Genomic DNA, 285,218 nt, shown 5'->3' with positions numbered 1-285,218 from the left:
GATTTTAAATTTTTTTCATTTTTTTTTTTTTTCTTTTTGCAAGATACTTCTAGTGAAATAATTCATTTGGGATTAGCACGGGAGCGAGTACAGCTAAGTTATTGTTCTATAAAAGCCAGAGAAATCTCCTTTTTCAGCCGTGCCCTGGGTTGGGTCTGCCCGAGCATCCAGCCCCCATCTGGCCACACGCCCCTTCTTTTTGCACCCCCCCACGTCTCTGCAATCCGGTCGACTACTAAAATCCTTGTTTATGTCGAACACAATTTTGCTGCGCCATTGGTTTGAGCTACCTCCTTGGGCTTCTAGGAACAAAAATATTGCCGTGTATGTAAACACATAAAAATAAGAATACCACTTCAGCTTTTTAACCCGCTTTCTGCCAGAATTAATTAGTTCTCTCCAGAGTGGGGCATGGGCATGGCAGAGTTTAGGACCTGAGAAATAAGTAATAAATATCCTTGCTGCAAGGACTCGTGTGTTTGGGGGAGACGAAATCCCCGGTGGGGCTGGTGCTGGTTGGAGCTGGGCTGGGGAAGGGAGCAGCTGGCAGCAGTTAGAGGTAAATGGTTTGAAACAATATTTTTCCAGTTCTCACTTCGCGCTATTTGTTTTGATCGTGACATAAACAGATAAAGCTTAATAAAGCGCTGAAGTAGAGCTTCTCAAATTAATGCCCAGCTGGCAAAATATGTGATCTGAAGTGAAATTTGTCATGTTTGGAATGCATATGTTAAAATCAAGGCTTGCTGGTATGTTTGCGTGATGATTAATATTTACAATGCTGTATTTACAACTCATTGCAAAATGAATACCCATTTACTATTTTAACATCCTTAGTTTTACGAAAGAATTCCAATTACAAAACCAGAATATGCAGCAGTGTGTAACTTCTGCACAGCTGGAACTCTTCTGCGTGCCCATAAATTCGAACAGCAGTTCCCCAAACCCCTGTTCCCTTCTAGCACCTTTCAGCAGAGCCCAGACTTTGCCATTGGGGTTGAGTAAACCATCGCTTGAGGACACAGTTGACTTTAATAAACACATTATTTAAAATTAAGCCTGGCAGGTGACACATGCCAGCCTCCATGGTTGAAGTCAACCTCCACCTATTCAGTATGATGGCTGAAAAACATGCATTTTGGGTAACAGATAGTTTTACAAAAGGTTTTGAGATCCCGTTTTAATTTTTGGACTTTTCTTTGCGGCATGCGAGGTCTCCTGGCTAGCGGGAGCACAAAGCCAGCGCGAGCAGGACTGTGGTGGCTGTAATTGTCCTGCCCACACCATGAGATGGGTTTTTTTTTAATGATTTGTGTCAAAAGCAGCAGGTCACAGCAAGGGGTTGTTCGAAACATAATTTTCATTGTAGTAGGCAGGTTCAAGATGAGTAATTGATGTGATCCTAGCTAAATGTGGCACGAAGAGAAAGGCTCCAGTTTGAACATGGGGATGAACTGGTCTGGAATAGCTGCTCCCATCCTCTCATCAACATCTGGTCTTCTTCCATCCCTGTCGCTTTGCATTTCTGGTTCATGCAGTAAAATTGCTAGAAAAGTGGAGCTTGGCCTGAGCCCAGCCTTCCATTAGGTGAGACCCCCCGGGAGCCGGGGCAGAGCGGCTCTCGTCCCCGAGAGCCACCAGTGCGGCTGCCTTAGCCGGAGCAGCGTCTTCCCAAGAGGAGCAATGCCAGCTTTGAAATGGAGCCGGTGCAGCCGCCGGAGCTGGGCTCTTGAGTGCCTCTGAGGAGCTGAGCCAAGAGGTTTAGGGATGTACGGCTTTTGCAGGAGTCGGCCCAGGCCGACCACACTTGCCCTATGACCAGGGCTAGAAATGCTGCAGAGACGCTATTTTTCTCACTCAGCATCGTGTAGAAATGCCCTTTAAATGGCTGCAGCTCCAGTTCTCAGCAGGACAGCCCTCAGGTACCCGAATGCTCCCCTGGCGTTAACCCCATCTTGTGGGAAGAAAGGATTCACCTTCTTCATCTCGTGATGCTCAGCAGCTTTGCTGTCCACCCTGGAAATCACTCTCGGGCTCCCGTGTCTGACAAACTGTAATGTTTAAGCCAGGAGAGCAAAGTTCCTTAAAAATCTCAAAAAGACGGAAAGAGTAAAAAATTCTTTAAAAATCTAAAAAAGAGTAAAAAGAGGCTTTTTATAATGGTACTGTTGGGCCGTAACCATGAGCGTCGGTGCCAGAGCTGCCTCTTCCACCACGCTGCATCATTGAAAGAGTTACACAGCAGGGATAAACCAAGCGCCCTTATCTGGCTCTCACCGGAGGCAAGGTCAGACCTTCCGTACGTGGATGGATGGTGGGACGGATCCAGTGCGGTCTGCTGGTATCCTGGCTCTGCCTGGCCAACCAGGCAGGTGCCCCGTCAAGGCTCTACCTGGCCAACCAGGCAGGTGCCCCGTCAAGGCTCTACCTTGGGATCCTCTCCAACACGGCACGGCTGCGTTGCCAGCTCTCACTGTGTCACCCTCTCCAGAAGCATAAATTAAATAATACATTATTTCCCCCAAGCTCAGCGTGACCCAGGTGGGAGAAAACGTGTGGGGAGCGATTTGTCCTGTCACCGTCCCAGGGGTGTTGGCCGTCGCAGGCATCTCGGGTCTCCCATCAGCAGCTTCACCGCAACACAAAACCACTCGCCAAGGGGAAGGGGCTGACTCCTCGGGTGATGGTTGCCAGTAATTAATGCCTCGGGAGAACTCAAGCCCTGATAGTGTAATGGCCCAGAAAGTCTGCCCGGGAAACGCTTTTTTTCTCCATATAATGCATTTCATTTCGGTTGGTCGTTTTCCTGGTAGAAAAGAGAGATATTGGCTTGTAGCAGAGCGGGACTCAGAACCAGGCTCCTCGCTCCCTCTTCTCTTTCCCTTTATACCCAGAAAAAACAACGAACGCTGACGTGAAAAGCTGGACCTCATTTTTTAGCTACCTGATCGTTGTAGCGCTCTGTGGTTTAATATCTATATTTTTTAGAGATCAAATCCTGAAACTTGGAGTTATTTATAACTAAGGCTTGCAAGTAAATGGGAGGTTTTTTCTTAATTTGTTTCTAAATCTAAAGAGAAGTTGCTCTGAAGCCCGTCCTAAGTTTTCAAATGAAAGGGAAATGAGTAAGGGGAGCAGGCAGGGCAGTAACTGCGCGTATCCACTGCCCTTAGAGCCATTAACAACACACGTTCAAAAAGCAGCAAGAGCCCAATATCCCCACTAACCGAACCCATAGCTAATAGGAAAAAAAAACAACTTGTTTTTTTTTAAAAAGAAATTCTATTAAACAGAAGTTTCAAAAAGTAAAGCACGGTAATACTGGGAATCCACTCCAAAATGTTTTCTAGAGAAGCTAATAAATTTAAACTATTTTGGCCACCATAGCGATCTTTTTATCCTTTAAAAAGACGAAGAGTCAATCTTCTCCATTCACTGCGAAGACGAAATCAAACCTGCTTTTCTGCCTACTGCACCTAAGCATTTCCTTTCCTTCCGCTGCTGGTTCACTTTCTGTTCCAGTTCACCGTGAGTTTATTTTCCACTGGGAAATAGTATTTTTGGAAAATCTCACTGCTGCTTCGAAAGTGCAAGCCATGGGGTGGGCACACGCTGGTTGTCTCGTCCCGAGGGGCAGGAGAGGCAGCTCGGAGCGGGGACACGGGGGTGACAGGCAGAGCCCTGTGTCACCGGCGCGGCCCGGGCCGGTCCTCGCTGCAGGGCGCAGGATGGCTCTTGCAGTTCCCCCCTCCTCTGGGAGCAGTTCGCATCCTTTCACAGGGCAACGTCACTATTTCCCCTGCCCTTTCTAGGGTTCTTTTGGTTTTTTTCTTCTCAACGTGCGAGTCTCCCATCCTCACTCTTTTCGCTCACGTCGATTTTGGGGAATATAAGAAGGTGAAATATGGTGCGCATTTAACGTTGGGTGCAGCGTTCGGCACCCAGACTCGGGCTTCACTGGGTGCCCCGGCTTTGTGGGAAATGGCCCCAGCAAACTCAGTCCCCGGACCTGGAGGCATTGGGGTGTTATAGCAAATATTGCCCCTGGGGGAGAAAACGGAGCTACGGTTTGCCTTCCCTCTGCCAGAAGGGCTGCGTCTTGGGGCGATACCAATGAAATGCAGACACCCACCGCAGCTGGAGGTACGTGAGTTACAGAATCGTAGAATCGCCTAGCTTGGAAGGGACCTTTCAGATCATCAAGTCCAACCACCAACTCAATTTGATAAAAAACCCCCACTACCCCACGTCCCTCAGCACCGCGTCTGCCCGGCTTTTAAACACCTCCAGGGATGGCAACTCCACCATTGCCCTGGGCAGCCTCTTCCAATGCTTGACAGCCCTTTCCGTGAAGAAATGTTTCCTAATATCCATCCTAAACCTCCTCTGGCACAACTTGAGGCCGTTTCCTCTTGTCCCATGGGCTGTTCCTTGGGAGAAGAGCCTGACCGCCCTGGCTACCCCCTCCTTTCGTGGAGTTACGAGTGACCACGCACGATGGTGGTTTTCCTCTTCCCACTGCTCCCTGGCAGGGTGAAGCTGCTCAGCGCTGCGCTGGCCACCTACAGCGAACCCACGAGTGAGTGACGGCAGCGACACGAGAAGAGCATCTTCTGGAAGGACGTGTCAGCTCCCTTGTGAGCTGGCTGGCGCCTGGATTTGAGCTTGTGCCTGGGGGGGTCCAGCCCCGGCAGGGCTGGGGGACTGACCTCTCCGCGGGCAGGGGGGGTCCATTTGGAGTCCCCCAGGGTTGAACCCGTCCCCAGCATCGCAGCCGTGGTCCAGCCGCGCCTCCCCGCATGGCTCAGCGGGCGCCGCAGGGGGTGGCCCTCACTATAACATGGAGCAAATAGAGACATTCCGGGAAGAAAATGCGGGCTCTGCTGTGTTGTACTGCTGAGCCTTCGTCCCGGCGTAATTTCTCTGAAAATGCTTGCTCATAATTACGCATTGAAGTACCTCGATTCTGAGAAGCTAATTAATGCGGAGCAGTGTCATACGGCCGCAGAAAAGTACAAAAAGCCGCATCTTGCCTGGCCCCAGGGGAATTTTCCATTAGGGCAGAGGAGACAGCCCTTAGGCGGAGAGACGGGCAGGACCCCCTGCCTCTGCCCAAGGGGGCTGCTGCTGCCCCCGCACCCCACCAGCTCTGAAACTGCGGAGGAGGAAAACTACACCCCGTTTACTGAATCCTGGAATTCTCTTGTATGGAGCAAGCAACCCATTTCACCTATAGAGGCAGCAGGGAAATCATATCTGACCCAAACTTCTCTGTATTAATGCTTTCTCGCATAAAATGTCAAAATGAAATGCACAGTAATTCATACCTATGGGGAACATAAAATGCATTTTATTTAATCTTATAAACATGAGAAGGAAAATTAAATTAATGCCTGAATTCCAGAGATTAAAAAGTTTTGCTTTACGTATATATATTTGCCAGCTATTACTGCAGAAGGTTTCTTAAATTTCAGACTTTATAAAGTTTGAAGGTTTGGCAAAATTGTGTGCAGAGACAAGGAACTTGATATCTTCTGACCAGACCATGTATTCCTCCAAAGAGGTTACAGGGGACTCGATGCTAGAAGGATCCCGCTTGGAAAAGCAGACTAAACTGGCTCCTGCTTCTCAACACCTGCATTATTTTGGTCAGCTGGAAGGTGAGTAGTCGTGTGGGTTTCTTAAAACTGAGAAAGCATAGGCAACTTTGAAATTATAAAGACTAAGGGGCTGTGGCGCCTACCCTGCCCCTCTCATTTACGAGGAATTTCAGGTTTTTGTGCGTGTGTGGCGATGCCCCGGCTGGGTTTGAACACCTCACAGGTATGTCCTGTGTGCAGAGTTATTTTCTCTATATATCGAAAAGCCAAGCAGAGACGTCTGCTGCGTTTTGGTTTGCACACTTTTCTACTAAGAGATTTACATTGCCAGTGTGAGCTGAGTAAGCAGCACCCCTCCTCTGAACCAGAGGCTGCTGGAGGATAAATATCCTGGGTAGGCGTCTTCTTCCTTAAGACTCAGGATTTCCATGCACGTTGAAATAAAAAAGGAAAATAAGGTAAATGCTAAAGCCTGTGGAAATGCCAGGTGCTGTGGGCTGTGACTCCCCGAGCCGCTGATGGGGAGGAAGGAGGGATGTGCCCTGGCAAGACGTTAATCCAGAGCAAATGGCAGCCCCCACCGCGCGTGCTGTTGCCGGTGCCGGTGCCGGTGGGCCAGCGGGTGGGGGCTCAGTGGGGGGGTACAGCTGATGCTCACCATCCACAGACATCCACCTGCACACCCGGGTGCTGATGGTGGGTGTCCGGGAGTGGTGCGCTGAGCTGCATCCCTGCATCCCTGCCGCAGGATGCTCGGGGGAAAAACGGAACGTTGAGGCTGGAGGCTGCTCGCCCCCGGCAGGAGAGAGACCTCCTTCTCCTCCTCGGGAGTTCTGCTGGTCCCAACCTGAAGGTCAAAAGCTGCGGGGGTTGGTTTGCCGGCAAGCCGGCATCCCTGCTTTGTGCACAGCGGTACAGGTAACATAACTGACCCATCCCGGAGTGGGACGGAGGAGGTGAAACAGCACCCTTTTAAGCATGACGCTTACCAGCTTCAGGAAAATGGTGCGGATTTAGGTCAAAATTTCCTCTCCCGTGGGAGTCTTCAGGCCAAACCGTGGCTCGTTGCGGGTGAGGGTTGTGGCAGTAACAGTGGTATCAAAGGTGGCAGCGGCTCGATGCCCAGGACTGTCCCCACCACTCCCCAGGTGAGGAGCCTGGTGACTACCCAGGAGAAGGGCCGCGTCTTGCTCCCGGTCCTCCCTTGCTCCTTGTTGCTATTGGATATTAACCTCCTCCTGTTTTCTAATGATGCTGTTTAGCATATCTCCCCTATTTAGCTTGACAATTATTTCATCTGAAGAGAATATACCAATGTGTGAACTTTTTTAAAGCTTGGGTTGTTGTTTATGAACTAGGTAGGCCTCCTCGTGCTGCCTCTAGGGATACCACTTAATCTAAATTAAAGAAACATCTTGGATATGTAACAAGGAAGAATTCATCTTTTTTTACATTAGATGTAGCTCAGAGGCTGAGTGAGTACATGCAAATTTTGTGATAATAAATTAACTTCTTTGGATTTCCTGGGCTAATGTTGAAGGCAGCTTTCCATGACCGTGTCCATGCGCAGTGACCCCGCGGCCGTGCAGACCCCTCAGCACCTCAGGGCCATCCCTCCACTGCCCATGGCTGAAACGAATGCAAGTCACAGCAAAACGGAACAACTGGCTTAAAAATCCTAGCTTATCTAGTTGTCTCTACATACAACTTCCAGAGAAAATTATGCTAAAGGTCTTCTATAAAATATAATTACAAAATAGAGACAACGATACCCCAAGAAACTGGCCAGTCTTGGGTGTTAGGGCACTTCTTGCCTCCTCCTCGGCATCTGCTCTGCTGGGAGCGGTACCCAGTGCACCAGCCGAAGGAGGTATAAATGCTGCCGGAGCAAGTGAGCAAGATGCTCGATCTTTACCTGCCCTTCATCTCGCATCCTCTCCCCTCCAGGCAGAGCCTCTAATGGCCCGCAGCTTCCTGGGGCCGGGATGCTCGCCGTGGTCGGTCCTCGGATGCTCGCCACGAGCGGTCCATGGATGCTCCCGGTATCTCTCTCACGCACGGCTGCTTACTGGCTTCATTTTCTTTCCATGCTAATTTGCAAATGACAAATGACTCTTCCTGCTGTGCATGCCTTTCAGAATTGATATTAATCAATTCAAGGCAAAAAACAAAACAATTAAAAATCAATAGCTATGCAGCTATTAGAGAACAAAATTTCATTAAGGTTAATAATTGCAGGAATTAGGGAACTAATCAGCCATAGTGATCTCCAGGAGAAGCCACCCCGGGCTCTGTGCTTCATCCAGCCTGCCCACAGACCGCAGCCACTGTGCCAAACACTTAAAATGAGTTACTTGATATTATTTTGTAACTAATGGTCATGATAAGGGCTGAAAATCAGACTGGTAGCTTATATCTTTCTTGGGGACTTGGCAATAATCTTTCTGTAGGATAAATAAAAGCAGCGTGGGGCATAGGGTTGTGCTGGAAAGGCAGAGCTGCTTGTCATGGGTCTGTTTCTTTGTGCCTGAAGAGATAATTTTTTCCATAAAAACAGCTTTCAGGCGCTCATAACTTTGTAAATTCACTTTAGTAGCTTTTGTCTTTGGGTTGAAAGCCATGAGCTGGTTGCCCTGAGGCACGGTTTCAGGATACCTCCAAGAGGAGCCCTGCCACCCCCGCAATGAACCCAACCTACTCGGGCTCACTCCGGTCCTTTTCCCGGCAGGTTAAATAGGAGCTTGGAGGCTGCTAAAAGTCTTAGCAAAGCATCCTAATCGCCCAGAAATTAAGAGGAGTTTTCTGGGTGTGCTGCCGCTAATGACTCTGTTTGCTGCAGGCACGAATTATTTTATTCCTTAATTCAATCTGGCAGCCGTAAAACCGTTTTCTGCCCTGTTCTGCCTTGCCGTTGGGCCTTCCGTGGTGCGCCCAGGACGCGATACGGGAGCAGTGCTGCATGACGGGCCCCTTGCTGCCCTGAGCTCCTGCTCTAGATGGTTCCTCAATGCCCAACAGCTCAATTCTCGGGTGCCCAAGGCAATGCTGAGGTGTCATGGGGGCATGGCCGGGCCAGGAGCTGTCTGCCCGAGCCAGAGACTCATAAGACAAAAAAATACAAGTAATGAAACCAGGTGGGAAGAAGGAAATGAAGGTCTGAATATGAAGGATGGATTTTCAGTTAAAATCCCGCTCTCAGATTGATGAGAAGGTCAATGGGATGACTTAACAATATAAAGCCCGTTATGGTTCTGTGCTAATTTATATAAAAATATTCTATTTATTTCTTTTTATGGATCCTGATAAGCTTTCAGGGAGTGCCTGTCATTCCGGCATGCTCCCTGCTGTTGTAGGAAATTCCAGGGAGCGTGATGGGGTGCTGCTGCTGGCAGACAAAGCACCGTTTATATACAGCATCCAATGTGGATGATACAAGGAGAAATACTGATGAAAGGCAGAGATCAAGGAAAAAAGGAAAGGAAATAGAGCGTGTTAATATAGGCTGACTCCTACTAACTCCTACAGTACTTGGGGAACTTGGCTACTCGCACCCTACCTGCCCCTGACGGGGATTACTGGGTAAATATATAATTGGATTTGTATGACTTTTTAAGTCTTCATATGCTAAGAGGGTACCTGCCCAATAAGTATCTACACTTCTGTACCAGGAGATCAGACATAAGCCCTAGCCGAGTCTCCAATGAGCTGATGGCCACCATGCAGACATCGCCCTGGTGCCTGACACGTGCCAGGGGTCCCCGTGAGTGCTAGACGTGGCAAAAGCATCCGATCCCTGGGAGATATTTGCGGTTGGAATGTGGCAAGAACAAGCGGCGGTGGCAGGTACGTCTCTCCCGGTACAGCCGCCCTCCCCACGCCTCCCTCGGAGTACCGGGAACAGCCCCGGTTCCCTGCTTGGCTGGGGAATGGCGTGTGCAGGGCACGCGGGCTTGGATTAATCCCGCATCAGTCATTTTCAGACTGTGAAAGGGATATTAATTATATCCAATGACATAGTTGTCAATCAAATCTAGACTATGGGTTGTTTGTTTTTTTTCTTTAATTAAAGTTAGCTAGAGAGCTCATTTTAAATCTTCATGTAGGATGGCTGAAATTTAATACGCCCTTCAGAAAAATAGCAGTAGTAGTAATAGGCTTTGTTTTTACTTTTAAAGTGATAGATGCTCTAAGTCAACTAAACATCATCCATCTTCCCTGCATTAGCAGCACAACGCAAGCGTTTTTCACGTCGATGAGCTGTCGCTGCTCCCCCCTGAGCCCCCTCCTCCGTGGGGCCGAGGAACCGCAGCGGGGGCTCCCTGCGCACAGTGGTGCTGGGGCGTTCCCCTTCCATACGGTCCCCCGTGGGACCAGGGGAGGGCCGGGTTTGGCAACGTTGTATGGGACCAACTCTCTCCCAAATGGAGGAGGACACCAGGGCCCCGGCAGCGGGACCCCAACCCTGCCCGTGCCCCCTCCGAGGGCCCTATGCACGGTGTTCATCCACTCTGCCTCCTCCTTTGGGAACTATCCCCCCGCCCTTTGATGTAAGAATAAAACGCGAGGTCCCTGTTTAATTCTGTGAATTAATCTTTATATGTCATCTGCTTTTCCCCGTTGATTCATAACAAAGGAATGTAAAAGCAGTTCATAAGGGTAATTATTTCCAGGTAGCTGGTGTTCTTTAAAGGACAAAACATGGGCCATACAACTTATTTATAAGAAATAATTATCTTTAATAAACCCCAGTGAAGTGTTTGTACATGCCAATGTGCGTTTGGACTTGGGCAATGATCTGCTCTGGATCCAGTGGTGTCCCCCAGGGGTCAATACTCGGTCCAGTTTTGTTCAGTATATTCATTAATGACCTGGATGATGGGACAGAGTGTATCCTCAGCAAGTTCGCTGAGGATACCAAGCTGGGAGGGGTGGCTGACACTCCAGAGGGCCGTGCTGCCGTTCAGCATGACCTGGACAGGCCGGAGAGCTGGGCAGAGAAGAACCTAATGAGGTTCAACAAAAGCAAGTGCAAGGTCCTGCACCTGGGGAGGAAGAATGCTAAGCACCAGTATAGGTTAGGGGTGGACCTGCTGGGAAGTAGTTCGAGGAGAAGGATCTGGGGGTCCTGGTAGACAGTAAATTATCCATGAGCCAACAATGTGCCCTTGTTGCCAAAAAGGCCAAAGGAATCCTGGGCTGCACAGGGAAGAGTGTGGCCAGTAGGTCGAAGGAGGTCCTTCTCCCCCTCTACTCTGCACTGGTGAGGCCACACCTGGAATACTGCATCCAGTTTTGGGCTCCCCAGTTCAAGAGGGACAGGGAACTGCTGGAGCGAGTCCAGCGAAGGGCAACTAAGATGACTGAGGGACTGGAGCATCTCCCTTATGAGGAAAGGCTGAGAGAGCTGGGACTCTCTAGTCTGGAGAAGAGAAGGTTGAGGGGAGACCTTATTATGGCATACAAATATCTAAAGGGTGGGTTGAAGGAGAATGGTGCCAGACTCTTTTCATTGGTTCCTGGTGACAGGACGAGGGGCAATGGGCACAAGTTGGAACATAGGAAGTTCCGTTCAAATACACGGAAAAACTTCTTTACAGTGAGGGTGACAGAGCACTGGAACAGGCTGCCCAGGGAGGGTGTGGAGTCCCCTTCTCTGGAGATTTTCAAGACTCGCCTGGATGCAGCCCTGAGTAACGTGCTCTAGGCAACCCTGCTTTAGCAGGGGAGTTGGACTAGATGATCTCTAGAGGTCCCTTCCAACTCTGCAGATTCTGTGGTTCTGTGATTCTCTCCAGGAATACGGAATTCCCCGGTGCTGGGGCCAAAGCAGGTTTCATCACCTTCAGATAAAATGATCGACCTGTTCTTCATTGGCATGAGCAACTCTGACTCTGAGCAACGGAAGCAATACATTAGAGCATGGGAGACCAGGCTGGGATTTTAGTTTTGAAAAAAAATAATGCAAGCAAACCAAAACCCCTCCCCTTATAGCAACAGCCAAGAAAAGCGGTTCGTGTGTCCTAAATGAGCTTTGTATGTTCTTCTCTCTCTGGGAATGTTCATCTCATCTGGGGGGGTTGCCAGTGTCAGGGAAGTTCAGCTTTCAAACAGAAACCTCATTAGTCTCTCCCAGCTTGGGTCTACGCAATTCTTCCCGGTGCTGCCCTTGACCACGTTGGCTTTTGGTCTCCTGAATCCATGAAAGCATGAAAATAGACACAGAGCTGTGAGAAAGGGAATGAGCCATCGAGGAGTTCCACTGGGTTGCTGAAACGCTCACAGGTATGTATAACTTGCGTTGCTTCTGCGGATACGGCCCTGTGATTTCAAATTAATAAGAAGGTCTGATTTCAGTTGAACTCATCTTTATAGATCAGTTGATAGGCTTAAATATTGGCCTATATTAGGCAGACAGGAGGACATGAAAGTCTTTTGCATAGTTACAATTGCCAAGGAAACCACGCTGCTGGTATCCGTGGTTGCCATTTCATTTCTCCCTTTGTGTGGCTGTTGGAGAACTATCTGATTATGAAAAGGAAACGCTTCCAGTCTTAATGCGTTGCTGGTCAATGTCTTCATAATTTTCTATCAGTTTATCCAAGAGCTTCTGCCGTCCTTCTGAAGTTTGTTGGAGTTGCTGGTTTTCATTTCTAAAACTGCATGCAGCTAAATTTAAAAATATGACACTTGATGGAAAACCATGAATTAAAGAATTGTCCGTATTTAGAATGTTTTCCAGTCATCTCATGTCTTTTCTAAAATAAACTTTTAACAAAAAGACTTGTTTTAATGTTTATTTTAAACTAGGTCACCGTTGAGGCAAGTCTGGCCACCACACCATCTGGCAGCCTGGGGAGGTGAACCACATCGGGGGCTCCAGGAGGAAGAGGGGAAACTTCACCTTTTGTAGTCAGTGATAACTGGTGAGCACGTGTGGTGAGGAGACTGATCGACCTGAAGTTACACCAGAGCTCACCTGAACTTAAAGTTAACCCCTGGTGCCGGCAACCCCTCTCTGCCCCGAATAACCGGGTTTGGCTTTTGTAACTGAGAAGTCTCCTGGGAATTTCAGGTGTGTTTCACTTAAGAGACTGCCAAATTAAGCCCTAATGCAAGAGGCAGCTTCGTTCCCTGAGCTCGTTTAGGGACCAGCTAGTCCTTCTCAGAGGGAGCTGAGCCTGAGCCCAGGGAGCAAACTGGCAGATACGACTTTGATCTCAGCGCTTTTCAGAAATAGCTCCTTTTTCATTCCTGTGTCGGGACATGTGCTAATGAGTTGTGGTTTGAATCAGCTTCTGATTTGTGATTTTTAATTCAGCTTATAATAGGCTATCTGTGGGGCTTTGTATTTGAGAATATAATTCAGTATAATTATTACAGGGAAGTTTTCAGAAAGCTGTGCTAGCAGCCAAGATAGCATCTCCATTCTTCTTTCACTGCTAATCAGTTTATATGAGCCTTTCATATGCATAGCTTTCTGACCATACTAAATTTTTCTGAAACAAACACTTCATCCACGGTTATCAGACAGCAACATGCCTGAGAAATTGCATTATATTCAGCAAAAAGCCTCAGAAAGCACAGATTGGGCACCTCGCTCCCTCAGAGAACTGGACAATAGCGGATTTTTGTCATTGTTCATTTTTCTTCTGTCATAAGATCTTCCATCTTTTATTTTTCTCTTCTAAACCCTGGACATTTTCTAATCCTTTTCAGAAGACCGTACAATAGTAGGTTATTTTTCAGTTTAAAATGAGATATGACTAAAGCCTCCAGTCTGCCCCAAACCTTCCTGTTTTCCTTTATTTTCTATTTTAACTCAATTCACATGGTAGCCACAGAAATCTAATTTTTGTGTTCAGAAACTGCGGAAAAATACCTGGCAGGTCCTTGCCTGGCAGTGGCTCCTATTGCATCCAGGCTCCATTTCCCAAGAACGGTACCTCTCTTATCCCAAAACTGGGGGGGGGGAAAAAAAGTGAATGTGAAAATTATTTCAAAAGAGAGTGAAAGAAGCTGCCCATCAAGGAGGAGCGCACTTCTCCCTGGTGCGAGGCTGAAACGTGCGGATGACAGCAAGCGGAAATTACATTCCTAGCAATCACCCTTGGCACCGGGGAGAGAAGTGTGGTTTCTGAGCTGTATTTGTCCCCCAGTTCTTACAGAGTGTTCATCTAGTGAGCAAGTTATTTCCAAAATGGAAATATTGGCACTCAAACGTGGCAGGGAATTTGCTGAAATAGGAGAATATTTTCTATCGTGAGTAGTTCTTATTATTGTCCTGCACTAAGCTTTGAAAGCCCCACGCCTTCGCTGTCCTGTTAGGAAGCAGAGGTGGGATCCAGAGATGACTATAGCCCCTTACAAAGACGTGCTGATGCAAACACTTGGTGTCATGGATGCGACGCGCTTGCTTCTAGATCTTAACTTTCTCATATACGATTAAAAGCCAACACGACGCAATGTGCTTGGACGAACAGTTCAGCTCTTAAGCTTTGCTACGGATGTGGTCCATGGAGGCTCCAACCTCTCCAAGCACGAAGGGGCAGAAACCCAAGAGCAACGACACCGAAGGAGCCCCAGTCCTTCAGCAAGACAAGGGCCGTCCTACTGATATGGCTGTAGGGAGCTGTGCGACCCTTTGCAGCTGAAGGAGAGGGTCGTGTAGTTGTCAAAAATAGCCAGTTTATTTGTCCTACCAAAACTGATAGAGACCAACTAAATAACGACCTATCGCGGGCGGGGGCGGAATATATCTTCTTGCTCTCTAGGATTCACTGGTAGTAGTGGCAGCTGCATTAGTAAGTGCCACATTCACGAAGAATGAAAGCACTGCCTGAGATGGTATGATGGTGTTTTCAAAAGCATCACGGAGGTTAATGACAAATTTCCCTGGCACTCCAGCGTCTAAGTGCCTTAAGCTCCTTCTCTAAGTGTTTGCCCAAATGCGAACGGCCTTTAAATACTGCAGAGTCCGCAGTAGGAGAGAGCTGGAAACTCTGTGTACTACCCAGATGCAATCTATCCTTTACAGACCAAACTAAAGATCTCCGTCTCACAAACAAGCAGTTTCCATCTGTTCCCTCAAATTAATGATTTCTAATTAGGCAAAATACGTTTTTTCCCCTTCATGCAAATTCAGCGTTGATTCTAAAAATGCAAAATGAAGTGTGGGAAGCTATATTTTCATGAGCCTCATGAAAACCTCAGGCAGTTGCAAAAGAAGATGCCTCTCTGCTGCCAAATAGTCGGGGTACGATACACTAGAGATGCAGCAAAGTGAACTCGCTCATTTTGTGATAGGCCTCTGAGTTGCCTTTGCAAAACAAGGTTGTGAGTCGAAGTGCATCATGAAGAACAAAGCACGAGAGTAAATTAAGAAAGGAAATTACATCGATGGTCAATTGGCTCCTGATATTCTCAATCGAGCCGTTCTGCAAGCAGGAGTCAACGTGTGAACGGAGCGAAATGAGCACTGAGAAGGTATCTGCTTCCACTCTGCTGGAGCTTTTCCGCTGCAGGCTGGGGGACTTTGTGGCTGGAAGAAGCTATTGCGACTACATTTGTCCGTTCCGCTGAAATCTGCCCTTTTCGTGTTATTTACCCTGTTTAAAACAACTGAAAGAAGTGCTGAGGGACAATGCCTAGGGCACACTCGCCTGCAGCAGAAAGGCTCTGAGTCCATTTGCTATTATTAATAACAGTAATCGTCACAATTTACATACGCGGTTGGAGCCTTGGAAGGGCTCCCATAAACATCCCCCTTCTATAAATACGGGAGTTTCTAACCAGCCGCGGCTTCTTGGTCTTGCTCCACCAGCACCTCTGGGTTGCGGATGCCGGTGGATCTCCGGGGGCCGCTGGGGAGCGGCGCCGGCGGCTCTGGGTAGGTCCAGGCACGGGGATGCGGGGGGAAAAGTGATGATGGCGTGGGACTCGGGGAAGGGGGGTGAGGATGCTTCTCGCCAGGTATCCGACACGGCTGCTGCCCGGGGAGGGGATGGGGTGGTGTGTGGGTGACTCGCTGCAACCAGTGCCTTTCGCTTTCTTCTTCACTTTCCAGCTTTTTCCTTCTTTATTTTTTTTTTTTTTTAATTCACTCAATTATCCCATCACCTTTTAGATAAAATCTAAAAGACGTTGCGCGGTGATGCATCTAACTGCACTTTTTTTTAATCAGCTACTAGTGGTCAGGAGATACTTTCTGCTTTCATTTTCTGGGGTTTTTTAAGCAACTGAAGGTGTAGAGTCCAGGGACTGCTGATCGTGGGTCAGGCAGTAAAACCTATTCCCTTCCAAACCGCTCGTTCTTACGGGTGACAAATAGTTTATAGGGACATTAGCTGTTCCTCGGGACCGTAACCGAGCGACCCCATTCTGCTGCTGCCTGCAGCCAGCTCCCCTGGAATTGTTACTTATGGCTGATGTGTGGCACCAAAATCGCTCATCACCACAGTCAGCCGAGTACCGTCAGGCTCCGTTTTTCTTTCTCAGCGTGCACATGGCATTTTTTAATTATCTAGGATAAATACTCATGGCAAATTGTTATAGGAATATAGGGAATTTTATTTATCACTTATTAGCTCTTTGAGGCACAGAAATTATAATAAATGATGTAGCTATTTTCCGTGGAAGATCTCCATATGTTGTCTTGTTAGGCCCAAAATTGCTCTTTGGGTCAAGTGAAAGGAAGAAACGCTGCAGGGGTACTAGTAAAGTGCAGTTTCTGAGGCTAAATAATTGAAGTATTATTTACTGGCAACTAGTGTTTAACTTAAAATGCGTCATTACATAGAACTCGGTAGAACTTCTCAGAATTCTTAAACATTTCGGGCTAGAAAAGAAGGGTGCTCCAGGCAATGGGATGCACGTACAACTGCAGCGTGGCCACCTCCGTGGTGCAGGCATCTGCCAAACCAGCATCTTCTTCTGCGCACATTGAAATGCAGCTTTGTTGATTTACAGCGGTTGAGGGCCAAAGCATTAGTGAAACACACGAATAATTAAGCAAAATTCAAACCCCGTATCCTTCTCTTTGCCCCCAGCCAGGTTATGAAGATGCAGGCACTCAGTCTGCATGGGTTTTGGTTTTTTGTAACAAGTTCTGCAGGTCAAGGTTTTCCTCCATTTGAGGAAAAAAACCCTAATTTTTTTATCATAATCCCTTTCCCAAATATGTTTCTTACAGGGTGCCTTCCCCATTTGGAAAGCTTACATCTACAGTGTCAGAGATGTGGACACATTGTAGGCTTTTATTTTTTATTGCTTAATTTCACCCCATTTCAGGCAGTGGCTGGCGGCAGCGTGGCAGGACCACTTGCCAGCCACATCCCTCTCCATCCAGAGCGGCCAGCGGTGCCTCCCCGGCCACTTGCCAGCTGGCCCATGGGCCACCATGGACTGGGTGTGATGGCCGCGGCGCTGGCAGGGCTGGAGGAGAGGATCTGTAGGTGGGAGGCTGTTACCAGCACGCCGAGCCATTTAGCTCAGCCCTACGTGCAACGGCCCATTTTAAATACAGATGTAATACAGCTGATGTTGGTGTGGCTGCGGAGGGAATACAGAATTTAATTTGCGGTGTCAGCTCCGGTGACAGGTTCATCTGTAACGGTATGAATTAGTTGCGGCAGTTTTACCTGTGAAAGTAAGCGTTGCGTACGCCGATTGTCTGCCTCTTCTACGTATTTAAGCCGCTCTTGTTCTCTAAATGAATGTGGGGTTTTCTTCTTATTCTAACTCACAAAGCTGCAAAGCTCGATTTCATTTAATTATACCTTTAACTTTCTGAATTGCATCTTGTCCTCCTCTCCCAGTAACAACCCGTGCAGAAAGGACCGGCCCCTGGCTCCGAGCAGGAGCTTTGTTCGCTCCCCGCTTCTCTCACCACCTATTGTGGGCTCCTGAATTGGGAGGAAACGCCAGCCGAGAAAAAACAAATGCAGAGACTCATCATGTGATGGTGAAAAGCACAAAGGCCCGAAGAAAATTAATTTTGCCTATTAATCTGCCTTGGGATTTGGAGGGAGAATGGCAAAACTCGCCCTGGAAACATAAACAGTGGTTGAAGAGTTTTCATAGCGCCGTACCCGTCTTTAAACAGCAATATATTACAACCTTGCGGTGCGCTCGCCCGGCACATTTGGTCATGCACAGGAGATGGTCAGGAGCTGATTTAAGGTGTTTTGCTCTCCTTGCGATCCAGCCGCGGGGGAAGGGGCTTCGGAGCTTGACTGAGGGAGGTGACGCCCGATATTTCTTCCTCCCATAAAACCCCTCGCTCAGCCTTGCCGAGGGCCAGCGGGAGCCGAGGTTGCTCGTCGCTGAGTCCTTGGAGTTGCTCAGAACTTCAAGGGAGAGCTAAAAGGGTATTTCACATCTTTCTTTTCCCTCGCCCCCATTCCCTGGTTACACCTCGCTATTTGCGCCTTCCCTGATCTTCACCCTGAAAGAAAACGGTCCTTCATCCCCCCAGACCGGTTGTCAGAGGACTTTCCGCTGACGCTCTGCGATGGGTGAAGCGGGGGGGAAGCTCCTGGGGGACTCGGTGACCTCGGTGGTTGGACGCAGTGATCTTAAGGGTCTTTTCCAACCTCAATGATTCTGTGGCTCTGCGGGTCCTCGCCCCGGGGGGGCTGAAGAAGCAGCTGAGCGGGAGGCAGCGGGCAGCAGCGGAGGGATGCTGGGCCAGCGCTGATGCTTGAGCTGCTTTTATTTTTGCTTAGCTTTTGTTCGCTGCTCTTGGCAGAGGATCTTTCCCAAACAACAGAGCACAGGACAGGTTTCCCCGTTACTCCTTTCCATACCCACCTGGCTTGCACCACAGCACCTCTGCCCTGCGGCAGTGTAGCTTTTGGGTCTTTAAATGTGTATGTACTTGCTTTATTTTTTATTTTTTTATAGCTGTCAAATAGCAAAAGTACCGATGAACGTATTTTTCAACCGAGCAGGTCAGGGCATTTCAGCTGATTTAAATTTCGGTGTGTTGGTCAGTGTGGATCTACCCGGCTTAGGCAGAGGGAAGTGCCAGGTGCTTCTCTGGTAATCCCAGAAGCTTGGTTAGGATAAGCGATATAAAGCTAATAACAGCGGGCCAAAATAAAGCTTTTTATGGGCTGCTAGCTATGGGTGCTCCATGTCATGTTACCAGCAAAGACAGTGCAAAAATTTGCAAATACTGTATTTCGTGAGATCTTAATTAGTACTAAAGATGGCAAAGGGAGAGCAGAAATGGCAGTAATTTTTGGTAGCTTCGTGCCCTTGAGAGCATCGCCCAGGACTGCCACGAGCATCAGCCAACTCGCTCCCTGGGTGACTGAACTACACAATGGTTTTGGGATTAAGTTGCTCCTGCTAAAAATTGTGATTCTTTTAATGACTGTACAAAATCATGGGGGAAAGCAAACAGGACTATTTGAGCACAGAGGTGCATTTTGGCTGGGTGGCAATGGGGGTGCACGCACAGCCTCCATGCACATGTTCCTCCAGGGACGGGGTGCAGGAGAGAAATCTTAATTTTAGACAGGTTATATCAAAACTTTACCACACCTGCCGTAACTTGTGGATTTATGCTTGCTATTAAGACGAGTGGTTTCATCCAAGACTTTAACACAGTGAATCCACAGGGTACAACAGCCCATACTGCTTTGGTGGGATCAGGTGTAGGGGTGGCTTTCCAGGGCAGGGGGTCGGACAGCACAGCTCGGGGGCAATGTGCATCCTTGGAGCATTTGTAGGAAAAAGCAGGAGATGCTGCCATGACCCCGAGCCCCCAGCTCAGAGATGAGAGGTGGCATCTTGTCTCTGATGCCCACCATCCTGAGCTCCAGCTTCCATTTAGCAGGACCTCTCTCAGGTGAGATCTATTTGTGGATGCAAAGGAAATTAGGGGCTAAAAGCAGGAGCCTCTTAGAGAGGCCAGAGGCACCATCAGCTATAAAAGGCAAAGTTCCCCAGCCCTCCTGAGGTTGTGTATCCACCACCATTTCCTTCTCCATTTAAGGACTGCCACTTTCAGCTCCCAGAGCACTAACGGAGACTCCTTCAGTCCCCTTCACGTCTCCTCTTGCCCTGCGTGATGACTCATTGCAAGGACCCAGGGCTACGCCATAGACGTCCTTCTCCCCCGGAGGAATCTTTCCAGGATTGTCACTCCTTGGAAGAGTGCCCAGTACGGAAGCGTGACTATCCACCACCTTTAGATCGGTCTATCGTTCCTCTTTCAATGGCAATTATCCTGCTTGTGTGAGCTGTTCTATTACGGGCTGTCATATTTTCCCCTCTTCCCATTTTGGGTTTCTTTTCCAAACAAAACCATCGTGCTACAGAGCCAGGGCTCTCACCGAGTAAATGAGGGCAGCTGTACTCAGGTGGCCAAATATGCGATGACTCTTCAATTAAGTCTGCCTCCAGCATATCGTTATAGTTACTTTGTGCCGCGCTCCTCTCGAGTGGCTATAGCAATGCAGGATGTCTGCTTTACGGTCTCATTAAGTCATTGCCGTGATGGATTGAAGTCTCTGTCATCAATAATTTCTCTGAAAATGTATCAGAAGAGAACAAAATATGAATTAGAAGGTAATCCTAACACAAGTCTATAATTATGGTCCAAATTTTGTGTTGTGTTTTAGGTTTTCTCGTAAGCAATGCATGATATTCTTACTTTCTACTCAGTAATTTATTTTTTCTTTTAGATTTGGAAGGAACAAAATACTTTTTTTTTTTCCGAATTACAATAATCACACCATGGAGATGTTATTAAACACTGCACATTTCTAAGATAGGAAATATAGCAGTATGTCATCCCTGTTTTGCAGCTGCAGCACTAAATTGCAGCTGGAGAATCAGGGACGTATCAGGTGTGGATTAATCTCGGTGCTCAAATATTGTCACGGGAAGCATTTTGTTTACGGGGCTTGAAATGCCATGGTGCTTGGGAACAGCCTATAGGGCGGGTGAGACTGCCTGCATGCAAACCTATCTCAAAAAACCCTGTATATTTACTGTAAAAAATTGGAAAAGAGGCATTCTGGTAAAACAAAGGAGTAAAGGGGAGAAAAATGGCAAGCAGAAAAAAGGGCAGCAAGGCTTTTAGAAGAAGTGTTTCAGTAAAAGAAAGAATACTAGCTAATGGTATTGTTGCTGGATTACTAGATAGGAACAACACAGCTCTTAGTCATGGGGAGCAAAGGCAGAAATGTTAAACAAATTTGTTCTGAAAATTTGTAAAGAACAAGCTAAGGGCTCTTAATGTTGCTTGAAGGAGCTCTAGCCCGCTTGGAGAGCCCCAAGAATAACGTGAAATTTCACCTCTAACACTACGCCGATGCTCTGAGAGTCTGTGGGAGCACCCTGCTAACCACGCGCACGCCATCCGTCCACCCAGAGGGACCCAGAACTGGGATTTGGAAGGGGTTTTCTCTGTCACTGCAACCGGATCAGCTGAAGGTAGATGTGAAGTTTGACCCAGGGACCAAAAGACCAACTGGCATCCATCTGCTTTCCTAAACAGAAGATAGATTGGTGGGGCAGGGAGGTGGCGCTGCCTCTGTGTCTGTGCTGGGGAGGCAGCGACTGGAGCGTTGTGTCCAGTTCTAACATCCCAAACGTAAAAAAAGACACAAACCTTAGTTGGCAAAGGTTCAGGTAAGTGCTATAAGCACAATTACACGCTCAAAACCCAGTATTTTGGTTAGTTGAAAGAAAGTCCAGGGCTTAGAGTTTTTAAGTCTCATACATGAAATGGAAATTGGTAATGTAGAGCCTCCCACTGCAGGAAAAAAAAAGAAAGAAAGAAATCCATGAGTGACATGAGGTATATTCAGACAAAAATCATGTGTAATTTCTGAATCTTGAGGATAGCTAGCCATTGGAGCAGTTGTGCTGAATCTCCTTAGATTGGAAACAAATTATACTCCATATTTGATATTTTTCAAGACACAATCTAAATAAAAAATGGATGAATTACGGGAAGACAGAGCAGTGAAACTGGTCTCTCTGTGGTACCTGGATGCACAGGTTGTTATGTTTAATACTTCTGTTCCAGTACACGCCTACAGAGACGTCATCACCTCCAACGAGGAGCTTACTGCTCCTTGGCAAGCTCTTCCCAAGACTCATAGGCTTCTTAAAGTATGAAGCAGAGCTACTTACCTCCAGGTGCACTCGTTTTGGATTGGGATCTTCCAGAGAAGACAAAGAACCATATTTTTTTTTTTTCTCAATAGGTAAAATTTGTGACTTCTTCTTTCCGCTCCCAAGGCAATCCTTGCCTGGGTGACTTCTGCGAGGGGTTGGTAACGGAGGCAGCTCTTCAGGAGAGTGATGGCTCTGGGGGATGTTCCAACACAAACAAACTCTGAAGGGAGTGAACCACCGAGTGCTTTGCTTTGGGGCTTCCTTTTTCAGCGAGGTGGTGAGAAGCAAGTAGGAACATCCAGTCACCTCCATACCTGCTAGTGCTCAGGATTTTAAAATATGAAAAGAGCATATTTATGCAGCTGGAGAACAGGATGGGGCGGCTGAAGGCTTTGGGCACCTGCAATGAGTGGTGAGCGAGGAGGAGGCACCATCGCAGGGGCGGAGGAAGGACAGGAATGCTCCCCCATGCTGGGAGTCATCGTCAGTGCTGTGTCCTGCCGTTAATCTCCTCCCCTGTGCCCACCCCCACTTCGGAGTAAATTACTGCGTGGTAAATGTTCCCTTTGAACCTTTCTACCAGATAAGAAATTTTGACAAACCTCTGGTCCAAAGAAAAGTTGAAATTAGATGAGAATCAGTTCTGCTTTTCCATCCAACAGCTGGCATGTGAGGCAGGGAAGGGCACGACCCGTTATTTTCCCAGGCTGCTGCGGATGGATCGTGGAAAACTGGCAGTTTGCAGCCAGGATGTCTGTGGTTAGATCTTAGGAAAACTGTTTTGTGATGGGGAAATCTGGGACAGATTATCCAGGGAAATGATGGAATCTTCCCTTCCCAAAGCTTTTGAGCATTAGCAATATCTGCCCAGGGTTGATTAGGCATCCTGGCCCTACTTGCTGCAAGTTATAACCTCTTTTTGCTCTGCTTTGCTGTTTTTTTGTTTGTTGTTTGTTTTTTGTTTTGTTTTTTTTTTTTTTTTTAAAAAAAAGGTGTTTCAAGGTGTTTCAAATCTTTTGGAAACAACAAAACTCCCACTTTACCATTGAATTGATCATCGTTTCTCTGATTGAGCACTGTTTCCCATGCATGCCATGGTGAAACCTCCTTCCTGGTGGTCCATGGAGTGGTCCAAGCAGCAAAGACGAGGACGAGCGTGCTCTGGCTCCGAGGGACATCGCGGCGATGGCAGACAACGGCTTGAACTCTTCCACGGTGATGCACATTCTGGGCATGTGGGGGTTGACAGAACTCATTTGGCAGCTCGACGTAAACATCTCAAGAACAAATGAAGAAGCATGCTCCTGGCTGGGAATTTGGCAGGGTCCACCACCAGCTGATTGCCTCTCGCACCCCCACTCCCTTGCTAAAGCAGGGGCTATTGATCCTGCTTACATTGGTTAAGAGCAGGACAAATTTTAGGGCTTTCATCTCAAAGCACTAGGTTGAATCAACGGCAGCTCACGTTTTCCAAGAGGCTGGTGTCTTGCTGAAAGCCCTCTTTTCAATCAATCAGAGGAACGAATCTTTGCGCCGCTGCTGAGAAACGAAACAAGCTGTTATCGCCTCGCCCCCCCGGACAGCAAAGCTAGAACCCAGCCACAAGTCCTGGAGACACGGTTGGTGGTGCTGAGCCGTGGTGGTAATGGGATGTCAACATCGCTGCAGTGTATGGGCCGTTAACGAAAACTAAAAATAGTACAGGGCTTTAAATGCTCCTGGATCTTAGTTCGCAAATGACAGAATGTCAATATTTGGCAGCAATCTTTTATTAAAAGTGTTTTTAGAGTCTAACTTCACACTTTCCATGGGTATGGCTGAGTTCCCACAGGTACAGTCTGTGCCACGGGCAGCGCTCGCCAGCTTGGAGAGAGCTTAGGTAGAATACATGGAATTGTGGTTTTCTTCCTTGATCCACCTTTCTTCGATCTAGGAAAGCCACGGGACTGAGTGTGGGGCTGCGATTTATCCATTGAGGGTGGATAAATAGGCTCTATTTAAATGGTGGCGTTCAGTCAGGAGCTGAAGCCTTGCCCATCTCCCAGAAACGTCGAGATTCCCACGTCCCCCGCGAGGTCTCGTACTTCTCATCCCTATTCCAGGGCAATGAGCTGCTGCTCCGTACCTTGCCAAGCTCTGAGCCCCGTGCATTTAATGAAATTAACTGAACCCCGCCGCAGTACAATGGATCTCTCTGGAAGCCTTTAGGTTTCATTACAGCACAAGTTAATAATATTTTCCCCTAACACCTGCTTTTAATTAATGTATGTATTTTCATTTTCTGTCCAAGATACGACAAATGTTAGGTATCATTAGCTAATACCTGCTGTGCTCCATTTTCCAATAATGCTGTATTTTTTTCCTAAGGTAATTCATTTCCCGCTTAAGGAATATCCTGTGGCTACGCTTTGTTCGAGTTCAAGGTGTTATTTATGTATAAAAATGGTCATGGTGTACCATTTGAAAAGGAGGAAAAGTGATAGCAAGTACCTGGAGCGTGCAAAGAACAAAATTACTTAAGATAATGTCTGTTTTCCTCTTTTCTGCCGTGGCAGAGGAATGCCAAGGAGGTTTGCTCCCGGTGAAAATCAGAGAGCTGGAATGAGGGAGTATCGACTGGTGGGAGTAATGCTGGTACAAGTGGATGGGGAGCGAGGTTCGTTAGACGGTGGGGCATCTTTCCGCAAATGAACGAGCGTCAGCCCAGTCTTTCTGCTCCTTATAGCGAAGCGAGATGAAGGGATGGTTTGGGTGTGATGGCAACGCGCCCGGGACGGACGAGCTCCAAATGGTCTCAGCGATCTCCAACTCAAACGCCTGCTCTTCAGCGGCTCAACGCTTACATTTGGCAAAGGGGAGACGTAGCTTTCATTAACCACGTAGGGATTTTAATGAAAGTTTGAATGGATTTGTGAAAGACTGAATATATATTTTTGAAAGCTGTGAGTGGCAGTTCCATCACGCAGACACAAGTGCCCTGATGGGTACCAGGATTTGGAGCGTCTCCCTTGCTGTCGAACAGCCAGCGGTGTTCTGCGGGGAAGTGAATTAAAGAAAATGGCTTGTTTTTTTTTTTTTATTTTTTTCTCCACTTCCTGAAATTGCTGAGTGTAATTTAGCTTGTTTTCTTTGCTTGATAACCTTTGAGTAGTTGTTATGTCTAATTAATATTTACAGCATGATTGGCACTTCTCATTCCCGTGTCTCCAGTGATAGACAGCCATTAGCTGAACCAGGGAATCTTGTCAGACAGCGACGGAGGGGGTGCAGACCAGGTCCAGCATCTTGTGAATGCAGCAATATCCTACAGGGAATATACTCTCAAGTTTGGAATAGAAGTCATAAAAAAAAATAATTATATTTTCCCTATAGAGACTATTCCTCAGCCTAAAGACTCTCATTTTCAACATTTTCTTCCAGCAAAACTGCTCTATTCTATTCTGGCCTCTTGCAGCCCAGCTTTTCTGGAGAGATCTCATCTACAAAGTATTTTCTGCCCCATCAGGTTATCCTGTAGATGTGTGTTGTGCATTCTACATTCTTGTTTCCATTGCTTTGTCCAAGACGGCATATTTTTCTTATAATGTGTATTTCTTTTTTTTCTCTAGGTGCCTGATGTGTTTTGCTGCTCTTCCTCTCATTTCCCAATTTGTCAGTGGTGTCTGAGTGGGATTTCGTCATCTTTATAATGTCAGCTTTGGTTATCCAGGAACAAACCAGAGCAGGTACTATGAATTCATTGTTTATTTCATGGTATGTTCACGAATAAAGCACAAAACAAAACTGAGATTTTCTCTGTGTGTGTACATTTGCATTTTTCACACTGTAAAATCATCCCTAATTTTCTTTTAGGCCCAATGCCTGGGGGTGAACCCTTGTGCTCGTCACTTCAGCTCCCAGAGCTGGGGAAGAGCCCGGACCTGGCTTTCCCAGCAGGACAGTGAGAGCGAAGACATCCCTTCTGCTCCTCTGTCCCCACCGTATTATCCCTCGATGTGAGTAGGCTGCTCCTGTCTTTTAAGCCCGCCTGAGGTGTCAGCTCAACCGGGCGTCTTTGTTTCTGTCTGCATTTGCTGTGACAGACAGGAAATTAAAGTCGCTAAAATGAAAGAAATAAAGAAGAATTTGCACTGAGGAGGTGGCCGTAACGAGAGCAGAGCGGGTGCTGCGCGCCATCGCCGAGGCTGGACCCAGGTCAGCAACGCCTCTGCCCTCGCGAGGTCCTGCCGGCACCTTCATCCCGGCGTGGTGATGCTCCATCTCCGTCATCCCAGTGCCACGCCGCTCCATCTCCGTCATCCCAGTGCCATGCCGCTCCATCCCCTTCCATGCGGTGGACGGCTTTGCTGCGGCTGCCGCACACAGCCGTGGTGGGTATGATGGGCCATTACGTTCCTACAGCCTGCCTCCCCGGAGACACTTCCAAAATAGAAGCAAGTCGGGGGGGGGGGGGCAAAATTCCTAACCTGATCATGATAGAATAAAGGACATAAAAGTGATATATTGCTTTGTGTATTTTTCATATCATGTGCTCAGGACACTGTTTTTCCATGTGCTAAAAATACGTTCTATCACTGCAGAATAGGTCCCAAGCTGCTGGTGGCCAAATTGATGGATACGCTTAGTCCTGAAGAGCTCAGGCTTCCTTTGGTTTCTTTCTTCAGCAAATGTGTCTGGTCCCCAGCGATTAAAAGAAAAAAAAATACCAAATTTTTGGCATTAAAAAATAAAGGTGTCCCATAAAAGAAAGCAGCCCCCTACAAATATGCTACAGAGAGGATAAACTGTGGGGTCACCAATCTCACTTGGGCTGGAGCCACGGGGCTGGACCACCGGCATCCCGGCTGCTGCCTGCCCCTCGGTGCCATCCCCGGTGCCTTCCCCGGATTTCCTACACTTCCCGCTGCTTTCTGGCTTCTGCCTCTGCGTTTTCCTCTCTCTTTCAAGGGAGACGCCTGCATGGCCGTGCCGGGAGCGGTGCAGCAGAGATGGGGAGCAGCGCAAGGGACCGAACTGGGGAGAAAAGCAGAAAAGCTGGCTGCCTGCCAGCCAGCACGATGGGCACCAGCCACCGCTCGCTAATGGTGAGCTAACAGAAAAATTAGATTTTTGGACAGCAAGTTTAAACCTTAATTACGGAGAGGACGCTGCTGTTTTATAATATAAGAGAATTGAAAGACTTGATGTCCCTCGGGGCTCCTTCAGCTCTACGGGTTAGACAGCCCCAGTCACGGCTCGCTGCAATCAATGGCAGCGGCACAGCCCATTCATGCACACAAGCGGAGCTGCCGGGAGAGGAGGAGCACCCTTAATGACTCATTCTTTAATAATAATTAGTACGGGCTCCAAGGCAGCCAGGGCTGCATGTTAAAACGGGGTGCCTAGCTGAATATGAGGATTTTTTTAGGACCCCCCCATACTGAGGGTTCCCAGCCCCGGTGCAAGGTGAGCTCCCTGTGCTGGGCGCCGCACGAGCCAGGAGCGTTCCACGGCGGCTTTAAGTGATAAATACGAAGGCAAATCACAAAGCCGTAATGTGTGCTGTGCCTGTCACTTCTGGCGAAATTTCATTTTTTTAACCGCAAATGAACAGCGGGATCCTATTTTCCTTATTAAAGCTAAACTGCCTTAAAAATCGACGTGAATTTTGCCTGAAGGTGCAGTTGGAATAAAGCCCGGCACCTGCATATATCTGCACCGCTGAAGTGCACCTCTCCCTCCTGCTTCAGACACCGTTTGATTATTATTACCAAAAAGATGTGGAAAGCATACAATTAAAGTTGTACAGCCATCTAGACAGATTTAGCCTGAGTACATTCCCAGGGTCATCTAAAAGCAATTGCACTTGCCGGAGTGTTTTTAATAAGTGTATTCCATTTAAAATATTGAAAAAAAAAACCCGCTTCAGCGCATGTCTGGGAAGTGACTAAGATGCCTCTTGGTTTTCGTCCTGGAGGATCCGCGCGTGTTTTGAGACGAAAGGGTGAAATCTGTTATCTCCTGTTCCCACACCCGTGTTCCCGGATAACTGGGAGAAAAGACAAGACGGGCTGAGAGGCAGCAGAGAAACCAGGCGCCTTTTGGCAGGCTGCCGAGCCGGGCCGGGGACGAGCTTTGGTGGATATTTATTATATATATTTATTATTATTATATAGATATTTATTCCAGCGTTTTGCACGGAATGCCAAGGCTGAGCAGGGGGGCCGAGGTCTGGCTGCGGCGCGGCGGCCTGAAGCTCTGCTGCATGGGCACGGCTCTTTTAATTCAAGGCGAGAACTACTACGTGATTACTTTGTAGCCGGTAATTAGCTATGCAGCCAGCCTGAGGTGAGACTACTTCAACCTTGACTTAAGAATTAAGTGAGATCTGAGCTTTTTTTATTTTAGTACTCGAGAAGAATTGCAAATAGTGCCGCGTTAGGGACTTGCTCTGTGGACTTTTGGGGCATCGTTCTCTCCGAAACAGCCATTGAGCGGCTGCAGGGAGAGGTCCTGGTGGGAATCCTGCTGGGAGGGGTCCTGCTGCAACGTCCTGCCCCCACCAGCGTCGCAAGGGTTTCCTCAGAAGCTGGAAATTTCCCCTCTAAGAGCCCACGTCTGACAGCAACGACTGAGAGCTGGTCAGGTCTACCAGGGCACTCTTACCGTCTTCTGCTCCTCTGGGAATGACATGGAGAAACGGGAATGCACATCAATGAAAGGCCCCCCAAGTTTTGGTGGTAAAATTGAACATACTCTACCATTTAAGATGATTAAATAAGGGACAAGTACAAAGAAGCAGGTCAGCGGTTCATGCTATCTTCAAGCCGACTACAAGGTGGTGGACCCCTCCTTTGGGTGCCCGCACCGGTTTTATCCCAAATAGACCCATTTCCCCACACCTCAGCACTGCAGCAAGGCGCATTTTGTCCCCAGTGTGTTCTAGGAGCTGCTGAGGCTTTACCTGCTGACAGCACAGACTCTCCTGGCTGCTCTCCTAGCGGGTGAAATGTCCCTCAAATGATGTGTGCAGTGATGTATGCTCACCGTGAGGTTCCTGCCCCTCGAACACACAGGTCATGGCTTTATACACACGTCTGGAAGGGACAAAGGTATGGTCCGGGCGGGAAGACCTGGCGTTATAAAGCAGGGAGGTGTCCATGGCGCCCAGGGCCGGGCAGGAGATACCTGCCCAAACACTGCTCCAGCCCGATGGAAGCGAGCTCCTCCGTCCCCACGTACCACGCAGGGGTGAGGTGGACACCGGAGCCTTTGTTGGTGTCTGAGATGTGCTGCTTCCCTGCGCCGCCATCGATGGATTATAAATACCCCAGGAATCCTTCTGCTCTCCATGCCAAGTCCCAAAGTCCCCACGGTGCCGAGAGGGAGAGAGGCCTGAGACAAGCTGATGGACAGGACGTGTTTGAGCATCTCTGCATCACAGAGTAGGAAAAACCCTTTCCCCAACTGCTCCCTGCCTAAAATGAGGGGTCTTTGTAGGGATTAAAGAGTCACAGGCACTTTATTAGGGTCGGGGCTCTCACCTTGCAAGGGGTCCTTAGGTGGGAGGCAGCAGGCTCTTGGGCTGAGCTTGGAAATTCTGCAATTTTATTACGGAACCAGGAGTTTGCCATGCCTCAGATTTACGGTGTTGGGAAAAGCCGTGGCTTCTGGCAAAGGTTAATCAAAATGTATTATACTTCAAGTGTTCGCTACAATTAATAAAGAATGCTTAATGAATCTAGCTCTCAAAAGATGTTCAAACATGCAGTGCACTCCTCACAAGTCAGATTTTGGGAATGATTGTGTTATCTGCAATACCATGAAGCGATGCAAATTAAAAAGTTGGAAATGCTTTGTAATGACTGAAACATCTATATTAGGAGTTTTCCCTCTTACTGTATTACACTAAAATTTCTGCTTTATCTAATGTTTCTACAGCACTAAGGGGTAAAGAAAGGAGGTGAGCTTGGGTTCGATTTCTCCCCAATGTTTCGGCTGATAGATGGCTTGCTAACACTTATTTTGACGTAATGACAAAGTCCATAGCGTATTTGTTTCCCAGAGAACAGGCAGATCTGTTCTTTGTCTTTCCCTTGAATGTAGCTGTAAATGAGTGAGCACACGGCTGAGGTTTCTGCTCCTCTGGGGGAACCGGACGGCATTGAGACACCCTGTTTTGTCTCATTTTCTACAAAAAGTTTATCCGCAGTCAAGTGGTTGTCTCAGACTCCAGCTTTATTTCGTCCCCTTCTAGCTCAGGTGCGTTTTGTAAATTAAGAGTTTCACCTTGTCTATCAAAACGGAAACTTGCGGTGACATCTCCTAAAGATGCCTATAACGATTCAGTAGCTTGGCCACCCTCACACCAGCTCAGGATGAACTGAGGGGAAACCAACCAGCCTGAAGTCTGCTCGGAAAACCTCCTGATTCTTACCAGAATTAAAAACATTGACAATTAACAGTCTTCGTGCAGGACTTTGGCTGTCATGAGAGGTATTTTCTCACAGGCAGGTTGCTTAAGCCTTTTTGCCCCCATCCCGCTGCTGTGGTCCCCAGCAAGTGTTTATGCCGGTTCCACTCCTCCTACAGCAAATGTGGATGCATTGATTTATCACTAGCAACCAGCACAAGCCCCCGGGGATATGATAAACAGCTATGCAATCCTCTCACAGAAAGATGCTCTGTTATCCCTATAAAGGAAACAGATGAATAACAACAACAACAACAAAAAAAATCCTGTGCAAGCATAAATTTCTCCCTCCCTTAAATGTCACCGTAAGAAGTCACCTGTTGGTGAGGCTTTCCGTTGGGTGCATAAAAACTATCTACAGTGGTTTTTCCAGAGTCAAACCCGGACCGAGGGGGCTGTACCGGGTTATCTCCCTGGCCAAAGCCGGAATCCCCGGGGCAGGAGCTGGGACCCCCGGGCACATCCCTCCCTGCCCCGGGACGCTCAGGAAAGAGGGTCCCGCGGGAGGCGGGGAGGGGTCGAAAAGCAGCCTAAAATGCGACTTTTAGCCCAGCTGCAAAGCACAATGCAGCGAGGACGGGCCGCCGGGCGGTCGCTTCAGCCCGAGCTCGGCGGGTTCGCTGCGGGGAAGCCCGGCCGCCCCCCCCCGCGCCCCCTCCCCGCGGAACCAGCGGCGGGACCCCGGGACTGGAAGGGGGGAGGCATTTATTCCCGCGAAGGCAATAAGGAACCCCAGACCTGTTGCCATCAGAGCACGTTTTACTTCGGCACCCCGCGGGTGGGTCGGGTCGGGTCGGGCGGCTCCGGCGGCCGCCCCCGCGCGTCTCCCCGGCCTCCGGGATGGTTTGCTGTTGTTTTTAAGGAGAAAAACCAAGAAAAAACCGAGCCCAAAAAACCAGTCAGTCAGTCTGAAGGAGGGCTGGCCGTTGTGCAGTCAGGCCGGGAGCGGCCGGCCCAGCTCGGCTCCCCCCGGCGCCGGGCCGTCGGGGCGGGCGGCGGAGCGGTGCGGTGCGGCGCGGCGCGGTGCGGTGCGGGCGGCGGGGCGGTCAGTAGGGCCCCACCACCACCGCCTCCACCTCCTTGGACGGCCGCCGGTCCTTCACCAGAAAGTTGATCATCCCCTCGGACTTGATGAGGAGGTTGCAGCCGAGGAAGAAGATGCCGAAGACGACGGTGAGGGCCAGGACGCACATGACGGCGATCTGCACCACCCGCATGATGTACAGGCTCCGCTCCTCCGCCGCCGCCGCCGCCCCGCCGCCGCCGTCGGTCACCACGGAGGCGGCGGTGCAGCAGCGCAGCGCCCGCTCCAGCTCCAGCGCCGCGCTCCCGGTGCCCGCCAGCAGCCCCGCCGCCGCCGTCCCGCCGCCGCCCGCCGCCGCCGCCGAGCCGTTCATGCCGCCCGGCCGCCCCGCCGCCGCCGCCGCCGCATGCAGGCGGGACGGGCCCTACCCAGCTCCGAGCCCCTGCTCCCCACACCAAAAAAAAAAGCCGCTCCGCGCCGGCGGAGGATCCGCGCTGCCCGCTCCGCCCGCCGCGCCGCTCCGCCCCGACGCCGCCGGGCGGGGAACGGGGGTAGAGGGGGGGGGCGGGGGGAGGAGGAGGAGGGAGGGGAGAGGGTTTGGGGAGCGGGGGGGCATCGGGAGGCGGGGGGGAGTGGGGGCGGGAAGGGGGTTTGGGGAGGGGGGCGAGGGAGAAAGGGCGTCGGGGGGGTGTTCTGTGGAGAAGGGGTTGGGGGGATCGGGGCGTTGGGGTTCAGGGCTTTGGGGGATCGCGAGTTCGGAAGATCAGGGGTTTGGAGGATCAGGGGTTTGGGGGATCGGGGAGCTGGGGGATAGGGGCATTGGGGATTGGGGGGTTTCAGGATCAGGGGGTTTGGGATCGGAGAGTTGGGGGATCAGCAAGTTAGGGGATCGGGGCATTGGGGATTAGCGATTTGGGGGATCAGGGGGTTGGGATCAGGGGGTTGGGGATCAGGGGGTTGGGGTGTTTGTAGGATCGGGGGGGTTTGGGGGATCCGGGAGTTGGGGGATCAGCAAGTTAGGCGATCGGGGCGTTGGGGATTAACGATTTGGGGGATCAGGGGGTTGGGATCAGGGGGTTGGGGATCAGGGGGTTGGGGATCAGGGGGTTGGGGTGTTTGTAGGATTGGGGGGGTTTGGGGGATCGGGGAATTGGGGGATTGGGGATTGAGGGGTTTGGAGGATCAGGGGTTTGGGGAGGAGGTTTGGGCAAGAAGGGGTTTGTAAGTAGGGTTTGGGGAGCAATTTGGAGGGTTCTGGGGAGGGGGTTTTGGGGGAGCTGGGGTTTTGCCATTGGGTTTCGAGCAGTGGATTTTGGCAAATGGGTTTCAGGGATGGACTTCTTTAAGGGAGCAAGCTGTGAGGGTGGTCTTCTAGGGAGCCGGGCTCCCAAGCCAGATTTGGAGAGTTTTTTTGGGGGGAATGGACGTTCAGAGATCAGGTTTGGGGGAGCAGGATTTTGTGTTTCTTTTTAAGGGAGCATGTTGTTGGGGGTGCATTTCTGGGCAGTGTGTTTTTTGGGAGTGGATTTCTGGGGAATGGATTTTGGAGGAGGAGGTGTCTGGAGGCAGGTTTTGGGTTCCTGTGGTGAGGGGGTGCAGTGCCGGTCCCCCCGGGGCTGTAGAAGGAACCAGACCATCCCTATGGGGATCTGTGTGCTCAGCTGGTCGAACCTCACCCTCCCCAAACCCCCCCCCCCCCCAAGTCTGTTTTCGTAGCAGGTTCAGCCACTGCACGGCCCCATAAGTTTTTTGGGGCCCTGCCTCCCCTCGTGGAGGTCATGGCGCTCAGGAGAGGTGACAACAGGAGCGGTGACAAACCGATGTGACTGTGGGGCTGCACACTGCCACAGGCACATGGAGACATGGGGGCTGTGAGCCTCTGCCCCCCACTGCAGCCCTGGGGGTGCACCCGAGCACCCTGGGGAGCAAAGATACTTCCCTGGGGCTGGGGGTGGCTGTTTGGAGGTTTTTGGGTATAAATGGAGGGTGGCAGCATCTCCCGCCAGCCGGGGCTGCGGTTTGGGGGTGCGTCTGCCTGTGATGGGCAGGACGGTGACTCCCGCACCTCCGGCCCAGCGATGACTTGGGATATTTCCGAGCGGAGGATGTGGATGCTGCGAGCAGCAGGCGGCTGCCGCCATCGTTAGCGCTGCCCTCTCTTTGCTTGAATAGAGATTTAATTATCGCAAACAACCGGAGGAATCTGTGTGCCGGGAGCTGCCAGCGGCCGCGAGCAAACGCTGCCCGTGGCAGGGTGTGTGCGACGGCCACGCGGCACCTTGCACTATCCAGGGCTGGTCCCCACGGGAATCAACCAGCCGGGGGGGTCGAGGCCAGGCACGGAAAACAATGTTTTCTGAACCCTTTTCAGCTAATTCATCTTAGCGTGGAGGCTATTTCGTTAACTGACACGATCATCCAGAGCCCAAATGTAGCCTGTTATTTGTGTCCTGGCCTCGATGCACCCCGTTCCTTTGTCACAGGGCTTTGGGGGTGGCGGTCCCCGTGCGGGGTCCCCTCCCTGCAGCGCCCAGGGTGTTGGCGCGCTCTGCCGAGAGCAGCCCACCTACGAGGCCGCGCTGGACGAGCTCTGCTGCCTTATCAGATGGGACACGGCAGGAACATTTTGTTTTTACTGTTGGAGGAAGAAGATAGTATTAATTCTAATTAGCAATGGGAGTGCTGGCAGTTGTTTTAGCCAGAGGAAGATGCTGGAAGAGACGTTCAAGCGCCGCGTGGCTCCTTTCCGCAGCGCGCGGCTCCTCTGCCTCCCGGCGCGGCTGGGCAAAGCAGCTGGTGGGCCGGGGGCTGCCCTCGCCCTCCTCCCATTTACCAGCTCTTGGCACCCCCCAGCAGCAGTCAGGAAAGTGGTTCCTATCCCTAAGTGATGTCGGGAAAACAGATCCCATCCCTAAGTGTTGTCAGGAAAGTCCTGCGGACGCTTTCAGCTCTGAAAAGCTGGCGGCTAAGAGTCAGGAGAGCTGGATCCACGTGCCCTCCCATGCTCTGCAGTCCGCTGGCAAGTTTTCTGTGGATTAATCATTTGCAAATCCTAAACTTAAATTTCTTTGGAAATGTTTTCCGACAAGTGAGTCTGGTAGTGCCCTGCGGCAGCAGCAGCGTTAGACCCGTGTTAGACCCCAGCGTATGAAGTGCGGTTGTGTCAAAAGGTGCAACAGGGAGAAACTGTGGAGAACATGATCTCTGTTCCCGTACGCGGTGCCTTTTAACACTGAGACTTCATCTTTCTTAGTTTTCTGTGATAAGGAAACAATATAAAGAGTGAGCCTTGGTCTGAGCAGACAAAACTCTCTGTTTTTCATGCCTCCCCACTGTAATTTAACAGCAGAATAAAGGCAAGATGTGCAATATTAACCTCTCAGAGTTCCTGCCATTGTTTTTCTCCTTCTTTTTATCTTTATGATTTGCAAACCAGAACTGGATTAGCTTTGAAGAGCGATGTGTGTTTCATCTTGCCCGGTGAAAAAAGTTGCTAAAAGCTTTGGGGATACAGATTTCAGCCCGTGCAGCGTCAGGAGGATGCAGAGAACTTGCATGTAAAGCCATTGCTCTTCTCCCCGCCTCCAGATTTGTAGATAATTGGAGGCAGGAAGGCACCAAGAAACAGGAGGTGCTTTAAAGATAATTTTGTGGAGATACAGGATGGAAAAGAATGTTCTTGTTTACAATGTTTTGATGTGGAAAAAAACATCTAGGAAAAGAAGGGGGAGGAAAAAAAGCACAAATCATTTTGGCAGTGTACGAACAGCCAGATTTGGGCAAAGACCACCTGTAAGAAGCGACACGGTTCTGCCTCGTGGTGCTTGGGGCTGGAGGAGGCCATGGAGTCCAGCGCCCTGGCTGGGGTTTGTGTGGTACCTGTGGCAGCCCAGGAGAAGCCAGCCCTCCTCTTCCCTGCCCCGGCAGGGTGGCATTGCCGGGGCAGGGCACCTCCACCCCATGCCCCTCACCCCGAGACAGGGTGGCATTGCCGGGGCAGGGCACCTCCACCCCGTGCCCCTCACCCCGAGACAGGGAGCCAGAGCCCCTCCGGCCACCCCGGTGCACAGCAGGTCTGAGGGGAGCAGGGCTGTGTGTGAGCTGGGGGCACCCGAGCTCACCTGTGGGGCAGCCCCCGGCCTTGCGAGGGATTTGGGTTGGGGATGGGGATGGGATTGGGACGGAGATGGGGACTGGGGTGGGGATGGCATGGGATGGGTTGGGATGGGGATGGGATGAAATGGGATGGGATGGGGTGGGGATGTGATGTGATGTGATGGGGTGGGGATGGGATGGGATGGGGATGGGATGGGATGGAGATGGGGATGGGGTGGGGATGGGGATGGGATGGGATGGGATGGGGATGGGGATGGGATGGGGATGGGGATGGGATGGGACGGAGATGGGGATGGGGTGGGGATGGGATGGGATGGGATGGGGATGGAGATGGGATAGGGATGAAGAGCTGGGAGCTGCTTCCCCCCCGGCCCGAGCCCGGCCCGGCCCCGGGGGTGGGAGCGGGCCGGGGGTCGGCGCCTAGCGGCCGTTTAACCCCGCGCGTCCCGGCGGGGAACGCGGAGCCGCCATCGCAGGTCGCGCAGTGACACCTAGTGTGAGCCGGGGGAGCGACCGGGTACCGGCACGTCACCGGGACACCGGGACACGGGGACACCGGGACAGACAGGGAGAGGGGCACAGGCAGGACCGCTCCCTGCAGCCCCCTCTCCGACCGCTTCTCCTTAACGAGGGCAGAAATCTCATTTACACAATCATGCCAGCCCCTACCAAAGACTTGCTTGGTTACTGCAAAGCTCCGCTCTTGGGATAGGGGAAGGGGGAATGGTTTTAGGCTGAAAGAAGGGAGATTGAGATGAGACGTGAGGCAGAAATTGTTTGCTGTGAGGGCGGTGAGCCCCTGGCCCAGGTTGCCCAGAGAAGCTGTGGCTGCCCCATCCCCGGAGGGGTTCAAGGCCAGGTTGGACGGGGCTTGGAGCAACCTGGGCTGGTGGGAGGTGTCCCTGCCCAGGGCAGGGGGTGCCACTGGCTGGGCTTTAAGGTCCCTTCCAGCCCAAGCCATTCTGTGATTCTATGAAAAGCCACTGTGGCTTCTCTTGCATCCAACAAGACGCTTTGGAGATCAGTCATTACCCAAACTATCAGGTCGCGTTCATCTTGGTGTAACTCTCTACAGCTGGGGCTTGACTTAACTAAACCAGGTGCAGATGGATGCTGGAGGCAGCGTTTACCTCATTTATTAGCATAAAGCTTTATGACAGGGGAAGAGAGCAAACAGCTTTGTTACTGTGACCTCTGAAGAGACCTGCAGTACCGAGGGGTGCAGGAGGGCTGCCCTGTCCCCCAGAGCCGGCCCCCCAGCAGCCGGCCCTCCTCGCTCCCTTTCCGCTGGTCCTGGGCCTCATAACCCCAATGATCACCATTTGGAAAAATCCGCTTTAAAAAGTAGCCCAAAAATGAAAATGTAATGCTTTTAGGATTGTGATAAGCCGGGCGTAATTCGGTACTTAAGAGCAACTTGCCTTTGCCCCGGCAGAGAGCGGCGGCAGGGATGGGGGAGGTGGGAAGGGGGCTGGGTGTCTGCTTCGCCCTGGGAATGACGGTGCCAAAGAAATGCTCGGGGATCTCCCCAGGGAAATTTTAGAAAACTGCAGGTTTAGTTTTATTTTTTTGTCCCTACATTTTCACTTTGGTTATTATCTTAATTTGCTCTATTTTGATCAAGGCAATGAAAACAAGTTTCAGTCTTTTAAACTGCTTTATCCAAGGAAGTGAAAAATTGTGTATTTATAAAACATGCCAGTCAACGGCTGTATGAAACATGCTCTGTTCCATTCCGGGTCTGTTCCACTGGTAATTAGCTATAAATACACTCTCATTTGATGACTGATTTTAAGTATATTTATTCTACTTAGATGGGGAAAAATATTCATGTTGATCAGCTCCCCCGAGGCCTTCATCAGGCGAATTTAATGAAGAGAACAGACAGGTGCTTTTTATGAGCTTTTTTTTTTTTTAATTTTAAGACAAGCTTATGACAGTACCTCTTTCATCCCGGTCTCCAGCTGAGAAGCCATGCCGCCAGCAGAGCTAATATCTCACCACAGGATCCTCCGGGCTTCGGAGTGTAAATATTCGCAGCTTCGTTCTCCTCCATTTTTGGTAGAAAAAGTGCAATAACTGATAATGAAAGCTCGGAAAACAATCCCATAGATTTGCAGGGTTTGATTGGGCTCGCAGTGAGGATGGAGCAAACAGGGGTACGACCACTAAGAGAAACCGGAGGTACGCTGATGCCGCAGCGATGTGGAGGAGAGCTTTTCCTGTTGGAAGGGACCTACAAGGATCATCTCATCCAACCGCCCAGCCACTTCGGGGCACACCAAAAGTTCAAGCGTGTTGTTCAGGGCATTGTCCAAATGCCTCTTAAACCCCGACAGACGTGGGGCATCGACCACCTCTCCAGGAAGCCCGTTCCAGTGTGTGACCACCCTCTCGGTAAAGAGGTGCTTCCCCGTGTCCACTCTGAACCTCCCATGGAGCAGCTCTGAGCCATTCCCAGACGAACCTGGTGGCCGCTGGGATACAGGATGGTGGGTCGATGTTATAGAGCCCAAAACCCGGAGTGCGCAGAGGTGGAAGCGCAGCTGCTGTGGGCTCCCGAGGTGGTTTGCTGGGGTGCACCCCCCGAGGGATGCATCCTCCTTAGGAGCGCTCCCCGAAACGGCCAGAGCCCGGGATGTGGGCGCAGGGATGCCCGCAGCACCGCAGCCGGCTCCGGCTTTGGGCTGGACTCCAGCAACGGCGGTGGAAAAGTGACTTCTGCCTTCCCCCGGCTCCCCCAGCCCCCCGGCTCCCCTTGGGCCGCTCATCCTCCTGACGGAGACATCCCAGCCGCCGAGAGGCAGCGGTTTGTGCCCCCCAGGTGCTCGTGGTGGCTTTCCTGCAAGGATTATCAGCTCCTTCACGTCTGCTGGCGCTGCTCGACGGGGCTGTCACAGCACCTGGCCAGGCGCGCCGCAAAGGATGATTGGTTCCCAAAAGATTGCCGTCATGTAAATGAGGACATGGACTTATTTTTCGCTGAATAAAGCCAACCGGCTCCGCGCTCACTCTGAACTAGCTCGGTGTGTGATGTGGCTGCCCTCTGGGATGGAGGCAGTCAGTGAGAAAGAGGGAGACAGCTGTAAAAATTGGATACGGACATGACACAAAGACACGCACCTTCACGTTACGGAAGTGCTTTCTGTGTGAGCCCTGTGGGAAGTGCGTGCAATGCCTTCCCCCGTCTGCCGCCGGCTTTCTCTGCCCTCTGTGGACTCGAAAATCGAAAATCCGTTCGGGGGAGCCACCACGTGCGATGGGAGCCCGCCGCGTTGTTGGGTTCGTACAAAACGCCTTGCACAGGCGCAGCTGTTGCTCTCGCACGTCCCCGACAGACTGATTGCCACCACAGCTTGCTCCGGAATAAATGCATTAGGCACCTGGATAAATATTTAAAGAAACCCACAAACAAACAACGCAGGAGGGAGCTGGGCTGGAGGAGACACCTCCTCTACATGGCAGCGTGCGCCAGCGCTGGCGCTCGGTGACCTTGAATGGAGACAGCCCAGCCTTGTGGCACAAGCCCATGAGACACCCCTTCTTTTTCCAAAGGCTCAGGGCGAGCGCGGGGAAGGCTAAAACTCAAGAGCCTGAGCGCAGCCAGGTGTTTGGAAAGCCTCAGTAGGGCGTACGGGGCTGTGGACCTGCCGTTGTCCCGGGTGGATGAGCACGAGGGGTTGGAGATCCACCATCCCACCGAGGGACCTCAACAGGCCTTAGGGCAGAGCCTGCGCAGCGCTTACCTGTTCATTAAACGTTGCTTTAAGATGAAGTGCAATTCAGCAGCGGTCTTCTCACCCGGGATACTGGCTCTTGGTCAGCAAAGGCATTTAAATTGTTTCTTCCTTAAAACACGGCTTTTGAAGACTCCCCAATGCGCTCAGCAGTGCGGCTCCTTCAGGTGCAAGGAGCAATTTACAAACGATATTTTAATGAAACCGTTACGAGCATTTAAATGGGAGGACTTCCACCACGCTTTAAATAAAATTATTTCTGAAAGGGAGCTTAAAATAGGTGCTACAAAATTATTTGAAATTAAACCAATTTCCTCAAACGCAAACAGGAAAACCTTTGGCTAATTTCGGAGTTGAACGAGCTGAAACGTAGGAATGCAAATATAAGAATTAAGGAGGAGAAAAATTGTATTTCCTTGGGTCAAAAGAGTTAATTATTCTTAGTGATATGATTGCTAATCATGTATATACAAACTTACAGTACAACACATCAGACTGGACCGTCTGACAGAAGCCGATAACTTGCCATCAATATTTTACTGGATATTTGAAGCCCCCGCCCCAACGCCTTCGATCACAGGACGATGTAGCAAAGCTCTGGTCTAGTTTCATAGGGTGCAGTAGTGTTTTTTACAAAGAGCCAATTAAAAACCCATCATTCTGCCTATCTGCCATCATTCTGCCTATCTGCCATCACTCTGCCTTTCCTGCAGTCGCGGCAGCAGCGGCGCAGGCTGTAGCATGGGTAGCACAGAGGGGTGGTCAGTCACTTTTTAGATGTATAAGCCCTGAGATAAAGCTTTTATTTTAACGGGATGAAGTGATGACTTGCTCCGGGAGGTGTGAATGAACCCAACGGCGCCAGGTGCCAGGGATCAGCCCGTCAGGACGGGGTGCCCCGGGCTGCCGGGGTTTGTATATAATGGAGCCCCGAGCTGGGGCTGCTGCTTGGCCCAGGAGGTAACGGAGAAGAGGTCGTGCTCCTGAAAGTGTGATGTCAAATGAGAGGTAGGATTATTTTTCTTTTAATGAATCGATTTGTTGAGGTGGGTCGTTGTGCTGTCAGGTGTCTCCTCTTGCTTCAGGTGGGCTTTGCAGTGCTGGGGCTGTGCGGGAGGGAGCTGGGGTGGGAGCCGGCTGGGTGAGGAGCCCTGGGCTGCGCCCGAGGATCTGCTGGTGCTGCCCGGCTCCAGTGAGGTCTCCTGATGGTGTAACGGTTTCATCTGCTGCTCTGGGAGCACGGAGGGGTTTGCTGGAGCGGGCAGGGCAGCTGGGAAGCGTTGGAGCCTGTGGCAGTAACGTCGGATGGCAGGGGAGATGCTGCAGGAGAGCAACTGCCGGGAGGTGGTCGCTGCAGAAGGTGAATAGGCAGCAAAAAGCGTAAATCCTGCCGGAGTCCCTGTGGTTGCCGCTGCTGAGGCTTGTGCTGGTGGCCCCTGGGCAAGCGGGGTGGTGGGGGCTGCGGAACCCGCCTTCTCTCCGCAGCTGGGCTCGTGTGGGTGCCGAGGGCTGGCCTGCTGCCTGCCGGAGCTGCCCCTCCACTGGCGCCGGAGTCGGGAAGAGCTTCACAGTTTTAAGGGTAAAAGAGCAAAAGAAAGTAAACACTGAAGGGCTCAGCTCTTTGCTCCTGGGTGCGTTTTCAAACTGTGAGCGCAGGATTTGCAGGAGGGGGAGGGAGGCGTTCCCAGTGCCCACGGTCCTGTCTTGTACCCTCTGTGTCTAAATGCCACTTCTAGGCGACATGGAAAAGTGTTTTATGGTGACTGAAGTATGGGAAAAGTGTTTTATGGTGACTGAAGTATGGAAATTAGGGCTTGCAGGAGCCTCTTCACTTCATTGCATCACTGACGCAGACCTGGATCCCTTGCTTTGCCTTTCTTTCCCACCGCGTTCCCCACGTGCGTATAACTCCTGTGCTCTGTAAAGAAGTGTTATCATGTGCAAATAATATTTTACATGTGCTTGAGGTCCTGAGATGAAAAGTACTTGGCTTTAACCTCATTTGAATTGCCGTCATATTAGCACTAAGTCAACACTCCAGCAAAGGAAGGAAGCTTTCTGTGCGTCTCAGCAAGAAAAGAACTATTTTTGTGTAGCTTTTGAACTGTGAACATTACATCCACGTGAAATGGCTAAACTATTAAAGCATGAAATTAAAAATCAAACAGTAACTTAAAAACATTGCGTGTAGGATTTACGTGAGATACGGGTTTATTTGCTTCAAAACGCCAAGGTTTTTAAGGAATCACACCTGTAAATGCAGTCAGTCCCCGCCTGGCTGCAAACTACCTCAAAATGTCGCTTCCCAGCTGCTCTGAGCCTGGTAGGGTTCGGGAATGAGCTGTACAGCTCTGGGCTTGCCTGTGAGTAAAACTCCTGCCTTCGGCTGTCCTTGAACCGCTCTTCCTGATGAAGAACCTCAAAAAAAAATAACATCTATGCAATAGAAAAGTCTTTCTGCAGGGATTTTTGATTTGTGTGTATGTGCAAGAAATATAAAGCCATAACAATGTTTCTTTTCAGGCTCCCACGATAAATTTGTCAAGGTAAAATAAGAAATAGCCGTAAAAAGGAATTGCACTGAGACGGGGAGCAGAGCTGCGTCTGAACGTACCTCTAGTGAAGTTCTTTGCATCTCTCTTACTTTCTCCGTGTGTCTCTCGGGGATTACTTTGCTATTGGATTTGTCCCCGAATAATATTTATTATTCTTGTCACAACCAGCCGAAAGGCATAAGCGGGCTATCGCTCGCTTCTGAAGTCCTTGTTTGTCACACCACCCGCTCCTCTGCCGCTCGGCTTTCTGTCCTGACGCTTCCAGCCTTTGAAGCGGCCTCGTCGAAGCCTTCGGAAGGAAACCACGGAGCGTGTCTTCAGCATCGCTCAGGGCAGGGTCAAAGACGGCACCGGTAGGTTGATGCGCCGGGTGCAGCCACTGCCGGAGCATGCGTTACCCCGCGGGCCATAGGACCCCCCCGTGCCGCTCAGCCGAGGGAGCTGGCGCTCGGCCCCGCGCGGTCCCTGCCTCCTGCCGCCCTCCTGGGTGCTCAGCGGCCCCTTCCCACCATGCGTTCTGCCCGGTGCCATTACCCACAGTAGTCCTGTCCTCCCGCATGTGCGGCTTTATCTTCTAATTTGTCTGAATCCATATACTACGACTTTTTTTCACTAGTCCGCGGTGGCAGCATGAACCCCTTTCTGAAGTATTTTAATAGCAGCACTGCTTAGCATACCTTCTGCGCCATTCCTCCAAAGACACATTGCCAGCCTGCAAAAATGCCGTAAAACCGCCCTGTAATCAATAGAGTAAGAGAAAAGAGCAATCAATTTCTCTTATATTTACTTAATCACACAGCATTTGATGCCTGACCTCTAAGTCTTTTGGACTATATTAGATTTAGTACCTAATTATCAGTTGCATGAATACTATTGATTTAAAATCATGATGTTTAAGTGACCCGGTCGTTAGAAGAAAAAGCTTTCCTAAGTGTGTATGACGGGGACTGGAGACATTATTAGGGAAACAAACATTTGGACTGAGTGGTATAAAGCTAGCAGCAGGGGGGGAAGATTTTTGCTAAGAGAGGGTTTTTTTTTCACTGCAGTATTCTGATGCATTTTTTTTTTCCCTTAAAAAAAAAAAAGTGCCTGTGGAGCACGGTGCCGGGGCTGGCAGTGCCCGAGGCGGCGAGGGGCACAGGTACGAGTCGGAGCGGGAGCACCGTGGCCACTGCTGCTTGACCACAGCCATGTCGGTGGCGCTGCGGCCCCAGGGGTCCGTCCCCCCCGGGGCACGGCTGCTGGCGGTGGTCCAAGTGATTGGACAAAGTGGGGAAAATGAGTTTTCACATGAGTCCAAACCCCCTGCTGTTCCCCAACTCCTTCTGACGGAGTTAATGCTGGAAAGGGATGGACACGAGAAACTGGAAATGCCGGTGCCCCAGGCCCCAGCCTCCCCGTCACCTCCCGCTCCTCTGAACCAGCGCCTCTGCTACTCACTAATCACTCTGTAGAGAAGTCACAGACTTTAAAAGCTATATAATTCCACCTATAGTGTGGTTTGGTTTTGTTTTGTTTTTCCCCCCCCGCCTCCATATTTCTGTCGGCAGTTTGGTGGCGTGGGGAACCACGGGGAGATGTTCTGTCACCCATTGCTGGATATTTGGGGCCCTCGCGCTGCGATGGCTGGCACGGACAGAGCCGTCTGCCTCTCGGTCCTCCCGGCAAAGGCAGCTTCAAATGGGCATCGGGACAATCTGGGAAAGGTGGGTGACGTCCCTGGCAGGGCCGACTTCGGTAAGCAGGTGACAGCGCACATACAACAGAGGGGGTGTTCACACAAGCCCCATAAAAACACACCTAGGTGTTGCAGAGAGGTGCTTTAAAGTCTTAAATTTAGAATACAGTCGCCTTTGCCATGCCGTTGTGTAACATCTTTAGCATCCAACATAGGTGGTGTCCTCAGTTCTCCACACTGCTTACTGTAGGGCATCGCAGCGATGGTGCTGGGGCACGTTTTCCGTGTTCTGGCAGTATTCAACACCAACATTCTGGGCTGACACAAGGCTTCATGCACTTTTCTCGGGACGGCTGTTTGTGGATGCTACCGCTGCCAAGCGAGGGCAGAAAAAATGGGTTTTTTTTCCTCTCAGGGTCAGCTGGGAATATTAATGTTTTCTCAAAATGATTCTACCTCTTCAGATATTTGCCCATGATGCACCTTCAAATGATGGACTCTGTACTTACCACCTTTATCTTCCACCGTTTTCCACTTCTTTTACAGGATGCCTTGCTATTTTTATCCCTCTGCCTGAGTCCCGAGCAGGTTTTAATGATGTTTTCACTCTATACTCCATTATTCCATGCAAGCGTCGCACAGAACCCCAAGCAGTCTTCTGTGTTGAAGGAGAATTTATGTAAAATATCAGATATATAAAATCTGCCAGACTTAGGAACTTTTTGTGTAGAGTCTGTTAATGCAGGTGGTCCATAAGGGATAGGATTTTATTTGACCCTCCCACTGCAGGAGCACATCCCAGGCTCCGGAGCTCAGTGCTGGGGACGCATCTCAGACTGGAAAAAGACGCGCTGCTTATGTTATTTTTTTTTCCTTCTAAACAGAGCTGGGGGGGAAATACACCTGGTAACAGTTGTGTGCTACCTCTGACAATTACCTTTCTACATGCTGGGAAGGAAATCAGGCAGAAAATGCCTATTAAAAATAACAGTAGTTCTCATGCCCAATTCCCTGAGCACTCCACCACGTGCATCCCAATTTACCTTCGGTGGCACGCGCTGGAAGCATGAACAGGTTCGGAGCAGGAACAGACGTTACGTTGGGACCAGCGGTTAATAACCCATTTTTCACACCTTCCAGGCTGTTCGGGATTTCGTCCCAGGCTGTGGCCAGGAGGATTTAGTCACGCTGACACCGCTCTAGCCCTAAAAAGAAATCAGTTGAGGATTTTGTGATCTTCCTTCCTTCCTTCCCATCAAGCTATTCTGAAAGCATGAAAGAAGGAAATTGAAGTGGTTTGTCCGAGTTTTTGGGTTTTTTTAGCGGCTGTTCTCCTGTTATGCGTTAGTTAAAAGGGCTCGGAGCGTTGCCGCCTGTGGTCAGGTGGAAAATACTAATGGGGGTAACTGGTGTTTTAGTACAAAATGGGTGGGAACATGAATCAGCCCAGTGTGTGTAAATATATGTGTATATATAATTATCTCCTTTCTCAGTGTTGTGCTCGTTTTTGGTGGCGGTTTGGATGATGGCAGCCTGTGGCGCTGCACGGCTGGTGGGTTGAGAGGATGAGGGGGAAAGGGTGGCATGGGCAAGTGCCCGCGTAGAGGGTCACCTCCTGCCTCCGCATCTTCTCCCCAGGCGGGAAAATCCGGGCTTTTTGAAAGTCTGTTGGCTCCTGGTGGCTCACGCCACGACAGCTGAGAGGGAGGGGATGTAAAAGGACTGAATCAGATGCAAATTTGGTAAATTCAAGCAAGAATTACTCCTAATACTGTCACTGACTGTCACTGAGGTTCAAAATGCATTCTGAATATCACGGGATCTCTGAGATGTGTTAGAAAGGATGATTATGGGAAACAGACTTTTGCTATAGCTCTTCTCTCCTAACGGGTTACTAATTTTGGAGCTACTGTTTTGTTGGCTATAAAATAGCTGTATTGGAAAGCATCGGAGTGGTGGCACAATAGTGCAGCAAATGAAAATGAAGGATAACTGTAATTAAAGCATTAGAAGACAAAGACCCTTTCAAGTTATTCCAGATGTACCCATCCCACAGCGAATCAGAGAATTTGGTTGCATTTATCAGCTTTTTGTCGAGCTTCCTGGCTGTGCGGATCCCGTTTTGGCAGGTCAATGTGAAAATCTTGCCGTGGTTTGACCACGCACCAGGTGGAACTGGGATCGATCTCGCCATCACCCGCTGATCGATGGGCTGAGCACCGGCCTGCAGTTAGAGGTGACTCTCCTTTAATTAAAATGTATGGAAAAATCTCTGATTTTTCTCTGCCTGCCCTGCCTGGTACGTGGGAACATTTGCATTCCTGATGAGGACGGGCTGGGGACGTCTGTCGGCAGCTGGCTTCCGCCTCACCATCCACACGCAGCCCCGCTAACAAGCCGCTCTGCCCCGGGGAAGCCGGCTTTGCTAGGTGAGAAAAGTTAGTTATTCTCCCATCCCGCCTTGCTTGCAGTCTTTCCCGAAAAGAAATTGTCAGTCAAGCTTAATTGGACTAAATTACGTGTGGCAGATTGGTACAGAAGTGCCGCTTGCTGCAGGCTGAAATGAGTCCTGCGAAAGTGGGCGCTTCCGCAGGGATTGCGGATGAGGATAGAAACCATATTCCAGCGTGCGCTACCAAACGGTACCGAATCTTGGGGTAACCAGAAAACGGGGAAGTTATTCCCACATGTTTTTGAGGTTTTTCCCTGAAACGTTTTAATTTTTCTAGCTAGGCTACACAGCTCTTCTTTTTTCTCATCTTCGCAAGGCTCATAACAATCTGTACGGTGTCCCCACTGCTTACCCTCATTCCTTCACGCTGCAGCTATCCGTTACTTCAATCAGGATTGATTAGGCAGCCAACGAACAATTAAACGATTTGTGCTGCCCAGCAGAAAGCCCAAACTCTGCCAAAGGAGTCCCGGTACTTGCTGCTGTTTAAAAAAAACCCTAAAATAAAAATAAAAAGGCTATTATGGCCGAGTTCAGCTCAGTTTCTGCTCCGAGTCCCCCTCTGGATAATCCCTCAGGATTTCTGTTGGCTCTGCTGGGAAATCGGGACCTGAAATCAGGATCAGCAGCTGTGACCCTGTGGATATTGCAGCACTTCTCAGAGCGTTTTGTCAGCTGTGTTCTTGAAAGCAGTAAAAAAAAAATACTTTAAATTTATGATTTTACATTTGCAATACCCTAAGAAGGATACCCAGTAGCAGAAAATATCATATTCTGGAAAAGACTTTTATTTGGTTGAGACAGACCCAAGTGGAGAAAATAAAACTCCGTAAAATACTGCCTCCTTCAAAAAATCGGATTTTTCTTCTACAATGAGAAGAGTCAGACATTTGTTGGGCATTTTACACTAAAAATATTCATTTTCCACAAAGATAGGAAATACTAATCCCATAAAAATATTACACTTCTGAGTATAGTGTTTTAGAGAATCCATAAACTGGGAAATGTGGTGGGTTATTGCTTGTCTCTATTTGAGGGGGGGTGGGAGGGAAAGGCAGAAAGTCAATCAGTTGCTGATCTGCCATTTCCAGCAGTGATCTTCCAAATACTCCTTTGTTTGCCGTGGATCTGACAGCGATTTTTTTTTTTTTTTTTTTTTTGTTACCATAAACCCACGTTTCCTCCCTGGGCTGCAGGACATCGTGCAACCCCATGAAATGGCTTTTTTCTTAATCTTTGTTTTTAACCTGCCAGCCTTTGGAGCCGGGCGGCGGGGGAGACCTCGGGTGCCCAGTGTACGATTAGAAATAATTCCCACCAAATCCTCAAATCCGGTCTTGCCGGAGACCTTGCTCCCGCGGAGCCCCGTCGGGGCGGGGATGCTGAGGCCTGGTGCGCGTTTGACCTGTTTATCCATCGCGGACTCAGCAAATCCTGCTGCGAGCTCACCTTCTGCCAACAACTCATGGGATCTCCATCAGCTTAAATAATATTTATTTACACTCAGCAGTGATTGCGAATGTTTGCCGCACAAGCTGTGCTGTTTGGTGCGATCAGTCTCGTGTTGCTGCCGCTTTGCCCTCGCCAGACAGGCGCAGCAGCACCCGGAGCGCCAATCTTTTGGGTCTGATTAGACCAAATTCTGCCGACTAGATGTTACCACGCAGGTTAGAGCATCTCTCTGGTTGGCACTTGCTGTCAGTTGGCTATATGCCCCGTGCGCATCTGAAATGTACTTTGCCTGGCTGTTACACCAGTGTAAAACTGAGTTTCTTGGGCTTTTGTGGGAATCACGGGGAGGTGGGTAACGGGACTGTGGAGCTCAAGCAGAGCAATCTGCCCGCTGGGCTCTCACTCGAGCCTGGTGTTGACTTTGGTCTTGGTTTGCACTTGAAGCTCTTGAATCTTTCTAGAAGTTTTCTTTTTGAGTCTTGCAATCATTGGTATTTGGAAAAGAAAAAAAAAAAAAACAACCCAAACGGGGTGAGGTGGCTGTATGAGGGTCTTGGCCGGGCACAGAGGAACGAGGAGAGCAGGAGCACTGAGTGCGAGGAACGACTTACCCTGGTATAAAGACATTAATTCAGGTCCCTGCTGGAGTCGGGCTGTGCCAGTGTGATGCTGTGCCTCTGCTAATTACCCAGGTTAATCCGCAGCATTTAATTCAGTAGTGCTAATCATTGTAGCCCCTGTGATGTAGCTGTTCTCCGGGTTTCTGGCCCCGTTTACTCCGCTCCGGGTACCCGCAGCTCCGGCAGTGACGCTTTGGGCATGTTCACAAGAGCTCGGCGGCCGACACCAGCGAAGCCCGGGGGGGCTGGGGGGCTGCACAGACGGGTTTGGCGCACACAGGCTGCCTTTGCAGGCTCGGTAGCTGAAGGCGTGCATCATCTTGTGATGGAAAGCTGCCTTTTGGGGGGCAAAAACGAGAGAAGGGAAAGGGGAGAAACCCTTCCTCCCTGGGGGCCAGACATCTTCCTTCTCCTCCCGATTTCGTGCTGGTTGGCTTAGCTGCAGGTTGGCAGTGGTTTCACCCGAAGCAGAGGCTGTAATTTGGAAAATTTTATATTCTGGGGATGGGTTACTTTGGGGACTGGCACGTGAGAACCCGGAATCAGATGAACGGCAGCTCTCAGGGCTGATGGGCTTAAAAATAAGCCCTAAAGTTCCGCTACCTGTGCTGGTTCCCTCCAGAATAAATGTAAAAAAAGGGTATTTTGTTTTTAATATGCAGTACCACTCACCGGGGCAGAAGCTGATGTTACTATGGTCAGGCAATATATTAATTTGTAGTCTTGTATGTTTAGGTTCAGCAGGGTGAGCTTCTCGGAGCGTTAGGGAAAAAGAGCCTTTGGAGGAGGAGGTGGCGGCGTTAGAGACGCTGGGGTGGGCTCTCCCAGCACGATGGAGAGCAGGGAGGAGCAAGGGGGACACGGGAACAGCCACAGAGCGCAGCACTTCTTGATTCCAGATGGAACACCTTGCAAACCCCCAATTTTAATGGCGTGTCATGGCGCTGTGCGCTCCGCAGACCAGGCTGTAAAACCAAAGCCACGGGTCGTGCTGCTGCGGGTGCTGCCGTCCCAGGGCAGTGCGCGTCCCGTGTGCCCTCCCCAAAACTCCGAATTCCCCAGGAAAATACAGATTAGTGCCTGGAGTTAAAAATTCAGTGCCTTAGGGCAAGATGATCTTGCTGCCTTCTGGTGATGGTGTAGCGACCCAGACCTCTGCTTCGGGAGCTGGCGCTGCTGCTTTGCAGCCGGATCCCAAAGTGTGCCGGCAGGCAGGGAAAGGGCTGCTGCATCAGGGCTGCGGAGGTGGCTCTTCTCCTCCCTGAACAGCAAAATACCCAATATTCCCTTATATACTCCCGCATCAAGAGCAGCAGCATCCGTACCGCGCTCTGTGCAAGATGTGTATAAAGACTAAAGCATCTTTCTAAGAAATAGTCTCTAAAGGAGCCGGTTTCCACAACATTAATTTTTCTTCATAAATTTAGAATATACGTAGAAATGTTTTAAACTCGGGAGTAACCAGCTCCATAAAGGGAAAAAAAAACCTCATGTCTCAGAGGTACAAAAATTAAGATGATGCTCAAATACGCAAAACATCAGACATGGTGGAATAAACATTCAGTATGAATATAAAAACTCTAGGACCTCCGCACAGGATATGCAAACGCTCATGTGCTGGTGGAACTTTAAAAATTAAACCAAGGAAGCCTTGATGTTTAAAGAGTATGTTTAAAATTTAACCTGTGCGTTTCTTCCAGTCGTCTGTGCCGCACGGCAGCAGGCTTGCTTAACGCCCAGGCGGGAGCGTTCCCCTGCGTGCAACCAGACGCCGTTATTTCCCCTGAATGCAACCAAAACCAGCCTAACCCGTGGCAGACTGCACTGGGGGGGCTCGCGGGGAGGTGGTTCCATCCTCCTGGGCTCTCTGGGAATGCAAAGATGCGCAGCCGGGACCCAAGGATGCTGCTGTGACGGGCTGGGCTGGCGGCGGGCACGGAGGAGCGTGGCGAGAGGTCAGCCGGCAGGGTTTATCCACCCAAGCGGGTGAGCAGGTATTACGGGTAAGCCGGGGGGGCTTACGCCCGGCTGGGATCAGGCTCGGAGCCTTCCTGCAGAAAAGCCGCCCCCGGACAACACGTGTCCCTGCAGCAGCGGGGGCCAGGGCTCAGCTGCCGCGGGGAAAGCGCCCGCAGACGGCTCTTAGGAGGACTTAACACATGGAAATCCGCACCGGCACGGTGCGTGTTTCCTTAACCTTTAATGTAGTAACCTTTAATGCAGCAGCCAGCTCTGGGATAAAAATACGCTTGCCTTAAAGTTTTAATACACGTACTCTATTCTAAGAGGAATTCTAACCATTCTAGGATTCTAAAACCGCGCAAGAGACCTTCCCCCAAAATTACCATGGGACATTTTCAGTACTTTCTGTTAAAACATCGTAAATTAAATATACTTTTCACGCCTTCTTAATAACTTCCCAAAGAAACAGGCGAGAGCACAAGAGGACCTAACCAGGAAAACCCCTTTAAGATTGTGTTTAAGTATTTATTAATGGATGCATTTATTTGCATACCAACTTTGATTCCTAAGTGGTTGTATTTCGAGGCTGAGTGTCTCCTGGGCCCATTCCCGGAGCTGCTTTGCCATTCAGCAGGGGCAGGTTTTGTGACCCTGAACACCGAGGATCTCGCTGGTTTTCACCTGGGATCTTGAGCAGGAAACAAGGGAGGAATCTGGGACACTGAGCTGTTGCTTTAGGCACCAAAATACCCAAATTCCTCACACGGTATTGCTCATCCTGAAGGGGCCTGCTCCTCTGAGGGCTGTGCTGGTCTCTGTGTCAGGGCAGGTTTTGGGGACACTGCTTGGGGCACCCATCCCTCAGGGTGGCAGGAGAGGGCTCCTCTGACCATGGGGAAACGTCCCCATCCCCTTTTCTGTAGCGCAGCACGCCCCTTCTCCAGCCTCGTGTCCCCTTTTGCAAGCTGCGTCGCTGCTTCTAATATTTACAGTGTAGGAGAAATCTGCTTTAATACCTGGCTGGCGGCGCGTTCCTCCCCGTGATTCCCTTTGATGCTGCTTCCTGCAGCACCGGGCTCTTCTCGGGCTTTCTTGCACAGAGCCGTTTGGTCAGACAGCATCGCCTCCTTCAGCTCCGGGGTTTGTGCCGATGCGTCGCGCTGAGCTGCTCTTTTCATCTATGTACGATAAATCATAAATAGATCATTTCCTCAAGAAAAGAAACACTATGCTTACGCTCTGAGGAGATGAGCACGGAGCTGTGCAAGCCCTTCACAACGCACCTCGCTGAGGAGGATTTAAAACAGGGCTCTGGAATTGGAGCACAGACCTGGAAATGCAAAAACCCCGGAATAAAATTTATAGCTTGGAAAAACTGGGTATTAATAACGTTCAACCATATGCACACTGATTTCCATAGAGAGAGAAAATTTTACAGCTGGGGGCAAGCTGACACTCGTTTTGCGCATCTGCGTAAGGGGCTGTGGAGTCTCGCCCAGCCCCGCTCCCAGCTGGGTCCCAGTTCTGGGATTCTGTGATTCCACACCTAAGGCAGAGCTGAGACCTGAGTCAAGGTGAGGTTTTCTGATTGCTTCTTTTAGAGGAAAAAAATATTGCCGCGGAACATACACAACTCGGTAAAGATCCAAGGCCGGTATCTTTAGTGTACCATAAATGAGCAAAATAAATGCCTTTGCAGTAAAGTTTACAAGTAATTAAAATTTCCCAGCCCCGGTGAGGCTGGATCAGATCCTTTCAGATACTGAACTTCCTGAAGCCTTTTCCCAAATTTTTAGCCTGGGAGGTACAGAAAATGAGGTGTTAAATGTCAGAGGCCCTGAAACCTGCTGCGCAGAAGAGTTATTATTTAAGCCACCCCAACAGCACTCTCCATGCTCTATGGTATAGTGCAAGGGGAATACGGCGTCTTCGGTAAAATGGAGAAAAGAAGCCTGACGTTCATACTAATGAATGAAGTATTTCTGAAAATGGAACGAAAATATTCTGAAAATAGGGAGGTCCTTTGGTATGCTTGGCTGTGATCTCTGTAAAGGGTTAGATCACGTATTGAGAGCGAACACAAGGGCATTTTGTGCAGCTGGGTGCGGCTGCGCTGCCCGTGAGCACCTCAGTGGGCTCCCCAAACCCACCGGGGATGCCCTGGCTGCTGCTTCTCACCTTCTCCCTCGGGCTACTCGATACTTCACCCGCTTACCTGAGAATAAATGAGGGACCAGTGATTTATTTGGATACTCAGACAATGAAGGGGTGTTTTTAATTTCAAATTCGTATATGAAGGACACACATGAGAGAACATAACCTAAATTTTAATTATGTGAGTAACTGCGGTCCTCTGAAGAAGCATTTGGAGCCAGAGGATGAATAGTGTGAGTTATTTCATCTTCTTAATTAACATTAAAAATGTATTTTTACTAAGAGTCACTTAAAAGGTTGACTTTAAAATAGGTTCTGCCATTAGCTATCATTTTTCAAACCAATATGGTAGAATTGCAGCAGCTCAAGCCCTTTCAGCTTGCGTGTCTTAATTCATGCTATGTCTTAATTCAATTGTTATTCTTAATAAGCATTTTGAAGCTACGAGCAGTTGTTCTTTGCGTGGCAGCTCCTAAGGTTAGATTGCATTTTCTTGCAAAAAGTTAAAAAGGAAGGTTATTTGGCACATTGAAGCTTTTTGCTGTTTCCTGGCAGTTCCTAATTCCAGCAAAACATTGATCTTTGTTTTGTATTCTTCAAAATCGTCTTAGGGTTATTTGTACCCAAAGCTGAGAGTAGTTTCCAGTTCTATCTGTACAGAACTAGTATAATAAATAGAATTAATTGTGCATTTGTACTTCTAAAGGATGATATACTCTTGTTCGGAACACATGCTGTCCCGAGTGCACAGTGAGTTTCCTGGCTTTTCCACTACTTTATCCGAACGTTTGCGCAGTGTTGGCTACATGCACAGAACCAAGGATAAAAGCAAGGAGAAAACAGTACTGCCAAGCCAAAAGCCAAACTACTAACATCACAAAAATACAGTAAGTCAATACAAACTTAAAAAAAAAAAGATCGGAGAGCAGAGCCTGGCACCCGGCAATGAGCAAACGGAGCCTGCGAAACCACCATTTATTACCTCCCGCCTTTCTAATGTGCAAATACTGGGATTGTTCTGAGTTTCCCCAAGCCTTGCAGCCATTAGGAAGAGTGGGAATGGCGCTGCGTGTCCCCGCAGCACTGCGCCTTCAAGAACAAAGAGGAAAAGTCAAATTGTACTTGGGGCCCAAACTCCGCGACCTCAGTGTATCTTTCACCAAAAATGGCATTGTTGCCTGCCAAAATGCTGCTTGGACTGAGATAAGGTAACTAAAAAATGTCTGATTTCACAGACTTCAGACATTCTGCTTTCCCTTCCTTCCCACACCACTTCTTAGTGTCCTGGTTTGACACTTAGAATCATAGAATTGTTGTGGTTGGAGGGGACCTTTCAGACCCTCGAGTCCAACCACCGACCCAACGCTGCCCAAACCCCCACCACCCCACGTCCCTCAGCACCGCGTCTGCCCGGCTTTTGAACACCTCCAGGGGTGGTGACTCCCCCACTGCCCTGGGCAGCCTCTTCCAATGCTTGACAGCCCTTTGGGGGAAGAAATTTTTCCTAATATCCATCCTAAACCTCCCCTGGTGCAACTTGAGGCTGTTTCCTCTTGTTCTTCTGTCCCCGCTCATCACTTTTCTGTCTTAAAACCCAGTTTCTTCCCTTGGAAGAGACAGAACTGAAGGACCTTTTGGTCTCTCAATCCATAGGTGCTAGTTACACTGGATCTCTTTGCCTTTCACTCTTTTTTTTGTTTGTTTGTTTTGCATATGATATCTGGATGCAGAAGACTTGTGCGCAGCTCTACAGATGTGTTTATGCTTGGCAACAATAATTATAAGTTGGTTATGGCTTGGAGAAAAAGCTCATTGCAGAGTAATATGTAATTTTAAATATTAAGACGCCGGGAAGCAGCAGGAGTGAGGCTGCGCGCCGGCGCCAGCCCAGCGTCTTCTAGCAGAAGTTGCAGTGCTACGGCTACCACTGAGGAATCCCATCATCTTAAAAGCCTTCATCTTTCTCCTGGAGAACCAGTGAGCCATGGTTTAACGCAAGGCTCTGCATTAGGCTTTCACAGGCAGCACGAAACGCATTCCCCACCAGAGGGGAGCTGCTTCCCAGTACCACCAGTGTGACCCATGCCCCAAACTGGTGTGGTCAGAGCCTGATGCCTGTGGGCACAAATAAGAAGGAAAAGTGGCCTCACAGATCTTTGACTTCTGAACTGTTTGAGCAACTTATGAGAAACAGCACTGTGCCCAAGACTTTTTTTTTTTTAAGGCCCTCAGAGAGTAATCACATTAAAGTAGGTCTCATTAATAATTCACCACTGCTGACTTAATGCCTTTTTTGTGCAAAGGCCAATTATCAAAACAAACATTTAGCTTTATGTAGATCAGTAAATGAAAAAAGTCATTTCTATGACATATAATATATGCTTTTGTTTATGAATTGTGCTACCAAATACAACTTTAAGTGCCTCTTTCTCCACCATTTTTTAAAATGTTCCATTAAAAAAAAAAGATCTGTAAAAACTAACCTGCCAAGATAGAGAAAGAAGTTTAGACATTGTTATAGCTAGTTTTGTTTCTAGATTAATGAAACTTAATATTAATGCAACAGTTCTTTTACTGGCTCAGATAAATCCAACGTTTTGCTCTTGCTAATAAAGCATGAAAATTAGTTGTTCTAGATGGCTGCTGGGGAGGTTTCCACTGCTCAGCCAGATGTGCCTGATCCAGCACTGGGGACACCTGGAGCACGTGGCCGCAGGGGCTCGACAACCAGCATTTCCACCGCTGACTAGAGCCATGGCAGCCAACGGGGTCAAGGGAGCTTTAGGACAAGAACTGTGGTGGTCCTGAGGGACCTGGGAAGAATGGGTAGGGCAGATGGACTAACCCCCCCTACCCAACCTCCCCCCAGGATTTGGACTGAAGCGGTCTCCAAGTAGATGGTTTCCAAGGATTTCTGACAAGGCAAGTTCAGTATAAGTGGTCTTTCATCAGGGGAGCGAGTGAGATGCTTGACTCCAAAAATAGCACAGACTCAGAGAAGCTTTCATGTACCAACGAGGTCAAGAGAGACAACACAGCGCCTTGAGCTGCAGCAATGGACATCAGCACCTTGCTCAGGCTCCTGGGGAGGAGGATGCCTCCAGCAGAAGAACATCTCATGAGCGACCTACTTCATGAAGGAAGTCTCTTTATTTTTTTAGCATTCAGTGAATTGAGTTCTGCATTTAGAAACTCTTTACCGCCGTGGAAGTGGCAGTGGAGCAGGTCCCGTGTACCGCTGACTGGGTCAAACAATGCACGGGGAAAAAACCCGCCTGGCAGATGCAGATCTCCTCCTAGGGCATGGATGCGCTCATTTGTTCCAAATTACTTGCTGTATAGAGAAGCTATTCAAGCAAGCCATAGTACAGCCTTGCCTGAAAAGGTTTTTCTTACGTATCTTTCTCCAAGAAAAATTAATGGCAAAACTGTCACACAGTTCTGAAGTTAAATCTTGAAATCTTGACCAGGTTTGCTCTGGTTTAATGAAAAAAATCTGCATAATCTGCTTCTTTTTAGATAATCAGTTCCTGCAAGAATTTGCATTTCTCTTGAAACTATTTTCTCAGTTTTACAATACAGCTTTGGGAACAAGCGAGTTGAAGTTACAGATCCTAAATGTGCTTTGTGCTAACATTCATAAAAATAAGGTATTTCAAGTGCATTCTAAATATATTTTTTAAAAAGCTCTCCGCGCTGATGCATGTGGGCACGGTTCAAAAGCTGCAAAATATTCCCTGGAGCCTCCCCACAAGAGTTCAGGAAAATGGCATTAACCGAACCTTTTCTTTATTAGATTATCTCATTGGTAGTGACTTTATAACACACATTTCCAAATCCCTCTTCTATATGAAAGTGAGATCTGAATCGTTTCAAATTTTAACCTAGATGTAGGTTCATGGGAAGGTATATCTTTAAAGTTTTATAGCTTTAGTGTTCAATATTCAGAGACCTCCTTTGACTCCAGTAAAAAGTGATGGGATTTGAGGGAACTTCTGCTTTCCTAGACGAGAGATTGAGTGTGATTTAAGTGGCTCTGATCTTGCAGAAGAGTCTCTCCAACATTATTCACTCTTCTGAGAAATATGCGATTGTTGAAAGCTGTTAGATTTTTACCATTATTGTTTGGGTTGTCTTGTAGAAGGATGCATTGCCCTGTTTTACTGATCACAAATCAGTATCAAAAACACTATGTTCTGTAATTGCATTTCATGTAGTAATTTATAGTTTCTATAGTAAGAACATGGCTTATGGGTTATAAAATAGAAGCGGTAGAAATATTTAGCTAATGGATTTTTCTAAGCCACTGCAAAAAATTTATTTGCATTATAACTTCTCCAAACCATTCATTTTCATAGTTGTATCCATCTCCCAAGCAAAGCAACGTTATTTTAATGAAGTCCATCTGCTAGAGCTTAGGGAGGGCAGGGAATGTGAAAGAAAGGTGGGTTATTTTTCAAATGTATATTTGGATATATAGTAGGAGTACACCTTCCATGCTACCTACTGGGTTTGGACCAAGTGTCCTCTGTTACTTCCTTGCAGACATTCTTCTATGGCCCAGATGAGGACAAAGGCAACCAGGCAGCATGGCCAAGACCTGCTTGTCTTGTCCCAACACATAATTAGGTTGAGCTGAGCTACTCACTAACGCCCGGGGGGGAGGACCCTCAGCCCCCACGAGTATTTACCGTAGATTCACGTGCTCCACATTCCCCCAGCTGAAACCCGCACCGCCTACTTGCTATAATCCCACAGCAAATCTATTTTAACGCACATGTGTTTATTAAAGATGATGGTGGCTAATTTGCACTGTTCCCTTCTCCACATCCATCTCCACCCTGGGGAGACGCTGTAAGGTGGCTGCGGTTCCCAAACCCCTGCTTGAAATACCGTACGCCAACCAGACTGCAGTTTGAAATCCAGGCAAAGACAATTATTTTTAATTTCTCAGTTGCCGGAAAGTCTCCTCCCTGAATGCTGCTCTCTAACCCCCGGATAGCTGTCCCATAGGGCATGGTTTCCAAGAAAACTGCAGCACTCCTTTTAACCAGCCAGCAAGTTTAGAAATCCTTACGGCTTTTGCTTGCTGCGTGGCCCTGGCATTTCGGTAACTGCCTCACCCTTTGTGCAGCCTGGCTCTGTGTCTTCTCTGATGAAACGTTTTCTCCTTCAGATGTTTCACTCCTGCTTATTAACTCACCCTTTTTGGTCACGCTCAGTGCTACTCCGTCTGTATCATATTTGGGAAAGAAGGTGAGAAGTATTTATGCTGGCCTTTGCTTTGGTCATCCTCTTTGGGATTGTGTTTATAACGCTTCGTGTTGCTCAGTAGCGTAAGGGGTGGCACCAAACTCTCCTGTCCGAAATTCAAGTGCTTGTTCCCACGCCAGCATGTCCTGTTTTGTGGTGAGGCTGTTTGCCTGTCACACGCTTCTCTCCGTCACGTGCTGACCGTGTGCTTTAGCCGTGCCACAAAATTTAAGCTGTGCCTGGCACTATTCATACCACGATGAAGAACATCTGCCTTGGGATCACGCGGTATGATGTGCTTCACGTGATGAAACTACCTGCTTCATCAAGAGGATGCTTATAAACTTGTCTGTTTATTAAGGTTGGACTTGATGATCTTAAGGGTTTTTTCCAACCTAAATGATTCTATGATCTTTGGATTCTGTCTATACATACAAATCTGCCTAGCTCTGTTTTGCTTTGGCACAGCCAAGCTCATACAGACCAATCAAACTTTAGCTATAGCATAGGCTTTTTGGACAAGTTGTTAAAAAATGCTGCAAGTTAATTACTATTTACCAGCAACAAGGATGCTGTGCAGCTGAACTTGTTTGGAGAGCTTAACTTTATGTAACACTCTGGACTAAGAAGGAGTTTCCAAGATGTGCTGTCATCTGCCACCTCCCAGACACTCCGCCACAGGATTTATAAAATACACCCGAAACCATCTGCTAGCCCAACTCTAACAGTCATTAATTGAAACCGTCAGAAGAAATGATCAGCACAGTTCTTCCTCATCTTTATTTTTTGTTGTCTCCTGTTCTGACTCCTCCATGTTCCACTGCAGTTTTCCTATCTAGGTTAGCTGTTTGGGGAGTTCTCTATCTCCTACTGTGGTTTCTTCATGTCTGAGTTTCTTTTCTAAAGACAGCCTTTCTGTCTCTGGCTGATAAGGCGTGTTTTTGGAAGATCAGGTGGGTTTTTTCCCCCCTCGCTTGTCTCTACCTTCTTCTTCCCCAGTGTCGTTTCTCTCCACTGCCCAGTTATCTCTTCCTCTCCGGAGAGCACGTCTGTCTTGTCTTTCCCTTCTATTTTCTTTTCCTTGCTACCACTGTTATCTACAGTTCAGCTTGCTTCATATCTTTATGAAAATGCTTACTCCCACTTTCCTTCTTTTTCCCTTCAGCCTGCATCCATCCAACCTTTCATTCCTCTTTTGTCTATATCTCAGTGATATTATTATTCCATTCTGTTTCCCGTAGGGATTTCAGACATACAATTTGGGGGCTCAGTTTAGTTCTTATTTTACATCCAGTAAAATATCTTTCAGGTGTCTCCTTGAGTACGTTTGCACAGAAGAAAACAAAGAACTATCACACAATTATCAGTATTTAGCTTTCTCATAAATATGTAGCTTAAAATGGCTAACAACTGGCTCTCTGTTTCTAGAATAGTAGTGAAATATCAGTCTCTAAACATGTTCTTGCAGCATGTTAAAAGATTTTCAGCTTTTCTTTGGTCAGACACAGTAGCCACTGAACAGATCAAGAAGTGTTTACGTTTTGTTCTCCGTTCAGCTTCATTTCCATCTAGTTAAACATGAGGGGGATGTAATATATTCATTTTGCAAGAAAATTCTACGTTCTTTGGAAGTGATGAATGATTCAGCAAGGCACTATCAGAGTCGCTAACAGTTTTGCTAAGCTGTCCTACTCTCCATTGTCACGTTATCAAAATACGCTGCAGTAGAGGACACTTTGCATTCTCCCTCTTTATACCACTAGCCCACGAATGTTCTCTACAACGCACAGTCCACACATTAGCTGATCTGCCTATTGCTCAGATTCTCTGCATACATTGCTCTATAGCTTAACTTCATCACTAGCCATCTAAGAAACTTCCATGTACAGAACTATTTTAATTGAACAGACCCTTTGTATATCTATGGCCCTTTTTCTTTTGTAATACAGCAGATGATATTTTTTTTAATCCTACCCTACGTGAAATCAAATCTCAGCTGTAGGCAGTATCGGAAATGAATCCAATGTCTGAATGGGCATGGCATGGAGACTAAATTACATTCTTACGCCTTTGACATGTTATCTGACTGCGCACTTGTAGATAAGTTGGTGGGCAGTAGGTCCCAGCAATGTCTGAAAAGCATAAATATATATATATATAAGGCTGCATAATGACCACTTAAAATATTTTTTTTTTTTGTATTTACTCTTGCATCCCTGGGGTAAGAAAGTGCTATTGTCTCCATTTTACAGATAAGGAAAAAGTACTTGAGAGTATTCCCAAAGGTCAGCTGCGGCCCGCAGGGACTAATGTTTCTAGGCTTTTTCTGTAGACAACGGAAAGTACTCTGAAATATGTTTAGCTCGAGCTCTTCTCCCTCTGTTTCCTAACGCCGGCTTTGTGGGCCAGCCTTCTACCTGCTGCCAAAGGGCCTGCCAGAGCCACGCGTGAAATCCATGGCAATGGGAGGCATCGCGGGGGCTGTGCAGGGGCCTCACTGACTCTTGCTCTGTCTTTCCTCAGTGCACTTGTTTTGCTACGGGCAGGAGAAAAGAGTTGAGTTGACTCCTGCCACCAGCAATTTGTGACAACGCTGCTATGGGCACATAGACCTGTGTGTGCTCGTTCCGGTGTCTGGAACTGCAGAGTGGCACGTGTCGCCCAGCACGAATGCCACCCTCTTTTTTTGCCTTCTGCAAAATCCTCTATGATTTGCAGTCAACGATGTTTTCACGTACACAGGCAGCAACTGAAAATTAAAGGTGTGTGTCATGCTCTAAGTTCAAATGCTTAAAAAGGATGCATTCCAACAGGCAAAAATATTTCCCTAAATTCTTTCAAAATGTGGGGGATAAAAATTTCTCAGCCACGCCAGCTGTAGCAGAGTTTGGACATAACAGGTAGCTCATCTCTGGGTTCAGAACAGGCACAGAAATTTGTGTCCAAGATGTAATTTGTTTAGATGATGCTAAGCTCCTGAAAACACAGAGTTAGAATTAAATACCTTCTCAACCATAACCATGGCACTGCAGTCATGATGCTAGAATATGCTGGAGCACAAGTACCTTAGACAAACATAACAGGCTGAACAAACAAGCAAAAAACACTCCACATGCATAAAGGAAGCAATTTGTAAGCATTCGCGTTCTCCAGCAAGGCACAGAAAGCAGGCACCAGTCAAAATCATCAGCAATAACCATTTCACTGAATTTAAATAGAGTAGTGTGTCCCTGACTATCATTTTAGTTGTCACTTTGTCATTGCCGGTAGTATTTTTTTTTTTTAGCTCTTTTCCATATTTCACTTTCTAAATAAAGTTTTTGAAAATGTAAACCTTACTTTTGGTTGAATTCTGTTCAGAGAAAACTTAATTTTATCTAAAAGAAAGTTTGATAACTCTAACACCAGTGGTCAGAAAACACAAAAGCTTACGTTGTCCTCTTCTACTTTGTACCTTGTCTTTAACTTGCGTGGTCTACAGGGCCGTGAGGACCAGGGCATGAGGATCGCGCTTCCCGATTAGTCTGAGCTGCGTTTGAATGTTGACTTCAGTTTGAAGAGCTGTAGCCAAGGTGAACTACGAGGAGAGTTAAAGAGGTCCAGGGAAGCGCTGGTCTGAGGGAAGACATGAGGCTGTGGTCAAAGAGCAGCACAGGGTCCAGATGCCCCTTTGGAACTGTACTTTCAACTGAGTTCTCGGCCAAGAGTCAGAGCCTGACTACCTAGGGCGTATCCGTGGACATGGAGGAAAAGCAGAGTCGTTACTTGTGTTCAGATCATTAGTTCTGTGTTCTGGCTTTGTTTCGTAAGAAAAGTAATCGCAGTCTGTGCACCTTCCCCCAGCCCTGGAGGCAAATTACAGAATAAGGACTGAAAGAAACTCCAAGAAGCTGCAGGTACTGTGGTATCATTTGAGGCGTTCTGAAAATCTGATTACTTAGCTTCTACGTTTCATTTAATTGCAAATTTACATTGGTGATTCTCTGTATAAACATTTGGCGTGGTGTTGTACTACACAACTCGAGGATTAGTATTAATGGTGATTTTAAGGCATATTACAATCAGGGGCTGTAATATGCATCATAAATATCCAAAGATACATTTTAACCTAAAACATTTATGCCCCATCACTGTTGAAGGGATTGACTTGCTTTATTTTATTCTCTTCAGTTGATTTTCCCAGCCATCAGTGAATTATTTTTGTTTGAGTGTCATGGTTGTTAAATTTCTTCGATGCAATCATTTTTACCTGCTTCTGAATATCGGTGTCTGTAATCATGGGTCTGGTCGCTCTACTTCACCCCATGCTTATCTCTGAAAAGGTTATTGGAAAGATCTTAAAGTTTAAAACTAAACTAAGCTAAAAAAAACGCTGCTTCTCTTAGAAGCTAATCTCAACCCCTTGTGTTTCTGGCATCCCTCCGTATAGCTGAGGTAAGTAAATAGTGAGTCCCTGAACAGATGGCCATTAAGTCCATCACTTGAATGGCAACCAATCTGGGAGCTATCAACCTTTCTGCGAGACAAAGGGTAAACCAAGTAGGTAAACTCAGTGTTCAGCCATATCCTTTTGGTAAATTTTCTTCCTAGGCTTTGTGCATGTTCTCTACAACTTCAGACAATCTCTGATGAAGCTCTTGTAAGCTTTATTTTAATTGTTAAATGGGAGGTTTCACAAGATGACTATTACTCTCAGTATGCAGATGAAGGAAACAAATTCTCTTGCTTGGATTGCGGATGATGATCTTAACAGAGCTTTGGGTATGTCAGAGTTTCTGCTGAGTTGATATTTGCATCAAGGAAAGCCACAAATCTGAAGAGTTTGTTTATAGCTGGAGACTAAGCCTAGCTAATTACTAATGAGTCCTTAGTAACACCAGTTTTTGAAGCGTGACCCAAGATTTGGACAACACTTACTCTTGATTTGTGTTATCCGAACGCTGAGAAATGTTGTATTTTAAATGAGTATGGGTGAAAAGTGGCCAAAGACATGTTCATTCATTCACGTTCATCTTGGGCAGTTTTGCAGGACAGCTTTCACGTGCTGTTCCTTCTTTCAAAATGTCGTTGCTCTTTGTTTAAGGGATGAAACCAGCAGAAGTAGCAAGGGATGACGCCTGCCCATCTCTACATCGTTACGTATACGTTTTGAACATGCCTCCTTAGAGCCAACACGAGCTCCAGCCTAAAGAGTTCATTGTGTCCGCACGTGCCATTTTTCTTTCCACTTGTGCTGTCTTGTCCCTCGCCATTCTGCTACATCTCTTGTATTTTTAAAGATTTAATATTGTGTGTCACAGTAATACTGAGTATTATGGAGTATTTCAGAGATCTGTGCACAATGGCATTCAGGTCTTTTTTCTGAGAAAAACACTTAAGGTTTCATCAGTATTCAGGCTACACTTTTCAGAACATGTCGTATTTATCAAGTGAATTTGGTCTGCCATTCTCCTAAATTGCTTTGCTTGCTTCAATATCTAAAGACTTCTGACTCCCTCTCTCTGAGGCAGTCTTTACCTCTGTGATTAGTCTCTTGGATACTTTGGAAGAATTTTGTCATCTATTGAAAAACTCGAGCTAATCTGGATCTTCTCTACCATCGTCTGTTTTGCTGATGTGCTAGAAAAGTTTTCACTTAAAAAGAAGTATTTGATGTAAACAAGATGATTTGGCCAGCAGCTTTCAAGTATAAAGATTAGCTGTTTTACAACACTATTTTTAATTTTCAGGTTATATTACCAGATTTTTATCTGTAATTCCCTAGGTTCTCGCAGACCTCTTAGAAAAGTATTATTTGGCCATGAAGTTACGCAGCACTTTAATTTGGCTGGTTTGATCTGACCTCTGCTTTTTTACTTCAGACGGTTCTCTGACTGTGATAGTCTACCTTTGTTACATTTAAAGAAAAGATATTTCTTCAGTTTCTTCTATAATAAAAATCTGTACAGATAAATACTTTAGCTTTTCAAGAGAGTCTTTATTCTACGAAATTACTTTCTTTACACCCCTGTGGCTAAGCCTATCCCCTAGCTCCCTTGCAACTTGCCTGCTTCTGAGATAATTAAAGTTTTTTGTATCTTTGACTGTCTGATCTTTGCATTCTCTCTTAGCTCATCTGTTACACCCTACGTTTTAACTACCAGAGCTTATTACTTACACAGCTTTGAAAGAAAATCGTATCTGTGCCACATCTCTTGTGCTGTTGGCATGATAACCTCTAACCTCTGTTGTTCCATTCTCTAGTTTAAAGCATAAAGAAAAAAAGAAATTTTTCACACTCCTGCTACTTCGTGTATTTCTTAATGATTTGTCTTTTTTTAATAAAATGTATGTTTGGGTTTTTTTTTTTTAAAATGGTACAGTTTTTACTGAGGTCTATTGTGTAAACATTAAACATTTGGAAGTTTCAGAAACAAAACCGGCAAGTTAACTGCTGAACTACTAAAACATTACATTAGATTGAATAAAGACATCGTAGCTTCTTTCCACAAATAAATCATTTGCTTTTTTGTCTCCTGCTAAATAGTTCTTAAGATGTGAAAATCCATTACAAACTTTGTATAATATTGGAAAAATAGTTATGTATTAAATAGCTAAAACTGGTATATTAAGTCTTTTATTAGTCTTTAACGAAAATACTGTCCATGACTGGCACATCTCTGTAACTGCCAATGTAAAATGTGTTTCTCAGAAAGAAAACCTCTGCAAACAGCAGTAACCTTGGCTTTCTAGCATCAATTATTTTTCAAGTTAACCCATGTAAACTGTGTGAAAAGTTAACATTTACTGCATGATACAAAATCACCATCAACATTTCTCCCATTATTATGACAGTCATGCTTATGCCACAGTAATACGTTTCCTATTACAGCTCCTTCTTTATTCATAAACCATAAAATATAATAACCACTCAAAAACATAGGGGGGTCGGTGGTGGTTGTTTTGGTTGATATACTAAAGATGAATACAGCATTTTTTTCTTAAAACCATAACATTTAGTTCATCTGCATCATTTGACTTCATTTGGCCTCTGTGCTTGGAAAATGCATATATATATATAGAGAGAGAGAGAGCGAGAGCACTTTAGATGTAGTCAATATAAAGTACATTGACAATAGTGGTTATGTAGCTACTTAATTCTACCCTCAAAGTGCCACTGTTTGGCTGCATGTATATTACTTGGGCCTGTTGCGCTGATTTTTCTTTCCGCAGCGCACTGCAGAGTTCTGCAGGCTGACAATTTGATTGCAACAATCTTCAGAGCGCTCCCAGTGCCCCCGGGAGGATATTCTAAAGGTTAAAGTTAGCCTCAACCTCACAAAACATCTGCCAGAGCTCCCTGGAAAGCCAACTGAGAGCGGCTCCGGAGCAGGAACCTCGGCTGCCCCGATGTACCTGCTGGAAGTACCCACCCCTCCCTGCTGGCCATGGGGCAAGCCAAATGCTATTAATTTGATTAATATTTTTTGTGAACCTGTACGTACCACTACATTAGCGTTTTCTACACAGCACGCTACAGCAGGCTTTTTGAAGCACTTGGCTGTTTAATCACTTACCTATTCTGCATCTGTGAAACTTCTGGTGACGCAGCCATCCAGCCTGTGCTGACAGTGAGCACGCGTTACCTGTAGCACAGTGAACAGCAGCCGTAGGCCCAAGAACTCGTTTCTACTTTGTTTGTCTTGTTTTTCCATCTTGGCAAGAAAATGTCTTATTTTCTCCTTTGTGATATCCCCAGAACACTTACGAACTGGCCCGTACGGCCAGCAGGTAGGACTGGGGTCACTTAAGAAGAAAACCAGTAAGTGACTTAGAAGCCTACAGCATTGATTTCAGGACAACGTAGGCTCCTGCAAGGCTGCGCGCTTTGCAATAGTGTGATGCAGAAATTCCTGAGTTGGCACCAATAGCTCCGAGTAGCTCTCTGCCACAAGCTAAAATGGTCACGTATGTCAGGACTTGTGCACGGAGATGCACCGTGGAGGGGCACTCTGCTGTGCACTACAGACGTACCACAGAACAAGTAAGTGCTTTTAGCAATTTTACAAGAAAAATAGATGTCACGTGGGCTATTAATATGGTACTTGGGTTGCAAGTGATGTGCTGATTTCTTCTTTTTCTTTGAATACTGAAATAAGGATATGGTTAGCGCAGGTTGAATTATTCTTGTATAACAGAGACCTTACAAAGCTATTACTTGGGCAGGATAAGCTATAACATCAGGAATCCACAGGTGGTGTCTTAATGACTGGTTTCTTCAGCTTTGTCCACAACACCATCATTTAACTGCACTGCTGTGGTTAAAGCAGTAAACGAGGGAGAAACTGAGCCACTTGATAGACATACACTGTAGTTAGTTTGCATTATTTCATTTAATAATGTTACGGTTTTTGTGAAAACACCTCTAAAATGTGAAACAGAATGCACCGGTCACTATTACTGCTTTAGCATTTAAAGACATTTTAAATTCTGTATTATTATGTAAATTATGTATATTTCTACCAGCCATCTACTGGTTTGTCCTTTTTGTGTTAGGCTTTTATTTCATTAATAACTCGCACCAAACTATCACTGTAGACATCCATCAGCTCTGATTGTTTTTGCACAGGGATACCACGCTGAAGAGAATTTCAGGAAAGTAGATTCTGCTAGACTTAGTGCCTAGAGCTTCTTTATTCAGTAACAGGAACTCTACTCTTCCTTGAAAAATAAGGGCATCAGTCTGCTTTGTGATCTCCGTTCTTTATGCAGAGGTGAGCAGGTTTGCCGTCCTCTTGTGTAGGTGATTGGAAATAAGAATTAAAACCATGTTGTAACAGACATACTCTTGCACCGTTGTGTTAGCTCAAAGTGGGTTTGGAGCCACCAAATACAATGAACTCCCGATGCCAGTTTCATTGGTATCAGATCAATAGCCTACGTATACTATTCCAGAACAACATGAAGTGTCAAGCAGCTTTTACAAAATGTGTGAATTTAGCAATATAAATAATCTAGAGCAATGGTACCACACTAAGCGTCACTCCGGTGCAAGAACAGAGTATAATGCTACCTTATTCTGTGCTTCTAACTCAAGAGAAAATCGATAATGTTAACTCCGTACCTGCTGACACCTAAAATTTCAAGAAAATCTTTAAAGTCTTGACACAAGTGGAAGGTTAGTGCCACAGTCCCACGAATTCAATCTTAATTTCTTGACCTGGTTCCTGTGACGTGCCTAAAACCTGCAACAAGGAAGAAGGACTAGCGTCACAAACTTCTAAGCGTAGAGGTTAAGAACCCTAACGCCGTCAGCGGGTGAAAAGCTTCCTCTGGTAACTGCGCTACCTGAGACCTTCTGTCAATTAGAAGATGAGTTTAACCAGAGGTCAAATTAGGATTTATTTGGGTTGAAATCATGCAGTCATGGAATAAAAAAAGGATAGCAGAAATAAAATTTAGATGCTGCTGTCAAACTATGCAGACATAAGGGAGAATACACCTGGAAAATGAAGAGAGAAACTTGGATGTTTGGTACCGCTAAGGTGTGCTATTTTAATGAATTATCTACTTCAGTGTGCAAGCTAAAACAAATTCTTTAGAAGTCGGTCAGTGAAATTCAAAGAGGACTGGAATAATTTTCTTTCAAATCAATGCATTTTCCAAGTGAATAATTATTTTTCAGAGATACAAAATGGAGAAATCAGAGGTACCACAAATCATATTAATGTTTTCCCTCTACAAAGTGAAAAAAAAAGTGATTATTGAGAAAGAGAGAAAATGTCAATAGTCTTCAAAAACTGGGAAAAGAGGGAGTAAGTTTTTAAGGACATGGTGTGAAATGCTAATTTCAAAAATCAAATAAGGCATGATACTTGTGGATGAAGTCTTCATAAATTTCTGTCATAATGTGCAGTGTTCTTGTAATTGACAGAACAGCTGGAGGGAGAAGAAAGAATGTGACAATAGGATGTATATGATGCAAAAGGCTTGTGAAAATTATGTGAAATGAAATATTAAATTATCTTTTACGTATTCAGAGACATTTGAGAGCATTTCCTCCACTAGGATTTTCATTTTGGTAAGCACAGAGTAATAAGATCAGATTGGGTTATTTTGCTTCTGCATATGCGAATGCCTGTGCCATCTCCCCAAAAAAAGACAAATGGACAAAAAGCATTAAAAATGAATGAATGATGTTACAGCTTTGCGGTAGGAAATCATATTCTGAGTTCAGATGCAAACAGCATTCTTTCAAATCAGAACTGATCAACAGAACAAACATGGCCAGGACTAATTGGCTGCAGTGGAAGTCTAGTGGCTGCAGGAAGGAAAATATTGATGGGGCTGATACCAGAGGAAAGAAAAAAAACACCTTGAGATTCTGCAGTGTCGGTGAAAAATAAAAAGATTCATCTTAAAAAGAAGAAACAACTGGAACAAAAACACAAGAAGGGCTCAGTTTCTTAGAGCAAGATACCAGCAGCAGAAAACCCAACTGGCGGATGTGAGCGAGCAGATGAGTGGCAGTTCTACAAAGCCCTCTTTTTGCCACAAAACCCAATAAACCCACAAAGTTTGGCTTGACTCCACACTGATACATCCATCTTCTGTCCCAGTGCACTCTCTAGAATTACAGGAGCTTTGCTGGTGCTCAGAGGTGCCAGCTGAATACAGCCTGGCGCCTGCTCCACAGGCTTCTGTATCATTTTAACTACCTAACTTGGGAAGCGGGAGTACTTAGGAAAGCCCGAGGTATACATCTGTGTAAGTATTAAATCTGTGCTTTCAAATTCTCTGAAGTATCCCTAATAAGGAGAAGTTTGTAAACAATTTATATGCTGCTTTATGCTCGCATAAAATAGAACAATTTCCGATGATGTCAATGTGTTGAAACTGCTCTCTGACTAATTAATTGATGAATAGGAAGAAAAAGTCTGAAACTAATCAATTCGGACTTGTAAATAATGCACCCTGTTTTACGCAAACTTAATTAGAAAGGTTTTCCCTTTCCAGCGGTAGAGCACTCATAATTCTATGAGAAAGTTTGAAATAAATAAGCTTAGAATTGGGCAGCTGTTCACAAATTAGCGCTGTCACAGAACTCAGCTTTTTTTAATCCTTTTATTATGCAGACTCAAATTTTTTTTTAACCCACGGTACACTATTGTACTTGAAATTTAACTCATTCTTAGCTACGTGCTGCTTCAGTATGATGAAGCCATGCATGAACACGCTGTTCTTTTCAGGGTACGCAGAGAAGCAGGAGAAAGCCATAATATTTCTTTTGGTGGAGTTACAAACCTTAACTGAGGCAGGAAAAAGTTAATAGTTGATAGCAACCTCGTACATTCTGTCATGCGCGAAATTTTGACAGCAGCACTGAAGGAGGCAATTAAGGCACTTCCAGGTTTGAACGTTCCTTGGAGGCTGACACAACACAGCAGATGCTCTCCCAAGGTGTGGGTGGCATCATCCCACCACAAGAAGGATTTCAATGAGCTGCATGGTTTCAGATGGATTCGTATAATGCCTTGCAAAAGCAAACCAAATTAATGCCTTTTTTAACAAGGGAAATTCTGCAAGCAATATAAATGACATTTGGGTAATGCCTCGGGAAAACATTTGGAAAGAGTACTTACAAAGGGAAATTTAGTTTCTCCTTTTATAGCACATTTTATTTCTTTACAAGTAATATTTCTGTTATTGTTGTAGGTACCAAGGCCAAACCCCTCTGCATCTCAACAGAGTAAATGCAAATGTGTTGAGAGACACCGAGTTTACACCACAATGGGTAATGACTGTTCATTTATTTGTAAGTAAGAACATTTGCAGTTTATTTTTGAGCCAAAAAGATCGTTGGCTGCTATTATACATATGAAAATGTGATATCTCATTTAAAATGTGGCAGCAGTTACTGACAGAAGCAAAACTAACCCCCAGAAAACACTGTATATAGAGTATCTGTTTTCCAAATATGAATGAGGTCACCCTTGGATGTGATCTATGTGTTATTAAAATGAAAGATTTCCCTAGGCAGAAAGCCATTAAGCCTGAATTAATGCCATAAATAGCTAACAGCTACTTCAGGTGAATAACTCTGATTAAAATACTGCTGTAGTTTTCTCAAATCACACTCCATGAATATTAGTCTGGAAATTAAGAATACAATGTTTAGCACATACTAACATGCTTATACACCATACAGTGGAGAATTTGCTGTGAGTTTCATTATTTGGTGGTGTGCCTTTGGCTGGGAGAGGAGATACCACTGGTGCCTCTGGCATGGTCCCAGTTCAGTGGCTGCAGAGCCCACACAGGATGCGAGGACTTGGATTGAATTTCCTCCTCTGCCTAAGAGAACTTCAACCTGCAGCCCCCATTTCCCATGAGAGCTTGGGAGACTGCTGGCTAATGAGGCAGGAAGGAAATTTCTCTCAGTCCATCCTATTAAAGCCGTATCACTTTGTACAGAATCATTAAGTATTAATTGGGCCAGAAAGAAGGCAGGGTGATGTTGTGGATAGTTGGGTACTAAGCCTGCCTCCAATCAATGTTTAATTTTCTCCTGTTAGATAGCCTTCAGAGCAGGGACTTGGACCCAAGCCTGCTCACTTGAAGTGGTACAAAATTACCGTCCATTGCTGGCACGTCCAGGGACACAGGGGGATGCACAGGGACACGGAGACTGCCACCCTTACACCAACCAAATTCCTAAAGCAGCACACCACCGTCTGCATGCAGCAACAGCATGTCAAAGCAGGGCTTCTAGACCTTTGTGTCCCCCTGCCTGCAGCAGACAGCTAACGTGCCACCTCCTGAGGATGGGAATATGCCCCTTCTGACAATGCAGAGCTCTATAAGCAGGGATATTTTAAAAAGCTCAGCTCTGAAGTGCCCTAGACCTTGCTCACCAGCAGGCTGTCTGCATACAGCTCACACCTGGGAGACCAAACATATCTATTCAGGCCTCCTCGAACAGAGTTGATAATTATTTACAGGTCTACCACCCCCTGGATGAATGATTTATGCACTGCCCTGCTGGGTTGAAAGGAGGCAGCAGGCAACCATGCCCTCTGAGTTTTGTGTGAAGTCCGATTGAAAAGAGATGCTCAGAAAAAGTCTACTAGACCAGACAAAATGATACCTCCCAGGCAGCACCAGCCCAAAACTCCACCCAATTATAATGTGGTATTTATGGCTACCTTTTTTTTTTTTTTGTAAGCAGCAAGTGCATTTAAAATATCATTTGGTTCACAAAGGAAGGGTAATCTCGATTTTAGAAAGAGTGCCCCATTTTACTTCCAAGTTACAGATACAATTACATATGTGAAACAAAACCGGGAAAAATAATATAGATAACTCCATTTAGCCATTGCCATCTCAAAGGAAGATAAACTTCCTCATTCACTGTCGAGGGAGTAACTTAGATGTGCCTGGGTTTGCCAACCTCCCTTTTACCTGTGTGAATTATTTCTCTTGTGGCTTATGAGTTGTTTCAAGCATGACCTGCACGTAGCTAGATCAATCATTTCATGTTTGCTATTCGAGACTGCCATTTCTAACGGTTTTACTTTGTTTTCAAGATCTCTAATTGAGTTTGTAAAACATTATTTTTTCTCTGAGTTGAGACCAAAAAGACAGTAATCTCTCTGATCAACGCCTCTGAGGTTTCCAGAACACGTGCTGAAATCCCGAAGGCAGTTTTATGGTGTGAATTCAAGACACTTTTTATTTTTAATAAGAAAGCTATATGACTTCCAATATTCATAAAGCATTGTTGCTATATAAGATTTTGGAGTACAATTTGCCCTTCATGCAGACGGAGATTGGAAGCACAGATTAAGGGGAAAAAAACCCAAAACAATTCATAGGATAACGCTAGTAACAGAAGTTTTAATTTTAAAAAAGGAGATCATTTGAAGGGGAAAGATAAATTGTATGACAAAGAAAATTGAGTTTTACTAAGATGATGTCTTCATTTATCATGTAAGCTTTACTATGAACAAGCTAGAGAAAAGATTAGCATAGACGTGATCAAAATTGTTACTGAGGTTTGGTAAGGTGTCAGATCTTTATCTGACACCTAGAACATTACCAAGAACTGAAAGCAAATATTGTAAATATGGAAATTTGATGCATTTCTAGACACAAGACCAGATCCTGTCCTGCATAAGGGAAAAACTATTAAACTAGCTCAGCTCGGTGATCTAAGGGGCTAGGATTGCAACTGTGGGCCCCCAATAGACGCAGTTACGTGTACCGATTTTAGGACTTGGAGGAAGGCTCCTGAAGGCTTCATCTATATTAGTACATTAAACTTGCCTGGGACTGTTCTCTGGCACTGAGTCCAACTGGCACGGGATGCCCTCTTCCTCCACAGGTGAACATGCAATCCCATTTTAGCATCTGTGTGCAGATCCAGAAATGTCCCTTAGAATTTGATTTGCTATCTCCTCTGGGACAAAGGATGCTGCTCAGTCAGGCACTCAGTTAAGGAATCTGTTGTCTTAATATAATCACTGTGATGCTGATGCAGAAGTGAAAATATTGTGTATCACATAACCAGTTCAGTCAGTCTTTTAGGCAGTGATTTTTTCTATTCTAAAGTAAATCAAAAGAGTGACTAACCCACCTTCTTTCTACTCTGAGAAGGCAGAGGGGAGAAAAACACAAGCGTACTTTAACCTTCCCCTTCCATCCCAAATGAGTTTTCTTAGCTTAATTGACTTTGTGTGTTTTTACGCCCTTCCTGTTTTTAACAACCAGTCGAAAGGAAACCACTTCTGGCCTAAAATTAATGGGAAGTCACAGGTAATGAAAAATCTGTACTCCAGACACTCCCACAATGAATGAAACGGCTTCGCTGAGAAGGGTATAGAAGTAATAAACTTGTAATAAATGTCAGAAAGATGTGAGCCCTTTATTGGAAAAAACTTCATGTACTGCTTTTAACAACTGAAGCTGTCAGTTATATAAATGATAATGTGCATTGAGGGAAAGTAAGCTATAAATCCTTTATTTCTGAAATGAAATTTTATCAAACATAAAGAAATAGGTTGATGACAAAATTAATTCTCTCATAATGCCAAATACGCATCTGGATATCAGTGTTTTGAATTCAGAGCAAAAAGGATTTTCTCAAATATTTTTTTGCATTATGAGTGCTTTGCGTCCAAAAGTGCCTGTGTCCTTTTGATCATCCTCACCCTCAAACTGAAAACAATTCTGGAATATTATTTTTACCACCACTAACTGGTACCGAGTAGAGCTTTGAGTGCCAATTCCAGTATGCACATCGTCAAACAGCAGGCTGTTGCATCCAGAGGAACCATGAGAAGAAAATGCTCTTTACCAACTCCAACACAGGTCGGTTCACTGAGTAAATACAGACCGCAGGGTGCTCAAAACCAGCTTCTCACAGGACCCGAAACAGAGCCCACTGAGGTTTGAGATTCTTTCTGGGTCCATAACTGCAAAAAGAGACTCAAATCCAGCATAAAGGTTTAGGCTCAGCTCTATGTATGTTTTCCAGCTTTACTGAGCTTATTCATCTTTTTAAATTTGTAGCAGATTGATGCATCTAAATAAGAAGCAAAACATGGAGCAGTATTTATGCTAATGCCCTTACTTCACTTCCACTACCGGAGAAATATATTCTGTTCTTTAATTAAGAAAACAGAAGCAGAGGTAAATGACTCTACATAGACAGGACTAGCAAGAAGCAGCTCGAGGTTTACCCTTTGTAAATAAGGAAGGCAAGACACAGGCAGTTACTAAGATGTGCAAGAAAAAAGGAAATGAAATCACAAAGCCCAGATGACATTTGTCTAAGAGTCCTGAAGAAACTAAAGTCTGAAGTAAGTGAACTACTGCCAAATGTATGCAATTTATCATTACACACACCTACTATATCAGATGAGAGGACTAAGTGTCATACCCCGCTTTAAAAAAGCTCTAAGATTTGTGTTCGAGACATAAAGGGAGTACAGGGCATAAAGTATTTAAATGCAAGGGTATTTCAACCTTCTCATGTAGGGCAGGAAAATTTATCTCAAAGGTTATCCAATTTCTTTTCAAATGGTAAAACCAGGCTGTGTATTCATACAGGAAGTCCCCGTCAGAGGAGGTATGGGATTAACTGATGCATTAGCTGTGATTGCTTTAATGTTATAAATGATACTTCATGGGTTTGATGAATAGTTACATTTGGTTTACCTGCGGTTCTGCATTTGAAAAGGTAATATAGCAAAAGCAATAAAATTGAGTAAGTAGAACAGTATAGGCGGCTATTACCTAAAAAATAATAAATGAATTACACTGAAAGGCAGTATACATGCAATAACTGTCAGTCTGTTATCTATCAGCCCATTTTATTTCTATTAGGTGGTGGGAAAGAGTTCTATATTTTGTGTAATTATTGATGTAAAACTCAGATGAAAACAAACTGGCTTCTTCCTCCAGCTTTGTTTTCCTTTCTGTGTAAGATCATACACAAGTCAAAGGATCTGTTCTAGGAAATAAATATATATAATTTTTTTCTCCAGCCTCACCTGCCAGAAAAAAAAAAGGTTCCCTTCTGTCATGACAGATTGGTTAGAAGGTCACGGTAGATATTCTAGTAGAGCTAGGAATACATTTTTTTGGCACAACACTATACACATTTTAAATAATGCAACGCCATATTTAAAAGTACTTGCCAAGAAAAAGCATTGGTTTTATTTAGGCTCTATTTAATTCCCGCCTGTAAAAGCTGAGCAGGCGTGAACTTATGCAGGTCACACAGTCAACCCAGAGATAACCAGTCTGACTGCGATACCGCTGATGTATCTGGAAAGCAAAGGGATGTTCTAGATTCCTATTTTCTCTGGGAGGGAAAAAGAAAAGTTCTAGTAGGAAAAAAACCCACAAACTCTACAAAAAAAGCATAGGGAAAGATGAGGATGAGCGGAGATGTAGAGTGGGTTTCATGTAAGGGGAAAATGAAGTGACCTGGACTTTCCTTCTGCCTGTAAGGCTAAGGGAGAAGAGACCGAAGCCCGTGAAATCACATGTCATAAAACCGTATATTAAAAATGATTGCCCACTGTTTCTCAGAATACCAGAGTATTCTCAGAATGGAAGACCACCCAGTAAGAATATCAAGCAGCAAGCATACAGCTAATGTGGTGAAGTTGAGGTACTTTTATACAAAATGTGTAATTAATCTTAGAACTCTATGGCTCAAGCTGTTGTTGAAACCAAAAGTCAAAACAGATTAAAATAGATGTTAAGAAAAATTCACAGAAGATCTACAAATAGATATTAAATGCGATGGTCTGAATGCAGCCCCCACACTGGAAACTCCACACTGCTAATTGCTGGAAATGCAGACTGCTGAGGGAAGAATTATTTTATATTTTTGCTATTTCTTATACTGTTTTCCAAGCACCCAGTCCAGATCATTGCCTTTGATTCAGTCAGGTATGCCTATTCTTTTCTAATGTGCCCTTTACCATCATACATTAGGTATTATGGAATTTTTTCCTGAAAAAATGGGATTTCGTTTGTCATGGTTACCGGCAAGTGGCCCACCCACGGTAAGTTATAAAACAGATGCTTTGGTGCAAACACCACACTGTTACACAAGCCATACCCTTCAAGTTTGTATACCTACCCTTGCATGTTTTATTCACTCCTGTACCTCTGTGGCTTTATTCTGTGTTCTTAAATTGTCAGGAATACATTATTCTAAAAAGGACACTAATACTATATAATGCCATGTAACGTAACTTTGGAGAGAGAAGTCTTTCCTTATTTGGCCACAATATAGTAAAGGATAAGCAATCCAGAAAATAATAGCTGACAAACTAGACAGGTTACTGCGGAACCACTGGGCTGGCTGCAGCGGCACTGCTCAATACGCACCGCTTGTACTGAAACCATCCGGCACTGTGAAGGACCAACATCTCTAACACCGGGACAAAGGCAGAAGTCTTGGCCCGCACACAGGAAATAACCGCTATTACAGAGGAATCGAGTTCTGAACAACCAGGGAAAAATGAAGTATAAAATTTTTTTGACGCAGCAAGTATCTTTTACACACTAGTTTACAGATCTGTGCGGTTGCGCTGTCAGGTGCATGTTGAAAGTAAGTATCTTAGTAACATTTGGAGATTGGTTATTCTCATGAATAAAGACAGCGGTTGTCTATTATATGAACTAAAAGGAGAACTATCCTGAGCAGTGAATGGTTCTGCGCTGTGACAGTGCATGGTTACTCGTCAGGTGGCGAAAAAAGTCCTTCCACGAGACAAACCTGCTCTGCACTATTTTTACACCGCTCTTTCAAATGGGTGGCATTACCCGGAATCTAACACGGCATTAGGACTGAACGAATAATGCAGTCACTGAATTTTGCTTTTTCTTCTGTATTATGGGAGTTTTATGGGAGAGTATTGTTTTAAGGTTGCCAAACTCTATGAATTTCTATTTTCTTCTACCACGATCGCTCACGTTTTCCTACTTGGGAGCAAACATCCTACTATCAGTATTAAAAATTAAGAGAGAAAGAATACTTTGCACTTATACAGGCAACTTCCACTTCTTCTTAACGTACTTTTCAGGAAGCAATTAGTGCTTACAAGGCCCGGGCGAGGTTAGAGATAAGAAAGCTGCAATGCAGAGAAATTGACTCGCTCATCCTCCGAGACGCACAGAACTGTGGATTTCCAGTCTCGCCCTCTAGCACTAGACTGAGGTCTCTGCTTTGCTTATATAGAGGCCACCTTAGGAATCATTTAATTCTTTAAAGGCTGTATATCACGTACATTGAACAGACTTTGTAGCCCAAAGAGATGTTAAAAAATTCCGAGCAATCTTTCGGTATGTTTTGAGAATAAAAACAAAGGCTATAAAATCATTTACGCGTGTTATTTTAGAACATACTGAAAAATGCTTTTATTATTTTGTTAGTTGAACGAGAAATACGAAGTACCAAGATGTTTCTCATTCTTCTATCAAAGCAGCTACTTTATGCAGTCAGTTTTCAGTGTCAAAAAAGGATACTATTCAACTGACAACAAAATGTTGTAAGTCAGGACTTTTTCACTTTGCTTAGTGCTGGCAAGTCTGGTCACACACAGGCAGGAAGAGGTGAAAGGAGCACACTAAATTGGCCTGCTTAATCAAAATACAGAACTTCCCAGACCTTTTATTCACTACCCATTGAGAAAAAATTTAAGGTCTGCACAGTCCTTGCCTGGCTGGTCACGTAAACAGGATGGCTAACTGGTTTGTTTTGCTTTCCTTTTCTAATGAGCAAGGCTTCCCTCACAAATGTAGTAACATTTCAGACAATGCTGAAAACTTTCTGTCGCTTTTGATGCGAGAACTACGGCCTCTAAGATCTGGGCGTGACGATTTGAAAAAACATCCTAACTGTACATGCACGAGAGCACTCCGCCGCTCGGATGTAAAGGCTCTTTGGGTGAGGTGGCAAAAATTCCTCTGAATTTTACCTGAAGGATGGTGAAATAGACCTGCTTTGGGACACATGTTTCAATGATGATTACTCAATCTATTTATTTTTAAATGGAGAAATACAACGTTTTGAGATGTAACCCTAACTTACTACAGGTTCTCCTGCAGGATCTGGTAACCAGGGCTGGGACCAGAGGGTAAGAATGGCTCGATGCCCAGCTGCTCCTAACAGGAGTCCATGTGCTTCCCTCCGGTACTGGGAAACTAGAGAAAGCATTAACAGGAGGCACTTAATAACCTGTCCAAAGGGTGACTGGGCTACCTTAGCCACCCCTCATGGCTGCTGACCCATAACCCACTGAAAGCCCGCCAGGGGTATGGGGCAGTGCTGGCTCTGGGTGCACATCAGGCCTCCTGCACCCCACATCACCCGGTGACTGACCTGGTGTGCAAACACTTTTCATGACTCTAATATAATTGGTTTCTATTCTCGGGGTTTTCACACTGTTTTCTCTACCATTCCATCCACTGGCGACCAAAATCCTAACGGGGAACGCACCAGCGAGGGGGAGGCCGGGCCGGGGGAGAGCAGCCGGCCGGGTACAGCAGCTGCCCAGAGCCCCTGGCGGGAGGGCATCCAGGATCCCACCCCAAATTAGGGGTTTATGAGGGCGGAGGGACGCCCGCATCGCCTCACGGCGGGGACCCAGCAACACCGCCCGCTCCCCTCAGCGCCCCTGCCCGCCTTCCACCATCTCCCCTCAGCGCCCCTGCCCCGCCTTCCACCATCTCCCCTCAGCGCCCCTGCCCGCCTTCCACCATCTCCCCTCAGCGCCCCTGCCCGCCTTCCACCATCTCCCCTTGCCGCCGCCCTCCCGGCAGCCGCAGTTGGTAAGACGAGGAGCCGCCTCCCCGCACCTGCCCGCCTCTCCTTCCCTCTCTCCCCACCCGCCCGGCCGAGGCAGGCTCCGCGCCTCCTCCGCGGGGGGACCCACCTCGCCGCCTCCCCGCTCCGCCGGGCCGAGCCCCAAGTATCGCGGGAGCCGGGTGGGCTGCCCGCGCCGCCGCAGCCATTGGGCGGCGCGGCGGAGGAGAGGCGGCCGGCGAGGCGGCGAGGCAGCGGCGCGGAGCCCAGTCGAGCCCAGCGCAGCCCCGGCCGCGCCCGGGGGCCGCTGTCCGGCCGCGCCCGGGCGGCCATGAGGAGGAGGAGGGCGGCGGCGCCGCGCTCTGCCCCGGGCGGGCGGCGGCGCTGCTGAGCGCGGGGCCGGGGAACGCCGCCGAGGGGCTGGCAGGTAAGCGGGGGGGCAGCCGGAGGGTCCCCGGGCAGGGGTGAGGGGAGGGGGGCTCGTCCCCTTCGCCTCAGCCCTGGCTCGTCTGTCAACTTCGAATGACGCGGGGGGGCCGGTGAGGGCTGGCCGGGGTCGGGGGCTGCCGTCGGTCCTGGGTTAGCGGTGCGCTGGGCAAACCGCTTCACGGATGAAGCCGCCCTTATCCCGGTCCCGCTTCCTTTCCTGCCGGTGGTTTTCAGGCGGCGGAGAGGTTTTTCAGCAGGGATGAGCCTGACCTGGGGCAGCGGCTCCAGACGGCGATGCATGGGAAAGTGTGATTCAACCCCAGACCTTGCCGTTTTCTCCCTGAGGAACTGAGAGCGTCTCGCTTTTTGAGGTTGCGAGAAAAGATGTAAATGCCCCTGGCGAACCATGGCTAGAGTATATTCGCGGTAGAGAGGGAACACCGTTCTGGGCTGTAAATTTCAGCCGTAGGTTTCCCGGCTCTCTGGGAAATCCATCAGCCTGGTTTATTCCCAATATTCCGATGCCGTGTCTCCGTTCACAGCACCAAGCTGGCAGCACCAAACGCCGTTAGGATTTTGCTAGCCGCTTGTGTTTTTGTGTGAATGTAAATAGTCAAAACCCAGGGTAAATGAGATTTGGCACAGCTGTTTTGAAGCTAGCGTTTTTCTTCAAAACACTGTGAAGTTAGGATGCCAACGGTTTTCCCAAGAATTGGGTTAAAACTTCATCAGAGCTAACAGAAAATAAAGTTTATTTTACATTTTTTGATAAGAAATTTTATCATTCTGAAATAGTAAAGAAAAAAATAGCTGCTAGGGCTGCCGTTATTTCTTCTTTGTTGCAAAATGAGAATGGGATGAATATTTGGGTGCTCCTGGGTGAATGGAAATAGCAAGAGGAAAGATTAATGAGAGATTAAGACATGCTCAGAATTATGCAAAGGAAAGCAGGAGGCAAAGATTATTTTAACTGGTTGATGGCTACTGGACTCTGAGGGAAGAAGTGAGGCCTTAAAGCTTGTATTGTTTTTCAAGTAGTCCTTTTTAATTTTCCTCTGTTGTGCCCTTGATTGATGGCACATGTGATTATCATTGATCTTGATGTTCTGCGCTAATCGGTAAAACCATGCAAAGGTGCTAAGGCTAAGGAAGACATTTAAAAAAATTGGTATAACTTGAAAAGTGGTACTTTATCTTCTGATATTTTTTTACCTGGCCTCTTACTACAAATGCTTTAGGATTTTCTTTTCCTTGTTTACAAAAAGTGGTTTTGGATGGCATTAAACAGAGAGTGTGTAATATGGCATAGATTTGGATTCCCTTGGGTTAGTTCTTTGAGGTTTAGAAGTGACTTCTTCACTGAAGCAGTAGTCTAAGAAACAAAGTGTGTGCAGTGTCTTCCTATCTTTGTGCTGGTACATGAGCGATCAGTGTTTGCGAGTTCCCAAAGATGAGTGTGCGCTGTCAGGAGATGCTGATGCTGGAAGAACAGGCTGGAAAGCCAGACTCGCAGTCTCCCATTTGGCTGCGGATGAGCTTTAAGAAAATCTGAGCGTAAACAACTGTGGCTTTCAGGCACACATGCGGACTGAAGGGGAGGAGATGAGCCTACGTGGTTTTGGGGTTTAATGTCTGTTAACACCTGCCTCCTGCCTCCCCTGGAAAAAACTATGATTCTTGCTGAACATTCATGAAGAAGAGAGGTGACATATCTGTTCCCACCGTCCTTACCCCCAAGAACCCTACTCCTAGAGGAGAATAAGCTGTAAAAACTTATATAAGCACAAGCTTATGACCAGTTTATATTTGGGAATGTGCACAATCAGGTTGCGTTACTTTCCTTGTAATGTTAAGTGCAGTTGTTTTGGGTTGAGGCAAAATACAGTATAGAACTACCTAACCCTGCTGTCAGATAACAGAGAAATTAAGGCTAAAGAAAAAAAAAAAAGAAAAGCAGAATCGGTTGGAAATAAGAAAATAGGAAACCCGGTAATATTTTTCTATGTAAAACACAATTCTAGTGGGTTTTGTACATTAGCAGGTGAATTTAAGAGAATACTTTTCCTGAAAATATGGGAGAATTGAGTTCCATTTGGCTGTACATAATTTTTTGAACATAGGAGAAGATGGTTTGGTTTTTTGTTTTTTTCTGTTTTTTTTTTTTTTTAAATCCAATATACTAAGAGCTGTGCACTTTTAACAAACCTTTCTTCAAAAACTTTGAGGTGAGTTAAAAAAAAAGGATTGGACTGCACAGACTCTATTACTTTTGTGATGATCAGTTTTAAGTTAGAGTAGGATGACAACCAATAAGTCAGAAAGGGTTGTTATTGGTTATCAGAAATGGTCTTTTTAGTATTCACAAACTTTCCTGTTTTGAAGACTGTTGTTCCGTTGGATTGGAAGAAGCGAGGGAGCTCTGATTTGCCAGCGTTATAAATGAGTTCCTTTGGCCTTGGTATGTAGAAAAAAGAATCAAGAGGTCCTTCTCTTCACAGCATAGGTGAAATACATGTTTTCTGTTGACACAGGCGTTTTGTGTCGGATATGTCCTCCCAGCTCATGTGAGCAGGAGTGCCTTACTTGGCTGATCTTCGGGTTCAGGCTGGTGACTGCTGGTGAGGGCTGTGCTCCGGCTCTTCTGCACCAGGACTGCATGGTGCTGGGCACGGGGTCAAGCCATGGCTGGACCTGCCTGCAGAGAGGTGCACATCCAGCAGGTCACTGCCTTTTTGGCTATGTGGAGTAGTAAGGAGTCCCTCTTACAAATGAGACTTGTGTAGGAAACCGTCTTACAGTGGTTATTTCTTTGGTGACGCTCTGGTTCCAGCTGTTTACAGTTTTGGGTTTGTGGTAGTATCTTCGCGCACAAATATCTTTGTCCATTTGGTCAGTGGGACTGGTGCAATATGAGTGTGGAGTTATTTTTTGGTCTTAGTGTAGTGTTGACGTTGAGTGTGTCAGTGTGGCTGGGGTGGCTGGTCCTGTGTCTTGGTGGAGCATGTCCAGAGAAGGGCAACGGAGCTGGTGAGGGGTCTGGAGCAGGAGTCTTGTGAGGAGCGGCTGAGGGAGCTGGGGGTGCTCAGCCTGGAGAAGAGGAGGCTGAGGGGAGACCTTCTCGCTCTCTACAGCTTCCTGAAAGGTGGGTGTAGCCAGCGGGGGTCGGGCTCTTCTCCCAAGGAACAGGCTATGGGACAAGAGGAAACGGTCTTAAGTTGTGCCAGGGCAGGTTTAGATTGGATATTAGGAAAAATTTCTTCACCAAAAGGGCTGTCAAGCATTGGAAGAGGCTGCCCAGGGCAGTGGTGGAGTCACCATCCCTGGAGGTATTTAAAGGATGGGTAGACGTGGTGCTGAGGGACATGGGGTAGTGGGGGTTTTTGTCAGTGTTGGGCTGATGGTTGGACTTGATGATCTGAAGGGTCCCTTCCAACCAAGGCAATTCTATGATTCTATGAATGTGTGGTGTCTGTGCTGGCAAGCCACACGATTGTCGAAGGTTTGTGGGGAAGTCTCCTGGTATATGGCTACAGCTCCTTGGGCTGTTTGGGATGATTGTCTCATTGCTTTTCCCCTGGTCCTTGTGTCATTGCCTGACTTGCTCCAGCATTTGGTTCTTGTTTGGAGAGCCAGAAGGCTGGTCCTGGGTAGTATCTGTCAAGTTGTCAGTACTACTCAAGTACTTGTTACTTTTTAATTTCACTGGTATGTGGGAGAGCACCCGCCATCTGAAAACAGAATAAATGTAGTCAGGTTAGTCTGCTAACTAGCTGTGACGAGGTTGTGCAGCAGCTTTCAAGACCTGCCTGTCGCCCGGTGGGGTGGTCAGTGTAGGTTAGAGAGAGGGGAGACATTGGGTCTGAGTGTCAAGGCAAGGAGAAACCTGTGAGGCTGGCGACCAGAGTCCTCGGATTTGTTCATACCTGTTAGTAGGTGGGCTGTGCTTTGGGGAAGAACATGGAAAAAGGAGTGAGAGGAGGGCTTTGCATTTCTTCTGTGAGCTTCCAGTAGCACCTGGGATTGTCTTCTGATATTTAGGTATTGAGTTTATGCCCACATTCTATGCCAAAATCTCTGTGGGTTTTTTTTTTGTTGTGGGTTTTTTTTTTTTTTTAGTTGGTGATTTTTTTGGTGATTTGTGCCAACACATTGGTAGAAAGAGCCTGGCTTAGTACAAAGTTAGTACCCGAAGGCATGGACTGTAAAAGAGGGAGTAAACCCAGATAAACTCTTAACAAATTAGGCATCATTTGCAAGCTAAGTGGCTTACAATGAGATGGCTGTGAACACAAAAACATTTTCTTATCTGGATATTGAGGATGTGGTGCTTTGAGGTATTGATTCCGGGAGAAACTGGTGCTAGTCATCTCCTGACTCTAGTCTGAACAAAGCAGTGCAGAATAAAGGGTAGGCTTTTATTACAAAGAAGTTTGGTTAGATGAATTAATAAGTCTTTTCCACTTTAATTTCTGAGTCACGGAAATGCATTTTAAAATGAAGAATAGGTCTATTTTTAAATGTCAAGCAGCCTATTTCAGGAAAGAAGAGAGGGGGAGAAACGAATTCTTAAAACACAAAACACTGGGTAGCTCTAACTAGAGATACCTGTTGTTTTTGGTTTTTTTTTTTTAACTTACTAAATGTGAGAGAGCTTCCTGTATTGATCTCAGAGATTGACGGTTCTAGCATTATAAGTTCTTCAGATACCTGTACATGAATTAATAAACTGCTTATGGTATTAAATGATGATTCATGGTTTTTGCAGAGGATAGTATATATCGAGGTTTGGTTGGATCAATCTAGTAATAAGATTTTTTGTAGGCAAAATGTTTTAAATGTATTTATTTTAAAATTAAGGTATGACTTAGAAAGAAAGGGTTGCAAATCTTAGTAGCTTCTAAAGCAAGCTTGCCTCTTCAGTTTTTTAGTGATAATTGCTCTTGTAGCAACTCTGATAAATTTAATTTATAATGCAATGTAGCACGTTTTACCCAAAGCTTAAGCAGTGGACGTTACACCATGGATGCAGTTATGTTTTAATGGAGTTTTGTCAGTTCACGCTGGCTAATTTCCATTCGGTGCAGTACTGCCTGCCTTGGACTCTGATTCTGCAGCAGAGATTGACAAAAATAATAATGCCAAATCTTTCTGTGACTGGTGCTTAAATATTGTTGTCTGTTTTTTCACTCCTGCAGTTTCAGTGAATCACAGGAAAGCTACGAGAAACGGTCGCATTCATTCTTTGATTTATTGAAGGTGAAGGCTGGAAATTTTAAATTTCAGATGAGCTGAACCCTGGCCTGCCTTCTTTAGGTGTGAAAAAGACGTTTGTGATCACTCTTATTTTTGCTTGGGAATTTCTTCCAGCAAACTTCTGATTACTCTTCAGCTGACCTACCCATCTTTTGCAGGAGTCTGATCCAAATGGCTCTGACAGAGCAGATGCGTACTATAGATCAGTTCTGAAAAATTAAAACTCTACTTTACCTGAGGGCTTTATGGGTGCTTTTACTACAGAGTTGCATTAATTTTAAAAAAAATTAAGTATTCTGCTGCTATCACGAGCTCCATGTTCATTAATATGTACATCACTTGAGCATCAAATGTTGCATTATAACAAGGATTTGTCAACAGCAGTAATTTAAAATGTCTGAATTAACTGGTTCATAAAATGATCCAGTGTTCTCATACACAGTACTCTTGTGGTCGGTATCATAACAGTATCCATGGCCATCCTAAGGTTTCTATTTCTTTGCCTTTAGCCTAAATTCTTTCAAGTGTGTATGAGAGGGACATTTGAAAGGCTGTGAATTGAGGTGCTCGCTAACATATAGAGATGTCAGACGGGATAAATTTCAGCGCTGACTAAGGTGTTAAGTCGCATGTGTTAAAAGAATGGTCTACATGACAAATAACAGATTCAGTAGAAAAACACGGCATGCCTTGGTTAAATAATGAAAAGGCAGGAAATTACCACTGGAGTCATAACAGTAATGTAACTCCATCCACTTACTTATCTCTCTGATGTGCCTGCCGTCTGAAGGCAGTATACTGTAATGGGTATCTACCCCAAAAGGTCAACCAAGGCAGTTTTCTGCCCCCGTCCCCCCAACAGTGTAGTTTTTTTCCCCTCAATACTGTTAGTTTAGAGGGATGTAAAGGAAGAGGGGAGGAGGACTTCTGTTTGTAGTTTGGTGCTATGCAGAGGTATTGAGGAAATAGTCTGTGTGGAAATGCGCAGCTGTATACAGCAATACTTAGTCAAACCTGTACTATAAAACACCCGTACAAATAACAGATTATCAGGAATAGGCATTCTTGATTCTGCTTTTCGGCTGCGGAGCATTGCACACATGACGTGTGCTACTTAACTGCAGTAATAACCGTGATGTGATTTGGAAACACAGCTCTTGTCCTCTGGGAAGGCAAGCCGCTGAAAGGCAGTGCAGGTATCGCTGGGGCATATTTTGCTGTGGTTTCTCTTCCTCTACCGCTATCACCATCCTGGTGGTTAAAGCTCTTCTAGCATATAGCAAAACCTGTTTAAGTGCATGCTGACCAGGAGGCAGAAGCAGGTCTCCTTGTCCTCCTGCAAGACAGGGTGCAGGGTGCCAGTGGGATTCCTGGGTGTTCCATTATCCCAGTAGAGGTATCTTCTGGTGCATCCCCTCCGCTGCTGCCAGTCCCACATAGCTGTTGGACACCTCTGGGGGAGGCTGAAGGAGCCAGGGACCAGCCGGCAGCTGAAAAAAGGCATCCCTTCCTCTCTCCGAGAGCAAGCCCCAAAGCTCCGGGCAGCTCAGGGGGCTTTTGGCAGAGCCTGGTACCCAGGGGAGCAGCCCCCCCTGTTGCTAAGCAACCGCTGCCTGATGCTGCACCGCAGCTCGCTGTAGATGCATGCAGATGTGGCCACATCTGGCAAAGGAAGGAGCTGTAGCATTCCTCATCCCGTCCTCTGCCTGTTCCTATAGTACATGGTAGATTAAGCTGCATTTTTATCAGGCCCTGGCTCCTGTAGGCACTTCATTAAGCTTTTACGGCTAACAGTAACATCAGTGTTGGCTTGAAAAATGATGTTCAGCTCTATTTTAGATTTCATTCCATAAGAAATTGACTGTTTTGTTTTGAAACAGTACTTTCATAATAATAATTTGCAGTTTGTATCCTTTCTTATCTAAGCATCTAGATATCGTTAGTCGGTTTTGGTGCTCCTGGGGGGTATAGATGGCTAACACTGGTTGCTTTGCACAAGCTGCAGTCTCACAGGTTTGGGAGATCAGGTGGATGTCAGAGTAGTTTTGATATTAATGTGATAGATGTAATCACGGTTCTAGGATGTAGACGGACTCTGGGACTCTGACTGTGCTTCTATATTAAATCGGTAAAAGCGCTGAGTTATAAATCAGGCAATTTTCTTTGGAGGAACTTTTGTAAACAGTTTATTTCTGTCTCGCTCAAGGATTAGGACACTTAATTCATATTGAGCCTTAAGAGTGGCAACAGATTAAGGGGCCGTTCAAGGATACACCGATACTGATTTAGTGAAACTTGCCAGCTGAAAATGTGTGGAGATAAAATTCTATAAAGTTTCTTCTGAATCTAGTTTTTTTTGTGTGTAGTGCTTGAAGTGCTGTTGTGTTGGACTTCCTCTTACCCCCACCCCTGTGTTGCTGCAATTTATGTCTCTTAAGTCCACAACAGAGCCTTAAATTGCCACAAGTCTCACCAATAAAGTGTGAAAACAAAAAGCAGTGGGAGGAAACCATTGGTGGGTGGAACAGGTGGATGCTCCTTAAAGGAGCTCCAACCAAGATAGTCACCAGGCGTGTTACAAAAAGCCACGTTCAGTGCTTCAAAAAGGCATTACTCTGGCTCGAAGCTTCCAGTTAACACCTTAGGTGAAATTTTTACATGCAGCATATTTGCAATTTTAACACTTTTAGTCCATTAAGTCACAAGACGTGAAGATTATGCTTGTCACTTTATCTGACCACTCTGTCACTTGGGCGGATGGCTTTGAGGGATCCAGGCAAGTGAGACCGAGGGGCTGGTCCCCTTTCAGCACTGATAGGAAAATACTGGCTCAAGATCTGGGGCTTTTGTTCAATCAGTGCCCTAACGTGGGCTCCATGTCCAGCTTCGAAGGTGACTCCGGGGGCATCACCAAGGGAGCAAATGGGTGTATGCTTTTCAAAGTCTTGGCCTCAGTCTGTGCTCCCATTGTTTCTACACAGGGGATAATATTTTTTTTTTTTTTTAATCTTGCAGAGATACTGTGAATCAAAAGCTTTTGAGGCAACTGGATAGAGTAGTGATGAATGCCGTGGCTTCGAGCCCCTGAGAAAATTAAATATTGTTCATTCTGTGCATGGCTTGGGGTCGTGTGATGAGTTATAAGAAGAAATACTGAACAATTGCTTCGTTTTACCAAATCTGGTCTGCCGTGTGCACCCAGGGACAGTGGGCTCTGCAGAGAGTTTTTTTTAGTGCGTGAGAAAGGCAAGTCAAGGTTTTGCAGCTATCTCTTAATTCTGCCGGTTTTCTGAGCTTGGATTTGCAACCTCCATAACATCCTCTTACCACAGCGTTTTATTGCAACAGTTTTAGGAAAGGCTGGCTATGCAGATGATGTCTACATTTACATACTGTTTTCTGGTATAAACCCTGTTTTTATTGCTTATAACACTGCCAAACTGCAGGGTTTTTTGGGGCAGGAATTTCCCTCACTTTGTTGCCGGTTTTTGGTATTTTTTTTTTTTTTTGGGTTAGCAGCCATTGTATCTAGTTCTTGGTTTAAACCATGGTTTTAAAGTTGGTTCTTGGTTTAAACCATGGTTTGCATTTGCTTTTTTTTTTTTTTTTTTAAGACATACTAATGAAATTATCTCTTAAGGAATTGTAATATAAAGCATTTATGGAGACCAAAAAGCATTCAAAATCCACAAGTGTATTGAAAGAAACATGGAGACTTTGGCACAAGTGTCCCAAGATTGGTGTAAGTGGTCTGGACCATGACTGAAATTTTTTTCCTATGTATTTTGAGTTAATCTCAAACTGGAGAAGGAGAACCTTGCTCTGAGCTAGGTTAAAAAAAAAAATAAAATCCAAATTGTAAACTTACATTTTATTAAAAAAAAAAATCTTTCTGTCTGAAACTATTCTTTCAAATTCAAGTCAAGCACTTGGTTGAAGAAAAATAGATCAGTTAGCCTATCTGGCTGATGTATGCGTATCCATTTGGAATTCAATATGCATGGATTTTTGCATATTTGTTCAAATAAACCTTAATTGAAATGTAAACTAATTTGAGGATCGTGGTGAGGTTAGGTGGAGCCTGGGAGCTCTCGGGTGTGCGTGGGACCAGTTTAAACTCGGCGGTGCCTGATGGTACCCGGTTCTGGTTTCCACCTGGCTTCATGTACGCCCAGAGAAAGGGCTGAGCTGGTCAGCCCTCTCTGCAGCAGGGAGGGGGGCTTTCAGCAGAAGACCACGCAGAAGACAAGTGGTCCCTCTTCAACCATTTCATCTTAATTCCTCATCCCACGTGAACCAACGTGGTGTTCCAGCAGGTTCCCCCAAGGACTGAGCCACCTCGTCGGTGGGACTGAGCCTCCACTGTGTGCCTCTGAAAGCTCCCTCCCACCCCAAAGAGAGAGCTCTTGTAGTGTGAATTTGAAACTTGCGTTCCAAGAAAAAAAAAAAAGGAGTTCTCCTTTGGTGCTTCATACTTACCAACAGGTCATGTTCCCTGCAGGCATTTTTATGTATGTTTGCAGAGTAACTGGCTGGGACCGTCTGGGCTGCAAAGTTACAGTATCTGCTGGTGGTCTTTCTCTGGGCAATGAAATACTTTATTTAATTTCTTCCTTAAAAAAAATAAATATATATATATATTTATAGGATGTGAAGAATAGAATGCTTGTTTCTTTGCCACTAGTGACCCTCACACTTGTAGCAAAGCAACCCAGGACTAGATAAATGGTTAGAGCTTGAGGTGAAAGGCGTTCCGCATTGGGCTGCGACATCTTCCCTGGAGTGAGGTGCTGTGCACGCATGGGGGTGAAAGCACCCTGAATTAGCTGGACTTCGAAAGATTAAAGTGGGTTTTATCTTTTTAAGAAGGGGGAGGAATATTGAATCTGAATTGAATTTTATTTATTGTAAAAAAGAAGTTTGCCGTAGTTGCTGCTAACTTTATAAGAGCCTCTTGCTCAGCCTTTATTCGAAGAGCCGTACGCTGTGCAGCTGGCAAACGCTTCGGTTCCTGGGCAGGATCTTTGTTTAAAAACTGCACAGAATTGGGAATAGAAGATTTTTCCAGTCGCCCATCTATGACTGCTACGCTTCTGAGGTTTACTCGCTTATATTAAAACAAGAACTGATGAAGAAAAAAATTTCTTCTGTATTATTAAGAGCTTGGGGAGGAAATGCCTTTGTATCTCAGCTGGTGCTGAACAAATAACCATTCTGCTCAACGCTACAAAAGCCAGTTGCAGCCACCATGGTGACGGAGACTGCGTGGGGAGGGTTAACGCGCCGGCTCTTTTCTCCTCTCTTTTTTCTAGTAACGATCTCCGTTAATTTGTTTTTTCTTTCTAATTTTCTTCCTATAATTAAACTGTTCCCGTTGACTAGCATGAAAATGAATTGTGCTAACCTAAAACAAGTATTCCCAGGCCCTTGAAATTTTAAATCAACTGGCGGTGAATCACTTCAGCAAGAAAAAGAGCTATTGGTTGTGTTTATATTTAAGACAGATGGAAAACTTTATTAATGATTACATAGTAAAATAGCGCTTCAAGAGTAATTGGAAAAACTGTATTTAAATCAGTCCATCTCTTCCCTCTCCTTGGTTCAAATGAACTGTAATTAAATGTAATGTAGATTTCTTATATTTGGGAACTATTGAAAATGGAGATGACCTGTTACAAAGGTTGCTCAGCAGGGTTTTTCACCTGGGATGCTGCTGTTTAAACAAGGAGGTAAACTGGAATGCCTGTGATTCCTGTTTCCCTGCCGGAGTTGGTGTGACAATGTGCTCCTTGGGGACATCGCTTTGGGAGGGACAGAACTCCATTTTACTAGAAAGCAATGCGGCAGGGTGAGGCCGCGTGGCAAGAGTGTGATGGTGAGGGGAGAAAGCCGGGCCAGGAGTGAGCTAAAGCAGGAGAGTTACCAGTTGGGATTGAGTTACCAGCTGCTGGATTGAAAAGCTGGGGTTTTTTCAAAACTAAGATAGAAAAATGTTATGTATAAAATTACATTTAATTAAGATAGGTAGGTTAAAATGTGGACAAAACTTACGAGAGCTTTTTTTAATTTTAAGGAACTTGTTTATGTACTAGAAAAGACAGTCAAGTGATAACGACTTTCTTCTCTTTGTTTTCTTTTATAGGCCCTTGGGAAGTATCCAGCGGTTCAGTGCTAAGACAGTGCTTTGGGAGCAGGGTCGAAGCAGAGCTCCCGGTCTTGACGTGGAGTGCAGCGTATAACAGTAAGCGTAAGGCTTTAATTACACTCATCTAACCTACAGATGTGCTTGAGAGGAGATACAGAGGCCATCACACTTAGCTTTTGTTGGCCAAACTTACTGTTTTAGGCAAGAGCCTACATATGTAGGTGGGCGACTGAAGCGTTCTTTTGCAAGGCATTTTTGGTGGTATAAGGTGGTATTCAATATTTTTCTGCAAGATAAAAAATTAATTGCTTTTAGTGCTCAGAGGCCATATTTAAAATAGCATTATAAACACAGTATTTGAGGAAAACGAAAATTTCAGTTTTGTTCTTTGTATTAATGTATGTGTCTAATGTTCAATAAAATGATGATTATCAGTTGGAGCTGTCTGTTAGCACTGCTTTGTTGTCTTTTGTGTAATCTTTATGAAATTTCGTTACATTGCACGAGAGGGATATATATATATATATATTATGTGTGTTTCTAAACGAAGGCAAGTTATGTGGACTGTCCATGACGTATGTGAGTCAAAATGGTTGGTATTCATAGAAGGATGGTAGAAAACAGAAAGTACCTGCATTTATGGAAAGAAACAGATACTTTAAACATCGCCACGCTGCACTTTGCTGGATTTTTTTCAGTTCAATCTGTGTGTACTCGGTAGCTAATTCAGACAATTTTTCTTTGCTTGCAGTGGGATGCTCGTCGTTGCTTCCATGTTGGATTTTGACTGTGGGGGTTTGATACCTCCCAGCAGCCGCTCCCTTTCCTCAGCGTTCGAGCGAGAAGCCAAGCAAAGCGATGAGGAGATTTGTTTACTGCAAGGTGGTTCTGGCCACTTCGCTCATGTGGGTGCTTGTGGACGTCTTTTTACTTCTGTACTTCAGTGAATGTAATAAATGTGATGACAAGAAAGAGAGGTCTCTGCTGCCCGCTCTGAGGGGTAAGTGCCAAGTCTAAGCCATCTGTGAAAGTCAAAGATTTTTTTTTTTTTTTTGGAAGGACTTGTCCTCAGGTATGTTTTCTCTGTACTTTCTAAATTATTTTTCCAATTCAAACAGGCAGAATACCAAGATATGAATTACTTTATTTCTGTAGTGCTTTAGTGGTTTCTGAATTAGTTTTAGTTATCTTAGCGTTTGACCTTTGCCATAAGGAAGCCTGAGTCTTGGATGTTTTCTCTAGCAAAACTAATATAAAATGTCTCCAATATGTGGAAGAGAAAACCGAAGTAAACATATTAAGAACCTCTTTATCAGAAGTCGTTTGACCTATGAGAGAATTGATGCTCTAGGATTCTTTTTTCATTTGTGAAAGATACTCACTTGTAAGCTTGCTTTTAAACTCTTAACTCTGGATGAAACAATCGTTTTAAAATATAGATTCTCTCTAACATACGAAAACATTAGGATCAAGTCTCAAATGCAGATGGGGCAGAGATTCTCCTCTCTCTCCAAATATTTTATCAATGTCGTTTACTAAAGGGGAGTTCACGAAAACTGAACATTGGCAGAAGCTACAAGTTTTCGAGTTCATAATTGCTACTTTGCAGAGCAGTCATTCACAGGAGAGATCGTGAGCTTCTGTGCAGCCGAGAGACAGGAGCAGTGATTTAGTACTTGCAATGAACTTGAAAGGAACCTGTCGAAACGCTAACGTTGACTTCGGGAAATTAACATCCTAGTCTTAAGGAGCTCAGATTCAGCATGAGGAAGAACCTTAAATCTCTAATAGGATTGAAACAAGATTAATTATAACTAGAGCAGCTGCCTTTGTAACGTATTTACTGTTGACAATATATAAAAATTTTGTCTGAGGCTGTTCCTCTCATCACAAATACACGTGTACGTTAAACCACTGAGCCTCAGTTTTGTCTGCAGGATAAGTCATTCCAGTACTTCTAAAGGCACTGTGGGGTTATGGTTCAGTTGAGTCGATAACTTTGCAATAATTTGAAATGAAAATACCATCCAGTGATGGGTTTTTCACGTGGCAGTCCTCACTCAAAATGTATTTGGAAGACTTTGCTTCGACCTTCCAATCGTATAAATACCTACATGATATAAAAAAAAATCGGTTATTTTTCCAAGCAAAAAAAATATTGCTTGTTGTCATAGGTGTTTTTTTTTCCTATGTAATTGAATTACTGTATTTTTAAACAAATATTAGGCAAGAATCTGGCATATCGTGAATAAAACAACCCATTTTCCTTATACTGTCAGCCGCAGAAAAGCGATGGTAGATTGCTGTTGAAGCATGCATTGGAATTTTCTCAAAATTGATTACATTTTGTGAAAAGTCCTTAATCAGTTGCAATTTTTGCTATGTAATTGGATAGTTTGTAAAGGAAAATGTTAAATATTAGAAGGATAGATTTTCTATCTAACACTGGCAACTTTTAAGTCAATCTAGGCTAAAAAAAAAATATACATAAACACATGTCCCTGCCGCCACCACTCACATTTAAATGAAAATGTCTGGAACTTGCAAGTGTGAATTCACCTTTTTGACACTTTTTTTTTTTTGTCAGCAAAATGCTATGCAGTACTGGACTTTTATTTTTAAGTATTCTGTTGCATTTGACTTCTTGAAGTTACTTTTTTCTTACGTTCAACTTACTGAGTTCCAAGTGCTCTGCCTGTTGTGAAGAGATGAGGTTTCTGCACAGGAATTCTGAAAGCAACACTGCTTCTTGCTCGCAGTCTTGAGACAAGTTACATTGAATGTATAACACTATTTCTACTTTAAAGCCCGGTAAAAGAAATACTGAGTCTGTTACTATACAATGCATATTCTATGTGATCCTGGAAGAATATTTTTTTCAAAATTATGGAAGTGCCTGTAATGTCTGGGGATACGCGCACAGTTTTATTGGAAAGTGATTGCACGCCTCTTGTGAGATTACTGAAATTCTAGAAGGCTTCTGCCACAAAGGAACAAAACGAGGAAAAGCAGAGTTTATCTACTTTATCCTTAAGTTTTTTTATTGGTTGTTTAACAGGGAGGAGAAAAAAAAAGCCAATACTGTAGAATTTAAAAACATGTCCTTCACTGATACCTCTTCTCTGCTTGGTGACAGATGGACTTAAATTACAACAATTCCAGTAAACAAGAATCACTGAATATTCTCATTTGAAAGATTTTGGTTTTAGGAAAATGTTATTTAGTAGATGAAGGCTGTTAATTCACTAAACAAAGACTTGCATGAATAATTGCAACAAACTGACTTTTTCTCATTGGCAGTTGGAATTGAAGGTTTGGTAACTCAGTATGTAGTTTGTGGGGGTTTGTGTTAGTATATCCATGGATTTGAAATACTGTACAGACTGCTCCAAATGAGTGTGTGCGCTCTGGAATGAAACTTAGATTCCAGTCCACTAAATTCAAAATTAATTTGTCTGACTTTTGTTTTTTTTCCTAATTATTTCTTGTTATATTAGATAGTCATATGTGTTGCCATGACAATATGCATATTTGAAAATAATAAAAAAACCCAACCAACCCAGAGTAATTTTTTTGCTTTGTTATGGACATTTAGCAAAGTGTCTTCATTTATTTTGGCTGAAACTATGTGTGTTCTGGTGAAGTACAGAAATGTTTTCAAACTTCTGTAGTTTCCAATCCAGCAGACTACTGAAACCTCCTTACAGTAAGTGCCGTGAGCTATTACGATGGAAATGAAGTGTAGCGCCGCTTTTTTTGCTGTAAAGTGCCTTCATGGGTACCATCACCTTTCTCTTATTAATAGGATGTTCGTCAGTCTCTGAATACCTCTAATTGAGAATGCAGATCATCTGTAAACATAAAAAGCAACATAATTACAGTATTTCCACAAGGATATTAAAAAAGACACAAGAATCAATATCCTAATAGAAATTTAAATGGGAAATGGTAATCCGGTATTTGAAGTCACTTAATCCATCACCTTCATCATTAATGAGGAAGATTCTGCTTGTGTAGAATGGTGTGTTTAGGGGCGAAATTGGTAAACTTTCCATGCCTTTTTCAGTCGTAATTATTGCATCCCGAGTGATTCATAAAGACAGCTTCACCGTAGATGTTGAATCGTAAGCGGTGACAGTCCATAGCTGTCAGAAGTGCCCTCTGATGCCTGGCTGTACATCTCTAAGTGTACAAGTGCCAAGTGTAAAACCTGAGTGGTATAAAAATGAGCTGTTGCTGTGCTGGGTTACTGGTATTGCTGAACAACTTGCGACTGTTACCCCAATCAACGCCAAGCTGGCTTTCAGTCAAGTTGTCTTTACTTGCATCTATTTTTGTGCCGCTGTTGAAAGAAACAACGCTTATTTCTTAAACTTACTTCCTACGTTGGAAGAAAATTAATATTGGGCAGCGTTTCCGCAGTCTCTGTTTATCGGTGGCATATGCAGAAATTTGTGAAAATATCATACAGTTGTTATGGTTGGAAGGGACCTTTAGGCTCATTGAGTCCAACCACCAACCCAACGCTGCCCCTTGTCCCTCAGCACCACGTCTGCCCGGCTTTTAAATGCCTCCAGGGATGGAGACTCCACCACTGCCCTGGGCAGCCTCTTCCAATGCTTGACAGCCCTTTGGGGGAAGAAATTTTTGCTAATATCCATCCCAAACCTCCTCTGGCACAACTTGAGGCCGTTTCCTCTTGTCCCATGGCCTGTTCCTTGGGAGAAGAGACAGAATGGTCACAAGACCCCGGATTCACAGTTTCTATAGCCTCCTCCTCAGTGCAGCTCCTTAGTATGAACCAAATGAAGACCATCCTCCCTTTGGGCTCGGTGCTGTGAGATGACCAGAAGTTCCCCAGCCTGGTTGGTGCCTGGGGGCAGGGACCAGGCGGTGGGTGCCAGCAAAGCGGTTGTGGTCAAAGGTGCAGCTTCTTTCGTGGGGCTGCTGTTGAGAGGAGGAGGAACATGAGTCTGAAAAATGGAAGACCCTCATCTCTTTTGATCTGTTGGGCCATATGCATGGCCTTCCATCTGTAATCTCAAATACTCTTGGAGAATCATATCGTCCCCCAGGTTTCTGCCGTGCCAGGAGGGTGTTTGGTTTCTTGTGCCTGGTGCAGCAGTTGGGAGAGGGAGGATCTCAATTCCTCTCTCAGCATCTTGTTGGGAAAAACACATCCTGGAGTCAAAGAGGGGATTTCTTGTGCACTTTTTTTGGTGTTTGTTCTTCATTCATGGTTAAGGAATTTGAAATTGAAAAGAACTCTACTGCAGAAAACCCTCTAATCTTTAATTTCAAATTTAAATATGTTAGTTAAGTTTAGTATTCACTGTTTGGAAAGCTGTCTTTGAAGACAGTTGTTGTTGGCAGCTTTCTGTCCAGATTAAGAGTAAAATATGTAGTGAGCTTGGAGGAAGTAAAATATTGCTCTCTAGATAATAAAATGGGGAGCATCTGCCGTTGAGTGAAACAGTAATCTTAAAGAAAGTGTGATTAATTAAAATGAGTGTATATGAGTAATGATATGAAATTGTAATTTTGAGCGCTTGTCTTGCAACATGAATAATGCTTTCACCGCAGGTTTGTAATGTCAGTGTATGTTTTAGACTTCTATGAAGTGGTGACAAATCTTTAATATTATTTTGGTGTCTAATGCTTTTATGCAGATTTTTGTTTCTGTGGTGTTAACTATGTTCTCAAGTGCTAAAAAAGGCATTTGTCATAAAATCAGTAGAGATTATTAAAACACTCTTTTGAAGAAAACTCAGTATAAGAGGAAGGTTCGTTTATTCAAATCTTGTATTTATGTATTTTTTTTTAAAGAGAAAAGGTCTGTGTTACGATCATATAAAGCAAGTGAGTGAAACATTTGGATGCTGTAATAAAAGTTTGGGGTTATGGCCAAGTTTAGGAAATAAGGCATTCATTTTGGTAGTTTCCATAGTAACATGTTTATCTGTCAGATTGCTGTATGCATTGGACTGTCGGCAATAACAATAGCAGCAAATATTTTTAATAGCATACCATAAAGATTTAATGGATGGATGGATGAGTATGTACATTGCCCTGAAATCTTGTCGCAAATTTGTTGACAAATAAAATTTAAAGTGCTGATTTGGATATTGTGACAACAGATTAAGTTTATTTATAGATCTTCATCGCACAGATCAAGGAAAAAGCATTTCTGAAGCTTGAGGGAAAGCTAGCATAGCAGGCGTCTTTTGCTGATTGCAAACTTAAAAAAAATAAATAAATGGCAGCTGTCTTTCTGAGAGATGTGGTGCTCAGGGGTTTGAACATACAAGCTCCAGCCAGAAAATGTCATGTTTTCTGGCACACTGCGGACTCCCATCTGAGGATGAACTGACAGATATTTCTTACTGTAGCGATGTCGCTCCATAACTTCCCATTAACTTTTATTGTTAGATATTTTAAATACTAGACATTAGATGAGTGACTGCCAAGCTGTTTTGGCAGAATGAAGGACTTGTTTGTTGTGGAATGGGTCATGGTAAATAAGTATCTTTGCAACTATGATTTGCGTCTCCTGGAAATGGTGTTTCTGTTCTGTCCTGCTCTTTGTGTGCCGAGTGGTACGTACAGTCTGTCTGTGGCTGTGGTGTGAAGCGGGTGAAAATGTTGACAGATAATAAATAACCTTTTCCCTCCTTTGAAGAAGAAGGGGCAAAAAAACCCCCCAAACCTATCAAGTATCTCCCAGTAATTTCTGATCTCCTGAAAAGCAAATGAGCAGCCCCATGGTCTGGCATTCCTCATTTTTCCACAGTTCCGCCACCAGGAGCTCCTGCCTGCTCCCCCAGCTCTGCAGGTCCCTTGGCTATGGCATGAGGTAGGTGACTCCCCAGCTTGCTGCGTGCCATGGAGATGGTTATGGTTGCAGTGTTGGAGGCTGCTTATGCCGGTTATGCTCCCCATCCATACTGCTTTTAGGAAAGGCCAGCAGTATTAGAAGAAAGAGGAACATGTATTTCTCAGTGCCATAAGTAGGAAACAGCTCCAGCTTCTGGCACTGAGAAATGCATGGACTCATCCTCAAGGGATCCAGTTTAAAAAACAAAGCCACAGAAAACAAATGCCACCACCACCCTGCCAACCAAAGCATGGGGTTATTTGATAAATCCTTGTACGTTATCATGTTGTTGATTATTATGCACAGCACTTTGCCATAAAAGTAGAGGAGGAAGGGAATGATATTCTCCCAAGTCTGTGCTCTCCCATGAAAGTCTGATTGCACAAAGCATAATTGTCATATTTTGGAGTTGCTTTCCTAATTATTTTGTACAGATGGGCATTATCTCAAGGTTGATTGTTGAAAGTATTTAACCTAAGAAAAATTTAATGAAAAAACTCTGGATAATGATGTAAGAGTGAACCTGCACGGTGTATATGTACTGTGTGTATGTGTGTGTCATACACGCAGTACCACACGTCTATACTTCAAGTATACACATCCTTAAGCTATAGAAGTTGCTCGAGCCAAAAGTCTCATGAAGGTCCTGCCCTCTCACTCATCCTTCCCTCTCTCCTGCCCAATGAGAGGTTCCGTACAACTAAAAAGGTTTATAATTTTATTTTTCCCATTGCTTTTATACTGCTTAAGGATTTAATGTCATAACTTTACTCAAAATTTGGCAAGGGCAAAAAAATGTCACTGCGTATGTACGTGGTGTTTTGAGATGTTGTTAGTAGTAGTCTGTGATTAAAATGAAGTGAAATTTATGGTACCTCCCAAATAAGAGGAAAATCTGTCAGTCAAAGATTGGTAGAAATGAACAGTATTACCTTTATTAGACCTTCCTTATCCTCGGTATTTAGCCATCTAAACAAGTGTTGGCCTAGAAACCAATGTGAAAATCTTGGAGATACCATTGAGGAAAACTTTTTGACTTAGTTATAAGTATGAGGCATACTGGGCTTGTTCTAACAAGTAGATCCAATTTAAAAATTGCCATACAAAAAGGTATTTCTGCATTTTTGTATATCACACAGTCCTGCTGTAGTGTCTTAACTGTGTCCGGTATTCTGAGCTGAACTGTGATTTGAGTTTCAGTGCGCAAATATCTGGGGGAATTGTTTAGTGGATATTGAAAACTGCACTTTTAGCTTGTTGACAGTAAATACAGAAATACTGGAAGATGTCAGAAGTGCTTTCCATCTGTAGCAGCTGACAGAAAAATGACACGGTAGTGACATAATTGAGATTATGTTCTCCCTTGCTGCCAAAAGTTGGGTGTCTCTAGTGTGGTATGTGGTAGGACTGCGTTTTAAAGCTATCTAGAAACTTGCAGCTGTCAGTCCTTGGATTACTTACTGAAATGTGATTTTTTTTTTTTAAATATATTTTTTTTTTCCTGGTGCATTAAGAGTTTTATAATGATTCTTTCTAGTTTTTTTGGTCAATTTCTCGGAAGTGGATTGTTGGTGTGAAAAGCTTGCGTGGGTCTATCCTGTATGCTAAAGGTATGAATAAAATACTGTTAATTTTATATAACTTTTCAGATTTTAAGTGAGAAGAGTATAAAGTGTTGGGTTTTTTTGGCTTGGTTATTTTTGCTTTTTCTCTTGAGTATTCCACACTGTTTTGAAGTGTAAAAACCGTGTCACATGGACAGTATTATCCCTGGTATCCAAGTACTTTCCAGCTGTCCTCATAAAGCCGATTTAGAATTTTCCAGGTGGGAGGTGCCCTGGTGTAGAACTGCCCGAGCTCATCTGAACTTCGTTAGCAGGTATAGCTTCTCACCTTGTACCCTTTGTTATTCCTTTCAATTCGTTTCCCTGTTCTGCCGGGTTTTCAGTTGAGCTTTTCCTATTTTTGTTTCATTGCTTCGTCTTGGCACCAGGCGTGTTTGTCAAGGCGGAGCCCACGGAGTGTGGGCAGAGGCACGTCTTGCTGATTGGGGCTGCGTGTATTTAATAAGCGTATGCATCTTCCCAGTAACAACTTCACTTTTTATGTCTAATAGTACAAGAGAAAAATAGTTTTCATGTAAATGGTGACAATTTGCTTTCCCTCATAGATTGATAGTATTAATGGTTTTAATGAGGTAGGTACAACATAAAATCTTAAATAGAGACCCAGAAACCTGTAAAAAGTTGAAAATATTTAAAGGAAAATGATGTTATTGTTAGTTGAATATGCAAGATAGGCAGGAAAACATGTGACTTCTAGAAATATATACTTTGCACTTAACTTTTATTTAAGATACAGTCAGTTTACAATGATGAGTGGCTGAGGATGCTTGTGATCACTGTATGCGTGCAGTGTAGGACTGGCTTGATTTTGCATTATAACTAATACTTTTCTCACAGTTATTCTGATAGCAAGATGTGTAAATTGTATTGCAAGGCAGAAGAACAAAGTCAGTTGTCTAGCTGTGTTGAGAAACGTCAAGTCATTCTGACAAGGATTAACAGAAACACAGAATTTTAGATCTCCTTTCCTTTGGCAATGGCAGAAGGCGCCTTCCAGCTGCTTTGACGGCTTCTAGGTTTTCTGGTTTACTTTTTATGTTCAACAGATGAATCGTAAGATCACTGGAAATTCTTCTCAGGCACCATCTTTTCTTTTCGCAAAGTACCTGTTACCGTTTAGACCTATTTGCTTGCAAAATTTATTGACAGACAATACCTCAGGAGAAAATAATTTTATCAAAACTTCAGAAAGATTCATGAAAACCTCATGTACTTCCATCATCAAAAGCTTTTATAGTGGCTATTGTCTAAAAATTATGACGACTTTCTTCTTATTGATGCCAGACCTACAGATCTTGAATGAAGATTCACTGATTTCAGGAGAGCTCTGCAGTACTGTCAGCGTACACAGTCTGGTTGCAAGAATTGAGCCTGAAAAATGCGAAGGTCCAACTGCCATCAGCCCTTCTTCATCCAATTCTAAAGAATCTTTGAATTGTTCTACAAATTACACAGTCTATTTGAATCTCTTCCTGCCTGTTTGAAACTTCAGTGCAGCAGAACAGTTTTTCATCCTGAATTCTGGAGTTCTGGATAGGTTTTAAGAAATACAGCAAAGCACTGGAGAATTCAGAATTGGCGAGAAGGCACGCAGCATAAGTCGTGCACCAAGTGAGGTGGTCGTATGCTCCAAATTTTCTGTTCTGCAAAGGAGGAGAAGTGGATTTTATGCTCGCTTTAAGCCACCATTTTTATGACTGCTGTTTTTTTTTTCTGAAGCAGGATGATAGGGAATTTTGCAGAAACTTTTGAAATAAATAATAATTGGTTTTATCACTAAGAGATCCTTTTAAATGGTGTTTGTCAGTATTACTGCAGTATGGAATTGGAATAGTAATAAGAAATCATAATATCTATTGTAAAGCCGTGATTGTTTATGTATCTGAACGCCATCCTTTGAGCCTTTTTTTAGTAGATGTCACGCAGAGTATTTGTGTATGCTCTAATGAAAGTTTTTAACTACAGACATTCTCCAGGGCCTTGATTGCCAAACATGACAAGCGAAAGTGAGCATTCATTTGCATAATAAAGACTGAAGAATCAGAGCGAAATTCATTCCAATGTCATCCTTCTTGTCCTTGGGATTCTGCTCTCTATTAAAACAAAATCCGAACCAGGTTCTTCCCATCGAGTTGCGGTGCAGAAAAATGTGTTCATATTAAGTGAGATTAATAATACGATTCATAATAGATTAACACCTAGAGCTGTTAAAGCAAATACTCAGAAAACCCTAGTTCATACCTTAAAGCCTTTTTCCACGCTTTTTATTAAATTTGTGGATTCTTTTTTCCCTTTTTTTTTTTTTTAAAAAAAGTGCATTAGCAGTGTGTTGCACTCTGCTTTCAGTATTTTCCTACAGCTGTGAAGATGTATATTCTGCCCCCGCGGGGGTGAGGGGCTCAGTGAGCGCAGGCTGAAGACACGCTTGTCCTACGCGTGCTCAGAGCTGCTGTCATTAATTACCTCTTGCACATTGCACTCTCCTCCAGCTGTCTTTCTTGACTTATCGGAAACTTCTTCCACTCTAAATATTGGCTGGGTTTAATTAAAGCATGATATAATCCTATAATTTTTCAATGTGGAAATTCATCTTTTTCCATTGCATTTTATGGCTTTATTGTTCAGCTTTGCTTAAAGCTGGAAATAAATTGGAAGCATTTAACTCCTAAATTGCTCAGTTTTCTGCCCTTTTAATGCTGAGTGTATCTGCCCAACATTTTCTTTCTTTCTCTTCCCTTTTAAAACTTATTTTTACATTAAATGAAATTTTTGTTTGCTGCAGACTTGGTCTGTTCTGGCCTGACCCTGTGCAGTTCCACCTCTCCGTCCGTGCTTCAGGCGCTGGAAGTTCGTGTCCGCATTGGGGCGGTTTGAACCTCGGTGGCAGGATGGGATCCTGGGATTAGCTGTGACAGAAATAGGCCTGTCCTCCCTCGAGTCACCGTTAATTACACACTCCATAGCTGATCTACGTGCAAAAAAATCAGTAGTTGCGCTGTGGAGGTGGAAGCATTTTGACAGAGTAAGTGAAAACTGAATGTGTGCTTTAGAGCCTTGCAGAAGTCACTTTTCCGAGGAAAAGCGCTGTATGCTCTGTGTGCGCACATTAACGTGTGCAATGTGTCTTCTCGTTCCCCTGTTATCACTTCCACTGATCCTCGGCGCACAGAGGTGTAACATTGCCGCGTAGTCTTCCCTTCATCAAGAGAAGGTGGTATCCGCTTTAAACTTTACAAAAATTTGACCAGCAAAGAAACTTTTTAAGAGTAATTACTATATACATTTGGTAGGTAAGTCTAGTACAAATACACAAATTAAGAAATATGATTAGAGAGGGACTTTGTCGTGGTTTGGGCTGGACTGGCCACTGAGATGAATGTATTGATAGGACACGGGGTAACAGTTTCAAACTGCAAGAGGGGAGATTGAGATGAGATGTGAGGCAGAAATTGTTTGCTGTGAGGGCGGTGAGCCCCTGGCCCAGGGTGCCCAGAGAAGCTGTGGCTGCCCCATCCCTGGAGGGGTTCAAGGCCAGGTTGGCCGGGGCTTGGAGCAACCCGGGCTGGTGGGAGGTGTCCCTGCCCAGGGCAGGGGGTGGCCCTGGGTGGGCTTTAGGGTCCCTTCCAGCCCAAACCATTCCGTGATTCTATGATTCAATTATAAGTCAAGCTCTGCGCATAGGCCTGTAGGCATAAGGATGATGCTGATCTGTACTTCACGTTTCCCCCTTTTTGATAAGGTTTTGTCACTCAATACTAGCGTGTTCAATTTCTTTACACATAAATCTAGCACTGTGGTAATGGAATTAGTGTGTTTGGTGCATTTTTGTATCTGAGAGGGAGTATGCTGCAGTGCTTGACACCTCTCCTCCCCGAGAGGCAGGAATTTGTAGCAAGCTGTCCATGTGCTGCCTGAAACCCGTGGAATTATTCCTGGAAAAACTTGGCTTGGCTCTTCAGTGATTTCCTTTTCTGTGATTTGCACAGCTTGCTCTTAAATGTTAGATAATTTTAAATCTAATCATCTGGAGAATATTTTTATATGCAGAATGCCTACTTCTACACTTTGACTACAGCACTATAAGACACTAAAAAAATAATCTGGAAAATGTTAATTTATATTAATTTAAACAGCAGCTTGGCAAATTATGTTGTGAAACTGCAACGGTCAGCAACACGTTTTGATATACTATGCTGAAGGAATACGTTGCTCTAGTATGTTATAGAATGTTTTAAATTATGAAAGATGGGTATAATTAAAGGGTATATATTTTATTTTGTAAAGCAGTGTTCTGATTTCAGAAGTGTAAAGATGCATTCACGCTTAGCATTTGTTTTCTTCTACTCAAACTGAATTTCTAACTTGCTTTGAGATTGGGCAGTGAAAGCCTGTGTCGAGTTCTCATTTTTTTTTCATAACTAATTAAAAGTTGTTGATTACAAATATTTGCCGAGCTCAGTGTGAGACAGGTGTGTGCAGAGAACTTCTCTTTGAACCCTCTGTTTAAAAACTGTGTTGGATTTTTTTTTAAGAAAGTGGATATAAAACTCTATTGAGTCTCCTGAGACTTTCAGAGAACTGTTGCTAGCTCAGTGTTTTGAGCTTAATAGCGTCTGGGTATTTTCCTTTTGGGGAATATATTTGAACAGGAGCGTGATGTCTTGGGGAGGTTTTGGTTGTGGTTTTGTTCCCCCCCCCCCCCCCCCCCCCCCCCCCCGTTGCAAAACAAAGTAGATCTCTAATTTCTGATGCATTTTTGTTGGAATTTCATTTCCTTTTGTAAGTGGATTGTCCTATAGTGGTTTTTTTTTAATTAATTCTTTTAACTGAGCACTTAAAACATTTAGACATGAGCGTGCGCAGTTTGTATAAACACTGTAACAGTACGAAGGCTGCATCAGATTAATATTGCACTGCATAATTTTTTAATACACCAAAAGTAATGATAAAACTTGTGGTTTAAAACACAATGACAAAAGTAATGACTGCTTGTCCTGTAGAACTGCAGTTTTTCAGTGCATTTAGCAGCATCCTGTAGACTTCTAAAGCTTGTTAGATTTTTAGTGTTAATTTTAGACTAGAATTTTATTTAGTAAATGGCACTTTCTGACCATGTAGTGTTTGATCTAAAGCCCTCAGGTTCTTTATACTTAACGTTACTGGACCTTCACGGAGGTGGTGCTGTCTCAGGAAAATTTATGAACCTGTGTTTTGTCCAAATTAGCGTTGTGGAGCCAGGCGGGGGGTCAGATTCTGTGCTTGGGGATGGGTTTTTGGCTCCACTGAGCTCGATAAAAGCGCATGAGGACTGTGACAAGCTGTATTTAAATAAAACCCCCAAACCACAACCCCCCCCAAACCAAACGCATGTAGACCTCCATGATACAGCGTCCCGCGTGATTATTCTGTGAATTCAGCTGTAAGAGCCACAGGCTCTTGTGCCGAGATAATTCTGCTCTCCAGAATGTGTTGAATTACAAGATCAATGTTCTTTGTGGGATGTTGATATCTGAAAACCAAATAAAACTTTAATCATAAAAGACTTTCTCCATTAAGTGATAAGAGCCCTTTGTAATAAAAACTTGTCAGTCTCTCATGGTTTAGGAATAATTTAACCGTGTTAAATTCTCTTGTTTTAGGCTTTATATAGCGGCAATTTCCCGTATTTGCTACTCCAGTGGAAATCATAAGTTTAAATACGGTGCATTGGGACTTAGTGCTGGCGGGTTCAGCAGTTGGTTCCGCTTGTGATAGTCTTAAAATTTAACTGTATTAAATTATCCTATTTTAAACTTCATAAAATGTCAATTTGCCTCATTTTGCTACTCGGTGGAAGTCATAATTCTGAGTCGGATGTGCCATGACTCTGGCGCGGGCAGGTTTAGTGGCTGGCAGGAGCGTGCTGGCAATTCTGAATTGCTTTTTGGTGAGGCTTGAGGCAAAGCGCGGGTGGTTTGGTGGAGCTGGTGGAGCTGCTTCTGTCATCGGCGTCACGGTGGAGTCGGGTGGCTCGTCCCCACTGGGACCCGCGTGTTCCAGGCGGGATGGTGCGGTGCGACACGTCGTGCTCTGGGCTGGTGTGAGCCTCGGTGGGGTTGTCTCCTTGGAGGAGAAAGGGAAAAGTCGCTGCATTGAGCAAAAATGGGGAACGAAGAGGCCTTTGTTAGCTTTTTTCCTGTTTGGTTTTTCTTTTTTTTCTTTTGACTATTCAAAGATTGTCTTCTATTTTGAAGGTTAAAGATCTGTATCACTGATAAACGTTTCATTCAAGCATTTAATTTAATTTCCTCAAGGATACGGTATCCGGTAGTATTCATTATTTCGGTATCTCTATAGTCCTGAGCATTTTGTACTTTGATCCTTATTATATGACATGACAAGGCAATGAAATTGAAATATGTGCTGTGTAAAAACCATTTATGTTTATATATTATATTTGCTATACTTCAAGAATCCCTTAGTTCTTTTGTTTTTAAGAATGAGTAATTCGGTTGCTCTGTTAGGGCTGTTGAGCTGCAACACTTCATTTTCCTTACGCCCCACCGAGGCGGAGGAGAAGAGTGATGGAGCTGGTTCTGTGCATCCAAAAAGAAAGCAGAGGGGTAACTTTTTTTTTTTTTTTTTTACTGTATGTTGACAATTGCTAGGAAGCTTGAGTCTACCTGTAAATAAAATTTCTCTTATAGAAAACACACATAGTTTTTTCTTATATGTTAGTTGCTGCTTTGTTGCAGTTTTGAAGATGCTAGTGTTAAACATTATGCTATCTCTGCAACGGGGATTTCTTAAGCTGTCTGTTAACTGCTGGTTATGCCACCTTTAATTAAATGGTCATGCTTGAAATAATTTTCTTTTTGGGAATGTTTGTGATGTTCTGTAGATACAGAAGTTGCTCTGACGTTCTGAAGGTGTACTAAAAAAAAAAAAGGAAAAGAAAAAGAGGGGGGAAAAAAAAGAAGTCAGTGCAAGTGCTAGACTAGTAAATGCTGTTTATCTTGCGCATCTCAAATTTAGCTTCTAAACTAACTTGGCCTTGGTGTATTGTTTGTTAGTGCTAGTCCATGGCGGAAAGAGTAAAAAAAAAAATTAAATAATTAAAATGTACTAAAATCACTCATTCAGGAAATGTGTTGAATGTATATTCTTTCAGTTAGTGGTGCAGAAAACTAGTCTTATCATCGAATAGAACCATAAAATGGGTTGGAAGGAACTTCTAAAGAGCACATAGTCTGACCCACCTGCCCTGGGCAGGGACACCTTCCACTAGATCAGAGAATCGAATCAGTTGTTACAGAATCTTATAAAACTTTACGCATCAGGAATTTTGTAAAATGAACTCTGGGTGTAGATTCACTTAAGACTTCGTTGTTCATTTCTCTACGGCTGTAGTTTGAGGGTCTGTTTTCTGTGTTTCTGGGCAGACATCTGCAACCACAGACGGAGGGTAACCTGCTCTGCGTTTTCAGAGATTAGTTTGAGTCACTACTGTAATCTATCAAAAATAAGCCTTTTGGGCCTGCAGGTGCTGGGGGTGGCCAGGGGGGCTCCTGGGGGAGGTTGGAGAGGGGCAGCTCGGCTGCTCCGTCTGCTGCTGGCGCTGCCCGAGCCCGTCCTGCAGCCACGGGTGGGACGAGCTCTCCTCTCCATATTCCTCCCGCAGCTCAGGATGAGCAGTGCCAGCTGTCTCCTCAGGCTACCAGTGCCAGCAACTTGTTATCTTCCTTTAAAAAGGGTTTTTTTTGGTGTTTAGATTGAGTCTTTCCTGCAGAAAGATGATGTGCGATTGCTCTCTTGTTGAGCCTGGATAACCCGCATGCCTTTGCCACCTGCAACGCTCTCGTAGCTCTGAAGACTGTAAGTCTTGTTGTCCTTAGGCTAGACAACCACGTTCCTGTGTTCTTGCATGGTTGTTTTAAACCTCTAGCAGTTCTCCTTGCTGTCCTGCCGCATCCTCCCACGTGCTGGGTGTTTGCAGTGCGGTGCCTAACGCCGAGCGCTGCATCGGAAGGGGAGGCTCCATCCCGCGCGGTGCGGGCTCAGCCCTGTCCATGCTCTCGCTTTCCCTCGGCGGCAGCGTGACTTATCCTCCCTTTGTAATTCTCTGCAGCTCCCCGGTTCTTTTGATATCAGAGGAAGGATGGTAAAGGAAGAGGAAAACCATGATAAAAGAACAGTTTAAAGGTCAACTAAACGCGAAAATGGTACGGTGAGAAAATAATAAGCTTCAGAGACGTTAGGACTTCTCTTCCTGAAGACTTCCAGGTGCTTTTTTCTAAACAATGGAGATATGGCCATTTGTAAAATATAATAAAAAAAAAAAAAACACAGTAATTTTAGGAGTAGGAGTTAATAGTCTATTTCTTTTTCTAATATTGTAGGGTATAATTAAAACCTGTTGCCAAAATGAAAGTGTAATTGCTAATGTGAATTATTATACCAAGGAGACCTACAACAAGGGGAAGTATCAGGCATTTGGTGACAGTTTGGAGCTCCCAAGTCTGTATTTTCAGTTTCCTACTGCCTTTATGGGCAGAATTGTTATACCATAGATGTGCAAAAGAAGGAAAAAACCTTCCTAAATTATCACACGGGGTACAGTTAAAGCAACTTCTTGAGACAGTGTAAGCAGATAAAAGCTACCATCAGTTTTGTTTGTAAGTCTTAATTTTAGCTAGCAAATACCTGTGCGCGTACTTTTTATTAAAAAAGCCATTTGCTTTGAGCCTTCCATAATTAAGGGTGGCATTGATGCACAGGCTGGATTATGTGAAATCCTTGCCATTACAGCAGAAATCTTAAGTTAGAACAATACAACGCGTGGAGTTCTGGTGCTGTTCTCTCCAGTCTGCTGCCAGCAAGCTCAGTGCTTTGATTTGCATTTGAGGATAAAACGTAAGATTTCTTTTGGTTGGCCTACAGGAAAAGTTTAAACTCTTGTGATCAAAGTTACAGGCGTGCGTGGAATGGTGGACCTGGAAAGGAAATCTCTCAACGGGGGTTACCAGTACAGCTGCAGCATGCTGATCGGCGCTCGTGAAGCAGCTTCACTATTCCAAACTGTCTAAAAGTGCCAGGGCTCGGCAAAGCTGCGGGTGTGCAGGCGAGGTGAGCTGACACGCTTCTGCCCTTTGATGCTGTTCCCAGGCCCGCTGGGTTGTGGCACTTGTCACCTGGCTTCCCGGGTACGACTGTAGGATTTCTCTGGCTGTAATCCCTGCTGTTTAACATCGGTCAGAAATCATTCTTCACACCGATGCACACACTTCAAAGCCCTCTGTCACGGAGAAGCAGAAGAGACTCTTGAAGGAGGAGACCCTGTCTAATAAGCTTTCAGAAGCATTGGACCTGGGGATGAAAGAAACTTCCAGCGATGGCAGAATCTGCTGAGGAGGTGACTCGAGTTGCTCGTAGGCAAGGTTACAGAGGTCATCTGCAGATTTGTCAGTATATGCGTTTATTGGGCGGTTCTGTGCTCACGTTCTAGAATATACACTTAGTCCATAGAGTGCTCGGTCTTCCTTATGTTGGAGTGATATAAATATATGAAGAAAATATTACAAATAACAAGTTGAGTCCAGCTATCGAGCAGCAGAACTAGCTGTGAGATCTGGCAGCAGGACCAGCTCCTTTTAGAGCTCGGGGGCAGGATTTCGGTCAGTTCACGCTGGGATTTGTCTTTGCTGGTTAAAACTTGGCTTATACCTGTTGGGCTGAAGACTGGAGACAAGCGTAGCTCACTGGTGTGCATGAGAATCCGTGCCGTGGTGTAAACCTTCTCATTTGTTTACAAAATTCAGCTTCTGTGCGATTGTGCTGCTCTTCCAGGCAAAAATACGAAGCTGAAGTGGGGGATAAAGAGCCCTCTCAGTGGGTGACTTTAGGTGCTTCTAAGGATGTCTTCTGTGAAAGTTTGATGCGGGTCGATAGTGCAGGGGACACTTTTATTTGCTTGTTGTTAAACCAGCAGACAGGAGGCGTGTAAATGTGCTCTCTTGGCTTATTTGCTCTGTCTGCACTTCTCTGAGGCTCGCTGGTGGGACAGGCTGGGGGATGTGCTGCCCATTTCACCTCCTGAGATAGGGAGGGAGGGAGGGAATGCCACATGAAGTGTGGTTCCCTCTCTAGAAAACCCTGTGTTGTAAACCTCAAACTTGTGTTTTATCCTGCAAACGAAGAGGCTGGTCATGAGACTTTTACCGAAGTACTTCTGGGAATTCCCTGGCGATAATCTCGTGATTAATTCCACATTGTAGAGGGCTGCCGTCAGCCTTTAATTGTTGCTGGGGCCATCTGTGAGAGGTGCGGGTGGAAGAGAGCGGGAGCCCAGGCAGCGTGGTCCGGTCTGCTGGGCGCCGGGGTGGTGAGCAGGAGGGGACAGATGGATGGGGACACGCCGGTCAGGGTAGACACTCTCCTCTGATCTACTTATAATTTCATTCTTCAGCACACGGACCTTCTGTTGATCGTACAGGGGCTGCTTGTATTTGCTAAGTGGTTACAGGGTTAATTATTATAACCTAATATAGTCACCAGGTTATGTGGGGAGATGGTTGGGGGAAAAAAAAGGCAATCTGTTAGGAAAAATTTTCTTTCTGGCACAAAATGAAGCCTATGAGTATCAGCTGTTATTTGTGTCCTGGTATAAAAGCAAGCCGGTGGATGCGTAGAGCTGTACTGCATTTTAGAAGGGAGGAGGAAAGAACTGCAAGTCATTGAGTCCCTCTGAGCCCTGGCTGCTCTGGAGTCAGCGCTTGTATCCCTCTGTCCGTCCTGTCCTCTAGGGAAGTGTGTCAGAAGATGGAGAGGCCAGGGCCCTGCTGGCCACACTGCTGGGGATGCAGCCCAGGCTGTGCGGGGCTTTCTGGGCTGCCAGCGCACGTTGCCGGCTCGTGTTGAGCTTCTCATCCACCAACACCCCCGAGCCCTTGTGGCAGGGCTGCTCTCCATCCGTTCTCCACCTGGCCTGTAGGGATACTGGGGGTTTCCCCGACCCAGGGGCAGGACCTTGCACTTGGCCTTGTTGAACCTCATGGGGTTCACACGGGCCCACTTCTTGAGCTTGCCCAGGTCCCTCTGGATGGCATCCCGTCCCTCAGGCATGTCGACCGCACCACGCAGCTTGGAGTCATCAGCAAACTTGCTGCAGGTGCCCTCAATCCCCTATCCATGCCATTGATGAAGATATTGGAGAGTGCTGGTCCCAGTAGACATCCTGAGGGACAAGTCCTGTTCTCTGGTTCTGGAAGCAGCACGTGCAGCATCGCTTGGGCGGCTCTCGGGCACTGCTGCTGCCCGCACTGCAGGCAGAGCCTAAAGTCACGCGTGCCTTGCTTGTGCCAGCTCTTAAACGCCGAGAATAATATTTTACAGATAGAGAGGAGCAGTTTGAGGCTTATTAACGCTTGGAAATGTTACCGGCTCTTGTGAGGAGAAAAATATTAACCTTCCGATTAAACAAATAGGATCTAAATTAATTTCAATTTAGTTTTCAACCTTTGTGGGTTACTTTTCCGTATTGCTATTCTGAAACCTTTTGAAATGAGTCTATATAGCTCCTTCGTGCTGCGGGAAGAATTCAAGCCTCCTTGTGGTTGGTTTCATGGTGTCTGTGTGAACGTCCCCTGGATATCACAGCTTTAGTCAATATTTCTTTCCTTATGTTCAGAATGTCCTTAAATGTTATTTTTTTCACAGACCAAAGTAATTACTCTTTGTTGTGTGTTAGTTAGTTGTCACGGTAGTTTGTGGAGCTGGTGGGTTTAGAGCTTTAGACCCTCTACTACATGCTAGCATACTGATGATGCTAACACATCCATTAATTTAGCTAATGCTTCACAAAATTGACAATTTTCTCATCTGTTGCAGCCATACATAACTGCCGAAACACACACAAGATGTCACACCCCCACAAAACCTCTTCAGAAGAATAAACATATTTATGTATCCTCTAAATGCAGTCTGTCTGTTTTCCTGCAGGCCTCATGCTGTGCTGAAAATAGATTTTACTGAGCTTTAGAAGTACACGTTTAAAACAGAATTAAACTGAGTTTGCACAGAAATTCCTTATTCTTTGCTTGCCCGCACACGTGCATGCTCATGCTAATTCCTTGACTGTGAAACCCTCTCTGCTTTCGGGTTCATTTCATCTGAGATATGATCATCTTTGACTACTGGCTTTCTATTTTTGCATTTTACAAATTCATTTTTGTTGACAGCACATTTCCTGTTCCTCTTCTGTCTTTCTAGATTAATTTTTGCCACTCTGATCTTCTTTGGTTATTCTTGATATGTATAAATTCACTTTTTTCCTACACTAGGTTAGTATTCTGTGGAATTATTAATACTTCGCCATCCTAATGCTTCTCATTAGAAGGCTATTACTTTTTTATTTCACCTCTGATTTGTTGGTGTGTTTTGAAATTTGTACATACCCTTTCACTGCAAGCTTTGCTGCACCCTTCCTGGGAGGTGGCCCAGCAGCCGGCTTGTGGGAACGGTGAGATCACACCATGGTGTGATCCCCGAGCGCTGGTAGCCCTGGTGGTCAAAGGCTTTGTACAGGCTGGGAGAGCTGGGGGCGTTCAGCCTGGAGAAGAGAAGGCTCCGCGGAGACCTTCCAGCCCCTGCCAGGCCCTCAGGGGGCTCCAGGAAAGCTGGGGAGAGACTCTGGAGCAGGGAGGGGAGCCATGGGACGAGGGGGAAGGGTTTTACACTGACAGAGGGGAGACTGAGATGAGATGTGAGGCAGAAATTGTTTGCTGTGAGGGGGGTGAGCCCCTGGCCCAGGTTGCCCAGAGAAGCTGTGGCTGCCCCATCCCTGGAGGGGTTCAAGGCCAGGTTGGACGGGGCTTGGAGCAACCTGGGCTGGTGGGAGGTGTCCCTGCCCAGGGCAGGGGGTGGCACCGGGGGGGCTTTAAGGTCTCTTCCAACTCTAACTGTTCTATGGTTATATTGCAGTCTTTATTTTTTTTTTCCATATTTCTGAATAATAAGCCATGCTGAAATTGTAACACATGGCTATGAATCTATTTTCCTTTCTCTTGTGCTCAGTTAGAAACGAGATATTTTGTTTTGAGTTGTTTTCAGTATCTGGATCTTTTGTATTTTCCTTGCTACTTATCAAATCTTGGTGCATGATCACATTACCTCTTGCTAGGAAGCGACTAATTAGACTAATGTCTAATTTTGCACAAGGCACAACCTGGCCGTAGGGGAGAACTTGCCTGTCCTTAGAGCCTATAGACCCTGTGAATGTCCATACTTTCCTCTTAGCTTATGGCTTTTGTTGGAATTCAGCCTCACTTCATCTTGCTGGTCCCCACTGAAACACGACTGCATACGCCTGCCCAGGCAGTGCTTTCCCCGGCGCCTCCGCTGGGCGCGTTTCTCTCTCGCTTCATTGACTCTCTCGGTAACGGTGAGGTTTGCTTGAGGAGTGTCCTCCGCTGACCGGCTTTGCAGGTGAGCAAACCCACCTGTCACTTACTCCGTGTTATGTGAACGCCGTTCACTGACCGTAACTTGAAAAATCACAGGCCCCTATTTGGTTTATTGTTTTATAGTCATATTCTCAGTTATGGGTTGCAAGTCTAGAAATGACCAACTTAAGTCTAAAATTCAAAGGTATCGCTTACGGGAGCAGTGTGATTTACTGCCTGTGGGAGCTGGCAATCTTCCCTTTTTCTTTATTGCAAATCATGAGTTGCAGTAATTTGTGACACGATGGTACCAGACTTGTTACAGCCTCCACAAGTTAGTAAGTTTAAACTAGTCATAAAAAGATGATTTATTACCAAGCAGACACCGTGATTTAGGTCAACAGGCCTAGACAGGGCAGTGTTTTTCTTGATAATGTAAGACTTTTCAGTAGCTTTTCTTATAAGGGAAGCTGAACTATGATTCTTTTGTGTGAAGAAAATTTTTTTTGCATTTAATTTTCATTAAACTTGATAAAGCAAAATATTCATTAAAAAGGCATATCAGTTTTTAGGATCATGTTAAATATAGCTCATTTTTTTGCAATAATGAAATATTTCATTAAAACTGTTCTTCATGTAGAAAACCATGCCATAAGTGGAACATAGGAATAAGTCGTTTGAAAATGCAATGTTTTAAGATCAACATGGCAGTGGCTCTTCAAAAATAAGTTCCTTCCATTTTCGTTCACTGGAATAACATTTTCTGGGCTAGACCAAAGTCGGTAGCCTCTGTGCGCAGGTGATTGGTGGGTGCTGCTGAAATGTGACATAATTACCCATCACGCCCTGTCTCAGCTACCAATTAGGGTGATGTCCGACGCTCTGCGTGCGTCCCGGCTGCGGGCTCGCAGTGTGTCAATTCGAGTGGCGCTTGTCCTGAAAGCAATTTAATCCCGGTCTTCATCGGTAAGTGGACTTGTACACATGGAATTGCTCTTCCTCAGACGCGCTGAGGAAGATGTGGTGGATCGCTGCAGAGGGGTGTGTGGGTAAGGCTCTGAAGGAGGGTGATTTGGGGACACAGAGGAGGAAACCTGCTGCCCTCGGCCCCACCTTGGTCCCCCTGGCACTGGGAGGTGTCCCACGGGCATCACAGGCTCTCCTGCCTATTGCCCTTTTCCCGAGCCCTCTGAGGTCTGGGATGCGTTGCTTTTCATAGAATCACAGGGTGGTTTGGGCTGGAAGGGACACTAAAGCCCACCCGGTGCCAGCCCCTGCCCTGGGCAGGGACACCTCCCACCAGCCCAGGTTGCTCCAAGCCCCGTCCAACCTGGCCTTGAACCCCTCCAGGGATGGGGCAGCCACAGCTTCTCTGGGCAACCTGGGCCAGGGGCTCACCACCCTCACAGTGAAAAATGAGGATTTTGGGAATCCTCAGCACCGTCCTATTTATGGCTGAATTTGGAGTGGCGAAATTTGCCGTTGATGGGAGATGGGGAGGGGGAAGGATGCTGTTTTCAGCATCCCTCCTGTTTCCTGTCTGGAGCCAAGCAAGGCACTGGCGGCCCCCCCAGCCCAAGACTTATTTGCAAAACTTTTCGCAAAACTGGAGAGAAAATTGAAGAAACATTTTTCTCTCTAAAGTTTTGCCTTGTTTAAAATATAGCGTGGTAGACTAAAAACACTGAACTGTTCGGCCCTACAGGAAAATACCACAGAGCAACAGCAAAGAAGAAACTTTTTAATAAAGATTTACTGAAGATATGTGTAAATAAATTCAGGCAGCTATTTCTTTTTTCATAAATGTGGAAAAAGCACGCCTGTTAATGAAAGCAGATAAAATGCTGAGATAGAAAAACTATATGTCAGTGGTGGTTTGACTTTATAAGGCACTCTGAAATACTGCAGTGACAGCCAAGGTGGGTCAGGGAAGGTTTAAAAAATAAAAATAAATGAAATGCCTCCCACCTTCATTCCATTCAATTACCATCTGCTTAATTTTGGTTTGCAGAAGGCTGGTTTGACTGTCACTGTTAACCTTAGATTTGTTACTCTACTTTAATGTTTTTTGGCTTCGTTTGTAGTGGTGATTTTTTCAAAATGAAGAGCTACTCCTGCCACAGGAAAAAAGGGCACAGACTTACATACACGAAGTTGTTCGACAGAGATGCTGAGAGGCCGGTAGAAGCACAAGCGGTGGTTACGTGGTGGGTGGGTAACGCCGTTCCCATGTGTGATTATTTTTAAACGGAGCGCCCATTGTGCGGTGCCCGTGGTGGGCAGCAGGAGCACACAAAGTACTCTTTGCTGATCTTGAAGTTTTGTTTTAAGTTTCTGTGAGATGTATTCAAATTAGAAATTGCCAGTTTCTCTGTCTTGCTTTATGCAGCTTTGCTTTTATCTTTGTGTATAAAACTGCCTAGGAGGAAAAACTAGCTGGGAGTTATCCTCTGCCTGTCTCTAGAGCCAGAAAGGTGGGTGAACGGGTGCTGTTGGTGCCGTCTGTGCTGCCCCACGTCCCCTAAACGCCGATGGCAGCACCCCTGGGGGAGAAAAGGATGATTGCTCATGAAATACCATTACAACGAAACCATTTGATGACGTAGTTGGGAGGAATGTATTTACAGTTTCTTCTTTCAGGGCCAATAATGTAAGTATCGAGATTTGTACAGATGGTTTCACACTGCCTTCCCTCAGCCTACTGAAAGACTCTTTCCGAGATTTGGTGATTAGCTAATATCAGGGCTTTCACATTGCTTCATTCTCTACTTTGTCTTGAAGTCCGTTATTGTGGAAAATCAAAGGAAGAAATACCTGGAGATGCTCCCCTTTTTTGAAAAATACATGAGCCTTTCATTGTTGCACATTTATAAAGATATTGCTTATTAACTGATTAGATACTGTACAGTAAGGCTGGAAGGTGACGGGCTAGAATGGATAACTGTTTCTATCCTCTTGAAAACAGTTTGGCTGTTCAGCCCAGTATCTGTGGCTTCTTTACTTTGTATTACAGGTGATTTGCTAAAAAGAGCAGTTATGGTTCTGAACCGCATTGAGCTACTGTGATATTTAACTAAACTTTGAATTTTTATCAAAATCTAGCAGTAGCTATTACTGCAGTGTAAGAAACAAGGCTAGTAATAGTGGAGAGCTTTTAACTTTAGATTGTATCATTTAACTGTGTGTGGGTTTCATAGACGTTCATGAAGAACGTTCATGAGAGCTGATGAATTTTTCTGATGAGGAGATGGCTCCTTTCAGATCTTCTCTTAGAAGAGGCAGACAGTACCTGTAAGTAGACTTCACATCCCTCCTAAATGGTATTCTCTTAAAAAAAATCGTGATGTTCAGTTTATTCTCTCACTCCAGGGCTCCTTGTACCTCTTTAGGCATTCTGCCTTCAGGCTGTGGGTAGCAGAGTCGGTGTAGGCTGGTGTGCCTCTATATGCATGGAGCAGAAATGCTAAAAAAAGTATATTTATGACAGAAGTTACAATGAGTTCTGATGCTTTTAGTCTTGGAAAGCAGCATTCATTTTTTTCAGAATCATGGAACTCTTATGTTGAGAAATACTGTGAAGTAAATGATCTATTTAATGATGTTTATGACAACTTTACAGGATTTATTGCTACCGTATAATTAAAACTAGAATTCTTTATGTTCTGGATTAAGATAAGTCTGTGTACGGTTGTGAGCAGCAGAGATACATCATGTAAATGGCAAAGGACTGCGAATTGATCCCTTAGTTTATTGGATTCTGTATGCAGCTTGCGGCAACAAATTGTTTGGGATAAAATACCAGGATTATATTGAGATTCTTGTATCCGCTGTGGAGATGCAACTGAGAGAGAATTATTTTTCAGGATTCGAGTTTAAAAAAAAACAAACAAACCCCCAGCCTTCTGTGTCGCGGGCCAGTAAAGGTTGCTGTGATTCAGGTGGTGATGCAGACAGAAATATAAAATAGCAGTGATGGAGGTTGTGGGGTTCCCCCCCACGGCAGGGCTGCTCCCGGTGACTGTGAGGTTGGAGATGTGTGTTGGGTGATGGAGCAGGAATGTCTCTTAGCCTCGGCATGTTTGGCTTTCTGGAGTCGGAGTGAAGGTTGCGTTGGCTTTTCCCGGGTTCTGGGGCAGTGCTGCTGTGTATCCCGCTGCTGGCAGGTCCGGGAATAGCGCTGGGCGATGCCCAAGCAAAACCTTTGGAAAGACGGAGTTATTACCTTCTGCTGCCTTCTTTAAAGGAAAGATGGAAGAGGATAAAGGAAGCAATAAAAATAATGCTTTGAACTGAAATGTTACACAAGTAATTTAATGACAAACTAGAATAAAATCCCAGCGCTGGATTTCATACAGGAGAGTGGAGGTTTTCCAGATGGGAAACAGCAGCCACATGGACTATCTCCAGTGCAGCTCCTGCTAGCAGGGATTCAGGATTCACCATCTTCTGCTTGTAACCAGAGAGCAACGTTCCATGGCCTACAACAATTGCTTACGTGGCCTTTTTCCCCTGAGTATTGTTTAGCAGAAGGGGGAAAAAAAAACAAAACAAGGAAGTTAAATTTGTAGAATCACAGAATGGTTTGGGTGGGAAGGGACACTAAAGCCTGGGCAGGGACACCTCCCACCAGCCCAGGTTGCTCCAAGCCCCGTCCAACCTGGCCTTGAACCCCTCCAGGGATGGGGCAGCCACAGCTTCTCTGGGCAACCTGGGCCAGGGGCTCACCGCCCTCACAGCAAACAATTTCTGCCTCACATCTCATCTCAGTCTCCCCTCTGTCAGTGTAAAACCCTTCCCCCTCGTCCCATGGCTCCCCTCTCTGCTCCAGAGTCCCTCCCCAGCTTTCCTGGAGCCCCTTGAGGGCCTGGAAGGGGCTGGAAGGTCTCCCCGGAGCCTTCTCTTCTCCAGGCTGAACCCCCCCAGCTCTTAGTATTACTTATTATTAGTTATTCAATAGTGTACAACAACTTGTTGTTAAAAAAACCCAAAACTAATTCTCTGTCACGTTTCACGATGAGTTACTGGTTGCAGTTGAAAACCAGCAGTTCTGTGTGAAACGATGCCAAAAGTATTTTTAGTAATACCAAATGATGGTTATTTAGGAAATAAGATTGGGTGCTGTGTATAGCTAAATGTGATGGGGAGGTGCAAACTGCTGTTGTCTTTTAAACAGTGGGGCCGTTCCCCATGCTGGGGAGCGGTGTGGGGAGACCTTCACGCCGGGTCTGCGGGCTGGACTTTGTCATCTGCAGCTGGTTTCATCCCGCTTGAAACTGTGGTTTGTTGACAGTCATCCTAGAGCCCCTGGGGGAGTCTCCAGGTGAAGAGGGCAGACCCTGACCACGTAAAAACACAGCACGAGTGAGGGCTGTCCCCAGCCTCCTGCTTTGCCCAAAAAACCCAGTGCCAGTGGCCGGGGCCGGCAGGCTGCGGGAGGAGAAAGCTCCTAGAATTTGCAAAACGGTGTTAAACTGCACGTAACCCAGCTACGGCACCTCCTCGCTGGAAGGAGGAGATGCCTGTGGCCCCATTCCATCCCCCGATGGGTGCCTGGGGCAGCGCAGCGAGGCTGAGCTCGGGGTATGTCAAATTTCGGAGCATCTTCCTACACGTGTGGCTCTCGATTCAGCCAGCCAAAGAGAGCCTGCAGCATCAGAGAGGCCCCAGCGCGGGTCTCTATAAGGTTCCTCTGAGAACGAGACAAGAATGATTGATTTTTATGCCTCGTGTTAGTATTGTAGTAAAATATAAATCAGTGATAATTAGGAACTGCATAATGCATTGCCCGTGTCTGGAAGAAGCGGGCGCCTGAATGGCTGGAGGCGAGAGGTGGGAGCGGGAGAGGCAGAGCCCACTCTGCCCGCCCTCCTGTCCCACCTGTGCTTCTGCCTGCTTCCGTATTCCCCTCTCAATCAAACGTTCATTTATGAAATGCATTCTGCAAATTCTCATCGTGCGTAGAGACACATTATCGTGTGTTAAGATATATTTACCAGTAAGCCATCCCCACTTTATCTTCTACCTACTCTGTGTATGGGGATGTCCAAGGAGACTTTGTGTATCAGGCAGATGGGAATTGCTCGTGGCTCACTCCCCTTAAGCTGCAGTCTTCCCTGTCTCTATACTAAGTTGTTTTATCCTCATCTAGTTGTTTTTATCTTTCCAAACAGCAATAACGTAATTACTTCCTCAGCTACTTACAGAGTTGGGAATTTTTTCTTTCCAATTGCTTATGATCCTGGTAGCTGCAGAACGAGCGAGGTTTGTGCTGAAGTCAGACCCTTAAAAAAGGAGTTTTCCGCATTCAAGAAGGTGTTTTCATGGATACCCAGCTCTTTTGGGGTGCAGAGGTGGTACGTAACCCCACGGTCGGGGCTCTGGCACATCCCTGTGGAGGAAGATGCCAGATTTCAGAGGGCGGCTCGCAGCCCGTGCAGCCAGCTGGTAGTTTATCAGCTCTCCTGTCTCACTGTTGCTGTTGGGAGCAAAAAAGAGGGTTTTATCTGTAGTGGAAAAGTATGAAGTGGTGTTTCCAACTTCCTCTTTTAGAAATTTCAACCAATTAATAATATATGAAGTAGGTTGGAATAACTTGCCGACTAGACACTTTCTGAAACAGGGAAATGCTTTTTGATGCCGTGGGTGTTTCTCATTTTGTGCAGTGCCAGTTGATCACGTTTGGACAGGGTACCCTCAGATCGCCCTCACCTTTCAAGGTGTTCGCAGCGTGTTTGGTGCTTAAACCAAAAAGCTGTGGCTTCTGCTCATCAGCATCGCTGCTGCCTGCGTGTCACCGCGGGGCGGGAGGTACCGCTGGGGCATTGCTGTGGATGGCAGTCCCTCTCCTCGCCGTGTCGGGGTGGGATGAGCTGATGGCTGGGGCCACCGGAGAGACCGCGAGGGTTTTGGGGTGTTCCCATGCCAGCTCAGCCCGGGAAGGTGGGGCGCAGGCGGGTGTGCAGGGGGTGGCCCAGCCCTGGGGGGAAGGACCCCGCTGTCCCCCGGGGAGGAGCTGCCCCAGCTTTGTCTACAGAACAGCGTCCTTATCTCTGCGGTGGGATTTGTTGCTCAAAACCCAAGTATAAGGAAGGAAGATGAACACTTGAGGTGAAAAAAACAACGAAAAAAAAATCATGGGCGCCGAGTCCTGTCTTCTGAGTGTTGCCATGCTTATTTGTGTATTAGTCCCTGTGCAGTGCCTTTAGAGAATGGTTAAGTAAATTGAATGCTTTCGAATCTATTGGGCTTTGCTTTTCTCTCCTCCTTTCTTTATCTTGAATTTTGTGCTTTCTATTCTCCACTCCACCAAAGACCTCAGCACTTCTAATAAGCCCTAGTGAGGGGGTTGTTTTCATTTCCAAAGGAGGCCTATCTCTGCTGGCAGATGATGAAAAATGTCTGCAGGCAGAATGCTGGAAAAAATAGCATTTTTATTCTTTGTGGGCATGCTTTGTGTCAGTTCCATTATCCCCGCGTGCACCGAGATGGTCATTGAAGAGATGAGCTGTTAGTTCTTTTGCTTGGAGGTAAAGCTATTTTTGATAGACATTTTTTTTTCTTTTCTTTAAAAAAGCACGCTTCAAAAATATTTGAGATCTGCTTCAGTAAGTTAACAAGCAAAACTGCTGAATCACTGCTCCGTCTTAGTTGCAGCTATTAAATAGAGTTAACGGGAGCCCCGTGAGGCGCATACAGATGCCTCCTTCCAGGAGCGTTGAGCGTATACAGCTCCTTCTGAAATCACACGAGTGTGACAAGGTGTAGAAGTCTGCAGAGAATTGTAGATTGCTTTGGTTTCAAGATCTTGAAAGATAATCACAACAGAAGAGTTCTGCTGCAAATTAAAGCGGCCTCGTTTGCTTTGCTAGAAGCATAATGAATTTGTGCCCTTGCAGGACAAAAGCTTTTTCTTTTCTTTTTTGTTTTTCTTTTGGGTGCTTGGTTCAACCCAAGCTGGATTTCATTGAGTGAAAGCAGCGTCTCAGAAAAGGCAGGCGAGGGTGATTTCAGGTGCTGTCTGGCCTCTGTGGGGAGAGACTAAATTAAATAATTCTACTGCTTGGAAAAGTGAGCAAAGAAGGATAAACAGAGGATTTGGAAAGGCATAAATAAGCAGAGAATGTTGATTACGGATTCACTGTCTCCCAAGGTGAAAACCAAGGAAAATGTGAGATAGTGTTGTGGTTTTGGCCAAACTGGCCAATGGCTCGCGACGGATGCTCTCCCCTCAGCTCTCGTACACGTCTAGGTTTCCTTGAAAAGCTGGAAAAACTCTCTCTTCAGAGCTTTCAAAGCAAATATTTAAAAAACCTAAAAACCAACAACGCACATATGCTGTGTTTTCAGTCCAGTTAATTGTGTCCTGTGGGGTGGGGCTTAGGTGACCTTCTGAGGTCCACTTCCATCCCTGTTCTTCTCTCATTTTCTTTCTTTCGTCTTAAACAACGACAAGTAGACTGCAATTTCGAGTTCATTAATCAGTGTGATTTACAGAGGAGAAGAGGAATCTAGGTCTCTAGTTCGCTAAGGTTTTTCACAGTGTGAATTCTTAATATTAGAAGATGAAGCTAATACAGTCTTTGTGGAAGGAAGAAATGAGGTGTGTATTTGTCATGTGCACCTGGCAGCAGTAATGGGATTAATGTGATACGCCATCCTTCTCTTTATCGTATTTACCATTTAAGATGTATAAATATATGTATACGTGTATATGTAATTACATATGTGTGAAAGTATTTTTCTCCTGCCTTTTTACTGGAGCATTGTGTGGATCTCAAGCTCGTCCTCGGGTCAGGACAGACAGCCGTCTTTCAGACCTGCAGTACGTGTTGCTCAGAACTCATCCCTACTGAAAGCAGAAAGGCTTTCTGGTATTAATACACAAATTATTTGAGCTATATGGAGTTTATTTAAAAAAAATTACAAAATTACTGAAAGTTTGTGTCTTCAAGGCAGCAGTGACAGAGGATCTCAGCTTCCTAAAGCAGAAGCCATCTCGTACTTTTTCAAGGGTACACCAAGGCAACGCCGTGTAGATAGCATCAGGTCTCAGCGGCTCCTCCAGGTATGGGTTCTGCTCAGTCCTCCTCACCTGAGGCATCTCTGGGTAAGGACAGAGCCACGAAAAACATAACCTATGTGGTTTTGAAATGTCGCAGTTTCTTCAGCGTTCCCTGGTAGGGGAGTATTCCCTTAAGTATTTCAGATACCTAAAAAATAATCGTTTTGACTTAGCATCATCTCACGTAACTAGTATACAGGAAAGATGCTTAATGAGCTTTGATTGTTGCTGAGGATTAAGACACTATTTGTAAATTCACTAAAATATATTTAGGGCTGTATCAGAGACCTTACGAAACATTCCTGTTTATAGAGCTGGCAACAAGCTGTTCGTGAGACTCATTTCACTCCGTGAAGGGCAATATGGTCAAGGTAAGTTAGAAATCTTGAGTATGACTCAAAATATGATATTCCAATTAAGTCTCATGAAAGTGACTCAATCTGGTGTACAAAAGTCATTTTTCCAGTTACTTCAGCCTATAGGAGTGAATCTTATTTACATTATACAGACTGTTATTGCCGAAATATATCAGCGAACTTCCCTGGCAGGAGAGGCTCCTGATGCCCTTTGCCAGGCGGATTATGGGGCGCTCGGTTTGCAGGTCCTCCCGTGCTGCCGGAGGGATGGCTTATAAGATAATGCTGATGGATGAAAGCCTTGAATTAGCGCTCGTTGGGGAAGATTTCATGCAAAGCAAGTCAAAATGCAAATGAGTTCAGGGTTTTTTTTGCTGTATGTACGGTCAAAAACTCAGCCTGTGTCAGTGCTTAGGAAAAACGTGAAGTACAGCAGGAGACAAAATCACCAGCACCCACGTCCCTGCAGCTCAGGAGCGTATTGTACAGTAAATAAAACCTCGATCAAATTACCGAGGAGCGGGGTGAAAGACCAACACAAGCCCACGGAGACCCGTCAGCAAGGGCAGGTGACAGAATGAGGCAGCAATAGCACAGGACAGTGAAGCGTGACATTGAAGTATTGTACAAGTGTACCAGCAAGAGAAAAGCCTGGTAAGGAGCCAGATGGGTTTTTCAACACGAAGGAAGAGCAAATAACAGATGAGTCAAAGGTGGTTTTTTTTTTGTTTGTTTGTTTCCTTGTTGGTTTTAGTATTCATTAGAACTTTCCACTTGCCAGCAGCAGAAGCACTTCCAAAGGATCTGTGGATCAGACACTCTAATAAGCTTATTGATCGACAGCCACATAATTTTTATAAAGAAAAATCAAATATATCTCTCAGCATCTTCCACACTGGCTTCGAGGATCATGGCTATCCCCGAGTCCCCCCTCAGCTGCCCATTAAAATTGCAGATTATTTAAAATATGAGCCTGGAGGTGAGTTGAAGTACTTTGAAACGTGACAGCGCTGTCTTTTACCTGTGGGCTTGGGCTGGGAAGGGCTGCTCCTGATGGGGACGTGCAGCTCTCTGTTGGAAGATCTGAGGTTGGAAAATCTCAGACCTCTTCTAGTTGGAGGATTTGCGTAATTTTTGCAACACTTGGGCAGCCCCTGTTTGTGCAGACCCACCTTTCCGTTACCACTGCGGAGGATGGAGTTGGTACTCATTGCTGACTCATTTAAAGACAATGATCTTCACAACGCGATTGAAAAGGAGTATAAAAGCCGTGTAGAAAAGGTGGGTTTGACAGTAAATGCTAAGTGATATTTTTGAAGATGTACTCTGTAAGGAAATGGCTTGCTAGGCTCATTTTAGCTTAGAAACGCCAGTGCAGGGGAAGTCATTCTAATCAGCAGCGTGCATTCGCTGATTGGTGCCTCTTTTACCATTCATACATTCTGCATCCTTAAGAAACAGATTTTATTTTTATTTTAATCCTCTAGATGAAGGGATTCTGCGTTGTGTTTCTGTTCTCTGATTGAAGAGTGCGTGTGTATATGTGTTTTACATAAAGGTTTTGGTATGGAAACTTGAATACAAATTTGGTATTTCATAAAATATTCTGAAGGCTTTGATGAGAAGTGTGCTGTGCCTCCTCGAAAGAAGGTAAAGCAGAACATAAAAATGTAGTGAAATGACAATATCGGTATTTGGAAAAACAATAAAATAATTTTGTTTTCTTTGGATAAATAACAGATCATTCAGTAGAAATATTTATAGTGGCTTTGTGCATTAGAAAGCCAACGTTGGTGACATACCTGGTGTTAGAAAACTTTTGAGACCATCTTTAGATTCTCAAAACTATTCAATGCTAGTAAAAATTCAATTTTCTCTGAGAAATTTTGTCAAATTTGCAAAAGATCTTAACTTGCTAAATGTTCCCTGCCATCTCTGGTATTGTGAGGTTTACTTGGTTCTTACTTTAATATTTTACATATTGCTTGGAAAACAGAGAGTGGGAGTTTTTTCCTAACTTGAAACGCGTCTGCTGGATTTGAGACAGGTGAGAACTGTTTCTTACAGAGCCTCGGGGCTCAAAACTTGGTTATTCCAATATGGGAGATAAAATGCAAGAAGAAGTGGTCCTGGGGATGGATTCCAGTTATGCCTCTGAAAATATTAGTGTCCCTGTGGTTGTTAATTCATAAACCGTGTGCATCTTCTCTAAAGATTAATAAGTTGAGGGTGCTGCATTTTAACCGTGGCAGAATTAAATATGTTTCTCCGTCACAGATATGTGTAAGCGATGCTGGAAACGAAATGTAATCTGATAATGCTTTGCTTTGAATCAAAGCATGAGAGTGGAAAGGCTGTTTAGGAAATTTCTGATTAGTTTTATAATAAACTTCAGGATGGGAAAATCTCTTCGAATTTCTATCTTGATGGACCTTGGTAAACAATAGAACACGGAATCTTGTAACGAAAATTAGTTTTGCAGATGAAGGAATATATAACTCGTGCCTTAAGCAGGATAAACAAAAGTTTTCTAGCTGAGTTTTATCTGTGTCGCTGTGATGGGACACTGCGAAAGAGCTGGGATTTCGAATGAGTTCACAGTGGCGCAGAACATCCTCTCCAGCTGTTTTCCTGCTCTTTGGGCGTAGAATACGAAACCCTTCACTGTTGGTATTCCAGACGTTTTAGGGAGATACAATTTTGATATTTGGCTTACGACAAGGAGAGGCAGCAAACTTATTGTCGTAATGATGACTCTGCTAATACTGGGTTGCTAAGTTCTTTTTGTTGTTGTTCTTTTTTTTCTCCTCTAAATAATTTGTTTAGATTAAAAATTTCCTGATTTCTACAGGAGAAAGTGTTCACTAAGATGTTTTTAGCCAATCCCAAAGTATTTCAGCAGAAAATAAAACCATTTTGATGTGCCGCCTTACTATTTAAGACACCTTTAGTTTGGGTAACTCATTGTGCCTCTTGGTGCTCCTCCAGCTTTCGTGCCATGTGGCAGGTAACGGCATGAGATGCCCGGTGTCCCCTCTCCCTGCCCGTGCCGGGGCTGGAGTGCGTCAATCCGAATGTGAAGGGGGTGTCTCCCTGCCCGGGCAGGCAGGTGCTGTGTCTGCTGCTGCTGCAGTAGGGAGGGGTGGTCCTGGCCTCCTGGATTGGGTCTGCAGAGCACTTGGAGCTAGTGCGGACCCCTAGAGACAGCTTTGGAGGCTGAAAAACAAAGAATTCCCCTTCAGACTGAAGGATGCCACAAGGACGAACTTCCATCACCTTCTCATCACTCCTTTTCCTCCTCAGAGACATTCATATCCCCTTTTTTGAGGAATTCCTTCCCTTCCATTTATGTTGTTTCGCGGGGAGAAGGACATTGCCCAAGCTCCTTTCTGTGCTCCTTCCCTGTTTTAACATGGTTTCAGCAGTCACACTGACTCTTTTTGCCTGCTCCCTGCTGCTATTTCGATAAATTTGTGCCCTCTGCCTCTTCCAGCAAAAAGGAGGCAGAATTTATTTCCATAAACACAATTTGCAGCTCAAGGGACTAGCTCTTCACATCGCAGCCTCTGAGGAGCCTCATCGTTTCTCCAGAAGGTGATGATATAGCAGAGTTTAATTACCAGCCATTAATCCCAAATATTTTATGTTCGTATTACGCATTACATAAATATACCTTATGAAATGCTCCGAGAGGAATTTAATAGCGTATATAACATATAACTGTGTGTACGTGTGCAGTGCAGGCTTCCAAGCAATCCTGCGGGCGAGGCGTAGCTGCGGAGAGGAGCAGCATTGCCCTCGGAGGCAGCTACGAGCACAGCACGGGGGGGTTCTTCCTTTCCTTCCAGTGGGATTTCTAAATGGTTTTGACGGCGAGATCGTAGAATCATAGAATGGGTTGGGTTGGAAGGGACCTTAAAGATCACCTGGTTCCACCCTTTGCGAAAGACAAACTGATGGGTATTAATCGACCAGCTGATTGGAAGCGTGAATGCAAAAGTAGTTAAAAATGCAGGTGCTCCTTGTGTTGGCTGGTGCGAGCTCTGGGTCAGGAGTCGCTGGGAGGGGAACCGGCTTCTGCTGAGCTGCACCCTGAGCTTGGCGGAGGGAACCGGTGCTGCTGCTGTCGCCTTTTGGTGGGCTTTTGCTGTAGAATAATTATTATAATTAGTTGTATACATGGCATGTTTCCTTTTTTTTCATACACTGTTTCCTAAAAAATCTTGTTTACCTCCATGTGCTTGTAGGAGATGATACTATCACTTTCCTTAAAATTCAAAATTGTACAAAAATTTCTCAAAACTGGTCTCTAATAACACGTAAAAGATACTCTGTCAGGGTTGGGATACTATATTTTTAGGGTGGATTTTTTTTTTTTAACACCAAGGATTGATTGATTTATTTACATGGGATTATGCCATCACACGCCTGATAGTTAAAACTAAATAAAAAATAAAAGAAGTTGGTTAGAATTGGTTCAATATACATATTCTTCAAATACTTCCAATAGCTATAAAATTGTTTTCCAACCCTTCTCCATCTGCAGAATCTCACGGAGAATCCGGTGCAATGCTTTGTAATCCTGGTGGAAATCTCTTGAGAACAGTCATTTGCTGTCATTGTGATTACAACCAAAAGCTGCACGTCGACAAATCTGGGTTTTTCAATCACCTTAGAAAGGCTCTAGATATAAATTCCCATACAGATAGAGATAAAACCTCACAGTGGAGCATAGAGCAAATTGTGATGTGTTATTGCTTTTTTTTTTTTTTTTTACCATTCCTTGCTGAATGCCAACGGTCGCGGAGCCCTGTCGGTGAGGAACAAAACTGCTGCCCACGCACTAAAAGTTGGCTTTTGCTCTCTTGCGTTACAGCCGTTATTTCTCGAAACCAAGAAGGGCCTGGAGAGATGGGGAAGGCCGTGCTCATTCCGAAGGACGACCAGGAGAAGATGAAAGAGCTGTTCAAGATCAACCAGTTCAACCTCATGGCCAGTGACTTGATTGCCCTGAACCGCAGTCTGCCCGATGTGAGGTTGGACGGGTGAGTCCCTGCGGTCCCGGTGCCCTCTGCGCAGCCGCAGCGTAGAGCGTTGCCTCAAGGTTAATTAGAGGTCCTTATTAGCGGTGGTTTGCTAAGGAAGCTGTTTGGGAACACCAGGGTTTGCTGGTTCTAGATGTGGCTTCTGATGCAGACTTTCTCAGGAGCAGAGCCACTGCATCGCAGGTGGGATTATCCTCTGCAGTTTATTGTGTGAGAAGCTGAAAATCGCCAACTTCCAGCAATCACTTTATGTTGCAGAGGTAAAAAAACGCCCTCTGGAGCGTCTTATCACTTGGAGTAATTAATTCTATTTTTTCACAGAAAGCTTTATTTTTAATCTTTTAAAGTGATAACAATATCACTGTCAACTTTATAAATGTTCATAATTATGCTCTCAGCATTTTAAAATTGACATTTTAATGCTTATAAACAGAAGACGCTACCAATACCAAAAGCGACCTGCAGGATGTAGTTTTCTTTTACTTTTATCCGTAGACGTTTCTGAAATAACCAGAATTCTATAAAACATCTTTCAAAATAATTTGCGACAATATCAAAACTGAAGGGAGTTTTGCGATTGGGGTTTTTAGAGGTTTTGCTTTATTTTTAAGTCTAATAAATTATAAGCGTTATTTTTGAGTGAAGCCTGAAGCCTGTGTGGTGACGTTGGGACAGGAAGAGCTTGGGGGAATGTTTCACTGAGCCCATTGAATTATTTTTAGAAGAATTTAAAGATTATTGTTTCCAGTCACAAGAGTGGGTTTGTGCTTGTTGTGAAAGTCCAAATGTGCCTGTTTATCTCCATTTCAGTTTTTCAGCCACGGGAGAATTTCCTCCTGTCCCCCGGTAGCAGTGTTAATGTTAGCCCAGGCTATCAAATCCATTTTGTTTAACTTGAAACTTTTGCGTAAAGGCACATTCTCGTAAGACTCTAATTGAAACTGCGTGTGTGCTGGATTATCCAAATTTACATAGTTTTGGAAGTAAATTTTTAGAGATGAGAAATTTGTTTCCCCACTTAATTTTTATAGAAACCTACTGTCGATTGAATTTTATCTTTTTCCAGTTCATTTTTTTTCCCCCCTGTTCTCCTTCAGCTACATAAACGGCCTGATTTATAGGTACTGCAGCTTATAACAAAAAAAAATAGAGAAATATAAGCAGAGGTAAATATGTACAAGTGGTCAGGTCTTCTAAAATCTCCCATTGCTATTCTTTTTTAAACTGAATCATCACTTACCCAAAATCTTGCATATTATGCTTTGTTTGAAATTAAATTCCTTGTGTTCCCATGAAATTTAAAATAAAAGAAATACTTTGTTTCCTGGACTTTATTTGTACATGCCTGCAAATAATAGAAGTAGAAGCGTTACTTTAACAGTGGCCTTGTTCACAAACGGAGTAGGTGATGCTCCTCACTCCGTGCTCATTTGTAACTGGGTGATGCCAAGTTTCCATCAAACAGCACCTGGGATCGCTGCCAGCGAAGACGTGGCTCACGAAATGGGAGCCTCAGAAAAGCTTTATTCCTTATTGCTTGTTCCTTCGTTACTGTTTGCCCTTTGCAAGAGTGCCGAGGGTACTCAGATGAGATGGTGGAGCTGGCTTCAGTGGTGAAATGATTCCAGTGGGCAGGCTTTCTGGGAAGTGAGGAGGATGGAATGCGCTGCCGGGCCGGGGTTTCCCGTGATGGTACTTAGTGGCTCTCTCACCCCGTGATGCCCTCGGTGGTGGCCCTGCTGATGCTCATAGAATCAGCGTGGAATCACAGAATGGTTTGTGTTGGAAGGGACCTTAAAGCCCCCCCAGGGCCACCCCCTGCCCTGGGCAGGGACACCTCCCACCAGCCCAGGTTGCTCCAAGCCCCGTCCAACCTGGCCTTGAACCCCTCCAGGGATGGGGCAGCCACAGCTTCTCTGGGCAACCTGGGCCAGGGGCTCACCGCCCTCACAGCAAACAATTTCTGCCTCACATCTCATCTCAGTCTCCCCTCTGTCAGTGTAAAACCCTTCCCCCTCGTCCCATGGCTCCCCTCCCTGCTCCAGAGTCCCTCCCCAGCTTTCCTGGAGCCCCTTGAGGGCCTGGAAGGGGCTGGAAGGTCTCCCCGGAGCCTTCTCTTCTCCAGGCTGAACCCCCCCAGCTCTCTCAGCCTGTCCCCACAGCAGAGGGGCTCCAGCCCCCCGGGCATGTTAAGCTGCCCGGGCAATGGTCAGTTCGGTGTTCCGTGCATTTGCAGCCCCCGGAGATGAAGCCCCGAGTGCCCCACGCAGCAGAACGAGGGGGACACTTGCGAAGCTTCTTGCTCTGTTCTGGAGCGCTCTCTCCTTGCCCTGGGAGCAAGCCATGAAAAGAAAGTATATATTGGAAATACAGGTAAAATGTTCAACTTAAGGAATAGCTCTGCTCAGTCTGAGGGAGACGAGCTATTTAATACTGAGAGAAATCTGTCCAGCTGCATTTCCTTGATGGAAAGAAGTTTGCTATTATTTGCTGAAAGGACAGAAAGCATTACAGGATTTAGAAAAAAATAATTTTCTCTTCTCATTTTCCTCTTCAGACAGATGCTTTCTGTACGTATTCTTCAGGGAGTATTAAATTTTTCTGAAAGCCAATTTATAATGCTTTGCTCTTAAGGAAGAATATGATTTTATGGTTAATATATTTAATGTATGACAGGAAGACATATTTTTATTGACAGGAGGGACAGAGGCATCCGATTTGCACTGGCTGTCTAACTCTCTGCCTTTCACGTTATAAATGCAAGCTTTTCTTTCAGAGGCCGGGACGTTTTCTGTGGCAAAGTTAGATGAATAAGATAGCAGAAAATAAAACAATGTTCTTGCTGGGCATGCTGTCTAGTGGGAAATTTGTAATAACCCATGTCGCTGTGGATGCTGCCGTGTTACGAGTAGTTGTGAGCTGATGAAAAGATCAATGTTATCAAGGTGTAAATGTATTAAATCAGTGTATTGGCTGTGAAGCAGCTGCACTAAATGCAGGGAAAACTTGAGGCCAGAGGGATGAAACTTTGCTGGAAGATCGCTGGGGTAGGGTTGACTAATTGTGGGAGGGAGGGGGAGGAAGACGGGCTGCCTCTGCCGCCGGCAGCGCTCGGGGATGGCATCACCCCGCTGGAGCTCCCGTTCCACCCGGTTACTTGCAGATCCGGCGCTGGGAAACGGCCGAGCCCTTCTCCATTGCTGTAATGAGACTGGGGGATTACTGGGACAGAGGGACATTTATACAGGACTAATCAACTCCTGGCGTGACTCGACCTTTTTGTGGTTGTCTATCACACGTCGACGTTTCGCTGCGTGTAAGTGGGGTGGTCGCGTTTCTCGGAGCGTATGCCGTGCCATTAAGTCTCCGATCTGGCTGCCCGCTCAAGCCGTTAAGGATTGCTGTGCCCTCGGGGGTCACAGCCGCTGGCGCGGTCCTGAGCAGGGCTCCTCCGCTCTGCCGGGCCTGGCATGTCCCTGGCAGGTGCAGTGACTTTCCCTCCTGGGCTGGTTGGAGATGGGGATGTTGGAAAAGCGGCTGAACGCCTTTTTCTCAGTGATGTCCTCTTCCTGCTCCCGCTGGTGGCAGCTGTAGGCTTAAAGCGGAAGGCAATGTGGCTGGCTTCCCACACCCTGTTTTCAATGAAAATAAAGCCTCAGCTTAGCCGTTACTCCTGTGTTTAGAAGGTTGTGTGATTTCCAACTGTGGTTTAACCCTGAAGGCAGAGTCTCATCTCCTGGTGGGATTTCCCTCTGCCTTTATATCCCTACGGGAGTTATTTAGATTTTTGCATTGTAATATTATGTCCATGCCGCAAGTGTATGTCTACAAAGAGACGTAAGTTTTCTGATAAGAAACAAACGGCCCAAGAAAAAGCAGAATCTTGTGGCCATTTCTCGTTCTAGAAATTCGTTCTTCGGTTACGCTACAGTACCTTTATTGGTGAAGTCATTGGGAAGAGGGCCGTGAAAGGGAAGGAGTACACACTGACACGGGAGCTTTTTCATTCTTGTGGGGTGTACGCATATAATATATATATTTTTTATATAAATAATATAAATATACACACAGTTAATCCATTCCCATTCTGTTCTTATTCTGGACTTCCTCGTTCCTTTTCCCTCTTCAATCCCTGCTGCACTTCTGCCTGTGGGCAATTTCACCCTGTCCTCTCCCTGTGGGCGTGCAGGCTTCTCGTCCTTTGCCAAGGCTGCTGCTGTCTACGTAGCGCTCTGTGTGTCCTTCTGGGAGTCGATCTACAGTCTACAACTTGGAGTAGGGATCAAAGATGCTCGTTGGTCCTTTTCTCTCTCCTTCACAGCTCGGTACTCGTGTCCCGCGTTGGCAGAGAGCACCGGGGCTCTCCCAGTTTGGGATCGCTGCTGCTGTTGTGCCTCCAAACGATGAAGGCAGTGCTGTGGTGAACGGAGGGGGGGTGGGGGGGGTGAACGTCATGAGAGTCTAAATAAGAAACACATATTTTAGAGGGAAAAAGAAATATCTGAGGGAATCCTAATTTTTTTCACGTTAGCACACGAAAGAGCTCCTGAAAGCTTTTATGACTCTGTGTTTCTGATTAAGTGTTTGATGACTGTGAGCTAATTCTGGGTTTACACTGCAACCACAGTACTTGTGCTTGTAAGACAGGGGAGACTTTTTCCATAAAGAAAGATGTTAGATTTCTAAAAAATAATAAAAAAAAAAAGTTTCCTTTTATGGGTTGCAGGAAGATGGGGAAGGCTGGGTTGTTGCTGGCTCATGAGAAATTCCCTTTACAGTTTTGTGAGGTATCTCTCACCTCGTCCTCCTCCTGAAGAGGGCTGTTTGTGAGTACACCTGATGCGACGTCCCAACCTCCACGAGGCCAACGAGAGTTTGCTCTGACTCCTGCAGGGAGGAGTCCTCTTCTCAGGAGACGGCAAAATCCACCTCCCGTGTGCTGTAACCAAAGAGTGTGGCTGCGCCCCGTCCCATCGCGGCTCCTGTGCTGGTACTGGAATTGCAGCTCATGCTTCCCGTTACGTGTAGTGTTGTCTGCCAAAGAATGTCCCTCGATTGCCTGAGTCCTATTGGCCAACTTGAAGATTTTAATCAGTGTCAGGTCTAATTTGGAGTAGCTATTGATTAAACCCTAAACCCAATTTAATTCAACATAGAAATGTTTACTTTTATTCTGAAGTATTTTCTCCGGCCAGGGAAGAATAAGCTGCCCAGGGAGGTGGTGGATTCACCATCCCTGGAGGTGTTTAAAAAAAGGGTAGATGTGGTACTTAGGGACATGGTTTAGAAGTGGTTTTTGTCAGGGTAGGTTAAAGGTTGGACTTGATGATCTTAAAGGTCCCTTCCAACCTCAGCGATTCTGTGATTCTAAGAAATCCATCTTTAATCTTTTCTGGATGAGTAGGGTTGCAAGTGCTATTCTACAAAATTGCTAAACCATTATAATTGGATTTTCTTATTGAAATACAGGTTGAAGTTAGCTGTTGGGTCTGTGTGTGTATGTGCTTGTGAGCGTGCATTTCTGATGAGAAACAAACTCAGGTTTTTCTAAACAGTAATCGCGGCTTAACCTCGTGCCGTAGTCTTGTCTTGGCTTCTTCAAAGCGAAAACCTCGGCAGGTGCTCCCAGGGTGGGGAATAGCCTCTGGGAGAAGTTGTGTAGAAGTGGCAATCGCTGCCTGTGAAAATTTCCTTTGTGGAACACCTGTGAAAATCCTTTAGTGCCTTGAACTCCGTGTAACAGGGCAGGAAGCTTTGATTAGATATTTTTGGTGGGACCGCTATTCATTCTTCGTGCAGTTTAGCCCTGATAAGGGAGGGTAAGTTGTTTTATTTTGTGATGTTCACATCTAATCCATTTGTCTTGCACCAGGAAGTGTTGTATTAGGGCTTTTTCCAGCTCTAAGTCGTGGTGGATAAAGTACATAAGAGTTCCTTTGCTGCCAGGTTTATCTGCTTACAGCTTCGTATAATTAAAAGCTAATTTATTTTTTAAGATTTTACTGTGTATATGCAGTTATGCATAGAGAACCTATAAACCACTTGTGAACAAGTAAGCTCAGGGAGAAATCAGTAATTAGTTTTGGCTAGAAATTACTTTGAAATGATAGTTAAGAAATTATTTCACCTTGTCTGGGGGGAAGAAATCTCCCAGGGTGACTGCCAGTAGGGAGAGAAGGTATATACAGGTAGTCTGTGTAAGATCAAAGCCGATTCCCAATGTATAAATTAGCTAAAGACTGTTAAGATTTAAAAAAGAAAAGTAATTCCCCAGCAATGAGAGAAATACTTTCATGAGTCAACAGATGGCTTCTCAACTGGTTTTGTGAGTCTTTCTTCTGTACTTTCATGTAACAAAAGGAACAATTAAAAATTGTCGCTATTTCCCCATTGCTGCTGTTTCTCCCATGAAAGTTGGGCTGTGGTTCCGTTAGTGCTTTCGGTGCCGTTGTAGCTCTGCAGTGCCCGTCCCTGCTCCCAGGGAGCTGGAGCAGAGGCAGGGCCCGTCTCCAGCATTCAAATGAGCTTAGCGAAGCTCAGGAGAGGAGAGGAGATCTTTTATTGGTCACATTTCCAGATAGACCGAAGTTGGAATTGGCAAAATGTGTCCTCGCTGAGGACCGTCTTGGTATATTTGGAGAAATTCCACTTAGAATATCTTTTCTAACCATTTGGTAGCTGGTGTTTCTAAAGGCAACTATAATAAACCACAATAAAGTAATTTACCAGGTTCTTTATTCATTACTTGCACTGTGACCGTTGTTGGAAGCCTAACGAGGTGCCGCTGTAACTCAAGACGTGCTTAAAGGCCTTTCTCGACTAGCTTGCTGTCTGATTAACTTCTTCCTAATTGTTGAACTCTCAGTTTCCCCATAGTGCCAAAGCAGTAGCAACTGCCAGGAGATTCTTACACGCAGGGTTGCTCCTAGAATTAGAAATTTGCTGCTGTCACAGCTTTGATAGAGGGCAATCAATGCAAGGAGAGCCGTGGTCTCTGCCCAGCGCTGGAGAGCTGTTGGAGCGTGTCTTTGCAGGTGGACGTTGGATCGCTCCCAGGAGCCACGTTCAAGACAGACCAGCAGTTTGCTCTGCTTTACACTGTTACTCTTCAGCGAAAAATGCTCTCCTTCAAATGAATTTATCAGCTTGGCGGTTAGCTATGGGTGGTCTTCACTAGGAGTGAGCAGTGCAGAGGTAAGGATATTATCCACCTACGCGTGCGTGCCAAGTGAAGCCGGCTGTGTGCGACAGGACAGCCACGGATGCAGAGGGATGATTTGCGATTCAGACACCTTCAGCAGAGCGCCCGCCTGGGAGGGGGGTAGACGTGATCGCTCAGCAGAGGTTTATATTTGTACAACTCACTTAAAGGGAAGTGGCTTACTCCTGCTAATCTGAAAATGGATTAAGCCTCTCTACATCTGGAGGTGTACCAAAGGAGCAGGAACGCTGCCAGGGAGAGGGGATTGCGGTCTGGAGGTTGTGTAAGTGGTTTTGGCTGTTGACCTAGTTAGTTCTTTATGCTTAGTACTGGCATTTATTTGTAGACATGGATACACGCGGGTCTTTGAAGATGTCCTTTGTTCAGAGAACTTGCAAAGAGTTTGATTTCCAGGAAGATAAACCTGCTTCTTCTTGACGTGCTGTTTCATGTGGACTGCAGTCAGTTTTGGAGCAAGGCAGTTAATATGAGGAGGTATGATTGTAAAACGGAAAAAGTCAGCTCCTAAATTAGTGTTAAAATAATTGAAAACAAATTTCAGTTCCTGGCAGCACAGCAGTTCCTCTCCTTACTAGAGAGGCCCCCAAAATATCACTCTGCGAAGTATAAAGAATGATTTTATTTATAGAAAAATTGATCTAGAGAAGATATTTTTATTTTCTTTCTTTACGGCTTCAAGTGACTTTGAGTACTGGTAAATGCTTAAACAGTTCCTATAGCAGAAAGGATAACCTCGGTGTTATTCGGCAGGTTTTGTTTGTGTATTTTTTTTCTAGTAATGACTCTGCAGGCTGCCTTGGAAGCCAGCCCTGATGGCACCTCACCTCCTTCCCGTCGTATCTTCTCCCAGGGAGTCTGCAAGGATGGCTGGGATGCGGCTTTTCCCCCAGCCCTTTGAAAATGAGGATGGTGAAGATTTTGATTTGCATGGGTTACTTGTTTTTTAAAAACACTTGGCTGTTTCACATTTTTGAACTATGTCAAGGTTATCTGCGTTGCAAGGATAAGCACATTCCTAGTTTTCCCATAAATACCCTAAATAATGTAACTGATAGGTTAAACCATTAGGTCCTCACGTGGTATGCACTTTGAGAAAATATGTAGTATTTAAACAGAAAGGATGCATATTCCAGGTAGCTGGATTTTGTATCAGCTCTGCTTTTCCTTCAGCAGCTCATCCCAGGACGGTTCCCCCGGGTACCTGGCTGAGCCCGACCCTCACTGGCAGCAGCGTCCACCCCGGGAAGTGGCTGTAACTCAATTTTCTGATTTAATAGTGCAAAGCTGTTCAAGCATGAAATTGCTTCCTTCGTGTAGAGCCGTCCCCTTTGCCTGGCGAGTCAAGGCTCAGAAGCGGGTGGTTACTGCGATCGCAGCTCTTGGCCCAACCAGTTGTAGAGAGCAACAAAGTTCAGCTTTTGTACGCGCCTGAGAGGGAAACGTGGGAACTCGTCTCCATTCAGCTGAGAAGGGAGAAGAGCCTGCAAAATTATATTCAGCAGCAAGAAGCAAACTAATCGTAGTTTCTTGAGAATCAGCGAATCGCCTGGGTTGGAAGGGACCTTGCAGATCATCGAGTCCAACCATCAACCGAACTGACAAAACCCATCACTAAACCGTATCTGTAAGCACCGCGTCTGCCCGGCTTTCAATACCTCCAGGGATGACGACGCAACCACTTCCCTGGGCAGCCTGTTCCAATGCTTAATAACCCTTTCTTGTTTTTACTAAAATGTCCTTAATGATTAAACCAAGTAGAGGAAGTTTGAGGTTATCTTGGCAAATTCCAAGGGAGATTCAGCAATGATCTAATAAAAAGTGGCACTGGAAATGGAACAACATTAATGATAAAAAAAACATCCAAGAAAGCCTTATCTGATCTGTAATTTCCATTACAGATCTTTGATTTTTATTGGAAAAAGTGGAGAAAGTACAAAGGGGCCTCTAATATAGTCCTCTGAAAAAGAAAAGGTCCCCTCTACGTTATGTTGTTTGCTTTTAATAATATGGTGCTGTGTTGTTCTGTTCTTCATCAAACATAAAAAGAACTTTCAGTATTTAGTAAAAGTCTGCTGAAGTAACCTCTAAAATATGAAAATGCAGTTTGGGGTTGAAAATGCCCAAGGAGGAGTTGTTATTCAAGGCCATACCCAAAGCTTTATGAACAGCGATAGCTGAAGGCGTGCGTGAAGGGTCTTTGCTCCTACAAACTGCCAAGCTATTTATACTCTGTAATGAAACACCAAAGAACGATTTTCATAAGGTGTTTTCACATCCGTCATCTGCCGGCTATAAAAATTGGTTAGCTCTGGAGTATTTTGATAGGGTGAAATGCAGTAGGACAATGTAGATGTAGTTCCGGCACAGTTCTGCTTTCCTCTAAGTGAAATAAATTCCTGGTCAATTATTTTCTCTTCACCTTTCATTTGCATAAATTTCAGTCTAAATATGAACTGGTGCAATTTAAGTGAGTTTATTGGCGTTTAAAGCTGCGTGCGTTGAAATGCTGCAGCAGGACGAGGCATTATGTCTCTGGGCTGAGGGTGGTCGTTCTCCATGGAGCTGCTGGACATGGAGACGTGGAGCCGAGCCCTGCACGTGGCTTGGGCAAAGGGGAGGCATGATGGGTCCAGCTTAAATTAATGCCATTCTGGCAAGGAATTCAAACACTCAAACTGTCTTTTCTTCTCTTCATAATACTATACTGTGTATGTCATTTTTGTGCTTTCAATTTCCCCAAGTAATTTACTACTTTTATTTAAACTAGATAGGAGGAGCTTATTTCGGGCAATAGGATTCTTGTAGTACGAGAGTTATCCCTTACTCTAGAAATAGATTATTGCTTGCTGGGGGTAGTTAACTTATACTCCAAGGCGTGATTTTTAGAAAGCAAAACGAAATGCCAAAATGAGCAGTGGTGATCTGCGCGGGGCACAATTAACAGTTCCGAAGGGACAGTTTACGGCATTGAAGCATTCCCTGAATGTAGTTTTCTGTAAACGTGCTGGCCAAAGGCCTGGCTTTGGGGAGGTCTGTGGGGTGCTCTGGCAGGTCTGGGGGCTGGAGTTACGCCAGGGCTGCATTTGCCTTCCCGTGAGGCACTGGGGGTTTCCAAACCACTTCAGCAAAGATTTTGCTAAGATTTAGCTAAGATTTTGGGGATTTTGCCCGCCGCCTGTGGGAGTGAAGCCCGAAGGCACATCCTTCAGCCTTTGCAGGCGCATTAGTGGCTGCTCCTTGGCAAAGGTGCCACCAGTCCTGCCGCTGACTGGATTCCAGTGCCCTGTCTGCGCCGGGGTGTGCAGTAAGTCTGGTCACACAGAGCCTTTTCTTTATGGGCGTTAATCTTCTGTATTTTCGCTAAAGCAAAGCAGTAAAAGGTCATGGCTAAATAAGCATGAAAATCCCTCAAGTCATATAACTACAAATATTTAATGCAGTTCTATATGTTCCCAAATGCACCATATATGAAATACTACGTTATAAATTGTATATAACAGTTATAGTCTCGTTTTTTCCCTCCAAATACTTCGCTTTCACGCCTGATATTTTGCCTTGAGTTGCCTCCCTGAGCGCTTCAGCAGTTCTGGAAGGGATAAAATGGCGGTGCAGCCCTTCACGCTCGTGTAATTTGGGCACAGCCAACGGGAAGGATGGTAAATAGGTAGAGTCTCACTCTGTTTCCATGTTATTGATCTTAGAAAATGTGTTTTTCTCACATTTAAACAGCTGTATTTTACTTCGTGTGTATTCATAAAGTAACATCTGATGACTGCATGAGAAAAACCAGTGTTTCTGGGGGAAGTGTTTCCAGTGCCGGTGTATGCCGAACAATCAGTGTGCATTGTAAACAGCGCAGGTGTGGCGGTGAGGGAGTCCTTGTCTTTGATAGCGTGTGAGTGGCAGATGACTTATTTATCACTTCTTCAGCACGTGGTGTGTTTTTGAATTAGAAAAAATGCAGCATGTGTCACCGTCATCATTTCCGTAGAGGGACGTGACAGGTTCTTGTCTCTCCTGCACTCACAAACTCCTTCAAGTGAGTGGCGTGTTGGGGGGGGCATCTCTTTGGGGCTGAAACACCATCAGAGCTGTGCTGCGAGGGCAGGATGGCGATCGGCAGCGACTGAGCCTTTCCTGAGGAGGGACATGGGACGCTCCAGAGCCCAAACCCCTGAGGCGTTACCCCTCTTGCAGGATGCACGCCACCAGGATGCTCAGCCCAGAAGATGGTCCCTGGGTAGGTACCCTTGGACATACCCTTCCAGTCCCTAAAGGGGCTCCAGGAAAGCTGGGGAGGGACTCTGGAGCAGGGAGGGGAGCCATGGGATGAGGGGGAACGGGTTTAAACCAAAAGAGGGGAGATTGAGATGAGATGTGAGGCAGAAATTGTTTGCTGTGAGGGCGGTGAGCCCCTGGCCCAGGGTGCCCAGAGAAGCTGTGGCTGCCCCATCCCTGGAGGGGTTCAAGGCCAGGTTGGCCGGGGCTTGGAGCAACCTGGGCTGGTGGGAGGTGTCCCTGCCCAGGGCAGGGGGTGGCACTGGATGATAGAATCATAGAATGGTTTAGGTTGGAAGGAACCTTAAAGATCATCTAGTTCTAGATCGTGAAGATCTAGACCATGGTCTTCAAGGTTTCCTTCCATCTCTAACCATTCTGTGATTCTCTAAGGGGGTGCAAGGGCTCACCTACAGCAGAAAGCCGTGAATTTGTTGCTGCCGTGGAGGGAAGGCAGAGGAGGGTGAGCTCGCTGCCGTGGGCACACGACAGCTCCCCGTGGCTGGCAAGGGGAGGTTTCGGTACGCCAGGTCTCTCCCAGCTGTCCCCTTCTCCTGCTGGTCTTGCACCATCTCTACCACCTCCCCGGCCATCTGTGTGCTGCGTTTGGTCACTGAACGCAGAAAAACTGGCCAAGAGGAGGGCCTGGGGGCATCTTAGGTGAATCAGTCTGTGAAGATGTGTAATGAGCCTCAGGTTTGGAGCGTGGCCATACGCAGGTGGGGGGGCAGGGTACAAATTAGTCACGTTTGTACGGATTGTGATTGTTTTCCATCAGCCATCTTGTAAATGGCAATGGGAATTACTTTGAGAGGAAGAATGGTGATTATACACCCACTGTATGGTTGTATTATTACCGATCTTTGTTGTTTAACCTTTGAAGTGAATCAAATACTCATGAAAATTGCTTTGAGTGAGTTTAGTGAAAACTAATCAATGTCTCGCTTCCGCAGGAGAACAAAGGCATGTTGGTAAAAGCATAACCTTCCCCTCCAGAGCAGTCTCAGCCTTGCGCTCTGTACCTCCTGCCTGCCTCCTTACTTCATCTCCATCGTCTTCAGCTGCCGAGCTGGACGTGGCTGGTTCCCCGTGGAGAGGAGCCGTTGCCGTTTGCTGGGAAATGCTGAAATAGCGTGTCGGGGGGGTGTAAATGGAGCCCTGTGCCTCATCGGGGAAATAAAGCGGCAGCTCTCTGGTCTTGGGTGTGTAACATCAACAAGTTAAGGACGTTTTTTGTTTAATTGAAGCGATGAATGTTTTCACCGTGGGAGCGATGGTTCTGGGCAGCGGTACCTGGGGAACTATAGGTAGCAGACCTCAGAATGAACTGATTTGGAAATTGATAATCCTCCTCCAGAGAGGATAATCCCAGCATGTAACTGGCTGTGAGACTAGGGAGGGAGGCGCAGCAGAGCCTTTTGGTGTGGTTTGAGGCAAATGTAATAAGAAGAGGAGGATTCCTCGCTTTATGGAATTGTATCTGATGCAGGGTCATTGTCAAAGTTTTGGAGAAGGATATATGGTAAGGATGGTGCTTGTAGATTTTTCCAATCAGATTTCTGGGCATTTCGACTGGCCTGCTGCAGTACATAGGGCAGGCACCTCTTCGTGGGTGTGCTCAGCTCTCCTGGCCCTTAGCTCCTCTGGGGACCTTAAAACACCTTGGAGAATAATAAGAACCGTAGTTAAAATACTGAAGATCCTGGCAAATGCTCTGTGATGATAAACATTCTGTTCCTTAATGTCCCATTTGCACTACAAAATCGGTGTTACACTGCAAACGAGGAAATACCCTTTTCGTCTTGTCTCGTTTCACTACTGGTATGCATTTCTGACTGTTTTGAAATGTAATCTTGTGTAGTACTTCTTTTTTAATTTCCGAAATTACATCTGTTTGAAATGTAATTAAAATGGCTGTTGTGAAATATGGGACAAGCAGAATTTAGTCTAGCTTTGGATAGACTTTGAAGTATGATGTTAAGCTCTGGAAGACGACTCTGAACGTAAAGAGCACCGAGCTTTGCGCCACAGCCCGTCTGGTTTTCACTCTTTGGTGTCTGACTTTCAGGTGCCAGGGTTGGCACGAGATGCCTTCCAAGGGCAATTACGTGTGTGGGGAAAACTTCTAATGCGCCTTGGAAACAAACAAATTCAAAACGTCCCTTTTTGGACATAATGTCCTGCTGGGCTCACCCTCCTTTAGACACCGCTGGGTAAACACAGGGTGTCGTCGTGGGTGACGGTCAGTAAAGGGCTTTTATTTGTTTGCCTGAACTCTGAATTTAAATCATAATGGATGAACAGTTGTGTCATTAATTAGAGAAGTTGTCAAGTTGGGATGGCTACCAGCAAAATTCAGTGGTCCTCATCAATTTGATGTCAAGACTGGTGTATGCGTGTATATATTTTAATATATATATATACACACACATTCACTATTAGCATCAGACTTTCTGCTGTCAGATCTAGTTACCAATGAGTTTTATATATATATTTATCTGTGTGTGTGTATATCCACATGTTACATACAGCTGTGTGTACATATACATAGGTCGTTGTGTATATATATATATGTACACCATGAACCTTTTACCCGTGCCATAGGAATCAGTGATACTCTGTATTGTCTCCTCACCTTGTACTTTAAGAGCTGTGGTGACGACGTTGTTTTATCTATTTTTCTTTAAATGTCAGCGAGGCAGAAGAAAAGGTTAAAGAGAGTTCCTTTTATGGTAGATGATGTTTAAGAGATAAACTGTATGGGCATGCTGACTTTTCCTCAGGGACCTTATTCTTCGTTGTCCTGGCCCTTGATAGAGAAGTTTTCCGTAAGGAGGAGGCTACTCCTGAACAAGGACTGGTTGATTTTTCAAATAACGCAGGCAAAAATGATATGCTGAGCCTGTGGCCCAGTCGGAGAATACAGGGTATGTAAATGCTAATGAATAACTCAATAATTTAAGATTATTTTTTTTCAGTGAAGATTAAAGTTTGTGGTGTTACGAAGAAGATGAGCTAAAAAGCTATACGTAATTTCTTCTCACTTCACGTACAGTTTAATTCACGTGCGTGTGTGCCATTGCTGAGGAAAGTAAGCGCTCACTCATCCCTTCTGGAAGGGCTCTCCTGGGCCAGGGTCGCAGAAAATCACATAATAGCAAAATATCAAAAAAAGGTGCAAATTATTTTAAGTCACACAGTGGTTAAGAATCCGTAGGAGTGTGTGTAGGTGATGTGACTTGACCTGCGTTGGCAGGTTGATGTAGGCGTGCTTGTATTTTTGAAGGGTGTCCAAGATTTGAAACAAATACGCAGAATTTTGGGTTGTCTTTTGTACTAAGCAAACAGCTTTGATTCGCTTCCACGTCATCAGCAATGTTTGCGATCTGGTGCTCACTTTGCCTTAATTTCCTACGTTTTCCAAAACCAGGTGAAATTATTGACCTCTCGTTCTTCCATTGAATGGGTATATAGAGCGTCCTGCAAAATAGTGATTTTTTTTTTTTCTTCTTCTTTTTGAGAGACCACCAAAGATGGGAAGGTCTTAGAGGGATACACTATATTAATTGGGTTTTCTGGGGGCGGTGAGGGGAGGTGTTGAGGCTGAGGACGCTGGGTGCCGATTCCTGGATGTATCGAGTGGGAGTGAGGAGAGATGGAGTCGGAGGGAGCTGTGAATGCGGCGGTGCACGTTCCTCTGGATGCTCTGCCGTGTCTTCTTAGGAAGAAAAACAGAATTTGACATTCCCTCTGCCTTTGGGCTTCTGGTTTGGGAGCTTGGAGAGATCCATAACTGGTTTGAAATGTATCAAGCCTCAACAGACTTGAAGCCCCTTTTCCTGGCTGTCCTGTTGGTAGAGCTCTTTAGGATTTTCTTGAGGATTAACCCTCCCTTCCTTCTGTTTTTTTTCCCCGTATTCTTTGGCAGGTGCAAGACAAAAGTCTACCCCGATGAACTGCCCAACACAAGCGTAGTCATCGTGTTTCACAACGAAGCCTGGAGCACGCTGCTTCGGACCGTCTACAGCGTGATAAACCGCTCGCCGCACCGCCTGCTCTCCGAAATCATCCTGGTGGACGACGCCAGCGAGAGAGGTGGGTGTGGGGACACAGCGGTCCCCTTCCGCGGGCTGGTTTAATGCCGGATTTGGAGGATCCCGGTGCAGCTCCTTTCCCTCGGTGCCGAACCGACCCGCGCCTCTCCCCCAGCGTCCCCGTGGGATGGAGCATGGATGGGCAGAGGGGATGGACGAAGAGGCAAAGGCTGGTTATCAGGCTGTATGTCATATGTGCAATGCTCCTATCCAGAATTTCATGAGGGATTTTTTGCCTTTTTTTGCACTCAAATTTGCTATTTCTGTAAAAGCCAGTCCTTTTTCACATCTCTGTCTCTCTCGCTGTGCCTCAGAACCCACCTGTTCTGTGTCTTAGATTTTCCTGAAGGTCCAGACTGAGCCAATTTCCTTGTATTTCTTGTGTTTGTGGTTCGTTTCTTTTGGTCTTGGCTGTTTTCTTCTCCTTTTTTTTTTTTTTTTTTTTAAATTTTTTTTTTAACTTAGGGTTAAAAAAAACAGACAGAAAACTGTCTGCACGTGAAACTGATATTCCCTGGAAAAGGAATCCCATTCTGTGGGAAACTGATACTACCTGGAAAAGAAATCACATTACATTCTATAGATGGAGTCAATGGAAATGATAGATTTTCCTGGAGCAGCCAAATGTATGTAACGGCAAATACAACACACCGCTGCCAGCGTGCAAGGGGCAGAGGGTGCGAGCTACGCCGGCCTTGATTTCTGCCCCATGTAGCATCAACGTAACTCTAATTACTCTCCTGGATTTCTCTGCTTCAGAAAACAAGTCAGCTTAATATTTCTATGTGCCGGAAGGTGGAGGAAGACTTTACCCTGAGTAGCTACAATTTTTTATAAAAGCAAAGTTTTGGATTCCTAAAGGGCTCAAATGGTGAGGTTCGGCAAGCAGCGGTATTTGTATTTAACCACAGACAAATGAGCAAAAGCGTACTCATTTTGCTCTCGCCGCTGGTTGCTTGTTTATTTCAAGGCAACTGATCCCGACTCATTTACAATTCCAGTGATATTTTGACAAGATGCGCTGGCAGAGGTGTGCGTGTGTGTGCGGGCCGCGTTCTGCACGGCTGCACTGCGGAGAGCGCCGGTGCCAACCTCCATGGCTCAGAAAAACCCTAAATGTGGCAAAATGCATTTCCGGTGCCGGGGCAGCGTTCCTGCGTGGCAGTTCTTGGCGGGCTGAGCGTGAGGCATCGACTTCATGGTTATATCTGGAGTCCTCGGAAGTTGCTGAGCCTCGCTAAAAATAGTGTTTTTCGTCTTGGTTTGGTTTTTTTTTGTGTGTGGTTTTTTTTTTTAAACTTATTTTAATTTTTTTTGTGTGTTTTCAATTACTTTTGGCAGAGTTTTTGAAGGCCTCATTAGAGAATTATGTGAAAAATCTGGAAGTGTCCATAAAGATCATCCGGATGGAGCAGCGGTCGGGGCTGATCCGCGCGCGGCTGCGGGGGGCAGCAGCCTCCAAAGGGCAGGTGATCACCTTCCTGGACGCGCACTGCGAGTGCACCCTGGGCTGGCTGGAGCCGCTGCTGGCCAGGATAAAGGAGGACAGGTAAGGGGGGCTCTCCGGCCTCCCCGGGCAGCGCACCCCCCTCCTGCCGGGGGCCGCTCCTCGGTTTCGCTGTGCTGCTGAAAAATAGACGTGACGACAAGTCATTGGTCTCAAAACGAAGATTTAATGTTTTTAAAATTTATCAGGAAGAGACAGTTTCTCTAATATTTGTGTCAAAATTCTAAATAAGCTTTTTTCTAAATAGGCTTTTGATTCCTACCTCAGGATTTCCGTTGCTGCCTGTAAGAATAGTAACGACAGCAGCTTGCGCCATTTATCATCACAAGGTCTAGGTGGCTCCCACCCTGATGGCCACCTTTCTCCCTTCTTTTTGCCAGCTGCGCCTTTTGTCCGTGACCTCCAATGCTCTTGATGGTCCCTTCCAACCCAAACCGTTCTAGGATTCTGTGAAATTTGAACTTTCCCCTTTTCCTTCCTCCTTTTCCCCCCTTTCCTTCCTCCTTTTCCCCCCTTTCCTTCCTCCTTTTCCCCCCTTTCCTTCCTCCTTTTCCCCCCGTCCTCCTTTCCTTCCTCCTTTTTCCCCCGTCCTTCTTTCCTTCCTCCTTTTTCCCCCGTCCTTCTTTCCTTCCTCCTTTTTCCCCCGTCCTTCTTTCCCTCTCTTTTTTTTTCTCTTGGTCTCTCTCTCGGTCACTCTCTTTTTTTTTTTTTTTTTTTTTTTTTTCTTTTTTCAGTAGACAATACAATTTTCCCCTTTTTTGTGCATGAGTGCACATAGTCCCTGCGAGCGAGACCCGAGAAGTGCCCTGTCCCCCCGGCAGTGTTGGAGGAGCCGAGGTCCTTGCTGTGCTCGCTGGAGGAGCAGCCCCAGCCTGCCGAAGTGCGCACCTGGGAGCTGGGGTTTCATCTCGCTTCTGAAGTGCCCAGCAGGTGCTCCAGGAGACCTGCACGCGTGATAAAACCCGCACTGCTCGAGCCCCGCAGCCAGGAGCAAAACCACCCTCTGCTGTGCCTGTCCTGAGCCTGCCAGTCTGGGAAAGGCGTGGAGGAAAAGTGTGTGTCACGCCAGGAACTGATCAAGGCGCCACGGCTGCTGCCGCGGGGGGAGCGTGCGGCATCGCCCCTGCCCTTGGGAGAGGACTTGGCCGAGGAGCCGGACGACCCCCGGGCAGGGCTGGGTGGTGGCAGCTTTCGGCTCCTGGGAGAGCCGCAAGGAGTCAGTGCATCCAAGAAGCCGGGGACAGCAGAAACGGGGAGTTTTGCATGGTCTCTGGTAGAGAAGACCTTCACGGTGCGGTGATAAATGGGGTTTTATGCAGAGAAGCCTCGAAATAAGTGCAATATTCAGCATACTGACATGAAGGCCAGGTTGGACGGGCTTTGAGCAACCTGGTCTAGTGGGGAGGTGTCCCTGCCCAGGGCAGGGGGTGGCACTGGATGGATCTCCAAGGTCCCTTCCAGCCCAAACCATTCTGTGATCCTATGAAACATATTTTGTTTTAAAAAAGCTCTTTTTTTTTTTTTTTCTTACAGGAAAACCGTTGTCTGCCCAATCATTGATGTGATCAGCGATGACACGTTTGAATACATGGCTGGGTCAGATATGACTTACGGAGGGTTTAACTGGAAACTTAACTTTCGCTGGTATCCGGTTCCCCAGAGAGAGATGGACAGGAGGAAAGGAGACAGGACCTTGCCCGTAAGGTAAGGAGAGTAAATGGAGAGCACTGTGCTTTTTGACTCTACTGTGTACTGGTTTATGTAGATAATAATGCTTCATAGCTAGGATTTTGCTGCGGTGTCAGAGAACACGTCAGATAGTTGTGGCACACTGTTCGGGGTAGAGAAGACCAAAATCTGACCTATCCTTAATGCTGCAAGGTAGTTATCAGAGCTGAGAAAACTCATTTGTGTCTTCTTTTCAACATTCAATAATTCAAAATACCATCCGCTCTTTAAGTTCCCCCTCTGTTTGTTTTCTGCAAATAGCCTCTTGACCTTGTGTTTACAGATGTTACTGTTTTTCATAATTTAAGGCAAATATTAGAGCATATTTCTGAAATACACATTTTTTGAACATTGAACCCGAGTATTTGCTTGTCACGATTTGCACTTAAAATGCACGCTTTTATTGCCCGAGAAAATAAAATTGATGACTCTGCACACTGAGTCAAAAATGATCGAAGAGTCTGTCCTGAATTCCTGTGATCGTTCCTGGCCTTTCATTTAATTGCTCAAACCACGGACTGTAACAAAAACCTCTAGAAAAACTTTACATGAAGCTGAAACAGAACAAATTGAATAAATTACTTGCAATGGGTTATTTGCTCAGCTCTAATAGCTTCTGTGGTCTTCACGAAAAGTTTAAAAAAAAAAAAAAAAAAAAGAAAAGCTTTCACAAGTGGATGTAATGGTTTCAAACCTGTCTGAGGGACATGATGAAGTGGAGAGAATTCCAGTCCTGCATAGCCCCGATTGTGCGCAACAGGCAGATAAAGGGAGAGCCAACTCACGGCCCCGCTTTGCGAAACCCTTCCAGGTAAGGCAGTGGATGGGCCAAGAAAAGCCTTTCAAAATCGCTTATGCCGCAAAATGGCCAAAAATCTCTCATTGTTTGTCCTTCAAAGGCTGGAGTCAGGGAAGGGCTGGATTTTTTAGATTTTGTTCTCAGGAAGAGCAGGGTCCCCAGGAGCCGGAGCAGATCCTGGCACTAGCAGAGGGAGGGCGAAGCTGGTCTTGAGTCAAGAGAACTGTCTCATCATCTACAGTATTATCCCTCAGCTGCGAAGTCTGACGGCAGCTATTTCATTAAAGCTGAGGTGTGTGTTAAGATTGGCAGAGTTAATTACGCTAACGAGCTGCCGAGCCTCACGCCGTGTCGCTCGCGGTGCTCCGTTTATCCCCTCTCGCCCGTGCCCGCTCAGTTCACAAAGACACGCAAAGCCCAGCTCCTATTTCCTTATCTTGAAACAGTAGTACTTAATCCCGATTCAGACATGTAATTGACTCTCAAAATTGTTAAAACAAAAAAAAGCGCTTTTATTTTTCCCCAATCTTCTCCCCCACCCCCTCTCCCCCACCCCCCCAGCTTTTAACTGGTGGTTGCCTGGGCTTTTTGGGGGTTCTGCTGGTGCGAGGGGCGTTAGCGAGCAGAGTGTAGGCGGAGGAGTCAGCGAGCCATGCCGAGTGCCACGTGCCCCGTAATTATCCCTTAGGCAAGCGCTTTAGAGCAAAGAGGTGGCTCCGAGGGTGTGGAATTGTGCTGGCTCAAAGCCAAAGTGTCAGCTTTTAGACATCTAGATGCCTTTTCCAACCACGTAATGGAGGCATTTCGGTCTCTTGGGTGTTGGAATATGGTGCTCCCGGTTTCATTCTCCCTTTTACCCGATGGGAGGGGAACCAGCGAAGCGAGCGAGCCGTGCTATAACGTGGTATACCCGGGTAGAGCAGCCTCCCCGTAGGAAACAACATTTAAGGAGTGATCAGCTGCTCTCGGTGCCAGCTGGAGTTCCCAAACGCTTACCCAACGTGGGGCAGCACATCAGTCCTCCGGTGTCGGAAACACAATCACAAATTCGGCAGCCAAGGAGGAAAAGTGTAATATTTTGGCTAAGTTAAGAATGGTTTTGGCAGCTGCTGCCACCTGAATATTCAAAATACGGGGTGGGGGGGGTGGGGGGGGGATAAACAAAAGCCTAACCCATACCAAAAAATCTAGAAATAAATTGGTGAGTTCATTTTTCTTTTTTTATTGCACGTCGCTTTCCTCATTCTGTAACGTTATTGCAGTCTCACGTAGATTGAATATGTCTTTATTCATATTCTTTCTTTGTAATCAACAGAACAGGCGTAGAATACAGACATCACATGTTTGTGTGCGTGTATGCCCAGCACAACCGCTGCACTCACATTTTGCTTTTTGCTACGTTAAAAATCCATGTCATTGATAGAAGTTCTACCCAAAATATTTACCTTCCGTAATAACGTTGGTAAATTCCTGCCTTTGCTTTTTAGATGTAAAATCATAACGCATATGGGTTTTTTAAATATTTTGTATACAATTTATTCTTTATGTATAATTTTTATTACCGTGTAAATGTCTGCATGGAAAAGACCGGGATAGCTTACTGGTAAGAGCTCGCTGGCGCTCTGAGCGGGGCCGGTTCGCCCCAGGGGAGGAAAAGGCGGGAGGTGCTGCGCTCTCAGCAGGGGGTACCCGAATCTCTAGTTCGTAGAGCTGAAACGCTGCGTGTTTGCTCGCCTGGGGAGTTAAAGCAACCCTTAAATTCCTAAGTTAGGTATTTGAGTCAAATATCCGCCTTTGTCGGAATCTCTCGATTTAGTGGGAAAAGGTTAATTAATTCAGTGACTCTGGTATTAAAAGCCCACAGCTAATTGTCATGCAGTAGAGCTGTGAAAGGGTTTTCCTACTGACAGCTATGAGAAAAGTTAGATTGTTTGTCATATTTTTAGCAAACAGCCCGCTGGGGATTCGTAGGTGCCTCTCGTGCTAATTGGCGATGCCTCGCCATGGACGGATGGGGTTCTGATCCCAGATCCGTACGTGGGTGCTATTCCTGCTCTTCACACCCCAGTCCCCACCACTTTGCCCATTATTTTCTTCTGCTGGTTCTTAAACCCCAGTCTGACGTCCCCTCTTGTTCTCCTTTTCTTCTTCCCTTACCTAGTTTTCTCTTGGGTCAGCGAACACCGTGATAGCGTCACGTTTCCCAGAGTAGCCTGAAATGGTAACTCTTCCCCAAAGAATCACAGGTTTTGCGAAGGGAGCAAAAGCCTTTCCAGATTGCCAGCGTTACCAGTTTAAAGGCGGTAGTTGAAGGTGGGCAGTGCTGGGGACAGAGTTCTCCTGGGCACCAGCCCCTTCTCCTCGTCCTGCGGGAAGAGAGGACAGGAGTCGGTGGTCATCAGATACTGGCATTTCTTGGTGTTTATTTTAAATGTAGTTATAACTTTTTTACACATACCGTGATCAGAAGCAAAAGTCACATCGGGGAGCTTTCGGTTCACAAGGTGCCTTTGCTCGGACCAAAACGGTCAAGTGAGAACTAGGGGGGGACATTGAGAAGAAATCCCTAAAGACAAGATTGTTCCTGGAGACAGAGCTGTTCAGGACAGATACTTCATTCTGGGAGGTTCCTTAGATCAGTTGAAACACATTTTTTCAGGTGGATTTGCAGAAATCAAATGTGAACTGTGGCTGCAAATGCTACCTGAGCCGTGGAGCTTGCAGGGGCTTCCAGGTGGTGCTTTAGGGGGTGTTCCTGAAGGTACAGCAGCCCCCAAGGACTCCTGTCGGTGGCTATATTCATATTTTCTTTCGTTTGAGTAGCAAAGGCTATTCAGTGCTGTTCTGATGCACCTCGGGATTTTTTCTTGTTTCTACATAGAGCAAATGCTGTAACTTCCACCAGAGTAACCTCCGGCTTTGTAAACTTTGTAAATGCGGAGACCTTGCCAAAATGTGTTATTTTAAGTGCGAAGCCCGTTTCTGTTCTGAGAGGGCTCTCTGGGAGCCAAGCCCGGATGGTTGCCCCATGCAGAGGTGGAGCTTAAAGCCAAAGCTCCTGCAGTGATCTGGGGGAGGTGGGTAGGTCTGGGAAGCAGGAAGAGAGTGAGCTCCGGGCACTGCAGTCCGTCCCCGGTGAGGTGAACGGTCACGGGTAGCGCCAGCTAGAGCCAGCGGTCTTCCAAACCCTTCCAATCTTCTTTTTCCACTGAAAAAGCCTTGCGCAATATTTGTACTTTGCAGAACATCCTTTGTCTTTAAGTGAACTCATTTCTCCTCCTGTGATTTTGCCGGTGGCAATAGAAGACTTGTCTGCACTCAGATCAGTTTACAAACATCTTGTCTTCTTACATCTACAGTATTAAAAACATAAAGCGTTTCTGAGCTGGGCATTTACAGTCTCTGCAGAGCACATTCCTGGGTATATTCCCGTACTTGCCCTTCTTTTTTTTTTTTTTTTTAAGCTGAAGACACTCCAAGCTAGTATTACAAATACTAAAAAAATATAATTTGTTCCAGAAAATCTTGTCTCAGGTATAGAGTAGTTATTGAGAGGAAAAATGCAAGATCAAATATCAGGAGCGCATTGTATTTATCTTCTTATTAAGTATTATTGTATTATCTTCTTATTATTGCCCATCCCTGGAGGGGTTCAAGGCCAGGTTGGCCGGGGCTTGGAGCAACCTGGGCTGGTGGGAGGTGTCCCTGCCCAGGGCAGGTGTGGCACCGGGTGGGCTTTAGTGTCCCTTCCCACCCAAAAAATTCCGTGATTCTGTGGCTGATTAAACTTAGAGTTGGCTACAGTGATTACTGCCTAGGCGCTGTACAGCAGTATTGGAAACTGGTGTAAAAACCTTATTCCAAGCTGTATAAGTAGCGGTCTTGTTCGTTAGCGACGTTGCCCTTGTGAGTGTTGGACCCCTTTGAGCAGGACGGGGCGGTTGGAGGGCACGGGGCGAGGTGACGTTACGTGGCTTTGGGGAGCTCACAGCCTGGGGGGACCTGGCCTGAGCATCCCCGGCCACCCGCGGGGCTGGGGACCCTCAGGAGCCACCCCGTCCCCGTCATGGCATGGGGCTGGGGGCTGGGTGGGGTGCAGCACACCCGGGGGTGCTAAGGTACCTTCGGGTCCTGCAGCTGCTCTCCTGGGAAGTCCACGGTGCAGGTACAGGAATGGGAATCCTGCTTGCTGCTAATAACTGCAGAAATAAGAAGCAGGCGTTATCTCCAAAATAAAATTAAAAGTGGGTTTGGATGATGATTGGGGTTAATCATAACACATTACTGTAGTTGTTAGTGTGGCTCCACGTAGGCAAAATGTAGCTAATAGGCACAAAGCTCAGAAAAACCCTGTAGGAACCCTTACTCTTTCTAATATTACTGTTTTCAGCAGTTTTTACGGTGAGAGCTCTGCAGATCTGTTTGTCTAACATTAAATTTACATAACAGAGAATAGTCCTGCCTGCTGCATTTCAGTTATTTGAGAATCCGTTAATTACATTTTACAGCATGAAACCCAGCGCTTCCAATTCCAGTTAGTGAGCTATTAGGGAAACACTGTTTGTTTTTCATAAACAGTTGCTGATGACATTTCCGAAGAGTGCGGATCTGTGCATGCAGTTCAGTTGCATCATTCAGCAATTGCTGAAGACTGAATCTGGGCAAAATGGGGAAATTTTGTACCGTTCAGGCAAAGAGTGTTTTCCTCCAGGGAAAGAGATGAAAGGGGAAGAAGGGGGGGAGGCGGGGGGTGAGGGTGTCTGTTGCAGACAGTGGAGTGGGGATGGTTTCAGTGGTCTGAAAGCAGCGGCGCTCCTGCCCTCAGGCGGGTTCGTGAGGGTGGGAGCCGAGTGAGGTGGGAGCAGAGCTTTCTTCATGCGGTGCTGGGCACGGGCCCATCCAAATGTCTGTGGGTTGCCGAGAGTCCTGTGGGAACCTGGCTGGTTGTCAGGAGGGGAGGAAGCCGAGCACTGACACAGCTCTTGGTACCGGTGTAAGTAGTTTTGCGTACACTTATAGAGTTTCTAGGTAATCAATAATAGAAATCTCCTTTAAATATAGTATTTTTGCATTGGCAATCATCTGGCACAAAAGCAGTTCAATTAAGGAAGGTTCCAGGGCCAGCCTTGTGTTGTGCCCCCGGCTCTAGATGGTATTTAGCTTTCGTGGTGCCGGTCAGACGGAGGGTCGCACCCCCCGCCGTCCCCATCTGCTGCCCTTGGTCCATGGCGGGCCAGCGCTGGTGTGCGGGGCAGGAGCCCAGCAAGGCTGAGGGCAGTAAACGGCTTGGAAACCGGGGGAGGTCTGGCCCTGTCCAAGTGACAGGCAGGTCATTAACTCAGCTTCCAGTGCTGAGGGCACAGGGAGAAAAATAGAAATGAAGCGTTGGTAGACACAGGGGCCAGTGTTACGTCATTGCTGAACAGTGGGTTTTCTTCTGGGAGTGATGATAGTCAGCTCTGGCAGGAGAGGAAATAATTGCACAGCGGGGAAATTACCTGGATTTGTGGAGTTGGAGAGCAAGGGAGGACTCCTTACAGCCAGGGCTGTGTCCGGTGCCGGCACGGGGACAATCCTGTGCAGCACGCCCCGTCCTGCGGGCCTGAGCCTCCGCGCCCCGGCTGTGCAACACCCGCACTGACCCGCGCTTAACGTAGGCTCTGCGTGCATTAGCTAATTAGTGTTGCACATAGGCCATACAAAAGCGACTCGGGGAAGGTTTGAGAAATGCTCAAGCGATGAGCAAGGTGGAGTCGGTCTCTTCTCTCTTATGAAGAAAGGCTGAGGGACGTGGGTCTTTTTAGTCTGGAAAAAAGGATGACTGAGGGGGGATCTTATCAATGCTTACAAATACTTAAAGGGTGGGTGTCAGGAGGATGGGGCCAGGCTCTTTTCGGTGGTGCCAGTGACAGGACAAGGGGTAACGGGCACAAACTTGACCATGGGAAGTTCCATCTCAACCTGAGGAGGAACTTCTTTACCCTGAGGGTGGCAGAGCCCTGGCACAGGCTGCCCAGAGAGGTGGTGGAGTCTCCGTCTCTGGAGACATTCAAACCCGCCTGGACGCGTTCCTGTGCCACCTGCTCTGGGTGACCCTGCTCTGGCAGGGGGTTGGACGGGATGATCTCCAGAGGTCCCTTCCAACCCTACCATTCTGTGATTCTGTGATCGCGCCAAAGTCTGCTGGTGGGAGGATGCATCTCCAGGGACCAGTTTGGGGTGAAACCCCCTTTATCTGGAGCCCCTCTGCTGGGAGGACAGGCTGAGAGAGCTGGGGGGGTTCAGCCTGGAGAAGAGAAGGCTCCGGGGAGACCTTCCAGCCCCTGCCAGGCCCTCAAGGGGCTCCAGGAAAGCTGGGGAGGGACTCTGGAGCAGGGAGGGGAGCCATGGGACGAGGGGGAAGGGTTTTACACTGACAGAGGGGAGACTGAGATGAGATGTGAGGCAGAAATTGTTTGCTGTGAGGGCGGTGAGCCCCTGGCCCAGGGTGCCCAGAGAAGCTGTGGCTGCCCCATCCCTGGAGGGGTTCAAGGCCAGGTTGGACGGGGCTTGGAGCAACCTGGGCTGGTGGGAGGTGTCCCTGCCCAGGGCAGGGGGTGGCACCGGGTGCTCTTGAAGGTCCCTTCCCACCCAAACCATTCTGTGATCTGGGCACTGGAGTTTGTGTGTGCTCACCGCTCACCTTGTAAGAGAGCCGGGGTTTGGTGGGAACGCATCGGGCTGGTAACTCCGAGCCATGGTCCTGTTGACTGGGGTGAGCATTCTTCATCGCACGTAGACTTTAAATGCTGAAAAAAACCCACAGAGCAGGTATTTCCAGGGAAATAGGACATCTTTACACAAAGAGAAGTTGCACTCTGACTGGATTTGCCTGTTGTAAGGATTTATAATCCTGTTAAGAGAGATTATGCCTGGTAATTTTATGCACATTTAGTCTCCCTCTAAGGCAAAGCTGAGGCATTAAACTCTCTTTGCTATGCATTTCAGATTGGATTTGCACTGCTGTTCTGGATGCAGAAGGCCAAAATTCCATCCACTTTACCATTACAATGCTCCCGAAATAATCTATGGAAATTTTGCGGGCCGGCCGCGGTGCTGCGGCTCCCCCTCGGGCAGCGCTCTCGTGGCCGGGGGAGCTCTGCCCGAGCGGCCAGCCCAGCCCTCTTGTTACTGCTCCTACCTTGTATTTAAGTTGCTGTACATAGAATATATTTATAGTCAAAATGTCTGAGGTAGTGAAATGTACTGTAGTGTCACTTAATAACTTCCACAGTGTCTTTCAAAAGGTATTTTTTCTTTTCTTTTCTTTTTCCTCTTTTTTTTTTTTTTTTCTTCTGTTTGTTTTCAACTAGGACCCCTACTATGGCTGGTGGCCTATTTTCTATTGACAGAAACTACTTTGAAGAGATAGGAACTTACGATGCAGGAATGGATATCTGGGGTGGCGAGAATCTTGAAATGTCTTTTAGGGTAATTGCCGTTTTCCTTCATTTTCTGTCGACAACCACAGTTGTGCTGTAACGGCCCCTGCGCCGCGGACGGGGCGCTTCTGCTTTAGCTGTCATGCAAGTCATGGCTTATTTAAATTCTCAAGATGTTTGGGGATGCCTCATTATAGTATTTTGTTCCTTTTTACTGCATGAAACATTTTATTACTGTTTGGAAATTTTTACACTTTCAAAATAATATATGTATATATTTTAGTAATGCATTTCTTTATAAAAGAAACGAGGCTTTCCGCCAGCTAGTGCAAATGCTAACTGACATAAATAAGATATAAATTTGTACAGTGTAAAAAAGAAATATTCAAATATATGTTTTAACAGAAATTTTTGAAAGTGTATGTCGTCATGAACTTGCAAGTTCTGGCTGGGATTTTTATTCTGTGTGAGAGCCGAGAGAGAAATGTCGCGTCCTGCAGAAAAGTGACTGTATTTCTGCTGGGGATAGGTACGTTGCCCACGACGAGAATAAAATCTCTTTGAGTGAAACGCGTTTAGTAATTGTCTTTTAGACATAAAGGAAAATTGAAAAATTGAGTCTTTGATAAGTAATTGTTAGAAAGGGTGTTGAAAATTACTTTGAACATCTCTGATGTATCACGATTTATGCATTTTAAATAAGCATGCAAAGTAAACGCTGGTGTACCTACCTAGTACCCGTAGCACAGCATGGGGGTTGCCGCCTTTCCTATTTTTCTTTGTCTTTTGCCTTCAGCCAGGGCTGGTAGACTGTTTTCTATCGACAGAAACTACTTTGAAGATTTTTTGTGAAGCAGGTATCTCTAGAGAAGATCAACTGAGAATTTGAAAGCATTTTCAGGCCATTTTCTATAAACTATAATTGTTCGCTTTCCAGTAAAGCAGAAGGGTAGAGTTACTTCTTCTGAGCGTTGATGTTTTAAATCAGTGGGTTTTAACATTTGCTGGTGTATAGACCCCTAAAAATATTCCTTGGATGTATATAGGCCCCTGTATAAGAGCTTATTTTTAACTGAAGTCTGTTAGTAGGCTTGTTTTTCACGTCTTTGGAAGCGATCCCTGGAGCAGAGAGTGGCCAGCACTGCTTGAAAGCATTGAACGTGGGCCCCTCGTGGAGCAAACCTGCCTATTACTGCTGCTCGTGTTTCGCCGCGGATCAGAGCGTGTGATTTCTGGGGAGCAAAGCTCACCTCCTGCACTGAAATTTGAAGGCCAGAATTGCTGATGTGCATTAAACCCTGCCGGAGGGAGCCTGGAAGCCGCTTGGGATTGCTGGCCTTTGTTGTCACTTACAGAAAACCTTTCCCAGGATCAATTTTGGGTCATTTCTATGGAAAGGTCCCATTCGGGAAGAGTCTAAAATATGTAACTCTCCTTTTGGAAGAACACTGGTTTGCATCATAAAAATGGTAATCCCTGAAAACCCAACTCTAGTAACGGCAACTTTTGTCAAGAGTCCGTATTGGAGAATACATGGAAGTTGATTCTCCCTGGGCTCCTTTTGGCAGTGGCTATTTTTCTTAACAAAGATACAAATATTGATCGTTTTTCTGTCAGGCCTTGTAAGTGCAACAGAATAAAATAATTTATGATGCCGTGGCCTTTTTCAGCTCCCCGGCACAACAGATTCATTTTGGCAGAAAGCATTTGATCCGCTGAGAGCAGCACGTGAGCGTGCGTCCAGCTTCCAGCATACGCTAAGGAAACCCCTAACTAGGATATTCATGCAGACTCTTGCTCGAGTAATGCTAAAATATTTCGAAAGCCTTTCCTGAGAAGTTTAGCAATTTGCTGGTGATTTTTTGTCTTCATCATGTGCCGTTCTGCTCTGTCTCTCAGCAGCTGCCGGGGAAACTCCTCGGGGCTCATCTGGGGAGGATGTGGGGTTTGTGGTCCCGTGTAGTGCAGGATGAGCTGGTACCTCTGCTTTTGGGCAGTTTCTCTGGTTCTGCTTCCTGGCCACTTCTAGAATTTATATTTTATATATATATATATAAAAAAAAAAATATATATATACATATATATATATATATATAGGAGGGTTTGTTTTTCTTCTTTTTTTCTTCCCTAAATAATCATTCCTTCAGTCCCATTTCAAATTGGACTTGAATTTCTATTCAGTGCTCGTGTGAGTAAGCCAGCGATGGGCTTGACTTGTATAAATTTTGTGAGAATACCATCTTGAGATCTTCATTTCAGCTTTAAATTGAAAATCTCATTCCAAAATATATGGCAAGACGAAGACCAACAGTAGCCGTGCTCTCCGCAGAAAGCCCTGGTGATAAAGGCACGGGCTTATTCTTATTTTACTCATTATTCTTATTTTACTCCTTAGGGCTGAGATGGGGGGAGCAAGGAGAGGATGCGCACGGGTTTTCTGATGAACTCTTTGGGCATCATTTTACAGAACATTATTTTATGTCTTTGGAAGATTTTCCCGCTTAAACTTCAAGAAACATTACCAGCCTGGAAAGCTGCACCAGCCTAACACGGGGCCATGGTGTCAAGAACAGAAATAAAAAGATGTGCTCCCAGTGCCGGAGGTCAGCGTGGAAATGCCAGGCAGCCGCGCCAGGCTGTTTCTCGGTATTTAGAGCCTTCGTCTGTAAAGAAAACCAACCAAATAATCAAGTACATCAAGTACGGCCAGATCGATAAAATGCCAAGGTGTCTGCATTTAAAAACCCATCTGATGTAAAGCATCTGCAGAAAATTGGTAGCAAAGAGTGCCAAGGGGCTGGGGGGGGTCCTGCAGCAGCCGCGCTGCAAACCTGCAGTTATCCGGCAGCTTTCTGGAATATCTCATCGCAGTCAGGCAAGCGCTGAGACTAAATCTTGTTTTGGAAAATTACTATAATAGGAGCCAGAGGGAGCTTTCTAGAGCTCTTGTTAGAATTTTGTCATCAAATGGGAGGGGGTTGGTTTTGGTGTTGGTCTGCTATTCAGAAAACAAACCCCAAAATCCCTGTTTTGCTAATCCCTGCATCCTCGAAAAATTTTCTAAAGTGCCTTTTCTGGCTGATGTCTGCGACCGTCCCGTCTGCAGCCAGCGACGGTGGTGGCGTTGTCCCTACGGTGACCATGACAAGGGTTCGCAGTGGGCTTGGTCTCGGGGGGCAGGTGGCCATGTCTGGGCTGGACGCGGTGCCGGTGTCCCCCAGCATCGCCGCGTCCCGCATGGCCCCGGGCAGCAGGGTCCGACGGCAGGCGGTGGCCGTCCGTCTGTCCTTCCCATCAAACAGCACACGGTAGCGTGGCGAGGGCTGTGGCTCTGTGCAGTTCCCTTATTTCTGGGTAAATCGATACTTCTTCATCTTTCAGCTGTGCCGCTGCTCGTTGCCGAGCGGTCTTTAATGATGCCTTTTGGAGGATCTCTTTTAATAACGGCAGTTGGGGAAAAAAAAAAACCCAAATCCTGGCAGGAATCTCTTACAGCTGTAAGAGTCTACTTTAGTAAATGAAAATCTCATCTAATCTTAAATATTCACCATATTTTTATGTATAGAATTCCTTAAACATTTTAAATTTTCAGTTACATTCTCTTAAGTGTTTTTTCCCCAATCAGAGAATGCCCTGAAAGCCTGATAGTCAGAAAGGAGCTCATATGGCTTCAGAAAGGGTATTAAAAATAACCTGTCCATCAGGGGGGAAAAAAAAAAAAAAAAGATTATTGTTTAGAATAATCCAAATAGGCCAAAGCAAGGCTAGAGAAAGCAAATGCCTGTTCGAACAGGAGTAAGATGCTGTTTACTTTTGGTTTTCTGGCAGCTGTTGGAAGTGCAGAGGAGGGTATGCAGGTGTTCCCATGGGCTCTGCTCCCAAGGAACAGGCCATGGGACAAGAGCAAACGGCCTCAAGTTGCTCCAGGGGAGGTTTAGGATGGATATTAGGAAAGATTTCATCACCGAAAGGGCTGTCAAGCATTGGGAGAGGCTGCCCAGGTGGAGTCGCCATCCCTGGAGGTGTTCAAAAGCCGGGCAGACGTGGTGCTGAGGGACGTGGGGTGGTGGGGGTTTGGGCAGCGTTGGGTCGATGGTTGGACTCGATGATCTGAAAGGTCCCTTCCGACCAACGATTCTATGTGTATTTCCTAAGCAGTGTGATATATTGATACGTTGTTCTCCATCTCTGAAATTTGTTTTTACTGTTGTAGGAAGTGTTATAGTAAGGATATAAAAGTGATACAGCAAGGACGTTTAATTCACTTGTAACTTGGCGTAGTGTCCCATCAATAGAAATACTCATATTATAGCAGGTGCAAATGGATCCCCATTGCGCAGACCCGCACAGGGGGGCAGAAGGGGCTGTCCCAAACCCCGTCCCCTGCCGTGTCCCGTCCCTGGCAATGGCTGCTGGACCAGGAGGAGCATCCCGACGCTGGCTGTGCTCCTGAAGTACAGGCTGAGGAGGCTGGGTGCTATGGGTGGTGCTTTCCCAGATCTGCGCAATGGGTTGTTCATAGCAGTTTTTCAGCCTGACTCTATGTGAGGTCTCAACTTTCAGCGGCAAAATTCTAGGTGTGAGCAGAGAGCATTTAAGCAGACAGTTTTTAGCAGGAGCCTTGACCTGGGTGGCTGGAAGAGCAGCGCGGTGCCATCGTGGGCATCGCAGTGTGCACCTCCTGGCGAGGCTGGGACGGGTGTGTGCCTGACAGAGTATTCTCAGAAGTGCACCGTGATGCTGAAATTAACTTTGCGTGCTGGCGAGTGGAATGCGGGGTATAGAAATCCCTAATCACCTGGCAAACAGATTGAAAATCTGTCTTTCTGCTTTTCAATATTCCTTATCTGTTTGGCTATATTGACTAATTTTAGGAGCACAGCTTGCTCGTGAATTGTACTCAAAATATGTTTGTGTGCTTACATTTAAAGCATACAACATTTTTGCCTTTCTTTGGACTGCATTAATTTTTCTGTAAGTCAGGATTCTTATGTTTCTGTAGGGAAAATATTCAAGAAACGCTGGTTCCGTTGATTTCATTGTAGAGATTTTTTTGGTATTAGAGTTTCCAGGATTTTTTCCCCTTACTTATCACTGCATAGCAGCCTTTAATGCATTTAACATAACCGTGCTTACGTTTTAACTTACTTTCTGACTGCAATAATCGTTGGGGATTTTTTTTTTACCATAGCTTTGATCTGTGCATACACGTGAGAGATGTTTAATCTAACACCATCGTCAATAAACGCACATGTACCGAAAGAACCCCTTTAGGTAAAGAAATATTTTTTTAAAATGAAGTAAGTAGAATTATTAACATGTAAAGCATTTGCTTTTGATGTTTTTTTTCTCTGTAACCTGAGATTTTAGTTTTATTTTGCTCTTAACTTTAAAAAGTGACATCAACTCGGTGTTCAAAAATGACAGAAGAGAAGAAATGCTGACAGTGGGCTGCGCAGAGATCAGCTGGAGTTTAATGCACTCGTTCTATGCAATAATAGGAATGGTTTTAAAACGTCTGTGAAATCAAAGGTAGTTCTAAATAATTAATGCCTATATTTAAAAAGGGATATGCTTTTTTGTGCAAATACTACAAGCCTTAGTTTTAATTCCATGGCGTGCACTGTCCCTACCACAAATTTTGAAGGAATTAATATTTGTAAGCAAAAAGATAAATAGGAAGTGGGTTAGTCTCACATGGGCTTATTAGAAGCCAAATTACCACCTGCTGGCTCTGACAGCTCATTTTCCAGACCAAGGGAATGTGGCGGGTCTGCGGGGTCTGTTCTTCCTGAAAGACCTTGGTAAGCGGCACTCTGGGCATGAGCTGAGTCGGGAGAGGGTGGAGATAAATAAGAACTGGTGGGTGGGCAGATGAAGGATGAGGTGTCGGGCACAGGTCACCGATAGAGTTTCTTAACGGCAGAGGTGCAGCTGGAATGGTTCATTATTGCTACGTAGCTTTTCACAAAAAGCAGGGAATAAACGGGCGGAACGTGCTGGGTTGGCAGGTGCAGAGGGGGAGTCGATGTGTGGTTGAAGTACCACGGCTGGAAGAATATCTGGGTTTGGGGAGTTCATTCAGGTGGAGGGAGAAGGGTTAAACTTCAGAGGAGAAGGGGAGGAAGACACCTTGAGCCTTAAAAATTGTGATGTGCCAATAACTGGCTTATGAATATTTCAGTGTGAACTTTAGAGTTAATTTGGGGTTTTTTTAAAAGGAGATACATCAGTCTTGTACCAGAATACACTCCGTTTGTGGTTCTTTTTCTGGGAAGAGAGAACCGAGATGACCAGAAGGACTGTAGTAAAGCAATAATTCATAAAATCATCGCCATGGTTAGAAAAACCTAGGCATGTTGGAGGAAAGATGCCATTCATTGGCAATATCTGATTCCCAAGCTACGGGATCAAATAAGTTGTTTCCCTGGAGGTTTTTCTGGATTAAAAAATGTAACGAATGTTAAGATGAAAAGGACTGCAATAAGTTTCTGTCCAAAATTTTTGGAGTAGGACATGGCGCAGCCACCGGTGTCGGTATAAGGGGCTGGCAGGTACCGAATACCTGAATTGAGGTGGTGAGTGTCCACACGCAGCTCTTCAACAGCAAAGGATCCTCAGGGACAATTCCGGTGTTCACCGTAGGTGCAATGAAGAGTGATCAAATGTATTACCATAGTGTGTCTTATCTATATGGTGAACAGATCTCCAGAATCCCACAATCCTGAACCATCACGTGAACTTCTGGAGAACGGTCATTTTGCCAGGGAACACCCAGGAAGGTTGGGTTGCTTTTTTTAGTAGTACTGAAAAGATAGAAGTCCTTCTCTTCGGACCAGAGCGCAGGTTCATCTGCATGCCTGTGACAACCGTAGTACATAGCAGATTGTACCGCGAGCAGCCAAAAACGTGCTTTAAGAAACGTACAGGAACGCATATTTTAAAAAATTGGTAGTGTGGGAGGAATTTCCTGCCAGGAGAGCTGTCGGAGGGGGAGACGCAGGACCAGCCTTTGGGGGGTGTGTGTGATGCTGGTCCCCTTCGGTAGAGACCGTGGGTTAAAGCGCACCTGAAATTGTGTGTGCACGTTACTGTCCCGTCCAGGCCCCGCGTGGACACGTGGGTGGTGTGTACTGTGGTCCTGCTCCCGCTCCCTTCCCCGGCATCCAGCAGCTGGAAGTTTCACCTCAGCTGACTCGTTGTCACCGAGCTGCGAAACGCCAAATGTTAAACGCAAGAATATTTTGATGTTGTCGTTGCCTGTCCCAACAGGGTACACATCCCTTAGCATACTAATGAAATTACATAAAAGGGTTTAGCCCTAATTAAATAAAATCTACATTAAGTTGCTATGGTAACTTATGTCTGTGTGGAGGAGCTCTTACCGCAAGCCTGTACCAGCATTCCTATTTAAAACACCCAGCGGTTCTTAAACTCTGTGTTTTATTACCAGGAGGTATTGTAAATTCCAGGCTGCTTTGGAGGAGGGTAAAGCAAAGGGTGGGACGAGCCCAGGTAAGGACGTGGGCAGCGGGCGATGCCTTTGCTGATGCCAGAAATGTCCGTGAGCCTCAGTGGAGGGGGAGTCCCAAGGAATCGGTGGCGTCTGGCAGAACAGCGAGGCTCTGTGGCGCTGTAAGCGTCCCATGGGACCCGGTACTTGCTCCTTTGCTCACCTGCCTGCGTTCTGCCTCCGGTTCTGCAGACCTGGACCTTCGGCCTCCTGTGGTTTCTCCTCTAGTTCTTCTCAGAGCCTAGAAAGATGGGGGATTGCAGAAGAGCGGTTAATACACAAGCTGATGTAGATCACACTAAGAGTCTAGTGATCCGACAGAAAAATATCTTACTTCGTTTAACAACAAAGTATTAAAGTCCAGGATTATATGATTTTTATTTTTTTTTTATTCTTGAGCAGTCGTGTTGAAGGCACCGAGCTTGCTCAGAGCGTAGATTTTGGCTCCAGTGGTGGAAAGGGACAGTTTGCATCTAGGAGGAGATCATCAAATTCTTTTCTTTGTCTGTAATTTTTTTTTTTTTGAGTTGATCATGGTACTCACCAGCACATGAACCTGGGAACATAAGTTTTGCATTGTGTTTCACTTGTGCGATGTCCAGAGCACCTGTGCTTGCTGCTTTCTGCTGCTGCCTGTGAGATTAACCAAGGTCTGCTGTGCCTTTGCTCAGGAGGGTCATGAGCATTATTCTGCTTTGAAAAATAAATATGTATATATATTTTTGTATATATATAAAAGTAAAAGTTTCGTCATATTTCTTTAAACATTTTCAAATCCTGGAAAATAGGATTTGACCCAAATAGAGAGCTGACATGCGTACCCTGCACTTAACCTGCCAGAGCGTCACCCCTTTCGGGCAGGTGGTTCGCGTGTGTCCGTGCTGCAAGGACACGGCCCCAGCTGAGCCGTTCACACAAGCTTTCAGGCTGCAGTTCAAGTCCGTGCACTTTCAGTACTATCAAGACTTGTGCCCCGGCTGTTTCCCTTAAATTTTTGCTTGAAATTCCCTGTTGAATTGTGGCCCGGGGGAATAAATCGGGGGATAGCTGCTACCCTGTCTGTCAGAGACCCTCCTGCTGTGAACTCGGCGTGGTTTGTATTTGTCATAGCCGACATTTTCTGCGCATTTTAATTCCAGATCTGGCAGTGCGGCGGCTCCCTTGAGATTGTCACCTGCTCGCACGTTGGCCACGTTTTCCGAAAGGCAACACCTTACACCTTCCCTGGGGGCACGGGACACGTCATCAACAAGAACAACAGGAGGCTGGCAGAGGTCTGGATGGATGAGTTTAAGGACTTCTTCTACATAATATCCCCAGGTAAGAAACTTTTGCTGATCGTATTATGATGTGTAAAGCTGTCCGAAAAAAGGGAAGTCTAAATGTAAGGTACATGTAGGTAAGAGTAGATACGTGTGCTTGTATGTGTACTAAAAGTTGAGACATAACAGCACAGCGCTTTCAAAATTCAAGGGAATGTCCTTCCCGTGTGTCACGACTTTCTATATTCTGTTCCTAAGGGAAAAAATATTAGTTAAGGCTCCTCCTTTACGGAAGATCATAAGGGTTTTTTTCAGAACGTGATTCTCCTCATGTTAGTTTGCAACCAAGTAGGAAAGCTCATTGACCCGTTTTGGGTAAGAAATGCAGAATTTGGCCAGATTTTCCTTACGAGCCCTGAAGGTCCCTTCAGGAGCGTCAGTGGGGGGGCAGCAGAGGTGCTCGGGGTCACTGCGGGGACATTTGGAGCCCTTCGGAGCACAGGACTCAGTGCCATGAAGTGTCCTCACCATGTCCTGCTGTCCCACCACGGCCAGGTATCAGTCCTTAAGAGAAACATTCTCTTTTAATCATACAGATTTCTCTTCCTTTTCATTGGCGATTTTCACTTATATTTCAGTATAGCGCACACGGCCCATACAGTTACGTACAGCATGATCACATATATCACACACAAGTAGGTGAGATAAGAACCAGATTCCTATTTGGTCGTAGAGCAGTTGTTAAGGGTTACACTGTGGGTACATGTTTTGATGAAATAACCTGATGTTGTTATATTAAAGCTGGGGATGTTGTTATCTAAAGATAATTATGGCCTCCCTATGAGTGCGCTTAATGGAGCACGAAACCCCCATGTGCCACCCCATTTTTTTATCTAATTTGATTTGGCTGCGATAGATGAAAAAAATCAGGTTAATATACTTTATAATGTTGTCTTTCTTTCAAAGACTTGTATATGCAATGGAAAACTATTCTGGGTGGGTTTTTTACTGCAAACAGTTTTACTGATACCTCAAAATTATACAGCTAAGAAAAACTAAATGGCTTGAGTTCAAAAGCCAGGATACACAATGTGTCAAGTATGAAAGCAGCTATTTTTCATAGTATTTATAAATTACTGCTTTAAATGTCTGTGGTAGAGAGTAGCCGTAGGCTGTGTAAGCTGTTGTCACTGTTCTGGTGTGTGCTCTGGGGTAATCTGCCCATTCTTCCATCTTGAAACTTTCTTCCAATTTAAATTCTGTAGCAACAGAATCAGTTTAAATTTTCGCTATCACCAAGAAGTAAACCCCGGACCATATTATTACCCGTATGAGTTTGGCGTTTCATCTCCGGCACAGTTTACTGTTATTATGCCTCAGCTGATCCCGGCTGCAGACCCGCTTGTTTCCAGGAGCTCCTCTGGTGCTTTGACTCTTCCAGGGGATCGGGACGTCTCAGTCAGTCGCCAGGTGCCAATGTGTAATCGCAGTCCGTGAAGTCGGAACACTCTTGGTTTCTGCATGGGCTATCGCACGTGTCCTGTGACTGTACAGTACGTGCTCATAAAATAGTCTGAGTCTGTCCTGGAAAACCCTTATCAAGCCCAAAAATTTGAAGCACCATTAAAAAAAGTCTGAGGTGCCCCGTTAATGGTGTAGAAAAGATATTTATATGTCTATACCATATACATACACTAAATATAGGTGTATATAAATATGTATGTAACCAAAAGATGCAAGCATGAAACAAATCTTTAAAAAAATGTCAGCAGACTGATGGTCCCCACCAATGAGAGGTTTGGGTTGGCATTGAGTGTTTTCGGGAAGCGTTGGGCCGTTGCGTGGTAAGGGAGGGAGGCGCAGGCAGGTTTCCTCTGTCCTTTTGAAACACCTTCTCGGGGGCAGCTTCTCGCGGTGCTCTGGCAGCAGGGACAGAGGAGGACCTCTAAGGAGAAAGATCTGGTCTCCTCAAGAAAAACTTCTCTCCAGGGAACAGCCACGAGGAGAGGTTTCTTGGTCCGGTAGGAGGGATGAAACCATGGAAGAAGACTAAATGTTCTGACTTTGTGACTTGTAACAAGAGCCAAAATAGCCACCAAGGGAACCACCATTGCTCTCCAGACTGCCTTTCGTAGGGGGGCAGAGCGCCTGGATTCCTGGAGGGCAGAGCAGAGTCTCCAGGAGCCATCGGTATCTTCAGATCCTGTTTGTCCTCTGCTGGCGGCGTTTGTTCTGAGTCATGGCGAGGATGAGCTGCTGCCTTCGTCTGGAGGAACAGGTCCGCCATTAAAGCTGCTGGTGTTTGTCATCGCTCACGGTGCTGCCCATACGGACATCCCCTGCCACAGCGCCTGCGAGTGCTCTGTGGATTTCACCTGCACTGGATTTAACAAAACGCAGAGGATAAACATACCCTGAGTGAAAAACAACCACGTCGACCTGGTCCTCTTCGGTGTGGGAGTGGAGCGTTGTGTGAGGGAGGCAGGGTTGTGTCCCTTTGTCACTGGTAATTTTATCTACCCAATTACAGCTGAAGGAGTAGGGCGTGTGACAGGACATTTGGCTGACTGTTTCTGACATGATTAGTTTCTGTTCTCCTGCAAGAGGAAGGGGAAAAATTGGAAAAAATAACTATAATGCTGATAACTGAATGTCTACTCTGATGTAAAAGTGAATTCAAAACCCAGGTAAGAGGCAGTCAAGTTCAAACCCTAAATACATCACATGGGATCAGCCAGTCTTCCATTCACCTCGCCCTTATTAACTTCTTTTTTTTGTGCAGTCTCATAATGCTGGGTTCCCATTACATTTTTGTTGAACGAAATGCATTTCTAATAATTCACTTGGAAAGCGTACATTTTCTTGAGAGGGCGAGGGAAGCCCTGCCAGTGGACGTGCACCACAGGGCGCGTGTGGTGGGTACTTTGCGCTCTCTGTGCTTTTATTTTCTGCCTTGACAGCAAGTTCTTCTGGGCTGATTAGGAGTTAGAGCATTTAGGTGAGCTCAAGCTCTAAAAATATCATACTAAGGGCTATTTAAAATACAATACATTTTAAATGAGATATTAGCAAAATGCATTTGAAGGTGACTAGAATAGCGATGTACATGGTAGAATAATTTAAAAATTCCCATTTTAAACAGAGTGCCACATAAAATTGCTGCTGTGTGCTTTTCTAAAATGTGTTAATGTTTCAGTTAAAAAATGCTTCCAAATTGTGCGTGTTTTAATTTTCAAATTCCTGAATGCAACACTCCACATCCTGGATCAGAAGCTTTTCTTCCCCCCCCACCCCCCGCCTCTGCTGTTACTTTTCTTTTTGTTTTGGGATCTTCTAAGCAAGGGGCCCTTTGGTTACAGCAAGACTCCCTATTATTTTCTTTTTTTAATCCTTTTTTCCACAAAATTTCTTCTGAGTTGTTGGAGTGAGGAATTCAGCGCTGAGCAGAAGGTTAAGTTCATATGTAGAAATTAAAATAAAAAGGCTATGGGAAAATATATCCAATTTAAACTTACCTTTGACCAGAGTGACTGTTTCTCCAGTGCATCTGGAAAACCTGGAGCAATCCCCCTCCCTACGGACTGTCACTGCTCTGCTGCTGAACCAATTTGACATGTCACACCTCCGATGCAGTGGATTGATTTGGAACCACCCAGTTAAAATAAAATGAAACTCAGAGAAGTGGCAGTAAGAAGTTTCCATCTATCGGAGCGCACGCGTTGCAGGATGCCGTGTAAATTGAGCGATGCCGTCGTACCTCTGCAGATCTAAGTAACTTAAATTGGAGATGTCGTTTTGCAACTGGATAATGAGGAGCGTGTTGGATGATGTAAACTGGGACCTGAATGCTTTCTGCTGCTGGTCCCAGCCTGGAGCTGTCTGTGGGATGCTGCTGTCACAGGGCGTTACTTGGTGTTGGCCATCTTCCGTCAAGGGGAGGGATGGACGGAGGGACGGATGGATACTCTCCGGGTTTGGAGGAGTGGTGAATACTGACATGTCATCTTCTGACCTGGCCAGTATCCCGCTGGCTTCAGCTGGGTAGAAAACGCCCAATATCGGCATTTAGAAACACGCAGTTGCTTTTGATGGCAGAAGCCGTTGTGAAGCTCTGTCTAGAGGAGCACCTGCCATGGCAGAGGTCAAATGAATGTGCATTTTGAAGGTTCCTCATTAGCACTTGTATCTTGGAAGGGAATTACAGATTATTCAGGAGCTTCTGAAATCGCTTTGAACAGTCAGCTCTGCGGCTGCCTTTACATTTCCTAGGTTTCAGCAAGCAGCGGGGGAGGATTTTGTCAGCAGTGTTTTTTAACTTGGATGTCCAATGTTAGTCTTTCTAACCTGCATTTCATCAGCTGGCTTCCGAGGTGAGAGACAGCCCTTCTCCCATTGAAAAGACCAATTCTTGCCCTAGGCCATTTAAATTTAGGCTCCTAAGCACAGATATAAATGCAAGGCTATCTTTAACGAACCATTTTTTTCAGCAGGCTGACATCCAGTGGGACACCATGCATTGCAAATACCGCTTTCCGCAGGAAATGCCGCTGGTGGAGGCAGAGTTTTCCTCCTTCAGCCCAAGGAGGAGATTTCTCTATCAGTTCCCCTATCAGAATTTCCCCAGGGCTGGGGTCCTTTTTGCCCTTCCTTTTATACCAGCATGATGCTAAGGCGGCTCTCAAAACGCAGCCTCCGTTGGAAGAGATGGGAAGATCATAAGACAGGAATGAAACCCACCCTGCAGTATTTCGGCTGTAGGTGCAGGACTGTATGGGGGGACGTTCCCTCTGCACCCCCGGTGTGTCCGGGCTTAAGCATGCATTTAGCTACTGGTGATAAAAATAAGAACTTGGTTAGAAGAAGCAAAAGGGGCTTATGGGCCAGCATTTAATACGTGTGAATTCTGCTACCTGGGGAGGGGAGGAGGAAGCTGTGTTTTCAACCCATTTGAGTTGCTCTGTGCATTCCTGGTGGATTATAGCGCAGTGCTGGGGTTATGCCGGCCCTCGTGCAATCGTTGAGGAGACCCTCCTAAAGCCGTAAGTTACCAGGTCTCCCCTTCTCATTAGCCCCCCTGGGCGAGGCGGGGAGATCATTGGTAAGGCCTTTGACACCGTCCCCCACAGCATTCTCCTGGAGAAGCTGGCGAATCATGGCAGAGACAAGTGTACTCTTTGCTGGGCTAAAAACTGGCTGGATGGCCGTGCCCAGAGAGTTGTGATCAATGGGGTGAAATCCTCTTGGCGGCCGGTCACCAGTGGTGTCCCTCAGGGCTCAGTTTTGGGGCTGGTTTTGTTTAATATCTTTATCAATGATGTGGATGAGGGGATTGAGTGCACCCTCAGTAAGTTCGCAGGCGACACCAAACTGGGTGGGAGTGTTGATCTGCTGGAGGGTAGGAAGGCTGTACAGAGGGCCCTGGACAGGCTGGATCCATGGGCCAAGGCCAACTGTGTGAGGTTTAATAAGGCCAAGTGCCGGGTCCTGCATTTTGGTCACAACAACCCCAAGCAACGCTACAGGCTTGGGGCAGAGTGGCTGGAAAGCTGCCCGGCAGAAAAGGACCTGGGGGTGCTGGTGGAGCCAGCTTAACACGAGCCAGCAGTGTGCCCAGGTGGCCAAGAAGGCCAACAGCATCCTGGCTTGTACCAGGAATAGCGTGGCCAGCAGGAGCAGGGAAGTGGTGGTGCCTCTGTACTGGGCACTGGTGAGGCCTCACCTCAAGTGCTGTGTCCAGTTCTGGGCCCCGCTGTACAAGAGGGACATTGAGGTGCTGGAGCGTGTCCAGAGGAGAGCGACCAGGCTGGTGAGGGGTCTGGAGACCAGGGCATGTGAGGAGAGGCTGAGGGAGCTGGGCATGTTTAGCTTGGAGAAGAGGAGGCTGAGGGGAGACCTCATTGCCCTCTACAACCACCTGAAAGGAGGGTGCAGAGAGGTGGGGGTTGGTCTCTTCTCCCAGGTGAATAATGACAGGACCAGAGGAAATGGTCTGAAGCTGCGGCAGGGGAGGTTTAGGTTAGATATTAGGAGGAATGACTTTACTGGAAGAGTGGTCAGGCACTGGAACAGCCGCCCAGGGAGGGGGTTGAGTCACCATCCCTAGAGGTGTTTAAGAAACGTCTAGATGTGGCACTTCAGGGCATGCGCTAGTGGCAGAGATTGTAGGTTGTTTGGTTGGACTCGATGATCTCGAAGGTCCTTTCCAGCCATGAAGGTTCCATGATTCTATGATCATCGCGTCTGCTGAACTGTGCTGCACATGGGCGAGCTCTCCCTCCCCGCGGCCAGCGCTCTCCTGGCCCACCCCTTCCTCCCCTGGCCCACCTGGTGGACATCCCTCTGTCACCCCCACTGCTGTGCTCCTTGCTGGCGGCCATCCCCGTGGGACGGGTGGCCCACCTTGAGATACCTTCACCCAGCGATGGCAAACGGCCCCAGGGAGCTTTTGGCACCCAAGAGGTGGGGGTGTCGTGGTGGCTCCGCTTCAGCTCTTCTTCACCCCCCCTCTGTGGGCAGGGGCCCAAGTCAGTAATTTCTCGGTCATTTGCTTGCAATTGTTAGTTATAGGGACAACTGTGGAGCCAATGCAGGATAAAATGATTCATTTTCTGTTACGACAAATTTAAAGAAACCATTTTCTTTTTATTAGAGAAGTTAGGGTGAAATGCCAGTGCACTTTTTGTATTTAATGTTAAGTTATTACTTGTCTTTCTGTGAACAAAACTGCTATTTGCTTCTGAAATGAGCACAAATCAGCAGAAATTCAGCGCTTCTGAAAGTACCCCCTCTTCTTTACGTAGTTACACATTTGCATATTTGCACAAGATTTTGATACAAAATTCAAATAGAAAACCTGTGGGCAAAATTTTATTGAAATAGAAGGGGGAAATTAGATCAGCAATGGTGATGTGGGCAGGACAAGATGTTTAATTCCAAACTTAATGGCTGTTGCTGTTTCAGTCACTGGAAAGGATTTCAGTATCGGTCTCCTTTATACTTTCTGATCTTTTTTGAAGTTATTTCTGAATGTGCTGGATCAACTGATGATCAAAATGTGATGATGATGTTCCACAGGATTAAGAAGCAAATGGAGGAGAAATGTGTTAGGGGTTTTAGAAAATAAAATTAGTAACACTTTAACTTCAAAAATCATCTCAATAAAAATGCATAGGAAATAGTAGATATTTTTTTTTTTAAAAAACAGGTCATTTCTAAATGTCAGAAATTTGTCCCAATATTATTAAACTGGTTTTATGTCCTTTTGTCTGGCATGCATTTCTCTTAGTTTATTAATCTGAAAAACGGAGATCTCTAGATAATTCTGTTGGAGAACAAGTTGCATTTCAGTAATTAGGTCTCTGAAGCTATTATCTACCCGCGCACACTCATTTACCCGCGGCCCCTCTGGGACCTGATTAATTTGATTTCTTAGATGATGTCCTAAGAGAAGGAGGAACCAGTGGTTGTTCACAGTGGCGTTGTGTTAAATGTATCTCGGCATAATTAGGGTGCACACCTAGTAATTGTATTGCAAGGTAAAAGTCTTGATCAGCTGAGCTAGGAATTGTTTTCTTGAGGCCCTCGGCTTGTAAAAATATAACTCCACAGAAGAAGAGCCCATCTGACACTTCTGTGGTCTTAGACATATTTAAAATTGCCGCCTTCCCTAGTCTTTGTAGAAACTGCATATGGATAAGAATACAATCTTAAAAAAAATAGCAAAATGTAATTGTAGCGAGGAACACTTAACACCTTTTTGTTTTAGTATAAGTATTTTACTTGACAAGGAGCTCTGACTTTTCCTTGGCAGGAGCCTAAGGAAGAGTCTGCAGCGTGATTACAGCCTGGAGCTCGAAGAGCCAAATAATTCAGGAGAGTTCAAAAAAAACAATCTCAGAAGTGCTGGATACACTTCAAATGGGATTAAAGGAAATCTCTTAGAAAAGAGGAGAAATATCTGAATTTGCTCTAAAAACAGAGGAGCTGCCGCGTGTTGCCCACGTTACAGTTGGCGTCAGCGGCGCTCCAAAGCCCGTCTCGTTTTTGACGAGGTTAGAGCGGTGCCGGGTAACTGAGCTGGTAGAAGAGACTTTCCTCCTAAAGCGGTACAAATCCTCGCAATTTTCTGACTGCAAAAAGTGTCCTTCCCTGGCTCCTGGGGAATGCAAAGTGCCCAACCGGGGGATGGCCACCCTCATCCCGGCGAGCCAAAAGGTGCCCAATGCAACGCCAAGGGCGGCGTGTTCGCCCACTTTCGGTGATTCTTCCTCCTCCCCTCCACAGCGGCCTTTTATTCGCATCTCTCACAAAAAAACCCCTAATGGCTTAATAATAACTAATCTCTGTTAGTACATTCAGCAGTCGGCTTTCTGTGATTTTCACTGTTACCCATTAAACTCTCAGCGTAATGGATACAAATCAGCAGTGCAGGATCACGCACCAGGTAACTCTTCGCTATTTTACCAACATCATTCTCTCTCCCTGTGCAAAACCACAGGGTTTATTTGATTGTTTCCAGCACAAATAAGCACCTGGAGGTATCCCCAGGCGGATTCACGTGTACGTTGTGCCACCCCAGCCTGGTCCAGTCACCCTGCGCGCTGTTCCATGCAGCCTTATTCCCTTCTTTCTCAACTCGTTCCAGCCTCTCTCCTTCCACGCAGCCCGTATATTCCTAAATGCAGGCAGTTATGTCAATTTATGCATTAAAATACTGTATCTAATCAGGGAATGGCAATAATTACATGCTCAGAATAGGCTGGCGTTTGCAGAGTCAGCTGAAGAAGATAATGCACGGAACAGTTCAGTTTCTCTGTACGCTCAGTGCGTTGCTAAACCACTTTATCTTCTTAATAATCAGTTAATGTGCGATTCCCGTGTCCTGCCTAGTCTATTAAAGTAAGGCTAAAATGCAAAGTTACGTTATTTTTCGAGCACTTTATTTAAAGCATTATTGAGAATTTAAGCATAGTCCTTTATACTTGTAATTTGGGATTACTAGGTAAGTGCTTGTGTTTTACTGCGGTTTGCTCAGCAGATGATGTGGGATCCCCCTTTCAAGTGTAATTATATAACGAGGTTGATAATGACTGTGTCAATTTAGGAAGTAAGAGCTCTTGATAAACATTTTCACTTTCCCCTTACCTTTTTAGCATTTTAGGGCTAGAGGACTGCCAGAGCTGCACGTGCGCTAATTCCGAAATTAGTTCATTTAACCTTTGATGTTACCATCCCCCAGTGAAACGCGCGTGGGAAAACCGGAATTACGTGGCTAGTCCTTGCGCATTGAGCTTCTCGGATTGAAAACCACCCCAACCCCCCCAAAAATACTGAATAAAAGCATTTGTGCTGCAAGATACTTACCCTTTATAGTGTTATTTACTGTTTCTTAACTTTTCAAGTAAAAATTATGTGTGTCTCAAGGCTACTGCCTTGAGAATTAATGTTTGACTTAGAGACAGATGAGCCCAAAAACTAATTAATTCAAAGGTACCTATGGGGGGGTGTGTGTGTGAGATTTTGGGTTTTCCTGCCTTGCGGTTGTGCCAAAGGTCTTGACTGTAACGTTAATGCTGCCCCAGCCTAAAGCTGCGCTTAAAGGGGAGCTTAAACCCTCCCTCCCGAGGCGGGAGCCCTCCTTTGGGTACGTCCTCGGGTTTGGAAGGCGGAAAGGTGACATTTGTAGACCAACAAACAGAGAAGTGCTCCCCTGTAATTAACATCCAGGAATGAGGACAGATCCAGTTCCCGTTTTATCTTTTGTGTCGTTTGTAGCGCTGATACTTGCAAAGAGCATTTTATTAAATTTGTAATAAAGTGGAGCGTAAAGCAGGGGTTGGCAGATCGTTGCCGGCTCATTGCCAGCCAGCCCGGCTGCTTTGGCTTATTTTTTCTTAAAGGTGTCCCTTGTGGGGCACGTGACAAATCTCTGATGACTTAACGGAGCTTTTCAGCTGATAGGGAAGAGTAGAAATAAAACCTTTATTACTTTACATGTAATACAAACGGAATAGGAAACATACCCTCGTGCCCAGTATTGAAATACCAGGTGATATAAAACATGTCTTTGAACACATTGGGGAGAGAGGCTGAATTCGTATTTTATCCCTAAAATTCCTGAGTTGGGAAACAATCCTGTTTTATAGGGCTGCCTGGACGTTAAAGGTGAGACTCATCTCAGATACCTGCAAAATAGAGATCGGTGGTGACCCGCTTGTCTAGTCGTAATATTGAATGTCAATGGAAAATGAATGTTTAAATTAGAAAACAGCATGAACGTATTGGTACTTTTTCCAGGTATAAAAATAACTTTTTTAACAAATATTCTTGAAAAAAATTAGTTCTGGCCGTGCTCTAGTGCCAGTAGTGCAGTTTTCACTCGTGTCACTCTTGCACGTCAGTAAAAGACAGAGAATTTCCCAGGAACACTTAATTTTCCATATATTTTTTTATTCAAAGAAGAGCTGTAATGTAGCAGGGTTTATGGTTTCCACAGGAAAAAATGTTTTCACTGTCAAAATTCTTCTGGTACCTCAATAGTTTTACTACTTAATTTTACGCTTTGGTGCTGGGTGTTTAAAGCAAAAGTCAGAGGTTTCTTTTAAACTCTGCCTTCTCTTAAAAGCCTTCCTGAGATGCGGACTGCGAAACATCTTAATGCAGGATTAATTTTATCCATAATAATGTTCCCATTGATTTCTATTTCAGTAAAATGGATATTTTTTTCTTTAGGGTCTGGGCAGAGTTGCCAACACAGGAGCTCATTGGCCTCACTAAGCCTCTGTCTGTCTCTAAAATAAGCGTGTGTTAGTGACGTACATTACAGGTGCGTTTACAGGGTAAAACAACATCTAAAGTCTTTATCTTTTGCCATAGAATAAGCTTTAAAATTTCCACACGCTGTCAAGCGATGCTGTATTTGCAGAGATATTGACAGTATTGACTCATTTTCTGGAGTGATAAGAATTTTTTTGTGTTGGAAATTCTAAAGCGTATTTTCTCTGAGTATGTATAACTGATGTTTTCCCACGAAAAGCTCAGAATCTTCATTCCGTACCGTATTTTATATTAGGAAGCCACTATCTATATTTATCTTAAATCACTCATGAATTGATATAGGAAGGGGGAGGAGGGTGGGTGGTGGGTTGGTTTGGTTTTTTTTGACTTAGCACATTTTTTGTTTGTTTTATTTTTTACTGAGTTATTTGTGGGGTTTGGCAATATAAATAAAACATGCCAAGGAATTAATGTTTCAGCTAATTAGAAAATGCCTGTGTTACCAATTAACATGTCTGCTTTTGATACGGATACTGGATTTTCGAAGCGTAGAGCGTTCCGTGTGTGATTTTGCTGGACGTGTGTTGTTTTCCCTGGCTCCTGAAGCGGTGGGAAGCCTGCCCGCCGCTCCCGGGGCGATGGGATGCTGCGAGCCCCTGCTTCCCATTGCAGGAGCTTCCCTCTGTCTCCGTGCAGGAAAAGGCAGCAGAACGTGCTGGAGAAAAGCATCCTTCCAGGCACCGCTTGAATCACATAAATCCAGCAACTAGGATTTTTCCCAAATTATTAGCAAGTGTTGTGGTTGCTTCTCCGTGACGTGTCCCGCGCAGCCATCCCGGTGCTGCAGACTCAGTTTTAATTTAGCTCTTTGCCGTCTTTCATCCTGGCAGGCACAATGTAATTTTGAACGCTGCTTTGGCAGGAGAAAAAGCAAAAATCAAGACGAAACCATCTCCATCTCTGGAGGTTCCCAGTGGCCTCTCAGTTGGTTCTCGGCTTCCTCATGTAAAGGGGTTTCCTCGGATAATGAGCTGGGTCCCGGCATAATCCGAGCTGGGTCCCTCGGATAATGAGCAAGGCCATGCAGGTCCCCAAAGCCGAGCTGCAGAGGGGTGTGCATTGACTGGCCTCTCTGGTGGGTTTTTCACGTCTCATCCAGCAGAAATGATGCCTTTAGGCAGTTTTGAGACTGCGTCCTTGTGTGCCAGCTTTCGGGACGTGCCCATTAGAGAAAAAACGCAGGTGTACTGCGGTGCTGCAGCCGTTTACTTTGTTCTACTTGGAGCGCATCTGCTGCTCTGTTAAAACAATCTGCTGCTTTCTTGAGATATTTTTAATCCAAATCCATTCTTTTGCAGGCTATGCTTTCTGTAGCTTCTTGTGATGTTTCCTTTTTTTTTTTTTTTTTTTTGCCCCCAAGGACATTTTACTTGTGTTAAGTGTAAGCAGACATATTAGTCATTAATTATTTTTATATTTCCTCTGAGTCCCATCGATTATTTAGCAAGTAGTGACAGTAAATAGGTATTGATTCATAATAGCTTGGTTTTAAATTAAGCAGAGGGGACTGCAGAGGTCGACTGGAGATCCATAGGGATGAGGTCCTTGCTTGCAGGCAAAGCGGGGTGTACGTGCTGGCAGGGCTACGCGCCGCGGGAGGGAATGCTGCTGAAATGAGCCGGCCCAGTTCCTGCAAGATGCAGAATATCTATAATAAAGGAGCTTTGGGAAGGGAGAAGCTGCCAGGGTTGTAGCGGGGAGTATTATCACTGTGCTGGGGGGCACATGGCCGCGGTCTCCACATCTCTGGTGGCATCTGAAGAGCCTTAAGAGAAACCTTCCCCAGTGAGGTGAGCATGGCAAACCCACTGAGGACTCCCCACCTCCGGGGCTAAGTTGAATTAAAATGTAAAACCAGAATTTTATTTTGCTGGAGTTTGTTTAATTAGAGAAAACTCAAGTATGAAGTTGAGTCAGATTGAGTGGAAAAAGGTTTATTGCTTTTTTCTGTTCCAGCAACTGCAGGGCTGAGCCAAACGTGGAAATAGAAATCCCGGTAAGAATTGTACAGCAAAATAGAAACAAGGTGTTTGGTGAATCCACAGGGTGTTTTCATAGAGAGAGAGTGTTTCTGATTTGGTTTGTAATGTGAGTACCGATGTGTGCGTGCGGTGGGGGAGGGCGGTGTTGTGCCATCCCAGACTGTAACGGCGTTAATATCCTTTTTCCTCACGCTCAGCTTCAGCAGATCCTCACAGTACAAAGCACTCCGAAACACAGATACTGCTTTTCTCCTAACACTTCCAGTGCCTCCCCGTGAGGAAGATTAGCTTAATTACAGATAAGGGTTGAGTAGCACAAATAATAGTAGTAGTGCGCGTCTCCTCCTCCGGAAGAGGCAGCAATCACAGACCCCCACTCACCCATAAAAGCTTGCCTGGAAAACATCTTTTTTTTTTTTTTTTTTTTTTTTTAAAATAAAGTCTCTTTTCTGAAAGCAGAGATGTTTTCAGCTCCGTCCTGTGTAGCACACATCGCGCAGGAAGACCTTGGTGTCCCACCATTGGCACGTACAAATGACAGAACGCAGCAAAACCGGTGTCACCGTCTGTCTGTGCTCTCCCTGCGGCTCCCCTTTGGGCCGTCCGTGGCGAATACAGACACACCGCAACGGAACAGCCGGAAGATGCTAGTCGATGGAAGCGCGGGGGTTAATCGCCTTGGTGTTGTAGGTGGTATGAGTTAAATTAGTGGCTGCATGAGCTGTACTTAGAGAAAAATTGCCATTTGAAAAAGTAAAACATTAAATAACAACGGTAATACTGAGCTTTTGGTGCTTTATGTCCCTGAAACAGAGTTAAATGAGACTCTGTGATCAATCTCCTTGATTGCAGAACAGCTGATAAATTACCTCTGTTTCCTGGGGAAAAAATAATAAATGTTTTAGTCTTTTAAGAATTTTATAAAACCTCCCCAAATACCTTCCTGAACGTACCGTAGCCCAGAAGATGTTCTGAGAGTTGCAGAGCAGAGGAAGGCTCCTGTCCGTCTCTGTCCTTTCCAGCCCCCGTGTGCCCCGAGCCCAGCTTGTTCCTGGATTTAACCTGGATTTGAGTTGTCTTCGCTGTTCCGCCATCCCCTAAGTTATTATGATTTAGGTTCTTCGTCTGGGTTACGGTTGAAGGTTTTATGTGAATAATTCTGTTTACCGAAGGTTAAAATTTCATGCTTTCCTAATGCTTGAGTAAGCGCTGCTTAATTTCTTGGCTCCAACCAAGAACATTTGGTTTCCGAGGAGTTTTTGCTGCTCCGGAGCTGGTGAGGCACCAGTCGCCCCCGGCCGTTCTCATCAGGCTGAAGTGCGTCCCAGGAGCACCCGCCTCCATCTTAGCCTGTAGCACTCATTTGTAGTATCCTGTATTTTAGTTAATTAGCTAGAATTACATCATATCCTAGAATAACATCATGATACGCAAGCCTAATTGATCAAAGATCTAACCAGTACGTTTCTGGAAATATGGGTAAGAGTGGTTATCCAAAACAAGTTAAGTTTTTGTTAAAAGTGAGGGATGGTTTCACTGTTGTTGTCTACTGAATTTCTTTAAAGATTGGTATCGTCTTGTGCTTGGGGGCGTGATTTCCTGGCAGAATACGCTGATATCCTTGGAGCTTCACCTCTACGATGATTTCAAAATAAGATCCCATAAATAATGGAAAGCAGAAGATGATGGAAGCGCACCATGCGTTTCCGATAGAAATCTGGGAGCGGCTTTCAGACTGTTCTGGCTGAGTGCTGGCAGTTACTAATGCTTTGCCTGCCGCTGTTTCTTTGGATGATAGCTCACATCTAAAATTAGATTAAATTCGTCTACGGAGAATATTCAACATGCTTTTTGGTTTTTTTGGTTCTCCTTAATAACTCAAGTTGGCCAAGCACCTTAATACTGGCCTTTGTGTTTCTGTGTGTGACACACGGTCCCTTCCCGAGCTGTCCCTCGCCAGAGTGTCTTGGGATTGAAAAGGATGTTGCAGGTTGACGGGTTCAATAGTGTTTTAAACTCTGAAGTAGTGTTTTAAACTCCTGAGGGAGGGAGAAATGTGGTTCCTCAGGATGGAGGATGTGTCCTTTCTGGTGAGATCTCCCAAGGAATGGTCTGGATTTCGTCAGTAAAAGAGCCGTGCCTCATCCGAGTTATTTCTCGGAGTGCTGGGAAACACCAGCAGTGCGCTTTGGAAAAAACACTTTGTAAGAAAGTGAATGGGTTTCTTGAATATTTTGGAATATGAAGAAATCATGGAGTTCAGTGGTCCTGCCTTTCCGGATCGATAAATTATCTCTGAAGAGGAAAAAAATGTAATTTTGCAAGCATTTCAATTTGCTAAATTAATTATTTAAGGCTTGTAAAGATGTATGGTGTAGCAGCTGCACATGAGCTCGCATAATTCCAGCAAATGGGTATTGACAAAAAGGAAATGGTGACAAGGAGAGAAGGAGCTGTGATTTATGCTGCGCAGCTTTACAGAAACTGTGCTTTGATCATCTATTCTCTTAACAATTCCAGGTGTTGTTAAGGTGGATTATGGCGATGTATCCGTCAGAAAAGCACTGAGAGAAAATCTGAAGTGCAAACCCTTCTCCTGGTACTTGGAGAACATCTATCCCGACTCCCAGATTCCCCGGCGCTATTACTCACTTGGCGAGGTAGGAACCGGTTATTAAATAAACCATCAATTAAAACAGTCAGTGCGCTGTGCGGCGGGGGGCGGCGCTAAGGAGATGACGTGGTTTTGGAGAGAGGAACAAAGTGGTTGTGTGCCTTCTCTGTGTCTTATTTAGCCCTTATTTGGAGCAGGTTCTGTTTTCTCTACGTCTTTCCCAAGGGGGCATTGCTATTCTGAATGTGTATCTTCACCATTACAAATTTATCTTTTAAATTGAGTAGCATATGGGGAAAGTGAGGTTTGTGACTAATATTTTGGAGTAATTAATTAGTATGCAGTAGTTGAAGGAAACTTCCCATCATCACTTATCACTTGCACGTAGAGTAGAAAAAGCTTTTTTTTTTTTTTTTTTTTTTCCTTATTTCTTTCCAAGAAACGTGTTTGTTCCTCGGTGCTGTGTTTTCCAGCAAAGCTGCCTGGAGCTGGGTCTCGCAGACATCCCTAATAATCTGATGATTCCAGTACCACCAAGAACTGAAGTCTCTTTAAAATTCAGATAATTCACTGTTAAAAATATTCTATTGAGTTGTACCTCGGCTGACTTCTAAAAGCTCTTGAATGGGTTGGTTTAAAGATAGCTACAGATAGAATAGCAATCAAACGAGCAAATGGCTTTTTTTACATCCAGGAAAGTAATCTACTATTGAAACTTGCAATTGTAGTGAAAAATAAAAGCTGCAGTAGGGTTTCCAGTTTAACTGTGACAAAATAAAGTGAAAGATGGTTTTACGGCAACGAAAGAACTCATCTAACAAGTGTCAAATAATAAGGTTTTGTACAATATTGTCAGGCTGGAAAATAAAAGTGTGAGAAAGTAATAAAATAGTTGTTAAAACACCTTATTTTTACCAAAATGGCCTTGTTCCTATGGAAACAGCAATTCAGGCAGGACCTATGAATTAAAACTCATACTTGGCTATTACAGGTGCTGACTGCCGGTTGAGCAGTAAAGTGGATTTTTAGACCTAAAGCTCAGGTACCATCAGCAGCAGTAATTGGACAATTTTTAAAACCTCAGAAGTGTATTTCTCGGTCATTTTCCCCTCTTTCAGTGGGCGTTTAGTCTCAGGTAGGACGAACCACCCGACTTGTGGGTGCCGCTGGGATCATTAGTCCCCGGATGGTCCGTGATGCTCCCAGCTGCTCCGTGAGATGTGCCGGGTGGTGGGGTGGCCTGCTCAGGAGGTGACCCTGCTTCTCCCAGCGAAGAGGATGCTCCGCAGCCCGCCAGTGGGAGACGGGGGTTTGCTGCCTGCTGGGAACCACTCTTGGTAATAAATCTGAGAAAATTATTCTCTGGTACAGTGCAATCTAAGTGTAATGAGTGTTCAGCATTGGGCCTCAAATTGCACTGTGTGAGTGCATATTTTATTCTTCGAAGTATAAACAGTGATAAAAAGAGTGAATAATTTTGACAGATTTTGGGATAGCCATCCTTAATTTACTTGTGACCTTCTGCAAAATGGTGCAGGCGTGACTCGAAATCAGGCAATGTTCAGGCATGGTTCACTAGCACTGCCCAACATGTTAGAAGTAATAATCAGTATTGTATTGCCTCTTAATTTCGATTTTATTTGTCTGTTGCACAACTAATTTTTCCTACAATCATAGAGCGGTTTGGGCTGGAAGGGACCTTAAAGCCCACCCGGTGCCAGCCCCTGCCCTGGGCAGGGACACCTCCCACCAGCCCAGGTTGCTCCAAGCCCCGTCCAACCTGGCCTTGAACCCCTCCAGGGATGGGGCAGCCACAGCTTCTCTGGGCAACCTGCGCCAGGGGCTCACCACCCTCAGTGTAAAAAAAATTCTTCCTTATATGTAGCCTAAATATTCCTTCTTTTAGTTTAAAACTGTTACCACCTTTGGTGGTCTGCAGAGTGGCACGTGGTGCAGAGGAGGAGAAGGAGGGGTTGTCCATGAGCTGGCTCGTCCCCTGCAGCTGCATGTGATGCTCTGGTTGGCCAGAAAGCCACGTCCTGCTGTAGCCCTGTAAAGGTGTTGACTTTCACTGGGGTCTAAGGAAGGGCCATTTGTTTTAAAAGCACTGGGAAGTGGTGGAAGCCAGCGGTCTGTGATCAGCTGGAGGCCTGAACCCCCCGGTAGAGTCCAGGCTGGGGAGCGCCCGCAGCCCTTGCGCTGACGTCGGCTGCTCTTGGAGGATTAAGCGATTAAGAGGACGAGCATCCGCGAGATGACTCACCAGCAAAAGGGGGTGCGACTTCTTTCTGGGTGATCAGCAGCATGAGAGCAGATTAAGAAGTGAGCATGTGAGTGATGCTGAGCCACTCTTCCCCAGCGTCGTTAATCAGATTGCACGAGCTTGTGTTAATTGCGTAGCTGCGTTGAGCTGGGTCTGGTGGCGTTGGTTTGCTCTTGGCTGCCGAGCCTGTCGAGGTGGCCAGGGAACTTCCAGCAGCTGGGAGCTGTAGGAAGTGCCACTGCAGTATTTCAGAACACAGGGTTCCCAACAGCTCTACCAAAGCGATGAGGGACCTGGAGGCGCGTTTTTCCTTTGCTCACTTTAGTAAGAAAATCACTGCACCCTGGGCTGCATCTCCAGCAGCGTGGGCAGCAGGGCCGGGGGGGGATTCTGCCCCTCTGCCCCGCTCTGTGAGACCCCCCTGCAGCGCTGCCTCCAGCCCTGGGGCACCAACAGCAGAAGGACACGGAGCTGTTGGAGCGGGGCCAGAGGAGGCCCCGGAGATGCTGGGAGGGCTGGAGCCCCTCTGCTGTGGGGACAGGCTGAGAGAGCTGGGGGGGTTCAGCCTGGAGAAGAGAAGGCTCCGGGGAGACCTTCCAGCCCCTTCCAGGCCCTCAAGGGGCTCCAGGAAAGCTGGGGAGGGACTCTGGAGCAGGGAGGGGAGCCGTGGGACGAGGGGGAAGGGTTTTACACTGACAGAGGGGAGACTGAGATGAGATGTGAGGCAGAAATTGTTTGCTGTGAGGGCGGTGAGCCCCTGGCCCAGGTTGCCCAGAGAAGCTGTGGCTGCCCCATCCCTGGAGGGGTTCAAGGCCAGGTTGGACGGGGCTTGGAGCAACCTGGGCTGGTGGGAGGTGTCCCTGCCCAGGGCAGGGGGTGCCACTGGCTGGGCTTTAAGGTCCCTTCCAACCCAAACCATTCTGTGATTCTGTGCATGCTGCTGGGGGGGAGCAGGGGGAGCTGTGTTTGTGCTACTCTGCTAGCGGATGTACGAGGAGGATTAAGAAAAAAGGTATTACATGCCTGTGGTGCTTCATAGGAAGCTGAAGTTGGTTGATTGCTTTTTGACTCAGCCGTTCTCCTGGATAAATATGCATTCTAAAACTATGTTTTGGGGAGGGATGCTGTGGTACTTACCCCACTGCACCTTATTGCTTGGTAGTCTGTTGTTGCAATTGCACGAGCCGAGCATCGCTGGAAGGATCTCATCCCGTCGTGTATCCTATCGCAGACGTCGTGCTCCTAAATCTGCCTTTTTCCTGGTTGCATTGCACAGGAATTATGTAGAAATGGTTTGTTTAAGCAGAGATGTTCACTGAGTGTGTTCTTCTCTGAGGACAGATAGGTTCTAAGGGGCAAGTTTTATTTAAAAACTTTTAAAAAGCACGTAATTAGTCACAAAGCTGTCCAGCAGCCTCTGCTCTGAGGGTGTCAGGCGTCGGACACTGCTCAGGCTCCGTTTTTCTCTCCTGGAGTGGAGTCAGCCCTGCTGGAAGGAAATAAAAGTGCATGTCTTTGGCAAGCCATTCATTTTGCATTGTTTAGAAGTACGAGGGCATTGTATTTGTTAAACAAAACAAGGCAGGGCACTGAATGAGGTTTTCCTCGAATGCCGTTCATACTTATGCTTTATATGTAATTTAAAATCTCATTATTCTCTTCGTAATTATTTTTGCATTCTTTTGGGAGTGTTGACATATTTACAAATTGCAAGTTAAAATATATTCATATAGTTGAATGCACAGATAATGTACTTTCTCACACAGTGATGTCATTTTTCCTGCAGAGGTATGACATTTACAGGCGTTGTTTTTTTAAGGAATATTTCATATCTCTCTCTCTTCAGATCAGGAATGTTGAAACCAACCAGTGTTTAGACAACATGGGCCGCAAGGAAAATGAAAAAGTGGGCATTTTCAACTGCCACGGCATGGGAGGAAATCAGGTAAAATTAAAAAAAAAAAATAATAAAAAAAAAAAATTTACTTGTGTAACCACAGGCACAGCAGCTATCAGGGAAAGCTGATTAGAATTCCCCCAGAGCAGGGGGAGCTGCGGCCATCACCTCTCGGCATCTCTTCCCGGCGGCAGAGCGCGGGGCTGGTTTGGTGGCCGGGGGCTCTGTCCCGGGGGGCTGTGTCCTGGGGCCCTCCGACTGTGTCCTGATGGGAATCGAGTCCCTCAGCCGTCCTCAGCTCGTGTGGCTCACGTGTAGACCTGTCAGTTCACTGTAAAAAACAAAACAGCAGTGATTAGCAAACATATTAATGAAGGTTCCAGAAGGTGTTCCGCGTAGGAGCTTTAGGAGTGCTCCAAAAGCCATTTTCTCCAGTAACAGCTGCAAATTTTAAGAATGCATTATTATATATCTGTAGGTCCAGTGAAGTATCCGAATGAATCTATCGCGTATATTCCTGCTGATGAGAGTGCAGAGAAACGCATTTAAAGTTTCAGATGATAACAGTTTGATAAAATTTGATCATGAATTTTAATTTGGTTTTTTTGACATTGGGGGGAAGAACTTCTTTTGAAGTGAAAGGGGTAAGAGTCTACGTGACTTGTGTCTGAATTAATCTAAAACATGTATATGGAAAATAAACATGCAGAATATTCATGCAGGTTGAAGTTTTTTCATTCGTGGAAACTCAGAGAGTGAGTGGGAATGGGCAGATGCTCCTGCAGAGTCTCTGGTTTCCCCATCAGTGACCTGGAAATTCGTCAGAACTTGCTGCCGTCTCTTCCTGTTATTTGCACCTTTCTGAACGTGGTTTAGCCTCGTTTCTCTACTTTTTGGTTGGCTTTACATTTGGAAAAACCTTTCTCCTCTTCTTCCCCTTAATTCTGTCAGCTTTCTGAAATGGGAGGCTCCAGGTCCCTTCGTTCAGCTTCTGTCGCGCCCCAGAGCGGAGGGCTGCTCTTGCCTTCGCCCATTCCAGTTAAAATCCCTGAAGATCCTTCGGGAGGACCTTAAGTTAGTGCTGGCACCTCGCCCCAGGAAGGTCTTTTGACCATATACCTACTGGGTAATGCTTGATGAGGGCAGCTTTTTCTAGTGCCGCATCTGCTAAAGGAGGTGGGAAGATGCAGGATTTTAGAGCAAACTCCCGTGTTTCGTTCAGAGGTGAGGTTGTCCATCGTATTTATCCCAGACTTCACTATCTTTCTAAATTTGACTTAGAAGATGGAAGGGTTAGCATTTTGATAAGACTGCATATGATCAAGGTTGAAGATTCTCTTTGCACCGTGGATGTTTGGCGTGTTTCCCCTTCTTTCTGTACGTGGTGGGAAGACCCTTCACTTTGTTGAAAGAGGAGACTCCTAGGCGTCTGTCACATCTCCAGACCCTCGGTTCCTCTGAAGAACCAGGTGTGAGCTTGGGAGGACTGTAAGGCTCTAAGATGAAGATAAGGTTGTGGAGGTCAAGGTCAGGACAAGAGGCAATGGGCACAAACTTGAATATAGGAAGTTCCACCTAAACATGAGGAGGAGCTTTGAGGGTGCCCGAGCCCTGGCCCAGGCTGCCCAGAGAGGTGTGGAGTCTCCTGCTCTGCAGAGATCCCAAACCCGCCTGGACGCGTTCCTGCCCGACGGCTCTGGGGGACTGGGGGCGCTGGGACCAGGTGATCTCCAGGGGTCCCTACCAACCCTTGGCCACTCTGGGATTCTGGGATTCTGTGAAGGTGTATATGGACCATATAGCCTAAAGAAGACCTAATAACTAATTAATAAAACTGCTTTATACCTCTCACATCAACCAGAAACCACAGATGAATCGTGAGCACCAGCAGGACGAGGAGGCTCCACAAAGAGCAATATCTGTCGCCTGGTGGAGGTTTTGCTGGGAATACCTGACCTACGCGCAGAGCGTTACTCATCCTTTAGTGCTGATACACAACTCCCATTAAAAGTTATCTTCATTAGTTTCTGTTCTAACGAGGAATCGGAACTGAGCTAAGACGTGTAAATGCTGGGGGCGGGGGGTGGTGTGGTTACAGAAATAGCTGAGGAGCAAACGACTGCGGAATGAAAATGAAGCAGGAATAATACCTGGCTCATTAGAGCCGAGCAAGATGCATGGGCGCGATCCAGCTGGAGGCAGAGGCAGGTATCTCACGGCTGTTGAGGTGTTTCAAAGGACCTAAGGATAACAAAATTCTAAAAATAGGAGTTTCTTTTAAAGATTAAGAAAAATTAAACACGTTAACTAAGGCCTTTTATTTGAGAATTGTTTTCAGAGTGTGGAACTGCGGAGGATGTGTTGTTGTGTTGGTATGGGTATTTCGGATTATCCTAGCTCAGTTCGGACCTGGTGGCTATTAATGCTCCTTGAAGGAAATACTACAAATCTCCTAACGCAGTTAAATGTGATCTTAGAACTGTTTGCTTTGCTTTATATGGTATGGGGAAAAAAAAAAAAAAGGCAAAGCCTGTCCCCCCGTCAGCTGTGGTGGGGATATGGCTTTAGTGGCTGGAATGTGAGGGTTGTGCGTGTATCTCCCGGGGTGGGGACGCTGCGTTCCCGTACTGCAGTGGTGATGTTTGGCGGGAGGGAGGTACCCGGGCAGAGCACCAACCACCCGTGACCCAGGGAAAAAAAACATTATCCTGCTTTCCAGGCTCAGGGGGTGACCTATCAGCCTCACGCCTTTTCTTCCCCACACCTGACTTCTGGCGTTGGGGTATTTTGGAAGAAATGTCTTCCTTTGGACGGCCTGGTAGAGGGGAGGCAGTCGGCTGTTGTTCCTGCCTACAGCCGGCCCGTTACCATGGGGATGTCATCTCTGTCTGCGGTTATTGGGCGCGTCGGGCCCCTGTCTGTGACAATAATCAAATCGCAGGATCCTGCCCAGGCAGGAGGGGGGTGTTACTAAAAAGCGGGGCTGGGGAGTTGTGCGGGTCCACGGTGCGGGAGTGTGGCAGGAGGGCGGCAGGGCTGGGGGGGTCGGCAGCCGCTCTCCTCCCCTGCTGAAGAGCAAACGAAACAACAGACACATTGCCATTTCTTTTTTTTTTTTTTTTTTTTTCCCCCGCTGTTTTAACACCTTTTCTCCTGTCTGGAGCTTCGGTTGTGCTGGGTGCAGCGGTGAGCCTGCTTTTTGGCAGAAGGAAGATCACCTGGCAAGTGGCAAGCGCAGCATCCCTGTGGCCGGGCGGTCGCAGAGCCCCAAGGAGGGTCCTGTGGTGCTCCCTGGGTCCCTCCTGTGCAGGTGATCTGTGCCATCACGTGCTGCCATCAGCTTCTCAGGTTGGTCTCACCGTGCCCTGGGAAGTCACAGAATCATGAAATTGCCCAGGTTGGAAGGGACCTTTCACATCATCGAGTCCAGCCATCAACCCAACACTGACAAAAACCACCACTAACCCATATCGCTAAGCACCACGTCTGGAGTGGTCCGAGCATGTTGGTGGCAGCTCCGTTGTCAAAGCGCGCTCCCCGCTTTCCCTGAGCAAGGAGCTGGGTGATGTGAAGCTTGAGACTAAGGAAAGGGGCTGCTTTTTGCTTCTGAGATGTTTCCTCTAGATGAATATCGTGGTGGTTTTTCCATACCGATGAGAATAATCCCTGGAGGGGTTCAAGGCCGGGTTGGATGGGGCTTGGAGCAAGCGGAGCTGGTGGGAGGTGTCCCTGCCCAGGGCAGGGGGTGGCGCTGGGGGGGCTTTAAGGTCCCTTCCAACACAACCCATTCCATGGTTCTATGAATCTCAGAGCACGGTGGAAGCAATAGTGTGGCTGTGCCCAGCATCCCATGCCAGCAGCCCCGCAGCTCCTGCTCGGGGTCCCAGCGGGGGCTCAGAGCCCTGGCAGAGGCGATGGCCTGGGAGACTTTTCACAATTTTACAGCCTGGACCGATTCCCTGAGCACGGGGGGCTGAGCTGGCAAGTGGAAGAAACTTGCTTCGTGCAAAGCCTGTGTCCAGGTGGCTCGGGGCTCCCGTCCTTGCTGCCCAGGCTGACGGCTTGGTGGTGTTCTCTGCGTGGGAGAAGGTTTTTGGAAAGGACGTTGTGGTTCCCACAGGATGGGAAGTGTTTTTCCAGGAAACTCGTTTGGAATGAATGTGGAATTGCATCAGCCAGGAGTTTGCTCAGAGTGAACTTACCTGGGGACGCTGTTGCAGGGCGAGATCAGAACGAACATAATGTTTTATATCTTTAAGTAGATGTGGATGGGAACATGGCTCCCTTCTGGCAATGTTTTGTGCAGAAAGCTCAGACCCAGTGCGCACTGACAGTTCAAAAAAAAACCCCAACACACCCAATAAGGGTTGTTAGAGAGCTGTTTTTTCCCCAGTTAGCTCTAAATAATGGGCCTTTCAGACATGGTTCTGTTTCAGAGAGTTTCCATTTTTTTCCCATTCCCATGAAATGTGTATATTTTCAAAATGCCTTTCAAAGGCAAAGACGTGAGCACTTTCTGTGAAGTGTCATGTAGAAAAATAATTTATAATCTCTCTCTCCGTAAGAATTTATCGGTATGCTATGATAATTTGCTTCCCACTGGGAACGGATAGAAACGTGTGAGCCGGCTGACTCGTGAGAGGTTTCTGCCGTGGAAAACCTCTAATTTCAGTAGGTTGTGAAGAGCACTTTTCCCTGTGTTGATGCCGCTGCCGGGCCAGCAGAGAGGGATGCGTGCCATGGATGCCCTCGGGCAGGGGGAGCTCGCGGTGGGCGCTGGCAGAGCCACAGGACTCATATTTCCCATTTTCATGTTAGCTGATTTAGCAACTACAGCTATTCAGGGAGTCATCTAAAAGCATTTCAGGCACAAGATTGAACAGAATAAACCCTTTAGTTTGGTGACAGACATTTAGTCATGCGACTGGTGGGAGTTATGCAGAAAAAGAGGAACTGGGCAGTGCCCGTGCTGCTGATCTCAAACCCAGTAATCCCCAGTCTCTCCTCAGAGAGCTCACTGGGTGAGGAAACACAGCACCCATTGCAGACTTTTAGTGCTTTGATTTTATTAATTGGTGTATCTTATTTCATAAATAATTACCAGAAAGTAACTTAGCCCTTCTTTGCTCCTTCTGCCTTTCTCACCTTCTACAATCTCCTGTTTTCCCTCACTTTGGCTTTCTGTGTCGCTTTCCTCTTCCAAACAGACCCATTATGATGGAACTAGTCGTTGCTTATATTTTGTTAGTCCATTTTGCTGACATATGATTTCCCTTGCAGACTTTACGTCATTCTTATGGATTGAGGTGATAAGCCTTTGGGGCAGGAGCTGTGTAATACTCCGGATTTGCTCGGGATGCAGCACAGCGAGCCCTCCGTGATCTTCAGCGCCGTGGTAGTAACTATGATTAATAGGGAACGAAGGAGCCATGCCTGCATCTTAAATAACGGTTTCTTTTATTTAGCACAATCTGAATGGGAGTAATGCTGCTGCCTGAGAGTCTGTGGAGAAACAGAATTGTTGCTTCTTTAAATTGGCAGAAATGGTCACCAGTGGTGGGGGGAAGATGAGCATCAGACGTGTAACGTTGCCGGGATGTCACTGGGAGATAGAATGCAGAATCCGAGTGTTCGCTGTACCCGCTAAGAAGTGGGAATTTGGCACGGCATAATGAACGCTGGCAGATGCTGGCAGCAGTGACGGCTTTTTGTTGCAGGTGTGTAGGTAGCCATCCTAGCCTGTATCAGGAATAGTGTGGTGAGCCGGACTAGGGCAGTGATCATCCCCCTGTACTCGGCACTGGTGAGGCCCCACCTCGAGTACTGCATTCAGTTTTGGGCCCCTCGCTACAAGAGGGACATTGAGGTGTTGGAGCGTGTCCAGAGAAGGGCTACAAAGCTGGTGAGGGGTCTGGAGGACAAACCTTATGAAGAACGACTGAGGGAGCTGGGGTTGTTTAGCCTGGAGAAGAGGAGGCTGAGGGGAGACCTTATCACCCTCTACAACTACCTGAAAGGAGGTTGTAGAGAGATGGGGGCTGACCTCTTCTCCCTGGTGACAAGTGATAGGACGAGAGGGAACGGGTTCAAGTTACGTCAGGGGAGGTTTAGTTTGGATATTAGGAAACATTTTTTCACTGAAAGGGTTATTAAACATTGGAATAGGCTGCCCAGGGAGGTGGTGGATTCACCATCCCTGGAGGTGTTTAAAAAAAGGGTAGATGGGGCACTGAGGGACATGGTTTAGAAGTGGCTCTTGTCAGGGTAGGTTAAAGGTTGGACTTGATGACCTTAAAGGTCCCTTCCAACCTCAGCGATTCTATGATTCTATCCTGCATGAAGCGACAGCTATCAGGGGAAAAAACCCAACCAAACAAACCACCAACCTAAACCAGAACAAACACAAGCCAGAAAAACCCCATGGTCCCCCCACCCCTGTGGAGCCAAAAATCAATTTTGGGGTTTTTTTTTCCAGTTTTGGTGCAAAATGCTGAATGCCCCGGAAAGCCCTGTAGAATGACGGTGGTTTAGAAAAGGAGAACGGGTTCTGTGGTGGAGGACAGAGGTTTGGACTCGGGGAGGTGTGCTCGCCCTCGGCACGGCGCGGTGACGCCAACATGGCTCCCAGCCGTCTTCTGAGTGCGATGAACCCGAGTTCCTTAGTGACCCTTGGAAACCTGGCTAAACCGAAGCATTTCCTGCAGATCCCCTCTGCTGTCACTCTACCTGTGCCCAGCAGAGGCTGCCAACCAGTTCTTTTCTGTTTTATTTTATTTGTATTGCGTTGACCATTTAGTATGGTTCCAACAGTTGACTTCCATCGGCCATAGCTGGTGGTAATTACAGTGTTTCCCTGGATTACCGTGAATCACTCAGAATTACAGTGTTTCTCTCCTTGGGGCTGAGCGCCGGGAGAAATGAATTCTTGCCACTGGTGGTTAGAGGTTGAGGCAAAGGCAGAACAAGTTTTATACGAACTTTCCGAAATGCGAAAGCCAGCTCTGCCTTGGCAGTGTCTGTACTGGGGACTGTGGGGTGGGATGAGTTGCTTTCCTGGCATTAAAGATCTTGGCGTAACCTCTTTTTTAGGAATAAATCTGATCCCTACTTCCAGAGTGGCTGCAGGGAAACCCGTGAGCTATTCAGGGGCTCCGAGCTGGGCACGTCTTCGGGGCATCCAATAAACTGAAGATTGACCCTTGGTTAGAGTTAATGTCCTCCTGGGGGGACGCACTGTCCTGGTGGGTTGGTTTGGGTTTAGTTTAAATACCTTCCTTCAGGGTGAAAAGAAGCCGTTAGAGTAGCAAAGAGTAAAACCTGTTCTGTAAATCATCTGGAATTAAACCAGGGCTAGATCTGCCTGATCCCAGAGGCCCCGGGTGAAGGGCTGGGTCTCTGAAGGGCTGGTGCCACAGGAGCTGCTGTTCTCTAACGAAGTCAGCATAATGAGCATCCAGTCCCCAGCAGCGGCTGGATCCTACAGCAGCTCCTGGGGAGGTGAAGGAAGCACCCCTGCACTCCTTTTCGCATTATTAGACTGAAAATCGGATTATTCTATTGTTTTCTTTTCCTAAAGAGCTGTTCTTTGTATAGCGGAGTGTTGGAACTGGGTATTTTTTCCTCCAAAGCCTTAATGCCGTTGTTCTCCGATACCTGACAGAGGTCGGACTTGCCTGTTGAACACCGACCTTCCAAAAAGTCCTCTTTGACGGAAGCACCGAGACCGCCTGCCCGCGGTGTGAGGGGCCATTTCGACATGGCTGTTGGGGATTTGTTCAGTGCTAAAACGCTCCGGTAAGGGGCTGGCCTGGATAGAGATGAGATTTCAGTGAAGAGGCAAAATCTCCAAGTCCCTGCCCCCAAAAGTGACTTCACTGGCAATTTAACGGGGAGAGTCCTGCCTCCTTTGTGGGTGGGAGCAGAATCGGTTTGTGTTCACCTCTTTTGCCCAAGGTGACTTTGAACGTTTAACGTGTAAACAGTTTCAGGAGGAGAGGAAGACTGCTTTCCTTGCAGCTTTTATTAGAATATTTTAAATCAATTACGAAAGGTCAATTCGAAATTTACCTTTGGGAGTTCCGTAGAAAATTGAAGTGGTTGTCAGAATAAATTAGATTTTTCTGTACTTAGTTATATCCAGTTTATAACTGTCTGTATTGCATGGCGGACTTCTTCCTTCATTATACAGGTGCATCCTCAAGGTTTGGTTCCCTGTAATGAAGTATGAAATAAGGGTTTATGAACAATATTCTCAGTATTAGATTTCTTATGAGTTGACAAAATACCCTGGCGAACTGCTTTCCACAGGACAATGAAATAATGGGAAATGAGAATTCTGGCCATGGGCTGTTAGAGCCTATATATCATGCACATAGATCCAAAAATAGCTACAGATTTGTCTTGACCACTAGACTCATTGCCGGTTAATGACGCTGCGTGGCATTTTGTTGGTGTTGAACAAACTGATTAGTTACTCGGACTTTTATCAGCAGGAATGCTTTGTTAGTTCCTTTTAACGCGAAAGAAGTAACGCGATTATGAGTAAGGCCTGTCTCAGTTCAGTCTGGCCGATGTCTCAGACCCAAGCGTCGGCTTTAATGGACATTTGGCTTTCTAAGGCTTAATTCCGCCTCTAAACTTGCTGTATGGAAATGTATTCATAAGGGATATTAACAAAAAATAAATAGAAAGTACATTAACTCCTATAAAAACCTGCTACTGCGCAAAGGCAATACATCTGCCTCCATCAGGACTGCAGGCATTATGAAAGACAAGGTGGTGGTGGAAAACACACAGTTCCTTTCCGGTTTGATCAGCTCCACAAAAAGCAGAAGAGAGTGAAGGTATTTCTGTGTCTGTATAGAAAAGCACTGCATCAGTTGCGAGAATGTTTTGTATTTTGTCATTCTGGAGACTTTATTACAATCGTAGAATCACAAAACGGTTTGGGTTGGAAGGGATCTTAAAGATTTTCTCCTTCCAAGCCCCCTGCCGTGGGGCAGGACACCTCCCACCAGCCCAGGTTGCTCCAAGCCCCGGCCAACCTGGCCTTGAACCCCTCCAGGGATGGGGCAGCCACAGCTTCTCTGGGCAACCTGGGCCAGGGGCTCACCGCCCTCACAGCCAAGATTGGGCCACGTCCACCTCCCCAAAGCCTGGGCGCTTCAGCGGCCGCCGCCTGGACCCCAGCTGGGGAGCCCCGTCTTGCGCCTCGCGCTGGCGTGTGTGTGGCGTGAAATATACTCTTTAATTAGCTACAGAATGCAACATGTTCCTCTCCCTCTACTTTTATATGACATTAATATAATTATATCTATAATTAATATGGATGGTAGCAAAATGCTAGCCTGATAATTTTACATCGTCTTAATTAGCATTCATTTTTCTTTCTTAAGACGGCGTGTTTTTCAAACCCGTCTTCTGTAATTGTTAATTCAGACATCACTTATTCTTTCAAAAGATATAATGGAGCAGTGTTTTGCAATTATCAAAGATGAGAGGAAAAAGAAATATGCAAATGGAAATACATTTTAAAATATAAGTATTTGCTTTCTATAAAACACAGAAGCAAACGGCTCTCTGAGGCTAAAAACATGGCTCTGAGGCGAGAAGACAATGCCTGATGCAAATATGTTTACTGGAAAAAACCAACACAAATAAGTTGCAAATTATAGTTAGAAGTTGCTTCAGGATAAATGGTAATGGATAAATCTCTTAATAATGAGCGTAGGAACAGCGGGAATACGTGTGCAGTGTATTCGTGTGAGTGATTCTTGAGCCCAAACTGCTGCTTCGAGCGAGAGGTACTTTCTGCCATAAACGCTATCAGTGATTTTCAGGTTATTAGATTATTTGGCCACGTTTCTTGTTCCAGACAGAGCACGCTGGCAGGCGGAGAAGTCCAATATTCTACCAGAAAGTAAGATTTTTGGATAAAGGTGTTTAAAGGAAAACCAAAGCCCCCCCCCGCAAAGGTTTTGTTGTTGGATGTTAATTGTGGCAGCTTGGTAGCTGAGCGTCTGGTTTGAGTAATGGCTCTTCCAGCCCACACCTTCGCTGCCTCAGCCGCGACACCTTTCTCTCCCCGTTCCAGCCCTAGGCTGGTTTTGACCGAGGATGGCTTTAAGGACCCTCGGGAGTCTGCATGCTGGGCAGTGCACTCGGCGCGCGTGGCTCCAGGGGCGAGCGGGGCACGTTTCACGTACAAATGAAATCAGCCTGTCCGTGGGAGAGATGTGTTTCCCTCCCAACAAATCGGTGTATGTTCACATAGATATTTACAGGTATCACGGCGTAATGTCATAGCACCAATAGTCTTTTGGACCTACTTTAGGTTGTTTATTAATTTCTCCCAAATTGTCTTTCTTCTTGACTTCGGTGCTTATTATTCCAAAATAATTTCAAAGCAATGTACCAGAAGGGGATTTTCGGAGGTCTGGATGAATGATTGAAGAAGGCTGGTTTTGTTATTACGCTGTTTTATTTTGAGAAGAATTTTCAGATGTTGATATAAATGAGAAGGTCGTAAACAGTCGAATAATTTTTTTTCTAAAACCTTCAGGCTTCAGTTTAGTCCAGGCTGTGGACTGCTCTTGTACAATTTTTGAAGAAACCTCTCAAATGATCGTGGTTGAGTTTTTTTTGGTGACCTGATGCATTTCCATGAACTTAGCCTGATGTGCTAGTGCCAGCTCATCTGATGGAAAGATGTACATCTGTTGGACCTCTGCAAAACAAACCAGTGATCACTCTGAGCAAGTCTAGACCTAAATTACCCTTTTTCATCACTGTTTAGTTTTGACTTAACAGGGACAAGATGTAGGCAGACACTTGGACTAGGTGATCATTGGAGGTCTCTTCCAAGTGAACTGAACTGTTCTATCCCATCCCATCCCATCCCATCCTTATTCCTATTCTGTTCCAGTTCTATTCCTATTCCAATTATATTCCTGTTCCAATTCTCTTTCTTTTCTGTCTTACTGTAACAAAAATAGTTGGAAAAAGCACAGGTTCAGGACACAAACTGAAACTGGGGAAACATGTGTGTGACAGCTTGTATGAATTTGCAAATTTAAAAAGACCTGTTTCTACCGCCATGCGTTTATTTACTTGTGAGTGCTTTAGTTCTGGCTGAGATTTGCCAGAGACGGACACAGTTAGAGCTGCTTTTGAAAATGACACCCACGTCTTCTCTGCGGTCAGCCCTCACCCCACCGCTGCCCGGCGCCGTGTTCCCAGGGGACGTGGTGTCTCCTTCCCTCTGCTTAATTCACTGAAAAAGTTTTCATTTTGCTGCTTGATTGAGTCGTCTTCCTTGAGTGCAGTTTAGTGTTTCGCTGGGAGTCTCAATGGACAGACGTCCCCTGGGGCACCGCCTTATTTGCAGTTCACATCTCCGTCGCGGCTCGTTTAATGATACTGTAGTCCTTGGACAAGAGGAATAGGTTGTGCAGGAAACCACCAAGTACTTGAGGTGTATGTCCACATGCTGTATTTGTCCGTACTTTAATTATATTTCTCCGTTAATTTCAGCATTGCCACATAAGTGAATATTTTTAGTATTTTTACAACACCATTTCTCAGCTCCAGGTGTAGATGGAAATCTGTACTCATCAAAACCAGAATGGGACAGCATCATCCTATCTTTTGTCCTGATCTGGACAACGTTTTATTAACGGCAAACTTTCTTCTGTTTCTGTTCCACCGCGGTGGTGCTGCAGCCGTGTGAGCCCAGAGCAGAGGCCGGTTTGGGATGGGTGGTAGGTCCTGGTGGACAGGATGAGGCTCCGCTCGCTGGTCACCTTCTGCTGAGGAGAGGGGACAGGACAGAAATAATTCCCTTTTTGCTAGGAAAAGGGATTTGCCGCAAGGAAAGCAGGAAGCCATACGGACCCAGGGCTGCATCCTAAAGCCATTTTGGGAGCTTTTGTGCTGGGACCACCAACTTTCTGGAGGTTGTGAGCAGAGGGATGCTTCCCACGTGTCCAGGCCATGTAATGTGGTGTACACGCTTGCAGTCCTCTACCAGCTTCCTTCCTTTCTCTTTATTTCCTAATTTTATTAAGTGACCTGATATTTCTGAAATATTCACACACATTGGTCTTTAACACAGATAACCCTTGCTACCCAAAGTTAAGGTAGATGCTAGGAGGAAGACTTAATTTAGGAAAGTTTGGATTTTTCCAGTGATGGGCTGGGTTTATCCGTTGTATTAAAAGATCTGTGAAATTTCCCCTGAAAACGCTGATCACGATTACGTGCTTCTGTAGAGCTCCCGTAGAGCGTATGCCTGCGTGATTCCCGGCCGTGGTCCTAGCAAATTTCTTTTCCTACACATGATATTCCTTCCGTTGTGCACAACAGGCAATCACTAGTGGAGAAACTTGCATGCAACTGTCATGAAACCCAAGGCGCCAGCACCACGGTGTTTGGAGGAGGAAGTAGTTCTGCTCCACTGGAGTGAAAATACTCGGTTAGGACTTTTGCTAACTTTTTGTCACTGCAATAATTTCCTGTTTCCAGGTGTTTTCTTACACTGCTGACAAAGAGATCCGCACGGACGACTTGTGCCTGGACGTCTCGAGGCTGAACGGCCCCGTCACCATGCTGAAGTGCCACCACATGAGGGGCAACCAGCTCTGGGAGTACGATGCGGAGGTAGGAGCCGCGCTGGGGACGGCCCCAGGGTTTATTCTTGGCGGAGTAAGGCCGTGTGGCGGGGGAGGCTGTGAGAGCTGGAGCCTGGGGACACATGGAAGAGGCTGCCCAGGGCAGTGGTGGAGTCGCCATCCCTGGAGGTGTTCAAAAGCCGGGCAGACGTGGTGCTGAGGGACGTGGGGTGGTGGGGGTTTGTCAGTGTTGGGTCGATGGTTGGACTCCATGATCTGAAAGGTCCCTTCCAACCCAGGCGATTCTGTGTGCCCATGGCATCTCCTCCCACAGCACGGACTCAGGACTGCCAAATAATTCAGCCAACCGCCAGGTTTGAAATTGTGTTTGCACAAACCTTCTTTTTGTAAGAGTGAAAAAGTCAATTATTTTTCAAAAAAGCTCGTTTCTAGTAACTGGTGTTGTCTTGCACTCTTACAAACGTAAAGAAGTATTCTGCATTTTTATGGAAATGAAGTAGAAAACAAGATTCATTTATTTTTCAGTTACAGTTTTTCCAGTTTTTTTTCTGCTGGCTCTTAAAGATCATTTCATCTGGGTTTAAATTGTGTTTACTCCTTTTCCGTATCCCAGTCCCTGATGAGTCTGACGCTGCCGTGGGATGGGAGGTGGCTTTTTCTGGGGTTTGAGAGGGTGCGGTTTGAAGAAATTCAGTGGCTTATGGAGAGCTTGTAAAATGAGTTTAAAATATGTATAAACAGCTCAGTATTTTTTGGCAGAATAATTCTTCTTTTTAGATGAGACAGGAAACTGCAGATGAAAATTAAAACATCCATTTTAAGCTTTTGCTTTGAAATGAAAATGTGCAGTTTTGCACGGTGAAATTCACACAAAGCATTTGCTTCAAGATAGGATCTTTCTAACTTATTATGGTAAGAAAAAACCCTACAAACCTGCCATTGCATAATACTGAACTACGCAGTAGAAAAATGACAACGGTACTTACCACTCAGGTGCAATTTATTTGGTAACTTCTGATACATTCTTGAGATTAACGTTTGAATTTAAACCAACGTTCTCTTAAATAAAGACGTTTCTTTATGTTCTTACACAAAATGGATGTGTATTTTGAGAATTTTTAGGCATTTTTGAAGATGTTCTTGCCTGCAGTTAACACATGAGATTGAAGATCTTACATCCTCCTTTGTTTAATTCCTGCAAACAGATGATAATTGATTTTTATTCGGTTTTAGATTGATGTAAATAGAAGCTAAGGAGCGTAGTGCTGACTGCTGGCCGAGGGGAAACTCATAAATTGGAATATTTCAAGTTTGTCTCAGCAGTACTTCAAAGAAAAAAATTTGAATATTGAATAAATAGTAATTTAAAAAATATTTTCAATATTATTTTTATGTGCTTCGACAGCCCGGCCCTGGCTGGGCGCAGAGGCGAGGCTGTATTTCAGCTCTCCGCTGGAATCCGTGCGCGGGGGGACGCTCTCGCCCCCAGCCCAGCGCTCACCCCTAGTGCCGGTTGCCCTTCGGTAGCCACACACGTGGTCCCAGGCCAGGGGCCTCCCAAAATGCTCCTTCTCTACCCAAAGCGTAGAGAGCAATGCTTCCTGGTAAAAAAAAATAATAAAAAAAAGGTACTGCCAGTGACTTTCCTTTGGCTGTTTTGGGCCCAAGCTGCTGAAAATGGATTTCCTCAGGGAGCGCAGTTCTGACACTGGCCGCCCGATGGCCTGCGCTTGCCCGGCTCTGCTGGTCTCCCCCCGGAAAAAACAAACCGGTATTGGTGTATTCCCATCGCTGCAAAGCTGGAAAAATAGTGATGTATTTAAAAGACATGTAGTCTTTTTAAAAGTGTTTCCAACATTTCCCAGAGCTTGCTGCTTTCGCCTTTCTGCATGGAAGGCTAAACTTCTTGTGACGAGTTTGCTCTCCTTTACTTTTAACGTTGGAAACAGGCTGGGTTTTTTTCTCTTAAGTTTAGCATAAGAGATCCGCCACGGAAAATGTCTAAGTAGCTGTGTAAAAACAAAATCAACCATTAGATGGAGCTCATAAAAAAGAAATAGACCGTTTGGTTTTATATAAGGGGTCTGAGAGAGGAGGGGTTTGCTGTCTCTCCCACAGATAAATCACAGTCGCTGCTTTATGTGCCCTTCCCTGTATTGACAAGAATATTTTTGTTAACAATTCTGCTCTGTCAACATCCAGACGTCAGCTTGCAGGCTCCCCTTCGTGACGGGACTGGTGTTGATGGTACGTTCGTTAGTGCACAGGTGGCCCCTCGGTGTGGGTGCTGCGGGGGGGGCACTTCCCTCACCCACCCTCGTGTGCTTCTGCTGCTGGGGACCTCTCAGTGTTGCAGGGAACCCCCAAACACATCCCTCTGGGCACTAGGGAAATACATCCCTAATAGGCAGTACTTTTTCCCGAGAAAACAACTGGCTTGTGACATTTTATTTATTTTCCCAGAAAAAAACATTCGCAACACGTTGCCTGAACCACTTGAATCCATTCATTTGCTTTTCCGGCTTAATTGCACTCGGTTTTACATTTCTTGACTCACACAGAAATGGACTGGAGGTGATTTCTGGGCGCTGTGCCGTGGTTGCAGCCCACGTCCCTCCTCCCCGTAAAGGTATTTAGGAGTTAAGACTCGCTAAGGGCCAACCGTGCCCTGGCCACATCTGGAGGTACAACGAGAAATGCAAATAATCATGAAAAGGGATTTCTCAATAGAGATCTTCAGGTAACTTTCTGCTATTTCCATACTCTTATTAAATTTTCTAAGATATTCTAGTTTGGTCTAAATTATGGTATTTAAATATATAGTATATTAAAAAAAAAATCACAGAAGGCCTTTTCCAAGAATTTATACATACCTTAATAATATTACAGTTCTCTTCGATATTCCTAGCATTTGTATTTTTTCAAAAATAAACGAGGAGCTGAGAAGAGTTTGTGGTGGTAAAAAAGGTAAACATCAAATGTTTTCATATCTATTTGTGAAAGTATCAAATTTAGTTGGTTTGAAGCAGGCTATTCGAAAAGCCCCTTTTCTCCTTTTCTCATACCAAAAGTGTCTGAATTTGTGCTAAACGCTTTTAACGCTTCGACTTATTTATGCGTATGAATTTGCGCTTGAGACGCAAGTTAACTGGAAACACTGGAAGAAAACAGCGATCAAAAGGTACGAGTCGGTTTGTCAGAAGAGAAAATCCCTCGCTGACGGAGAGGACGAAATTGGCGTTCCTGTTTTGGGTCAAAATCGCGGTGCGTTGGCAGAGCTGGGAGAAAGGAGAGGCTTTCAAAAGATGAGGCTTCAGCGCATCCGCCTTCACGGGGGCTGGATGCACCCCAAGGGGTTTTACCGCAACAGGCCTCCTGAATGAAAGAGGGTGAGAGAGAGATCCTAGGGGGAATAAAGTAGGATTAAAACACCCAGACATTTTAAATAAAAAAATGAAATAAAAATTAAAATACTGGGAGTTTGCGGAAGCGGTCGCTGTAGCGCAGGCGGGTGCTGCCAGCCCCGCGCCGTGGGGACCGGTGTCCTGGGAGAAGGCTCGTCAGGTGGGGAGAAGCCTGGTTTGCATTCGCGGGGAGTAGTTCTGCAGTGGTCGTTTTGATTATTCTCAAAGAAAAGTAGAAATCCCCCACCCCACTCCAAAAAAAGGCAGTTTTCATTGAGCTGCATCTTTCTCTGAACCAGCTAGGATAAGTTACTGTAGGTATTGCCTGTAGAAGACAAAAAGGGAGCCCGATGTTGATAGTGGTATGCATATCGTCTAAAAAGGAGCACTTGTAGCACAAAGTGTTAATGGCATGGTCTGGGTTTAAGGGCAGACTAAATAAAGAGCCCTGCTGTGCCCAGGAGCCGCGGGCTGTGCCGGGGAGGGCACCTCCGCGCCCTGTCTAACGCAGAAGGGCTTTGAACACTCCAGGCAATAGCATTTTACAGCATTTTTCAACATCTTTTTCCTAAACGTTTTTACAACTTGTCAGGAAATATTTTTTTTTTTCCTTCTCTGTTTTTTTTTTTTTTTTTTAATCCATTGCCTGCCATTATTAAATTTTAATGCTTTCCTACTTCTTGAGCAGCACATTAAGATTCCCGGCCCTTTCTCAGGCCGCCCATTACACGGCAAGGGCAGGTCTATAAACCAGCCCTACCGATGGGACGTGCCAAGTTCGAATTTCCCAGCTTTCAAAGGCTTCCTATCAGCATGTGTTTTATAACATATTTATAACACATAAGTGCTATTTGCTTTGGGACGAGGGTTGGAAACAAGGCGACGGATCAGCAGAAAAAGATCTGGGAACTCTGATGGGCTGGAGCCGGAGTTGCTCCGTCGCCGTGTGATCTTGCTTGTCTAAGGAAACTCATTTTTCCCATTTTGCTAAGTAGTTCCTTGGGGTTTTTTGCCCCTGCGCTGGAGCACTGGTCTCGGTGGAGCTATTTTTGCAGGAGTTACATACGGCTTCTGTTCGGTGCCAAATAGACCCATCAGTTGGGGTTGGAAGCTGTGTGGAGCGTGTCCAGGTTTGTCCTCACCTACCTGGTGGCTCCCGTTGTGTCGCCCTGTGACATCCAGGCAAATTCCTGCATCCCCAGTGTGGTGAAGTCCTATGACATGTAACCTATGTGAATGATCTCAGGAAAAAATATTGCCGTAAATATGTCACATCTGATAGAAGAGAGTTTCGTTTCGTCATGCATGAATAATGATGTCAGGATTTGATCTTGCATAATTACTGTTATTTGTCACTAAACCCGGTGTCTTTTCAAAGCTGTTGGATTTGCATTCATGGAGAGATGAGGGTCTTCACAAAAATGTTTCTTGAGTCACTGTTTGACTCCAATTTCCTTTTTTTTTTTTTTTTTTCTTTCTTCCTTTTTTTCCCTTCCATCAGTATGCTGGGAAATGGGAGTATAGCTTTGAGGTAAGTTTGGTAGCGACCTCACCCCCTAGAATAGCGCATCCCGCTGCCTCCTCTAGCAGTGCCGTGGCAAAGCGGCCTGAGCTGGTGCCTCTCCATCGCTGCTGCTCCCGCGGTGCTCCTCCGGGTGGTCGCAGGCCACCCACGCTACCCAACCTGGGACCACGTCTCAAAGTTATGGGACCTGCTGGACTTGGTGTGGTCCAACTAACTTCTACTACGTAAGGGGTTATGGCCGATAATTTGAGTATTACTATAAACTGCAGTCTTATTACTAACTTCTGGAGAATAAGTGTGATGAGGAGCAGCTGAGGGAGCTGGGGGTGCTCAACCTGGAGAAGAGGAGGCTGAGGGGAGACCTTCTCGCTCTCTACAGCTCCCTGAAAGGAGGGGGCAGCCAGGGGGGGTCGGGCTCTGCTCCCAAGGAACAGGCCATGGGACAAGAGGAAACGGCCTCAAGTTGCACCAGGGGAGGTTTGGGATGGATATCAGGAAACATGTCTTCACCAAAAGGGTTGTGAAGCATTGGAAGAGGCTGCCCAGGGCAGTGGTGGAGTCGCCATCCCTGGAGGCGTTTAAAAGCCGGGCAGACGTGGTGCTGAGGGACATGGTTTAGTGGTGGTTTTGGCAGTTTTGGGTCGATGGTTGGACTCGATGATCTAAAAGGTCCCTTCCAACCTGGACCATTCTATGATTCTACCACAAGAGGTTATGGCCAATAACTTGACTGTTTTTGCAGTCTTCTTACTATGTATTTAAAAGGACTTAGCTCTTCAAAAAAGAGTAGTGAGAACATTGCAGGGATTTTTTTGTTGCCTTCTTAGAGAGCAATGTTTAATAAAATGAGTGAATGGGACAAATGATCCCTTGCTTCCATTACTGTAGATTTTCTAAAGTCAGCGCAGCCTTGCTGATGTACATGAGTTAAACTTCTTGTCTCATGTACCAGAGAAAAATGGTCAGATTGTCAAAATAATGCTTAGGACTATTTATACCCATGTGAAGAATCTACTAAATTTAATTAACGTAATATAAACAAGCAATACAGAGAGATTGTTAAATTTTAAGTAATTTATTTATGTGCCTCTGTTTTCCCTTAAAAGAGCAGTCGACAGAAGTGAACACGAAGCAATAATGCATAATGAAACACAAACAAGCATTGATGTTCGCGCTGGTTACTCAAAGTGACATTATAAGGACATTTGTTCTTGATATTTTTAGTGGCCTCTTTATCTGTATGTTACTTTTTCCCTTCACAAACCGAAGCCGGAGCGCCGGAGCGGGCGAGGGGGCCGCAGCGGGGCTGGGATGCAGGAGGAGCATCCCCAGGTTGCCCAGGAGGAGCATCCCCTGGGCGCCGTGGGGATGGGACACCAACTGCTGGCTGCCGCGGCTCCGGGGGCAATTTAGGGAAATAAAAGCCCCCTCCCATCTCAGTTCACCTGGGGTCAGCATGGTGAAGGAAGAGCTGATCATAGTTGGCAAAAAAATTCTTATCTCCTTATTCATTGTATTTTTAATTTAGTGATGCTCGAGTAAGCTTCAGGGTGCTTAGTACAGGATATTACTGCGGGAGAAACATCATCTCTGCCCGGATCTGGCTGTGCCGTGGGAATCGAGGAGTGCAGCCAGGCACCGTGTCTGGGGGGGACCATTCCAGTACTTCCCCCTGCCAGGCCCTCAAGGGGCTCCAGGAAAGCTGGGGAGGGACTCTGGAGCAGGGAGGGGAGCCATGGGACGAGGGGGAAGGGTTTTACACTGACAGAGGGGAGGCTGAGATGAGATGTGAGGCAGAAATTGTTGGCTGTGAGGGCAGTGAGCCCCTGGCCCAGGTTGCCCAGAGAAGCTGTGGCTGCCCCATCCCTGGAGGGGTTCAAGGCCAGGTTGGCCGGGGCTTGGAGCAACCTGGGCTGGTGGGAGGTGTCCCTGCCCAGGGCAGGGGGTGCCACAGGCTGGGCTTTAGGGTCCCTTCCCACCCAAACCATTCTGTGATTCTATAATTCAGAGCCACACTCGGGTCTGAATTGCCAAATTAAGGGGTCTCGAGTGGACCGTTCCCTCAAAGCAGAGCAGTGAGAACATTTTTGGTGAAACTGAAGCTTAGTTGATGAATGTGCCGATTTGTGTATGTGCTATGTGTGTGTAAGCTCGCACAGTTTGCCTACAATTTGACACCAGAGTATTCCCAGGACCAATTATCCATTAGTAATTCCCATAAGAGCACTCTTAGCTTTAGCTGCTTCACTGCTGTGGATGTCTAATCAAACTGTCTGTTGCTTTTTCATTTGTTTGTCTTCGTCTTTGCCGGTTTTGTTTACGTTTACCGTTTTTCTGTCGTGCAGACCCATACGTTTCTTCACATAATCACGCAGTCGTGCCTGACCCTAAGCAGGATAGAGGATGGCACCCACGGTCCCACGGTGGAGGCCTGCAATGGCAGCCCCTTGCAAACGTGGATGCTCAGAAACTACACAAGGCTGGAAGTCTTTAGAAACATTTTTTACAGCCCCACTGACTATTTCCTTTAACAAACGGTTGGAGGTTGGTATTAAAAAGCAAATAGAACATGTAATGGTGTAAGCCGTTCCCCAAAAAATGCTTCTCCGTTCTCTGCCTGTTAAACTCAGCTGAATTCCTCTCTTGTTTTCTCAGATGATTATGTAGATATATGATAGTATATATGCTTAATGTTAGTTATGATTAATTATGACTAATTTTAGATGAATTCAACTACCTCGAGCTATTGATGTCCATGTGGTCCTTACTGTCTGCAGTACCTGAAGATTTGGTCCCTATTCCAAGACACATAAATCATGCCAATTGCGTGATATTTTTCAGAAATGTTCATTTTGAAAACCCCCAGTTTGAAGTAATTAAATCCTGGAGGTATTAGTCACAGATAATTTCGAATCATCAGCAGGTAATAGACGTGGTGCTGAGGGACATGGGCTAGTGGGAACCTGGCAGTGCTGGGTTAAGGGTTGGGCTCGATGATCTCAAAGGTCTTTTCCAACCAAAACGATTCTCTGTCTGTTGCGGATATCAGTAATGACCGCTGGAGCCTAGGATCCGTGCTCCATCGGTTTTCCTTGATGTATTCAGAGCCTTCGCTCGTCAGAGCCGTGATTTGCATACATTTGGGAAGTGGGAAACTACCGAGCTCGCTCCTGTGCTCTGCGCCCGTTCTCACATCTTGGGAAAATATAAATTTTAGGCTGGTCTGCGTGACTATCCTACTGCCTGGTAATTAATTGTTTTCCAAGCAAACGAGACCTTTTTTTGTAATAGCATAAATAATGATAGGACACAGAAAGAAAAAAAAATTATGAGACGGTTGAAAATCGCAGCGATGTGGTAGTCTAGCATGAAATTATACACTGAATAAAAGGGAACAGCTGATGAAGGCAGCAGCAGCAGCATTTTTAGGCTTGTTTGCATTTCTGGTTATAGTAGAAAATGATAGCGGCTTAATTGCACTTAAAACAATATAAGTGAAGAATCAGTGATGCTTTGAGCAGTGCTATTTAGTAAACAAGCTATTTCTGTTAGCACTACTAATTCTTTCCTCTTGTAATTAGAGGAAGAAAATGCCTGATATTCATCATTGAATGCATATCAGATGGCCCCTCGGTGATTTGTTATAATATCTGCAGCCTTTTCTTTGAGAACTGCGCAATCGTTTGTTTTAAACTGAGGAGCGAATCTCCAGGGACGCGCTTATTGAAAGAATATTCATAATACAAATTTCGGAGTGTTAATATGGGACGTGGCAGTCCGGGACGAACTGCAGTGTAAAACTGTACGGTGCAGTAGCGCAGGTATGTGTTCGGAGGATGAAACCGCATGGCTGGCGGCACTGTTAGCATTTCCCAGCAGTTTAATTGAAACACCAGACGATAGTTTGGGGTTTTTTGTTCGTATGGAGGTACGCACTTGGGGTTTATTAGCTGTGAGACTGCACCGGAGACAGTAGTTGCTGAAGTGACTCCGTATTTGCATAACTCCAGTTACAGTAGTACTTTCTGTATTTTATTATAGCAGTATTTCTACTGGCGGGTGCGTGGGAGGGAGCGAGCAGCCCCCACCGCTCTGGTAGCCGCTTTTGAAGGAGACTCTGCCACGCGGGTCGGGCTCGTCTGTCCTTGGCTTGATTCGTCCTTTCTCCCTCCTCCAGGAGGGCCGCAGAATTTTGCCACCCATCCTTGTGCCCCGGTTTGTTCCTCTGCACAGTGTTCAGCATAAAGTTGGTCTCTGCTCCGGTGGAGGATCTGCAAACAAGATTTCAGTCCTGAAGTCCCCTGTTCCCTTGGTTGTTCTTGCTGGGGCGGCCTGGAGAAGAGAAGGCTCCAGGGAGACCTTCCAGCCCCTTCCAGGCCCTCAAGGGGCTCCAGGAAAGCTGGGGAGGGACTCTGGAGCAGGGAGGGGAGCCATGGGACGAGGGGGAAGGGTTTTACACTGCAAGAGGGGAGACTGAGATGAGATGTGAGGCAGGAATTGTTTGCTGTGAGGGCGGTGAGCCCCTGGCCCAGGTTGCCCAGAGAAGCTGTGGCTGCCCCATCCCTGGAGGGGTTCAAGGCCAGGTTGGCCGGGGCTTGGAGCAACCTGGGCTGGTGGGAGATGTCCCTGCCCAGGGCAGGGGGTGGCACTGGCTGGGCTTTAAGGTCCCTTCCAACCCATACGATAAGTGTTAAGCTGATACCAAGCTCTCAGGGCCATGGCTGGGTGCGGGTGCAGTGCGTGGCCATTGCGCTCTGCCAGAGCTGTGCAGGGCTTGTCCAGAGTAGACTCCTCTGAGAGCTGGGCTCTGGCGAGGTGGTCCCCATTCCAACCAGCCTGGTTTCAGCTTCATCCTGGGCCGTGCGGGGACCACAGCTGACCTGCAGCATTGCATCCTCAGCATCCTCTGCACCATTGCATCCTCTCCCATTCCTCAGCAATACAGTGTCTTGTGGTAGGAGCAGAGAGGGACGAGTGTCCCAAAGAAGAAAAAATGTGTTGGAAACAGAAGAGTTTCCATCTGCGTGTTGCCGTTGTTCATATAATACTTAGCAAATGTGTTTCCATTACTGATTATTTCTGAACCATGAGTGCACTGGTCTGAAATGCACGTGTGTTCAGGTGGTTGGAGACTAAGCTTCCTGATACAAAATACCGGGGTTTGAAATAATCTTTCCTTTCACTTATTTTGTACTTTTGTGTCATGTTTATTTGTTGCTGGGTTCAGCAGTGGTGCTCGCTCCCCAGGTTGTGTGTCCACGCGTGAGAAGGTGAGCTGGGCACCCGTGGGGTGGCCGTGGGGTGGTGGAGGTCTCGTAGAGCCCTACGAGTGGTGGCCAGGGATGAGCACCTGTCTCGTGGCTTGTGTGGGGACTAGAATAAGACTGAAACAAGACCAAAAATGCCATTAATGATTTTCAGCAGTAATTATGCTGCCACCGCTCTTACCCTTCTCTATTGCAGAAGCTCACCCTGAGGCACGTCAACAGCAACCAGTGCCTGGATGAGCCATCGGAGGAGGACAAAATGGTTCCCACCATGAGGGAGTGCGGTGACAGCCGTTCCCAGCAGTGGCTGCTGCGCAACATGACCCTGGGTGCCTGAAGCCGGCTCAGACCCGCTGCCTCGGCCGGGATGTCCTCCTCTTCCTCCCCCTCCTCCTCCTCCTCCTCCTCCTCCTCCCCCTCTCCTCCTCCTTGCTGAGGCCAGCGGTGCTGAAGCCCTCTCCAAATCCCAGCTGACAGAGCAAAGTCTCGGGAGAGTTTCCTCCAGGCGACGGGTCTCCACGTGCCCCTTTGGAACCTGTGGGTGTTCAGAGGAAGCTCGTCTGAGCCTATAAATGTCAAAACACATGCTGTTACCAACAGAAATGTGCTCCAAAATGGTTCCAGAGAAACCTTTATGAACCCTGCATCAAAGAGGTTGGGATGGAGGGTGTTTTCTGTGTGTCACACGCCACTACGGAGAAGTGACCCGGCATGAAATGCCTTATGACGCAAACTGGCACTGGGAACCATCCTGGCAGGCGTCTGCTGAGCTGGATGTGTGGGTGCTGGTCTTTCTTGGCAGCGCGGTGGGGATATTTGCTGTTCTCTCACATTGTGTGCGACTCGGTGAAGGGCCACGCCGAGAGCACAGTCACCAGACAGAACAAAAGCCTCATGGTTTGTGCTGGGGAAAAAAAATGGGATCCGGTGTTTGGAAAAGCAGCAAAACTGAGCAAAGACTGCACTCAGGAATTGAAATTAAATGAGGTAACAGCAAAAGACGCAGGAACAATGGTAAGAAGGAGGAGTGACGCACGTGGGGAGCTCCGACCAGGTTGAAATGTCCTCTGCAGTGGGCAGAGAAATGGCTGGGGGTGGCCCCTGGGGACCCGCAAAGGGGTTGCAGATGGAGGTACCAAAACCCGAGACCACTGGAGACTGAGAGCTGGTCTGGACTCGATCCCCAGCTGCCACCCTTAAGTGTTCATGTATAACCTGCATCCCATGTAAGAGACGGGCGAGAGCTTCACCCATGGATCCCCCGCGCACAGGGGATGGGACTGGATCGACTCTGAGTTCTGCCTCCGGATGTTCTCGCTTCGATAGCGGCGACAGATGCTTATTTATATTTTTAATAATTTTGTGGCTTAATCCTTTTGTTAGCGTGGTGATTAAACACATGCGCGCGGTCGTGTGGGGGGCGTCGCAGGAGATGATGCCGTGCCGGCCCCCGGCAGGGGGTGGGGACGGGCCCTGTACATACAGGTGACATTTCCTATATGTCCTGGTCACATTTCCTCTGGTCACCCCAGCAGCACGCCCTCCCCAAAAGGCATCCGCTGTGTGATGGGCTGGGATGGGTTTTCCCATTGCCTACAGGCTTCCAGAGACCTACATCACAGGGCAGCAGCCGCAGCGTGATACGGCACGGGTAAGTGGTGAAATGGTTTCCCTTTATTCCACACAGAATTCCATAAAAAGGACTGTTTATGCACTAGGTCATTAAAAATGACAATATTTTCTGTATAATGCTCTGGTCGTTATGGATTAATAGTGTCATATATTATGTACGTATTATAAATTTATAGATCATCTGTATTTTCTTGATACACATCATTAAATGAAAAATAGGATATTAAACTGGAAAAGCGATTGCTGTGCATGCGTGGGAGCTGGAGTGTCACGGATTAACTTGGAAGCTCATCTGGTGCAGCCTCCCTGCTCAAAGTAGGGTCAAACACTTCCAGTTCCCAGCTTCAGATGGCCAGAAAAGTACACAACATGGCTCCAAAAGCTGGCAAAATAGAAGACTGTAATTCTGCTTTGGAGAAAGAGCGTGCAAACTTCACGAACAAATTGGAACGCCGGTCTCCGCGCAGGAAAAGAGTGAATAAATTGTTTATTCGTTTCCTTTCCGAGAGCTTTTGCCACGTGCAGGGCCGCTCGTGCTGGCAGGCTGCGCGTCCAGGCACCGGGCTTCTGCACGCCAATGCAGAGGCAGGTGTTGTGGAAGGTCCCGCGGCGTCCGGGAGCATCAGGAGAGGGTGGCTGGTGGTGCCACCTCTTCTGGGTGCCCCCGGTGTTACCCGTGACCTGGCTGCGGAGGGGGGGAAGGCTGCCGCGCTCCTGCACTGCCCTCCTCAGATCCCGAGGTTTTCTTGGTGCTGGAGGGTGATGGCAGGGCTCAGTCGTCATGCAGCGGTCCAGGCAGGAGGTACGGTCTCAAAAACAGATGAAGAAAAGAATATTTTTCTCCTTAGAATTAGTATAAAGGTTAACATCCTTATAAAGTGTATAATCCCTTGACTACAACAGCAAGCTCGCTGTGTTTAGGTATGGTCGGTACCTGCACTGCCGCGTCCCTGCTGGGGGGAAAAATAATTGAAATGCCTCTGTGTTGGATTGTACTTATTTAGGAGCAAGTACGCGCATCCCCCACGGCCGGAGGAGAAGTGTTGCTGGAGGTCGTCTGCTCGCGGGCAGGATGGCCTGCCCTCTAGGAACTGTGCTCAGACCTAGAACAAAGTGCTGAAATACCTCTTTAACTTCGGTGACGGCGAGTGTTTCCGTGGGCTTTGAGGGGCCGGATGCTGGATTTGCCTCCTGGGGAAGGCTGGAGGAGCCCCAGGACCTCATTGCAGAGGGGGCTCACCCAAAGCCTCGCTGGAGGAGAGCGAGGTGGTGACGGCGAGGGCACCTCGAACGCTGGTGCGGCATCAGAGGTGGTAGTTGGTGGGGTTCAGGGAATGGATGTGAGTTACTGCGCGTGGGTCCCAGCCCTTCCTCCCGCCACTGAAAGCGGGTGTTGCCTTGGCAAGTGGTTCGGGCTAAAATAATGGAAAATGGCTCGTTTGGTTGCCTCTGTTGGTGAGAAGTTCAGTGCCCACAAACAGACCGCAGCCGAAAACCAGTGGTTGGTCTTTGTCTCCCCATTTATAAAATCTCTCAGAAAGGTGTGGGGAGGGTTGACTTCTATTTTCACGGTGCGTTTGAAACACAAATAACTCTACAAATGCTGAATATTTATTCTTTTCACTGGAAAAGTGCTGCTGCGTCCGCGATTTGTTCAGACTCGCCTGGATGACGCGCGACCGAGCTGTCGCGCTGGCCGGCAGCAGCAAAGCCGGCGTTTTCAAGAGTAAGGTGAACCATAAACGCCGTAAAAAGCTGTGTCCCTCTTCATCTCCCGGCACCTCCTGGTGATCCCCGGGGCAGGGGAGGCCAGAACCGAAACAGGCGTTTGGGTCAGTTGAGCGAGATGGGTCTCTGCAGATGCCTGTTTCCCAGTCACCGGGAGGATTTATTTAGTTATTGCACTCTAACGTGGATAATATTATAGCAAATAGAGAAAATTAGTTTTGAAGAAAAGCTGCAAAACTCCGTATTCTGATTTTTTGTTTTAATTTGAAAGTAGAGGTGCTGTCTGATCCCGCGCCCTTGGTCTGCGCTCGGGGGGTGCTGGGCAGAGCCTGACACCGGGCGCTTCTCGGGAGGTCGGGGCTGTTGAGCAGACTGGGACAATTTGGGGAGACAGAGAGGAATTGGCGGTGCCGGTGAATGCCGCGTCCCCACGGCTGGTGGGACCACACCACGGCGAACCTGCTGCTAACCACCAGCTGCAACCAGCGGTGTCGAATGACCACCAGCAGCGTGTCGGGATGCTTCTGTGGCTTCCCGTGTCCATCCATCCTCCCCAGCCGGCCAGAAGGTCCGGCCACAACCATTGCTCCGGTAGGTGGCCGCCCCCCTCCTATTGAATTTCTTCCCTGCGAGCACGTATTCGGGACAGCTCGGTAAGCGGCGCCTCGCGAAAAAGGCCACGGTGCTCTGAGAGTAAGGCAAAGTTTATTTCCAAAAGGTTGGAATTCTGCTCGGGATTTTCCCAAGCAGGGGGAAAAAGGCGGTGCGGTGGTTTGGAGGATGCGCTTACAAAGGCTCCTGAATAAGTGCTGGGAACACAAATGGAAATTAAATTTATAAAAGCAGATTGTGGGTAAAGAATTACACATTTTAAATGTTGTAACAGGTATGAAATGGTATACTGGTACTCTTTGCTGTACATTGAAATATTTATACATTTTTGTAGAATTAAAATATACTGGTTTAGTTTTCTTCTGGTGCCTTTGTCTTTTTCTGTATGTGCTTATTTTTCATGCGGTAAAAAAACCACCAGACGTTCCCCTGCGACCCCTGCATTTTTAGACCCTTTATTTACGCGCACGACTTGAGCAGTCGGCAGAGGGGCTTTTCCTGCTGGGCTGTGAGCGATGGAGAGGTGCCCGTGGGCCAGCACGGCTGGGCACCGGCGCGTTTGCTGCCCCTCAGACAGCGTTTAAAGCTCAATTTTTCCAGACATCCCCCAGAAAACATCATCACACGAGAAAAGTAGCCCCGGCCGTGCATCAGAGCGTGGGAAAACACGGCAGGGTCCGCGTCCCACTCTTGAACCCCTGGGCCTTGCCCTGCTCTGCCAGATATTGCCCAAATGCTGCATTAACCCTCTGTGTTTGGGGAAAAAACACCAATAACTCAGTGGGAAAGAAGCAGTTTCCGTATAAATCCTGCGGCAGCTCTGCCTGCAGCGGGCACAGAAGGGCCGGGCCGGGCGGCCCGCTGTCACACGCTCCCCGGTGTGTAAGGAAAATATATATATATATTAGTTCTATATTAGTGATAATACACGATGCCAGTAACGGAGCGTTGGTCTTGTTTTGGTGGGCGGAGGATTTTCAGTTTTGAAGTCACATCTCGAATCCTGGAGCGGCTGGGTAAGTTCTGGTGAGAAGGGGGAGGGAGAATATTTTAAAAAGGAGGGATTTATAGACATAAATGGAGATTAATCCTCAGGAGACTGAGAGGGAGAGATCAGTTTGCGTCATCACTGTAGCGGAACGGATTCCTGTGAAATTTTCTCACAAATAATAACATGCCAATATTGAATTATTTCAAATTTTACCATTAGTTTAAATTGCTGGACAAAATCAAACCTTTTCGTTACTAGCCTTACAAAACAGCTCAGCAGAGAGTGTTATAAATGATAGAAGATTATGTAGCCTTCATCTGCATTGCTTTAGAGTTACTGACAAAGAAAAGTTAACATTGAACGTGATTAAAAAAAAAAAAGTTTTTTATAATAGCAATGTTAGTTTTCCTAATTCATCCTTCTACACTGTTACAGTGCACTTCGATCAACTAACTTCCAAAAGTGTGATGTCTCATGTAGCGAGAGTATGCCCTGCCAGAGCAGCCTCCTTGCTCGTGCAAATACAGAGGAAAAAAAATTAAAGCCTTTTTATCAAGCTTTACCTGCTTCCAGGTTGTCTCCAGAGAAACAGGTATTTGTGTGTTTGTTTCTGATGAGCTGCAGTTTATAGAAAACATTCATCGCGTGTGTGCGATTAAAAAAAATGACTGTCAAGTTTCTACTGTCATTATTAAACTATTTTGCAAAGATGCAATTAACTGTAGAGCTGGTGTTAATTACAGCGTGTGAATCGCTTAAATGAATCATAAAATAATCTATTTGTGAGTAATGAATGCAGACATAGAGGTACTTTCTTTTTTTTGCATTTCTCAGAAATGTTAATAATTGGGACTGATTGTAGAGCTAAAATTACAGCGAGGGAAACGACCTACATCTCATTTCCCTTAAAAACTCTACCTGGTTTTATCTCCTTCGGAGATCCATCCCAGGGTTTTGTGGAGCCCCCTCCGCATGGATGAAGCCCCACAAGTATCACTGGGGCTGAGGACAAATCCCATCCCCAGGCACCACCTTTCAAACCTGAACTGGAGGGTACTTTTGCCGGGTAGAGATGGTGGCATCTGCCCTAAAATCCATATTCAGGCAGCCTGCAAGCTGGTGGGACTGGATGACACAAGTCTGGGGGCTTTTTCTGTAAATTTGGGTCATAAATAAATAGTTTAATCATTTTATTTGGCATCGGCTCACCTGCTCCCCAAGTGCAGCGCTCCCCTCTGCACCCGCAGCGGACGGGCCACGCGCGGTGCTCTGCATCAGCAAACCCTGAAAACGCTGCCGCGGGCTGAAACTGAGCAATTGCGGGTAATAAACGGAAAGAGGTAAAATAGCTCCAGAGGTAACTATTGCCCAGGTGAGTTTAAATCGAACCGAACCCGAACCTCTGCCCGTCACCAACCCTGCGGAGCTGCCGCCCGGCTGGTGGCAGCCAGGTCTGGTTGCTCTTCCTGGAACTGAGGGATTGGCATCCATCCGTCCATCCTTCCTTCCATCTGTCCATCCATCCTTCCATCCATTCTTCCTTCCTTCCATCTGTCCGTCTGTCCATCCTTCCATCCATCCTTCCATCCTTCCTTCCATCCATCCGTCCATCCATCTTTCCATCTGTCCATCTATCCTTCCATCTGTCCATCCGTCCTTCTGTCCTTCCTTTCATCCATCCTTCCATCCATCCATCCTTCTGTCCTTCCTTTCATCCATCCTTCCATCCATCCATCCTTCTGTCCTTCCTTTCATCCATCCTTCCATCCATCCATCCTTCTGTCCTTCCTTTCATCCATCCTTCCATCCATCCATCCTTCTGTCCTTCCTTTCATCCATCCTTCCATCCATCCATCCTTCTGTCCTTCCTTCCTTCCATCTATTCATCCATCCTTCTGTCCATCCTTCCACCTATCTGTCCATCGATCCATCCTTCTGTCCATTCTTCCTTCCATCTGTTCTTCCATCCTTCTGTCCATCCTTCCACCTATCTGTCCATCGATCCATCCTTCCATCAGTCCATCCTGCCATCCTTCTGTCCATCCTTCCTTCCATCCATCCATCCAGGTAACGCAGACACGTAGTCGGCCACAGGCTTTTTTCAGGGCTGTTACTGACGATTCTAATGGACTCGTTGCAGGTTGCTCCAGGCCAAAGCTTGATTTAAGATATTACCAGCCCAGGAAAGAAGGGGCTGCTCCCCACAGAGTTACAGCCTTTTATATTTTTGTTAGCGAAAGGGAGAAAGTGCAAGGTATTGCTGCCTTGTTAAGATTAGTGAGTTTGTTTTGAGCTTTTTTTGAAATATCTTTTCTTTATACCTGTCATGTATAAAGAAGAGATTAGGATGGCTAGCTACTTAGGAGGATTAGTAGCATGTTCATTAACCTCTTTTAATCCTTACAATATTGCTTAATGAAGACTATTATCAGATTTATATCCCAGTAAATTGCAGTTCCTTAGGAGGTGAAATGTATTGGAAAGAATTATTCAATGGGAAATCCTGTTCTCAGAGGGATCGTCTACTTAATCTTACAAAATCTGGGGGTTTTTTTTGCATTTCTTCGTGTAAGAGCAGGCGGAATTCAGCCAGGCAAATAGCAGTGTTTGTCAGAAGCGTATTTTGAACCCACCCGGGGTGTGAGAGGCGGGTGCCTCGCGCCGGACCCTCGCCGCTCCTCTGCAGGTGACGGCACATGGCGCTTCGGGAGGTGCTCCGCTCCCCGCGCAGGAGCTGATACAGCCCTTTGGTGTACAAAGGGGGACTTTGGCAGGATTTGGCTGCAAAATAGTGGTTTTTCAAAGCAGCGGTGTGGGGTGTAGCCTCACCCCCCAGGCTGGAGGGAGCTCCTCTCCGCTGGAGGCTCTTCCCTGCACGGAAAAGGAGTCTCACAGGACGCGAAATCCGTATGAATGCGAAACACCTCTCTCTGCTGTACGTTTTATTTCAGCCAGTTCCCGTGTGAGTGCATAAAATGATCTGGTTCTCCAGTGGTGCTTCCAGGCTTTTGAGGAGTTGTACTGAAATCGGGATATTGTCCTGCGGAGTTTGGGCAGGAGGCTGCAGGGAAGAGAATAAAGGATAAGTTCCCGCCAACCAAAAACGTGGGCCCCCAACTCATTATTTCCCACGTTCCCGCCTTCGTTGTTCATCCAGTCCTATCGTCATCCTGTGACGTGTGTTTCACATCCCATCCCTTCCAGATCTACACTTTTTTTCCTTCCTCCTTCTTCTATCTCTTTCTGCCCTAACAGATCAAGTGCAGCCTGCCCTGCGCAGGTAAGCTTTATATCTTGATAAAGCAATACGTTTTTGTCAGCCGGTTGCTTCTCACTAGCCCAGCGTTGCTCCCAGAACATCAGCAGTCAGAGCGTACGACTGCGTAATAAAGTGCCTTTAACCTTAAAGTGCGTCCTGGGCCGCAGTAGAGCCGGCTCCCGGGGAGGGACGCACAAAAGCCTGGACCAGCGAGCGTGAAAGTCTCCCAGGTGAGAAAGTGAAGGAGTTCTCGAATGTCTGAGACTATTTGTGCACAAATGTCCTCTTTTCTATTCACCTGGCTTTAAACGCATGGTTTTGTTAAGCTGTTAAACAGTCCTTCCCCTGGCAGAGCCTTGTGCCCCAACCCGGGGGTTTGGGTGAAGAGCGGGTGGTGGCTCTGTGGGGTCCCTGGGGAGCAGGGGACAGGGGACACCCGGCTGGTATGTGCTTTCCACGCGATGGTGGCGTTCCCCATGGGGAAAACAACCAACACCCAACACTAATTCTTTTACCTCCAAAATTTGCTGTAGTTTCTTCTGGCAATGTAGCACAAACGGGTCAAAGGAGCCAGAGCCCAGCCTGGGAATCGCAGCAGAAGAGCAAGTGGTTCCACAGGTTCCTCTGGGACGGTGGTGAGCTCCCCAGACGTGAGCAGGTACCCAGCGATGGACCTTGGTGCTGCTGCTGTCCACCTCACTTGACCCCAGGTTTCCAGAGGGAAGACCCAGGGTGCAGGACCAGCGCTGCCGTCTGAGCACAGCCTGGCTGGAAAGGCTCTGGAGAGGACCTCGTGGCCTGGTGGTGGGGACCGGTACCCACTTGGCATGGGAAGGAGCAGGTCTGTTTCATAGAATCACAGAATGGTTTGGGTTGGAAGGGACCTTAAAGCCCCCCCAGTGCCAGCCCCTGCCCTGGGCAGGGACACCTCCCACCAGCCCAGGTTGCTCCAAGCCCCGTCCAACCTGGCCTTGAACCCCTCCAGGGATGGGGCAGCCACACTTCCAGGGAAGGGGCATCCACATTTGCTGCCCCCTTTGTGTCAGCGCGCCTCTGGGAGGGAGGGATGGGTGAGACGCGGTGGTGGGACGCAGAGGCTGGTCCTGCTTGCAAGGGCGGCAAAGTCGTTCCCACTTTGGATGGTCTCAGGTTCCAAAGGGAGATGCAAAAACTCCTCCGGCACGTCCTCCCAGCCCCGTCCCTGGAGGCTGCTTTGAAAAACAACCGCACCAAGAAAAGCCTCGTGAACTGTTCCCCTTCTTCAGTGTCAGCCCTTCGCAGGGACCGTTAGGAGGAGCAGCTAGAAAGAATATTGTCTGTGACCTTGGGTTTGTTCCTTTTCATTCTTGAAGTTGCAAAGAGCCGGCCTTGAAAGCTGTTTGCTGCTTCTCCTGCAAGGTTTTCTGTTCTCGCCGTCAGCTGGGTCCCGGCCTCCCCAGCGAGGGAAGTAGAGGGTCTCCAGGTCCTGGCTTCTAATCAAACCTGGACATGCAGGAATGAAAATTCAGTGCGATTATGAAATCCCAGGAGCTGTAATGTGAACGGCGCATTTCTAGAACACCTCTGAGAAGTGAGAAAAATGTATTTTAAATCATTTTCATTTGAGTTATAGTAAAGGTTTTTGGCATTTCATAGGTGCAGACGCAGGCTGGAAGGAAGGATTTATACCCTATGCGTTTAAAACAACGTAGGAAATGTTTTTGAAAGCTCTGAAGATACAAGTCCCAAAAGGAGCCAACAAAGCACGTATTTCCTTCCTGGTGCTTTTGCACTTCAGTGCTCACTCTTAATTTTAAACTAAAAGGAAGCAGAGAAAATCCTGTGCTACTTGAGCTCTTCCTTCTTACCGTGGGTGTAAGAAATTACTCCATCAGTGCCTCAGGAATCCTGCGTTAGATACAGGTGAGAAAAGCAACCGTCCACTAGCGCGCATCCCAGCGCACAAACTGTATTTCTTCTAACCGACGCCACAGCGTCTTTAATGCGATATATTCTTCATGTCCGTGTAACTACTGACCTTCCTTGTGAATCAGGATTTTTGTTTTTTCAACGAGTTTTCAGTGAATTTCAATGAAGTCATTTTTCAATGAATTCTCTTCCACTGGTCGCGCTCTTCATTCTGTCCTGAGTCAGGGGATAGGGAATAGTGTTTATTATTAAAGAAAATGGACATGATAAAGATAGATAGATATATATAAAATCAAAATAGAGATATAGATATAGAAATAGAGATATAGATATAGATACAGATATAGATATAGAAATAGATATAAAAATAGATATAGATATATAGATATAGATACAGATATAGATATAGAAATCGATATAAAAATATAGATGTATAGATATACAGATATAGAAATAGATATAAAAATAGATATAGATGTATAGATATACAGATATAGAAATAGATATAAAAATAGATATAGATGTATAGATATACAGATATAGAAATAGGTATAGATATATAGATATAGATAGTAATAGATATAGTGGCAAGTGATAGTAGTGTTTGCTGGTATCGTCACGCCCCCGCATTTCCCCCTGCGGACGGTGGTAGTCATCCTCCCTGTCGCACGTGCCAGCTGCCCGGAGGCTGTGGGTCTGGCTCAGGTCTTTCCATCCTCATGCATCTTGTGGTCTCTTGCTCCTGGCGTTTGCTGGTCGTGTCCCCTGCACGCCTTGGACAAGCCGGGTGCTCCGCCCTAGTCGTACCAGGCTGGCCGCAAGGGCTGTGGAAGCCAAAGCCCCTCTCTTAGGAGACACGGGCTTTAGACAGCGTTTCAGGGGTGAGGGGGGTGCTGGGGCAGTCGCGCACTAGCCCACGGGCAAGACCAGCGCCTCGCAGGCTTTCCTCCCAGCCCATCGGTGCCTCGGGAGACTCCTGTACCACCCGGATTTTTACCCCCGTAGCCATTACTTCTGGCTGGCTGCGCTGCGGGCTGCCCGAGGCCAAGGTGAGGGGCTCCATGTGTCCTGGTCGGGCACCCAGCAAACCGCAGGCTGCCCCCGCTTGCGCGGGCGGCCAGAAAATACAGTGAAATCCGGTAAACTGAGGAGTGAGCGACGCAGAAGCAACTGAAGTATTTATAAGGAGGCGCGTTGACAGAGGCTGCCCCGGTACCAGGCAGGATTGGTTTCAGAAAAGACGCGCAGAACGTCTGGGAGCGAGGGACGGCGACCGGCCCCCGGGGACTGGGAGGAAATCGGTAGCAGAAGCTGGGAGGGGATTTTCCCCTTCTGATCCTCTGTATGTGAACCGCGAGGGAAGCTGTCTCCAAAGCCAGCGCTCACTCCGAGCTGCCAGCGCGCTGGCGGGTATTGCGTTCCTTTGCCTTCTCCTGCCCCGTGTTTATTCCCATACACGTGCCTGCCCCCGCGCCTGCGCTTGCCTCCCTGGCGCTGTCGCGGGGGGCATTTCCAGTTCTGCGTCATTCGCACGGAATAACAGCCCTCAGAGTTCGGGTGGTGGGTTTGTAATGTTGACAGGGCTCGATTTTGGGTTTTGTTTTGTTTTTTTTTTTCGTTCCCTCCCCCCCAACTTTCTAGCCCTAAAAGTAATTATTTTTGGTAACCGCTCTATTTTTTTCTAATGATGTACTGGGTAGGTCCCTGATAACGCTTCACTGCAGACCGTGAGTCTAACACGATTACGATAAGGCAAGGAAACAAAAGAGGCATGCCGTAGGTAAATTAAGACCTTATATGTGTATTAATGATGTCATTATTATTGTCTCTCCTAAAAATAGAAGTGGATCCTAATCCCTTGGTGCTGCCTCAGAGGGAACTTTTTGAATTAGAATGGGGATAATAAGCGCATGCAGCAGAGATTCAGGCATGTTTTGCAGAAATTTGGCTTTGCTGTGGAAGTCAAATCCTCTTTCTGTCTTTGTCGCTGATTTGCCTTCCCTTCACCTTTGCCGTCTCTGCCCGATGCCCTCCCGTCCCTGGGCACCGGAGCTCCCTCCGAGGAGACGGGTGCACGTTTCATGCCGTGGTTGGGTTCCTGCCTGGCCCATCTGCCTCAGTCCCTGTCATTATTTCACATCGATATTTCTGCACATCTTCAGTAAATAACCCAGGATCTCTTCTGAATTACTCAGAGGCTCTTTTAATAAATACCGACCAGCTGTCTTCAGCAGCGAGATTTACATGAGCCCTGCAATGAGCCAGCAATGTGCCCTTGTGGCCAAGGAGGCCAGTGGTGTCCCGGGGGGCATTAACAGGAGCCTGGCCAGCAGGTGGAGGGAGGCCATCCTCCCCCTCTGCTCTGCCCTGCCCCGGGGGGGCCACAGCTGCAGCTCTGGGCCCAGGGCTGGGCTCCCCGCTTCCAGAAGGACGGGGAACTGCTGGAGAGAGTCCGGCGGAGGCTGCGGAGATGCTGAGGGAGCGGAGCATCTCTGTGCTGAGGACAGGCGGAGAGCCCTGGGGCTGTTCCGCTGGAGAGGAGCAGCCTGAGAGGGATCTCCTCAATGCCCAGCCACAGCTACAGGGCGGGGGGCAAGAGCGGGGGGCCAGACTCTTCTCAGTGGTGCCCGCGCACAGGACAAGGGGCAACGGGCACAAACCGGGACACGGCAACTTCCAGCCCCACAGGAGGGAAAACTCCTTTCCTGGGAGGGTGCCCGAGCCCTGGCCCAGGCTGCCCAGAGAGGTGTGGAGTCTCCTGCTCTGCAGAGATCCCAAACCCGCCTGGACGCGTTCCTGCCCGACGGCTCTGGGGGACCCTGCTCTGGCAGGGGCTGGGACCGGGTGACCTCCAGGGGTCCCTGCCGACCCTGACCAGTTTGTGATGCTGTGAAATACCACGTGTTTCCCCAGATGCAGCCATGCGCACTCCCAAATTCTCCTGGGATGCTCCCGCAGGAGATGGTTTCCTCCTGCCCTGAGGCACCAGCGTCCCCATCCCTGCCCGCGGCTGCCGCAGCCTCTGCCATCACCAACCGCCCTCGCTGCTGCTGGAGCTGCCACTGCCACGGGTCCGACCGCGATGCTGATCCCTCCAGGCCTGCCAAAGGAAATTCACATCCCCGGGCTGAGCATCGGTGTGAGTGGAAATTGATGAACAACTTCCTTCGTTGCATAACTCCCCATTTGCAGAAGGCGGAGCAGCGTTCCCGGCACTGCTCCTCTGCCCGTCAGGCTGGAGTGACGCTTTTCCCCGTGCAGTTCCCAAGAAAAAGACCAAATTATTATGTTTACTTCCTATTTACACATAATTCTGGGTGTAAAGCTGTAGTTAAAAAAAAAAAAAGGTGGGTGTTGGTTTTGGCTTTCTGTTTCATGAGGACTGTCAGCGCAGTGCTGGTCTCGCCCAAGTTACAGGAAGAGTTATCATTTTATCGTTGGATTTAATGAGATCTGCATTTCAGCACTGGGAAGCGGCTGAGATGAAATTGCCCTTTTAATCTGTTACTAAAGCTGGGTGGGCAGCTTGCATCTGCTGAAAATGGAGGAGGAGGAGGCCCCGGAGATGCTGGGAGGGCTGGAGCCCCTCTGCTGTGGGGACAGGCTGAGAGAGCTGGGGGGGTTCAGCCTGGAGAAGAGAAGGCTCCGGGGAGACCTTCCAGCCCCTTCCAGGCCCTCAAGGGGCTCCAGGAAAGCTGGGGAGGGACTCTGGAGCAGGGAGGGGAGCCATGGGACGAGGGGGAAGGGTTTTCCACTGACAGAGGGGAGACTGAGATGAGATGTGAGGCAGAAATTGTTTGCTGTGAGGGGGGTGAGCCCCTGGCCCAGGTTGCCCAGAGAAGCTGTGGCTGCCCCATCCCTGGAGGGGTTCAAGGCCAGGTTGGACGGGGCTTGGAGCAACCTGGGCTGGTGGGAGGTGTCCCTGCCCAGGGCAGGGGGTGCCACTGGCTGGGCTTTAGGGTCCCTTCCAACCCAAAGCATTCCGTGATTCTCTGACCAAATTCAAACCCTGCTGTCACTCTGGGGTGACAGCCACGTCCGATGGGGACAGAGCAGCTGGTGGCTTCAGCCAGCACTACCAGGTCGCGCACTCCTGCAGCACAAGGAGCAGGAGGGATGCTGGAAGGGCAGCAGGAGGGGGAGGCTTGAGGGGTGCAATTTGGAAAGCAATGGTGCAGGAGCTGGGGTAGGGGGACAATTCTCTGTGTTTATCATGCCATATAACAGCCCTGCACCTGTGATGGGTGGGATTAGTGGTTTATAGGTCCAGGTGAGCATGCGGTGATTTCTGTGAAGACGTGATGATATACCAAAGGCTTCTTTCTGTTAGGAAATGGAGGTAGTTTGCTGTCTGGCAGGTAAGCCGTCGACACCGGGAGGTACGTATTGTTCAAAGTTTAACGTGAGCATTTCTTAATTTCTTTACAGCCTGCGTTCCTGAGAAAGCAAGGCTCCCTTGGGTTGCCATCGTTCCCACCCCGGCTGCCTGGGCTTTGTCACCTCCTCCTGTTCCCCTCCCTCCGCCAGCCCCTGCCTCGGCTCCGTCTCCGTGAGAAAGCAGTTTCCAACGACTTGGCTGAAAACCAGGAATTGTGTTTGTGCTCGTATGGCTTCACATAAGACAAGACCCTATTTACCACCTTCTTGGCCATCTTTAAATTGCCCTGATCTTGTTCGCTGCCTCCAAGTGCCAGCAAATCTGTTGTCCGTTGGGATGAGATGCTGCCGTGGGCCAAGTTCAGCTCTCCCGGTGGACCAATATGAAGCTGCGCACTGTACAGCATCGAGTGGGCCTATAAATAAAGGGTACTTAAAAATATCATAGCTCTGCGGGAATTACAGGGTTGATTGTGGCCCACAGTGCTCCGAACAGCCCCGTGACACTAAATCTGATGTGAGGAAGCAGTGGCACCAGCGTGCTTGGTACGGGGGAAATGGGGCTCTGCAGCAATGGCTTGGAAAAGATCGATACCAAAGGACAGGCTTTTCCCTAAATAACCATATATTGCAACAGGGCTGGCACCAGTCAGCTGAGAGGATTTAATGAGCAGAGATACGTGATGGGGGATTTTTCATGTTTGTAGTTTTAACTTGTCTCTCCTCTCCTCTCCTCTCCTCTCCTCTCCTCTCCTCTCCTCTCCTCTCCTCTCCTCTCCTCTCCTCTCCTCTCCTCTCCTCTCCTCTCCTCTCCTCTTTCTCTCACTTTGTGGTATTTCCTCTGTTACTCACGTTGTGCTTTCTTGTATCTTGATAAAAGAAAGGGGTTGTGCACAGTAATTAAAGTAAATTAGCCCAGCATAGCATAAAAAAAAAAGAAAAAAAATTGAGGTTGGACAGAATTTGTCTTTTGTATCACCTTACGCCTGGTTCCAACAGAAAAGTCCATTCCTGGCCTGGGGTCCTTTAATGCTTCCTGATGGGAGTCAGAGCATTCCTTGTGCTTTGTATTCCTATTTTATTTTTTATACGCGCTGCCGTTGTTCACTGGAATTCATTTTGAAGGTTAAATTGAAGGAACTCCTTCAGCTGCAGGAATCTGCTCGTGTAACCGTCGCAGGTGACTTGCTCTGCCTTCAGCGAGCTCAGAGATAAGTAGTCTTCTGAATATTGCATGGAAACATCTCTAGTAATGGCTTTCAAACGATTCAATTTTGAAAAGCAGCCGAGTTTAGCAGAAGAACGGCATTATCTCCCTAGGAAGCCGGCTCAGCGGCTGTGGTGTCCCGCAGCCCCCGGGCGCAGGGGGGACGGCAGAGCGTCCCTCCCCAGGGACGAGATGCTCGCGCTGGGGCTTTGCCAGCCAGAGCCAGTGGGTGATGGTTCAACGCTTCGCCAGCCTGTCCCGTCCGTGGGAAGGGCTGTTCGTACGTGAATATTCATAGGAAGTTTGGGTAACTGGGGGTGTGAAGGGCGGCAGCACCCAGCCGTCGGCTCTGAGCTCTTCACTTCCCAATTAATCCTGTAGTGCAGCATTAACGAAGGGAAATAAATGAGGTATTCGGTTTGGAGTTCCTGTTAAACATTGCTCTTGGCATTGGAGTGACGCGCGTCGGTGCCCGGGTGGGCGCCAGGCTCTGTGGACCGATGCCGGTGTGGGGTCCGGTCGGGCTGAGCCCCGTGGTGCTGGGGGGCTCCAGCCCCCAAAGGAGGTGCTGCCGCCCCGCGGAGACTCCCAGCTCTTCGGGCAGGGAGGGATCCTCACGGCAAAGGCCAGGCGAGCTCACAGAGCGTGGGCCGCAGGGGCATCAGCCCGTTTTTCCGGTGTTTGACTGAGATGCATTTTACAAAGGATTCAGCATTTTCCAAAGGATTCAGCATTTTCGAAAGGAATTGGCTCTTGACTGGGAGAAGGCTGGCGCTGCCGCTGGAAGACTTTCAGTAAGGAATCGCCCTCGGCCCCGCAGCTTGTTCACTGCAGCAGGGCTCTTCTGGACGCTTCTTATGAAAAGTGCTGTCTCAGCATGTAACACTGCAAAACTGTTCTTGCAACAGTTCAGTAGGTTTTAAATTACATTCCGTGTGGAGCCTGTGCAAAGAGGCTTTCTTTTCCCCTCCCATTGTGTTTGCAAGTGATGTCGAGACAGTCCTGGAGAGCTTAACAATCTTCATGTGGTGATGCCGTTATGACAAGCGAGGTGAGAGTTCCTCCTTTGGTCAAAGAGATGCTGAGCTTGTGGATGGGGAGCCCGGGGAGGAGGAGCAGAGGCTGGGTTACCCCCCCTGAGCCCACCCCCGGGGAGCTGGGGATGCTGTGTGGGTGCCGCTCGCCTTCACGGGGCCGGGCTTTGGCGTTGATGGAGGTGGCCATCAAATATGCATGCAGCAGCGTGCGTCACGGCGTCTGGTGCTAAATCGGGATCGGGGAGCGGCGAGGAGCAGCCCGCGGTACACGGCATCCCCCTTTACTGTCCCGAGCGGCTCCCCCGCCCCTCCCGGCCAGGGTAAGGCGTCCTGCTTTTGAAAAAGGCTCAAACAAATGAAAGCGATGGGTCTCCCTTCTGCCAGAGGTGGCCACAATAGTAATTAATGACGCCGTCTTGAAGGACCTGAGTGGGCACCAGCTGCTCTCTTCAGGGAGGGCTGGAGCTCCCTCTATGTCTTCACATCGCAGCGCTGGGGTTCCCCCAGGTGTTTGGGGCCCCGTCCTTCATTTCCTACCCCCTGGCCGTATTCCCCTCCAGCGGTTCCTCCGGCGCCCCGGGAGCACGCCACGGCGTCCCGGTGAGCTGCACATCCCCCGGGATGCTTGCTTGCCGGCTGGCTTCGGTGTGCTGCTGGCCCGGGGGACTTCAGCCGCCCCCTCCCGGGGTGCAGCCCCGCGGGAGCGGGTCCCGCTGAACCCACAAAAAAAGGCTTTGCCCAGATCCTGCCTTTTTTTTTTTTCCCGGCACAAAACGGAGCCGTGCATCAGGCAGGACGGCAGCGGCACGGGGCGCAGGGACGGGCTTCTGAGGGGGAAACAGCACTGCCACTGCAGATCCACCGAGATAAAGGCAAATAGGATTGAAGTATAATTTGCTTTCAAATCGATGATAAATGCTTCCAACAGACGGGTAAGTATTTTAATATGAGAAAGTCCTCTCTGTTTTGCATGTGGGACAAATTTGATTCGGTGGCAATACGGCAGCTCCAGGCAGACCGGGTATTTTCTTCGACGCCAGAAACAAACCCATTCATTTTGTTTTCCTTCTTTATGGAAGTATTACCCGAATTTCCCAAGGCCAGCCCCAGGCTGTGCCGAGGGAGGGCTGGGGGCTGCGGGCGCCCGGGTGCTCCACCCCGCTCCTCGGGCCAGTTTTGGGACACAACGAGGTGTTTTCAGCAATATCAGCACTTTGATGCTTTAGAGGTGCGGTTTCTTTCTTGCGGGCTTTTCAATATCCCAGTCGAACTGGCCTGTCCTGCCGGCCTCTGCTGGCTGGGGTGATGCACGACGGTGTCGTTTGCCAAAGAGCTGCGACTGGAGGCGACAGAGCCCTTGTTTGAACATATAAAATGCAACACAGCGCAAAGACTTACAATAGATCACATCGACAGATATTTTAAACGGGGCTCTCAAAATACTTTTGACCTCAATTCCTCCGTCTTAAACTCCAGCCTGTAAAATTAGGGGAAGATAAAATCTGTTTGCCTCCCAGGGATTTGGTAAAAACCAATTAGCTTTTATGAAGTACTCCGATAACATAATGACAGGCGTGACAGAGGAACACGGGGGGAAATTTATAGTTTTCTGCCTGGAATAAAGTTTGAGTTATGTGCAATAAATAAAGCCGGAGGAGAGACATTGAACAGGAAGGGACAAAGGCACCAAAGAAAACTCTGCACAGAAAGCTGCACAGAAAGGCAGGAATGGGGCGGGGGGGGAAAGGTGATGGGATCTTATAATTAAAAATGCCACTGTACTCCTGTGGAGAGAGGAGGGGGAGCAAGCCCAGGCTGCGGAAGCAGGTTCAATTCTGGTGTTTTCTAATTAAGTGCTTAATGTTGTGATGGTGCTGGGGTTACGCACCAGTTCCCACAGCCCCCCGCGAGGGCTGGCATGTGTCCCGCACCCCCATGTCCCCCCAGGACTCGGGACAAGCCAATTCCCGTGGGATTTACTGGCTTTTATTGGCATAGCCCCTGTCCCATGGCAGACAAGGAGCTGGAAGGAGTTCTCCAGGAGATATTCGGTGGCTGGGCTGGTGGGAGGTGTCCCTGCCCAGCGCGGGGGGTGGCGCTGGGTGGGCTTCAAGGTCCTTTCCAACCCAAACCATCCTGTGATTCTGTGATATGAGCAGCATGAAGGATTTAAGCAAGTAAGTAAATAAATAAAAAGCTCCCCAGGAACATGTTGTACAAAATTGTACCTATTCCTAATTGTTTTTTTTTCAGAAAATATTCCACTTTTGCTTTTTTTTTTTTTTTCCCGTTTTTCTTTTTGAATGGCTCGCCTCCAGTGGATGCAGCACCACCGATCTTTAACCGTATGGGTGGAAATAGTCTGCAGGATGGCCCGGCGGAGCCCTGCTGACGGGAGGCGCCGGCAGGCTGGGTAACGGGGCAATGGGCTGAGCACGGAGACGGTGGGTGCAGGGACGGGCACCGGGACGGGACCGCGGGCACCCCGGTCACCTGTGGATGCAGACCCTGGTCTGCAGGTCTCGGTGGGGCCGGGGTGCAGCCTTCCCTGGAAGGCGCAGGAGGAGCTGCTTCCGGGGGTATTTTTCCTTAAATTAGAAGGCAATTGCAAAAGAGTTTTGCACAGTCGTAAGGAAATGCTCGCGAAGGTTAACAACGAATCCCCTTGGCAATGGCTTAAGGAAGCGGCGGTCTCGACGCAATTTCTTCCCCAGGCACTGGACTTTGCCCGCGGAGGAAACCCACCGCTTTGCAGCTGGTAAGGTGAGGCAGCGCGTGTCAGAGCCGCTGCCTTCTGCGGGCTTCGGAAATTGCATCCCCAAGGTGTTACGCGGGGAGCCTGCCGGGCTGAGAAACGCTGGAAAACGCCTATTAGATATAAATTAAACATGGGAGGATTGAGTCGAAGCACTGCTGTCACGTTAAACTGAGCAGGATCCGGAGGGGAGCCGTGCCTTGAATCAGATCAAATGCAAATGGGCAGCTCCTCCGTCTCCCGTTAAGTCGCTGAGATCAGTACAGATATCTGCTACCGGCGCCGGCCCCTGCCTTGCTCAAGCTGCTCTGAGACCAGGTTTCCAACCGCGATTAGCCTGACCGATTTTTCGGGATATTGGGATTCTGCTCCTGATCCTGACTTAAGACCGGAGGGCGGGAGATGAGGGACGGGCCGGTGGCAGGGCAGGCAGTTACAGGGTGCGTTAGCGCTGGGAAAGATGTAGAGAAGCAGAATAAAGGTTTTCCTGCAAAAAAAAAAAAAAAAAGAAAGGCTGACCTCTCCTCCCTCGCCTCTTCCCTCTGCACAGCCGTTTTTGTCTCAGGAGAGAGCGCCCGTGCTCTCCCGAAGAAGAATTATATGTATTTTTTTAACGCTTTGGAGGATTTTGGCTGTGCGTGTGATTTTTGCTCTGGCCGTGAGGAATGGGGTGCGAGTGCCCCGGTGCTGCCCCGGCTGGGAAGGAGCTCACCCTGTGCTTCTGGTGCCCCTGGGAGAGCTGCAGCCCAACGAGCTCCTTTGGTCCCGAAGTCTGAGAAATCCGACTCAGGACAGAGCCGAAATTCCTCCACAAAGCTCAGGCTTCCCCCCCTGACTTTTCAGAGAAGCCTGACCCCTGCCCGGATTCGCATCCCCTTCTCTCCCAGCTTTCAGGAGCAAACAAAACTTCCCCCCAGGAGGGAGACCCGGGCGAGTTTATCTAAGATGTGATGGGAAGGGAATAATTTCCAGACCTGTCTGTGCTGACATTTCAAGCAGAAATAATTGGGTATATTTTTAGCTGCCTACATTCCAGCAGAAACAGACCTAACTGCACATTTTCAAAAGGTGTGAGTTTATTTGGGGGAGAATTAATGATTCAAGACTTCAAATAGGAAGCTCATACCAGCCTACAAATGACCTAGGGTCGGCTCTCTGGCACTGTAACTTTGAAAAGGCATTTATACGGGAAGCCGAAGAGCTGGAAACACACACACTTTTTTCTCTCTTTTAGCCTGCGTGAGTCTTTTTGTTCTGCCAAATGTCACCGCCGTGTCTCGCAGACTCAGTACGAGGGGTGGAAGGGCTGGAAGGGAGCGCGGGCGTCCCACCGCCACAGCAGGAACAGGAGATATGGCAAATAGATGGAAAACCACAGTGCTCACAGCCTGGTGCTGTTATATATTGGACAGATTCTGTTGCTGTGGAGGACACAAATTTTAGCCTTTAATTTGAAGAGTGGGTGGAGCAGGAATCGAGGCGGCTCAGAATAATAGGGGGTAGAACGTAGGCACATCCTTAGGGCCCTGGCGTTGGAGGGGTGGTGGGGGGTAAATGGAAAGAAGGACGTGTATCTTTTCCACAAGGAGTCCCTTCCTTGCTGATCCCAACCTCGAATCCCCATTCCCGTCCCTCTGCCTCAGCCCATCCATGAAAAGCTCCGTCTGGCTCGCGCAGGCTTGTGCTCGGCTGCTGCAGCATCCCCTGTGAAGCCCTGCCCTGGGGGGCATCCCTCCCCTGCCCCAAATCACACTGATGGACACGGCTCGGGAATCAACACTGGAGAGCTGGAAGAAACCCTCTTCAGGTACGTATTTCATATGAAGTTTCATATGTATCATATGAATGTGTACAGATTCATATGTATAGATTCACAGAATGGTTTGGGTGGGAAGGGACCCTAAAGCCCCCCCAGTGGCACCCCCTGCCCTGGGCAGGGACACCTCCCACCAGCCCAGGTTGCTCCAAGCCCCGGCCAACCTGGCCTTGAACCCCTCCAGGGATGGGGCAGCCACAGCTTCTCTGGGCAACCTGGGCCAGGGGCTCACCGCCCTCACAGCAAACAATTTCTGCCTCACATCTCATCTCAATCTCCCCTCTGTCAGTGTAAAACCCTTCCCCCTCGTCCCATGGCTCCCCTCCCTGCTCCAGAGTCCCTCCCCAGCTTTCCTGGAGCCCCTTGAGGGCCTGGCAGGGGCTGGAAGGTCTCCCCGGAGCCTTCTCTTCTCCAGGCTGAACCCCCCCAGCTCTCTCAGCCTGTCCCCACAGCAGAGGGGCTCCAGCCCTCCCAGCATCTCCGGGGCCTCCTCTGGCCCCACTCCTGCTGTAGAATGAAACAAATCCAGCTTTCCACATGTCTTTAGCTGTCACAAATGGGTTCTTATGCGTAACCTCATGCCTGGAAAAACAGACAGGTGCCCCAAGCGGTGGGACAGTAGCTAAGGACAAGGAGGAGGTTACTCACACTGCACGGCCCGACTCACTGTGTGAACTAAATGCATTTTTATTTGGCCAAATGCAAAAGTCGCATTTGGAAACGAGGGGTGTGGGGAACGCCCTCGGGCTGGGAGTGGGGTTCAGCGTGGAACACAAATTGGGTGGCGCGAGTCTCTTTGCTCAGAGGACTCAAGACGCCCAGGCATGGGTGGGCCGTAGTCACGGAAGGGTATTATGCACATCGTAACAGAAATGGTGATATTTGTGGAGGTCGCTTGTGGTCCTCCATTCTTTAATGGAACACAAGCTCTTGTAATACACTCTTCTTAGTATGGCTTTAAAATATTCCAATAATATTTAATCTCATGCAAATTGAGGTTATATACCCCTTCTTTTTTTCCTGCAGATGGCTGTTCGCTGTACGATCTAATTTAGCGGCTGGGGTATAATAGCAAATTACGATGCCGGCAGCCATCTGCCTCCCTCAGCAGTCCCGGCAGGGCTCTCCTGCGCTCGGGTCGAGCCCCGGCGGTAATCCCAGGCAGCTCCTGACAGAAACTTTATTTTTACATTACATGGCAGAAAAGCAGATAGTGTTTCGGGGCCCTCTCCTTCACTCCGCGGCGGTGCCGTGTGCTCTGCCCCTTGGTTTGCCGTTCTGGAGGGATGCTCAGCCCTCCCTGAGCGCTTCTGTAAGTGCCGGCCTGGAGACAGCCCGGCCCCGCGTTAACAACCAAAGCCTGGCAATAGGGCACGTCCTTCCAGGTCTCCTGGATGGTCTCCTCAATAGCAGGACACAAATTAACCTTACAGGCTCGGAAAAGAAGGAAGCAGGGCAAGGGGAAGGCTGGTGCTGATGTTGCTGATTGAAATGGTTCAAAAGTGGATCACACTTTAAAAAAACCGAATAAAATCAATAGCTGCAGTTGCCAATCTGTGCTAGTGCTGCGCAGTTTGTCTCAGCCTTCTCCCTTTCATCTGATTCACTGCTAGAGCTTTACCTCTAATACTAGAACAAGTTATTTTTTCCATTCTGGCCTTCGCTGCAGTATGTTGATTTAATTAATGGGTTTTTTTTCAATATTTGGTGGAGGAAGAAGGCAAGGCAGGCTGACACGCTGGGACGGAGCAGACCTCGCTCATTCACTCCAGGGATGAGTACAATACAAAGCAGACAGTAGGGCATTTTGGTTTCTTTAATTAAGACTAATTTACTGGAAGAAAAATACGCGGCGCAGTGACTGCTGCCACACTGCTCGGGGCTCCCGTCCTCCCCCCCGGAGCACAGCTCCTGTCACCGCCGTCTTACGCTGGTCCTTGTATTTGCTTGTTTGCCCACTCAAACCGAAACCATGAAAAAACATAAAGATAGGATAGGGTAAGATAGGATGGAATGGGATGGGTTGGGATGGGATGGGATGGAAGAGTTCAGTTGGAAGGGACCTACACCAACCGTCTGTTCCAGCTGCCTGGAACCTCTTCAGGTTGAAATACTAAAATACCTTTTTTAATTTATTTTTTATTTTAACTCATCATCACATCTTTGGAGCAGGGAAGGAACACTCTCCAGAGGGTTTTTGTTGGCTTTGGGGGTTTGGGGTTTTTTGGGTGGGTGGGTGCCTGGGGTTTTTCCTTTCTTGTGGGGGCTTTTTTTTCCCAAGGAAACCCCAGGTCTTTCTTTACTGTTACTTCTATTTTTTTCCGCCTCTGGCAGGGCTTGTTTTCTCCGTGGGGAGCAGCAAGGGCAGAAAGCAGGGATGTTTCCAGCCCTCGCCAAGCAATGAATAGGGACCTCTGTAGGCACCAGAGGTGGCCGGGGCTGGCAGGGACGGGGGGGGAGCAGCCGGGAGCAGGGCAGGGGCCCATCGTTGGGACCTTCTGTATGATGGAAAAGGAAGAGCAAAAGGAAAAGAAATGGGATTCCCTGTTATCTGCTGGTGGGACTGTTCCCACAGGTGCTTTTCCAGGGGCCCGGCAGTGCCCGTCCCATGGCAGGGTCTGCCCTTCGCTGAGCTGCTGCTTGCCCATCCCACCGCGGGAGGGAAGGTGTTGGCCAGCCCCAGGAACAACTTCTCAAAGCAACAGGCTTTTATTGTCATGATTTACACTTGCTTTGTAGGAAAAACGGGGAAAATGCTACTTTGCTAATAGCACAGATGGGAAATTTAGAGACTACTTGAGTGATTGTCTTCAGCTAATAGCCATTTATTCTCTCTAGAAAAAGGCGTTTGCTGCATTTCTGCTCTAACTGTTCATCTGCAATGAAGACTGATTTCATTTTCTGACCAACACAGCCATATTTTTCTATAACTTGCTGGTTTTACCTGGGCGTTTCGGTGAGCTATTGCTCTAAACTTGAGTTAGCTATAAGTACATGCCGCGCTGTCTTTCTTTTATGGGACTATTGCAGTCACTCTTCCCTTTCCCTGTGTCGTGTTGAAGGTGATTATTCCTCCCCACGTCAAGTACTTTGAATTTCTTGTTGAATTGTACTTTTTTTTAAAAAAAATCCAAATTATTATCTCAGGTTTTCAAAACATTTTAAATTCTAGTTTTGTCCTCACTCTTCTTGCACTGCCTCTACATTTGGTGTTGTCTGTAAATTCAATAACCCTCCTTATACCTTCTTCACCCGTGGCTCGACCTGGAACTGAGAGAAGCTGCTGCGGACACTCGGATATTAATCTCTCCGGTCCAGCCCTGAGCCTCTAGATCCTGGCAGAGACACCGGCTTTTCAAGAACTTGCGCAAAAGACACAGCCCTTTTTACAGGAAAGAAAATATTTCAGAAGCCACGGTGCCTGTCAGAAATTCAATTGGTGATATCACAATTTTGGTTTACGAGGGAGGTTAGACACCGGAAGAAATACGGATCCGGTGATGCTTTCTGGTAATTAGCACATGTACATCCAGTGCCGCGTCTTCCCAGAGCAATTCCATCTTATTCCCCGGGGAGTGTTGCTCTGGCACCACTTCTAACTATTTTGAGTTAAAAAATGTGAAAAAAAAAGCATCTATGTGAGACTGGCGTACGTCAGGGCAGGACACGGCAGTTCCCACCGCGGGGCGTCCTGTGCTCTCCAGGGGTAAACGCTCCTACACAGGGAGGAGCAGGAGAAACCGGATTTGGTGACAATTCTCCCAAACGCTGACAGAGCACCCAGCCCTTGTGCCTTGGGGCAACGATTGGAGATGGCGTCTGCGGCACAGATCCTCATTGAATTTCCCCTGCTGCTTATTGAACCCGGGTATATTTTTAGCTTCCCCGATACCTTGTGAGGAGTCCCCGGGGGCAGAAAGGGTTGGGATATGCAGCATGTGAAGAAACGCTTCATGTTTATTTTTTTTCCCCTTTGAGTGACCTCACGAGCAGCAAATGGGCACCGATCATTAGAGCAGATGTTCCTAAGTGCCAACGCAAATGCACGGGCTGCCATCAGATCGATGGCTCTGACGGTCTGTGCAGGGCACCCTCAGGCCTCCTCCAGCCGGAGGACGTTGCCCTCCTAACCAAGAACATCCATCCTCGGTAAGGGGAGCCTCGGCACGGACGGCAGCTCATGTAAAACCTGCGGAAAAAAAGCACGAGAGCAGCATGGATGGGGAAAACCCCTCCACATTGGAAAAAGTACTCTTTTGGTTGGGGGGGGTCAGCCTGGAGAAGAGAAGGCTCCGCGGAGACCTTCCAGCCCCTTCCAGGCCCTCAAGGGGCTCCAGGAAAGCTGGGGAGGGACTCTGGAGCAGGGAGGGGAGCCATGGGACGAGGGGGAAGGGTTTTACACTGACAGAGGGGAGACTGAGATGAGATGTGAGGCAGAAATTGTTTGCTGTGAGGGGGGTGAGCCCCTGGCCCAGGTTGCCCAGAGAAGCTGTGGCTGCCCCATCCCTGGAGGGGTTCAAGGCCAGGTTGGACGGGGCTTGGAGCAACCTGGGCTGGTGGGAGGTGTCCCTGCCCAGGGCAGGGGGTGCCACTGGGGGGGCTTTAGGGTCCCTTCCAGCCCAAACCATCCCGTGATTCTGTGATTCTATAAATCATAAGTAGTTCCTCCAAGTTCAGCAGAATTCCAAGCTCCCAAGAGCCGCCCAGGGGCTGGGGGTGGTGGGGGTCTTTCTGCCATCGAGGCAACACAGTCCTGCGGCAATAACCTGCTGCTGCTCCAGGATAAACCGTGTTGCCCATACGGGAATTAACGTTAGTTGTGGCCTGTATTTCAGAAGGGGAGGGGGTGTTGATCGAAGGTGCCGTGCCATGACTGCAGTTCCCGGTTTGTGAGCGCTGCTGCAAACACGTTCCTGGGAGTCGCTGTGCTCCTGGTGTCGCACACGATGTGAGCAAAACACCTTCCGCTGCTGTCACGCTGCTCTTACGGTGGTCTTCTGCCTCATGGGGAAGAAGCGAGGCATAAAGTGCCTGTCCTGAGGAGAAGGCTCATAAACGTGGCCCTGGGCGGCAGCTGGAGATGCCAGTGGCAGGGGAATACTCTGCCCCCTCCCAGAGCTCTTGAAGAACCAGCAATAAACATCTCCTGCATCTTCCTGCTGCGGGTGAACCTCCCCGGCTGCAGTCAGCGGCCGTGGACTTGGAAAGGCTCAGAGCTTCGCTCCCAGTTTTCCTTCTCAGCCTTCGGATATACCGAACCCTCGAAGGGATGAACGTGATGGGTGGCACAATCATGACTGTGTGGTTGAGTGGGACATCCCAGCCCAGGAGGATCTTCTCAGGTAGGCCACCATAATACGGCGTGACACTTGTGTTTGACATCTGCTTTTGCCATGTGGGTTTTTCTTTGGATTTATCCAGGACTTCCTGCAAAAATCAAACTCATGCAAAGCCCTGCCCCCACAGCGGGGTGTCTGGGACACTGTCCCTTGTATCTGGGTGGCATCCCATGGAGGGCAGCAGGCTTTCGTGTCTGGGAGTTGTGTGTTCAGGCGAGGGGCAGAATCAAAGGCTGTTTCAGCAGCAGAGAGGGCACCAGAGGCAGAGGACGCTCGCTGTGGTTGTGGGGATTCACAGAAACGTGAAGTCTCTGCCAGGACTTGTGTCAACCTCTGCCGTAACCAGTGCCATAGGACCCTGAACTTGGTCTTGCACCCGGTCCAATCCTCCGTGGTCACCCTGAGGTGGCCCGGTGGCCACTCGGGACCCAGAAATTCAGCCAACTGCCAGTTCACTTGCTGCGTTTTGGATTTTGGTGTGTGTTTGTTTATGAACTAATTTGGTGATTCACGGTGGAATTTGCTGTTCTGCAACCCGAGAACATTCAGAATCTCAATTTGAATTTGAATTGGAAATCCCTGCACGGGTTTCCTGAGTGGCTTTGCATCCAAATGAGTGTTGCATCCCACTGCCGGGCACCGCTGCCTCCTCCCGGCCCGTGGCAGGGCCGTTTGTGTCCATGGCACCCCGAGTTGCCGAGGAAAACCAATCCATCAGCCTGTGGTCTGGCTGGGGAATGAGTGATCTGGGCTTGTCCTTCCTCACTCGGTAGCTGCTGGGGTCTGGGTTGAATCCAGAAGCGGGAATGAAGTGGGAAGCATCAGGGACATCAGGAGGAATTAGAGGTTAAGGCACAATTAGTTCCTGGCTGTTTTCACTTCATCCCGCAGCTACAGCCTGATGAAATTAGCGGGGGCTTCCATCACCCTGGGCTCCTGGCTGGGAGGAGACGACTCTTCGCGGGGCTTTCTCCAGAGCCTTCCTGTCACCAACATCCTCCCTATGACGGAGGGCATTTTTTTAACGTCTATCATTTTCCTTTCCACTCGCATTATTTCCTTACCCCGCCATGGCTGACAGAACAAGTACGTTGTCAATCCGCTTGTCTCCCCAAAAGCAAGACTAATTTTGATTTTAATTTCAGTAATTGGAAGGAAATAGCTCCCCTTAGACTATTGTAGTTCCGTAACCATAACATTGTGATTAATAACATTAAATCCTTGCCTACTTCCAGCCTGCAGACGGGAGGGAGGGGGCGAGGGAGGCCAGCCTGGGAAAGAGGGAGGGATGTAGGGAGAAAAAAGAAATCTCCGGGTGAGGAGAGGGGAAGCTGGCGATGCTGGGAGGGTTCCGGTAGCACAACGCTGCGTAGCCATAGCTTGGGATGAACTTCACCCAGCATTTGTATTAACTGCGGGGGAAAACTAACAGACACGGCACATTGCAGGAAGAAAAAGTAAGGTAGGGGACCTGAGAGATTCAACATTGACAGGAAACAGCAAAGAAAGACTCATTTTGGCAAAAGAAAATTCATTTTCGATAAAAAAATGAACAAATGCAGCAGCAGGGAAAAATTTAAGGAAACCGACGCGGAAGGAGGTGAAGCGATAATGGTTGGAAAATGAGGTGTGATGTTGCTTTATACCACGACTAACAGCCGGTAATGCGAGTCTGCTCTGTAGCTCCTGGCGCGCCGTCTCTGCGGAGAATCACCAGGACACGCCGAAAGGAGAAAACGCACCGAGCTTCTGGGCAGGGGAATGGAAGGGTCATCAGGGAAAGACAAGGGCAGCACGGACCGCTGAGGACGAATATCAGGTGGGAAAACACTGTTAGGTTTGCATAAGCTGTTGTGAAACTTTATCAAAGTTATTGCAGAAAGGAAAGGTGAGCAAGAGCCGGACTAACGAGTGTATTACAAACAGCCTGGCTGTAAGGAGAAGGACGGGCATCCCCAGTCTCCCCTCCTGGTAAACCCCAGCTGTCTGGGCTGCTGGAATAAGGTTTATAATTAGGGATGGAAAACGCGCAGTAGGGACCGAGCACTCCATGGGCGCCCAGGCGCTGATTATTGCTTATACCGTGGAAGTGCTCGCGCAGTGTACCTGCAAGATAATTTTACAAAACCCCCTTGAAATCAAATGCTTAAACTGCATTATTCTGAGCTTCCTCGGCGTAGCCTTCCCAAACACTCAAGGCACACCTTGCTGGATGAAGGTAACCTCCCACACAGCGCTGGTGAGGGCTCGGAGCCCGGACAGTGCCACGGGGTGGCCGTCACCTGCTGCTGTCCCCGCTGCTGGCCTCAGCCCTGAGCTGACCGCAGCTGCTTCAGCCCAACTGCATCATCCCCTTCTTTTTCTTTTTGTTAATTATAATTTAAAAATCCCCAGTGGCCAAGCATCCACCGCAGACTAGATACAATTTCCAGGTTTGGGTTATTTTTTATGCTCTCAGTTTGGAGATATGTACTTACCCGAATTTTTGGACCGACTTTTATGCTTCACCCCAGCCCCAGAGATGGGGGGATGCTGGGAGGGCTGGAGCCCCTCTGCTGTGGGGACAGGCTGAGAGAGCTGGGGGGGTTCAGCCTGGAGAAGAGAAGGCTCCGCGGAGACCTTCCAGCCCCTTCCAGGCCCTCAAGGGGCTCCGGGAAAGCTGGGGAGGGACTCTGGAGCAGGGAGGGGAGCCGTGGGACGAGGGGGAAGGGTTTTCCACTGACAGAGGGGAGACTGAGATGAGATGTGAGGCAGAAATTGTTTGCTGTGAGGGCGGTGAGCCCCTGGCCCAGGTTGCCCAGAGAAGCTGTGGCTGCCCCATCCCTGGAGGGGTTCAAGGCCAGGTTGGCCGGGGCTTGGAGCAACCTGGGCTGGTGGGAGGTGTCCCTGCCCAGGGCAGGGGGTGACACTGGCTGGGCTTTAGGGTCCCTTCCCACCCAAACCATTCCGTGATTCGGCGATTCCTTGTCCTTTTTGCTGCTCCTAGCAGTTCTCCTCCGGTGGCTGAGCGAAGGGCAGGGGCTGAAGGGCGGCAGAGCCCGGCCCCGCCGCGTGCTGTTGCGCTGCTCACCGTCTGCAGCGACACAAAATAAAAATAAAGCGGAACGCGGAGGAGCGGGGGTGCCCCGCCTCCCCTCAGCCCCCCGCGGGCAGGTTCCCCGGGGCTGCGCGGCGGGGGGAGGCGGAGGGTGCGCGGATGGAGCCCGGTGCGAGGAGGATGACGACGGCGAGGAAGCTGCGGAGCGCAGTGGGGATGCGGAGGGCGTGGCGTGGCCGGGGGGGGGGGGGGGGGGCGCGGCCGGGGCGTGGCCTGGCGGGGGGGCGTGGCCGTGCCCTACCCGGGGCCGCGCCGCCGCTGCCGCCGGCTCCGCGTGGGTGGCGGCCGCGCAGAGCCGAGCCTCCGCGGCCGCGCAGAGCCGAGCCTCCGCGCCCGCAGAGCGGCGGGCCGGGGCTGTGCCGGGCCGGGCGGGGCCGGGCCGGGCCGGGCTCGGCGGCGGCGGCGGCGGCGGCGGCGCTGCGCGGAGAGGCGCGGAGCATCGCGGAGCGGAGCATGTCGGCGCTGCGGAGGAAGCTGGGGGACGAGTACCAGGTGGTGAGCACCTCGGCCAGCGGAGGGGGGCTGCCCCCCCCCCGCGCCGCCCCCCGGGGCAAGCGGCAGCGCTTCGTGGACAAGAACGGGCGGTGCAACGTGCAGCACGGCAACCTGGGCGGCGAGACCAGCCGGTACCTCTCCGACCTCTTCACCACCCTGGTGGACCTCAAGTGGCGCTGGAACCTCTTCATCTTCATCCTCACCTACACCGTGGCCTGGCTCTTCATGGCCTCCATGTGGTGGGTGATCGCCTACATGCGGGGGGACCTGAACAAGGCGCACGACGACAGCTACACCCCCTGCGTGGCCAACGTCTACAACTTCCCCTCCGCCTTCCTCTTCTTCATAGAGACCGAGGCCACCATCGGCTATGGCTACCGCTACATCACGGACAAATGCCCCGAGGGCATCATCCTCTTCCTCTTCCAGTCCATCCTGGGCTCCATCGTGGACGCCTTCCTCATCGGCTGCATGTTCATCAAGATGTCTCAGCCCAAGAAGAGGGCCGAGACCCTGATGTTCAGCGAGCACGCTGCCATCTCCATGCGGGACGGCAAGCTCACCCTCATGTTCAGGGTGGGCAACCTCCGCAACAGCCACATGGTCTCGGCGCAGATCCGCTGCAAGCTGCTCAAAGTAAGTGCGGTGCCTGCCACGCTTGCCCCACTGCCACCGCCGGTCCCCCAGGGACATCTCCCTGTCCCCCTCCGCGTCCCCACCTCTGTGCGGCCCCTCCGCGTGCCCTTTTGGGCAGGAGAGCTTTGCCATCCCTTGCTGCTGCCCAGGGCTGCCCCCGTGTCCCTGCGATGCTCTTTGGGCTCAGCCGTCCGGCGCCAGATTTATTCGCAACCGTCTGATTTACCGGCAGCCTTGCAGGGTAACGGCTGTGTTCAGCACTGGGTTTACATGCATATTTACATATTTCTCTAAAATGCTAGATTTCTCTGACAAGTGAATACTTACAGCTTGACTTCCTCGGTGTGCACTTTAAAAGAAAGCTGTTTCCCTTTCTGGCATATTTCTGTGCTTTGGGGCAACGGTCAGTCCAGTCAGGCAGAACTTTATTTATGTGGTGTGTGAACTTCATGGAAAGCAGAACGCCAGGGTTAGACATTTAAATATCGTGCTAATGGCCCTGCACGTCTAGGGAAAAACCCAGTGTTTATTTGAGGCTTGCTACAACGGCTGCATATTCATAGGGGAGATGAAATAAATGTGGAGTGGGTGGAAGGGGCAGGCTCGGCTGACGTTTGACGCATGCAGAGCATCCCGCGTGTTTCCGAGGCCGGCAGGGGAGGTGGGTTCTCTGCCCTGGGGGTGGGTGCTCTGCAGGGGATAGGGGTGCTCTGCAGGGTATACGGGTTCTCTGTCCTCGGGGTGGGTGCTCTGCAGGGTAGGTGGGTGCCCTTCCCTCGGGGGGTGCTCTGCAAGGACAGGCAGGGTCCCCTTGCCGGGGGGACACCCCACTTGGAGGTGTCCTGCTTTCTTCCCCACTCCTCTGGCTGCCCCCGCCCCCCCCCACATGGAGGGATGCTCATCCCCCGTCTGCTGCGGCCGGATCCGGCGAAGCACAAGATGCGTTTTGCTCGGAGGCTTCTGAAGTTGTCGTGTTTTGGCCCAAAGACGTGCTTTCCGATGGGGGGTTTGCAGGGAGGATCGTTGTGGCATTTGGTGAGGGCTGCAGGACCCTGAACCGTGGGGGGAGTCTGTGGCCGAAAGGAGGGGTAGTGCCTGCTCTCAACAAGCTGGAGGGGAAGAGGAATTTCTTTAAATTCTTTAGATTCTTTAATCTCCATAATTTCGTGTGTCTCCTCACTGCCGTGCCCGGATGATGGCTGTAGCTGGGGACTGATGCGGGTGAAGATGCCATCGCTGCAGCTGACCTGGAGGCATCTCTTCCTGTTCTTTTCTTTTTGAATAATCAGCTGGAATCTCAGTTACACTTTTCCCTGGTATGAGCCAGCCCTGATTGTTTGCTTGTGTCAAAGTTTAGACGGGTAAATTGAATGACGTGCAATTAGCCTGGTAAGTGATCATCCGCTCTTTAGAGGGCACCGCGGTGACCCCTCCAGCTGCCTCCTGCGACGAGGCTGTCCTGACTAGGGAGAGGTCGGACTGCCACATTTAATCATCTTTAATAGCTTTAAAGGATCCAAATGATCCATTACAAATTTTGAAATTAGCCCTTTTTGTAACCAGAGGTGCCGCACGGGGAACTGTAAAAGTTGGAGCATAAAGCTTAGCGTGGCGCCACAAAATTTCCTGAACTTTAGACCAGGGGAAGAGCGGCTTCGTGGCTGTCGTTTCTTCTGGTTTCGTGGCGGCGGCGCTGGAGTCAGCGGGGCGAGGGTTTTGCAGCTGTGGAACATCCAGCGAGACTCGGAGAGGAGCGGGGGGAGCCCTGCCGTCGGCAGCTCCAACAGCCAGCTGTCCCTGGGGCTCCATTTGGGGTAGGAAGGGGAAAAGGCCGCTCGTGAGGGATGCCACCCCCGTGGGTCCATCGTGGCCGTGGTGGCACGCTGTGCCCCGGGCACCCCGCGGTGTCCCCTGCCTGCCAGCCTGAGGGGCTTTCCCCGGCCCAAAGCCGCCCAGCCTGCCGGAGCGCGGTCACGGACGGCTGTGGATGTGGGGGGAGAGTGAGACAGGGCTAAAATGTGGTTTTTCAATGGATACAGTTGGAGCTGGCTCTGCGCATCCCCTCCCACGTGTCTCTGCGCAGCGCATCCTTTCGCTGCTGGGGGGGAGCCGTGCTTGGCCAGGCCTCCTGGCCAAAAAAAAAAGATATAAAAAAGATATTTTATATATATATATAAAAAAAAAATAAAGAAAGATATATAAGAAAATATAAAAAACCCCAAGAAAATATATAAAAGAAAGATATATAAGAAAATATATAAAAGAAAGACGTATAAGAAAAAATATAAAAGAAAGACGTATAAGAAAAAATATAAAAGAAGACGTATAAGAAAAAATATAAAAGAAAATATCAGAAAGATATATAAGAAAATATAGAAAAAAGATAGAAAGAAGGGAAAAAAGGAAAAAAGGAGGAAAAAAGAAAAAAAAAAAAAAGACTGGAGCAGGGAGAGGGGTGTCTCTTCAGGGGGTGCTGCCACACAGGGCCAGGCGTTCGGCTTGCGCAGGACAGATGTGTGGCCGGGGGCTGTGGCTGCTCCAGGGGTTCTGCACTGCTCTGTTGCAAAACCGGGAGGGCAGAGTTACTTGTGGGGCTGCTCACAGATTTTTCTGCTGAAACGCTTCTCTTCTGGTAAAAGGTTATTCTACTTGCAAAATGGATGTAAAATTGGAAATCCCAGTGCATTGGTTTTGCTTTTTTTTTATTTTTATTTTTTTCCCCGGTAAGCTTAGACTACACTGGAGAAAAAACCAAACATAAACCTTAAAAATGGCAAGTTAGTGCAGAGACTCATTAGTTGTACTATTCTTTTTTTCTTTTTAATTAATCTCCAAGATTGCGGAGAAGTTGGATGAAACTTGGAAGGCCTGCACTTTCCTCCCTGCGTCACGCTGAGTCCAAAGAGTCACTCAAGGTCATTTCTCCCCCGGCTGGAACGGCAGAACGCTCAACAGCGGGAGATCTCACGCCCTGCCTTGGGTCGAACGCTGCCCGTAGCTCAGGCCTTGCTGTAAAATAACATTTGGTTTGTCTGTAGCATTTTAGCTCTCAGTCTTCATCCCAGCTCCCTCCCAGCAGAAGCGTCGTGCCGGGTGTACGTGACCTCGCAGCTGAGCAATGTGACGCCGGATTTTACTGCAGCTGTGAAATGGGGGGTTTTTGTGAGGGGGGTGTGCTGGGTTCCCCGGGAATCCCAGGAGCCCCGGGGCGGGCGGTGGGAGGAAGAGGAGGAGGAGGAAGGTCCCCCGGCGCCGCAGCAGCGGTTACAGCGGATGGCTCCCGGGCAGCATCCCACCCGGCCTCGCCTTTCTTCCCCCCATCTGTGGTTCATACCGGCTTCTCTGGACTTTGCTGTGTCCCTCAGGGACCTCGTTGTCTTTAACTCTGCTTTTTTTGCCATCAAGATGTCCATTATATAAGAAATCATTTTTTTTTTCAAAATAACAGGGTAAGAGGATGCTTCGTTGTCCTCTCCCCATGCGTGGGGGGCTTTGGCTGGTTGGTTGGGGCTAAGGTTTTGGGGCAGAGACCGCTGGGTGTTCCTTGGAAAGCGTCCATGGAGGAGTGCCACGTAAAGCCAAACCACTTTGGAGAGCAGCGGTGGCCGCTGGAGACCTCGACAGAGGAGCAGAGGGCAGAATTAGCAACGATTTTACAGCCAGCCCTTTAAAGGTCTTCCCCAAACCATTATCCGTCATGACGAAGCCTGGTGCACGCAACTCCTAATCGCATTTCGTTGTCTCTGACCCGGGGCCACCGTTTTCCTCTGTCCCAAAGCCAGATCCAAGCCGGGCCGGGGGGGGTCTCGGTGTCCCCAGAGTGACAACGTCACCCAGAAGTGGGCCAGCCTTTGCCCCCGCCGTGGCTATAGGGATGCTGTAGGGGTGCGGGACGTGTGACGGCAGCGGTTCCCTCCCAGCGCTGCGCCATGCCCTGCTTACGGGCGTTACTTGCTGCTGTGCTCCTGTTTCTGTCTTTTTACTGAAAAGTAGACTTCTCTCTAAAGAAAGAACAAACGAAACCCCGCAGGCAGGATATTTATGCAGATGTGCTCTAGATGTTTCTGGGCTCTGCCGTCTCCGTCTGACACTGCGCGGCGCGGTGCTGGGACGGGGCAGCGGAGGCAGGTGTGGGAAATCTGCGTTTCCACACCCCAAAACTTAAGCGCGTTTCTCGGCCGGGACTTCGGGGCGGCGAGACGCGCGGTTGTTTTCTTTGGGATTAGATCCCCTTCAAATCCGGACACCATTCGGGGAAGATTTTAAAAATAGAAATCAAATCCCAAGCGAGGTGCGTAATCCGGTTGCGCTCTGTCTGCTGCCGTCTGCTGTCGGGCTCCCACCCGCTCCCGACCCCCGTGTCGGGGGGCTCGGCTGCAGCCCCCGCGCTGGGGGGCGCACCCGGCATCCTCCCACCCCCTGCCCCCAGGCTCCCAGTGCCTTTTACTGGGAGCACGGGACTGGGTTTCTCTGGGAGCCGCTGGTGTCACCCGTGGGAGCGCTGATAGTCCGGAGGTGATGGCTGCGCTGGTCCCTGTGCATCGCCCCCCCCCCCCCCTCCAATTATAGGTCTGAGTAACGAGGAGAACGGAAGCAGAGTTAGAGCAAAAGTTGGAGGAAAGATCACGCTTCTTCCTGCAGGCGTAATCGTCCTCCCATTAAAAATAAAAAACCAAACATTTCAAGTCAGTGGTATTGCTCAATATGGGGAGTTTCGTGCGGGTTCGGGATGTGGGGAATGATGGAAACGCATCTCAAGCAGCGATTTAACGCTGGGATTTGGCCATGTGTGATGAATACAACATTTTGCAAAACTTCTTTTTAAAATCTAAACAGCGAATAACGGAGAGTTCCGTAACAAAAATGGAAAGTTCTATAATAAAAATAATGACGGCAAAGGGCTGTAATGTTCTGTTCCTGCCTATTCATAACACGGGGAGAAGAAATAAAAGAGCGGGAGTGAAGGCCGGGGAGGGAGCGTTTGGGCAGGGCTGTGCTGAGCGCCGGGATGCGAGGTGTCGCGAGCCCGAGCGCTGAGCTGGAGCTTTCGGCTCTAGGCGTGATTTTGTGGGCTCGTGTGGGTGTTAAATTGCGGTTTGTAGCGTCTTAGCGGGCAGCTCCAACTAAAGCCGTAGCAGCGTCCCCTTCTCCGGGCTCCTCTTGCCAAAAGGGCCGCGATCTCAAAGCGTCACTGGAGAAGCGTGTGCTCGGCTGGTTAGTCGGCGCTGGGGAGCTCTCTCTTATGGGAAAAGCTGGCGATTAATCAACTGCTGCCACTTTCTGCAAGGCGTTGATGGACAATCCCTCGTGGGAAGGACCCTGGAGGTGGCTGCGAGCCTTCACCTGTGGTCGCAGCATGGATTTTGTGAGGGTTTGGGTGTCTTGAGGGGAGATGTCCCCTTGTCTGAGCCCCCCGGGCAGGGACACTGTCTGGGTGCCCTACTCCGGGCACGCTGGCTGTGGAAGGGATGACGTGAAAAGCTGGGTGAAGGGCAGGCTGGATCTACGCTGGCTTCACCTCCTCCTCCTGCTGGGTGAGGCAGGTTGGTGGCAGAGTGATTTAGATGAGATATGGGTAAGAAATTGTTTGCTGTGAGGGCGGTGAGCCCCTGGCCCAGGTTGCCCGGAGAAGCTGTGGCTGCCCCATCCCTGGAGGGGTTCAAGGCCAGGTTGGACGGGGCTTGGAGCAACCTGGGCTGGTGGGAGGTGTCCCTGCCCAGGGCAGGGGGTGCCACTGGGTGGGCTTTAAGGTCCCTTCCAACCCAAACCATTCTGTGATTTGTGTCGGTGGCGGGTGTCCTGCCAGGGCTGCTGTGTTGGTGAGCTGCAACCGCAGTAAGATGTGTCTTAGAAATAATTCATCCCTGCTCTGCGTGGCCAGCGCTGGGTTTCCACCCGTTTCATGGCCATGTGGCTGGACTGGGGTTTGCCTCGTGTGAGGGGTGGCACGGCACGCTGGCAGGGACGCGGGATGCTGTCGGGATGCCTTGGGGATGGCTGCTCCAGCCGTGATTTCTCTCTCTGTCTCTCCCCTCGCTGCCCATCCAGTCCCGCCAGACGCCGGAGGGTGAGTTCCTGCCGCTGGACCAGCTGGAGCTGGACGTGGGCTTCAGCACGGGGGCCGACCAGCTCTTCCTGGTGTCCCCGCTCACCATCTGCCACGTGATAGATGCCAAGAGCCCCTTCTACGACCTCTCCCAGCGCAGCATGCAAACGGAGCAGTTTGAGATTGTCGTCATCCTGGAGGGCATCGTGGAAACCACGGGTGAGTAGAGACAGCAAATGCTGCGCGGAACAGATGTCGCCCCACAGGTCTTACCATCTGCGGTCGAAGAACGGGGTGCCTCGGGTTGCCCTTTCACCCAATGACACGGTCAAATTTTGCAAATGCTTCGAGGTGGCCAAAGTCGTATTTTCCTACAAAGTGAACCTGTTGGAGGGATGTTTGGCAATGTGTCTGTTACCAAGGCGATGCGCTTCGGTGCTCCCAGCGAGGCTGAGAAACCTCGGTCGCGGTTGCCACGGTGGCTGGGGATGCGGGGAGGCGGGGATGCGGTGCGGGGTGGGCTGTGTTCCCCACAGCATCCATCACCCGGCAGCGACGCTGCGGCCCTGGGACGATGCTCCCGCAGCCGGCCAGTGCTTCGTGTCACTTCCCGGGGGAAGTTCAGAATATCTTTGATCATTTTTCCGTCCATATGCTGGAGTGCCAGCGTTACAAGCTCCGAGGCCGCAGTATTGTAGTGCCTGGGGGGGCTGGGGGCAGCAGAGGTGAATCGTCCATGCCGTTCAATAAATACTCCCCGATATTTCAAGAAAAACTCCCTAATATTTCAAGACACCCTCCCTGCCGTTAGCATAGCCGGCTCCTGTAAGGATTTCAGGGCTGGCACGTCGACCAGAGCACTCCAGGTTGGGTTGTTTGGTTTTTTTCAGGCAGAACTGTTTTAAAACACAAATGGTTGAAGAAAAGGAATTTTGTAAATAACTCACTGGAATTTTAAAATGAAGCGGTGTGTTTGTATACTTTTGAGCTTGTTTTTTGTAAATATTTCGGAGTTAGGCATTATACACAGAACAAAAAAAAAAAAAAAAAAGGTGGTATTTTCTGGGTCTGCAAAGCCTAACTCCCAAGCTTGCAAATTTTGTGACCTAGTTTTATAAGATGAGACGAATATTGGGTAAAATAGAACAAAATGTGCTCTATCTTGATAACGCATGGAATGATGAAAGGGTTTTAAAGTTAAAAAAAATCTTTAAAAATGTGAATAAATGAGAAAGGAGGGGAGTACAGAGCTGGAGGGCAGCTGGATTGGAGGAGAACTATTGTCGGCGATGGCAAGAGCATGTAAATACGAAGAAGGAGGTGCCGCAGGTGGTTTCCAGCAGGTGCCTTCTGCTGAGCCTGGCTCAGGTGAGGAAGACGAGAACAGACGCGAGGGAAGGGGCGACCCCATCTGAAGGATGCCCTTTTATTTAAAGAGCGGAGAAGCGGGCACTTAGTAGGTTTAAAACTTGCAGAAAGTCAGGACCCATCTCTCTATCTTGGTGCTCTTCCAGCAGATTCTCTATTGCTGTTTCCACCTCTCCTGTCGTTCACCTTAAAGCCAAAACACGTTTGGCAAGAGGGAGGCCTTGCTCCGGGGATGTACAGCAATCTGTGCGCAAAAATGCCGGGCCTTTGTCTTTACCAGTGTAGATTGTACATCAAAAAAAACGGGAAAGGTTTCATACGGGATATGCACCTTCTTCTCTTTGTGGAAATGGTATGTTGGAAAAATTTGCCATCTAAGCTACCTTAACGTATATTTTGCATCTAACAGCCTGCGGCCACCCTGTAACAGAGGTGATAATTTGAAGGGGATTATTAGAAATATTAGAAAATAATTTTCAGTTTGCTGTGTCGGGTGTTTTGTGGTGAAAGCCGGCAGGAGACTGGGTCTGTGCGCTCTTCCTCCCCGGCGTGAGACCGCTCCCCGCCCTCGCCGCAGCGCGGACGCGGTGTCAGACAGGCCTTGGGTGTCTGCTGGCGTGGAAAGAACAGAAATAACTCGCAGTTGTTTGGAAACCAGGGTGCTATTTTTGGTTAGGTGTAAAAATGAGGCTTTTTTTTGTTTGGTTGGTTGGTTTTGGTTTTTTTTTTTGTCTCGGAAAGTCAGTGAGTCGGTCACACATTTGGAAAGGCTTTCCCAATTAATTTCGATTGCGTGTGGCTGGAGGGGGGGGGGTGGCGGTACCGGGGGGTCTCAGAGGGGCTGAGCGAGCTGGACTGACCCACGTGGAGTTGGGGAGAGTCCTGCAGATGGTGAACACGGAGCCTGTGGGAAGTAGGCTGGAGGAAGATTAAATAAACTCTGGTTGATTTGCAAATGAGCCGAAATGAGAGCCGCGAGTGTTTGAAAGTTGTGGAGTCTCCTGCTCTGCAGAGATGCCAAACCCGCCTGGACGCGTTCCTGCCCGACGGCTCTGGGGGACCCTGCTCTGGCAGGGGCTGGGACCAGATGATTTCTGAAGGTGCCTTTTGGCCCCTACAACTCTGGGATTCTGTGAAGCGGGGACCCGTCTGAATGGAGGAGGAGAGGAGTTCAGGGTTTCTTTTTGTGCCCGGTCCGGTGGAGCCCAGCAGGACCAGGCAGGCCAGAGCCGAGGCTGAGCGGGGCGGGAGGTTGAGTTATGGATGGGTGACTTGTGCTGCCAGCACCAGCCCCGTGATGCTCCGCCAGCCGCTCCGCCTCCCGGTGGTACGTGGGACCTTGCTGGTGGCTCCTCTCTTAGACCTCGGCTGTGGTGCCTCCTGTTTTGAGTTTGGAAGTACAATCAACAATCACTATGTTCTGTTAATCCTACTGGGAGTGGTAATTAATTTAATTATGAGTGAAACCTGTGCAGACAGGACAGCAGCCTCCAGAGAGCATGTCTCTTCTGCAGCCCTGTTCTCACGACGGGTTTCTCTTGCATCCCAGGAGTGAAATAGATGTTTACTGCAGGTGAAGAACTTTCTACCTTTCCGCCTATAAAGCTGCCTTTGTAGTGGTTGTCCATTACCCTCCTACCAATTACTGCGTGAAAAAAAAAAAAAAGTCATCATTTTGCATCGTTAAATTGAATTGAAATCGATTTGCATTTTGAAACGCCGAAGACTGTAATTCAATGCTTGAACGCTATGAAAACGGGAGAATTTGTACAGTGATGCAGCCCCGGCGCCTGGTTTCTTGCCAGAGGCGAGAGGTCCAGAAGCCGACCTGAAGCCGGGTGTCGACGCGAGCCCTTTCCCGCACTGATGGCGTTTGTCCCCGCGCTGCCGCGGGCCAGGGCAGCATCTGCTGGGAAACCCTGCCCAGGAGCGCTTCGTGGAGTTAATTTTAACTCCAGCTCTTATGTTTCCCTCTGAAAACAGTTAATTTGGCTGGGATGGCTCCATTCCCAAGTGGGGAACTGTGTGGCGAGCAGAGCAGCGGTTTTAGGAGCTCTTTCCCCCGGCGCTAGACGTGCTGCCGGGCTTCGGGCTTGACAGAGGGTGCGATAAAATGACACGGCTTCTGCGCGTAGTCATTAAGCAGCCTTATGGCACAGCCGATTTTCTAAAGCTGCCGTCTTATTTTCTTTTGTTGTGAAAATTGACCCGCAGAGCATCGATACCATGGAGATAAACTGTTTTCTCACCCGCCCCAGAAAGGCAGCGCGGAGGAGCCACTGTTTGCTCCCCACCGCTGCGTCCTCGCAGCGGGGCAGGGGGCTGCCGCCCCGCGCCTCCGCCCGCCCTCATTTGTAGCATATTTAACGGAAAAGGCTTTGGTATTCATCAAAGGTCTTCAACTTGCCGAGTCTCAAGGGGTCGCCGAGTGCTTCCAGCCCGCAACTCCTGGTTTGGTTTTTTCAAGTAACTGATTTCCTGCGTCTGCCTGAAAAGCGCTGTGACGTTGCGCTCCGACCCACAACGTCCCCTGCAAAGAACCGCGTCGCTCACGCGCGTCTCCCGTGTCCTGTAGACATCTGCTGGCCCCAACGTCAAGAATTACACAGCAAGCAAATAATAATAATAAATAACAAAAATATTTATTTCACAGTATACTCTTGGCACTTCTTTTCTTCTTCCTGTACTGGTGTGACGGAAGCGGCCGTTACTGTGGCTCTGAGGGAGGCAGAAATACCTGTAAAAAATCATTGCAGGCTTCTGGTTCAATAAAGAAAAATGAAGAGAGAATTAAAGTCGCGGGAAGGATCCGTGGGGTGGATGCAGGGCTCTTGGCGTGTATTGAAATGCTCCAACCTTTCGCTATGCTATAAATCCTGATTTCGAAATACAGTTAGCAATACCGTCGTGTTTCTACATGGCGTTTGGGAGGCACATCGCGCCGGGATGGCGCAACCTGGGGGTGAGACCTTTGAAGGATCCTGTTTTTTTGCCATTGCCCGTGTCGCCCCCGTCCCAGCCCCCCGCCGTCGCCCTGTGCTGCGGGCCAGGTGCAAGCGCCTCACAAATTCCAAAAAGCATTAGAAGGTATCGAGTATTTCTCACTCTAGTATAGCCTTTGTATTTATAATAAATCAGGATTTAGGAGTCCTAATAGCATTTGGTTTGAGTCAGCTCTGCCTTTTGATAGGGACTTAGAGCCTCTTGGTTTTCTCTAGCAGGTGCTTATGAAAATATTTTTTTTTTCTTTAACTTTGTTTTCTGCTTTAATCAGTTGACTTTTGATATGCGATGTTGCCAAGGGGTTTAGAGAATTAGTAAATATATACAATAAATTTTGTTTTGACTGTCTGCAGAGGCAGTAAAGATTTTTTGGAGAAGTCTAATGAGTTGTTTAAGCAGGATCTTCTTGCTTATAAATCCCACTTGGCTGATTAAAATCACCATTTCCGATGCCTTCTCTCATTAAATCATATAAAAATGATTTCTCATAGATGCCTCCCAACTTGATTAAGTTAATTTACTGCCTCATCACTGAAATTTTAATTTCGGGTAATACCAACGTTTCTTTATGCTTTGCTTACCCTCCTTAATTACAGCTTTTGGGCTGTGTGGATGATAAGAGGTGGGAAGTGGGAAGCGGACGCGGCACATCCCCGGGGGGAAGGAGCCCAGGGTCTTTAGACCCCTCCTGGACCTCCCGGGGGAGCAGCGGGGCTGAGCTCCACAGAGCCCGTCTCCCCTGCCCTTCCCCTTTCCAGCCAGCCCTTTCTTTTGGGGAACAGAAGGAATGAGAAGCTCAACATTCACTGGCAACGTGCGCTGGCAGCCCAGAACCCCCCGCAGCCTGGGCTCATCCCCAGTGGCGTGGGCAGCAGGGCCAGGGGGGGATTCTGCCCCTCTGCCCCGCTCTGTGAGACCCCCCTGCAGCGCTGCCTCCAGCTCTGGGGCACCAACAGCAGAAGGACACGGAGCTGTTGGAGCGGGGCCAGAGGAGGCCCCGGAGATGCTGGGAGGGCTGGAGCCCCTCTGCTGTGGGGACAGGCTGAGAGAGCTGGGGGGGTTCAGCCTGGAGAAGAGAAGGCTCCGCAGAGACCTTCCAGCCCCTGCCAGGCCCTCAAGGGGCTCCAGGAAAGCTGGGGAGGGACTCTGGAGCAGGGAGGGGAGCCATGGGACGAGGGGGAAGGGTTTTACACTGACAGAGGGGAGACTGAGATGAGATGTGAGGCAGAAATTGTTTGCTGTGAGGGCGGTGAGCCCCTGGCCCAGGTTGCCCAGAGAAGCTGTGGCTGCCCCATCCCCGGAGGGGTTCAAGGCCAGGTTGGCCGGGGCTTGGAGCAACCTGGGCTGGTGGGAGGTGTCCCTGCCCAGGGCAGGGGGTGGCCCTGGGTGGGCTTTAGGGTCCCTTCCAACCCAAACCATTCCATGATTCAATGATTCTATGAAAAAATATCTCAGCAGACAGATATTTTTTAGGAGGTCACAGGAGGGGTCATGGCCATGGATGCTTTAGGCAACCATGAGTGGCTTCTGCCTCTCTTCTACCTCCTCCATCACCCGCAGACAAACTCCTGGGCGAGGGGTGCTCTGAGGTCACCCCCAAGTGCCCAGCACCTTGCCCCGGGAGGGATGCTCAGCGCTGGCTCGGGGGTTTGGGTTGTTGCCATTTTTTGGAGCGTCAGTCAGAGATGGGAGAGTTTCACAGCTGAGATGTTCGAATGGCTTTGCAGAATCCGAAGATGGTTATGATTCATAAGGGTAATTGCTAATCATTTAGGATTATTTTTGATATATATTCAACCCCTCCATTATTATGATAACATATAATTTTGAAGAACACTCAAAGCGTTTATTTTCAAAACCTATTGTCCCGATTTCACATTATTGTGATGGAGAATTTGAAGTTCTGTTGTCAGCAAACCTTCCCGGTGGTGTTCATGGGGAGAACAAGTTTTGACTCTTACGCTGGATTCCCCTTCTGGGGCTTTGCCTCCGCGTGCATTTGGGAGTACGCAGCCTTTTTATAATTGCTGTGTTATCCTGCGACTTACTGATAAGCTGCTGAAATTGCTAAAAAAAAATATGAAGAGTTAATAAGAACCTGAAACGTACAGAAAGCTGGCAGAAATGGTATGTACATCCATCTTCAAAACTCATTAAATCTTATTTTGGAAACCTTTTCACATCATTTTCTGATTAAAGAAATCAAACAGCCTGCCAGGCTTTTTAATTAAATAAATAGAGATGGAATCAAAGGCATATTCCACTGGTTTTACTTTTAAAAACATGAATAGCTTGAATTATGAAACTGTTGGGTCTCCGTAGGCAGGTTTCTCTCAGAAACAGATACGTGGGAATGATTTCAAAACTGAAACAACGTGAATGAACAAAGAACTGTAGTACAGATCTGAAAGCTAATGTGATGTAGATAATTTCTAGGGCTATTTAAAAATGGTTTTCCTGTGCATTATTTTGAAGGTTGCTTAGCTTCAAAGAATCCCCAATGCAAATTTAGCAGCCTTAGAGGTGAACATAAAATGTATTCTGTTTTTATCTCACCATTTGGATTTTGGGGGTTTTGTGCAGACGTGGGCAAAGTGTTGTGGGCAGAGGGCAGAAGAGAGGGGAAAATCCCCTGGAGGTAACGGAGGAGCTAAGCAGAGTCGTAACGTTGCGGCTCTTGGTAGTTGATGGGCTTCATAAATGGTACCTCGTTCATCCTCTCGCTCTCCTTCTCCACCGTCTTACAGCAGTTTTTGTGACCAGATCTTGGTGTTCATGAGGTATTGTCGACCTCGTGGTATTGGCAGGACAGAAACTGGGATTGAGCGGTAGAGTGAGGAGCTCAAGGTCCAGAGCAGGCACCGCGCCTGCCGGCCTTGCTCCACCATCGATGGCTCCCTGCTTGCTCTGGGGTTGCCCATCAAGCTGTTGGTAGCTCGTGTTTGGTGGATTATGGACCTGGCACGTGTGTCATGGACCTATTTGTCATGGTCTTTGGCAAGGGATGAAGGGAGGCCTCACCTTCTGCGTTGGTGGGAGGGGACCAGGGTCTTGGGGAGCCCAAGCCAGCTTTCACCAGGGATAACTGGATGGCTAAATTCGCTTAGAAATCATCTCTCTGAGCTACCTCTCTGCAAAATATCACAGAATCACAAGTGGTTGCGGAGGGAAGGGACCTCTGGAGGTCATCTGGTCCAACCCCACTGCGCAAGCAGGGCCACCCAGACCCGTTTGCCCAGGACCGTGTCCAGATGGCTTTTCAGTATCTCCAAGGAGGGAGACTCCACCACTGGTTTGGTCCTGAGCCAGCGGTAAGGTGTGTTAGGTGGGAAGGTGCCAGGGAAAGAACAATTCAGCAGTTCTGCAAAATGAAAGGGGCTTTTTTTCTCCCCCCCCCCCCCCCCCTCCCTTCAAGCATAGCCTAAACATGATAAAACAGCTGTTTAAAATGTTGTGGTCATAGCAGCTCAGCAAATCTTTTTCCAGTGCTACCCTTATGTAAAACCCGTTAGCTTTTTAAGAGCAGTATGTGTTGGTCGCGCCGGCAGACGAGGTTTGTCACTGCCAAAGCCAGGACGTGCTGAACTGGGGGCTTTCGCCGCCCAGCCTCCCCCTGCCCCCGCCGCCGCTCCGGTGCAGCACAGCCAAAGGGCTCAGCTGCTCAAAAAAAAAAAAAAAAAAAAGTGGAAAAAAAGGTAATTTTTTTTTTCTTTTTTTAATGCTTATGAAAAAATGTAAGGTGCTGGGAAAATGTAGCAGAAGCGTATGGGTTTGCCTGCGAGTGCTGAGGAGGCACAGCTGGGAGAGAACGGTTTTGGTAACTGCATCCCTTATGTAACTTGCAGAATCCCTTGTATTTTGGATAAAGTTGTATTTTGGATCACGTCGTATTTTGGATCACACATGCCTCCTCCTGCGTAAGGCGGCGATTCCCCAGAGCACAGACATTCACTGCGGAAAGCCTTCGTGGCTCTGTGGCTCTTTCTCCTTTATTTTTTTTTTTCCCCTCAGATCTCTTTGGAGATACAGGAGAGAGAAACGCTGGTGGTTTTAATCCGGAGCTCTGCAGGAGCTTTCCTTTCACCATATATAATCTGAACAACTGGTGATTCATCAGAAGTCATGTCTTTGTGAAAAATACTTGTTCACGCTTAATCAAACAGCTTACATTCTCCTTGAGCGAGCTTTCGTGCTGATCCGCTGCTGCGTGTGCGGGCGCGGGCCGACCTTGTACCGTCGGCACATCCACATGGAGTGCAATTTCTGCCATGGGTAAGTTCGGGCGGGCTCAGCGCGAGCTGGTGACCTCTGGGGGAGCGACATGCGCAATCAGCCAGAAAACTCGGGAGCGCTAAAACTTGATCTCTGATATAAATCCGCGCCGTGCCTCCAGGAAATCGACGGTCTCTAACACGAGACATAGGAATGCGCGCCTCCCCGCCAGCGTGCGAGCCGCGTCCCTTCTGCGGATGGAGGTGTTCGGGTCTGGGGGTGCCGGGGGGCGCAGGGTGTCCCCGTTGGGGCTGGGGGACGGTGACAAGACCCTCAAAGCCCTGGCGGGTGGTTGGAAAGGTGTGGAAGGCGAAGGGCTTGTGTTTCTCCCTGACTGAATACGATGGGGCCGGGCGGGGAATTCTTCGCTCCCGTGAAGCCCCCGGCGGGCAGGGACGCGGAGATGCTGCTTGTGCTAAACGTACACCCGAATTGCTCCTCTCTGGGAAATTCACGGAGAAATAAGAAAACTCTACAGTGCTCAAATTGTACTGTTTCTCACTTTTTTTTTTTTTCCTCATAAAATGGAGACGTTAATTTTATTCTCGTCCTCTTACCGTCACTGCCCGAGTTGTATAAATGATTTAGTGGGTTTGGGGTATTTTTTTTTTTTTTGTATTTCTGGACAGAAAAAAGCTTTGGCTACAATAGCCCCGGTACTGGAGTCACAAGGATGCTGCTGGGGACCTGCGGGAAGAGCAGCATAAAGACCTGTTCAGCTCCGGGGCGCGTTAGGGTTGGGGCTGGGACCGGAGTTTGGGCCACCGTGGATCTGAGGGACATTTTATGTCAATCACTGGGGCCGCGGTGCCTGCTCCTGGTGCTGTATTTGTGCAGAACAAGCACAGCTGGGCAGCGGGAAGGCCCAGTGCCCGGGGCTCCGTGATGCTGGGGACACCTGGCTCCTTTGGTCCCCAACATCTCCCACCCCCAAAAAAATCCCAGGCAGGGTCAATATAAAGGACGGAGACGTTCATTCCCCGGTGCTCCAGCAGCGACCACCCCGCAGACTAGGCTGGGCTTCCAGCAAGGCTGTCACCTTAAATTCCCATTAAATCCCATGGAATTTAATGGTAATAAAATGGGAATTAAATGGGAAACCTTCCATTTTTGTATTGGTGCAGGAATATATTCCTGCTTCCAAGAGCTGCACTTTTTATCCGTTTCCTCATATAGTGCATCTTTCTCATTTTTTTCCTCTAGTTCGTTAATATTGTTGCAAAGTAAATTTTAAAAACTGTATTCTTGCAGGCAGTCGCGTTCTCTCCTACTCAGCAGCCCCGTTCCTCTGCTTTGGAGGGAAATTTAAGTCGATTTGACCTGATTTGCTCTGACAAATCCATTTTTGCCCTTCCTTGCAACCTTGCTCTCTTCCAGCTGACGAAAATTGTTTGGTGACTTCGTGCGGCGGTGGCTTTCCGTGATTTCACGTTCGCGGGATGGGGCTGGGACGGGGCATCTGAGGCAGCGGAGCAGCAATGGGGCAGCAAAGCAGCAAGAAAGATTTTGTGATATCCAGGGGTGGAAAACAAAGCTGGAAATACTGACGTGTCCTGGGAAAGGCTGGCACCTGGTAGCCGGCTCCGTGAAGCCCTTCTAGCTCGACGTCGGTTTGTATTCCAGGGGTAATTGGTAGCGCATTGATGCAAAACAAGGGGTTGGGGCAGTTTGTACTTTGCTGTGTTCCTTTTTTTTTTTTTTCCCACATAATGAGTGTTTTTCATCTTTTCAAATATGAAATGATGTATAAGTGTATAAATAAGGCTGTGGCCTTCCCAGTGGGAAGGATGGAGGGAGGAGTGCTCTGGGATGAGGGCGGAGGGGAGGAAGGGCAGGCAGGACCGTTTGAGAAGGCAGAAACAACGAAATTATAAGCCCGATAAACTTGGTTAAGAGAAAGAATTGCCTGCTGACTCTGTTTCTTGTTGGGCTGCGTTTTGTTAATCACGGACTTGCTTGTCTCCATCGCCCCGGAGAGCTCAGCCTGTGCAGCCTGGCCTTTCCCTGGGATGGGGGAGTTTGGGTCACCCCGAATCCCGCTGCCCTGCCTGGGGTGATGCACTTCACCTCGAGCTATGGTCTATTGTGACATTTTTTATTTGTTTGCTTGCTTGGTGTGAAAGACGACTCCAGAACTAGATCTCCTGGTGTGTTTTCTGTTTGGAGGACAACTCTCCGAAAGCCCAAGCCCGGTTTTGGAGGTTTTTCGAGGTTTTTCCCACCTCTCCTGTGAGGCCGGCTCGGTTGCGGCCGTTGGCAATACTGCTGCAGCACGAGGATGGGGCTCGGTCTGCCGTGCCCGTGGGTGTCCGTGGTGTGGGGTGGCTGGAGCAGGTGGGGATGGGGCTACTGGACGCCGTGGAGCTGCTGGTGGTGGGCAGAGGGTGTTGGGTGCTGGTCACGGCATCCAGCCCGTGGCACTGCACCAAGATTTCTTTCCTAAAAGATTTCTTTCCTAAAGCAAAGTCTTGTGGAAACGAGCCTGAATATTCCCTGTCCTCTTGGCTTTGGCAACTCAGTCTGAGCACGCAGAAGATGCCGTATCCGCTTTCTTTTTTTTTTTTTAAAATCCATCGGCTTTGGCAGCCGGACAGGAGCTGTCAGTGTCCTCATCGCAGCAAGTGATGCACGTTTTTCTCTGTTTCTCGCCAAGCCTTGGTGGGGAAAAAAAGTAAATCTCTCTGGTTTTGGGGCATGCAGCTGCCTGGGTATTTTGAAAGGGAAATCCTCGAGCTGTGGGGTGGCTCGTGGCAGCCAGGGCTTGTCTCGGCCTCAGGGATGCTCAGGGTTGGGGTCAGAGCTCGAAGTATCATTAAATATATTTTCACCGCCGGACTGGGAAGCAGTGATGGATGGGAGGAGGCGATGCAAGCCGTGGTGAATGCATTTGCCGTCCTCCCGAGGCGGAGAATGGGGCTCGGCTGAAAGTACAGCCCCTGGGTCGCACTGAAAGCTTACAAATGTTTTTTACATTTATAAATACGGACACGGCCTTTCCTTTTACAGTTTAATATGTGTTGTTCGTGATATCGGAATGGCTGGGTGGGGGGCAGAAATGTTTTTTTTCTGGAATCCGTCGCACTTCTGTGAGGAGCAGGGAGCTCTGCTGGGAAAACGCCTTCGTGGCAGGGAGCGGTGTCTCCCGGGCTGAGAGGGTCTCTGGTCCCCAGGGTGCTGTGGAGCCGCGGGAAGGGCAGGGATGCTCTGCTTTAGAGGGAGTATTGCATGTACTGTATTGAAGTCTTAGGCGTTACTTTTATGTAGCAACTTATTTCCTCTCCTTAGTTAACATAGCAGATCAACCGGCAGGGCAGACTTTCCCTGGATGGCTATCCTCAATAAATTATTAATGATATTGTCAGGGGTTTTTTTGTCAGCAGCCAATTGATACCTGTTAGAGTATTATTTAATTTTTTAAAGAGAATATTCATCAGGGTACCTGCCTCCGGCAGATGTTCTGTCTGTTTAGAACCTGGAAGCAATGCCCAGCTGTCTTCTCCATGGATACCTGTTCCTTGTCCTGGATACCTTTATGCTCACTGTTCTTTATTTAGAGCACTACACAATGCCGGGGGGGGGTTTACTAAATATTCCAGCTCCCGGCAGCTCCCCGCCGGCTGGTTCCCAATGTGCTTGCTCACCTAAGGGATCACGAATTGCGATCCGAGAAAAAAAGAACAAAGCTGAAACCTCTGCCATTAGGGTTCTGCAAGTCCGAGAGGAGGCTCCTTCTAGTACCGTTTATATGTTTAGAGGGCTGGAGGACACTTCTTTTGTTGTGAAGAGCTTATGTGGGGTTTGCTTGGAGTAGTAACGGGATGTCCGGGCTGTTTGGATGGGCTGAGGTGCGGCTGTGGGGCGAGCTGCCCGGGGACGGCGGGGCTGGCACAGGGCTGTGCGAGGGCTTTTCTGCTCGCGGCTACAGAGGCAGTTTATGGCAGGCTGGTAACCATCGAGCGAACGGCGTGTTGAGTGAAATCCTACGGTCGCGCTAAAGAAGCAGCGGAGCCGCGGTTGTGCCAGGAACGCGAGCGCGTGGCCGTGGAGGGAGGCGGTGCCCTCAGCATCCTCCGCTGGTCCACCAAACGTGGTTGTTTTGTGTGACCCTGGTTTACAGCTTCTTCCCCCAAACCCTCTCTGCTCAGGCTTGTGCCGCAGCCGCCTGCAGACAGGGACCGCAGCCCTTCCCCGAGGTGGAAAACTGGTAAAACTCCAGTATTGCATTTCCAAACACGCATTGCCATTGCATCGGTTACATCCCAAAACAAAGTAACCCTGCCCCAGCAAAACCCGCCAGCCTCCGACCCTTCCCAGCCATCCCTAACTGGGTTACAACGCCTTGGGGCTCGTCTGCGAAGGAAGAACCTCCGCAAAGGTTCATTCTTTCACCCACGGACGGAGGGATAATTTGCAGCCGCCCTGTACTGGCTGCAGGGCTCGCGCGGTTTTATGGGTGACATAAAATAGTTGTAGGTTTTGTTTAAAGCCTTGTTACGTGTCTGTTTTTGTTTTGTTTTGTTCTGTTTTTTGTCAAGCCAAGGTGAGATTTAAGCTAAAGAGGACAGCTGTTTTAGCTGTGTGCGTTAACACAATCAAACCTTCACTACGTGCTGCTTTTAACTAACTGAATTATAGTAGAATTCTTTGGCAGGAAGAAGGGGAAAAAGCCTGTTGTGGGTGAAACGCCGTGGTGTTTCAGGAGAGTGCTGGGCAGAGTCATCCGAAATGTAATTAGGAGCTCCTGAATTTTATGGAGGGGAAAAATGTGCTTGGGCTGGGAAGGGCCCGGAGGCTCTTACTGCGCAGGGCTGGGCTTGGGGGGGAGAGGAGCAGCCTGAAGGCTCTGTCCTTGCGGGGGGAGGCTGGGGGGCAGCTGCGTCTCTGCATCCCCTCATCCCTGCATCCTTTCATCACTGCATCACCACATCCCTGCATCCTTTCATCCCTGCATCCCTGCATCCTTTCATCACTGCATCACCGCATCCCTGCATCCTTGCAGCCCCTCATCCCTGCATCCTTTCATCCCTGCATCCCTGCATCCTTTCATCACTGCATCACCGCATCCCTGCATCCTTGCAGCCCCTCATCCCTGCATCCTTTCGTCACGGCGTCACCGCATCCCTGCATCCTTTCATCCCTGCATCCCTGCATCCTTTCATCCCTGCATCCCTGCATCCTTTCATCACTGCATCACCGCATCCCTGCATCCTTGCAGCCCCTCATCCCTGCATCCTTTCATCACTGCATCACCGCATCCCTGCATCCTTTCATCACTGCAGCCCCTCATCCCTGCATCCTTTCATCCCTGCATCCCTGCATCCTTTCATCCCTGCATCCCTGCATCCTTGCAGCCCCTCATCCCTGCATCCTTTCATCACGGCATCACCGCATCCCTGCAGCCCCACATCCCTGCATCCTTTCGTCACGGCATCACCGCATCCCTGCATCCTTTCATCCCTGCATCCCTGCATCCTTTCATCACTGCATCACCGCATCCCTGCATCCTTGCAGCCCCTCATCCCTGCATCCTTTCATCACGGCATCACCGCATCCCTGCAGCCCTGCAGCCCCACATCCCTGCATCCTTTCATCCCTGCATCCTTTCATCCCTGCATCCTTTCATCACCGCATCCCTGCATCCTTGCAGCCCCTCATCTCTGCATCCTTTTGTCACCACATCACCGCGTCCCTGCATCACTGCATCCCTGCATCCTTGCAGCCCCGCATCACTGCATCCCTGCATCCTTGCAGCCCCGCATCACCGCATCCCTGCATCCTTGCAGCCCTGCATCCCTGCATCCTTTCATCACCACATCAGCGCATCCCTGCATTCCTGCATCCTTTCATCACTGCATCACCGCATCGCATCCTTGCAGCCCCGCATGCCTGCGTCCTTGCATCGCCACATCCCCGCATCCTTGCATTCACACGCAGGCGCCATCCTGCCTTGCAGAGACACAGTTTGGCTGAGTTACTTAACGCTGTTCTGGTATTGGAGGCATCCAGTAAACAAGGTTATTATCTTGGCTTGTTATACTGAATTATTCTTGAAGTCAAAAATAAACCCATTAGCAAATGTGACGGGGTTCAAACGTTAATGCGTTACTGATAAATGGCAACACTATGTCTGCAGAAAAAGTTTATTAAAAAAAAAAAGTTGAAGAGAAAGGAAGGTGAAAAACAGGCATGTGATATTGCATCCGTGATTCTCCATCCTTCTCTGTTCTGCTTGTACACAACATCCAGCTGCAGTAGAAATAAAGGAGGAACTGGGAAAACTTGCCTGTATGGTGATGTGCGCTGGCTGCAGAACCCAGCACGTCTGCTCTGGCCTGCTCTGACATATCACTTCCAGGGGGGAAAAGGGGTCGGGGGGATGGGTTCATGGAGGTGCAGAGAGTTGTTTTATCTGTGTGTGTCATCGCAGCATTGGTAGAAGATGCTGGGCATCCTGGGAGCAGCTTCCTCCTCCAATTCCATCATTTAGTGTAGGTTCATTGTCGTTTTGTTCTTACTTATAAACTCTCTGTAGGTCTTCAACATATTATATTGGGGTCACCAGTAGCAAGGCAGGGTCAGGGTGTCCGGGGGGGGGCGGTGGTGGGACTGCAGGCACCCCAGGAGGAAGTGTTGGACCATCCCACCCACCCACCGGGGACCCACGGGTGTCCGGGTGAGGGATATGCAGCACACCGGGCTGCCAGCCCCGGCTTCCAGAGGACCATCAAGTCCGACACCAAAAAGTCCATTTCCCCCCCTTTTTTTTTACTAAATTCTCCTTTTCGGGGTTAGGAACGTTTATTGTTGCTGGGAGATCTGGGTGCTGGCTTGACGGCCTTCCTCCCTGGCGGGGTCAAAACTGTGCTTTAACTGTGATTCTTTGCTTCCAGTTATTTATAACTTTCCAGCCAATTAACCTCTAAGGCTGGAATTTTTCATGCTTGGAGGAAAATATATTTTGGCAAGTTGGTAGGCAAAAAAAAATAATACTTGCATTTTGTGGGTTATGCATTCATGGTACGCGGGTGCGCCTCCCCGGCCGGTACAGCCAGCTCTCTCGGTGGGCAGGGAGCAGAAATGCAGCTAAAGAGGTAGAATTAACGGTGCTGAAAGAATTTTTTTTCTTAATCTGACCTGATTTCAATCTCCTGTCACATATCACTTGCTAAAGAGTTTCTTAATTGCCTGAGGATCCCTAAATACTGAGTGGCGTTTCACAGCATGAAGCACAATTTCTGATGTATTCCTGTGGAAAGACGGTTAGGAGCTCACGGAAGAAGTTCCGGAAAGTTTCAATTTCTTAAAAAAAATTGTTTGATATCTAAGAATTCATTTCTTAGTGAAAGTTTGGAAGAGCCTTGCTTGTTGGTTGATATTCAGTGTTCACAGTGTAGATGCCTTTTGGTAGAAATCGTTGTATTGGATTATTTATGTAAAGAAAATACAATGTGGCACCTTTGTGTGCTCTGCTCCGGTGACGGCGCCCGTTGCTGCTGGCCAGTTAGTTATTAAGGGGCTTTATTCAATATATTGATTTTTGAGAGAGACGTATGCAATGTACCAAGCCATTGCCAAGGTGATGTGTGATTGTAGGGGCTTCAGAGGGGTCTTTGATCGTCATTCCGTAACTGCCGCTGCGTTCAAAACCATCGATAAACGCAGCAGTTGGGTAACTGATGGGCTGTTAGGTGCCTGGTCTGATTTTTCCAGCTAAATGCAGGCTTTGAAAGGGTTATGACAACCCTTTACTATTTCCTATCTGCTTAGGGTGTGGAAGTGAAGTATCAGAGGTGTCCCCTGAGTGTAGAGAGCCACCTTCTGCACACCCAAATGTCCCCGTCCCGGCCTCCCCCACGCCCAGCTGGACCTCAGCCCCCTCAGCATCCGCAGCACCCAGCGAGGCGTCGGTGGCCATGGCACGGGTCCCCGGAGCTGCGGTGGGGATATACTTCGTGACAAATATACAGAGCTCAGCCCCATTTTCTGTTCCCCGGGGGAGATCACCGGGCAGTTCCTGGGAGGAGCGAGGTTTGTGGTCCCTGGTGGCATGGCTGTGCCACCGTGCTGTGGTGTCGCAGGAGGGAACATCCCTTCTGCCCGCGACGCAACGCAGGGACGCTTTATCACAAAGGTATTAAATTGCTCTTGTAGTTTATTAGCAAAAGTCAACATTCATGCTGCGTCAGGGACTTTGGGAATTTGGAAAAAGTCTAATGAGGAGCGGCTGAGGGAGCCGGGGGTGCTCAGCCTGGAGAAGAGGAGGCTGAGGGGAGACCTTCTCGCTCTCTACAGCCCCCTGAAAGGAGGGGGTAGCCAGGGGGGGTCGGGCTCTGCTCCCAAGGAACAGGCCATGGGACAAGAGGAAACGGCCTCAAGTTGCACCAGGGCAGGTTTAGGATGGATATTAGGAAACATTTCTTCACGGAAAGGGCTGTCAAGCATTGGAAGAGGCTGCCCAGGGCAGTGGTGGAGTCGCCATCCCTGGAGGTGTTTAAAAGCCGGGCAGACGTGGTGCTGGGGGACGTGGGGTGGTGGGGGTTTGGGCAGTGCTGGGTTGGTGGTTGGACTTGAGGAGCTTAAGGGTCCCTTCCAACCTAGATAATTCTATGATTCTATGGACATAACAGCTAAAATACTTCCTTGCACCTATGGCTTATTTAATCGGTGGCTCCTGCACACTTCTCCAGCGATGCTCCGTTTGTGCCATGGGAGCCAGTGGCATGGTCCCCTTGAGGCCATGGTCTTCCTTGAGCCCCAAAAAGTCAAGGGTGGGAAGGGCCATGGGTGTTGTTTTCTACCCCATAGCAGCAGGGAAGCAGTTCCGTTACCCACCCCGTCTCCCCGCTGGAACAGACATGGTGATTTGGCACTAAAACACTGCAAACCAGAGAAAAAGTTGTCACGTTGAATCATAGAATCATAGAATCTTCATGGTTGGAAGGGACCTTTGAGATCATTGAGTCCAACCATACAGACACAAAAAAACCCCTACAATCTCTGCCACTAGAGCATGCCCTGAAGTGCCACATCTACACATTTCTGAAACACCTCTAGGGATGGTGACTCAAGCCCCTCCCTGGGCAGGCTGTGACTGGGTATCCCCCAACCAGTCCTTTCGAGTACATACTATTTGCCTTTATTTCTTTTTATCAGCCCTCACAAAAGTCGTTGCCCAGACCTCCTGGGCAGGCCTGGACTGTGAAGCCTCGGGACTGACGCTGCTGAGCTTCCCCTGGCCAGGAGTGGCTGGGCTTAACGCTGAAATGACGGCGGGCTGTGCCTGGAGGCAGGGTGACCCAACACGGTGCTGGCGTCTGCCGGGTTGGGGAGGCACCAAGGCACACGCAGCTCATTGCCGAGGTCTTACCATCTTCCCCATACAGCGATTCCTTGGATCTTCATCATTTGCGACAAAACCTGAGCATGAAGAACACTTCTAGGGAAAAAAAAACAAACCTGAAATAAATCTCTAACCGCAGAAAGAGTTCTAGCACAACAGGTAGGGGAGACGCCTAACGCAGATCCAGAAGGTGAATAAGCAGCGGGTGATTTCCAGCCTGGGACTGCGTCGTGCCTGCCCCAGTCTCGCGCGGGTAACGCGCTGAACCAGCACTAATCCCGCAGTCGATACGTCTCCGGGTGAATAGGCTTCATGGACCATTTTACTGTGTGAATCACTTGTTTCTGTTGGGTTTTTTTGTTCTGCCAGCGCCAATGTGCTTGCAAAATTTGTGTATTGACGGAAAGTCAACTCCCTGGCAGAGCTGAGGCACAAAAAAAGAGAGAATCGAACATGATATACATTGAACAGCACTAGCAATTACAAGAAGGCCTGTGGTGGTGACAGGACGTTAATCCGGGGGTGCGATGTGTGTACTGGGGTTTGTGCAGCCCACTGTGAGCACGGGGAGTGTCCCCAGGGGTGCGGATCTGCCGGCCACCGCTGCCCCCCTGGCAGCACCCCCGGGGTCCCTGCCCACTCCTGGGGACACGGTGACATCGGTCCTGCTCAGTAAGGGACGGGCAATACACCTGGCTGTACTGGGGGTAAGAGGGCATGCTGGTTAGCAACGCTTTTCTTTTTTTTATTAATGTATAGCGTCTGCAGTCAGCTCTGCCCCTGCTGGCTTTAAAAAAAAAAAAAAAAATTAAAAAAATTAATGACCTGTGCTTGAGCTAAGCAAACGACGTAAAAAGCCTACTTACCTATTAAAAAGGCAAAGGTTTAAAAAAGTAATCGCCTCCTTAAGTCATTTCACCCTAACGGGTTCCCAGCCCGGGCACTGAAGCAGCTGGTTTTGGCGAGGGGGCGATGCTGGGAGCAGGGAGACCTGGAAAAGGGTGAGAATGTGCGGGGAGGGTGAGTGCTGCCCTGCCCTGCCCTGCCCTGCCTTGCCGGGGACTCGCTTTTGGGGTGAACCTCGGGGGGAGGGATGCTGCGGCCGCAATGGTCCTCCTGGCTGGGGGAGGTGGCGTCAGCGTCCCTTCTGCAGGCGGAGAATGGGTTTTTACGGAATATTTGTGGGAGTGGTGGCTTTGAGATGCTGTAGGGTCCTGCAGCTGCTCCGGTGCGAGTCGGGCACCCCGGTCCCATCGGGCATCGGCAGGTGTTTGGTTTGAGCAGGGGGAAGGAAAGATAACCCAGAAATGCAGAGATAAATGTCGTAAAGATGAGGCGGCCTCTTGGCACAACCCTTTTTCTAATGAGATTTCCTCTGCTCCTCGTTAAGATATTGATCTGTGTCTGCAGCCGGATAATTCGGGACAAAGCTGAGCGCGCCCATCTCCTGCATAAATAACCGAGGACATGGCGTGACTAATTGTTTGTGATTAAGGACATGTGTACGCCGCCATGTCCAACGAGGCGGTGTTGTGTTAAGGTCTTTCAATCTTCCCTCTGCCGATCGCTGTGAGCCGTTCCACGGTCGCGCTGCCAGGTGCCTTCTCCAGCAAAGCCTCGGTGCTCTCCCTCCCTCCGGCCGGGTTTTAACCTGGGGTGGAGGTGGCCTTCTGCCGGGTTTTGCCTTTTTGCTTTTGGGACCGGAGGAACGAGGAGTTGGAACAACTTTAAAGTTAAAATTGTGACCTCAGAGCATAGGTGGGTGCTGGGGTAATAAAGACGGAGCCTGGACGAAGCGGTGAATCAATAATGTGCTGCTTTGGGCGCTGAATTTGGTCTCCTTTCCATGGGGAGACCAGTGCTCCCAGCCCATCGCCCACTGGGGTGCTCTCTGCAGGTCACCCCCCTGTCACCATCCCACCCGGAGCTCTAATTTTAATTCCCACATTAAAAACGACATTTCCACCAAGTGCACGGCTGCGGTGATAAGTGCTGTAACAGCATTGGGAGCGCGAGATCTCTAATGTCGGGATATTTCCCTGGAGAAGAGGCCAGAATTGGTGCCGAGGTGATCCAGCAGTCGAGGGCATGAGCCGCAGCCAGCCCGAGGGGCCCTGGCTCTGTAGCCCCTCCTCACGCTCATGGGCAAATCACTTGCAAATTAGTAAATTCCTTATAAAAAAATGACTTGCAAGTAAGTAGTGGTGAGTTTGTAAATTACTTATAAAAAATGACTTGAAAATAAGTATTGGTGAGTTACCAAAGAAATGGGGGGTTGGACTAGGTGACCTTTAAAGCTCCCTTCCAACCCAACACATTCCGTGAATCTATGAAATATGAAAGCAGACAAAATACGATAGAAATTTCAGTAATTACTGAAAAATAACGAGATTCGGTAAGGGTTGTGAAAAGTAAACTACTTTTTGTGCTGTGTTTTGTTATCCCTATGGCTAAGGATATGACAGAGGAGGCTTTAATTTCAAATACTCACATTTTTTAGCCGTGAGTGACCAGAAGCAGCGGGGCGGGCGTCCCACTGAATGCTCCGGTTCCTGCTGTGGCTTTAGGCAAAGAATATCCACAGAAGCGGTGGGTTTGAGGGTGCCCTGGGGCAGTGCAATAGTTAATGGTGAGTTAACTGATAGCTGGTGTCATCCTCTGAATCCCTCTCAGAGTTTTGCTGCCAGATTGGAGCTTGAAGGTGCCAATAAGTATTTTGTTGGTGAAGGAAGGAAATGGCATAAGAAAAAGAGAGAAAAGAGTTAGGAGAATATTTAAAACCAACTGGAGTGGTTTTACACAACAAACTGAATTGCAAAAATATTTTTCTCAAGATGAATGAGCCCAGTTTTGGTGCATGAAGAGCACGCAGATTGCCGCGTTTCTGAGGTGGCTTGCTCTGGCGTTAAGATTTATTGGTCGAATGGTATTATTGCCATTACTGCTAATGGGAAGTTATGTCTCAGAGTGCTGCTGTTGATGTGGGCATTTGGATGTGCATTTTCTGTTCTCTCTAGTTCATCTGCGAAAACAACTTCTCCCCTCACCTCCTGTCTTTTCAGGAGAACAACGTGGAAAGACTTTGCTCAAGCAAAGCTGAAGCCGCTCTGCTGCTTCCTCCGAGCACCTTCTCGGGGCGATACAGAAACGGCCTTTTGGCACCCGAGGCAGTGACGCTTTCTAGGAATGATTATCTGTGTCTTAAAATTTAGAGCCGAAGTATTCCAGGAGGATGTTCATGGCTGACGATGTTTCCAGCTCGTGGGTGGGAGGATGGGAAGGAGGGGAGACTGAGATGAGATGTGAGGCAGAAATTGTTGGCTGTGAGGGCGGTGAGCCCCTGGGCCAGGTTGCCCAGAGAAGCTGTGGCTGCCCCATCCCTGGAGGGGTTCAAGGCCAGGTTGGACGGGGCTTGGAGCAACCTGGGCTGGTGGGAGGTGTCCCTGCCCAGGGCAGGGGGTGCCACTGGCTGGGCTTTAAGGTCCCTTCCAGCCCAAACCACCCTGTGATTCTATGGGCTGGTTCTGCAGGGCTGGGGGGTGCAGTGATGGCAGGGGTTGCTTTGCTGCGTCTGTGTGAGCTGGACTGCTCAACGCAGGTGGAGACTCGATTTTTTAATATTTTGGAAGCTGACAAGTGTGGGCATGTGCGATTTATTAGGATGTCCCAAAAGACGTGGGGCAGGGGTAGGAAGGAGAGTCCCCGGTGGCTTTTGCTTTGCGGTGGTGTGCAAGTTGCAGTCATTGCCCCCAGGATTTCCTATTTAAATAGCTGTTGCCCAGAGGGGTAGATACTTCAAATAAGCTTTTAATATCTAACTGCAGCTGGAAGCTTGCACCTCCATCCCACGGCATGCGTTATTGCCGTATCTTTGCCAACAAATTGTGTAACGCGTTGCATAGGAATTATTCTTGGGCAGTCCGTGTTCACCAACAAGTTGCTCTTTGAAATGTTTATGCTTTTCTGCCTTTAAAGAACTGTTTGTATTTACATGGGTTCCAGTCGTGGAAAAACCCTTGTGGAACGCCAGGCAGAATGGTTTGCCTCCCTTATTATATGTAACGGGCAAAGAGCCAGCCAGGGCCTGAGGCAGGGACGTGTCTTCTCAAGAGTCCGCTAAGAGTTTCTGGAGGCAGTTTGGGCACACTGAGCTACGACAGCACAAAACCAGAACGGCCAGTGTGGGCATCCATGGAGGTTTTGGTTCTCCTGCCCTCAGCTTCCCTGCTGGCAGTGGTGCAGCAGCTGTGGCGCGGCAGGGGGCCATGGGGTGATGCTGCCCCATGTCCGTGGGACACCCAAGGGGTGGGAGCGGGTGCTGTGCTGCTGGGGACCCCTCGGCTGGCCCGGCAGTTTTCTGTAACAGGTCTCATCTGCCTTTCCCTTAGTCTCAAAGTAGCTGAACCTTCTGTCTTGTTTAAATTATTAAATCCTTCCCAGTGTTTTCCGTGTACACCTACTTTGCCTGCTGTCATGACATGACCAGTATCTCTCAGTTTTTTGCTTCTCAGCCGGCTTCTGCAGCGCAATAATTAGGCTTTTTTTCTTCTCGGTTCCTTTTCTCCAGTTTGTCACCTTCCGTGTGACACAGAATTTGCTCCCAAGTGTTTTGCATCTCAGAATGGCAATTTCAGCTCTTGGACATGCTGATGTCTACAGTATGGAAACCTCACTGGAAAGGGAAGGGACCTGGCGCTTTGTGTTGAGGGGCAATCGTAGAGTTGTTTTGGTTGGAAGAGACCTTTAAGATGATCAAGTCCAACCGTTAACCCAGCACTGCCAGGTTACCACTAAACCATGTCCCTCAGCACCACGTCTACTCTTTGAGCAACCTGGTCTAGTGGGAGGTTGGAACTAGATGGTCTTGAAGGTCCCTTCCAACCCAAACCATTCTGTGATTTTAGGATTCTACCTCCAGGGAGGAATTTAAATCATTCTCTGAATCATGGAATCCCAGAATGCCAATGCTTCGGCACAGAGGAAGGGGGTATCGCTTCATGCCTCAGTTCCTGGAGAATATCTTTGGCATTATCTCATGAAAAGTTGGTTGCACTTAACTTACAGAACCTTGGGTGCTGGTGGCAGCGGTGGGGCAGTGCGGTGCAGCATCCTTGTTTGCTCGCTCTGTCCAGAGGGTCCCGGGTCCGAGCACCGGAGAAAGCAGACCCCAGAGCCTCTCTCTAAATGTAGCTCTCTTCCAAACTACCCCGCGGAGCCCTATTAATTATTCATTCTTTTTTGCCTTTTTATTTTGTAGCGTGACACTCCACATATATTAGCTGCAATCATCGAACGGGACGCAAACCGTGGTGCTAAGCGTATTCGCAGCGTTCCACTGGAGCTCCTCTCGTCTTCCTCATTATGCTGCAGATGCTTTAAATTCAGGCGGTACGCAGTAATGGGGATGAAATTTCCCACAGTGGAACATTGCTGACTTAATGTTGCGTGATGAAATAGCACAGATTTATATTTAATATTTCTTTTCAAGCAGGCGCCGCAGAGCAAGATCTTCTCTGCTTGTGGCTGTTTCTCGCAGTACCGCGCGGCAGCCAGACCTGGGCGGGATTTTAGAGCTGTGGGAAATTCATGTAATGCATATATAATACATAATAAAAAAAAAGATTTGGGGGTTTCTTTGAACCTGGAAGAGCTTAAGGCTTTAAAACCTGCCCAGCAAACATGCCTCAAGGTGTTGCTTGATCCACGATGCCCCTGAAAACATCCCGTCTTTCCACTCTGTAGCGTGTTTGGGGGTATACGTTACCCGTGGAATGTGTCGCTGACAGTAGCGTTAAGGTAAATAATATTCTCTGGGTGCGGTGGCTCGGGGGGACCTGGCTCCGAGGGGAGGAGAGGCTCCTGCAGCAGGCTGAGCTCGCGTGGTAATTAATTCATCAGCGAAACTCGCTGGAATTAGAGCCCTGTTCTGCGAGAGGCTTCTAATTGAGAGTAAACGGCTCATTAGCGTTGAACAGATCAACCTGAGAACATCAGTAAACACAAACACAGGGATTAATGGCTTTCAGGTCGCGTGGTAGCTACGCTATTCCGGCCGCTCCTGGTGAACACCCGGGTGGGTCTGGCCCAGGGCGTGGGTTGGAACAGCCGGATTTGGGGGATTTTCGGTGTGCTCCCAACCCCCCCGTTTGCCTGGGGTCTGTGGAAGGTGCTGTTGGGCACTGGGGCTGCAGCGGGGGGTGCGGTGGCCGTCGCCTTGCGCTGAGGCGCCTGCAGGGCCGCGTGGGCAGCGTCCTCCCCGGCAGCCCCCTTCCCAGTTTTCCATGTTGGAAAATGCGGTGTTGGCTTGCTGTCTTGGGAAACAGATTGGAGCCTAGGCATAGAAGTAAACTGATTTTTTTTTTCCTCTTGAGGAAGAGTGATGACTATTAGGTAGACTTGCAGGGAAATAAAGTTTTTTGACAAAAAATATATGATTTTAAGGAGCGCTTCCCACATTTAAATGGAGACTTTGAGGTAATCTGAGTCTTGCTGTATGTTACTCTTGGACTTTATTTTCACTTACTCTACAAAAGTAGAGTAACTGCTCTCAGTTTTCTTAATTTAACTTACTTTTGACAATAATTAACCCTGATGACTGGTTCCTGTGGGATTTATCTCCTGCTCTGTGGTAGGTGCTTAGATGGGCTACTCTCAGAAAAGTTAATATAAATAAGACACTTTTGTGAAATGTGTTGTGATTCTGCCTTGCTCTGAATCATTGCTGTCCTGATGGAGGTGGAAAGGGAGTGGGTACGTGTGCTATACGACTGTTAGGAAGTCTAGGCAATTTATTCCTTCTCATAAATATGGATTTTGCTCGCATGTAATTTACTTGTTTATGAATTCACCTAGGGTAACGTTAACAAACCAGCCCGCACTGTCAAAAGTAATTTAAGTGCAATGGACCAGGATTTGCTTTTGATAATGGGCATTTGGGCTCCTAGGCTGTCTCCTAGACCAGGTAAATGAAAACAATAGATAGGTGGTTTTTAGGAAAAAAAAAAAAATTAGAATTTTTTAAAATTTAAAATTTTAAAATTAAAAAAAATAATAAAATGAGCAGCAGTGGCTGCTATGCAGAAAGTTATAAAAAAATATAAATGTGGGATATTTTGCTGGTGGTAAAGAAAGGAGGGGTAGGAGAGGGAGCTGGGGAACCCAGCACAGTGGGATGAGGCAGCGCGTTGGGCTTTTCCAGGTCTAGGTGAAATGATGCTCAGGCTTGTGCTTCGCGCTGTTTGCTGCCCGTGAAGCAGGTGTGCATCACGATTCATATGAGGGGCTGCAACAGCAAAGCAGCAGCAGCCCGGCAGCAGAGGAGCCCGTCTCCCTGTTTGGGCTCGGGAGCGTTGCATCTTTCAGAGAGAGAAGGATAATAGCTTGAAATGCACAAAATGATTTTTCATACCTCGGTGCACAGACAAGTGAGTAATAGACCAAAAAAAAAAAAAGAAATAGACAAAAGAAAAAGAAAAAGAAAGGAATACTAATTTTTTTGCAAATGGAGAAGAGGAGAAATGTGCTCTGGAGAGCATCTGGTGCACGGCTGCTGCCAGAGCCAGGATTTTTGAGATGTAGCTGGGCTTCTCTTAGAAAGGGACTGAAGTTCACAACTTTGCTTTGCTTTTGTGCAAATTTTACTGATTTTTTTTTTTTTAAATGTACATAGGAAGCGTGACATTGTAGATGAAAGTGCTTCAGAGGGAGAGAGAGACAAAGAGCTGCAGTGATGGGCGCTGGCAGCCGGGAAAGGGCATCCTTGACTCCCTTCCAAGGAGTCACCTTTGCTGACTTTGAGTGGAAAAAGGGAGGTTTTTTCCCTGGGGGCTGCCCTGGCCCCCCAGCCTACTCTTGCTTGGCTGGGAAACGACCCCGACTCCTCAGCCCAGCAGCCTCGGCCTCTGCTTTGCCTCCAGAGCACTGCTTTGCCTGGGCGCTGCTCCTCATTTTCTCTGATGCCGCGCTTGCACAGCGGGGTTTTCCCTCCCCGAGCGGCAGACAGGAGCGGTGTGGGCTGTGCTTGTGCCTCCGGCCTCTCCTGGCATTGCCTGGCTTTCAGGTGATGAAATTGCCCTTGCTTTTAAAATAATCATCATCATCATCATCGAGGTGCCCATCTTCACTGGCTCCAGCACGTGGGGTTTAAAGTCGGAGAAGAGAGGCTTCGGTTCTGTTGTAGCCCACCCTTTTTTCCCCCTAGAATTCAGAACATTTACGTCATCCTTTACCATAACGTCTCTATTGGAAATCTAATTCATTTCAGCGCCGCGTTTCCGCTGCTGTATTGAAAAGCGATGGCTGGGGGGGTAATCAATGCCCTGCAAAACTGCCGGTAGCAGACGGGCTCTGGTGAGAGATTGCGGCGGCTCCAAATACACAGCAGTGCTGTGGGAAGGGGGAGAAGGTGAGCAGGAGCCACAGTGCGGGCGCGAGGTGTCGGGCCCTGCTTGGGCAGGGACGTAGCACATCTGTAATGTGGCACAAAGAGTTGCGTCCATCAGTTGGTTAAAAAGCTGTATTTCTCAAAAGAAAAACCTGCAACGCATTTAAATGACTCTTCCGTAGCAAAGAATGAGAATTCACGCAGTCCTGGCAGCGGTTGTGCCTGCCGTGTAGAATTCCTGAGTATAACGGTATCACAAGAGAGACAGGAATTGGGGTGGGGGGCGAAGGGGGAGTGTTTTTCCATAGAGTGCTTCAAGGTGCTGGTGTTTTTTCAGAGTACTTGTTGGTGAAGTGAGAACTTTCTGGCAGCCTCTCATCTTCCTTCTCCTCCTCCTCCTCCTCCTCTTCCTTCTCCCCCACCTCTCTTGCCCATCCATCTCTTGCCCTGCTCCTCCATCTCTCTTGCCTGTCCATCTCCAGCTCTTGCCCTCCTCCTCTCTTGCCTTCCTCCTCCTCTCTTGCCTGTCCATCTCCAGCTCTTGCCCTCCTCCTCTCTTGCCTTCCTCCTCCTCTCTTGCCTGTCCATCTCCAGCTCTTGCCCTCCTCCTCTTCCTCTCTTACCTTCCTCCTCCTCTCTTGCCCATCCATCTCCAGCTCTTGCCCTCCTCCTCTTCCTCTCTTGCTCTCCTCCTTGTCCTCTCTTGCCCATCCCATCTCCAGCTCTTGCCCATCCATCTCCAGCTCTTGCCCTCCTCCTCCTCCTCTCTTGCCCATCCATCTCCAGCTCTCGCCCTCCTCCTCCTCCTCACTTGCCCTCCTCCTCCTCCTCTCTTGCCCATCCATCTCCAGCTCTTGCCCTCCTCGTCCACCTCTCCATCTCTCCCATGCTCATACAGGTCTCTCCAGCAGCCATGGGCAAAGCCAACGCTCCGGCCTCCCTTGGCAACATGGCAGGTCCCCAGCCCTGAGGGTTTGACCAGTTCCACCAGCATGTTTTGGGAATTAATTAGCAAATCTTTGAATTAGGAAAACTACTTAGCCCAGAAAAGCTTGCTAGGTTTTCTGTGTTCATCAAAGGCTTTCTCAGTACCTTCTTGGATTTATTGTTCACATTTCCTAAAGCTGAACCAGCGATGGGAGCTGGTGAACTTGAACAATTCTTTCATGGCAGTTGCCATCTGAACAGCTGAGCACTTCGTGTTAACTCCTTCGGCCTCATCCTGTAGGAAGGTGCGGAGGCGGCTCTGCAGCCCGACGGGGCTTTTCCTAGAAGAAAAGCAGTAGACTGCAATTTAGGGCTGGAAGTCACAAAGAATAACATACAAAATTCACAAGGAAATGTCAAAAATGCTGACTGGCTTTTGGAATTTTCCGAAAGAAAAGGCCTGATTTTCCCCAAAAGGTCAAAAAGGGCCCAGACTTACAGGATTTGAAACTAGCCCGGTGAGAGTTAATATGGGTGCAATTCGAATGTAAGGAAAAGGGGTTGTAGATAAAATTAGAAACTCCTCGTAGGCATATGGTTATTTGTACAGTACAGCTTTGAGTTGTGGCTTATTTATTCTCCTGGGGTGCACATGGAAATAACAAGTACATCACATTGCAATATATATAGTCACTAATTAACCTTCGCTGACTGCTGTAACAGTCTCACTCCTGTGCACGCCGCAGGAAATTATTTTCTGCTATATTATCTTCTTGATGCTTTGTATATAAACCGTAATGGAAGATGGGGCCATATGAAGAAAACAGCATTCAATAACTCTGAGCCTTATCTGCCGTTCCTGCCTTTGCATCAGGAAATGTTGGTACTGTTTTATTTTGGGATTTTTTATTTTAATACGGGAGAGGTTTGATGATGCTGCAAATGAAGGCACAGCTCTGAAATGTTGTGCACCAGGTGATACGAGTGCACCTGTATCATCTGTAGAGATCAGTCAAATAGATTGCCAAGGGCAAAAAACCAACGCAAAATTACTGAATGCATGAAGAGGCTTTTGTGAAAGCTTGCCTGGAGGCCTGAGATTAGAGGGGTGAGAGCTCAGTTGGTTGGGGAGGTAACGGGAAGATGCTCCGCACACTGGAGGAAGGGGAGACCTTAGATTTCGGTAGGCTGATTGGCACATCTCAAATCTGTGGAAAAACCTGGTTTTCGTTGGTTACAAGTGGTAAGGCTTCTTTAAATCTTCCTTACATTTACCATTGAGACCTTGACCCAGTACGTTAACTCAAAGAGAAGGCGGCAGCTGCCGGGTGGTCCCTGTACCTCTTCAGGTCCTTCACCCCGACACCAGCCACCTTCCACCACGGCTTCTCCAGGAGGACGGAGAAGTTGACACCTCTCTGCCAAGGGAAAGGTGACCTTTCCAGAGGGTGGCACAAGGTCTGCAGACCCCCATGATCCCACGAGAAGGGGTTATGGGTGGGTCCTCCAGGGACCTCCACGCAGGGGGTGTGACGGCCGGTACAGGAGGGGACGGTGAAGGATGGATCAGGGCACCTCTGGGCAGGAACGCTGAGGGTGAGCTGTCTCATTTAGCTTCTTTTTTGTCTTAAAGCTGCTCACGTGTTGAGAGCTCCGGTCTAAGCCTGCTTCCAAACCACCCGGATAAAATCCTTCTAACAAGAAATAACGCTCACCCCTAGGACCAGTTGCACATGGAAAAGGGATGCTCTTCACTGGCTCCTGTGGGGACCTGGGCCAGGACCGTACCCTGCGGTGGCCTCCTGCTCACTCCTTGCATTACCACTCCCACCGCTCCATCCTGAGGTAGAAGGGGCCGCGGGGTCCCTTGTTGGTTGAGGGCTGAGGTTGCAGAGCACCTCTGCGTGGGAGAAGGGCGAGTGGTGCCCCCACTCACCGTCCAGAGGGCTCAGCCCACCCTTGGCCACCCGAGCTCTTCTCCCAAGCTTTCACCTGAGGCTGCCGAAGCTGTGCCGCAGGCATCGGGGACAAGAGAGCGTGACTCCTTCTGTGCTTGGCCCATTTTACGATTGTCTTTGTTACTAAGAAAGCATGGTGCGTGGCTTCATGTAGCCAGCAGCCATGCAATAGTAGCCACGCACGCTCTCTTCTAAGGAATAAGGAGGAAGTGAAGTAGTCCCGTGGCTTTTCCAAGAAAAGCATCTTTTGTCTTCCATTGTCTCTGCCTTAAAGATAACGGTCCGTCACCAGGCCAGGGTTAGAGACTGGCCTTGGCCAGGGACTGGCGTGGTGAGATTCTGCTGAGTGAGCCCCGTCTTTGAAGGCTGACAACCCAAGGTAATGGGCAACGTACTTCACCGCTCTTAGTAGCCACGACTGCTCAGATGGGAGGAATAAAACCCAGTTATGCCCCACCGGCTGCCCGGGGCTCAGTCATGGCCCTTAGGAAAATTACAGCAATTGCATTCCTCTTAAGTAATGCTAAAAAACATCCTTAAAAAATACTGCCATTTCAACCTTAGCCTTTAGAGCACTCCCAGCCGGTCGGGCGGAGCGGAGCCTGCCCAGCTGGTATCAAAGGCAAGCCGTGGTGTGCGCGGGCGTGTGGGATCACACCTGGGTACGGCATGGTTTTGCCTCCTCGCTCAGGGCTGAGAGATGCAGCATCTGACTCCAGCCAGGCAGCGCGGTGTCCTCGCCAAGGGGCACAGAGCAGACTCGCTGAAGCTGGTCCCCCGCCGGCGGTGAAGGGCGTACAACGCGCCAGGGAAGGGGAGAAACCTGGAGGGAATGGTCATTACCTCCCAAAACGGAAATAGCTCTTGGCTTAGACGCATACGCTCGTACGTATTCCAGGAGCTACCTGCGACACCGTTAGCAAATTACTGCACAGAGGTGAGAAAATCCGGGGGTTTAAGGTATTCTTCTTGCTAAAGTTCGTGATTATTTTGAAACCTCAGAGGCACTTCTGGACATATATACATGTACAATTTTCATGAAAACCTGAAACTGTTCTCAGGAAATGAAGCCTAATGAACGACTGTATTTGCAAGGATATGCTGCCTGGTTTTCCACTCGTCTTCCTGCAGCTGTGTTTATTTTCCGTGGGAGCTGCCGGGACTCAGAGCACTATTTAAAACTGCGTATTTTGGGTGGGCACCTGGCTGGGCCTTGGCTTCTCCTGGAGAAGCATCCCGTTTCTCCCGGCCTTTGCACGGATGCTCTTCTTGCGGATTGCTTCTGAAAGAGCTGTACAAATACTGCTGCTTTTGTGGCTTTGCTGTAATTTAAGTGTAACTCGTAGCATTAAAACCCAGTAGAGATAATTGATGCTGGCGCTCGGGTCCCTGTAGCAACCTCTGAGGCCACTCTCCTGCCAAGGGGCACGCAGTGCTATGTTGAAGGGCATAACTTGTTTCCTAAATATATATATATGGTGTGTGTATACATATATATATGCATGGTGCAACAAGGCGTGTCTGGTTTCCTGAAGAGACTTTTGCAGCCCAGAGATTGTCAAGTCCAGCCCGATGCTCATTTTCCCGGCGCTGACAGAATTGATGCATCCCTTCCCTGGGAAATTCTGCGTGCCTGACATGTTTGCAAGAATGTTTGTCAGCTAAAACCGGAGACGGTGCGGCAAATGCTATGTTTAGTTCAAGGGATCTTGTGTTAAGCGCTGTGCATTAATTTTAAATACATGACAGAAGCTGTACCAGGCTGGGAGATGCTGGCGATGGAGCTGGGAGCTCTGAATGCTTCAAGTGCAAGACAGGCGCGCCCAGATAGATGCGGGTGAAAGAGCTGTAGCGAGGAAAGCGGGTTTAAAGATAACGTGGGGATTTATCTGCGCAGCAGAAAGGAGCCGAAGAGTCCCTCAGCACAGAAGGGGGTGGTTTGGGGTTGTTCGGGTTGCCAGCGTTAGGCAGCCCCCTTCCCCAGGCGGTTGCTGTGGGTTTGCTGTGGGCAGCCCCTGTCCCAAAGGTCATTTGTGCCCATCTCCCCTCTCTTTGGGGGCTGTCCCCTGGTTTCCAGCAGCTGAGTACCGCCGTCACCCCCGGCTCTAGCCCCGAGGTGCCTCTGGGGCACACAGGAGCACTAGGGCAGTCCGTCCTCACCACAGTTTTTAAATACTCGTACACCGGGAGAGGACAGGGAATGAGGTTTTCCCTCTCTCGCCGGGGGCTCGGGGTCTGAACGGGGGTGTCCCACGTTGGGCTTTCTGTCTGAAGCGGCCACGGGCCAGCCAGAGCTGCAGGTCAGGGGCAGGACTCACACCCGTACGGGGGCAGGTTGGTTTGAAGCAGGTCTGGGGATGAATCGGTTGCCTTTAAGCGTTCAGTGTTGCGAAGATACTCAGGAAATTAATAGGTGTGTTAGACCAACAACGCTAAATAAGGGATGTTTATTTCCCAGTTGCATTTCATCCTTCTATTGATACAGTTCATACCAAACGGCACATTATTTTCAGCTTAGAAGCTGCCTGCCAGGTTTATGGTATATTTAAATATAACTCTCCCAGGCATCCCCTGAGAGCCTTTTCCTGCAGGGCAGATGCAGGCAGGGATGCTGGGATGCTGGGAAGGAGGCGCCCGTGCTGCAGCAGGTCCCCCCCAACGCCACTGCCCTGCTCCCTCCTCGCTGCAGGCAGAGATGCTCGTGTAACCCGGAGCCCGAAAATCCACGTAGGATACAGCCGTATGGTACAGCACCAGCAAATGCTGCTTTTCGATATGAAGAGAAATAGTTTTTCCATCCCAGGAAGGCAGTCTCTAACGGGAAATGCTTCTTCAGATTATTTTTTTTTTTTTTAAGGTCTGCCAAACCCCTGAAGATTGAAGAGCTCTATTTTGGTGCTCGGCGGCATATGGCTGGGTGGGTGTTTGGAGGAGCACGGGGCCGCTGAAGAAACCGCGTATTCAAAGGGAAGGGCTGGGGCTTGCGTTTGTGTTTCATGCCTCATAGTTAAAATGTTCTCATTTGAAAATAATTATTTATTTTAAATGCCTTTTTTTTTCCTTTTCTACCTGTCCGATTGGCAGAATTCCCTGACCTTTCCCTCTGGCTGTACTTTCCTGAGGCTTCCTCTGACCACAAACTGTGTTTAACAAAGCAATCCCTTCTTCCCGTGCCTCGTCCCCAGCATCCCCGATGCGCAGTGATGTTGTGCTGCAAATCAAAACACTGCATTTTTGGCTGCGCTTTGGAGCCAGAACTCCGGTAATTGCAGAACCCAGCTTTGTTATGCTTACTGCAAGATTTGAATTGCGTACTTGCCATTTGAAGAGAAATCCAGCCCAGAGGCAGCTACCCCGGGCTTTTCTGTGAGCAGTCAGGGCGAGGAGGTGATTCAGGCAGCTCTTCCCTGGGCAGCCTCTTCCAATGCTTCACAACCCTTTCAGTGTAAAATTTTTTTGCTAATATCCATCCTAACCCTCCCCTGGAGCAACTTGAGGCCGTTTCCTCTTGTCCCATGGCCTGTTCCTTGGGAGCAGAGCCCGACCCCCCCTGGCTGCCCCCTCCTTTCAGGGGGCTGTAGAGAGCGAGAAGGTCTCCCCTCAGCCTCCTCTTCTCCAGGCTGAGCACCCCCAGCTCCCTCAGCCGCTCCTCACCAGACTAATGTTAAAGAAAGCACTTTTATTTTACAATAATCTGGGGAGCTGCAAAGAGTTACTGGGTTATCCAAGATGTCCCCTTGCCAGCTGCAGTGTGCCCACAGCCATGGGAATTTCTGCAGAAGTCCAGGGCGTACGTGGGCTGCGGTGCGCGGGCTGGGGCTGGGGAGGTGGCCGGGGCCACCCCCACCTTCCCGGCAGGGCCACCGAGGCGGGAGGGCTCCGGTGCCCTTTGCTGCCGGCAGTGTGCCTTCTGTGTCTGCTCCAAGCTCTGTTTTGAAAACTTTATCGTGAGCACAGTTATCACAGGACTGTCTTATCAGTAAAACTGAGAGAATCCTGGAGGCTGGAGGGGGGTCTGGAGAGCATCCGCTGTGCTTTGTTAGGGCGTGGGTGGGCAGCTCTACTGTATGTCAGAGTACCACTTCATAAGTGTCGCCAGCTCCGAGTGTGAGCATCCTGTAAATATCCCCATCCCGGGAGAATGGGTGCGTTGCATCTCCCCGGGACCGTCCCCTGTTCCTCCCTCTGTCCCTTTCCTCCTGCCTGTGCCCGACGCCATTCCCGGTGCATCCCAGCAGAGAGCTGCACGGAGCAGGGAATTAAATACGTCCATTTTGGTGCTGCGGCTGCTCGTTCAATAACATCCCGGTAGGAGGGAAATGATGCAAAAACGGGAATGTGGCAGATGGCTCTGCAAAAAAACCCCTTCTGCTCCAAGGGGCTGAAATCAGCCCTGACGCACGCCTGCACGCAGGGAGAAGGGAACGGATCGGAGTCTCTCGGAATAATATGGGGGTTTTTGTTCAAAAAAAAGAAAAAGAGATAGTAAAAATACCCGGCCAGATTCTCAGATAGCATAAATTTCTGTCGCTGCATTAAACGTGCGTTAGACAGTTTTGTTCCGGTAACTGCGCGTCTGGCTCTGTTTTTCCGAAAGAATGGCAGGTTCTGCTGCAGCCGTCTGCGGGCTGAGCGCTGAAGGCTGCCGTGCTTTTATTTTTCCCCCTTTTTTGGGCTAAGTGGCTAATAGAAAGGAGGGAGGTGAGCTCGCCTGGCAGCAGCCTGTTGCGTTCCTTTACCCGGGAGCAGCAGTAGCGTGCGCGGTGCTGCCTGGCTCTGGGGGCGCAGGTTTGATGACATTGTCGAAACCTGCTGTAATTTGTGCTAATGACGGGCAGCCGCGGTCCTGGTAAGCATCAAGATGAGCTGTCTGCAAGACGTCAGAAAACTATGTGTGTGTGAGTGATTAAAAATTACCCTGAGAAGAGGACCGGATGATAAGAAAAATACCTTGGCTGTCACTGCTATTTTTTAAGTGTCAAGATAGCGCCTGGGAGAACAGCACAGTTTGAGTAAACCAGGGAGGTATTTATAGCGCCGGAGCATAAACAACGTGTCTAAATTGAGTAGCAGAGCAGAACCCTGGGTTTGCTATTCTCTGCGATGAGAAATTAAAGTGTTTAGCGTAAGACTGATGTCTGACTCTTGCACGACCGTGCGCGTTGCGTTCCTCGCCTTGCTCTGCTCCCTTGGTTCCCTTCCTGCCAACAGGCTGAATTTGTTTAATCTCTGACCTCCTTTTCTTGGGGCAGTTTCTATATTTCAGTGGTAAGTGGTGATTAAGCATTAAGTGTTCTAGAAGGGCCTGCTGCAGACTTAAATCTCAAGAGAAACGATGCTCTCGCCTGAGGAGCTGGATGCTCTCCCTGCCCCGTTGTGTGTCAGACACCCGCAGGACCCGTCACCCGCCGTCCATCCGTCTGTCCCAGCAGTTTGTGTATTGAGTGGGTGCATGAGGATGTGCCCGGACCTCTGCTCTGGCATCTTCTCTGCTGGTACCACAGGCTCTGGGCAACGGCAGGCTCTCCTTGGTTTTTTTCCCCCTTTTTCTTTCTGCTATGGAAAAGGGATGCGGCTCTTGTGGAGCTGATCCATAGGGGTGCTGCTTTGCTTTCTGTCTCATCCCAGGACCTACTGGTGTTAACGACCTACAAAACCAGAGGTAAGCTTACAGAATCCCAGAGCGTCCGGGGTCGGCAGGGACCCCTGGAGGTCACCCGGTCCCAGCCCCTGCCAGAGCAGGGTCCCCCAGAGCCGTCGGGCAGGAACGCGTCCAGGCGGGTTTGGGATCTCTGCAGAGCAGGAGACTCCACACCTCTCTGGGCAGCCTGGGCCAGGGCTCGGGCACCCTCCCAGGAAAGGAGTTTTCCCTCCTGTGGGGCTGGAAGTTCCCATGTCCCGGTTTGTGCCCGTTGCCCCTTGTCCTGTGCGCGGGCACCACTGAGAAGAGTCTGGCCCCCCGCTCTTGCCCCCCGCCCTGTAGCTGTGGCTGGGCATTGAGGAGATCCCTCTCAGGCTGCTCCTCTCCAGCGGAACAGCCCCAGGGCTCTCCGCCTGTCCTCAGCACAGAGATGCTCCGCTCCCTCAGCATCTCCGCAGCCTCCGCCGGACTCTCTCCAGCAGTTCCCCGTCCTTCTGGAAGCGGGGAGCCCAGCCCTGGGCCCAGAGCTGCAGCTGTGGCCCCCCCGGGGCAGGGCAGAGCAGAGGGGGAGGATGGCCTCCCTCCACCTGCTGGCCACGCTCCTGTTAATGCCCCCGGGAGACCATTGGCCTTCTTGGCCACAATTGCGCAAGAACAAACAGGGCAGTGTATCTGTTCATTTGTTACAGAAAGAAAAACCTCAGGTTACCCACGATTATCAAAATCTGCCCTATTTTCTTCTTCTTAGCAGTGCCCTCATCCCCCTCTCTTTCTCCCCTCTGGCTCCGTGCATTTTCATGCGTTCATGGAGCACCTTTTTGCAGTTGTTCCCTTTAGGGCTCTTTGTCTCTTGCATTTCAGGAAATGCCATGGTTTTTTTCTCTTTAACAAAAAGGCATTTTTTTTTATTGAAATATTACCTCAAAAGTAATCAGAAGCATTAAATGCAGAGACGGCAGGGGGGCTGCCCATCTCCCTTCTCGTAAAGAAAACCAGGCTGTGAAAGTACCGGGGCACTAAGGCAGAGGCTGACGGCAGCCAGCGGCAGAGGCTGGCAACCACAAACGGACAGGAAGTTTTATGGAGCTTCACAGTATCATCAAATTTAATAAAAAAATACCCCCTGAAATTACGATGGGAAAATGTTGAAGCTAAAAATAGCTGTTCTTTCCAAATAGCTGGGAAGTGGTGGAGTTTAGAGACGGCGCTTGCTGTCTGCTCACAACCCCTTCCGTCAGGCTGTGCGTTCCCAGCCGTGCAGAGTGCAGCTCGTCGTTTTAACTCACATTAAAAAATAATGCGGCAACGAACACGGAGAGGAAAAGCTTGAGAGCATCCTTCGCTCCCAGCTCTGCTTCTGACCTCCCATTTTCGGGCTCCCATTTTCTGGTGGTCGCAGAACCGGGACAGCTGTCGGCGTTTCAGGTCCGGGGTGGCGCGGGGGCCAGGTGTTAACATCTGGGCATCACGCTCTTACTTAGCTAAATGCGATAAAACCAGCTCTTCTTTCCCCTATTTCCTCTACAGTCCTGGAAGAGGAGAGATTGCTGGGGAAATCACACAGCTCCTTTTTTCCCTACAGCTGTAACTCTTCCCCTGGTCCTGCAAGAGGGCAGGGTGGGTCCGGTGGGTTTTTATATCAGGTCTCACATCAAGTTGGGCTCTTGCCTTCATGGGCCTCAGATTGCAGTTGTGAATTACCTTAATTCTTAGTAATTAATTTAACATTGCTGGCTGATTCATTTTTAACACGTTATTTTTGAGGCTTTAGAGGTAAACTGCAGGTTTAAGGGAGGCAACCCCCCCCCCGAAATGCCCAGCAAAGCGTGTGAAGGGAAGAGCCGCCCGGCGGCGCGGGCAGGGCCCCGGAGCCGGCATGGATGCAGGTGGTTTAGCATGCAGGGCTCTGGCTCGTAATAAGAAAAAAGAAAAACATCTGACAAAATATCAGCACACGTTTCTTGTGTTTGTGCGTTTTTGCGGGTGGCTTTTGCTGGCAGGCTTCTCTCTGCTGCCGTCCTGGCGGGTGGGATGCCAAGATCCCCCTTTTTGGTGGCCTTTGGGACAATGCACTGTTGACTCGTCGTAATACCAAAATGCTTCTCTTTTTTTCCCTGGCTGGTTAAGATTCACTTTCCCGTGTTTCCACGTTAAGAAGGACACCTCCTGCTGTCCCCGCGCCCAGGCCCTGGCCAGAAAATTGCAGCCCAGAAATGCAAAAAGATTTAAGGGGAAATTCCTGGCATTACCTTGGAGAGAGAGAAGAGGGCCGTATAACCTTTGTATCCCTAAATGGCTTCTGAAAACTTTCCGGGGGGGCTGTTAAAAGCTTATTAGTGATCTATGATTTGTCAACTCTCAGCCCACTTCTCGGTGAAATGCAAGAGGCCCGTATCAACAACTGCACGCCTGTGGTTTTTTTTTTCAAGGCAGTATATTCCCAGTTCTAGAAATTGCCTGAATACAGCCAGCTCCATCTGGGTGCTTTAGAAATTTAGACATAATTCGAGGGTTATTAAAGGATGGAATTAGTCAAAACGCTTATTTACAGATTTTTTTTTGTCCTCCATCTGCCCCCTTTATGAACTGGGGGAGGCAGCTCCCAGCGGTGCTGGCAGCGAGTGGCAGCCATGGGATGCTTTGGATTTTGGCCATTCTCTGGCCGCCTGAGGAGGGACCGTGTGCGTGGGCACCTCAGGCCACGCGGAGTGTCTACAGCCAGCGCTAATCACGGTAATGGCTGTAATTGAGCCTGGCGTGGGGATGAAGGACGGGTTGTCCACATCCAGCTTCAGCGGGAACGTGGTGCCCATCGCCACCCAAAGCCAGCGATGGGGACGTCGTGGCCAACATTCACAGGACGGGACTTTGGGCGGTGCAAGGTGACGCTGGATTTTTGGTGGTGGGTTTGGGGGCCATAGCCGTTGTCCTTTGGGATGCCTTCGCCTTTCCGGGGAGCTGGCCTTACCCTGTGGGGAATCTAGCAGGTATCAGGCTCATTAACTGAATTATTAGGATTTCAGATGCCGGGGAATTCTGACCCCAGCGTCACCCCAGTGCCAGCAGACCTCCTCTGCGTTGCGTGTTTATTGAGCTGTCAGCTGTGTCCGAGCATTTGCACAACCCGTTTCTGGCTGGTGTTCCCTGGGAGGGGAATATTCAGCCTAAACCTGCCGTAGCCAGAGACAGGGAAAAATAAAAACTTAGTTTGCAGCTTGGCTGGGGGTGGGATAATTGCATCCACTTTTTCAGCTCGGCTAGGGCTCTAAAACCAAGAGTTCTACCTCATTAGAAATAACAATTTGTAATTAATAACTTATGATACGACAGATAGATGCATTTTTCTGCAGTGATAGCACTTGCTTCTGACGGAGTGAATGCTGAAAGGAGAAGGCATGGTTATTAAGAAAAAAAAAAAAAGAAAGATACTTTCATATCAAACGCGGGGAAAGAAATCCATCGGTTTAACCCGTGCTCGTCCTCCAGAGCTGCTCTGCTGTGCATTATCTAAGGAAAAATTGGAAATTTTTCCTAAATGGGCATGGCTGGGATTTTCCTGTGTTACGGCCTGTGGCGTTACGTGCCGGAGTCTGCAGGGGGATGCCAGGGCACTACGGGTGGGTGTAAATGGCTGAATTTAATCAGTAGCAACATTTCTAATAATATCTCATACTAAAGTTTTCTTTAATGCCGTTCCAGCCTCTGCCCGAGGGGAGATGAGTCCCAAAACTTTGCCCTTGCCTTCCTTTAAGCTCATTATTCGTAATGCTTTGAGCACGGAGTCAGCTCCTGGTTTGTGCAGCAGGAATACAATTCCTGGAAGCAGCGGGAGGTGAGCTGGGTAGGGGTGGCCCCAAATACCCAGCAGTGAGGTTGGCAAAAATACGGGGAATTCAGGCAAAATGGCATTGCTTGTCCCCTGGGGAGCCCTGCTGCCGGGTGAGGATCTCTGCCTCGGACATAACGAACAATGCTTTTACAGCCTCTAGTTTTGAAATAATCGAGAGGTGTTGTAATCGGACACTTGGTTTGGGTTTTATGCTGGGATATATGCCTAAACTCACCTCCTTTTCAGGTGGGTGGTTGTGATTTTCACGCGGGCAGAGCTTTGCTAACGTGCCTTACAATCGCCGGCCGTCCACGGCTCCGGAGAGCACTTCCCGCTGGAAGGAGCGATGAACAAAACCTATCGAAACCTTTTCCTTTGACAAATGGATGGCTTTTTAATTATATGCACTGCATACAGCGTGTTTGCCTCCAAATGGGAGTTTAAAATTTATACGGCAAATGAATATTAATAATATAGACAACTTGGTAAAATTTTAACAGGCCCATTAACATGATGGAGGCATCGAAGGATCTGCTGGCTGCCTACCCTGCTGATGAATGACTTCTTCGGGAAAAGAGAAACAGCACAAAAAAAAAACCAACCAAAAAAGCCTTTGATACCAGCAGAAGGAGAGGAAAACTTATTAGCCTGGGCTGTTAGAGGCTGTTGAGCGCGAGCCCATGGCCACCGCAGCCCCCGGTCCCCTGCTGGGTGTCCGTCAGCCGCCCGCCCCGCTGCCCGCCACCTCCCGCTTTACGCCTCTGAGGTTTGAAAGGCCAGAAAGAAACTACTTCTGCCTTAAAATAAAGGGCCCGTATTTATCCGAGCATTAAGTACCGGAAAATAATCCCGAAGTAGTTACCGAGAAGGGCTGTCGGTGGCGGGTTGTGCCCAGCTGCTCCTGCTTTTTCTATAGGAAAAGGAGGCGATGCCGGCTGATTGTCGGTGGGTGCTTTGCTGCCCCGGCGGCTGCGGGTGCGGGTCGGGGCAGAGCCGTGTCTGTCCCCACCGCGGTGATGCTGCAGGCGGTGTGTGGACCTGCTGGGGCTGGGCTTCATCCTGCCCTTCCTGGGGGAAGCACGGAATGGCTTTGGGTGCTCCAAGTGGGATGAGGTGCTCCCGGTGCGGGATGCGGACGTGGACACGGTGTGGGATGCAGACTTGGACACGGTGTGGGATGCAGGCAGGGACACCATGCGGGATGCAGATGTGGACACGGTGCAGGATGCAGACGTGGACACGGTGCGGGATGCAGACACGGGCACGGTGCGGGATGCAGGCAGGGACACGGTGCGGGATGCAGACACGGGCACTGTGTGGGATGCAGGCAGGGACACGGTGTGGGATGCAGATGTGGACACGGTGCGGGATGCAGACACCTGCTGCGTGTTCTGCGCAAGGATGTGGATCGTGGCCCCGGTCACCGAGTGCCTTCTGCAGCTCCGTTGTTAGCGCTGTAAGAAGACAAAGGCGATGGTTACAGCCGGGCTGCTGCGAGCTGCCTGCCCCAGTGTCTCACAGCAGCGAGGGCCCGCAGAGCCGATAGCTGGAGTCTGAGGCTTTGCTGAGGAAACGGAAGGGGAAGGAAGGGCCGGGAAACACGGCGGAGCTGGAGGAAAATGGGAGAATTGATTTCTTGTCCCAGGGCTGCTCAGAGCACGCTAGCACCTCTTTGCAGCGGCTGCTTAGCATGACAGGTATCCCCTGTAATGACGAGCGTATTAGTTGCTGCTGTTATCTTGAGAGGCTATTAAATAATTTGCACCCTCGCGTTTGTTAGTGAATAAGATAAATTGATTTTGAAGAAAAATTATATACCTGCAAATATTTGTCTCTCCAGGGAGATTCCAAGGGGTTACATCAATGCAACAAAATGTGAAGCTGATCTTCCTAATTCCTTCAGCTAATACATTTTTTCGATAGGAAGCAGGGATAAAATTCGTCCTTTGAAAGCCTGCTGGCAGCAGCAGGTTTGGGAGAGGCAGGATGATGGATCAGGAGGCAGAAATAGCCCTGCAGCACAGCGGCTGGCAGGGATGGGAGAGCCCAGCACAGCATTGCCTGGGGCCAGCAGCATCGGCTGGGGCATCTCTTGGGGGTGGGATGGGATGGAGAGATGGGGATGGGATAGGGATGGGGATGGAGATGTGGATGGGATGGGATGAAGATGCAGATGGGGATGGGGATGCAGATGGGGATGGAGATGGGGATGCAGATAGGGATGGGGATGGGGATGGAGATGTGGATGAAGATGGGGATGGGGATGGGGATGTGGATGCAATGGGGATGCAGGTGCTGGCCTGTCCTGTGCGCTGGTCCCTTTCCCTGAGCCCTGGCAGTGTTTCTGATCCGTGGGTTCCCCCCACTCCCCGTTTTACACGTCCCCCATGGCATTTTGATAGCACATCTTTTACAATAAAGCTTAATTATTTTTGTGTGTGTTGCCAACTCAAAGAAACAGCCGTGCAGGGGGTTTCCGCCCAGCAGGCAGCTCTGCAGAGCCGCGTTGCTGTGGCCGCTGTGTGGCCCCGGCGGCGTCCCCACGGGATCATGCCGGAGGGGCAGCGCCCCCGCCCTCAGCAGAGCTTGAGACACAGCAATGGCCATGATTATCAACTTCCCTGTACAGGGAGACTTGCATTTCAAGCGATTTGTTATCTGAAGCGTAGGTCAGCGGAGTTAACCAGCCATCTGCGTCCCAGGCGCGGCAGAGCCGCTTCCATCCCTGGCTCCCGCCATTCGCGTGCGGGAGGAGACGCGGGCGCTGGCTCATGAGGTCTCCCTCCGAAGTCAGGTCTGGAGGAGCAGAGGGGGAAAGGTCTGGGCTGTGGCGGGGAAGGCACGGCTAACGAGCGGCTGCAGAGTGAAGGACACAGATGGAAGAAGTGCTCACTCTAATTACCATTTTTCTAAAAATTGCAGGGTTTTGGTTTTTTTTCCCTACACCCATTAGGTGCGTGATTGCTTCCACTTCACTTAGTAAACAGAACTGAAACACAAGGTGACTGGGTGAAGGTACCCCGTAAGTATGAAATGCTGTCCCGTGCGGGGCTGGGCGCCGGGGGATGCTCCTGCGGGTGTGGGAGCGCAGGCGCGGCGCCTGCCCGGGCCGTGGGGGCGACGGTCAGTGCAAAAAAACCCCTGGGTTCATGTTTTGCTCCGAAGAGATAAAACAGAAGACAGAGTTTTATGCGTTGTGGTATACTCAGACGTATTAGGAGTGGAAATCACTGCGCGAAACTAAAACTTTGGTTCCATTAGCGGTAACATAAAGTGTAATAAAATGTTATTTTTCTGGCTGTATGTCACCAGGCACATATCCATCCCCCGCTCCCCCTCGCTACAAGCCCCGCTGTCGTTTTTCTCGTGCCTTCCCAAGTTTCCTTCCATTTTCTCCTGACTTAGAGGCATTCTTGCCAGCTAAGCAGAGGGGGGTGTTTGCAGAGGTAGCTTCAGCTTCCTGAAAACCAAACATCACATTTCCAGTTTGCTATACTAGGATAAAATGGCAGGGTAATTCTATTTGCAGATTGCTACAGATGCCATTTAAAAAAAAATAATAAAAAAACAAGGAGCAGCAGGATTTCTTCTAGAAGCCTCCAGCGATCCACCGTCATCATTTCCCTCTGATTCCCGCGTCCGGATGGGTCACCGGGATGCGCCATTCTGGGCGCTCGGGAGGAGGGAGGCGGCGGAGGAAGGGCAAGGGCAGCGTTGTGCCGCTTTGTCATATTTTTTTCTCCCCTTCTAATTATTTGAAGCTTGGATCTCAGCCTGGCAGCGAGGGCTCTGTGAGCAGGTTGCTGGTGAAGCCCTTAAAGAGGAATTCGTGTATTTCGTAGGACATCCCTGCCGCTCGCTGGTGGGTCGCAATGCGCCGACACGGGCTTGGTTTGCGCATGGGATGCAGAAAGCGTGGGGTCTGGTTCCGCGTGCATTCCTCAGTGTGATGGAAACATGGAATAACTTAGTCATACTTTAAGATCCTGACAAGTCCAACTTTACTTCACTAATGTAATACTGGGGTTATCAGTTCCCTTTGTCAGCAGCACCTGCAGAAGCGGCCACGGTGGTAGGTGTGAATTATTCTTACCCTCCTTCCTCTATTGCTGGCGCCTTTCCCCTTCAGGAGGACAGTTTAAGAGCTACTGTGTGTCAATGGCAGGCATGCCAATGCCTTTTCTTTTATGCATTTAAAACCAAAAAATACGTCTCACTGAAATGTTCAACCCCCCCCCAGGATTTACGTGCATCCACAATTGTCCATAACTGGTGGGAGTTTTTCTGCCTTGCTCGTTGCAGGGATGACGTGCCAAGCCAGGACATCCTATACCGAGGACGAGGTGCTGTGGGGTCATCGCTTCTTCCCCGTTATCTCCCTGGAAGAGGGGTTCTTTAAAGTCGATTACTCCCAGTTCCACGCGACGTTTGAGGTGCCCACCCCACCCTACAGCGTGAAGGAGCAGGAGGAGATGCTGCTCATGTCTTCTCCCTTGATAGCGCCCGCTGTCAGCAACAGCAAGGAAAGGAACAACTCGGTGGAGTGCCTGGATGGTCTCGACGAAGTTGGCACAAAACTGCCTTCAAAACTGCAGAAAATAACCGGGAGGGAAGACTTCCCCAAAAAACTCCTCAGGATGAGTTCCACCACCTCTGAGAAGGCCTACAGCATGGGGGATTTACCCATGAAACTCCAGCGGATCAGCTCGGTCCCCGGGAACTCGGAGGAGAAACTGGTGTCTAAAACCACCAAGATGATGTCGGATCCCATGAGCCAGTCGGTGGCCGACCTCCCGCCCAAGCTGCAGAAGCTGTCGGGCGGCGGCGGCAGGATGGAGGGCAACCTGCCGCCCAAACTGCGAAAAATGAATTCGGATCGGTTTACATAACCCGGCAGGACTTGGAGCTGCCGAGCAGAGCTGGAACTGCTGCTGGCAAGGGCAGGGGGGGCCGGAGAGCGCGTCCCCCCCAGCCCTTGGCGTGCCGGGCTCTGTGGTCCCCGGGGGCGCCGGGAGGCAGGAGCATCCCCGGGCAGCGGCGGCCGCGCTGTAAGTAGGACCCAGGGGACGACGGGGGCGAGCGGACCTTCGTTGGCATGTAGTATCACAACACGCATGCAATAATAGTGTGCAATTTTTGCATATAGTTTTATGGCATGACTCCTACTATATTTATACTGTATATCCTGAAAAAAATACGGAAGGGGGCGTTCCTTTCCCCTTGTATTTCTTAAGAGTAAGTGGTCGGTAAAACATGCGAGTGGGTAACTTTTCAGGGTAAGTTATAGTTTGATTTGAAATTGTTCTGGGTTTGGTTTTTTGTTTTTGTTTTTTTTTCCTGATGTGGATCGTGATGTTTTGTTAACAAAGTAGCTATGGTGCATGTCGTTTTTCTTAAAAGAAGGTATATTAGTTAATTCCTCACACCAAATCTGCTAGCCTTAAATTAACTGCTGGTTTCTATTTTGCTTTAACGTTTTCTTGGGGTTTCTTTTCCTGCATCTAGGCTACCGGAAAAAAAGTTAAAAATGTATTTCATAAGGTATTGTTTAGAGAAGGAACTTGTATTAATAAGCCTAGGCAAAACAATAAATACACGAGTCAAATTCACACTTTAGA

The 285,218-nt window shown here is 47.7% G+C and overlaps 3 protein-coding genes across 4 annotated transcripts; 2 read left to right on the top strand and 1 right to left on the bottom strand.

The window, feature by feature from the left end:
• Positions 1-30,935: 30,935 nt before the first annotated feature.
• On the bottom strand, positions 30,936-31,664 carry RPRM (reprimo, TP53 dependent G2 arrest mediator homolog). Its single transcript, XM_063341786.1, has one exon. It carries the CDS (start codon positions 31,581-31,583, stop codon positions 31,233-31,235), a length of 351 nt encoding a protein of 116 aa, XP_063197856.1. The 5' UTR covers positions 31,584-31,664; the 3' UTR covers positions 30,936-31,232.
• Positions 31,665-77,427: 45,763 nt separating this feature from the next.
• Positions 77,428-219,068, top strand: GALNT13 (polypeptide N-acetylgalactosaminyltransferase 13). Of its 2 annotated transcripts, XM_063341674.1 has the most exons (14): positions 77,428-77,924; positions 89,322-89,420; positions 90,076-90,324; positions 125,535-125,703; positions 141,132-141,298; positions 142,639-142,846; positions 144,338-144,508; positions 152,684-152,801; positions 161,405-161,585; positions 176,866-177,005; positions 181,069-181,167; positions 193,642-193,776; positions 216,988-217,213; positions 218,503-219,068. In XM_063341674.1, the coding sequence occupies exons 3-14, from the start codon at positions 90,183-90,185 to the stop codon at positions 218,625-218,627; spliced, it is 1,881 nt and encodes a 626-aa protein (XP_063197744.1). In that variant the 5' UTR covers positions 77,428-77,924; positions 89,322-89,420; positions 90,076-90,182; the 3' UTR covers positions 218,628-219,068. The 2 variants fall into 2 exon arrangements, with proteins under 2 accessions (XP_063197744.1, XP_063197745.1); XM_063341675.1 differs by lacking the exons at positions 216,988-217,213; positions 218,503-219,068 and adding an exon at positions 204,141-207,728.
• Positions 219,069-233,952: 14,884 nt separating this feature from the next.
• On the top strand, positions 233,953-285,016 carry KCNJ3 (potassium inwardly rectifying channel subfamily J member 3). The gene is made up of 3 exons (XM_063341565.1): positions 233,953-234,833; positions 240,882-241,098; positions 283,903-285,016. Exons 1-3 carry the CDS (start codon positions 234,156-234,158, stop codon positions 284,487-284,489), a joined length of 1,482 nt encoding a protein of 493 aa, XP_063197635.1. The 5' UTR covers positions 233,953-234,155; the 3' UTR covers positions 284,490-285,016.
• Positions 285,017-285,218: the final 202 nt, after the last annotated feature.

The sequence above is a fragment of the Chroicocephalus ridibundus genome, chromosome 7 (genome assembly GCF_963924245.1).
Source record: "Chroicocephalus ridibundus chromosome 7, bChrRid1.1, whole genome shotgun sequence".
In the NCBI taxonomy this organism is placed as follows: Eukaryota; Metazoa; Chordata; class Aves; order Charadriiformes; family Laridae; genus Chroicocephalus; species Chroicocephalus ridibundus.
The sequence above is the reverse complement of the archived record's forward strand: the minus strand, read 5'-3'. Positions and strand labels throughout refer to the sequence as shown.

What these genes read in the sequence shown, in the direction of transcription:
- GALNT13 (XM_063341674.1), top strand. Translation starts at nt 90,183, where the DNA reads ATGAGGAGATTTGTTTACTGCAAGGTGGTTCTGGCCACTTCGCTCATG. An exon ending in CCCGATGTGAGGTTGGACGG is followed by an intron (nt 125,704 to 141,131) that starts GTGAGTCCCTGC and finishes ATTCTTTGGCAG; the next exon opens with GTGCAAGACAAAAGTCTACC. An exon ending in GCTATTACTCACTTGGCGAG is followed by an intron (nt 177,006 to 181,068) that starts GTAGGAACCGGT and finishes CTCTCTCTTCAG; the next exon opens with ATCAGGAATGTTGAAACCAA.
- RPRM (XM_063341786.1), bottom strand. Translation starts at nt 31,583, where the DNA reads ATGAACGGCTCGGCGGCGGCGGCGGGCGGCGGCGGGACGGCGGCGGCG.
- KCNJ3 (XM_063341565.1), top strand. Translation starts at nt 234,156, where the DNA reads ATGTCGGCGCTGCGGAGGAAGCTGGGGGACGAGTACCAGGTGGTGAGC. An exon ending in TCCGCTGCAAGCTGCTCAAA is followed by an intron (nt 234,834 to 240,881) that starts GTAAGTGCGGTG and finishes CTGCCCATCCAG; the next exon opens with TCCCGCCAGACGCCGGAGGG. An exon ending in GGGCATCGTGGAAACCACGG is followed by an intron (nt 241,099 to 283,902) that starts GTGAGTAGAGAC and finishes TGCTCGTTGCAG; the next exon opens with GGATGACGTGCCAAGCCAGG.